This window comes from Equus asinus, chromosome 8 (assembly GCF_041296235.1).
Source record: "Equus asinus isolate D_3611 breed Donkey chromosome 8, EquAss-T2T_v2, whole genome shotgun sequence".
Taxonomy (NCBI): Eukaryota; Metazoa; Chordata; class Mammalia; order Perissodactyla; family Equidae; genus Equus; species Equus asinus.
In genome coordinates this window covers 100034850-100316704 of record NC_091797.1, presented here as the reverse complement: position 1 = coordinate 100316704, position 281855 = coordinate 100034850, and the positions used below count along the sequence as shown (strand labels likewise).

General features: G+C 47.7%; 10 protein-coding genes across 21 annotated transcripts; 7 read left to right on the top strand and 3 right to left on the bottom strand.

The window, feature by feature from the left end:
* Window positions 1-12334: 12334 nt before the first annotated feature.
* LOC106826774 (clathrin heavy chain 2) lies at window positions 12335-57197 on the top strand. The gene is given in 13 exon segments (XM_070516819.1): window positions 12335-12349; window positions 27900-27963; window positions 27966-28106; window positions 38104-38372; window positions 46387-46548; window positions 49081-49161; window positions 49163-49195; window positions 51603-51776; window positions 52518-52546; window positions 52548-52713; window positions 53803-54258; window positions 55426-55548; window positions 57062-57197. Coding segments are annotated over 11 exon segments (1233 nt in total). The 3' UTR covers window positions 53902-54258; window positions 55426-55548; window positions 57062-57197.
* A 5359-nt stretch (window positions 57198-62556) lies between these two features.
* Window positions 62557-91159, top strand: LOC123287945 (clathrin heavy chain 2-like). 3 transcript variants are annotated; one of them, XM_070516644.1, is made up of 8 exons: window positions 62557-62696; window positions 63058-63224; window positions 64836-64978; window positions 65337-65568; window positions 69978-70123; window positions 89794-89977; window positions 90121-90237; window positions 91020-91159. In XM_070516644.1, exons 2-7 carry the CDS (start codon window positions 63123-63125, stop codon window positions 90121-90123), a joined length of 810 nt encoding a protein of 269 aa, XP_070372745.1. In that variant the 5' UTR covers window positions 62557-62696; window positions 63058-63122; the 3' UTR covers window positions 90124-90237; window positions 91020-91159. The 3 variants fall into 3 exon arrangements, with proteins under 3 accessions (XP_070372745.1, XP_070372747.1, XP_070372746.1); XM_070516646.1 differs by lacking the exons at window positions 90121-90237; window positions 91020-91159 and adding an exon at window positions 87592-87665 and having other exon boundaries at window positions 89794-89959; XM_070516645.1 differs by lacking the exons at window positions 90121-90237; window positions 91020-91159 and having other exon boundaries at window positions 87592-89936.
* Window positions 91160-91853: 694 nt separating this feature from the next.
* On the top strand, window positions 91854-116744 carry SLC25A1 (solute carrier family 25 member 1). 3 transcript variants are annotated; one of them, XM_044775471.2, is made up of 16 exons: window positions 91854-91982; window positions 96256-96327; window positions 100667-101066; window positions 104929-105060; window positions 105427-105537; window positions 105816-105989; window positions 111573-111648; window positions 113600-113794; window positions 114094-114201; window positions 114294-114393; window positions 114469-114607; window positions 114998-115082; window positions 115246-115350; window positions 115530-115645; window positions 115728-115801; window positions 116015-116744. In XM_044775471.2, the coding sequence occupies exons 3-16, from the start codon at window positions 100998-101000 to the stop codon at window positions 116127-116129; spliced, it is 1599 nt and encodes a 532-aa protein (XP_044631406.2). In that variant the 5' UTR covers window positions 91854-91982; window positions 96256-96327; window positions 100667-100997; the 3' UTR covers window positions 116130-116744. The 3 variants fall into 3 exon arrangements, with proteins under 3 accessions (XP_044631406.2, XP_070372743.1, XP_070372744.1); XM_070516642.1 differs by lacking the exons at window positions 91854-91982; window positions 96256-96327 and having other exon boundaries at window positions 100765-100834; window positions 101026-101066; XM_070516643.1 differs by lacking the exons at window positions 91854-91982; window positions 96256-96327; window positions 100667-101066; ... (1 more) ...; window positions 105427-105537; window positions 105816-105989 and adding an exon at window positions 106367-108621.
* Window positions 116745-140654: 23910 nt separating this feature from the next.
* GSC2 (goosecoid homeobox 2) lies at window positions 140655-146787 on the top strand. Of its 2 annotated transcripts, XM_070516871.1 has the most exons (3): window positions 140655-142866; window positions 142972-143225; window positions 143809-146787. In XM_070516871.1, the coding sequence occupies exons 1-3, from the start codon at window positions 142611-142613 to the stop codon at window positions 143911-143913; spliced, it is 615 nt and encodes a 204-aa protein (XP_070372972.1). In that variant the 5' UTR covers window positions 140655-142610; the 3' UTR covers window positions 143914-146787. The 2 variants fall into 2 exon arrangements, 1 of the variants encoding a protein (XP_070372972.1); XR_011505675.1 differs by lacking the exon at window positions 140655-142866 and having other exon boundaries at window positions 143083-143413.
* A 341-nt stretch (window positions 146788-147128) lies between these two features.
* On the top strand, window positions 147129-157165 carry ESS2 (ess-2 splicing factor homolog). Its single transcript, XM_044775468.2, has 10 exons — window positions 147129-147338; window positions 148304-148472; window positions 148557-148658; window positions 150625-150794; window positions 150906-151023; window positions 151326-151459; window positions 152363-152465; window positions 153659-153768; window positions 156027-156142; window positions 156612-157165. The coding sequence occupies exons 1-10, from the start codon at window positions 147204-147206 to the stop codon at window positions 156889-156891; spliced, it is 1437 nt and encodes a 478-aa protein (XP_044631403.2). The 5' UTR covers window positions 147129-147203; the 3' UTR covers window positions 156892-157165.
* A 1551-nt stretch (window positions 157166-158716) lies between these two features.
* On the bottom strand, window positions 158717-161864 carry TSSK2 (testis specific serine kinase 2). The gene has a single exon (XM_014834287.3). It carries the CDS (start codon window positions 160267-160269, stop codon window positions 159181-159183), a length of 1089 nt encoding a protein of 362 aa, XP_014689773.1. The 5' UTR covers window positions 160270-161864; the 3' UTR covers window positions 158717-159180.
* Window positions 161865-163927: 2063 nt separating this feature from the next.
* TSSK1B (testis specific serine kinase 1B) lies at window positions 163928-166881 on the bottom strand. The gene has a single exon (XM_014834281.3). The coding sequence runs from the start codon at window positions 165192-165194 to the stop codon at window positions 164100-164102; it is 1095 nt and encodes a 364-aa protein (XP_014689767.1). The 5' UTR covers window positions 165195-166881; the 3' UTR covers window positions 163928-164099.
* An 815-nt stretch (window positions 166882-167696) lies between these two features.
* On the top strand, window positions 167697-256777 carry DGCR2 (DiGeorge syndrome critical region gene 2). 7 transcript variants are annotated; one of them, XM_044775458.2, is made up of 11 exons: window positions 167711-168025; window positions 196334-196456; window positions 212256-212315; window positions 217163-217288; window positions 219678-219888; window positions 221942-222018; window positions 228956-229132; window positions 245278-245481; window positions 250676-250828; window positions 251915-252151; window positions 253815-256777. In XM_044775458.2, the coding sequence occupies exons 1-11, from the start codon at window positions 167947-167949 to the stop codon at window positions 254069-254071; spliced, it is 1704 nt and encodes a 567-aa protein (XP_044631393.2). In that variant the 5' UTR covers window positions 167711-167946; the 3' UTR covers window positions 254072-256777. The 7 variants fall into 7 exon arrangements, with proteins under 7 accessions (XP_044631394.2, XP_044631396.2, XP_070372741.1 ...); XM_044775459.2 differs by lacking the exon at window positions 212256-212315 and having other exon boundaries at window positions 167697-168025; XM_044775460.2 differs by lacking the exon at window positions 250676-250828 and having other exon boundaries at window positions 167735-168025.
* A 1317-nt stretch (window positions 256778-258094) lies between these two features.
* Window positions 258095-261685, top strand: LOC106826776 (carbonic anhydrase 15-like). Its single transcript, XM_014834282.3, has 8 exons — window positions 258095-258285; window positions 258543-258578; window positions 259196-259366; window positions 259898-260058; window positions 260160-260252; window positions 260631-260697; window positions 260794-260960; window positions 261042-261685. The coding sequence occupies exons 1-8, from the start codon at window positions 258198-258200 to the stop codon at window positions 261264-261266; spliced, it is 1008 nt and encodes a 335-aa protein (XP_014689768.2). The 5' UTR covers window positions 258095-258197; the 3' UTR covers window positions 261267-261685.
* Window positions 261686-262488: 803 nt separating this feature from the next.
* On the bottom strand, window positions 262489-263456 carry LOC123287943 (protein FAM246B-like). Its single transcript, XM_070516639.1, has one exon. It carries the CDS (start codon window positions 263309-263311, stop codon window positions 262631-262633), a length of 681 nt encoding a protein of 226 aa, XP_070372740.1. The 5' UTR covers window positions 263312-263456; the 3' UTR covers window positions 262489-262630.
* Window positions 263457-281855: the final 18399 nt, after the last annotated feature.

The following is a 281855-nucleotide window of genomic DNA, read 5'->3' as shown; positions in this document are numbered from 1 at the left end:
CGCGTGCGGGACGCGGCCGTCAGCAGTGCGCCTGCGCGGCCGCCGCCGGCGCCCCGCCTGCGTGCCTGCCTCAGGCACCCGCCGCCTCAGGGACCCGCCGCATCTGTCTTTGCCTTGGCCCGCGCCGGCTGTGGCGCGGATCCTCCCCATCGGCTTCCAGCAGCACTTCCAGGTGAGGCCCGGGCGCCGAGGCCCAGGCAGGCAGGCCCTTAGGCGACCCGCGCGCTCCGTCCTGTCCGCCGCTTCCCCACTTCCCGGGGAACCCGGCTGGGGCGGCCAGCGGCCCACGACCCCGACCCCAGTGGGCAGGGCAGGGGCAGGAGGGTGGCGTCGGAGCGCCGGCTGGTGCAGCGGGAGGCGCGGGGCCGCACGTGCGGCCCCACCAGCTGTGCTGTCGCCGAAACCCGTTATCCGGCCCCGACAGTCGGCGCCGGGAGGTCATAGCCGGAGAGCCCTTCTCGGCGGCCCGCACCGCCGCGGGGCTGCGTCGAGGGTCCGGGACCGACGGCTGCCGGCGTGCCCTGGAGCCCTCGGAGAGCCGGCCGGCCAGAAGCCCCCTCGGAGTCGCCGCCCTAGCACCTGCCTTGCGGCCGCCGCTCGGTGCTAGCCTCGGGGAAGGAGCTTCGAGTTGTGCGACCCAAGAGGCAAACGCATCGCGGCGTGCTTTAAAAGAGCCTTTCAATACAGTGACACCCCAAAGTTTAGCTTTTTAGGGAGGTTCCGGTTTGTTTGCCTCGGGGCAGTAGAGATTGGCCTCCTGTGTGTGAAGAGGAGTTCAGTACAGGCGCCGTGCGCAGGGCTTGCCTCGCATCGGCACGGGCCGCGCCCGAGAAGGCCGGTAGGACTCTCATTCACGGGAGAGGAGATGGGGCTGGAGGGACAGAAGCCGCCGACTCAGTCCTAAGTGCTTTGTGTTAGGTCATCACAGTCCTATAAGACACGCATGACTTTCCCACATAACACATGATGGGACCGAGGCACAAAGATGTCACACAAGTGACGCGTCTTCAGTCGTTCAGCGAGTAAGCGGTCTGCAGACTCGGGTATTTGACTACACAGCTGTATAGCAAGGAATGCGGTGCATTGAAAGGTCATGTTGCCGCAACACAGAGCTCATTTAACTGTATCCAGATGAGAAAAGGCCCTGGGAGTCAGAGAGTGACCCTTCAAATCCTCCCATTCTGCAGATTGGAAACTGGATACCGAGAGCGTCCTGCCACGGCCACTTGGTTGGTGACACAGCTGGGGTTGTGTGGGGTGGAAGTCTCCTGAACACCCATCTCCTGCCTGGGCTCCATTCCGCCACTAAACTGGGCTGGTTGCCAGTAATGGGAAAAGGCAGAACACTACTACTGCTGATAATTATATCATAATATAGTTATTTATTCAGCCATTTCTCTTGCCAATCACTATACTATTTATGTTGTAAATCTCAATTAATTTAATCCTCATGATAACTGGGGCGCAGAGAGGTTGAATAATCCAGGTGAAATTACACAGCTAGTATGTGACAGAGCTTGGGTTCTAACCCAGGTATTTGACTGCAAAGGCTGTGCGTTACCTGCTATCTAAATATGTTCTCTTTAAAAACCTGGGAAGTAGTAAGGCATTTTAAATTCCCGTTGAAGTTCATAATGTCTTGAAGGGATATATTGTATCTGGAAAACACTTGTGGCTTGTCACACACAGGCCTTGTGGATGGAACTCTGTGGTTTGTGTTCTGTAGCATTAACTGGGTGTTGAGGCTACTCTGTACTCCTTGTTTCTCTCTTGTGCACACTCTCCCTTCACTGCAGATATTTCGAAACTTCCATCTGTTCCTTAAATCCCTGATCCTGCTACTCCCCCAGGCTGCCAGCTGATGATTGGAGAAACAGACTCTGGAAACTGGCATGTTCTTCAGCGTCATGCCTGCAGCCTTACAAACTTGTCTGCGGTTGCCTGACTTCCTTTTACCTCAAAAGTGAGGCTCTTTCTCTTTTCTGTGTCCATCTTGCATCCTTCCTCCCTTTAACTGGGCCTTGCTCAGTAGCATCTTCTTTTTCCCATCTTTTTATCCATTCCCTCTTGGTGGTTTCTTCCTATTTGTGTCAACCATGCTCATATCTTCCATATTTACAAAGAAACTCTTCCTCTCTCCTGACCCTTGAACCTCTTAGCTCACAGCCACATGTCGTGAAAGAATTGCCTTATCCTTTCATCACTTCCCTTATGTTCCTCAATAATCTTATCTGGCTTTTGTCCCCACTGTTCCCCTCCATCTCTTCTTGACAAGGTCACAAGTCATCGTGCAGACTCTTTTGTTAAGGACCAGATAGGATGTATGTTAGGCTTTGAGGGCCACATCTTGTCTCTTGTTGCATATTCTCTTTTTTTAACCTGCTAAAAAATGTAAAACCCATTTTTAGTTGGGCCATACAAAAACAGGCTGTAGTTTGCCAACCCCACTATAAAAAATAAACTCAAACCCTCAGCATCACCAACATCTCCCTTGACTTTCCAGCTGCATTTGATGCTGCGCTTTACTGCCCTTCTGCTTTCATTATGCCACAGTCTCCCGGGCTTCCTCTCTGCCTGCACCTGTTTCCTTTGTGGGCTCCTCTTATGCGTGAGCCTGGGGTCTGTCGTGAACCCCTTTGTCTTTTCATTCAGTGTACATCTGCACATGCTCAGTGTTCCCAGGCAGGCCGCATATTCTTGCTGAGCCTCAGAGATGTGTGTAGGAGAGGCAAGAGCACAGATGGAGGCCAAATGGAAGGGTTTGAATCTGGACTCAGGCACTTACTGCATGCAAATTTGGGCAACTTTTATAACCTTTTTGTGCCTCTATCTCTACATCTATAAAATAGAGATAAATATAGTTCTTACCTCATAGAGTTATTATAAGGTTTTGAGTTAATAAATGTGATAAATGTAAAGTGTCTCACAGTGTCTGGTACATAATCACGCGCTGCGTTCCTGTCAGCGGTTATCGCCATTAAGACAGATGTGTGTTGGAGAAGGCTGTTGGATGATCCGTGGGTTCCTCAGACAAATTGTATTCAGAAATAGGGTTCCTCTTTCTCCCCAAATGTGTATCTTCTTCAGTTTCCAGCCAGGAACCTAGGAGACATTCCAGAGTCCTCCTTATCTTGTTGGGTCTTCCTTCTATTTATTTTTGGCATTATTCTGCCATTCTTCTGATGATGAGCACTGCCCTGGACTATGCCAACATTCCTCACTTAGATGACTGCACTTACTTTGTCTTTGGTTGTCTGCTTCCAGTCTTGCCTTCCTGTGATCCATTCTCTAGCACACAGGCAAAGAGGTCTTCTCAGAGGATAAACATCTGCTTAAAGGCTGTGAGTGAATGGTTTCTTGTTGCCTCCAGAATGAAAATGCCCGACTCCTAAGTGCCCTGTAAAGTCCTGCCTGATCAAGCATCTGCTCAGCAATCTTGCACTCCCCTTCTTGCTCTCCAGGACCTTCTCTGGAGCCTGACACTCTTTCCCCTGGGCTTTTGCACATGCTGTTGCCCCTTTCCAGAACACATTCTTCCCTTCACCGACCAAGCACTGCTTAGTCTTCTGGTATCTGCTTAAGTGACACTCTCTCTGAAAGCTGTCCCTGACTTATCAGAGTTAGGAGCCCTTCCTCTGTACCCTCATGGCCTTTGATGCTTCCCTTAATGATGGCCCCCATCCCATGATCTTATTCATTTTCCCTCCTGGACCACAAGCTCGAGTTCAGGATCTACTCTTATTTGCAATTGTATTCCCACTGCCTGATACATAATAGGCCCTCAGATCTTTAAAGGAATGAAACCACTTTCATAATAAAATGTTTGTGTGATCAGTGACTGATTAGTTATAATGTAGATTGTCTAATGACAAGGTTTGTAGGCTTTTCCAGGCCCACCAGACTGCTCACCTGTGACCGGTTACCGTAAGTCTGCTTTATTAAGAGTGCTCTGGCTTGTCTCACTGACTTTGCTTTGTTTCTGCCTCACCTCTGTCCACCTGTTCACTCCCCCAAACCAAAAGTTCCTTAAGAAAAGAAAGTGGAAATCACTTCTCCAGTTGTACACCATTAGGAAGGAGAGAATATAGACCAGTGAATGATAAAATATCAGTTCTATTCCTTTAAACTTAGTTTTTCCTGTAGATCTTGGTTTCTGTGCCATGCATAGAAAAATAATCCTAGACACTTTACAATTGTGAATCTAATGGTAGGAATATTAATTTTTTGTTTTTTAACTCTGGTTTGTTTCATATGAAAATTCTCGGACCAGATTTCCCCCAGAGGAAAAACAGCAGTTTTATAGTGGTCAGTGGGGAAAAAAGAAATCAACTTTTCAGGAGTGCACCTAGAACACAAGCTGTGCTTTTATGTATAGTGCATTGTAATAAAGCATCCCTTCCACTTCAGCTTAAGATTGTAGTGCTTTATTTAGTTTTATTTATCTTGTCACCCTGGTTTTGAGAGGAGAACTGGTTCTGCAGAAATATTTTTCTTGTATTACACGTACTATTTGAACTATTTTCAGATTCAGATATCTGAGTTTGAAGGTGGTGGTTGTTCGTGATACCTGAGAATGGAAAAAAGCTAAAGGGCTAAGAATTGATGACACCTTGATTCAGAAGAGGAATGGCTGAAGCATTCACTGGCACAGAAATTCTGTTATGAGCCCTAGGTAATTTTCTCCCAGCTGTATCAAAAAGCAGCAGCTAGTTTGTCAGAGTTTTGAAATGTAGTACAGCTCCATACACAGAGAACATATAAACGTGTTCCCTCAAGATTGTGGTTATGTAGCATATCTCTGAGGTGATGTCCTTAACCGACACAGAGTCTGCAAACTACGAGCTATGTAAATTATAGCAGCAAGGTGGTCACTGGTCTTAATCAGTGTTTCTCAGTCTGGACTGGGAGTTTAAGACCACCTCTCCAGGCGCTCACCTCAAACGTTCAATCGGAAGCTCTGAGAGGTGGGGGTGGGACTTTTGCATTTCTTCCCAAGTGAGTCTCGCTTGCAGCTAGGTTGAACCAGTCATTATTCGTAATTAAAGAGGTCAATGTTGGAAGCCTTTTACACGTGAGGAGGGAAGGCACAACTCTAAGGAGTAGATTGAGCTTGGACTGAAAACAGTTCATGAGCCCCTGTGTCTCCTGGAGAGGCTGCCAGGGTGTCACTCTGAAAGGGAACACTATCCACAGCCCAGCACATGTTTGGTTTATTTTGCAACCTTATTTTGTGGAATGGTTTTTGATATACTAAGACACACAGTGGTAGGCTCATTGTGTTCTAAAATTGTACATCTATGTAAAACCTTTTTTAAGTTCTTGTGTAAGCTGTCAAATTTTCCCTCTTGGCAGACTGATGATCTTTGTCTTGGAAGTAGATCCACCTTCTCACTTTCTTATTTACAAGGTAAGGAAAGGAACCACTTGCTCACCTGGGGAGTCTGGGGGGTGAGCCTTTGTGAGAGTACCCACAACAGTAGCATGGTGAGCAACCACATACATTAAATGAACTTGAATAGGACCTCTTTGGAAGAACAATTCATCACCATACAACACATTTAAATATTCAAAATCCCTAAGCTGCACGAGATTCCCAGTACTTCTTGAATTTATTGGGTTGAAAGAGTTATCAAGTCCTAGGAGGATCTTAGTCAGGGTTCCTCTCCACCAGGTTCTTGAGCATTCTGTAGCTGGGGCAAAATTCTTTCTGGAGCAATCTTTTTAAAGCAATACATATACATGGGGAGCATAGCCCCAGATAGCAAGTATAATTGAAGATTAAAGCCTTTCTGTTCAACCTCTGGGTCTCTCTCTCCAGAAGAAACCACTATTAACGAAACCATTATATCTTTCAAAAAATGGTTAAAAGAATCCTACTGTAAATATTCTCCTGCCCTTTGCTTTTGTAACTTAATACAGTCTGAAGATCTTTCTTTTAAGATTATATACAGATAACAGCATATATTTGGCAGTATTGCTTGTCAGTATCCTTCCGGGGCAGTAGTTATTGGAGCCGTGTCACCCCATCCTGTTAGTATTTCTTTGCTTTCCCCTGCTCTCTTTGATTTTTCTTTCCTTTGTTGCTTCACCAAATCTGCTGCTTCAGTCTGTTCTACGTTTTCTTCTGATTCTCTTGCTTGAGGTCTGCTGGCGGCCTCCATGCTGGGGAGAGATTATCATCGCTCTTAGCTGGCTGAAGAAGGATGCCACAGAGCTGGGATAGTAAAGTTCAGTGACAAAATTAGAATCTAAACAGATCTTGACAGGCCGGAATCCAACTAGTTGACATTTAACAGGGATAAATATAGGGTTTTATGCATTGGTTTTAAAATACAGAAAACCTGCAGTACTGTAATTTGAGAGAGGTTCTGTAAAGCACTATACAAATGTAGTTTTTAAACTACCCATTAACTAACCTAGTCCTAGTAACTTCTGGAAAATACCTTAATATCATCATTCTTCATAGGCCCTGATTTACCAAGCTCCCTCTTTAAGCTAGGAAAAGCTTGCTCGTAATTTTAAAATATAAGATACATTTTGTTAAATTGCGGATAAACTAAATCTGACTGCCTAAAACAGGTAACTTCTTTACTAGTTAATTATTTAACATCCATGTTCCAGCCACTGGGATAAGGCAGTGAATGAGCCTGGGAAGGAGACAGATACAGAAGGAAAAAGGACTAGCATCTTCAAAGGCACAGAGGCATCAAAGCACAGGGATGTTCAGTGCAACTGGAGCGTTCTGGCTCTTTGATACGGGCAGTTGGTGTTTGCACCAACAGTCTGTATAAACTCCGCTGCCACCCTCCCAGTCAAGACTACCATCCCTGAGCCCCTTACATACAGCAACCACAGGACTGTCAGATGAGTAGTTTCTTCTTTTGTTTTTTAACTTTTTTTGAGTTAATGATAGGTTACAGTCTTGTGAAATTTCAGTTGTACATTATTGTCTGTCAGTCATGTTGTAGGTGCAAACCTTCACCCTTTGTGCCCACCCCCACCCCCCCTTTCCCCTGGAAAACACTAATCTGTTCTCTTTGTCCACAGGTTTAAATTCCTCATATGAGTGGAGTCATACAGAGATTGTCCTTCTCTATCTGGCTTATTTCACTTAACATAATTCCCTCAAGGTCCATCCATGTTGTTGCAAATGGGACGATTTTGTTCTTTTTTACGGCTGAGGACTATTCCATTGTATATATATATACCACATCTTCTTTATCCAGTCATCTGTTGATGGGCACTTAGGTTGCTTTTACATCTTGGCTATTGTAAATAATGCTGCAATGAACATTGGGGTGCATGGGACTTTTGGAATTGCTGACTTCAAGCTCTCTGGATAGATACCCAGTAGTGGAATAGCTGGATCATGTGGTAGTTCTATTTTTAATTTTTTGAGGAATCTCCATACTGTTTTCCATAGTGGCTGCACCAGTTTGCATTCCCACCAGCAGTGTATGAGGGTTCATTTTTCTCCACAACCTCTCCAACATTTGTTGCTATTAGTTTTAGATATTTTTGTCATTCTGATGGGTGTAAGGTGATATCTTAGTGTAGTTTTGATTTGCATTTCCCTGATGATCAGCGATGATGAACATCTTTTCATGTGCCTATTGGCCATCCATATATCTTCTTCGGAGAAATGTCTGTTCGTGTCTCCTGCCCATTTTTTAATCGGGTTGTTTAATTTTTTGTTGTTGAGTTGTGTGAGTTCTTTATATATTATGGATATTAAGCCTTTGTCGGATGTATTACTTGCAAATATTGTTTCCCAGTTAGTGGGTTGTTTTTTGTTTCAATCCTGTTTTTCCTTGCCTTGAAGAAGCTCTTTAGTCTGATGAAGTCCCATTTGTTTATTCTTTCTATTGTTTCCCTTGTCTGAGAAGACATGGTGTCCAAAAAGATCCTTTTAATACTGATGTCAAAGAGTGTACTGCCTACATTTTCTTCTAGAAGCCTTATGGTTTCAGGTCTCAGCTTTAGGTCTTTGATCCATTTTGAGTTTATTTTGGTGAATGGTGAAAAAGAATGGTCAATTTTCCTTCTTTCACATGTGGCTTTCCAGTTTTCCCAGCACCATTTGTTGAAGAGACTTTCTTTTCTCCATTGTGTGCCCTCAGCTCCTTTGTCGAAGATTAGCTGTCCATAGATGGGTGGTTTTATTTCTGGGCTTTCAATTCCTGTTCCATTGATCTGTGCACCTGTTTTTGTACCAGTACCATGCTGTTTTGATTACTGTAGCTTTGTAGTATGTTTTGAAGTCAGGGATTGTGATGCCTCCAGCTGTGTTCTTTTTTCTCAGGATTGCTTTAGCAATTCAGGGTCTTTTGTTGCCCCATATGAATTTTAGGATTCTTTGTTCAATTTCTGTAAAGAATGTCATTGGGATTCTGATTGGGATTGCGTTGAATCTGTAGATTGCTTTAAGTATGATGAACATTTTAACTATGTTTATTCTTCCAATTCATGTGCATGGAATGTCTTTCCATCTCTTTATGTCGTCACCCATTTCTTTCAGAAAAGCCTTGTAATTTTCGTTGTATAGGTCTTTCACTTCCTTAGTTAAATTCACCCCGAGGTATTTTATGCTTTTTGTTGCGATTGTGAATGGTATTGTGTTCTTGAGTTCTTTTTCTGTTAGTTTGTTATTAGAGTATAGAAATGCTACTGATTTATGTAAATTGATTTTATAACCTGCAACTTTGCTGTAGTTGTTGATTATTTCTAAAAGTTTTCCAATGGATTCTTTGGGGTTTTCTATATATAAGATCATGTCATCTGCAAACAGCAAGAATTTCACTTCTTCCCCCGCTATTTGGATTCCTTTTTCTTGCCTGATTGCTCTGGCCAGGACCTCCAGAACTATGTTAAATAAGAGTGGTAATAGAGGGCATCCTTGTCTCGTTCCTGTTCTCAGGGGGATGGCATTCAGTTTTTGCCCATTGAGTATGATGTTGGCTATGGGTTTGTCATATATGGCCTTTATTATCTTGAGGTAGTTCCCTTCTATCCCCATTTTGTTCAGAGTTTTTATCATAAAAGGCTGTTGGATCTTGTCAAATGCTTTCTCTGCATCTATTGAGATGATCATGTGGTTTTTATTCCTCAGTTTGTTGATGTGGTGTATCACGTTGATTGATTTGCCGATGTTGAACCATCCCTGTGTCCCTGGTATGAATCCCACTTGATCATGATGTATGATCCTTTTCATGAATTGCTGAATTCTGGTTGCCAAAATTTTGTTGAGAATTTTTGCATCTATGTTCATCAGTGATATTGGCCTGTAGTTCTCCTTTTTCATGCTGTCCTTATCAGGTTTTTGTGTCAGCGTGATGTTGGCCTTGCAGAATGTGTTAGGAAGTCTTCCATCCTCCCTAATTTTTTGGAATAGCTTGAAAATGATAGGTATTAAATCCTCTCTGAAAGTTTGGTAGAATTCCCCAGGAAAGCCGTCTGGTCCTGGGGTTTTATTCTTTGGGATGTTTTTGATGGCTGTTTCAATCTCTTTCCTTGTGATTGGTCTATTCAAATTGTCTGCTTCTTCTTGAGTGAGCTTTGGGAGATTGTAGGAGTCCAAGAATTTATCCATTTCCTCTAGGTTATCCATTTTGCTGGCATATAGTTTTTCGTAGTATTCTCTCATAATCTGTTGTATTTCTGCGGAGTCTGTTGTTGTTTCTCCTCGCTCATTTCTGATTTTGTTTATTTGAGCTTTCTCTCTATTTTTCTTTGTAAGTCTGGCAAGGGGTTTGTCAATTTTATTTATCTTCTCAAAGAACCAGGTCTGTGTTTCATTGATCCTTTCTACTGCCTTTTTTGTTTCAATAGCATTTATTTCTGCTCTGATTTTTATTATTTTTCTCCTTCTGCTGACTTTGGGCTTTGTTTGTTCTTCTTTCTTTAATTCAGTTAGGTCAAGTTTAAGATTTCTGATTTGGGGTTTTTCTTGTTTGTTAAGATGTGCCTGAATTGTGATGAATTTTCCTAATACAGCTTTTGCTGCATCCCATATGAGTTGGTATGGCATGTTATTTTAATTTGCCTCCAGGTATTTTTTGATTTCTTCCTTAATTTCTTCAATGATCCATTGCTTGTTCAATAACGTATTGTTTAGTCTCCACATCCTTGTGCCTTTCTCAGCTTTTTTCTTGTAATTAATTTCTATCTTTACAGCATTATGATCAGAGAAGATGCTTGTTATTATTTCAATTTTTTTTAAATTTGTAGAGGCTTGCCTTGTTTCCCAGCATATGGTCTATCCTAGAGAATGTTCTATGTGTACTTGAGAAGAAATTGTATTCTGCTGTTTTTGCATGAAGTGTTCTATATATGTCTATGAAGTCCAGCTGTTTTAGCTTTTCATTTAGCTCCAGTTTTCTTGTTGATTTTCTGTCTGGATGATCTGTCCATTGATGTGAGTGGAGTGTTGAGGTCCCCTACTATTATTGTGTTATTTTTGCTATCTTCTGTTAGGTTTGTTAATAGTTGCTTTATGAACTTTGGTGCTCCTGTGCTGGGTGCATAGATATTTCTAAGCGTTATTTCTTCTTGATGAAGTGTCCCTTTGATCATTATATATTGTCCCTCTGTGTCTCTCTTTACCTGCCTTATCTTGAAGTCTGTTTTGTCTGATATAAATATTGCGACACCTGCTTTCTTTTGTTTGCTATTAGCTTGGAGTATTGTCTTGCACCCCTTCACTCTGAGCCTCTGTTTGTCCTTGGAGGTGAGGTGTGTTTCCTGGAGGCAACAAATTGTTGGATCTTGTTCTTTAATCCATTTTGCCACTCTGTGTCTTTTTATTGGAGAGTTCAATCCGTTTACATTGAGCGTGATTATTGATGCATGAGGGCTTAATGCTGTCATTCTGTTGCTCGATTTCTGGTTTTCCTGTGTTTCCTTTGTTTCTCGTCCTGCGTCTTTTAGCCTACCCATTGACTTCTGCAATTTCTTATGCTGGGTCTGTTAGATTTTTTCTTATTTGTGTTTTGTGTCTCTGTTTGTTTTTTAGTTTAGCGGCTACCCTGAAGTTTATATTCAGAATCTCGTATATAACATAGTCCATTTTCTGGTGGTCTCTTACTTCCTTAGCCTGGACTGTTTCAGCCCCTTTCCTCCTCCACTCCTAAATTATTATTTTCATCTCTTATTCCAACTTGTGTTGTGAGTTTGTGGTTAGAGTGATAAGATTGTCTCTGCTTTTGTGATTTCCTTCACTTTATCCTAACGCTATAGTTGAATATTTGCTATCCTATTCGGATTCTATCTATTTGTCTCCCTACTCTGTGTTTTGTGACCCCTTACTACCTTTTTTTCTTTTTTCAGGTATGAGAACCTTCTTGAGGATATCTTGTAGTGGAGGTCGTGTGACTACGAAGTCCCTCAGCTTTTGTTTGTCTGGAAAAGATTTAGTTTCTCCCTCATAGCTGAAGGATATTTTTGCTGGATAGAGTATTCTTGGCTGAAGATTTTTATCCTTTAAAGTTTTGAATGTGTCATTCCAATCTCTCCTATCTTGTAAGGTTTCTGTAGAGAAATCCGCTGAAAGTCTGATGGGGGTTCCTTTGTAGGTTATTTCCTTTTGCCTTGCTGCCCTGAGTATTCTTTCTTTGTGCTTCATTTTTGCCATTTTTACTACTATGTGCCTTGCAGTAAGTCTTTTTACATTGACAAATCTAGGACATCTGAAAGCTTCCTCCACACACATTTCTCTCTCAATCCCTAGATTTGGGAAGTTCTCGTCTGTTATTTCGTTGAGCACACTTTCTACTCCATTTTCCTTTTCCAAGCCCTCAGGAATTCCGATGATTCCTAAGTTGCATTTTCTCATTGAGTCAGCTATTTCTCTGAGATTTTCTTCAGTTTTTTAAATTCTTAGTTCTCTCTCTTCCTCTGTCTGGAGCCATTCAGCCTGTCTGTTTGCTCCTCTATGGTGTCTACACGGGCATTCCGGGAATCCATATTCTGTTTTATCTGATCCATTGTATTTTTCATCTCTAGTATTTCTAGTTGATTCTTCTTTATAATTTCAATCTCTTTTGTGAGGTAACTCCAGAACTTGTTGACTTGTTTCTCTATATTTTCCTTTATCTCATTGAATATTTTGAGGATAGCTATTTTGAACTCCTCTTCACTTAGTTTACCCATTTCTAAGCCCTCAGGACCTTCTTCTGTATTTTTATTGTTTTCCTTTTGGACTGAAGCTTTTATAAATTGCTGGATGGTAGAAGAGTGGTTTTTGCGCATGATGCTATTATTCGGCTGCAATTACAGCCTGTCGCCACTAGATGGGGGCTGAGAGCCTTGTTTTCTGAGCCCTCCGCCTTCAGCCAAGATGGCGGAGCACAGGGTGGGTTGGGGGAGGAGGGGCACTTTCACTCACGCCAACCCGTATTATATCAGCTCTCACTTTCTGGTCTCCCGGGCCCTGGCTTGCTGGGGCTCCCCCACGGGAAAGCTTTCCCCTGTTAGAGGGTTTCGCTGCACAGGCGGTGGGCGTCCTGGATGACCCCCAACGGGCGGCTCCTCCTCCACTCCTTCCCGCACCGAGGCAGCGATCCCAGTCTCCAGGGGCAGGAGCGAAGTTCTCTCCTACCCTGTTCCAGCTCCTCCGAGGCCAGCTGCAGCCTCTCCGCCTTCTGTCGTTTGGCTGCTGTGGGTCTCTGACGATTTCTGTTATTAGGATTGCTTTTTTGGTTGGAAAGCAGTTGCTCTTTTTGATTGTACTTTGGAGGGGAGAGAGTCCCGGGTGAGCTCATGCTGCCATGTTGCTGATGTCACTCTTGAGTAGTTTCTTTTTACGTGTTCTCCTGTGTCAGATTTGAATTTGGATTTGAGAGTAAAAAGGATCATTAGATAGTGTTTCGTCTACTTTTGATTAACTCTTATATGGGCTGTTGTAATTGTATACCTAGGTTACCTATCAGAATAATTATTCTAGGAAATCAGGAGTCCTTAGTTATTTCTACTAACTAATGAAAAAAACCTGGCTTTGGGCACATCACTTCTCTGGGACTGTTTCTGCATGTGGAGTAAAACTCAGTGTTAATTGGTTTTTTAGATTTAAAAGTTCTTTTTGTGGGATTGTCCCAAATCCAGGATGAAGAGATTCCTGACCCCAGCCCATAAATGTTCCCTAGTCGTTGTACATATAAAATTGCCCTGCCTGTTTCCAAAGGTTGCAAGACCCCACCCATCGTTGAGAAACGTTGTCTTCATTTCTTTTGGTTCTGATAGTCTCTGACTTACTTTTGGATCCATGTTCCCAGATGTTAAAACACTGTCTTATGTTTCTGAGGTACTTTTACCTTTTTGAGTGCCATGAATATGTGTATATGCTCTTATATGAGAAACTGGACTCTGTCACTAATACTTAAGAGCCTGCTGTGCTCAAGAGATTGGGTACAAATTCTTGGTGATATTTTGAGGTGAAATCAGACTGTTGCCATATAACCCAGCTTTGATCCCCAAACTAAGAATAAAGTGACATTTTGGAAAACCTAAGTCCACTTAAGTGTATGGCTCTGTCTAGAGAGCATCCAGTGCTATTCTGCTAAAACCTGAGACATCTGGCTAGGTTGAGGAGAACAAGAACAGTTGCTTACCAACACATGGCTGGTTTTGTTTATGTCCTCATTCGCTGCCAAATTATTTTGAAGCTAATTCCAGACATGATATTTTATTCTTAAATACTTTAGGATCTATCTCCAAAAGAGAGTTCTTTAATTTTTCCCCATTTTTAAAAATTGGACAAAATATACATAACATAAAGTTCACCATCTTAACCATTGTGTGTGTGTGTGTGTGTGTGTGTGTTAGTGTGATTTGCCCTGAGCTAACATCCGTTGCCAATCCTCCTCTTTTTTTTTTTTTGGTTGAGGAAGATTAGCCTTGAGCTAACATCTGTGGCAGTCCTCCTCCACATTGTATGTGGGATGCCTCCACAGCATGGCTGATGAATGGAGTAGATCTGCACCCAGGATCCGAACCCACGAACTTGGGCTGCTGGAGCAGATTGCATGGAACTTTAACCGCTCGGCCACGGGGCTGGCCCCGTCATCTTAACCATTTTTAAGTGTACAGTTCAATGGTTTAAAGTACATTCATATTGTGCAACTGTCACCCCATCCATCTCCAGAGCTCTTTTCATCTTGCAAAACAAACTCTGTACCCATTATACAATGATGCCCCTGTCCCTCCCCCAGCCCCTGGCACCCTCCATTCTACTGTCTGTCTCTATGAATCTGACTACTCTAGGGACCTCATACGTGGAATCATACAGTATTTGTCTTTTTAGTGATTGGCTTGTTTCATTTAGCATAATGTTCTCAATGTTTATCCACGTTGTGGCATATGTCAGAATGTCCTTCCTTTTTTTTTTATTGAGTTATTGATAGGTTACAATCTTGTGAAATTTCAATTGTACATTAATGTTTGTCAGTCATGTTGTAGGTGCACCACTTCACCCTTTGTGCCCACCCCCCACCCCACCTTTCCCCTGGTATCCACTAAACTGTTCTTGGTCCATAGTTTTAAATTCCTCATATGAGTGGAGTCATACACAGATTATCTTTCTCTTGCTGGCTTATTTCACTTAACATAATTCTCTCAAGGTCCATCCATGTTATTGCAAATGGAATGATTTTGTTCTGTTTTGCAGCTGAGTAGTATTCCGTTGTATATATGTACCACATCTTTATCCATTCGTCTGTTGATGGGCACTTAGGTTGCTTCCACGTCTTGGCTATTGTAAACAGTGCTGCAATAAACATTGGGGTGCACAGGACTTTTGGGATTGCTGACTTCAGGCTCTTTGGATAAATACCCAGTAGTGGGATGGCTGGATCGTATGGTAGTTCTATTTTTAGTTTTTTGAGGAATCTCCATACTGTTTTCCATAGTGGCTGCACCAGTTTGCATTCCCACCAGCAGTGTATGAGGGTTCCTTTTTCTCCGCAACCTCTCCAACATTTGTTGCTATTAGTTTTAGATATTTTTGTCATTCTAACAGGTGTAAGGTGATATCTTAGTGTAGTTTTGATTTGCATTTCCCTGATGATCAGCGATGATGAGCATCTTTTCTAGTGCCTATTGGCCATCAGTATATCTTCTTTGGAGAAATGTCTGTTCATGTCTCCAGCCCATTTTTTGATTGGGTTGTTTGATGTTTTGTGGTTGAGTTGCGAGAGTTCTTTATATATTAAGGATATTAAGCCTTTGTCAGATATATGACTTGCAAATATTTTTTCCCAGTTAGTGGGTTGTTTTTTTGTTTCAATCCTGTTTTCATTTGCCTTGAAGAAGCTCTTTAATCTGATGAGGTCCCATTTGTTTATTCTTTCTATTGTTTCCCTTCTCTGAGAAGGCATGGTGTCTGAAAAGATCCTTTTAATACTGATGTCAAAGAGTGTACTGCCTACGTTTTCTTCCAGAAGCCTTATGGTTTCAGGTCTCAGCTTTAGGTCTTTGATCCATTTTGAGTTTATTTTGGTGAATGGTGAAAAAGAATGGTCAATTTTCCTTCTTTTACATGTGGCTTTCCAGTTTCCCCAGCACCATTTGTTGAAAAGACTTTCTTTTCTCCATTGTATGCCCTCAGCTCCTTTGTCAAAGATAAGCTGTCCATAGATGTGTGGTTTTATTTCTGGGCTTTCAATTTTGTTCCATTGATCTGTGCACCTGTTTTTGTACCAGTACCATGCTGTTTTGATTACTGTAGCTTTGTAGTATGTTTTGAAGTCAGGGATTGTGATGCCTCCAGCTGTGTTCTTTTTTCTCAGGATTGCTTTAGCAATTTGGGGTCTTTTGTTGCCCCATATGAATTTTAGGATTCTTTGTTCTAATTCTGTAAAGAATGTCATTGGGATTCTGATTGGGATGGCGTTGAATCTGTAGATTGCTTTAGGTAGAATGGACATTTTAACTATGTTTTTCTTCCAATCCATGTACATGGAATGTCTTTCCATCTCCTTATGTCATCATCCAATTCTCTCAGAAAGGCCTTGTAATTTTCGTTATATAGGTCCTTCACTTCCTTAGTTAAATTTACCCCGAGGTATTTTATTCTTTTTGTTGCGATTGTGAATGGTATTGTATTCTTGAGTTCTTTTTCTGTTGGTTCATTACTGGAGTATAGAAATGCTACTGATTTATGTAAATTGATTTTATACCCTGCAACTTTGCTGTAGTTGTTGATTACTTCTAACAGTTTTCCAATGGATTCTTTGGGGTTTTCCATATATAAGATCATGTCATCTGCAAACAGCAAGAGTTTCACTTCTTCCCTCCCTATTTGGATTCCTTTTATTCCTTTTTCTTGCCTGATTGCTCTGGCCAGGACCTCCAGTACTATGTTAAATAAGAGTGGTGATAGAGGGCATCCTTGTCTCGTTCCTGTTTTCAGGGGGATGGGTTCAGTTTTTGCCCATTGAGTATGATGTTGGCTATGGGTTTGTCATATATGGCCTTTATTATGTTGAGGTAGTTTCCTTCTATGCCCATTTTGTTCAGAGTTTTTATCATAAATGGCTGTTGGATCTTGTCAAATGCCTTCTCTGCATCTATTGAGATGATCATGTGGTTTTTATTCCTCAGTTTGTTGATGTGGTGTATCACGTTGATTGATTTGCAGATGTTGAACCATCCCTGTGTCCCTGGTATGAATCCCACCTGATCCTGATGTATGATTCTTTAGATGAATTGCTGAATTCTGGTTGCCAAAATTTTGTTTAGAATTTTTGCATCTATGTTCATCAGTGATATTGGCCTGTAGTTCTCTTTTTTCGTTGTGTCCTTGTCAGGTTTTGGTATCAGCGTGATGTTGGCCTCATAGAATGTGTTAGGAAGTGTTCCATCTTCCCTAATTTTTTGGAATAGCTTGATAAGGATGGGTATTAAATCCTCTCTGAAAGTTTGGTAGAATTCCTCAGGAAAGCCGTCTGGTCCTGGGGTTTTATTCTTTGGGATGTTTTTGATTGCTGTTTCAATGTCTTTCCTTGTGATTGGTCTGTTCAAATTGTCTGCCTCTTCTTGAGTGAGCTTTGGGAGATTGTAGGAGTCCAAGAATTTATCCATTTCCTCTAGGTTATCCATTCTGTTGGCATATAGTTTTTTGTAGTATTCTCTTATAATCTGTTGTATTTCTGCAGAGTCTGTTGTTATTTCTCCTCGCTCATTTCTGATTTTGTTTATTTGAGCTTTCTCCCTTTTTTTCTTTGTAAGTCTGGCTAGTGGTTTGTCAATTTTATTTATCTTCTCAAAAAACCAGCTCTTTGTCTCATTGATCCTTTCTACTGCCTTTTTTGTTTCAATAGTATTTATTTCTGCTCTGATTTTTATTATTTCTCTCCTTCTGCTGACTTTGGGCTTCGTTTGTTCTTTTTTCTCTAGTTCAGTTAGGTGTGCTTTAAGGTTGCTTATTTGGGATTTTTCTTGTTTGTTAAGATGTGCCTGTATTGCGATGAATTTTCCTCTTAATACAGCTTTTGCTGCATCCCATATGAGTTGGTATGGCATGCTATCATTTTCATTTGTTTCCAGGTTTTTTTTATTTCTTCTTTAATTTTGTCAATGATCCATTGCTTGTTCAGTAGTGTGTTGTTTAGTCTCCACATCTTTGTGCCTTTCTCAACTTTTTTCTTGCAATTAATTTCTAGCCTTATAGCACTATGATCTGAGAAGATGCTTGTTATTATTTCAATTTTTTTAAATTTGTAGAGGCTTGCCTTGTTTCCCAACATATGGTCTATCCTAGAGAATGTTCCATGTGCACTTGAGAAGAATGTGTATTCAGCTCCTTCAGGGTGGAGTGATCTATATATGTCTATTAAGTCCAATTGTTTTAGTTTTTCATTCAGCTCCACTATTTCCTTGTTGATTTTCTGTCTGGATGATCTGTCCATTGATGTGAGTGGGGTGTTGAGGTCCCCTACTATTATTGTGTTGTTTTTAACATCTTCCTTTAGGTCTGTTAATAGTTGCTTTATGAATCTTGGTGCTCCTGTGTTGGGTGCATAGATATTTATAAACGTTATTTCTTCTTGATGAAGTGTCCCTTTGATCATTATATATTGTCCGTCTGTGTCTCTCTTTACCTGTCTTATTTTGAAATCCACTTGGTCTGATATGAGAATTGCAACACCTGCCTTTTTTTCCTTGCTATTTGGTTGAAGTATTGTCCTCCACCCCTTCACCCTGAGTCTGTGTTTGTCCTTGGGGCTGAGGTGTGTTTCCTGGAGGCAACAAATTCTTGGATCTTGTTCTTTAATCCATTTTGCCACTCTGTGTCTTTTTATTGGAGAGTTCAATCCGTTCACACTTAGAGTGATTATTGATGCATGTGGACTTAATGCTGTCAATCTGTCGCTCATCATCTTGTTTTCCTGCATTTCTTTTCCTGTTTGCTTTAGACTACCCGTTTAATACTGCAATTTCTTATGCTGGGTTTCTTAGATTTTTCCTTATCTATGTTTTGTGAGTCTGTTCTGTACTTTATTTTAGTGTCTACCTTGAAGTTTGTATTTAGAATCTCGTGTATAATATAGTCTGTTCTCTGGTGGTCTCTTACTTACTCGACCAATACTGATTTAGACCCTTTGCTCTTCCCCTCCTAAATAATTATTTTCATTTTTTATTCCAACTCGTCTTATTAATTTGTAGTTAGAGTGCTAAGATCGTCCTTGTTTTGGTAGTTTCCTTACTTTTACCCTAATGCTATAATTGAATATTTGCTATCCTGTTCTGGTTCTATCCATCGGTCTCCCTAGTCTGTGGATTGTGTCCCCTTTCTCCATTTTTTCTTTTTTCAAGTATGAGAGCCTTCTTGAGGATTTCTTGTAATGGAGGGCTTTTAGTTACAAATTCCCTTAACTTTTGTTTGTCTGGAAAAGATTTAATTTCTCCCTCATATCTGAAGGAAATTCTTGCTGGATAGAGTATTCTTGGCTGCAGGTTTTTATCCTTTAAAGCTTTGAATATATCACTCCATTCTCTCCTAGCTTGTAGGGTTTCTGTAGAGAAATCCGCTGACAGTCTGATAGGGGCTCCTTTATAGGTTATTCTCTTTTTTTTTTCTTACTTCCCTGAGTATTCTTTCCTTATCATTCCTATTTGCCAACTTTACTATTACGTGCCTTGCGGTAGGTCTTTTTACATTGACAAATCTAGGAGATCTAAAACCCTCCTCTACATACATTTCTCCATTGATCCCTAGATTTGGGAAGTTCTCTTCAATAATTTCGTTAAGCACACTTTCTGCTCCATTTTCCTTTTCCATATTCTCGGGAATTCCTATGATCCTTATGTTCTTACTCCTCATTGAATCCATTATCTCTCGGAGATTTTCCTCATTTTTTTTAATTCTTAGTTCTCTTTCTTCCTCTGTCTGGCGCCATTCAGCCTGTCTGTCCTCGATTATGCTGATTTGCTCCTCTAGGTTGTCTACACGGGCATTCAGTGAATCCGTATTCTGTTTTATCTGGTCCATTGTGTTTTTCATCTCAAGTAATTCTGTTTGATTCTTCTTTATGATTTCAATCTCTTTTGTGAAGTAACTCCAGAACTCGGCTTGTTTCTCTATCTTTCTCTCTACCTCATTGAGTTTTTTGATTATAGCTGCTCTGAATTCATTATCACTTAGTTTACCTAATTCCAAGTCCTCAGGACTTAATTCTGTGTTTTTATTGTTTTCCTTCTGGTCTGGGGCTTTTATAAATTGCTGGATGGTAGAGGAGCGTTTTTTTCTCATGGTGGTAGAATTCAGTTGCAGTTACAGCCTGTCACCACTAGATGGGGGTCGAGAGTGGTGTGTTAGCTCTCCGCCTTGGGGCAAGATGGCTTTGCTGGGGGGGAGGGGCTGTTACACGCGCTGGTCTGGGTTCAGATCAGTTCTGTTCTCTGGTCTCCCAAGGCCCTTGATTTATAGGGTCCCCGCGGACGGAAGCTTTCCCCCCGTCAGCGGGTCTCCACTGAATCAGCGGCAGGAGTCCTGGATGATCCCCCGGTCGCGCGGCCCCTCCCCCGCTCCTTCCCGACCCGCGCCACAGCGATCGCAGACTCTAGGGGAGGGAGCGATGTTCTCTCTACCGTTCCAGCGCCTCCGAGGGTGTAAGCAAGGTTATGATCTCCGCCTTCTTGGTATTGTAGGTCTCTAATGAGCTGGCATTATGTTTATTCTCTGAAATTCAGTTCTTCCAATCTTTTGTTGTATTTTGGAGGGGAGAGAATCCAGGGTCAGCTCACCCTTCCATTTTGCTCCGCCCCCTCCCGGTATAATGTCCTTCCTTTTTAAGGCTGAATAATATTCTATTTTGTGTATGCCACATTTTGCTTATCCATTTATCTGTCAGTAGACACTAAGAACTTTATTTTTAAACATACCCTAATAACATTGTCACACCTAAAAAAATCAGTAATTCCTCAATGTCCTCAAATCTGTACTCAATGTTAAATTTCTCTATTTGTCTCAAATGTTTTATGCATTTGGTTTGTTTGAATTAGTATCCAAAGAAGGTCCACACATTGCATTTGGTCAATATTTTATGTCTTAGAGCTGCTTTTTGAGCAAAGCTTTGATCTTGTTTTTCGATATGTAGCACAAATGTAGTATTTTATTTGTTTGTGTACGTCTTACTATTTTTATTTCATAGTCCTTTCAAATCCATTAAGAGTCTATTCTGATTATTACCCAAGTATATTGACAGTCTCCAAGCAGATCCTTAGCCCATAAAAAAAAAATCACCATCTGTGGCTTCAGCTAGAATCATTGTTCAAAATATTGACCAGCATGTGATTAAGGTCAGAGCCCTGGGGTCTAGCTCTAGGTAGACAATGGTTTATACAGCCAGCACCCTTGAAGTACGGTTGAGCTGTACACCTGCTTGTATACAAGCTCACTTCACACTTCTCCATCTCATTTCAAGAGTGTTTTGTTTCCTACTTTATTTGACCTTTTGTGATGTTTGATAGATTCAAAATGAGGAGACCCTGAATCTGACTCTAAGAATAAATAAGTGATAAGGTATATGTGAATAACAAATACAAAGCAAAGTTCTATATGCCATAAAAGTGCCACAGATAAAAGGCTTGGGATGGGGCCTTTACTGGCTGTGGAAGTCACTTCCAGCTACCTCAGCAGAGCTAAGCCAAATGCTTTGCTGAAATGAAGATTTGTTCTGCCGCATTTGCTTGGCTTCAGGAAAATGAGGTTGATTTGGCATGACTTCTTAACCCATGTTGACTCTAAGGTATTCCTGATTTTCTTCTTGAAGGACTCACAAATCATCTGATGGATGGTGCTGTAAAATCTGGAGGGGACTACCTGAGGTGAAGCAGTCTTCTAGGGTCCCACTGCCTTCTGTCTTGAATATTGTTCTCTCTAGGACATTAATATCGTTCTCTTTTCCAGCATTTTTCTGTCAATTGCAGACAGAGTAAATAAAATTAATCTGATCCACATCCTCTAGGTATTTATGATCTTAGACACTGTCATGTAAGCCAGCAGGGGACTAAGCAGGAAGAGCCTGATGGAATGTGAGTGCAGCTCATACTGAGAACAGGGACGGACTCATTATGAGGACTGGGAGGTTTTCTTGTGATCTGTGGAGTTTTATGACTCACTAAGCATTGGTAATTGTTGCCTTGTGGGACTTCTGCTATTTCTCATTCTTGGTTTGTTTAAGTATGTTAATCTTCATTTACTTAAATTATGTTCATCTTCATGGGCTGCCACTCTGCCCCCACTCTAAGTCTTGGTGCTCCGTGAGACTCTGCCATGGGGTCCATGCCCATCGTTCTCACTCCTCACGCTGTTTCTTGGTGATTTTATCCAGTCTCATGGCTTCACTTACCATCTATACATAGATGATCTCTGTATTTTTATTTTTGGAACTCAAATTTCCCTTTAGACTTAGACAAAAAGTTAAGCAATGTAAAATTTAAGAAAATTCTCAAAGTAAAGAGTGCTGAGGAGGGCAAACCCTACCAGGTGCTTAAAAGCAATCTAAAGCCTCAATAAATAAAACAGTGTGGTGCTGATGCATAGAGAGATTAAAGAAACTAACTATGAGAGTCAAAAGTGGACACAACGTCTCCTTGACCTTTAACATTCGTCTTGTTACAGATTTCATTCACTTAATTCTTACCCTCATCCAGAAAAGAGGAATCTTTTTTGATCAGGAGTAGATGGTGGTTGTATTTCTTAGTTCACAGCACACTTGGTCTATGCAAGCCTCTGTCTGCTTGGTTATTTCCTTTTTACTGCCATTTCCTTGCCATAGGCACATATTCTAAAACTTGTATATTCTCATGTACATGTGTAATGTCGGATGCATGTTTGGTTTCATAAATGGAATTGCGTTGTAGACCTTATTTGGTTAGTTTTGCACATCCCCTACTTATATGCTGCGTTGGTGATCGCTAAAAATTTTTTAAAAAGTAGATAAGTTAGTAGACACAAATACATTTGGGAATTTAGTGTGAGGTGAGGATAGCATTTCAAAGATTGTTAACAAATGATACGGTGTAAATTGGATAGCTGTTTAGAAGAAACCTTATGCCAAAATAAATCTCTAGTGGATCAGAAACTGAAACATAAAAAAGAGAGTGTAAGTATTAGAAGAAAATGTGGAAAAGTCTTTCTAAGTGTGACACCAGGCCCAGTAGGCACGCCTGAGATCAGTGAATTAGACTACATAGAAGTCTGCATAAAGAGACTGAAAAGGTTTGCAACTCACTTCAGGGAACTACCTTTAATAATATATAAAAAGTGCCTTCCAAGCAGTAAGAGACATGGACAAAGGATATATAGAGACAGTCTGCAGAAAAAGATATACAAATGGCTCTTGAACGTGAAAAGATACTCAGACTTTACATGTGAGAGTACAATTAAAAATTTTCATCTATCGAAGCGTCGGATATCAAGCTGTTGATAATGTGGCTGAGAAGGGTGTAGAAAATAGGTGTACATATTTGGTGCTGGTTTTGGAAATATATTCCTTGTCCCATACAATTCTACTTCTAGAAATTTATTCTAGTACATGTCAATTTCAGTATATCTGATCAAAGTGATTTATGGCAATGCTCATTGGTAATAACAAAACATTGGAATAAGCCAACTAGCACTAGAAAGTGTGTTAAATTATGCTACATCAATACAAGGAAATATTGAGTGAAAAGCAGAACAGTGTGTATGGTAGGCTGTCGGTTAGGGGAGCCTATATAAGACCAGAGAAATCTAAAATAAATTCAGATAAAAATATTTTAGGCTTTGTGGGCTATAAGGATTCTGCAGACTCCTGCATCTTTTTTTTTAAACCTACCATGTAGTAGACCTCTTTCCAAGTGACTACATATACATCGGATTCACTATTTTTATTAGTTGCAAAATATTCCAGTTATTGGCAAAGCTGCAGAGAATATCCTTAACATAGTCCCCTTTTCTGCTAGAGAGTGGGAAGTCTTTATGTACTCATCCTACTATGTATTTTTGTAGGATATATTAGTAGAAGTTAAATTACTGGGTGATAGAGTATTTATTTAAAATTGATACTGTTGTATGGCTTGTGAAATATTATTCTCTTCAGCTCTGTATGAATACCTACACTCTTGCCAAGATTGCATATTAATCAGTTAAAAAATATTTTCCTAAATTGATGAGAGAAAAGTGGCATCTTATTTTCATTGGCATTTTTTATTAGTGAGAATGAATATCTTATCTTTTCATTATCTGTAAAGTTTCATTTGTAACAAGCTGGGGTAAGTGTGGCAAGATTTGACAGGGTTGGGTGTTGGATGCTTGAGTGTCAGGATGCTCTCCAAATTTTACTCTATGCCTATAATATTTCATAATCCAAAAGGAAGACTCTGCTTTTTCTCTCCAGGGAGCTTTCTTTCACTCCTATTCTCCTGTGCCCCTCCCCCATGGTAACTTTTCATTGTCCCCTCATCACATCTATCAGTGGCTTCATGTGGTTCACCCTAATGATAATTGTTCATTTCCGCGGTCTGTGGGGCTCTGGATGGTGTGACTGTATCTTATGTATCTTACTATTTTCAGAGTCTAGTGCAGTGGCTAGTGGGTAGTATGTGTTCAATACTTATTTATGGAATCAAAGTATGAGCATTATTTGCTTTGAGGAAGTCTCAACTTTCATTTACTACACTTCTACATTACTACGTGTTCTTCATTAACCTGCTACTTCAGATGGCTTTGTGATAATTCTGAAACATCTGCATAAATACAAGTGGAGTATTATGAGCAAACTTTATGGAGTAAGAAACACGTTGGAAAGAGAGGCTGATACTAGGAAGGTTACACAATGAGTAGTTTAAATATATTATAAATCATCAAACTGAATATGAGAAATGGCTTAGGACTCCTTCCTGTCCTTTTATGATGTCTAAAATAGCTCTGTTATCCTGGAGCTCTGTCACTTCACCCTGTTTGTTTAGTCATCGTAACGATCTCAGTTTAAAATAAGCTTGTAGGTTTTCTTTACTAGAATGTGAGCTGGTAGAGAATTTTGTCTGCTTTATTGTCCATTGTGTCCCTAAAGCCTGGCACATAGTGGGTATTTGATATTTATTTGTTGAAAGAAAATCAATTTGTTCTTTTTAGCTAGATTCTTGGCTTAATTTGTTATCTTAATTTTAGCAATCTATATTGAGTCATTTCTGCCAAATCAACAGTAATGTCCTATGCCAACGTGTGGATGTTCTTTGTGATCAGGAAAGGGATGCTGAAATAACAAACAGGCAGGGTGTTTATAGCAAATAAAGGCTTGTTATGAAAACCTCCGTGTGTTAAAAAATGCCCCATGGTTGAATGTGTTTTCCTTGATTGTGTGTGCTTGATTTTAACCAGCCTCATAGCAGTGTCTAATTCACTTTTTAAATCCTCCTGTAATCTTTTTTTAAATTTTGGTAAAATACAGTGGGCATAAAATTTACCATTTTAACCATTTTTAAGACTGCAGTGTAGTGGCATTAAGTACATTCACATTGCTATGCCACCATCACCACCATCTATCTCTAGAACTCTTTCATCTTCCCAAACTTCCCGAAACTCTGTATCCATTAAATACTAACTCCTCACTCCCCCTTAATCTTGACCAAAAGGTTCAACTTTTTCATTGGTAAGTAGCTGAGTTTGTTACCGAACCTGAAGTGAGTTCGGTCACCCGTTGCGCAGCAAGCCAATCTCTGACACCGGGGGTGGTGAAAGAAAGTAGGAACTTTATTTTTGCACAGCGCTGAGCAAGAAGAGAGGGCAGCTAACGCTGAAATCCCAAACTCCCCGAAAAGCTAACAGGAAGCGTTTTTATTTGGGGCTTAGGTAGGGGAGGGGGAGCATATGGCCTTGCTGGTCGGAGCTTTCCCACCAGCCTGTCTTTGGCCTTGAGACACTTGCAGAGAGGAGGGAGCTCATGACCTTGCTGGTCAGAAGCTTTCCCACCAGTCTGTATCTGTTTGTGGGGAGGAGATAGTCCAGGTGCTTGTCCTTGACGGTGTCTGTCTCCATGGAGCATAGTGGATTCTGGAGCCAGGAAGCCAGAGAGTAAGCAGGGAATGAGTGTTTTGGTTTTAACTCCATATATGCTGGGTTTAGTGTGGGGAAACTGATATCAGGGTCGATATCAAGTTCATTAGAAAGAACATTCTTTTTTGTGCATCTTCTCACAAATTACAAGGGTAACCTGTGTGTCTTCAAACAACAAGGATGTATAAACAGTGAAAAGTGAAAGTGGTTCCCATGCCCCGGAGATAACCAGTGGTAAGTTTGGTGTGTAGTCTTCCAAACTTAGAAACATATAAAAATTATAAAATTGTGTTTTTCAGAGGAATGAATAAATATGATCTATTCACTGGAACTGAAAAGAACAGTAGACCTTGAGGGGTACCCCCAAAGAACTGGAGAGTACCACATTCTCCACCTGAAACGTTCTTGCCATCAGATCAACATCCAGCCTACTTGCCTTTGACTTCTTTAAGGAAGAAGTCTTTAAAGGTGGTTGTTTTTACCTCTTGATTTTGGGGACAGTTAATACAAATTTAAGTTGAAAATGCTGTATGTTTGGGTATTCCTTTAGAAGTGAGAAGATTCCCTTTTGACTTAATTTCAGCCTAAATTACTTTTTCTGCAATAGCTTTCTCTATTTCAGGAGGTAACTTCCTTTACCTAATACTCTAGGGTCAAAGTTTCTCTCTGGCAAGTCCCTGAGGTGGTATCTGTAGGACAGAGAGCCTGGAATGCCCCTGCTGTGGCTGGAGATGCTGGGGGGTGTGCCCCCGTGAGCCCTGTCCCCTGTTAGCATTATTTCCTGTCCTGTAACCCTCAGCTGGAATGGGAAGGGACTTTATTGTGGTAATGGCAGTATCAATGGGTAGGTTCTTTTTTTTTTTTAATGCTTTCATTACAATTATAAAGTAATGTTTTCTTTTTGCTGTTTATGTGTGTTTTTGTTTGTTTTGGTGGACTGTCTTGGGAAGGTAATCAACACTTAGTTCATCCTTTCTGTGTTAAAATGAAATATGAATTTTGAACAACTCGGTATTGTGGTTCAGGGCACAGGCATCATTCACACCTGGCTCCATCACTGGTCACCTTTGAGGTTTTGGAAAGATTTCTTAACCTAAAAGCCTTGTGTTACGTGAGTATAAATTGTGTGCAGCATGCTTGCTTCGTAGGTTAATGGGCAGGTCAGATGAGGTGAGCTGTTGTCCTGCAGTCTGTTCCACTCAGCAACTGGAGTGTCACGTGTGTGCTAGACCCTGTACTACAGAGGACAAGTAAGATACAGTCCCCTCTTCTGTGGAGTTTGTGTGTGTAACATAGGAAATAAACGATAGAATAAAGAATTATACTAGCAGTATGAACAGTCATTTGTGCTCCTTCCAAGGAGTGGTGATTATTTTAGCAAGTGGTCCCTGATCTTTGTTGCCACTATAAACCTATACAAGGTCACACAAGGTCACAGGCGTTAAAGGGTCCAAGTCAGTAGCAGTGTGATTTGGGTTGAGCAGAACAATGTTTAGAAATAAAGGTGCCTTGTAGGAATTTTGGGGCAGGGGAAGTTTACAGAAATAAACATGGTTCTTCATAGGGGTGATAGAAATTTCTTGAGTGTGGGTGTTTTCCCAGGGTTTGTCACTGAAGCTTATCTCATTAATAGGTCTTTTTTTATGCCAGGCACTGTGTATAAAGTAGCCTTTGGAGGAAGGCACCTGATTTCAGTTAATACAAGTAGAAGCAATCGATCTATTTCCAAAGATGTGCCAAACCTGTTGACTTTTATTAACCTTGGACTCACCGAGAAGTGTTCGTAATGACTTAGAAGTTCATTGAAATCAGATTTAGACAGACTTTATGATATGTAGGGAAATATCTTAAACAAAAACTCTTGGCTAGTTCTTTGTTATTGCTTGCTTTTGGAGAGACCGTTTTTGTGTCTTTTTCTTTTTCTCCTCTGCCTGCCCTTCCCCTCTCCAAGACTTCCTTCCTTCCTTCCTGTTGAGGCTCTCAGGTGTGGGCTTATCTGTGAGGCCTTCTCTGACGTGTTCTTTTGTGGGCTTCTCCACCCCGTCCCAGCTGATCTCTTCCTGTCTGTGTCACTCATGGCATCCTTCTCTGTCCCTCGTATTATCCTTATTCTTGCATGTTCTCATCAGCCCCTCAGGATTGTGAGCTTCCTGAGGGTTGACTCACAGCCTGTTGTTGCTGCATTGGCTGTATCTGTTAAAGGTGTGGAAAGGCAAGTCAACGTTTGCCTCCAATACTCAATATTAACTTTCTTCTAAACTTTTGCTTAACTTTTCCTCCTTCTGTTAGACTTCGCTGAATAATGGGCTAGATCGAACCTCTTTCAGAGAGGAAAAACTTAATCAAATCTTTCTCTTCTGTTTAGCTCCAAAACCTGGGAATTAATCCAGCCAATATTGGATTCAGCACACTGACCGTGGCATCTGACAAGTTATATGTGTCCGAGAGAAAGTTGGTGAACCGGCGCAAGTGGTGATGATTGACATGAGTGATCCAGTGGCACCAGTCAGATGGCCTGTCTCAGCAGAAAGCGCCATCATGAACCCAGCCTTTAAGGTGATAGCTCTGAAAGGTAAGCCTAGTGGGACTTGTAGAAAAGAATTTTGCCTCACTTTACCTGCTTTGTCACCTTAAATATTGGACAGGTGTCAGTAAACTCACAGCAAAGTATCATCTATAATATTAAACTTAATTCCAAAAGTTTTAGCAAAAGCTGTTTTGCATGCCCTCTTGGCCCCTGAGCACCCCAGGTTTTTGTCCCAGCACCCCTAGTGCCAAATACATGAGAGGAAGTGAACACCCAGGACCTCGTCCTCATGGATGCCGTGTCTGGAAAGGCCAACAGCTACACTATGTGTGCTCACCAGTCAGGCCATGTGGTGGCCTTGACCCATGAGGGGCTGGTTTACTGTGGTGCTCCAGGTATCCTAGAGTATGAGCCAAGATACTTACCTTTCTTGTGAAACACACTGATGACAGTATAGCTGCCGATTAATAGAATTTCGCTTCCCTGAACTCCAGGGACCCTGGCTGCTTGGAACCTTTTGGTCACCTTGAGAATATAGAATCTTCATTTTGCCATGATTCAGGAAATGAAAGGATTGCATATATACTGGACTTGCTAATGTTTTATGTGAAATGCATTATCACTTATCTTGAAAAGTGTAGCTCTCTCTGGCCTGAAGTTTGTGAATGCCAAATATTAGCTTTGCCTATGCTTCTATTTTGTTATAGAAATAGGGTCTGCTTTGTCATTTCAGTACATAGATGGACATCTGGAAGTTAAGACCTTTCTATTTAAAGAAATAGCTGAAAATTTTTTATTCAAAATTATCTTTTTTTGTTAACACTGTTTCTTTCTTTCTTTTTTACATTTTATTAGCTTATATTCTTTTTTTTTGTTTTTAAGATTGGCACCTGAGCTAACATCTGTTGCCAATCTTTTTTTTTTCTTTCTCCCCAAAGCCCCCCAGTACATAGTTGTATGTTCTAGTTGTGGGTCCTTCTGGTTGTGCTGTGTGGGATGCTGCCTTGGCATGGCCTGGTGAGTGGTGCTAGGTCTGCGCCCAGGATACGAACCAGGGAAACCCCGGTCCGCCAAAGCAGAGTGCACGAACTTAACCACTTAGCCACAGGGCCAGCCCTCAACTCTATTTCTTGTCAAGAATTTTTTTGAACATGTAGTATAAGCACTGTTAACTATTTTGGTTTTATTTGAAGAAATTATTAAACTTTGTGGATTCCTAATGATTCTTTTGACTTTTCTGCATTTTCTATTTTTGCAGTACTTTTGAGAGACCTCATCTAGCATGTCATTTTCTGTTTGGTATTCTCAGCAGGTCTCCGAAATGACCAGCATTTTAGTCTTCCTGGTTCTCTAGTATAGTTCTCTTTAAGGATGATCTTGGACCCTTGTAGTACAAATTGTTGACAAATGAAAGATATTTAGTGTGTTTTAAAGGCCCTAGACCAAAATGAGTGAAAATGTCTCAAAAAAAATAAAAAGCTGGGGCTGGCCCGGTGGCGCAGCAGTTAGGTGCGCACATTCCGCTTCTCAGCAGCCTGGGGTTCGCCGGTTTGGATCCCAGGTGTGGACATGGCACCGCTTGGCAAAAGCCATGCTGTGGTAGGTGTCCCACATATAAAGTGGAGGAAGATGGGCATGGATGTTAGCTCAGGGCTGGTCTTCCTCAGCAAAAAAGAGGAGGATTGGAAGTAGTTAGCTCAGGGCTAATCTTCGTCAAAAAAATAAAATAAAGTTATTTGTACACTGATTGAATTACAGAGATAATTGAATTACACTTCGTTGTTTCACACACCTTAGCTGTTGCAGACGTGCCAATGTGAAAGCATGAAAGTGAAGGCAAGGGACCTAGTCTTGAGTCTTATAGAGTCCACCCATTTTGGCTCGTGAAGTCTTCTAATTGGAAGGGGCTCTTTGTGAGATGGACCTCTTTTTTAAGAAGGTCTGCCTTTGCTGTCTACCCTCTTTTCTGGCTAAGAGCTCCTGAGGTGCTCCGCCCTTATCATCGCCAGTCCTTCTGGAGAAGTTTAGAGCAGACTCAGTCACCCCAGTCTCTCTCCACACTGTCTCTGTTGCTGGATTTGTGGTGGATATTTTAAAACCAGAGACATTTTTACCCTTGACTCAAAGATCGTGCACTGGGGTAGAATTCCTCATCTGTTGCTCATCATTTTAATGGAACATTAATGCCCTAACTGAGGGATCAGCCAACTGACTGTTTTTCTACAGTCCCCGAGCTAAGAATGTTTTTTATTTTTTAATTTTTTGGTGAGGAAGATTGTTGCTGAGCTAACATCTGTTGCCAATCTTCCGCTATTTTGTATGTGGGATGCCGCCACAGCATGGCTTGATAAGTGGTATGTAGGTCCACCCCTGGGATCCAAACCCACAAACCCAACCACTATGCCACCGGACCGCCCCGGTTTTTGTATTTCTAAACAGTTGTAAAAACAAAACAGATGAATATGTGACAGAGATCTTCTGTGTCCTTTGTAGGAAGAGTTTGCTGACAGCTTGCATTGCTGGCCTGAGCATGATTTCCAACTTTTATTATGAAACATTGCCCTTTGAGTATCTGTGTTGTTTCTTTTTACAAACTTCACCTTTTTTCCTTTAATTTTTAGGGGTAAATGGGGTGTAGGTTGACCTAGAGCCAGCCAAGCAGTTAGCTCTCGGCTCAGGTGGCCAGGGGAGAGGTGGTGGGATGGTGCCCCCTTGTGGTGGCACACTCTTACCTTGGTGACTTGAATCTGACCTGAGGTTGATTCCCGAAAGAGGTTGGTCCTTCTTTTTCTTTTTTCTTTTTGTGACCTTAAATATTGTACCTCATATAAAACAAGTTCTTTTTAACCAGTCTGAGGACAACTTGACAAGTTTTCAAGCTAGAGGCAGTTTCCTCTGTGATCCCAGGCTATTTGAAACTAAAAGATACCCTCATCCTATAAATGAACTTTAGTCCAGTCTTTTTCTTCTTTTTTTAACTACTTTATTCCAGTATAATGTACATGTCATAAAATCAACCAGTTATAACTGTACAGTTCAATGACTTTTGATAAATTTATCAAGTTGTGGAACCATCAGCATGATCTAGTTGTAGAACATTTCCACTACCCCAAAAGTTCCCTCATTCCACTTGCAGTCATTTCCCACTCCCACCCCATCCTGGGCAGCTACTGATCTGCTTTCTGCCTCTATAGATTTGCCTTTTCTGGACATTTCAAATAAATGGAATCATATGATATATAGTCTTTTACATCTGACTTCCTTCACTTAGCATAGTATGAGATTCATCCATGTTGTTGCTTGTATCAGTAGTTAGTTCCTTTTTATTGTTTTTTTTTTTTTTTGAGGAAGATTAACCGTGAGCTAACTACTGCCAATCTTCCTCTTTTGCTGAGGAAGCCTGGCCCTGAGCTAACATCCATGCCCATCTTCCTCTACTTTATATGTGGGACACCTACCACAGCATGGTGTGCCAAGCAGTGCCATGTCTGCACCCAGGATCTGAACCAGTGAACCCTGGGCCACTGAAGCGGAATGTGTGCGCTTAACCACTGTGCCACTGGGCCAGCCCCCCTTTTTATTGTTGAATAATATTCCATTGTATGGATATATCACACTTTATTTCTCCATTCACCAGTGGATGGACATTTGGATTCGTTCCAGTTCTGTGCTATTACGAATATTGCTGCTATTAACACTTGCCTGCAAGTCTTTGTATGGACATATATTTTCATTTTTCTTGGGTAAATACCTAGGAGTTGAATTGCCGGATCATATAGTAAATTTATTTAGCTTTTTAAGAAACTACAAAACTGTTTTCCAAGGTAGCTGCACCACTCTACATTCTGTTTTTTCACATCCATGTCAACACTTGAGTGACTTTTTTATCATTTCAATTCCAGTGGTTGTGTACTAGTACCTCATTGTTGTTTTAATTTGCATTTCTCTAAGGCCTAGTGATGTTAAATATCTTTTCTTTTCATGTGATTATTAGCCATTCATATATCTTTTTGGAGAACTTTCTATTTAAATCTTTTGCCCATTTCTTAATTGGCGGTCTTATTATTGAATTTTAAGAGTTCTTTATATGTTCTGGATATAAAGCCTTATCAGCTATGTGATTTACATGTATTTTTTTCTCCAGTCTGTAATGTGTCTTTTTATCTTCCTGATGGTATTTTTTAAAGGGAAAAATTTTGATTTTGATAAAGTTCACCTTACCAATTTTTTTCTTTAATGGATCATGCTTTTGGAGTCTATCTTATCTAAGAGTGATTAGCCTAACTCAAGGTCATACAGTTTTCTATATTTTCTTCTAGTGGTTTTGTAGTTTTACTCCTACATTTAGGTCTGTGGTCCATTTTAAGTTAATTTTTGTGTATGGTGTGAGGTAAGGGTGTAAGGTTTTTTCTTTCTTTTTTGGTGGGATTTTTTTTCTATATATTTTTTGAATATAGATACTCAATTGTCCCAGCACCATTTTTTGAAAAGTTTATCCTTCTCTATTGAATTGTCTTGGTACTTTGGGTGAAAATCAATTGACCATTAATATAAGGACTTATTTCTGGACTCTTAATTCTGTTCCATTCATCTATTACCCAACCTTGTGCCAATTACTTCATTACTGTGGCTTAATAGTAAATTTGAAATCAGGTGATGTTGGTGCTCTAACTTTTTATTTTTCAAAATAATTTTTGAAACTATTTGAAATTAGGTCCTTTGAATTTCCACGTAAATTTTAGGATCAATTTGGCAATTACTACACAAAGCCTACTGGGATTTTGATTGGGATTGCATTGAGTTTATCAATGGATTTGGCAAGAATTGCCGTCTTGGCAATATTGAGTCTTCTAGTCCTTCAACATGGACTATTTCTCCATTTATTTAGGTCTTTCATTTTTTTTAAATGCTGTTTTACACGTTCACTGTACAAATCGTGAACTTCTTTTGTTAAATTTATTCTTGTCTTATTTTTGATGTTTTTATATACAAAATTATTTTATTAATTTCATTTTTGGATTGTTTTTTACCAGCATATAGAAATACAATTGATTTTTATGTATTTGTCTATATCCTATGCACTTGCTAAACTAATTTATTAGTTCTTAACATTTTTAGTGGATTTCTTGGGATTTTTGATACACCGTATCAGTGGTTATTGGCATCTAGGCAGTTACACATCATCTTTTCAAATGTGAGTTCTGTTCAGTTTGTTTGTCTCAACATTGCATTGGCTAGAATATCCAGTACAGTGTTGAGTAGAAGTGGTGAGAATGGACATACTTGGCTTGTTTCTGATCTTAGGGGGAAGAATTTAGTCTTTCACCATTGAATATGTTAGCTGTGGGTTTTGGGTAGATGAACCCTTTATTAAGTTGAGGAAGTTCCCTTATATTTCTATTTTGTTTAAAGTTTTTAACATGAAAAGGTATTGGATTTTATCAAATGCTTTTTCTGTATCTGTTGAAACGATCACGTGGTTTTTGTCCTTTATTGGTGTAATGTATTATGTGAATTGATTTTTGGGTGTTAAACCAACTTTGCATTCCTGGGATGAATCCCGCCTGGTCATGGGGTATAATTGTTTTTGTGTGATGCTGGATTTGGGTCACTAATTATTTTTTTAAAGCAATGAGCTTTATTTATTTACTTGTTTATTGAGCAAGATTAGCTGTGTGCTAACATCTGCCACCAATCCTCCTCTTTTTGTTAAGGCAGACTGGCCCTGAGCTAACATCTGTGCCCATCTTCCTCTCCTTTATATTTGGGATGCCTGCCACAGCATGGCTTGCCAAGCAGTGCGTAGATCCACACCCAGGATCTGAACCGGCGAACCCCCGGCTGCCAAGGCAAAAGTGCAAACTTAACCACTGTGCCACCAGGCCAGCACCTGGGTCACTAATATTTTAAAGATTTTATTTTTTCCTTTTCTCCCCAAAGCCCCCCAGTACATAGTTGTATATTCTTCGTTGTTGGTCCTTCTAGTTGTGGCATGTGGGACGCTGCCTCAGCGTGGTTTGATGAGCAGTGCCATGTCCGTGCCCAGGATTCGAACCAACGAAACACTGGGCCGCCTGCAGCGGAGCGCATGAACTTAACCACTAGGCCACGGGGCCAGCCCCCAAAGATGTTTCTATTTTTTGTGATACCTGGTCTGTGGTTTCTTTTCTTGTGATGCCTTTGTCTGACTTTGTAATTACATTAGTATTCGCCTTATAGAATGAGGTGGGAAGTGGTCCCTCTTCTTCTCCTTTCTGAAAGAGTTTGTGAAAGACTCATTATTTCTGTTTTCTTTGAGTATTTGGTAGAATTCAACAATAATAGCTTTCTGGGCTTGGGCTTTTCTTTTTGAGAAGATTTTAAACTATGAATTCAACTTCTTTATTTGCTGTACAGGCATACCTCCTTTTATTGCCCTTTACTTTATTGCACTTTGCAGATATCACATTTTTTACAAGACCCTCTGCCAATAAAAAGATTACGACTCCCTGAAGGCTCAGATGGTGGTTAGAATTTTTGAACAATAAAATATTTTTAATTAGGGACTATACATTGCTTTTTTCAGACAAAATGCTATTGCACACTTAAGAGACTACAGTGTAGTGTAAGTATAACTTTTGTATGCACTGGGAAACCAAAAATTCATGTCACTGCTTAATTGCTATACTCACTTTATTGTGGTGATCTGGAACAAACCTGCCATATCTCTCAGGTATGCCTGTAAATCTGTTCAGATTTCCTGTTTCTTGTTGTGTCACTTCTGGTAATTTGTCGTTCTAGGAATTTATCCAAGTCATCTAAGTCTTCTATTGTGTTGGCATAAAATTGTTCATAATATTCACTCATAATTCTTTTAATTTCTTTAGGGTCACCAGTGATGTCGTCTCTTCCATTCCTGATTTTGGTTATTTGTGTCTTCTCTTTTTTTTCTTGATCAATGTAACTAAGGTTTGTCAATTTTCTTGATTATTTTGAAAAGCCAACTTTTTGTTTCATTGATTTTTCTGTTATTGATTTTTGCTCTGCTCTTAATTTCTATTTTTTTGTTGTTTCGGGTTTAATTTGCTCTTCTTTTTTAGTTTCTTAAGGTGGAAACTTAGTTTATTTATTTGAGATCTTTCTTCTTTTCTGGTCTTGACATTTAAAACTATATATTTCTGTTTAAGCACTGTCTTAGCTGCACCCCAAAATTGATATGTTCTGCTTTTTATTTCATTCAGTTCAACATATTTTCTAATTTTCTTTGTAATTTCTTCTTTGACCCATGGATTATTTACGAGTGTCTTGTTGAATTTCCAAAATTTGGGAATATCTCATACTTCTTTTGTTGTTGATTATCTAATATATGTGTTTTAATCCGAGAACTTATTTTATATGATTTCAAAATTTTTAAATTTCTTGAGACTTGTTTTATAACCTAATGTATGGTCTATCTTAGAATATATTTCAGTTATACATGAAAAGAAAATGTGTTTTCTTGTTGAGTGACGTGTTCTAAAGATGTCAGGTTGAATTGGTTAGTAATGTTCAGATCTTTTATTCTATCTAGTTGTTTTTATCAATTATTGGTGGAATTTTGAAATCTCCAACTATTTTTTCATAGCGGCTAAATACATTTAACATAAAATTTAGCATCTTAGCCATTTTTAAGTCTACGGTTAGTGGTCTTAAGTATGTTCATATTGTTGTACAAGCATTACTACCATCCGTCTCCAGAACTCCCTTCCTCTTGCACAGCTGTATACCCCTTAAACAATAACTCCTCATTCTTTCCTCCCTCTAGTCTCTGGCGACCACCATTCTACCTTCTGTCTATATGATTCTGACTACTCTAGGTACCTAATATAAGTGGAATCATACAGTATTTGTCTTTTAGTGACTGGATTGTTTCACTTAACATGATGTCCTTCTTTGTCTCTTCTAACCTTTTTTAATTTAAAGTTTATTTTGTGGGGCTATTAGCCACTCCTGCTCTCTTTTGGTTACTGTTTACATGGACTATCTTTTCCATACTTTCATTTTCAAGCTATTTGTGTCTTTGGACCTAAAGTGAGTCTTGTGTAGACAGTGTATAGTTGGATCATGTTTTTATATCCATTCTGCCACTTTCTGTCTTTTGATTGAGAGTTTAATGCATTTACATTTAATGCATTACTGATAAGGAGGGACTTCTGTATTTTACTGTTTTTTTCTGTATACCATATGGCTCTTTTGTCCCTCATTTCCTGCGCAACTGTCTTTTCTTGTGTTTAGTTGATTTTTTGAGTGAAACATTTTAGTTCCCTTCGCATTTCTTTTGTGTATATTCTGTAGCTGTTTTCTTTGTGGTTGCCATAGGGATTGCATTTAACATCCTAAAATTATAACAGGTTAATTTAAATTTGTGCCAGTGTAACATCAATAACATAGAAAACTCAGCTCCTTTACATGTCTGTCCCTACCTCTTTCGGTTGTTGATGCCACAGTTACATCTTTATACATCATGTGTACAAAACATAAACTAATAATTCTTTTTAATGCATTTATCTCTTAAATTATGTAGAAAACAAAAAGTATAGTTACAAACCAGTTACAATAATACTAGCTTTTAGACTAATAGTTTTTTTTTAATGTTTTAGTCTCTTAAATCATATAGAAAACAAAAGGTGGAGTTACAAGCCAAAGTAACAGTAATTCTAGCTTTCATAATTACCCATGTATTTACCTCCCTTTATTGAGATCTGTATTTCTTCATACAGCTTCAAGTTACTGTCTAATTTCTTTTCATTTGCACCTGCAGGACTCCCTTTAACATTTCTTGCAAGACAGCTCTAGTGGTAGCAAACTTCCTCAGCTTTTGTTTATCAGAGAATGTCTTAATTTCTCTTTCATTTTTGAAGGACAATTTTGCTGGGTGTAGAATTCTTAGTCAAGTTTTTTTTCTTTTAATGATGTTATCTTTTTAACATTTTATTTCCAAATTGTTTGCTCCTAGCATCTAGAAATTCAATTGATATTTTTGTTTATTGACCTGGTTTCCTACAGTGTTGTTATATTCACTTATTAGTTCTGATGGTGGTTTTCTAGATTAGTAGATTCCTGAGGGTTTTCTTTGTAAACAATTATGTTGTCTGTGAATAAAGACAGTTTTACTTCTTTTTTGGTTGTTGTACCTTTTAGTTTTCTTGCCTTATTGCACTGGCTAGGATATCCAGTAAAACTCCAAATAGAAGTTGTGCGAGAAATAATCCTTGCCATGGTCCTGATCTTAAGGGGAAGGAGTATTTCATGTTACTTCTAAATTTTGCGTAGATACCATGATCAGAACTCAGCTTTTTACCAGAGATGGAAACAATGTGAGTCTCTTGCCAGAGGATGGATGCCAAAGCCTTTTGTCTAGAACCATGCTGTCCTGTTGGACACTAGCATGTAAGGCTGTTTAAATTTAAAGTTAAATAAAAGTAAAGATTCAATTCCTGAAATGTGCCTTACTGGACACATTTCAGATACTTAATAGCCACATGTGGCTAGTGTCTACTGTACTGGACAGTGCAAACACAGAACATTTCCAACATTGTAGAAAATTCTACTTGACAACACTGGTCCCAGCATTTTTAAGAATTTAAAACAAAATAACCCTGTTATGTGGAGAAGTTGGTTTAATTTTAAGGAATGGTTTCCTTCTTTCCTGAAAGTTAGACACACTAAACAGAGAAAGAATGCTGACTTATCCATAAAAGTATTTTAAAACCAATCTAAGACCGATTCTCTTGATAGTTGCTTCACTAGAACTAATTTCTGATTGTTACTCATACATTCTGTAAATAGTCACACATTTTTACATTCTTCTGAAGAAGGATCTAATGCATAAGAGGCTCTTCTCATTATTTAGACATCAAAGTATAGTTACTTTTCAGGCAGCTTTTTTTCACCTCTTACTCAGATTAGCCGTAAGTAGTACAACTTAAAGTAATATTTAAAAGATTGGGAATTAAGAGTGTAAGAATTTGTCTTTCAGATGTTTAATTTATCTTTCTTTAATCTCCATCTCATCAAATACTAGCTGGGAAGACACTTCATATCTTTAATATTGAGATGAAGAGTAAAATGAAGTCTCATGTGATGGCAGAAGAGATGATTTTCTGGAAATGGGTCTCTGTGAACACTGTTGCCCTGGTGACTGAGACCACAGTTTACCACTGGAACATGGAAGGGGACCCCCAGCCTGTGAAGATGTTTGATAGACATCGCAGTCTGGCAGGGTGCCAGATGATCCACTGCCAGACTGATGAGTACCAGAAGTGGCTGCTCCTCGTTGGCATCTCAGCTCCGGTAAGCTTTTGGCTGCTTTCAGGGGCTGGTCTGACAGGATGTCAAGGCCTAATGTTAAAGTTGGTATAGGTGTAAGGCAGAAGAAATAGGCCTGGGACTGAAAGAAATGGGTTACAAAGAAACTCGAACTTTGGATGATATAAGAATTTTAATCGAACTTTTGCCCATCAACTACTATATTCCATCAGGTTACTAATGTTTACTCTCTCAACTATTTCTGGCACAGTTTTGAGAAGTGAATTGTTGAGGAAATTTGGAGAGCCACTTGGAACCAATAGGTTTATAGGAAGTAGTTTTTGGGCTCTATTTTAAGAGCTTTAATGGAATGTTACCAACTCATATCCTTTTATAATCAAAGCAGTAACTTTCTGCCATGCTTCCTTTTTTCCTTCCTGGTGGCTAATCCAGTCACCAGATACTTGAGGACTACGGGACATCTGACCTAGGTCTTAGCCGATTCTGGCCATTGAATGGTCTCCCATAACCTGGTGGGGAAGGCATGACTGCAGGATTCTAGTACTTAGAAAACTGTCAGACAATTAAAGAGGGTGCTGTGGGAGCCATCAGAGAGTACCTTAAGTCACAGAAGGCCCACAGCAGAGGGGGCCTCTCAGCTGCATTTTGCTATAAAAGTGTACTTTGGGAGGAAACTGTGTGCAAAGGCATGGAAATGAAGGAGAATGGCTCTTTCTGGGAGTCTGAGGGCATCCACTGTGGCTAGTACCTGTAGGGTGCATAAGAGGCAGCTAGAAGGGCAAGTCTGGAGCAATAGATGGGGGCAAGACTGAGGTGCCTACTCTGTCCTGCAGGCAATGGGAATTCTGCAGCAGCTTTTATTTCTTTATTTTTCTTTATTTTTTCTCCCCAAAACCTCCAGTACATAGTTGTATATTCTAGTTTGTAGGTCCTTCTAGTTCTTCTATGTGAGCCATTCCCACAGCATGGCTGCTGATAGAAGAGTGGGTGGTTCTGCACCCTGGGACTGAATCCGGGCCACTGAAGCAGAGCTTGCCGAACTTTAACCTTTAGGCCATCAGGGCCAGCTCTCTGCAGCAGGTTTTAAAGTGACAGTGATGTGATTCATTTTCCTTCTCAGCAGTGTGGTGGGGTAGAAATAACGCTATTAGTGATGTTGATGTTGGCTCACCTTGAAGACTGGAGGCTGGGAGGCAAGTTGACAGGCAGATAGAGGAATAAAGCCATATGGTGTGTTCTGGAGTAGAAGCATGTCTGAGAAAGGTGAAGAGTGAGCAAAGATGGAAGGAGCACTTCTCTCCACTGTTGGGAGTCTCTCCTATTCTGCAACCCCCAGAAGAAATAAGCCATGTGTGATTTAGATGGAGGCAGTGGCATTGGAGATGGACAGGAGAGGCAAGACTTCAGATTTTCGAGATGAAATAGCTAGAACTTGGTGAAGGACTGGGTGTCTGTTGGGGAGAACAGAGTTAGATGATGGCCTGGCGTTTGTCCTGGAATGGGGCATGGATGAGGGAGAGTTAAGTACCTCTGCTGTAATCCTTCATCTTCTGTGATGTAGTGACAAGTATGTTTTCCCAGGTGACCTGGGAGTTTTGTGATGTAGTTTAAGAGACTTTCTTAGGGTCATGGAGCCTTTCAATGACAGACCCAAGGCTTCCATTTAGCCCGTTATTTCTTATTGTTAGGGTTGAGGGTTAAGCTGGAGTGACAATGTCTTTGTAGGAAACCTCACATCACATCTGGAATGATGGACATTCCCATTGCTCCTAAACATGAAATAACATTATAATGGTGTCACCCATAACATAACTTGTTTGAGTCTGAATGCCAAAGCTTACATGACAGGAATGATTTTATAACCAGGACAGTTTCTGTGGGGTATCGTCTGTTACCTGGAATTACTGTCTGCCTTTGGTGTCCCTCTGAAAGGATTCGGATGCTGTTGGCCCTTATGGTGGGCAGAGGTTGCGGGCAGTGCAGGTGTTGCTAATGGAAATAAGGACAGGGGCATTTTTATTATGTAAGGGGTGAGGAGTGAACCTTATACAGCCTAAGGATGGTGAGATGAATTGTGAGTGTCACAAGCACAGGTAAAATCTGTGTGACAGATGCTGTAATGGTAAATTTTTAAGGCAATATGGGGTGGAAAGAAAGAATTGATTTACTCTACCTTTGTGAGGCCAGGAGGGTACTTGGGAAAGTGCTCTCTCACAGCCTGTCTGTGCTATTCAAGAGTCGTTGGGAAAGCTATGCTTGTTTGAGCCTTTATGTTGCTGTAGAAGGAGGCTTCTAAAAATTACAGGACCCTCAAATGAAACAAAGTTACTCACGATATAGCCTTTATCACTCTTCCCGTAGTTTCCCAGAAAACTTTTTGCTTCCAAACTTCCTGTTTATTCCTTGAAGCTGGATCTTTGTTCTGAACCTGGTCTGGAAATGTGTTTGTTCCTCCGGAAGTGATGTCTCAGGGCTTGGACATGGGTGGAATTTTAAACTGAGAGTCATAAAACTAGATTATAGTTAATGCATTCCACACTAACTACTTGCCTCTAAGATTTTTCTTGAAAGCCTTTTGCTCCAGTTTACTACAGTACTTAACTTTTATTTTATTCTTCTAAACTAGAGGTCCAGCAAATTTTTTCTATAAAGGCCCTGATAGTAAATGTTTTTGGTTTTGTGGGCCATATGGTCTCTGTTGCAACTCCTCAACTCTGAAGTTTTATTACAGGCAGCCATAGACAATATTTAAATGAATGGGTGAGGGCATGCCAATACAACTTTACTTACAGAAACAGGTGGGACAAATGTCCGTCAACTGATAAGTGCATAAATAAAATGTACATTCATACAATGGAGTATTAATTTGATGGTAAAAAGAAATGAAGTACTGATGTATGCTATACCATGATTAACCATGGAAATATTAAGCTAAGTGAAAGACATCAATCACAAAAGACCACATGTTGTATGATTCCATTTATATGAGATGTTCATAATAGTTATCTATAGAGACAGAAAATAGATAAGTAGTTGTTTAGATGGGGAGTGGAGTGTGGGAGATGAGAATTGGGGATTGACTGCTAATGAAGTTTCTTTTATGGGGTGAAAGTGTTCTAAAGTTACGTTGTAGTACTGGTTGCACAATCCTGTGAATAAACTGAAAAACATTGAATGGTATGTTTTAAACAAATGAGTTATATGGTATGTGAATTATATCTCAAGAAAGTTGTTAAAAAATATCCTTGGGGGAACCTAGGCCTAGTGGGTAAGTTCAGCGTGCTCCACTTCAGCAGCCCAGGTTCAGTTCCTGGACGTGGACCTACACAACTGGTCAGCAGCCATGCTGTGGCAGCAACCCACATAGAAAACGGAGGAAGACTGGCACAGATGTTAGTTCAGGGCAAATCTTCCTCAAGAAAAAAGAGGAAGGTTGGCAACAGATGTTAGCTCAGGGCAAATCTTCCTCAGCAAAACAAAACAAAACAAAACCTCTTGGGAATCATGCCCATTTACAAGGAAATCATCACATTTGAGAAAATATTTTAGAAGAAAAGACGAAATCACAGTGTTGCTTGTTTATGACTTACTGACAAAATAAAAGCAAACAAATAAAAAAATCCAAGCTAGGAGCTGGCCCCGTGGCCGAGTGGTTGAGTTCATGCTCTCCGCCTCGGCGGCCTGGGATTTCGCTGGTTCAGATCCTGAGCGAGGACAGGGCGCCGCTCGTCAGGCCATGCTGAGGCCGTGTCCCGCGTGCCAGAACTAGAAGGACCCACAACTAAAAATATACAACTGTGTACCGGGGGGCTTTGGGGAGAAAAAGGAAAAAGAAAATCTAAAAAAAAAAAGTCCAAGCTAAAAATTCTTTTTGCTCTCACAATACTTCTAACACCAAAGGTGTTGGTTTTTCTGCACCAAAAAATTCTCCAGTTCTCTATGGACACCAACTGGGTGATCAAGAATTCGATTCAGTTATGACACTAACTACCTGGAGTTAGTGCAGACCCCACAACTTAAGGGGTGAGTCCCGCAAGACTGCCCCAACCCCTTCAGATGCCAGTCTCAAGTACTAGGCCACCTGTACCTCTGACCGACAGGCTATAAATCAGGAATTCCTACAACCCCTTGCTCAGGTTTGATAACGTGCTAGAGTGGCTCATAGAACTCAGGAAGGCACTTTATTTACTCTTGCTGGTTTGTTATAAAGGATACAACTTAGGAACAGCCACATGGAAGAGATGCATAAGGCAAGGCATGGGGAAGGGGGTGTGTGTGGAGCTTCCATGCCCTCTCTAGACAGTCCATCCTCCCAGCACCTTGATGTGTTCATCAACAGGAAAGCTCTCTGAACCCCATAGTTTAGGGATTTTTATGGAGAATTTATTGGTTGTTGGTGATGAACTCAATCTCCAGCTCCTCTCCCCTTTCTGGAGGTCAGGATGGAGTGGGGCTGAAAGTTCCAACCCTCTAATCACACCTTTGTTTTCCCCGTGACCAGACCCCATACTGAAGCTATCTAGGGGCCCCCAGTTGCCAGTCATCTCATTATCATAAAAAAAGGCACTATTATCACTTTGGAGATCCCAAGGGTCTTAGAAGCTTTTATGTTAGGAACTGGGTACTAAGACCATATATTATAACAAAAGATACTCCTGTCATTCATGATCCCTTAGGAAATTACAAGGGTTTTAGGAGTTCTGTGCCAGGAAACAGGGACCAAGACCAAATATATATTTCTTATTATATCACAATAACATGGAAGCATTTAACAACAAAAAGTGCCACAGGCATAAGGATAGACATGTGGATCAATGGAATAGAATTGAGAGTCCAGGAATAAACCCATACATCCATGGCCAATTGACAATTTTTAACAAGGATGTCAAGACCATTCAATGGGGAAAGAGTATTCTCTTCAACAAATGGTGCTGGGACAACTGGATATCCACATGCAAAAGAGTGGAGTTGGGCCCCTACCTCACACCATATACAAAAAGTAACTCTAAATGATCAAAGACCTAAATGTAAGAGCTAAAACTATAGAACCTTTAGAAGCAAACATGGGAAATATGTATGACTTCATATTTGGCAGTGGATTCTTAGGTATAACACAAAAAGCATGAACAGTGGAAGAAAAAATAGATAAATTAGACTTTAATTAAAAAGTTTTATGCTTCAAAGGATATTGTCAAGAAAGTGAAAAAACAGCCTACAGAATGGGAGAAGATATTTGCAAATTGTGTGTCTGATAGGAGTCTAGTATCCAGAATATATAGAGAACACTTACAACTCAACATCAGAAAGATACCCCAAATAAAAAATGGGCAAAAAGACTTGAATAGACATTCATCCAAGATACACAAATAGCCAACAAGCACATGAAAAGAAGCTCAATATCATTAGTCACTAGGGAATTGTAAATCAAAACCACAGTAAGGTACCACTCATTGGGATGGTTGTAATTTTTTAAAAATGGAAAATAAGTATGGGTGAGAATGTAGAATAATTGGAACGCTCATACCTTAGTAGTGAGATTGTAAACTGGTTCTGCTCCTTTGGAAAACAGTTTGACGGCTTCTCAGAAAGTTAAACATAGAGTTACCATTTGACTTAGCAATTCTACTCCTAAGTATCTACCCAAGAGAAATGATGAAAATGTATATCCATGCAAAAACTTGTACAGAAGTGTCCATAGCAGCATTATTCCTAATAGCCAAAAGATGGAAACTACCCAAATCTTCACCAGTGGATGAATGGGTAGACAAAATGTGGTTTATATGTAAAATGGAATATCGTTCAGCCTTAAAAAGGAATGAAGTACTGACACATGCTTCAGCATGGACAAACCTCAAAACCTCATAAGTGAAAGAAATCAGACACAACAGGCCACGTATTTTATGATTCCATTTGTATGAAATATTTGGATGGCTCTAGAGACAGAAAGCAGGTTGGTGGTTGCCAGGGGCAACCAGGGAGGAAGAGGGGTGGGGACTAATTGTTTAATGGGCACAGGGTTTTTTGGGGGGTGATAAAAATGTTTTGGAGCTATAGAGACAGCGATGATTGTACAACATTGTGAATGTACTAAAGGCCACTGAATGAGTTGTACGTTTTAAAATGGTTAATTTTATGTTATGTGAATTTCACCTCAACAAAAGAAAAGGGGAGAGGGGAAGATGGTGGGTGGATTTTGGCCCACAGGCCTTAGTTTGCCACCCCGTGTCTAAACATTTGCAAATGCTACTACTCCTCTCTCTCAAACCACTTTTCCTCCTCACCTGGTTAGCTCTTGTCACTTACTGAGAAGCCTTCCCTGACTCACCGAACTCGTGAGGTCATAGCAATCTCGCTCTTTCATGAGTCATAGGAGTCAATACCCTATATTACAATTGCTTGCTTCTTTGCTGGAAGCCCTCATCATGTGTCCTTAAGGAAATGGTCTGTGTTGTATTCATTTTCTTTATCCTTAGCCCCTTGCACAGAGCCTGTCACAAAGAAAGCATTTTTGTGTTGAATCCTTGCCAGCTATGGTCCTTGTTGTGTCTTAACCCAAAGCACACATAACACTCACAGGAGATCCATCCCCATGAGGTGGACCTCACCTAACAGGAGCCTGAGGCTTAGAAGCAGGTCACTGCCCAAGGCTACACATGTAGCCTGTGGGTCTGCGACTACAGGTGGAGTAAGAGCCCAGGGCTCCAGGCTTGATCTCAGGTGTTCTCTCTGCTTCGCCTTCTCATCTGGGCTTCAGCTTCATCTTCTCTAGCACTGGGATTCAAGTCTATTGTTGCCATGTTGCCGAAAATCTTCCCATTGTCTCCTAGGGAGAGGAAATCTTGTTCTGTCCTTATTCTCATTTTAAAATGTCCTTGTTCATTCTTCTGTTAGAGTGCATACCATTTGTCTATGGGTTTCTGCTGTGTTTCTCCCTACTCTGAGCCCTTGGTGACTGCTAGTCTACTTTCTGTCTCTCTAGATTTCTCTATTCTTGATATTTCATATGTGGAATCAGTTTGTGACTAGCTTCTTTCACTTTGCTTGTTTTCAAAGTTCATCCATGTTGTAGCATGAATCAGTGTTTTGTGTAGTAATTTTAATGTGTGTGCAATAGAAAAGATCTTTAAAAAGAAAAAAGTTGAAGCTTTTGTCCCCCCCCACCTTTTTTGTGGTGAGGAAGATTGGCCCTGAGCCAACATCTGTTGCCCGTCTTCCCCTATTTTGTATGTGGGACGCCACCACAGCATGGCTTGATGAGCATTGTGTAGGTCCACACCCAGGATGCGAACCTGCAAACGCCAGGCCACTGAAGCAGAGTGCCTGAACTTAACGCTACGCCACTGGACCAGCTCCTTGTTTTCCCCTTTTAAGGAGATGTGGGTAGGTGGGGAATCAACTGAATATCTGAATTTTGCCCACAGACTGCTTTTGGAGGTTCATTTGGCAGAGATGCTGGTTTGAATGTTGAATTCTAGGAGCTTGAACTGTGATGCTTTCATGTTCCATTTACTTAGCTTTTTGAGCATTTAACATTGGATATAAATGTATTGAAATTCTTTGCTAGAAAATGTTAAGTTCTAAGTTTTATAAAAGATACAATTTTTGCTAATTAGAAATTTCAGAAAACATTATTTTCAAAATTAGCCCATAATCTCATCCTCCTGATTTAAACTATTCTTAACATGTTGGAGTTTTTCCTCCCAAAACTTAACTTTCTGTGAATGTATGTGTGTGTGTATGTGTGTTCGTCTATGTGTGTATATATATGCATACTCACATATATATGTATCTGTGTGTATACACACACATTTACAAATTGAGATCATCTATCTTACTGTTTTGTAGTCTTTTTCTCTGGTGTTTGTAGCCATCTTTCCCTATCAAATTCAGAGTTATTTCATGCCTTTTACTAGCTAATAAACTTATTTTTTATTAGAGGAACTATATCAACGTATGAGGCTTTCATTTTAGAAACATTTTAACAATTGTTTATGTCCATCTCTTTTGTCTCCCATTATTGCAAAATGTCTTTTCTTAGCAAAATCGTGTGGTTGGGGCAATGCAGCTCTACTCTGTTTATAGGAAGGTTTCACAAGCCATAAAAGGCCCTGCTGCTGCTTTTGCAGAGTTCAAGAGCAAGGGGAATGCCAAGCCTGCCACCCTTTTCTGCTTTGCTGTACGCAATCCCGCAGGGGGCAAGGTAAGATCTACTCTGTCTCCTCCTTCAGAAGAGTGTCCTGAGTCTGTCAGGAGTTTGTATGTGTGTAATTGGTAGCCGCTTAACCAACGTTTCAAAACCAATTTATAACTGGGAGTGGGGAATGGTCTGCAGGTGCTTCATGAAGCTCTTGCCGTGTTTAGAACCATTCACCTGTTGTACCTGTTGGTGGTTTCACAGCCAACCTTTGCATAAAGTTAGTGACCTCAAGTTGACTAGTGTTTAATTGGTCCCTTTCCCTAAGAGTCCTCTTGGACAGAGCCTGCTGAACCTGGGCTAGGTAAGCAGGGCCTGGTTTCTACTCTCACGCACCGTCTCCTGGGAGCAATGGCTGTGACAGAGCCAGTGCAGCCATCCTTACCTAAGGCGTGGGTCCTACGTCACCGAGGCCTGGTTGTGCCCAGATGGTGGGGTGGAGGTGAGACCCCAAGGGAGCTGCAGAGAGAAAGGCTGTGCCCTGGGGGCGAGTGGAGTGTTGTCAGGCTCTGAGGCACGGCCAGCACCTGTTTGGCAAGGCTGCTGTGGGCAGAGATGTGGAGGTGTAAGAGTTCATGATGCTGGGGAGACTTGGGGTTGCACCAGGGTTGTGGCTCACCTGGAGAGCTGCCTCAAAACAGAGTCCTCCTCCCAGTAAACTCTTGTCAAAAACGCTTCCTGAAATCGTTGTTTTGGGTTGGTCACCAGCCCTGAAGTGTTCCCCAGAGAAGAGTTCTAATCAGTATGCGGCTTTCCAAACCTCCTCTTCGTAGGTCCTCGTACTTGGGTACTTTGGTCTCTTGTGTAACGTACTTCATGCTCTCCTTGGTTGAGAACCAATAGAAGAATAGGACTCAGGTAAAAATACCAGCCTACACAAAGAGCTTGCTACTGTATCACCTCAGAATGAGGCTTTTCACCTCCTCACAGAGAGTTAGGCGGCCACAGGCTCCCTTGTAGGAGCAGAACCTGCCCCACCAAGCTCCCTGTGAAGAAAAGAGCACACCAGAAACACCCTCTGTAGGTGGACGGCGGCCCTGGACAGAGAAGGGCTCCTAAGGCAGGCGGGCTCCCTTATCTCTGAGACTCGACTGCCAGGCAGGCCCCTCCTTCAGGGTGGAGCTGCGGCCAGGGGCAGTCTTTCCTGGCAGCCCCTTCCACCACACAGACCCCTGCAGCATCTGTCCCAAGTGCTGCCTATTTTGTGATTGAATGTCACTTCCCCTACCACAGTGGAAGGTGTGTGGTCCATTCAGTGGTTTCCTGCGCCTGTGCCCCTTGCACATGCCTGCCTTCTGATTGAGCCTAGCTGTACTTACTGAGGGCTCTGCAGTCTCCGTGTATGGATCTGAGTTTTGTCTGGATACCAGTTCCTTGTTGCTAACTTTCTCACAGGTGGGCGCCACTTGTCCATAGTCGTGCCCTTCTCCCACCACCTCCGTAAGAAGCCTGGCTTCCTTTCCCACAGCCCCATTTCTGTTGGCAGTGCCACCATCCTTCCCAACTCCCAAGCAAGAAACCACTCTCAAGCTCCTTTCTGTTCTTGTTGGCACTGTTCAGCCTTTAGCAATTCTCACGTCTGTGGTCGACTAGGCCCTTGTCACTCATATTTGGGTTAGAAAATAGCCATTTATTAAGTCCTCAGACCCACTCTGCCCATCGAAAAGGATTTTCCTAAACTACCATTTATCTGAAAGTGCCCCTCTTCAGGGAGCTTCGGTCTCCCCCCGTTTTGACCTACAGTAGCCCCTAGTCACTCGCTGCGTCATCCCTCTGCCTTCTGGCCCGTCTCTCAGAGTTCATCCTCTGGTTGCCTCAAGCCTCTTTGGTATTTCCCCTTCTCTCTGCTGGGCCAAATCCAGACTGTCCTTAAGTGGACACTCATCCGTTTCCTTCACTGAGCCTCCTCTCCAGCCCTTGAGTTTTGTGTCTCTGATCCACCTCTACTCGGGACTTTTTCCAGACTTGTTTTAGCTATGATAACTTTCCGTTAGATGAAAGGAACCTGAAACTGTTCTGATAAAAGCAGAGATGGGCTGCCTCATCTACTCTTTCTTCCAGAATCTCCAGAGTTCCTTACATCCTCCAGCATAACCTTGAAAAACTCAGGCTCTGCCACGACTGACTCTCCTGTGAGTTTGGCATTCAGTCGTGTGGTCCTGTCTACTAACTGATTTGTGTTAGCCTGAGCTGTGTCCAGGAGGTCAGAGTGGCAGAGCTGGAAGAGACAGCAGATCTGTTGGAGCCCTTTGTTTCATGGGCATCTGCACTGAGGCCCAGAGAGGGGAGAAGTGACTTGGTCAGCAAGCTGAAACTAAATGTTTCTCAGGCTTCCTGGCATTGGTTCTTTCTGTTGTACTTGGTGATAGGGAGCAGGTTAGTGAATAACATAAGCACCTTGACCGTTTGTTTGAATGTAAGTTTTATCATTAGTCATACAGAGCGTGGACCTAAGGCTCTGCTCACCACTGTTCATTGGTTAGCATCAGTCTGCCACCAAGAACGTTTACTTGGATTGACCTAAAATCTCTTTCCTAGTTGCACATAATCGAAGTCGGACAGCCCGCAGCAGGAAACCAACCTTTTATAAAGAAAGCTGTGGATATGTTTTTCCCCTCTAGAGGCTCAGACAGATTTCCCAGTGGCTATGCAGGTATGAATGTACTGCTCTCTGAGTTTGAGTGAATCATAGATCTCACAGATAGTGGCCTCTTTTGCCTCAGAAGGTGTCACAGTAGATATATTAGAACACAGAGAAGATGACAGTGATACTAGAGCACAGAGAAGATGATGTTGATACTAGAACACGGAGAAGATGACATTGATATTAGCACACAGAGAAGATGACAGTGATACTGGAACACGGAGAAGATGACATTGATATTAGAACGTAGGGAAGATGCCGTTGAGGCTCGCCTTCTAGCTCAGGCTGCCTCAGCACTCTCTGATGGGGAGCACTCTTTTCGGCCAGCAGGACTTTTTCCAGCTAACATACCAAAGTCCCAGGTCTTTTCCATTTTATTATAAAAGGTTAGGTGTTCACTGTGGTACAAAAATATATAAAGAAGAAATCAATAATCTGTAGCTGAACCAATTGGATGTGAAATATATCAAAGATCTTACTACTTTTTATATAAAAACTTTAGTTGTAAACCTTTTCTGAACAAAATTGGGATCACACTATATGTGTAAAATTATGTGATCTACTCTCTTTTTTTTACTCTTTTGCTCGGTACATTATAGGCATTTCCATAAGGTGTTACATTCTTTGTGAATATTGGGGGAAATGAACAATTATTTTTAGGGATGTACCATAATTGTAGGATGTTTCAATTATTTCCCTTTTTTCTGTTTCAAGTATTTGTCCATATTTATGATAATTTCTTTAAGCTAGATTTCTGGAAGTAGTTACATAATCAAAGAATGCAATTTTTTTCCCAGAGTGAAATTGGCTTTTTTTTCTGTCTTACAAAAATATACATTGTCCGTAAATTTCCAACAGTATCAGTAAGTGTAACAGCAGAATTAAATAACTGAAATCCTGCCACAGCTGATACTTTTGCGCATCCCTTTGGGAATATCTTCACGTGCATGCATTTATGCAGATATATACAAGTAGACTCCTATGAAATGGCTTTGCACTTTACAACCTTCTCTCACTATGTTGTAGACCATTCTATGCCAATAAAATACACGTATGTATTTAATGTCTGCACCGTCTGTTCTGTGGATGTGCTATAACTCATTTAGGCAATCCTTTGTGATGGGTATTTACATTTACAGTAAACACTTATGGGAATATTGGTCCAAAAATCCAAGGATAAACTCCTAGAAATGAAACTGGTAGGTCAGGGACGTGTGCATGTCACTGACTCTCATGATCATGCCGGCCAGTTCACACTCTGCCGACGCCACCTTTCAGAGCTGGACCGTGTCCAGCAGTGTTCATGTCCGTCCTGAGATTATTGTGAAGATGGAATGGGTTTACCAGTCATTCATATGCATCTTGTTAATTGCCTCTTCCTGATCTTAGCATTTTCCCTCTTTATCTAATTTGTAAGAACTCTCCATAGTTTTGGAATACTAAGTGCCTGATGTGTTTCAAATAAACGTTTTTTCCCAGTCATAACAAAAGTTTATTTGTGGTATGTCCCACCTTGTAGAAGTTTTGCATTTTTATGTGGCTTTGGTATCATGTTTTGAAAAGAATTCTACACCACAAGATGATCAAAATGTTCATATTTTCTTCTATTGCTCTCTTAGCTTTAATTTTTATTTAAAAATCTTTGACCTATCTGGGATTTACTTTGATCTGAAGAGTAAGATAGGGGTACAGTTCTTTACCCTCATTCCCCATCCTCAAATAGCCAGCTGGTTATATCAACATCGTATACTGATTAAAGTCTGTTTTCCATGGATATGAAATACCTACTCATTCATGTTAAATTTTTAGATATGTTTGATTCTATTTCAGAGTTCTCAATTAAGTTCCATCTTATCTCTTCCTATGCTAATTATTTCATAGTACAACATATTTTAAATTACCGTAAGTTTTATAATAATCTAATTGGGCAAATTTATCTGTCTTTCTCCCACTCTGTCAGGATTTCCTGTGTGTGAAGTATTTTTCTGTGAGAGTCAATGGCCTTGGCAGAGGTCAAAGGTTAATAAGTGGTGGTAGAGGACAGGCTGGAATGTGAACTCGGTGTTTGAGGTTTTTATCCAGAACTTTTCCCTTATTTTATGAACTTGCAGCTTGCTTTGGATTTGGTTAGAAACCAGGGAAAGGATAGCTCTACCTGAAAGATAGATAGAACAGCCTGATTTATTGGACCTTTGTTTGAGAGTGGTTAGGAAAAGTATTGGCTTGAAAACTAGTTCTCAGTGGGGTAGGACTAGAATCAACTTGGGATCCATGTCTCGGGGACGCACTGCTCCCAGCGATGTTAAATGATCTTTTGGTCTAAAAACTCAAAAGTCCTCTTTTATCGTTCTTGAGCTCTTTTGCTTTATTTGGCTTCTCCCTACTTTTCCACCTGTTGTTCTCTATCTTCTTATAGATTGGAGTTAAACATGGTATTATTTACGTGATCACAAAGTATAGCTATCTTCATATGTATGACCTGGAGTCTGGCATGTGCATCTACATGAACCATGTTAGTGCTGACACAATCTTTGTAACTGCTCCACATGAACCTACCTCTGGAATTATTAGTGTCAACAAAAAGGGACAGGTATGTAACTTTGAGGGTTCATCTCCCACCTTTTTCATTCACTGGAGACTGGAGCTTAACTTTTCCTCCTTCTCCAAAAAAAGTGATCAGGTGTAGTTAGCTCCAGTTAGTAAACTTAACTCATGTCTCCCTTCTTCATATCATCACTTCACCTCTCAGACAGCACCATTCCTAAGACAGAATTGATTCTCAGAAGAGAAGAGCTCCCTTCCTGCATGATGCTTCTGCCAGTGGAGCAGCAGTTCTAATGCACACCACCAGCATCTTCGGGCCACGCACACGTTGACTGAGGAGGGTTGAAAAAGCAGATACTATGCTACCTAGGTTACCTTTCTCAACCAAAGTTAAAAAGACAGTTAAAAGAAGAAAATCTGTGCTTAAAAAAAAATTTGAGAGGAAAAATTGTCAATTCCACCCAAACGGGTCATTTTGGCATGGTTGTCATCCCAAATGCATCTCTAGTTAATGTCCATGCAACTTTATATTTCTCTCATTTAATATTTTTATAGTCTTTTAAACAACTGTGTAGAACCCCATGCTGTAGCAGTACCATGATGTTCTATTGTGTTACCTTTAGGCGTTAGGCCCCTTTGCATTCTGTCACCATTAAGGCCAGCGTTGTGAGCGTGCTCAGCATGAGCCTTAGACCTTTGCTGATACTCCTGTGAGTTGAATGTAGCAGTGTGTGTGTATGGAGCACTTTTCTAGGCTGAACTAGTCTCATTTGTTGGGTCCTTGTAGGTGCTGTCAGTTCGTGTTGAGGAAGATAACTGTGAATTATGCAACCAACGTGCTTCAGAATCCAAACCTTGGTCTGCATTTGGCCATTTTTGGTAACCTCGCTGGGGCAGAGGAGTTATTTGAGAGAAAATTCAGTACCCTGTTTGCACGGGGGAGCAGTGCTGAAACTGCCAAAGTAGCAGCATCTGCACCAAAGGTAACAACACTTGAACATGTGTGCCATCCTGAGAGTGAAACAAATCCTAAAAGCTTTCCATTACTGATGCTGTAGTATCGTGGTGTTCTGTTAGTTTTCAGCTTTACAGTGTTCTGCCAATGGCATGACAGTAATGGAAACAAATGAACAAAAAGCACAATCTTGCTACAATGATGTAGTCTTTTTCGTTTTCTTCCACTTCTTGTCTATGTGCATACATATTTCTCACCCAACTTCTTAGCTTAGCAAATACGTAACTGTCTAATACCTCAAGTGGTTGTACCCTGTTTTATTTAGTCGTATTTCTGCTCTGGACTTTCTCCACTCTTCTGAAGTACAACAGTACTGCTTAGGGCATTTTCTTTCTTTTATTTTTTTTATTAAGATTGGTGCCTAAGCTGACATCTGTTGCCAGTCATCGTTTTTTTTTTCTTCTTCTCCCCAGAGCCCCCTAGTACATAGTTGTATATTCTAGTTGTAGGCCCTTCTGGTTGTGATATGTGGGATGTTACCTCAGCATGGCCTGACGAGCAGTGCCATGTCTGTGCCCAGGATCCAAACTAGTAAAGCCCTGGGCTGCCAAAGCAGAGTGCGTGAACTTAACCTCTCTGCCACAGGGCCAGCACCCAAGCTTAGGGCATTTTCTTTGATTTGTTTCATTAGGATAAATTGTCCTGGGATTGGATCTTCTCCTGATGAGTAGTAGATAAAGGCTTTTCACTTGCTTCTCCTTGGAAGGATTTTTCCTGTCTTTTCAGTGATGCTTATGCACAAAACATTTCTAGCCTTCATCTGAGAGAATGTAGTGATGGTAGAACTCCGCTACTGCGGCACTGATGCAGAAACCTGATTCCCCCTGCCATCTGCTAGGGGAGATGGAGGACCCTAAGTAGAGACAGCCCCTGGGACTGAGACCACTGCAATGGGGTCATTGCTGAAGGCAGAAGCCATTGCCTTGCTAGAGGACTTTTTGTCACTGATAATTCAGTACAGAATTTCTCTTGGCAGACTTTTTTTATACAATCAAGTTAAATGAAGGGATGACCTGTGACTACAACAAAACGACCTGCATTTCCATTTGTTATTAAGGAATCCTGCGTACCAACGACACGGTTCAGAAGTTCCAGAGTATCCCACCCAGCCTGGGCAGGCTTCTCCTCTGCTCCAGTCCTTTGGAATCCTGCTTGACCAGGTCAGCTCAGCCAACTTGAATCCTTAGAACTCTGCCGTCCAGTTCTTCAGCAGTGGCGCAAGAACTCTTAGAAAAGCAGCTGAAGGAAGACAAGGTGCAGACACTTGTGAAATCACAGCCCCCAGCACGGTTTGAAGACTAGGTCCAGGCTCACTATTCCTCTCGTCCTAATCTCGCCTTGTCCCTTTGGCACACTGCAGCCGGAGTGTTCCAAAGAACTTGGAGATTTGGTCAAAACTGCTGACCCTACACTCGCTCTGAGTGTGTACCTTCAGGCAAACGTGCCAAGCGAAGTTATCCAGTGTTTTGCAGAAACAGGCCAATTCCAAAAAATTGTGCTCTGTGCCAAAAAGGTAATGTGTGTTTAACCATTAGCATTTCACAGATAGTTAATTTGTGGTTGGGTGGTTGCTGATTCTGAAGCTTATAGAATGCCCTTCTGCATGAGTACTCTGGTCTGAGAGAGTTGTCAGTGCTGCTGTTTACCTCTGTCACTCGTTGATAATGGTCGTATTTTATTTTCCTCAGTTTTTTATTTTCGTGTCTTCTGTTTACAGTCTTCCCATCTCTTTTCCATTTGGGGCTTTCTTGTCATTTTCTCTTGTTCTTTTTCTCCCTTCTCCGTTCCCCCTCAGCGCCCTCTGTGTGTTAGTTCGATGTTTTGGTGGGCTCCCAGGCCTTATCCCCGCAGCCCACTGGCCACTGTGCTGGGTGTTGATTGGAGCTTGCACACTGGCTGGGGTGCCTTCTTTGTGGTCTGGGCTGTTTGTGTAGTTGACTGTGCCTCTGTGTACATGGAATCTGTACTCTGGGTTGCATGTTATGTTTGGCAGAGGGCCAGCACAAACACATAGCACATAACATTCTTTATTTCTTTGTTTGAAACAAAGGATGGGGAAGTTTTTTCTTTTTTTTATCAGCACCGAAAAACATTAAATCTTTATAATAATAAATAAATCATCTCCCCCTCCCTTTTACATGCAGCTGAAAAATGATGACAGGCTAGGAACAGAATATTTTGAACTTTGTACTGTTGAAATTATCGCTCATTTAATCATCATTAGCTAACAGTCACTAAATGTACATATTAAGGAAATTATATATAGAATACTGTGAAAACAGTAAAAGACTGACATTTGCCCGTTTCTGCTCAGGAAGTCCCTTCACTCCCAAGTGTCGTGGTATGTTGTCCTTCCAGCTTCCAAGTTTACTGCTAGTCCTGTTTCTCCTCCTTCTGCTCTTCCTTTAGTTTCCCAGTGCCAGAGCTTCCAGAGCCTTCTCGCTCAGATGCCGTCTTTTTGTATGCCATTTCGAAGCACTTCAGTGATGCTAGCTGAAGGGAAGATGCTGCCTACCTTGTTTTCTCCTGTTTCACTATCTTTTTCGAGCCAAGAATGCTTTCATTTTGGAAATCTCTTCTTTTAGCTTGTTGCACTCATCAGCAGGCAATTGGGAACTACTTTTTTTTAACATTGAAGGTGTTTTGTTTATTTTCCCAATGGCTGTCTCCTTGCTTCTAGGTTGGCTATGCCCTAGACCAGATCTTTTTGCTGAGGAGTGTGATGAGGATCAGCCCAGACCAGGGCCTGCAGTTTTCTCAAATGCTCGTGTAGGATGAACAGCCACTGGCCAACACTGACCAGGTGAGCCTGGCTTGAGGCAGCTTTCCGTGGCTTTGTATAGCCGTCTAGAAGAGTCTCTTTCATTTATTTTCCTGTTCCCAGTGTCTCGATTGTTTTCTTTGCTTGCTTGCTATTAATCTTCCAGTTTTAAAAAATCTGACGTACTAGGGGAGCTTGTCTTCTAGTCTTTTATTATTTGAATACTTGTTTCCCTTTGTTTTGAAGTATTTTAGATTGTGTGTTGAGTTGTGAGGGTCTTGTTTCTGTGTGGTGATTGGTGGTAGGGTGTGAGGATGTCGTTTTACGATGGTAATCCCACCTGCACCCTAGTCACCACCTTGCTATCCCTTGTGACAAGAGGCCTGAACTTTGCCTGAGTGCCTGGTCATGGTGAGTGCCCTCAAGTCTGCAGACTTTCATCTCATGGCTGTCTGACTAACCTGGAGTTAGATAAACGTAAGCCTGTTGTTTTAGTATAACCTACTTAGTATTTAGATGTGAACACATGACAAGCCACCTTCAGTACACTGTGTCCAAGGGGCTCTGGGTAATACAGAGGTATGTAACGAAGCTTGAAGCAAGGCAACAAGACCAACAGCCTGTATAGGAATAAATACGATTATATTGGGTTTATATGTCTTGGAATTTGCAGATATTTTGGAGATCATGATTAAGGGGTTTGAACCAAATGTATGTAGATCTCAAGGGGAAGGAAGGCTCCAGTTTACACCTGGATTGTATTTCATATTTTTGAAGTATTTTTATTAGAAGCTTTCCTGATATACTTTGAATATGGGAAGAATTACTCAGTTAGTACATTTATTACCTATATATCACCTCTTATTAAGGCTTTTTAATTCTTTAACATCAGTTTAAGCTTAATGATTGGCGTCTAAGTCAATGTTTGGATTTTCCCAGTTGTGTCTGAATAAAATACCGATAGTATATGGGCTACACACCAGGTATTGACTTGCCTCTAGGATTTGATTAAGGAATGTATTGTTAAGATTGCTTGACTACTTCAGAGGATTCTGGGGATTCATATGTGACAAAAGTACATCCTTTAATCTACTCGAGTAAAATGCCTTGTTGGTGAATATGACGTAGGTGATGAAATTTCACAGAATTACCTACTGTTAAAGAATAGCTATGAATTACATTAATTTTTTTTTTAAGATTTTGTTTTTTCCTTTTCCTCCCCAACGCCCCCTGGTACATAGTAGTGTATTCTTAGTTGTGGGTCCTTCTAGCTGTGGCATGTGGGACGCCGCCTCAGCATGGCCTGATGAGTAGTGCCATGTCCGCACCCAGGATTCGAACCGGTGAAACCCTAGGCCACCACAGCAGAGTGCGCAAACTTAACCACTTGGCCACGGGACTGGCCCCAAATTACATGAATTTTGATGATGTAAGAAAATGCAGAAGAAGGAACCAATTGTTGAATTTCTAAATGAGATTCAATTTCAGGAACTATTTCAATAGGAAAACAGAACAGTTTCCTTTGAGTAAATATGTGGCTTGCAATCTGTTTCAGATTGTAGCCGTTTTCATGGAAAACAGTTTAATTCAGGAGTGGACTTCCTTCTTGTTGGACGCCTTGAAGAATAATCGCCCATCTGAGGGGCACCTCCAGACTTGCCTTTTGGAGATGAACCTGATTCATGCACCCCAGGCAAGTGACATTTCTAGGCTGAAATCAAGGGCCTGCACACTTATCTCTCTTCTGCATGGGACTCACACACTGAGACGGAGTGGCTTTGGGCTGGGTTGTGCTTGTGCCAGGGCTTTTTCTTTGCCTGAGTGGACATTGTCCAGGATTTTCCTGCCAGGGATTCTCAGAATCCACGGTGCAAGACTTTCATAGAAACAGTTACAATTAGGGCATCATTTCTTTTCCTTTTTTTTTTCTCGTTGTGATAAAATATATGTAACAAAATTGACCATTTTAACCATTTTTAAGTGTGCAATTAAATGGCATTAGGTACATTTGCAATGTTGTACAACCGTCACCACTATAAATTTCCAGATCTTTTTCATCACCACAAACGGAAATTCTGTACCCATTAAGCAATAAGTCTCCGTCCCCTCCCCCATCCTCTGGTAACGTCTGTTTTACTTTCTGTCTCTATGAATCTGCCTGTTCTAGACACTTCATATAAGTGAAATCATACAGTATTTGTCCTTTTGTGTCTGACTTTTTTCACTTAGCATAGTATTTTCCAGCTTCATCCATGTTGTAGCATATATCAGAATTTCATTCCTTTTTAAGGCTGAATAATCCATTGTACATATATGCCACATTTTGTTTATCTACTCATCTTTTGGTGGACACTTGGGTTGTTTTCACCTTTTGGTTGTTGTGAATAGTGCTGCTATGAACAGTGGTGTACAACTATCAGTTTGAGGCCCTGTTTCAGTTCTTTTTGGCATATACCCCGAAGTGGAATTGCTGAATCATATATAATTCTATGTGTAACTTGTTGAGGTACCACCATAGTGTATTCCAAGCAGGTGCACCATTTACATTCCCACCAGTTAGTGTATGAGGGGTCCAGTTTCTCCGTATCCTTGCCAATGCTTATTGTTTTCTGTGCATGTGGTTTTTTTTTTTTTTTTTAATAATAGCTATCCTAATGGGTGTGAAGTGGTATCTCATTATGGTGAGGCATTTCTTGACCTGACAGTTGGGGAGGAGGTGTGATTAAATCATTTGGATATACATGAAAGAAAAGAGTTTGGGGGAATTTATATCAAGCTGTTAACCATGGTTGTCTGAGTGGATAGGATTGTAGAAGTTCACTTTGTTCTTATCTGTCTTCCCATTTGCTTTTCTTTAACAATCATATATTTTTTTTCCATTAGGAAACAATATGTTAATTATGTTGTTCTGTTACCTCAGGTTATTCAGATCCACAAGTTAGCTGCTGCTGTGGGGTCAGATCCCACCTGTAGGACACACAAGTGCAGTTGATTTGTTGTTTGGTGTTCTGTTGAACTCTGATGACTTGGTGATGATAAATGACAGTTTTTAGTAAATGAGATTTGAGACAGAAACTAAGCACAACTCAGAAACTGAGCAGATAGACCTAAGGAGAGCCCTGACCTCAAAGGAGGGCAGCCTGGATGGGCATGCCACTGAGCATGGCACCCGAGAGGCTGGGACAGTCCTCTCTGGAGGTTGGAGCTTGGTTGACATTTTCTTTTTGGTTTATCTATGTTTTCTAAGTTCTCTAAACTGCACTGTTGCTATAATAAAGGGGAAACGTTTCAAACAAGAGGGTAGTAAGGAATAGATATGAAGGAAACCAGAGGGTGGGGACGGCAGATAAGTGCCAGATGTTACAAAACTGCTCTCAGCACCTGATTTGGATCATTTCCTCCATAGGGAGCCCTGAGCGTGTGTAATCCTGGAGCATCATGGTGTTAGACTAGGTCTTTGGTTTCTACGTACTTGGTTGGTATTCCGTCTCCTGGAAGGAATGGGAAAGAGTGTGCTAGGCAGCCAGTGAAGCCCCCAAGCATGCGTCTCATCAAGACTAGCTGCTAGTAAGACATGGAGGGTCAGATCACTCAGCAAAGCTGGAGAGTTCCTCTGTTGATGCATCTTCTTAGCACAGAGGTTACTTATTTAAAGATAATGTTAAGCCTCATCAAAATTCTTTCCAGGAGTGTTGTTTTTCAAATGCAACCTGCCACTCCTTATTCTGCGTTTAACCAGAGAAGTCTGGTAAACACAAATAGGATTTGTTAATTTCAGGTCTAATTCTGACTGTTACTAATCTGAGGCTTGAGCTCATTAAAGAAGGAGGCCTTGGTAGACTGGAGCTCTCACATTGACCTCCCAGAGAAAACTGTACAAATGCGATGGTTGAAAAGCCAGAGCAACAGTGTGCACTGATTCCAGTAACAGCACTTCATGGCAGAGCCTCGGCCACAAATGCTGGGTCAGCTCTGCAACTAGGAGGACAGAGCCTCGTTGGGAGAGCCTCAGGTGACTTGGAATGACGGCCAGCACTCTGCTCAGGACCCACAAGCAGCTGCTGCTGCTCTGGAAGCATGGGTATGTGCAGGGGCCCAGACATGGGAAGCCTTTCCACTTCCCCTGAGTGCTGGTTCTGGAGGTGTGCCGGAGGCATGGTTGAGCAGCTGCTCTTAAAAAGTTATCGTCATCAGTCAGGCTTTCTTACTGAACTTACTGTTTCACAGGTTGCAGATGCCGTCCTTGGAAATCAGATGTTTTCACATTATGATAGGGCCCATAACGCCCAGCTCTGTGAAAAGGCGGACCTCCTGCACCGGGCACTAGAGCACTACACTGACCTGTGCGACATCAAGAGGGCTGTGGTCCACACTCACCTCCTCAGTCCTGAGGTATGGCATGCCCCTGGGGCACTCCCACTGTGGATGGCCTTCACCTGGCCATTAGGGTCACATGCTTCCAAATCTGCAAAGTTGGTGGTTATGGGAGTGTGCCATTTGTCCTTCCTATGCATGAGCCTTGTCACTGCCATGTGCATTTCTCTTTCAGCCCACACACAAAACCCACTTGGCTCAGCCACACAGCTGGCCCTGTATCACCTCTTTCTTTCTGTCACCTTTGACTTAGTCTAATAGAGAGAACCTCTTACCGACAACTCTAGCAGGGATGTCTGAAACTGTTAGTGAGAGCTAAATAGCTATTGCATTCCAGTTTATAGAATAGGTTTAGTATCAACCATGGAGAGTCTCAGGGTCTCTGACAGCTTGTTAAACAGTTGAGGTCAGTGTCTTGTCCCAAGTCTACTCCCAGCTCCCACTTCTCACCACGAGGGACAGTTGCTTTTCTGTTCTTTCAAGTGGAAATTCTTGATATTTTTGACACTCAGAGGGAAAAATTGATCCGGTTATCTTGCCAGTGGTGGAATCATCAAAGATGGTACATAGTTGTGGACAGACACTTCTTGCTTCCCATTGGCTTGTCAGCTTCTTTGGCTCCTTGTTGGTGGAGGATTCTCTGGCGTGCCTGTGTGCTCTGCTGTCCGCCAGCGTCAGACAGAACCTTCAGCTGTGTGTGCAGGTCGCCTCCAAGTACCACGAGCAGCTGGGCACGCAGCCCCTGGTGGAACTGTTTGCATCCTTCAAGAGTTACGAAGGTAAACTGTGCAGCCTCCGGCTGACCATGCCTCCTGTTCAGCTGTCACTGTCTGCCCGCCCAAACTAACAGTCTTCCTGCAAGCTGAGTGGGATGTAGCACTCAGTGCCTCAGGTGTTGGTCAATGGCAGAAGATTCCCGCTCTCTTGTGTGTGTCACCCGGCTTAGGTAGCTCTTTTGGTCTTTGCAAAGGAAGAAATCAGTTGGTTGGCGTTGGTTGGGGGGGACTTAGAATCCCCCTTGTGTCTCTGGAGTCTCTGTGAAACCCAGTGGCTCTGTTGCACAGTCTGCCACAGAGTTCACCTGAAACCCTGAACTAGTGGCACTGGAGTGCACAGCCCATAGAGGGTGAGTGTTTTGTGCTGGCCTCAGCCTGTCAATAACTAATATTGTGGCTGGACTGATCCTTGTGATTCTTCTTATGATTGCAAGATGCCCTTAAGCATTAACCATCAGGAAACTTTGAAAAAATAAAGGTTTATTACTCACTGGAGCTGGAAATTACATAGGACACCTGGGGCTATGTAGTGAGGTTGCAGGTAAAGAGAGAGAGCACATGGGCCTGGGGTTCTGCTTTTCTTGAGGTCAAGGGTGGGGGACTAGGGTTTCATCGGCTTACTCTTTATTGGTGAATTTAAAACGTAAGGGCAGGAATTGAAAGCACAGGAAGAGAGCAAAGGAAAAATCAAGTGGTGCAAATGGTCAGTTATCAAAATCAACCAAGATCCCCAAAACAGGCACCTCAGCTAGGGGAGAGGCAGCCTTGCTTGTGGCTGGCAGTGTGTTTATTAGAGATAACCCTCTTTGAAGTTGACCAATCAAAGCTTACGTCAGGCACTTGCGTTACAAAAAAGAAAAAGTCACCAGGGCTTATGACTTCCCCTAAGTGAGAACCCCACAGAGCTCCTGAGGAATGTGGTTGCTGGGCTGGTGGGCCTGCCCTGGTTGTTTCCCTTTGCCCTACTGTGAGCATCACACCCAGAAATGTGCTAATGGGGCGTGGCTTTCCCAAGTGAGGGTCTGTTGGGGACAAGCTGCGGCTGTCTGGCCTGCCCAGGATGGAGACACAGCATTTGTCCAGTGAGTGCCTAGTGATGCTGGGACTTTGGAGGAATGAGGGGAAGACCTGCTCTCACTCGGGCTGGGCTTCTGGTCAGAAGATGCCATCAGAGGAAAGTCTGCTGCAGCAGCAGTGGGGTGGCTCTGGGATGGGAGATGGCGGTAGGGTAGGGTTGGTGGGAACCATTGCCTTGGGGCTGCTGGTTCCATTCCCAGCTTACAGCCAAAGACCTGCTTGGGGAAAATGGTCTGCTCGGGGGTATCATGTCCTGCTATTGTTACCAGTACCTCCTGGCTGGAGCCTGTAATGGTTGGGAAATCCGTGCCTCTGGGTGTTATGGAACCCAGTCCATGGTGGCTCACGTTTGTGCCATCAGCTCAGTGTTAGGTAGCAGACTCTTCATTTGGAGGCTCCTATTTGAAGCCATTGCTTTTTGCTCTGTTCCTGGCATGTCTTTTTAGAGCAACAGTCACAGAGCCCTCTTACCTTACCTCAGTTTGAATTATTCTTGAAGATGACCATCTAAGGTGTACCTGGGCCCCCGAGAAGGATTCCGTGTACATATATAGCGTGTATTTTACATCAGAACATCCCAGATATACCTCCCAAATTTGGTGGAATTCTGATTAGCTATTTTGGGGAGATGCCAGAGCTGTCGAACTTCACATAGATTGTAAATTCTGTGTGGGCTGTGGGTACTTGGAAAACAGAACAAGGTCATTGTGGGCTGGGCCGTCAAGGGCAGGTGGGCTACAACCTTGGAGAAGGCAGTTGGTATTAGGAGGGCACAAAATGGAACAGTCTCTCTTCTTAGGCCTATTCTACTTCCTGGGTTCAATTGTGAACTTCAGCCAGGATCCAGATGTGCACTTGAAATACATTCAGGCTGCCTGTAAGACAGGGCAGATCAAGGAGGTGGAGAGGATATGCCGGAAGGATAATTGCTACCACCCGGAGCAGGTGAAGAACTTTCTGAAGGTGAGTGTGTCTGGGCGTTCCCTCCTTCCTTGAGCAAACCGTCAGCCAGCTGCCCAAGAGTTGGAAAGCTGGGTTTGTCTCCCCAGTGTTCCCTAGGTCCCCAGTGACAGCACTCTACTCTGAGGTCTGAAGTTCTTAAAGGAACCCACTAGTTGTTTTACTGCTCTTCTGTGGAAAGAAGCTTGAGGCCGTGCTCTTAATTGGCTGACGTGGGAGTGGAGAGTTAGTGTCCTGCTGCTGTGTATTTCAGCAGCCCCCCCAGCTGTGCCCTTGTTAATGAGGCTGGGCGAGGCTGCAGCAGCAAGTGAACCCCCCACTACTGGTGGCATAAAACACAAGTCGATTTCTTTCTCATGCACAGTCCTGAGTGGACGTGGCGGTAAGGGAGGTGGCTTCTTTTCCTACCATCTTTCATGGACTGAGCTCATGGCTACTTTGCCGTCTTCAACATGTCACCCTGAACATCGCCTTCCTGGTCAACTGGAAGAAGGAAAGAATACAGAGGAGCCAGCATGGATGTTTTTATGGGTGAGGCTGGAAGTGGCACATGACACTTTGATTCATGTTCTGTTAGAGGAGACTGGGTCACATGGCCACACCCAAGACTGCAAGGGTGCATTTGAACCTGAGCAGTGTGGTCTAGGTATGGCCAAAAAGGGGAGACATGAGTGTGGTGGGTTGCTGGGTGTGGAAAGCACGTGTTGGGGGCAGCCCCCTGCATTGACAGGTGATGTTCCATGGAGTATTACTGCTCGTCTGAAAAGGCAGCCCTTACTGGCAGGTGTTAATTGAGAGCCGCCCGCTCTCTGCTGCCTGGTCTGGGTCAGATTTATGCATAATTAGCTACTTGTCTTAAAAAATGTTTCATTTTGGGCCAATTTGGAATATTATTCCAAAATTTAGCAGAGTTCTTTTTTTCTTTACCAAATACTATTTTCTTTCCCCTACGTGTTTCTGAAAGCAAATAGTACATCCCCAAAAGCAAACACCTTAAAAAGACGACATATCTAGAACAGAGTCTTGTCTTGACTCTCCTGTGGGGCCACTGTGCTGGCAGAAGCAGTGCCATTCCTGCGCTGGGGCTCTCACTGCCTACATGTACTCTGCTTTCTAACACATAGGAGGCCAGCCTCACATACCAGTTCCCCTTCATCATTGTGTGTGATGGCTTTGACTTTGTCTACGACCTCGTCCTGTACTTATACTGAAACAACCTGCAGAAGTACATAGATCTACATTCAGAAGGTACTGCTGGGACCATCACTGCTGGCTCCCAGGTGACGTTTGGCTGCCTTTGTGCCTCGGTTGGTGGTTGGTGATAATAGTCTATACCTAAGAGGCTGCCTCTGACCCTTGAGTGTGTCTGAGACTGGTAGTTTGAAGGGTAATGTCTTAAGTCAGCTCAGGCTGCCATAGCAGAGTTCCACAGACCAGGCAAACATTTTCAACAGCAAACATTTTTTTCTCACAGTTCTGGAAGCTGGAAGTCCAAGATCAAGGTGCTGACCCTGCCACCTTGGCTTGATTCCTTCCAAGGCCTCTCTCGGCTTGCAGACAGCCACCTTCTGTCTGTGTCCTCACATGGTGTTTTCTCTTTGCCTGTGCCCCTGCTGTCTCTTCCTCTTTTTTTTTTTTATTTTTTGAGGAAGATTAGCCTTGAGTAACTACTGCCAATCCTCCTCTTTTTACTGAGGAAGACTGGCCCTGAGCTAACATCCATGCCCATCTTCCTCTACTTTATGCATGGGACGCCTACCACAGCATGGCTTTTGCCAAGTGGTGCCATATCCATACCCGGGATCCAAACCAGCAAACCTGGGCTGCCGAGAAGCAGAGCATGCGCACTTAACCGCTGTGCCACCGGGCTGGCTCCTCTTCCTCTTCTTATAAGTACACCAGTCCCATGGGATTAGGGCCCCAGCCTTATGACTTCATTTAACTTTAATTATCTCCTTCAAAGGCCTATCTTAAAATACAGTCACATCTGGGGTTAGAGCTTCAACATGAATTTTGGAGGGGGAGCAGTTCGCTTCATCACAGGAGCCCTTTCAGGTTTTTGACCATACTGTCCAAATCTTGGGAGCCTTGGGGCAGTGACCTGTGCATGCAGCACTGAAGTCACCACCTTGCCCATTCTAGGTCAACCCTGGCCGAATCCCAGCCGTGGTTGGAGGGCTGCTTGATATAGATTGTTCTGAGGATATCATTAAAAACCTAATCATGGTGGTGAGAGGACAGTTCTCCACTGATGAGCTGGTGGCTGAAGTAGAAAACGGAAACAGGTAAGGTATTCTAGCCTGGTATCTTCTTGTAGCCCTGCGGTCTAGTGTTCGTTTTTAAGTCCCTGACTGATTCTCTAAGATCCCTTCACGTTAGCCTCCTGGCCCCAGGACTGACTGTCTCTGGCTGGTCTTTCATGTAACACATCTTTAGATCTACTAGTGAGTTATTTCTATTGATATTGAAGACCTTTGGGAAAAATTTAACAATTGACATCTGGAACTCAAATCTGTCTTGGTCCCTAGAGCAACATGAAGTTAATGGAATGGGAGATTATTTTGTTTCTAGAAGCAACCTTCAGAGTCCAGGGGCTGGACGTTAGCTCTGAGACTGTTAATGGTGCGCTTCCTTCTCTCAAAGGCTAAAGCTGCTGCTTCTCTGGCTGGAGTCCCGGAGCCATGAAGGCTGTGAGGAGCCTGCCACTCACAGTGCGCTCGCCAAGATCTGCATTGACAGCAGCAGCCCCGAGTGCTTCCTGAGAGAGAATGCCTACAACAACAGCCTTGTGGTGCGCCAGTACTCTGAGAAAAGGGACCCACATCTGGCCTGCCTTGCCTGGGAGAGGGGGCAGTGTGACCTTGAGCTCATCGAGGTGTGCGGCAGATATGCTCAGCTGCCAGGCCTCCTGAGGCAGGGCTTCAGACGCATCGTCTGTGGGGTCTGATGAGGGCTGCTTCTGAACCTCACCATGGCGGGTCGTGAAATGCATTTCCATAACCTTAGTTTCCTTCCAGTTCTGACACCTTGTCTCTGACCTGCCTGTGCCCTGTTTGTATGTATTGTGCCTGTGGGTCTGACTGGCCCCTGGTCTGTCCTATCAGTCCTCTGCTTACAGTCTTCAGTGCTGCCCGGTGTCCTGAGGGCAAAACTGAACCCCTTACCTGACCCAGGAGCTCCTCTGTGGACTGCCACCCTCCCCCAACCGACCTGACCACCTCCCCTTTTGCCTCTCCACCTGCATTCCCTTGCACTTCCTGCCCCTCTTCTTGGTGCAGCCCCTTGTACATGCCCTTCACCATCTCTTCCCAACCACGGAGCTTTCACTGGCCCCTCTTTGGAATGTTCCCCCAGGCCTCCTGCTTACCTCTGCCTTGGCTTGGTTCTACATGTATTCAATTACTTTTTTAGGTTGAGCTGTTGATACTTAACCACATGACCTAAAACTCCAGAAATCTCATGTGCATGCACCTGACGTTCGTCTGACTGTAAGCTCCTTGTGGGCAGCTGGTCTGTTTGCCCTCAGCACCTCAGAGCATCTGGCAGCACAGTAGAAAGTCACAGCTGGGACAGGAGTCTATTAGGCATCAGGCATCCAGAGGTGAAGATCAAGAGCAGCTCGCTTTTCTTATCCTACTCTAGCTTTGGACACACCACTGAAGCGACAATCTGGGCGGACATAGCCCCCCACCTGCGAGTCTCTGGGGAGCCTGGGGACTTTAGTTAGTTTGATACCATAAGCCACCTTTTGGCTTAATTTACCACCTTTTTAACAAAGTGCAGTTAAAGACCTTTTGGAGGTCTTTGCATCCATCTGCCCTATGAGGTGATGTGTCCTTTTAGTAAGGCAGTTCACATAGGACAGAGACACCCTTGGTCTGCTCTTTGGGCAGGAGAGCTGTGGTGAGATTTCAGGGCAGGCACCTGTGTGCTTGGCGCTGGGCCAGCCCACTCCTGGCCACCTGCTGTGTACAGGAGCAGCCTGCATTCGCAGACACACGTGGATCATGCAAGGAATCTGATTCCCGCCAGGCCTTAGCAAGTCCCTCACAGACTGGAATGTTCCAATGGACAGTTGGTTTTTTGGAGATACATTGAAACATTCAGAAAAGAGTCTCAAGTTCAGTCAATGAAAGCATATTTTAATGTTCGTAGGCCTTAAAATATTGCATCATGTATGCTGTTCTATACCAGTTCTACACTATTCTGATAACACTTTAGAGATAGTTTAGAGCTAGCTACATGTGAGTATTTAAATTTAAATTAACTAAAATTAAAAGCTAGTTCCTCCTTCATCCACGACATTTCAAATGCTTGGTAGCCTCCCATAGCTAGTGGTGGCTCTATCTATAGGACAGCACAGGTCCGAACATCTTCATCTCAGAAACTTCTGCTGGGCAACACCGCTTTAGAGAGAGGGCTTGATATGCGAGGAGCTGTACCTCGCTGTAAGTTGTAAACTGAGAAATGGGCCTTTGGAGACAGCTCGTCGCTCTTAAGAGGGCATTGTCAACCCTTTCGGATGCTGCTGGTCTCATGTCGAAGCACTACATCTCTCTCTTGGGCTCTGGCTTTCCGCAAGTGTCAGGTCAGAGGGAACTGACTGGGGTGGGTCCCTCAAGTAGCTTCCATTGGTTGGCTGCTTGTGTTATACACAAGTGTGCTCATTTCAGGTTTGCAATGAGAATTCTCTGTTCAAAAGCTAGGCCCACTACCTGGTTCACAGGAAGGACCCAGAGCTCTGGGCTCAAGTCCTTGAGGAGACCAGCCCATCCAGGAGACAGCTGGTTGACCAGGTGAGGCACAGAAAGCGCAGGGGGATGTATGTGTGTGCGCGCCCACATGCTGCCCTCTAGTCATCTGTGGCTCAAGTGACTGGCTTGATTATTATATCAAAAACATCTCAGAGGTGTGATCAGACAATCTTGCAAACCTTCACTACTCTCTTCTCTCTCTAGAAGCAGCTTGCCTAAAAATGGGTTTCATTCCCAAGGGTGCGCTAACTTGGAGCCGTTTATTGGTTAAGGGTACAGGCTTGGCCCTAATCTCTAAAGCAGGGATGTTCAGCCTCAGTAAAAGGAATATCTGATGGCATGCCTGCATGCTGCATCCTGATATTTTTCCACCTCAGCCCTTGCTGACAAAAGTTAAGTGACTGTCAACATTGTCTCAACTGGACTTCCCTTAGTTGAGGAGCCCCTTGTACCCTTATGACCATCCACCGTCTCCTTGGAGCTGGGGTCCAGTGCTGGGGCAGGGGGTCCTTCCTAGGTGCACCCTGACAGGTAGTTGTTGGCCTCGCCCTTCAGTGGGCTTCCTGTAGGCCCTCAGCATTAGCAGATGGTGCCTTCGTCTTCCTCAGCGCTGTCCCCTAGCTGCTGAGCACAGTGTTCAGGGCTGGCCTAAGACCAGGTGGGAATGAGATCCTGGTCCAACAAGTGGGCTTCATTCAGCCTGAGGTGGTCAATTAAAGCACCTACCTGCCCTGAGGACGTTGCCAGCCCACTGGGCGCATTTGTTTAAACTCAAGGGTTAGCGTTCCCCTGTATCTCTACTGAATTTCACCTTCTTGCTCTCTGTCCACTGTTGTCATGCCCATGTTATTATTTTTTTCTTAATAAACTTTTTATTGTGGAACATTTCTAGCTGTGTAGAAGCTCACGTTATTTTGAATCTTCATTATTCAGCTTTGGACTTATCCATCTCTCAGATTTTCTTGAGAGTTTAATGCACTTCATCCAAACCTGATGGAGCCACTGAGCAGCAGAGAGCGTGGGGCACTCGGTTAAGAGTCCTCTAGGGATCTTCCTTCAAGTTCGCGGACAACAGGTTTCTCCAGCTGTGGTCCTGCTGCCTCGTGCGTCTTGTAGGTCACATCATATTGGAACCAGGAAGAGCAGCTTTAACGTTACGCTGAACTGAAGCCAGTGGGTGCCTCTGGGTCTCCCCATGTCTGTGTGGAGCCACTGGTCCTGTCATTATGTCCGCTGTGACTGAGTATTCATAGCCGCCTCCTGGGGACATTCTCCTGCAGTGCCCTTCTAATTAGAGGGAATGTGTGATGGCAGTGGCAGACTGCTTTTAGGTCTGGAGTGGAAACTCATTATGGAAAGTTTACTTACTGGAAGCAGTGTTCTGAGGTGACCTTAGGTTGGGCATCCTGTTTAACTCAAATAGATGGTAGAAATTTATTTTTGCCCTTAAAACAACCAGTGTGTATTTCGAGTGCTGCAAGGTTTTCGAGAATTGAAAGCACATCTCCTCTGAGTGGACTTGGTTTGCTATGTCGCAGCTGTCCTTTCCCTTGAGTGTACGCGGCTTGTTACCTACTGCAGTAGCCCCTTTTCTCGACCTCCTCTGCATGTGTATTGGGATTGTTATAAACTCCTTGGAGCAAGAACTTTTGCCTCTTACGGTGCCGTGGAGTATGTAGTGGCCGCTTGTAAGGTGGACTAGGCTGACCTTGATCCTAGTTCCATTGAAGCCCCTCACGATTGCATGGTGAAAGTTCATGGCCAGAGGTGTATGTCAGCGTGTCAGACCTCCTCAGAGCTGTCTGTTCTTTCTCATTAGTGGACTGCTATTGCCCACCTGATGAAAACCAGAAACTTGACAGAAATGATAGATCCTGAAGTCGCCGAAGGCCCCTGCTATAAAGTGCAAAGAGAACAGTGCTGGTCTCCTAGCCCGCTATTATTTGGGAATTGTATTCTTTGGAAAAATGTCTTTTTGCCCAATTTGTACATTTTCTTGTAGGTGAGACACCCATAGTTGAATCAGGGGTGCGTGGCCAGTCTTTTGTTGGTCTTTCCTTCAGAGCGTGGTTCTGAGGGCTCTGGCTCGGGGTGTGCTTGACTGCATCCCTGCAGGTGGGCTGGGCCACAGCCGCGGCAGTGCTCTAGGCTATCAAGGGGCCAGTGGGGGCCCTGTGGAGGCCACATTTGCTATGAACAATGGCTTACGAAAACGAAGATGAAAGCAGACGTGCGTCTCAGCTACCTGCTTAGTGCACTGTGTTCCTGGCTTTGGAGTAAATTTACAGTATGGTCATTGGTGCAGAGATAATTCTGTAGCCCTTTTGGTGTGAGAGAAAGAAATTGTTAAAATAGGGCAAACAGAGAAATCCCTGTGATTGACTCCTTTAAACACCTTTCCTTTGTACCGTGAGAAATCTCCCATTTTCTATTCCAGACTGTCTTGGAGGAATCTTTCCCTTCTGTTTAGCTTCAAAGATACCATCTTGAAAGAACTTTATGTAACCTTTCTAATGATTTTTTAAACCAGTTGGTACAAACAGCATTGTCAGAAACACAGGATCCTGAAGAGGTCTCAGTCACTGTGAAGGCCTTCATGACAGCTGACCTGCCTAACGAACTGATTGAGCTGCTGGAGAAGATGGTTCTGCATACCTCTGTCTTCAGTGAGCACAGGTGAGGGTATGCCAGGGTGCTCCTTGACATTCACGTTCCATTACATCTCGTCTCACCTCACCCATCCAGCCTCACCGTCAGCTGCTCCCCGGACATGTGGCCAGTCTTCTTACTGCCTTTGTGTCTTCAGCCCAGCCCTTCTCTTCACTTATTTAAATCCTACCTGTCTCTGTCTAGCCCAGCATAAAATTTACTTTTTCCAGGAAGCTGTCCTTCCTCTTACGGCTCTGGCCCACATTGTTCTTTAGCCACACTGCTCAGAGAAAGGGAGCTAACATTTGTTAGGGCCTACTGTGTCCCGAGTATGTGTAATCTTGAAATCATGGGGAACAAAGCTTGGAAACAGATGGCAAGAAACTAAATCTGGGCACATATCAGGGAAGACTTGCTAGAGATGCACTGAGAGGTATGATGAGTGGGAGCTGGGATAGGAACAGCATTCTGGGCAGAAGCAACTGCATGAGCAGCCCCCCGGAGGGAACAGAGCATGCTTCAGTGAGGCCTCACCTGGTATTTGCCGCCACTTTAGAATTCATTATGAGGGATTCTGTGTCAGACAGGTCGTAATGTGTTCACATTGAAAATCCTGCTGTATAAAGATTTAATTGTAAGATTTATTTTGTAGGCCAGAAGGGCTTTCAAGGTATGTGGTTATTATGTTAAGATATGTGTGTGTGTGTTTGTTTTTAAACATGGAAATGCTATATGGTAAATTATTGAATGTGAAATTATATATTTTTAAGTTAATTTTTATTGAATTTATGATAGTTTACAATCTTATGAAATTTCAGTTGTACATTATTGCTTGTCAGTCATGTTGTAGGTGCACCCCTTCACCCTTTGTGCCCTCCCCCACCCCCCCTTTCCCCTGGAAAACACTAATCTGTTCTCTTTGTCCACAGGTTTAAATTCCTCATATGAGTGGAGTCATACAGAGATTGTCGTTCTCTATCTGGCTTATTTCACTTAACATAATTCCCTCAAGGTCCATCCATGTTGTTGCAAATGGGACGATTTTATTCTTTTTTACGGCTGAGTAGTATCCCATTGTGTATATATGCCATATCTTCTTTATCCAATCATCACTTGATGGGCACTTAGGTTGCTTCCACGTCTTGGCTATTGTAAACAGTGCTGCAATAAACATTGGGGTGCATAGGACTTTTGGGATTGCTGACTTCAAGCTCTTTGGATAGATACCCAGTAGTGGGATGGCTGGATCGTATGGTAGTTCTATTTTTAATTTTTTGAGGAATCTCCATACTGTTTTCCATAGTGGCTGCACCAGTTTGCATTCCCACCAACAGTGTATGAGGGTTCATTTTTCTCCACAACCTCTCCAACGTTTGTTACTATTTGTTTTGGTTATTTTTGCCATTCTAATGGGTGTAAGGTGATATCTTAGTGGAGTTTTGATTTTCATTTCCCTGATGATCAGTGATGATGAACATCTTTTCATGTGCCTATTGGCCATCTGTATGTCTTCTTTGGAGAAATGTCTGTTCATGTCTCCTGCCCATTTATTTTTAATTTTTATTGAGTTAATGATAGGTTACAATCTTGTCAAATTTCAGTTGTACATTATTGTTTGTCAGTCGTGTTGTAAGTGCACCCCTTCACCCTTTGTGCCCTCCCCCCACCCCACCTTTCCCCTGGTAGCCACTAATCTGTTCTCTTTGTCTGCATTTTTAAATTCCTCATATGAGTGGAGTCATACAGAGATTGTCCTCTATCTGGCTTATTTCACTTAACATAATTCCCTCAAGGTCCATCCTTGTTGTTGCAAATGGGACAATTTTGTTCTTTTTTATGACTGAGTAGTATTCTATTGTGTATATGTATACCACATCTTCTTTATCCAGTCATCAGTTGATGGCCACTTAGATTGCTTCCACTTCTTGGCTATTGTAAATAATGCTGCAATGAACAGTGGGGTGCATGGGACTTTTGGAATTGCTGACTTCAAGTTCTTTGGATAGATACCCAGTAGTGGGATGGCTGGATCGTATGGTATTTCTATTTTTAATTTTTTGAGGAATCTCCATACTGTTTTCCATAGTGGCTGTACCAGTTTGCATTTCCACCAACAGTGTATTCGGGATCCTTTTTCTCCACAACCTCTCCAATGTTTGTTACGGATATTTTTGTCATACTAATGAGTGTAAGGTGATATCTTAGTGTAGTTTTGATTTGCATTTCCCTGATGATCAGCGATGATGAACAACTTTTCATATGCCTATTGGCCATCTGTATGTCTTCTTTGGAGAAATGTCTGTTCATGTCTCCTGCCCATTTTGTGGTTGGGTTGTTTGATTTTTTGTTGAGTTGTGTGTGTTCTTTATATATTATGGATATTAACCCTTTATCAGATGTATGACTTGCAAATATGTTTTCTCAGTTAGTGGGTTGTTTTTTTGTTTCAATCCTGTTTTCCTTTGCCTTGAAGAAGCTCTTTAGTCTGATGAAGTCCCATTTGTTTATTCTTTCTATTGTTTCCCTTGTCTGAGAAGATGTGGTACCCGAAAAGGTCCTTTTAATACTGATGTCAAAGAGTGTGCTGCCTACGTTTTCTTCTAGAAGCCTTATGGTTTCAGGTCTTACCTTTGGGTCTTGGATCCATTTTGAGTTTATTTCGGTGAATGGTGAAAAAGAATGGTCAGTTTTCATTCTTTCACATGTGGCTTTCCAGTTTTCCCAGTACCTTTTGTTGAAAAGACTTTCTTTTCTCCATTGTATGCCCTCAGCTGCTTTGTCGAAGATTAGCTGTCCATAGCTGTGTGGTTTTATTTCTGGGCTTTCAATTCTGTTCCATTGACCTGTGCACCTGTTTTTGTACCAGTACCATGCTGTTTTGATTACTGTAACTTTGTAATATGTTTTGAAGTCAGGGATTGTGATGCCTCCAGCTGTGTTCTTTTTTCTCAGGATTGCTTTAGCAATTCGGGGTCTTTTGTTGCCCCATATGAATTTTAGGATTCTTTGTTCAATTTCTGTAAAGAATGTCATTGGGATTCTGATTGGGATTCCATTGAATCTGTAGATTCCTTTAGGTAGAATGGAGATTTTAACTATGTTTATTCTTCCAATCCAAGTACATGGAATGCCTTTCCATCTCTTTATGTCATCATCCATTTCTTTCAGAAAAGCCTTGTAGTTTTCGGCGTATAGGTCTTTAACTTCCTTAGTTAAATTCACGCAGGGGTATTTTATGCTTTTTGTAGTGATTGTGAATGGTATTGTGTTCTTGAGTTCTTTTTCTGTTAGTTTGTTATTAGAGTATAGAAATGCTACTGATTTATGTAAATTGATCTTATACCCTGCAACTTTGCTATAGTTGTTGATTATTTCTAATAGTTTTCCAATGGTTTCTTTGGGGTTTTCTATATATAACATCATGTCGTCTGCAAACAGCGAGAGTTTCACTTCTTCCCTCCCTATTTGGATTCCTTTTATTCCTTTCTCTGGCCTAATTGCTTTGGCCAAAACCTCCAGTACTATGTTAAATAAGAGTGGTGATAGAGGGCATCCTTGTCTTGTTCCTGTTCTCAGGGGGATGGTGCTCTGTTTTTGCCCATTGAGTATGATGCTGGCTGTGGGTTTGTCATATATGGCCTTTATTATGTTGAGGTAATTCCCTTCTATCCCCATTTTGTTCAGAGTTTTTATCATAAAAGGCTGTTGGATCTTGTCAAATGCTTTCTCTGCATCTATTGAGATGATCATGTGGTTTTTATTCCTCAATTTGTTGATGTGGTGTATCACATTGATTGATTTGCGGATGTTGAACCATCCCTGTGTCCCTGGTATGAATCCCACTTGATCATGATGTATGATCCTTTTCATGAATTGCTGAATTCGGGTTGCCAAAATTATGTTGAGAATTTTTGCATCTATGTTCATCAGCGATGTTGGCCTGTAGTTCTTTTTCGTGCTGTCCTTGTCAGGCTTTGGTATCAGCGTGATGTTGGCCTCGTAGAATGTGTTAGGAAGTGTTCCATCTTCCCTAATTTTTTGGAATAGCTTGAAAAGGATAAGTATTAAATCCTCTCTAAAAGTTTGGTAGAATTCCCCAGGAAAGCCATCTGGTCCTGGGGTTTTATTCTTTGGGATGCTTTTGATTGCTGTTTCAATCTCCTTCCTTGTGATTGGTGTGTTCAAATTGTCTGCTTCTTCTTGACTCAGCTTTGGGAGATTGTAAGATTCTAAGAATTTATCCATTTCCTCTAGGTTATCCATTTTGCTGGCATGTAGTTTTTCGTAGTATTCTCTTATAATCCATTGTATTTCTGTGGAGTCTGCTGTTATTTCTCCTCTTTCATTTCTGATTTTGTTTATTTGAGCTTTCTCTCTTTTTTTCTTTGTAAGTCTGGCCAGGTGTTTGTCAATTTTATTTATCTTCTCAAAGAACCAGGTCTTTGTTTCATTGATCCTTTCTACTGCCTTTTTTGTTTCAATAGCATTTATTTCTGCTCTGATTTTTATTATTTTTCTCCTTCTGCTGACTTTGGGCTTTGTTTGTTCTTCTTTCTCTAATTCAGTTAGGTGTAATTTGAGATTGCTTATTTGGGATTTTTTTGTTTGTTAAGGTGTGCTTGTATTGCGATGAGTTTCCCTCCTAATGCAGCTTTTGCTGTACCTTCTATGAGGTGGTATGGCATGTTATCATTTTCATTTGTCTCCAGAAATTTTTTTATTTCTTCTTTAATTTCTTTAATGATCTATTGCTTGTTCAATAGCATATTGTTTAATCTCCACATCTTTGTCCCTTTCTCAGCTTTTTTCTTATAATTAATTTATAGCTTTATAGCATTATGATAGGAGAAGATACTTGTTATTATGTCAGTTTTTTTAAATTTATAGAGGCTTGCCTTGTTTCCCAACATATCGTCTATCCTTGAGAACATTCCATGCGCACCTGAGAAGAATGTGTATTCTGCTGTTTTTGGATGGAGTGTTCTATATATGTCTATTAAGTCCAACTGTTTTAGCTTTTCATTTAATTCCACTGTTTCCTTGTTGATTTTCTGTCTGGATGATCTGTCAATTGATGTGAGTGGGGTGTTGAGGTCCCCTACTATTATTGTGTTATTTTTGATATCTTCTTTTAGGTTTGTTAATAGTTGCTTTATGAAGTTTGGTGCTCCTGTGTAGGGTGCATAGATATTTATAAGCATTATTTCTTCTTGATGTAGTGTCCCTTTGATCATTATATACTGACCCTCTATGTCTCTCTCTACCTGCCTTATCTTGAAATCTGCTTTGTCTGATATAAGTATTGCGACACCTGCTTTCTTTTGTTTGCTATTAGCTTGGAGTATTGTCTTCCACCCCTTCACTCTGAGCCTGTGTTTGTCCTTGGAGGTGAGGTGTGTTTCCTGGAGGCAACAAATTGTTGGATCTTGTTCTTTAATCCATCTTGCCACTCTGTGTCTTTTTATTGGAGAGTTCAATCCGTTTACATTGATCGTGATTATTGATGCATGAGAGCTTAATGCTGTCATTCTGTCACTCGTCCAGTTTTCCTGCATTTCCTTTGTTGCTCGTCCTGTGTGTTTTGGCCTACCTGTTGACTTCTGCAGTTTCTTATGCTGGGTTTCTTAGCTTTTTCCTCATTTATTTTTTGTGTCTCTGTTCTGTTTTTTAGTTTAGTGGCTACCCTGAAGTTTTTATTCAGAATCTCATGCATAACATAGTTCATTTTCTGGTGTCCTTAACCTAAACTGTTTCAGTCCCTTTGCTCCTCCCCTCCTAAGTTATTATTGTCATCTCTTATTCCAACTTGTGTCGTGAGTTTGTGGTTAAAGTGACAAGGTTGTCTTCGTTTTTGGTATTTTCTTCCCTTTATCCTAGTGCTATAGTTGAATATTTGCTATCTTATTCTGATTCTATCTTTTTGTCTCCTTACTCTGTGTTTTGTGACCCTTTCTCACTTTTTTAATTTTTTCAGGTATGAGGGCCTTCTTGAGTATTTCTTGTAGTGGGGACCTCATGGCTACGAAGTCCCTTAGCTTTTGTTTGTCTGGGAAAGATTTAATTTCTCCCTCATATCTGAAGGATATTTTTGCTGGATAGAGTATTCTTGGCTGAAGATTTTTATCTTTTAAAGTTTTCAATATGTCATTCCAATCTCTCCTAGCTTGTAAGGTTTCTGCAGAGAAATCTGCTGAAAGTCTGATATGGGTTCCTTTGTAGATTATTTTCTTCTGCCTTGCTGCCCTGAGTATTCTTTCTTTGTCCTTCACTTTTGCCAGTTTTACTACTATATGCCTTGCAGTAGGTCTTCTTACATTGACAAATCTAGGAGATCTGAAAGCTTCCTCCACACACATTTCTCTCTCATTCCCTAGACTTGGGAATTTCTCTGCTATTACTTCTTTGGGCATGCTTTCCGCTCTATTCTCCTTTTTGTCGCCCTTGAGGATACCAATAATTCTTAGGTTGCATTTCCTCATTGAGTTGGCTATTTCTTGGAGATTTTCTTGATTTCTTTTCAGTTGAAATTATATTTCAATGTAATCATAAACCCTGATTGATTATAGGGTGTCAGAGTTAAGGTATCTGAGGTGACTAGGATATTCTGTCTTGCTGTCTGGCTAATCTCCTTTGATAGATATTAGCTTGTGAGTTCTTCCAGCAAAAGACATTTAAAGGTGGTTCTCACTGTGTGTGCTGCTGCCTTGGGCACTGTTGCTTCTCAGACATGCAGGGGGAACTTCAAGTTCTTGCTCTTCTTTCTGTGACTCACTGCTTCACCAGTCATAGTTTCACGTGCAGGTGAAAATAGCCTGGGTTGGCTTTGTGGCAGATAGACACCTATATATGTGGACAGAGACTATCACTGGAAAAGCTTAAAGTGTACTTTGAAATATGCAGTCTTTAAAATGAATCAATGAGCTAGTGAGTAAATAAAGAAAGCTTTAGATAAAAAAAGACCTGGAGAAGTAGGAGGGACACAGTCTGACTTGCCAAACTCTACTGAACCTGGGCTGTGGTTCTCACACCTTACAGGACACAGAGGACCACAAGACCTAAGGGCCTACAAAAGGTGGGAAGTCTACAAACAAACCCCTCCTGAATGCAAGGATAAACTTTTATCCCAGTGTTGTCTAGCTCTCTGCTGAGAGACCAGCTAAAACAAAACAAAGCAAAAAAGAGCTGTTTTGAACCATGGTGCTAGATTATGAGGACAACCTGGCCCTGCCACACTGATCCACTAATGGATTTTAGCACAAATTCTTGTGAACTGGTGTAGTATTAAAAACCCCCAGGTGGAAATTTAATTTTGAAGTGATTGCCATCAGGTAGTACCTTCAGATCTCTGCCGGAGACGAACACAAATCCTTTTAGGAGAAACCTACCTTCTAGCAAGGCCTCAAAGAATTCTTACAGATAACATTCCAAGAAATAATGAGCTCAGGTAAAAACACTGACAGAATGGGTCAGAAAACAAGGTACCATTAGTATGAGCAAGGTAAGAGAGTAGAGTCAGACCTGCCTAGAGAGACTAGAAGTATTGGAATTATCACAGAATATAAAATTACTTGTAATGTGGTTAAATACCAAAAAAAGGTTAAGCATATGTTTTAAAATACCAAATAACTTTGATAAATATAAATATATATGTATTTGAAATTGAAGTAAATGCCAAAGGGGTTTAGCAGCATTAGAGAGTAAACGAATTGGAAGGTAGATATGAAGAAATTGCAAGAACATGGCCAAGACAGGTAGGTGGGAAATATGAAAGAGTTTAAGAGACATACAGGTTGAAGGGAGATCTAATCAGAGCCTCAGAGCAGAGAGTGAGGCACTGTTTGGAAGGAGAATGATGGAGATCTAGTTCTCAAATTCAGGAAGTCTGGCAAATCCTGAGGAGGATTAATTTTTTAAAACCACCCTTACGTGTGTTATAGCAAAACTACAGGACATCAAAAAAAAATTTTAAGCAGCCGGAGAGAATTTATGAAGGAATGTGAATTATATTGACAGCAGACTTCTCAATAGCCTCAGTGGAAACCAAAGAATGATGGGATGATACAGTGATTTCAAAGTGCATTAACATGACTAATAAGTTGAAAATAGAAGAATGAAAAAACGTTAGACAAATGCAAAACCTCAAAACACTTGTATTCTTCTGATATTTTTATATATATAAATAATATGATCCATATTAGTATGACATAAAACAGGCTGTAGTGTGAGAACCATTATCAAAGCAAAGAGGGCCAGTACATAATGATGAAATGTTCAGTTCACCAAGAAGATAATTCTGAACTTATACACCTAATAATATAGCCTCAAAATATATAAATCAAAAATTGACAAAACTGCAAGGAGACATAGGCAAATTCACCATACTGGGAGATCTTAACATACCTCCAAGTAATTGATAGAACAATTGGAATAAAAAACTAAGTATCTTAAAAAGTATACATAAACAAAGACAATAATAAATATACGTTTTAAAGTACATAAAAACAGTGTAACTGTTGACAGTTAATGTGGATTATAAGCTTACTGGAATGAATTTACACATAATATATTCAATAAGTAGACATTATTAAAGAAAAATTAGAAGACAAATAAAAAACTGGACCTCACCAATCCTACCCACTCAACCATGGTAAACAGCTTGATAGAAATTCCTGAATAATCAGACCATGTTGAAAGACATCAGTTTTACCTGCATCACTCAAATTCAGTGTAATACCAGTAAAAATTCCTATTTGTTTACTTATGGAACTTGACAAGGAGATTTAAAATTGTATATCAAGAGGCGGGACCAAGATAGCAGAGTGAGTGGTCTCCTTTGTCTCTCCCCCTTCAGATCTACAACTAATTGGACATTCACCGGTTAACGGTTAACAAAGGATATCCAGATAGTATCTCAAGACGTCTGAGAGACTCGTGCTGCTATACATCGGAAGGCGGATGGACTTCCCCCGGAAGGAGGTAGAAATAGGTGAAATCTCTCCGACCCCCGACCCCCGGACAGCCTAGTACCTGAAAGAGGCTCTCTTCCAGTGGACTCCCCCATAGCATCGCCATGCACCAAGGGCAGGAATGTGCACTCACCAGTGGAGCAACGATGGAAACAGGTGACAACAGCCCTACCTAAGCCCCCGCGATTACACCTAAGCCCAGGGGGAAACTCCAAGGTCCTGCACCCGCCGACAGGGAAAGACTCTGCTCGCCATTAGCAGAGAGGCCTCGCCCAGCATTCAGAACAAGGGGAAGCTCCCAGGGAGCGGATTCCCTGGCAGGGCACCAGCCTGAAGCCGCTGCCAGGCCCACGGTCTCAGGCTGTGCACAGACAGTGCAGGAGGTGCCCAGACTTCCCGTGGACGTGCTTGGGGACTCGGTGGAGCTCCATCACCCGGCTCCACGGCCCAGGGGGAAAGTCCAGGGTCCCGCACCCACCAGCAGGGAAAGCCTCTGCTCGCCCATTAGTGGGGAGACTCCGCCCAGCATACAGAACACCAGGAGACTCCCAGGGAGCTGATTCCCCCCATTTGGAACACCAGGAAGCTCCCAAAGAGCAAAATTCCCGGCAAGGCAGCAGTGCACCAGCCGCCGCCAGGCCCACGGACTCTGGCTATCAGACGAAGCAAGGGGCTCCCAGAGATTCCATGAGAGTGGTGTGGGGCTGAGTGGAGCTCCAGTGGAATGGGTACGTGGCCCCGGGAGAACTCCAGGTTCCCACAGGAGCCTCAGCGAAAGCCTCTGCGCAGCACTAGTGAAGAGGTCCCGACCAGCAATCACAAGGCTGGAAGGCCCTGGGGCAAAAGTAGCACAGCTAGGTGAGCTAACGACAGACTGCAGAAGATACTCATAGCTCTGCTGGGACCTATAGTGGACAAGTGTGATCTTGTGGGCTCTGACAGTGACAGAGCTGCGATTATAGGTGATCCTGCTCCTGGCTGCTGGGAAAGTCCATAACACCGCTGCAGACCCCAAGGAGGGAGCGTGTCTAGGTGGGCTGCAACAGTAGGCACCAGCAGCCTGAGGCCCCCTTGCGATTGCCCCCACAACTGACGAGGGACTGCACAGGGCCACTGTGACTACGAGGAGAGGCCCAGATCCAGTCAGTAACAGCTGACAGGGTTCCTGGTTGGTGCAGTCTAAAGAGCTTCTCCCCCCCACACACCAGTTGCAACAAGTGGAAGCAGCGACTAAACTCTATCTCTATGCAGAGGCACAAATCCATGCCATAAAGCAGTATGAAAAAATATATTAACTCTTCAGAACAGAAGGAAAATGATAAGCACCCAGTAAACAGTCCCAAAGACAATGAAATCTATAACCTAAATGAAGATGATTTCAAAACAGCCATGATTAAAAAACTCAACGAGTTAGAATTCAGATAGACAACTCAATGAGTTCAGGAGCTATGTCACAAAAGAGCTTGATGCTATAAAGAAGAACCAATTAGAAATACTGGAGATGAAGAACATAGTGGAGGAGATTAAGAAAAATCTGGACTCTCTGAACAGTGGGGTCGATAATATGGAGGGCAGAATTAGCAATTTGGAGGATAGGAATATAGAAATGCTGCAGGCAGAGGAGGAGAGAGAACTAAGACTAAAAAGAAACAAAGAAACTCTCCGAGAATTATCCGACTCAATTAGGAGATGCAACGTAAGGGTTATAGGTATACCACAGGGAGAAGAGAAGGAGAAGGGGGCAGAAGGCCTGTTCAAAGAAATAATGGCTGAGAACTTTCCAAACTTGGGAAGAGAGATGCAACTTCATGTGACAGAAGCCAATAGATCTCCAAACTTTATTAATGCAAGAAGACCAGCCACAAGGCATATAGTAATGAAGCTGGCTAAAGTCAACAACAAAGAGAAAATACTAAGGGCAGCCAGGCAGAAGAAAATAGCTTACAAAGGAAACCCCATAAGGCTATCAGCAGATTTCTCAGGAGATACTGTACAGGCTAGAAGAGATTGGAATGAAATATTCAAAACTCTGAAGCACAAAAACCTGCAGCCAAGAATACTCTACCTAGCGAAAATATCCTTCAAATACGATGGAGAAATAAAACCTTTCCCAGATAAACGAAAGTTAAGGGAGTTCATTGCCACAAAACCTCCTCTTCAAGAAGTGCTCAAGAAGAACCTCATACCTGAAAAATCAAAAAAAGGAAAGGGGTTACAAAATCCAGAACAAAGGAGATAAGCAGAAGGACAGTAACACAAAGTAGCAGCACTCCATCAGGAAGGTTAGCAAAAGTTAAATAAAACATTAAAGATAAACAGAACGGAGACACCAAGAATAAATATAACCTAGTCATTTTAACCACAACTCACAACACAAAAAAGAAGAGAAAAAAAATCTGACAATAACAACCTAGAAGGGAAAGAGAAAAGGGGTGGAACGTTTTAATTTAAGGAAATAAGAGGCTATCAGAAAAAGGGCTATCTCATCTACGAGATGTGTTATACAAACCATCTGGTAACCACTAAACAAATAACAAGAATAAAGGCACAAATTACAAATAAGAAGAAAGCCAATACAGAAATTTACCTACTTGAATTAGGAATCCAAAAAACATGGGAAGAGAAACAAAGGAAATGCAAAAGAACCGGAAAACAAGTAATAAAATGGCAGCAGTAGGCCCCCACGTATCAATAATCACTCTAAATGTAAATGGATTGAACTCTCCAATCAAAAGACACAGAGTGGCAGGATGGATCAAAGAACAAGATCCAACAAAATGCTGCCTCCAGGAAACACACCTCAGCCCCAAAGACAAACACAGACTCAGAGTGAAGGGATGGAAGACAGTACTCCCAGCTAATAATGAACAAAAGAAAGTAGGTGTTGCCATACTTATATCAGACAAAGTAGACTTCAAAGCAAAACAGATAAAGACAAAGAGGGGCAGTATATAATGATGAAAGGGACACTCCACCAAAATGACATAACACTTATAAATATATGCGCACCCAACACAGGAGCACCAAAATTTGTAAAGGAACTATTACTAAAAGGAGACATCAACAACAATACAATAATAGTAGGGGACCTCAACACCCCGTTAACACCAGTGGATAGATCATCCAGAGAGAAAATCAACAAGGAAATTATAGAATTAAATGAAAAATTAGACCAGATGGACTTAATAGATATATATAGAACTCTTCATCCAAAAACAGCAGGTTACACATTCTTCTCAAGTGTGCATGGAACATTCTCAAGGATAGACCATATCTTGGGAAACAAAGCAAGCATCAATAAGTTCAAGAGGGTTGAAATAATATCGAGCATCTTTTCGGATCATAATGCTATGAAACTAGAAATCAACTACAAGAATAAAGCTGGGAAAGGGGCAAAAATGTGGAGACTAAACAACATGATACTGAACAAACAATGGATTATTGAAGAAATTAAAGAAGAAATCTGGAGACATATGAAAATGAAAACACACCATACTAACTTATTTGGGACGCAGCAAAGGAATTCCTAAGAGGGAAATTCATTGCAATACAGGCTCACCTCAATAAGCAAGAAAAATCTTACATAAACAGCCTCAAACGACACCTAACAGAATTAGAAAAGAAAAACAAAGCCCAAAGTCAGTAGAAGGAGGGAAATAATAAAAATTAGAGCAGAAGTAAACGATATTGAAACAAAAAAGACAGTAGAAAGGATCAATGAAACAAAGAGTTGGTTCTTTGAAAAATTTAACAAAATCGATAAACCCTTAGCCAGACTCACTAAGAAAAAAAGAGAGAAGTCTCAAATAAATAAAATTAGAAATGAGAGAGGAGAAATCACAACAGATACCGAAGAAATACAAAGGATCATAAGAGAATACTATGAAAAACTATATGCCAACAAATTGAACAACGTAGAAGAAATGGGTAAATTCCTAGACTCGTACAACCTCCCCAAACTGAATCAGGAAGAAATAGAGAATCTGAATAGACCAATCGCGACTAAAGAAATAGAAACAGTAATAAAAAAACCACCCCAAAAATAAGAGTCCAGGACCAGTCGGCTTCTCTGGAGAGTTCTACCAAACATTCAAAGAAGATTTAATACCTATCCTTCTCAAACTGTTCCAGAAAATAGAGGAAGATGGAGCACTCCCTAATACATTCTATGAAGCCAACATCACCCTGATCCCCCAACCTGACAAGGACAACACAAAGAAGGAAAACTACAGGCCAATATCACTGATGAACATAGATGCAAAAATCCTCAACAAAATTTTGGCAAACCAAATACAGCAATACATCAAAAAGATTATACACCATGATCAAGTGGGATTTATACCAGGGACACAGGGATGACTCAACATCCGCAAGTCAATCAACGTGATTGACTACATTAGCAAAATGAGAAACAAAAACCACATGATCATCTCAATAGATGCAGAGAAAGCATTCGACAAGATCCAACATCCATTTATGATGAAAACCCTCAATAAAATACGTATAGAAGGAAAGTATGTCAACATAATAAAAAAGGCCATATAGGACAAACCCACAGCCAACATCATACTCAACGGACAAAACCTGAAACCCATCCCTCTCAGAACAGGAACAAGACAAGGGTGCCCACTTTCACCACTCTTATTCAGCATAGTACTGGAGGTGTTGGCCAGAGCAATTCAGCAGGAAAAAGAAATAAAAGGAATCCAAATAGGCAATGAAGAAGTAAAACTCTCACTGTTTGCAGACAACATGATCTTATATATAGAAAACCCCAAAGAATCCATAGAAAAACTATTAGAAACAATCAACAGCTACAGCAAAGTTGCAGGGTATAAAATCAATTTGCATAAATCAGTAGCATTTCTATACACTAACAATGAACTAACAGAAAAAGATCTCAAGAACTCAATCCCATTGATGATCGCAACAAAAAGAATAAAATACCTTGGGATAAATTTAACCAAAGAAGGGGCTGGCCCCGTGGCCGAGTGGTTAAGTTCGCGCGCTCCGCTGCAGGCAGCCCAGTGTTTCGTTGGTTCGAATCCTGGGCGCAGACATGGCACTGCTCATCAGACCACGCTGAGGCAGCGTCCCACATGCCATAACTAGAAGAACCCACAACGAAGAATATACAACTATGTACCGGGGGGCTTTGGGGAGAAAAAGGAAATAATAAAAATCTTTAAAAAAAAAAAAATTTAACCAAAGAAGTGAAAGATCTATACAATGAAAACTACAAGAATTTCTTGAAAGTAATCGATGACGACATAAAGAAATGAAAAGACATTCCATGCACATGGATTGGAAGAATAAACATGATTAAAATGTCCATACTACTTAAAGCAATCTACAGATTCAACGCCATCCCAATCAGAATCCCAAGGACATTCTTTACAGAAATTGAACAAAGAATCCTAAAATTCATATGGGGCAACAAAAGACCCCGAATTGCTAAAGCAATCCTGAGAAAGAAGAACAAAGCTGGAGGCATCACAATCCCTGACTTCAAAACATACTGCAAAGCTACAGTAATCAGAACAGCATGGTACTGGTACAAAATCAGGTGCACAGGTCAATGGAACAGAATTGAAAGCCCAGAAATAAAACCACACATCTATGGACAGCTAATCTTTGACAAAGGAGCTGAGGACCTACAGTGGAGAAAAGAAAGTCTCTTCAACAAGTGGTGCTGGGAAAACTGGACAGCCACATGTAAAGGAATGAAAATCGACCATTCTTTTTCACCATTCACTAAAATGAACTCAAAATGGATCAAAGACCTAAAGATTAGGCCTGAAACAATAAGTCTTCTGGAAGAGAATATAGGCAGTACACTCCTTGACATCAGCTTCAAAAGAACCTTTTTGGACACCATAACCCCTCAGATGAGGGAAACAATAGAAAGAATAAACAAATGGGACTTTATCAGACTAAAGAGCTTCTTGAAGGCAAGGGAAAACAGGATTGAAACAAAAAACCAGCCCACTAATTGGGAAAAAATATTTACAAGTTATTTATCTGACAAATGGGTAATCTCCCTAATATATACAGAACTCACACAACTCAACAACAAAAAATCAAACAACCCAATCACAAAATGGGCAGGAGAGATGAACAGACATTTCTCCAAAGAAGATATATGGATGGCCAAGAGACACATGAAAAGGTGCTCATCATCACTAATCATCAGGGAAATGCAAATCAAAACTACACTAAGATATCACCTTACACCTGTTAGAATGGCAAAAATATCCAAAACCAACAATGACAAATGTTGGAGAGGCTGTGGAGAAAAAGGAACCCTCATACACTGTTGGTGGGAATGCAAACTGGTGCAGCCACTATGGAAAACAGTATGGAGAATCCTCAAAAAGTTAAAAATAAAAATACCATATGACCCAGCTATCCCACTACTGGGTATTTATCCTAAGAAACTGAAGTCAGCAATTCCAAAAGTCCCATGCACCCCTATGTTCATCGCAGCATTATTCACAATAGCCAAGACGTGGAACCAACCTAAGTGCCCAGCAACTGATGATTGGATAAAGAAGATATGGTATATATATATACAATGGAATACTACTCAGCCATAAAAAAGGACAAAGTCGTCCCATTCACAACAACATGGATAGACCTTGAGGGTATTATATTGAATGAAATAAGCCAGACAGAGAAAGATAAACTGTATATGACTCCACTCATAGGTGGTAGTTAACATATAGACAAAGAGAACTGATCGGTGGTTACCAGGGGAAAGGGGGGGTGGGGGGAGAGCACTAGGGGTGAAGTGGTGTACCTACAACATGACTAATAATGATGTACAACTGTAATTTCACAAGGTTGTTAGCTATCATAATCTTAATAAAAATAAATAAATAAAAATAAGAAAAAAGATTTGTATCAAAAGGATAAAAAGCCAAGAATAGTCCAGATGCTCCTAAAGCAATAAATTACCCAAGAGGTAGGAGTGGGTGTTGGGATGGCAAGGTGCTTACTCTAATCTAGAATTATTATAGAACTGAATTAAGACATGATGATTTGGGCAAGGAATAGGGAAATGGACCATTATAATAAAGAGCCCTAAAATATCCCACATGTATATAAAACATTTATTTATGACAGAGCTGGCTTTAAAGTTAGAAACGATAGATTTTTCAATAAGCGATGTTGGGACAATTGGTTTTCTATATGGGAAAAAGTTAAAATTGGACATCCATACTATGTAAAAGGCAAAACTGTAATATTTTTAGAGTTTATGTGTAGAAAAAGAATATATTTATGTCCTAATGAACACTTAAACCAGTCACAAAAAAACATAAACCTTTTTTGGAAAACTGATAAATAGGACTATGTTAAACTTAAGAACTTTATCATAAGGTGAGAAAAGGGGAAGCTGTGAACAGGGAGATGACATTTGCAACATACATAACCAACAAAAAACTAGTATGGAGAACATGTAATAAAAGAAAAACTCGACCTGATAGAAAATTCAACAGAGCACTTTAGCAGTCCTCCTCTGAGAGGAGAGACAGCAGTGATGCGTCTGAGGCAGGAGTTCAGCCTCATCAGCCACCAAGGAAACTGTGTGGCTGCTGTGCGCCATCACTTTCCTCCTGCAGGGCAGCGGGGATCTAGCTCTCCTAATCAGCACTAGGATGTTAAGCAACTCGGGCTCTTACGTGCCCTGCTGGGAATGCTTGTTACACTTGGAAAGCAGTGTGTGCCAGAACATGCAGTTTCCACTCTTGTTTTGAACCCTAAAGAAACTTGCCTTACGTGTTGTCAGGAGATGTGCAAGAAGGCTCAAAGCAGCACAGTTTCCAAGAGCAAAGATCTGAAAGCAGTCCAAACACCCATCAATAAATAGGCTGTGGTACCATCATACAGTGGGGTACCATGTCACAGTGGAAATTAATACTGTACAACAGCCTGGCTGAATCTTAGGTTCTAAATTCTTAATATTTTTTCTTTATTCTTTTTAATTATTAACACAGTAAAATTGACCTTTTGGGGAAGATGTACAATATTAGGAATTTTAACATGTCTAAATTCATGTCACCACCTCAATCAAGATACAGAACAGTTCTGTGACCCTATTAAACTCCCCTATGTGAGCATCCCTTTATAGTTACAACTCCCCAACCCTGCACCCCTGACAGCCACACATCTGTTCCCCATCGCTCTAGTTTTGCCTTTCAAGAATGTCATGTAAAGGGAATCACATAGTATGTAATCTTTTGAGACTGGCTTCTTTCACTCAGCATAATGCCTTTGAGATTCACCCAAGTTGTGTGCATCAATAGTTTGTTCTTTTTATTGCTGAATAGTGTTCCGTTGTGCGAGTGTACCACAGTTTATCTGTTCACTCAGTCGCTGAAGGACGTTTGGGTTGTTTTCACTTTGCAGTGATCATGAATACTGCTGTTCTAAACCTATGTGTCCAGATTTTTGTTTGAACATGTGCAGAAGTTGTTGGGTCATACGGTACGTGTATGTTTAAGAAAATGTCAAACTGTTGTTTTCCAGAATGGCTGTATCATTTGCATTCCCACCAGCAATGTGTGAGAATTCCGGTTGCTCTGCATCTTCATCAGCACTTGGTATTATCAGTATTTTTTATTTTAGCCATTCTAATAAGCTTATAGTGGTATGGCATTGTGGTTTTAATTTGTATTTTCCGGATGGCTAATAATGTTAAACAACTTTTCTTGTGCTTATTTGCCATCCATATATCCTCTTGGGGAAGCGTCTCTTTAAATCTTTTGCCTGTTTTTTAATTGGATTATTTGGATTTTTACTGTTGAGTTTTAAGGGTTATTAAATATTCTGTTTTCAAGTTCTTTGTTGGATATGTGATTTACAAATATGTTTTTCCCAGTGTGTAGCTTCTCTTTTTGTTCTCCTAACAGTATCATTCACAGACCAAAAGTTTTCATTTTGATCAAGTCCAATTCATAAACTTTTCTTTCTTTCTTTTTTTTTTTTGAGGAAGATAGCCCTGAGCTAACTGCTGCCAATCCTCCTCTTTTCACTGAGGAAGAGTGGCCCTGAGCTAACATCCGTGCCCATCTTCCTCTACTTTCTATGTGGGACGCCTACCACAGCATGGCATGCCAAGCGGTGCCGGGTCCACACCCGGGATCCGAACCTGCAAACCCCGGGCCGCTGAAGCAGAATGTGCAAAGTTAACCGCTGTGCCCCTGGGCCGCCCCCATAAACTTTTCTTTTGTGGATAGTGTTTTGCTGTTAAGTCTAAGAACTCTGCCTAATCCCAGGTCACAAAGATTGTCTCCTGTGTCTCCTTCTAAAGGTTTATAGTTTTACATTTACATTCAGATCTATGGCCCAGCATCCAGTAAGGTGTGAAGTTCAGGTCGACTTTCATCTTTCTGCGTGTATGTGTCCAGTCGTTTCAGCATCATTTGTTGAATACTTTCTCCATAGAATTGCTTTTACATCTTTGTCAAAAATCAGTTGGCCAGGTAGTGTGATTCCTCCAACTTTATTCTTGTTCAGAATTTAGAATTATCTTGTCTATATCTACAGGAATATCTCCTGGGATTTTTATTGGAATTGCATGAAATCTATAGGCCAATTTAGGGAGAATTGGTATCTTTACTATGCTGAGTCTGTAAACACAATATGTCTCTCCATTTGTTTAGATCTTTGATTTTTCTCATCAGCATTTTATAGTTTTCAGCATGTAGATCATATCCATGTTTAATTAGATTTATATGTAAGTATTTCATATTTTTGGAGCTATTGTAGGTTTTTTTTTTTTGGTTTACAGTTGTACATTGCTAGTATATAGAAATACAATTGATTTTTGTTTTTGACGTATTCTGCAACCTTGCTAAACTTAGTTATTAGTTCTAGGATTTTTTTTATTTTTGTAGATTCCTCAGAATTTTCTGTCAATCATGTTGCCTGAAAATAGGGATAGTCTTATTTTTTCCTTTCTAATCTAGATACTTTTTATTTCTTTTTCTTGCCTAAATGCCTTGACTAGAGCCTCCAGTACAAAGTCAAATTGAAGTGGTGACAGCAGACATCCTTGTCTTCTTCCTGATTCTGGGGGCAACATCCAGTTGCTAACCATTGAGTATGATGTTAGCTGTGGGTTTTTTGTAGATATCCTTCGTCAGATTGAAGAAGTTCCCTTCTATTTCTAGTTTGCTGAGAGTTTTTATCATTAATGGATGTTGGGTTTTGTGAGATGCTTTTTCTGAATTGATGATGACCACATTCTTTTTCATTTTTCGATTCTTAATATGATGTATTACATTGATTTATTTCCACATTTTTGAATAGGGAAAAAGAAAACACTTTTATATGCGTATAGTGTGATTAAAGAAAAGGAAAGTTCAAAAGCGTGCAAAACTGTCTATATTGCTTAGATATGCAATATATGTGGTTCAACTATAAGGAACCGCAAAGAACTGATAGAGGCACTATTCAGGAGAATAGGAACTTCTGAAGTGGGAGCAGAAGGCAGCTCCTGGAGAAGCCACCGCAGCCCTCCAGTGATTGGTGGTGTCTAATTTCTCTTAGCTGGTGCTTTCCCAAGACCCCATATACTTCATCAGTATTCTATTGTATCTACTTATCAGTCATGTGTGTGTGTATTAAATGCTTTTAAATTGAGGGTCTTGGGTGGTTGACCTGCCAGATAGTATTGTGTGCAGTCTTCATTCCTGTGAGACTATGCTGACCACCACCTCTTGTCAGGAATCTCCAGAATCTGCTGATCCTGACCGCCGTTAAGGCGGACCACACACGGGTCATGGAATACATAAGCCACCTGGACAACTGCGATGCCCCAGCCATTGCCAGCATTGCTGTCAGCAGTGCCCTGTACGAGGAGGCGTTTGTCATCTTCCGCAAGTTTGACATGAATGCCTCAGCAATCTGGGTGAGGGTGAGCTGCTGAGTACTGTTGGCTTAGACCCTAGCTTCCTTTGCCGCATTGTGTCCTCGTCACCACCGAGGGCCTCAGAGCCTCTGGTTGTCCCATGCGTCTCTCAGAGTCTTGTGCTCCTCTCTGCTCCTCACCAGTGACCCGCCTTCACAGCGTGTTGGCTCCTTCCGTCTGCTGTTACCCAGCCTTCCCCCAGCACTCTCCTAGACTCGAGTACCTGACGTGAAGTCATGTGGTCAGCCCTGGTGACCGAGGTATCTGATTCTCAGAGGCTTTCACCCATGACAATTGTTCCCACCCTTCACCCCCACGCTACTTCAGCTCCCCAGAGCAATCCTGCCAGCCCCCACACCTACCTTCAGCCTCAACCAAGAGCTCTTCATTAATCCTCATCTCTTTCCTCCCAGTCTGCGGCCTTTTCTGGTTTTATTTCTAAGGCAGTTGTAAACTGTGGGACATATCTCTTTAACTGCTCTCTTACCAGTATTCATTACATCCTTGCCTCTTACCTTACCATTTTTCTGTATCTGCCATGAAACCTCCAACCCAGAATCCTCTCTTTTCGATTCCCACATGGGCTGTGGCCTTGCTCTGAGACCAGAATATAAGGTGGGTGGCTGCTGCACCCCGGCCCTCCAGGCTGCCCTGCAAGCCTGTTTCTGCCTGATGAGCTATCTCATTCCCCACAGCAGCTCCTTTGAACCTTTTTACAGCCTTTATGCCCCTTTGTACTGTCTCACCTCCCAAGACCAGGACACAACTCTGGTGTCCTGCCGCTGGCCCAAAAAGCTTAGCCTGACTGTCTCCATTTCTTTATGCCTCTTCATTGGAGTGTCTCTTCTCCATCTGGCATCCCCCTCCCTGTACAAACCACTCTCATTCTTTCCCTCCATTCACTCATCTGAGAAATACTTAACCACCAATTGCATTGAACTGAATTGAAATGGTCATGCAACTTTAGGCAGAACAGAAATCCGTCTGCTCCCTGGGAGCTGACTGAGTGATGTGGAGACTGAGAGCCTCTTGTAACCCCTAGGTCCTGATCGAGCACGTGGGAAATCTAGACCGAGCATACGAGTTTGCAGAGAGATGCAATGAGCCTGCTGTGTGGAGTCAGCTGGCCCGCGCCCAGCTCCAGAAAGACTTGGTGAAGGAAGCCATCGACTCCTACATCAGAGCTGATGACCCTTCCTCTTACCTGGAGGTCACTGAGGCAACCAGTAGGAGCAGTAAGTGAACCTCTTCTCTACGGGATGCTGCCTCTCACTGGCGTGAAGCCTGGAGAGGCAGGAGTATGGCCCTTGCAGCAATCCACATGTATTATGCATCCAGAGATGTTGGGGAGGCACTGAGTGAAAGTTTCCTAAAAGAGTCTGAGATGAATATTATTCTGTTAATGACACTGGCTCTTTAGTTGACCGTTACCCTCTTTTACAGGACTCGACAGTTTAAGCACAATGGATATCACTGTTGTAATAACTTTGAGGTGAGAGACTTGGACTCAGAGTCTCTTTGGGCCTTCCCAGTTGCTTGTGGCACCAGCGTTTCCGGTGGCTGGAGTAAGCATCCATCTCCTGGGGAGGTCTTTGGTTGGTCACATGGAGGATCCCATCCCCAGGGCAGCTCCCGTGTGGTTCTGTCCCCTCCCCTTCTCCCACCTGGGACAGGGCTCTGCTTGGCAGGCCAAGTCCAAGACCTTCGAGACCTTACCTGGAGCCCGAGCCCTCAGCGATGCAAAGCGGGAGAATAGATGTCTTGGCTGAGGACAGAAGGGGAGGAGTTGAGTCCCCTATCTGAACCTAGCAGCTCTGGGTTAACCTAGTTTTGTTTTCTGTCTTTAGACAGTTGGGAAGATTTGGTTAACTTCCTGCAGATGGCCAGGAAAAAGGGCCGTGAATCTTATATATAGACTGGACTTCTTTTTGCCCTGGCTAAAACCAGCCATCTCTCTGAGCTAGAAGATTGTATTAATGGACCCAGTGATGCCCACATCCAGCAGGTAGGCAGTGCCCCCAGGGACTGTGACTGCTGCAGGCAGGTGCAGGGATTGCTCCCTAGAGCGGTGCAGATCTGTGATGGCTGGAAACAAGCCATGCAGTGAATAAGTCCCTTGTTACTGTCGTTGGTCTGGAAGTTAAGGCCCCTAGCTGTCCACATCAGAATGATTTTCCTAGAAAAGAAGGCTTCGGGACTAGTGCAGTGTTCTAGCTGTCACCACTGGACCAAAGTGAACTGAGTGACGTGACTGGCCAGATTGAAGAGAGAGGTTGAAAATTAATAGCTTTCCCATATGGCAGCAGTTATCAGATAACATAATGGAAGAAAATTCCTTTTTAAATAGGAACAAAACCAAAATGTTAAATAAACTTTAGCAAAAAAAAACATTGAGTAAAGATCTAAATAGTTGTAAAGTCTGCTGTTTCCAGGGATAAAATTTTAGCCCTGGGAAAAGTGATGGAGAGAGACTAGGGATAATGGAGTGCACTATAAGTGCAGGAAGCGCAGGTGCCCCTTTCTGGGGAGATGCACGTGCATCGTTGAAATAAAGAGCACGCAAGTGCACTTTGGATTTTTTATGTCAAAATAAATTCCAACAAATTGTTGGAAATTAGGTTAGAGTTTTGAAAGAGGTTAAAAGTCTGTCATGTAATTTTGTAACCAAAATTAAATTCCAGAAGAAAGAATTAAAGGTAAAAGTTTGGTTTTTTATTAATAAAAATTTTTAAGTATTTATCTTTGTGTGAGGAAGGAATTTTTAAGCATATATATAGCGATGGAAGAAAGCATAAAGAAAATATCAGTTGATCTAATGCATAAAAATTTTAAACATATGTATATTCCTAATCATGGACCTTGTAAGTCTAGATATAAAAATTCATCCCAGGAAAGTAGAAAAGGTCCTGATAGCTTTACATAGAAATATTTAATCATTGCAGCATGATTTATGCTAATAAAAATTGGAAAACAATGTCTGGCAGAAGGGAATAATTAAACAGCATTCATTGATGGAATATAATACAGCCATTGCAAGCATTTAGAGCCTCGTTTGTGATAGAAAAATCTTTGAAAGTAAGCTCCAGCAGAGTGAAAACCTGCATGTACAATATAATAAACACACCAGCCTGGAAAAACACCCAAGATGGGGACAGTGAACAACTCTGAGATATGGAATTGGGCAGTATTGTAATATTATTTTCCTTCTACTTGCCCGTGTTTGCCAAATTCTTTTTTATTAAATCAACGACCATAACTTTTACAGTTACTTTTGTAACCAGCAAATTAATAAAAACGTTAGAAAACAAAACCTTGCCCAAAATCTCCCTCTAAATTTGTACCAGGATTCTCCTGGCTGGAGAGTCTGTTAAGTAGGATCATCAGAGGGACTGCCCTGGGTCACAGAGAAGTTAAATCTCACCTGGCGACTGGCCAGACTGGGGAGCACACATGGCTTGTCTTGTTCTTCGCCTCTTTGTTCGTGGTGGCCCCAAGGTCAGGCATGCTTCCTGCCTTCCTCAGTTCTCCAAGGCAGTCAGTACACACCAGCCAGATCCAGCCCACTGCCTGTTTTGTATGTTTCCCATAGTCTGGCTTCTGCTGACTGCATTTCTGTGATACCATTTAACTCGTTTTCCCTGCATTTCCCTGTATTGCCAGTAGCAAGGGTCTTAGATAATCATACCCTTTGATGCAGTACTTCATTTATTGATCCATTCAACAAACTTTGATTAAGCATCTTCCATGTGGCGGGGTAGGGGCTTTGGGTGCACCTGTCAAATTTCTGCCCTTGTGGATCTTAAGATCCATTCAAGAAATGCATGGTATGTTAAATTGTAACTGGAAAGGAGAAAAGTGCAGCAGGGAGGGTGTGGGCAGTGTTAGGGCAGGTGGTGGGTGTGAAAGTAGGTGGTGCTTTTCTAGACAGGGTGGCTGGGAAGGTGTCCCAGAAGTGAGTGCTGAAGTCTGCATCCCTCTGGGGGAGGAGCCCTGAGAGCAGAGAGAACAGCCAGTGCCAGGGCCCTGTGAGAGAGTATTTGAGTGTGCTGCAGGAGCAGTGCGGAGGTGGCCAGACAGCTGAAGCAGAGTGATCAAATTCCATAGGACCTGGAGTTCAAGCCAAAGAGGGCACGGGTCGGGAGAGGCGGTTATTGGCATCACTTGTTAGGACTTGGGGGCCATCAGCAGGACTCTGGCTTCCACTCTGGGTGAGACTGGAGGATTCTGAGCAGGGGAGGGATGTCATCTGATCTAGGTGTTAACAGAACCCCTCTGGCTGCTATGCTGAAAACAGACTGAAGGACGGAGGCAGAAGCAGTGAGAGCAGACAAGAGTTGATGATAGCTCAGAGAGAACAGTCAAGGTGAGTGGCAGAGAGCTTCTGATGAGTTTGGTGGCATTACCAGGGTTGCTGGTGGAGTGCTTGCGAGAAGAGGGAGCGAGGCGACTACATGCTTTGGAGCATGAGACAGGCCTGGACTAGGCAGATGGGCTTGTGCTTCCTATCGTGGGGAGTAGAGTGTAAGGCTTGCCCTGGGGGGAGTCAGGACTCACATTAGGACAAGTTTGATCTCTACTCAACATCCGAGGGGGTCTGCCCAGCTGGATATAATAGTCAGGTTTCCGAGGAGAATTCTGAACTAGAGCCGTAAATGCAGCAGCCTTCAGTGTGCAGGTGACGCTCACAGGGTAAGAGTGTGTGGGGAGGGGACCTGAAGCCTGGGAGCAGGGTACCCCATAGCTCAGGGTCAGGGAGAAGTAGAGATGCAAAGTAGCCAGGAAAGTGGGAGAAAAGCAGTGGGCAGAGGAGGGCTTTCCAGGGACCCAGTAGGCATCTGTCAGGGAGACTGATGGGGAAGCCAGACGCCGCACATTGCGAACTGGAGACTTGGCAGTGATGACCCTGCTGGGGAGCTTGCAAGAGCCTGATGCGGCGTGTTCCAGAGAAGACAAGAAGAGACTGGGGACAGCTTTTAGGACACAAGGGCACCTCTTCTGAGAAATGTTGATCTAAAGGAAACAGTAGAAACAGCATGGTAGCCGATAGCTGAGCTGAGGTCAGAGTGAGAGTGGTTTGTTTTGGTTTGGAGCTGGGAAAAATAACAGCAGCTCCTTAAGCTTATGAGAGTAATTTAGTACAGAGGGCGAAATCACTGCAGGGGCTTGAAGATGCTGACCTGGAACAGGGAAGGGGGCTGGGATCACGTGTACCAGTAGGGCTGGCCTTGGTGGCTGGGTGAGGACCATAGACGCAGTGAGGGGCAGGCACGTCTCGGTGCGTGTCGAGGGCTCTTCTGGTTGTGTCTGTTTCCTCAGGAGATCGGAAGCCCAGTCCTCAACTCGAGCCATTGGAGATTGGAGGAGAGGAGGAGAGGAAATGGTTGACAAGGAGACAGTATCTGGCTGAGGGAATAGGGTTGCTAGTGTTGTGAGCTCCTCTGCGTTTAGTATCAAGGTCAGGGGAGACCAGTGGCACTTCGGGGTTCAGCTGTCTGTGTTTAGCTCCTCAGTTCCAGGTGTGGAGTCAACAGAAAAGTAATCTAAGCAAGACTGGGGTTTGGCTGAGCGAGTACTGCCAAGTACAGCTGAGGAAGTTTCCAAGGAGTGCCACCGGGAGGAGCGTAGGCCAGGCACAGATGGGCATGGTGGGGCAGGGGTTGGGGTGCTGGAAAGGAGGGGAGGTGGCAGGCGGAGAGTGGGTTCTTGTGCCTGAGTTCGCAGAGGTGGCAGCTCTCTAACAGTGACTGGCTGTTGTCATGAGGGACACAAGGTCTTCAGAGCAGAGGAGATCAAAGAAAGCTAAAGCCATCAGGGAATGAGACAGGTCTGTGGCTGGCAGCAAGAATGAGGGCTGGCAGGCGATGCCCGGCATGAGATTCCCCAGTGTTTAGTGAGGAGGAAGGATGCAGTCTGGAAGCACAGGAGCGCTGCTCTGCACCTGGCCCATGGGGTGCAGGTGTGGGAGGTGACCGCCGGTGCATGCAGGAGCAGGCAAATGGAGAGCGGGTCTGAGGACACGCTTCATCCTCCAGGAGCTCTGTGGTGGCCCAGGCTGCTGTGTGATCAGAAAGATGCTCACATCCTTTGAAAACAGAAAATATCCCTGCTACTTAGAAACTTCAAACGAGCTCTGAGGAATCTTCCCATTTAAGACTGTCTCTGCAGAGCTACCTGACTATTCCTAGGTTGGAGACCGCTGTTACAAGGAGGGAATGTACAAGGCTGCCCAGCTGCTCTACAGCAGTGTTTCTAACTTTGCCCACCTGGCTTCCAACCAGGTCCACCTCGGGGAGTATCAGGCAGCGGTGGACAGCAGCGCCAAGGCCAAGAGCACGTGGACGTGGAAGGAGGTAAGCTCGGAGAGTCTCCAGGAGAGCGCCAGTCTGCCAAGCCTTCCCTCCTCCTTCCTTCTGTGCTCTGCACCCTGGTCCCAAGTGGGAGGCATCTGGATGGCTGCCTCATCCAGGCAGGGTTCTGAGTCCTCTGGGGTGGCTCAGAGAACCCTGTAAGCTAGTGTTTGTGGTTGAAGCAAAGACCCACAGAACCCCATGTTGGACCAATCAGCTCCCAGAAGTTGTCTTAATAGCATGGAATTATCAGCATCATAAATAGTGTCATAACTTAAAATATTTTAATGAATCATATCACTTTATTAGCATAATCAGTGTCAATTGACATTGCTGGTCTTTTGTGGTGAATTGGTAGGGCAAGTCGTCTTGAAGCTCTCTGATAGAAACATCAGTGAGTGGGAAAAAGTTTGTAAAGAGATGTGCAAAAGATTTAGCTTCAGTGAATCTCTGAAGCATTGTTTAATAAAAGATTAGAAAACGTCCACTATCAAGGCCTTCGTTAAATGGTGTATATATTGTGACTCTCCCCTGCTGTTCAGAGTGAATCAGCAGTTACGGGAGAGGATGTTCCCAGTATTCTGTGAGAAGCAGGGTGTAAGCAGCATGTCCAGTGTAATTCCATTCTGTGTGTGACTGTAAGAGAGAGCTGGCATGTGCTGGGGTGTACATCGCACAGAGTAGTGAGCAAAGGTCATGTTTCAAGGTCACGACTGGTTATCTGTGGGTTGTGTGACTGTTTTTGTTTCCCTGCGTTTTTTGCCTTGCCTACCATGCAAACACGTGCTGTGTGTAGAAGGTGGGGAAACTGCGCAAGAACCCGGCTCTGCATTGAGGGAGGGGTTATCTGTGGTCAGCCCTCAAAAGAAGTGCAGCTCAAGGGCCCCTCCTGAGTCCTTTCTGCACAGGGGGTTTGTCACTTTTTTTTTTTTTTAAGGAAGATTAGCCCTGAGCTAACTACTGCCAGTCCTCCTCTTTTTGCTGAGAAAGCCTGGCCCTGAGCTAACATCCGTGCCCATCTTCCTCTATTTTATATGTGGGACGCCTACCATAGCATGGCGTGCTGAGCGGTGCTGGGTCCACACCCAGGATCCGAACCGGCAAACCCCGGGCTGCCAAGAAGCAGAACGTGCAAACTTAACCCCTGCGCCACTGGGCCGGCCCCCGTCACTTCTTAACACTTATCGTTAAGTGTGTGTGCTGCACAGTGCCTGAAACAAAAGCACAGTTTAGAAAAAGTTATTAAAGTAAGCTCCTCCTGTGTAGACAGCCCTCAGGTGACGTATGCTCTCATGACCCTTATCCTTGAGCTTTGTTAAACCTTTTTCAAACCACAAACCTGAAATTCCAGCATCACTTTCTTGTCACCTAAACAAACCTCCACATCTCAGGGTTTGGAAGTAATGCATGAGCTCTCTTCTCTCCATGGTCTCAAACTCATACACCCCCTTGGCCTGCCGGTTAGAAATGTTCTATTTTTTCTCCTAGTCTCATGCAGCTCACCTTACAATTATCTACTTGTTCAGAATCAAACTTCAAAAGCCCCACTTGCTGGTATTTCTATATTTGCAGTTGCATCCCCAGTAGCCAGCTACAGTCGTGCTGTACCCTGTCTCGGGGACACTCACACTTGCCTCCCCTAGGTGTGCTTTGCCTGTGTGAATGGGCAGGAGTTCTGCCTTGCACAACTGTGTGGTCTTCACATCGTTGTTCATGCAGATGAGCTGGAGGAACTGATACACTATTACCAGGTAACTAGTCTCTGGCTAGAGATGATTTCCACTGGCAGTAGAGATGACGAGCAACACCTAAACGCTGTAAATAAAGGAGCACTTGTTCTGTTAGTGTTACAGCCACAAATAAGCATTGTCTGTATGGGAAAATCCTTTCATGTGCTAGACAGCCTGTCTATAAAATAAATCAGATTGGTGTGTTAGATATCCTGGACCTCGTGCTGGCTGGTATTTGTGTTTTTAAAAGCACTCTCCCTCCTCTTGTGTCCTTGGACCTTCAGAAGCCCAGGCCATGGCTTGCACATGGAGACAAGCCTTGGATAACTTACTGAGAATACCAGGCCACTCATGGCCAGGTGACTGCCCACACCCTAGTTCCTCAGAGCATGTGGCCCACAGAGAGTGTGAGTGTGGAACGCCTTAGAGACAGGGGACATGTAGGAGTCCAGGAGAGGGAACTCCAGGAAGACCTTTAGAAGGGTGTTGGTGTTGTAGTTATGCTTTGCTGTCAAGTGGTTGACAGACAGACATCAGTGTGGTGAGGGCCTGGGCATATGCGCATGGGAGTCCTAGAGCTATGTGGTCAGACCAGGTAGGGTCCGTCAGGGCAGACTGAAGATTTGACTTTGCTCAGCCATGTTACTGTCCCCTTGGAACTCAAGCCCCAGCCCCTCACTGAGGGGACAATAGCCTGGAGGGAGCTTAGCCACAGGGCTCGAGGGACCTGGGAGCCTGTGAAAGTGCGTGTATGCCACCAACGTCCAAAATGTCAGGCTAGGCTTAGTGACTTTCCAGTGACATGTACTTTACATGTTTGTTGTAAAGCAAAGAAAGTAATAAAGCAGTCTGGAGGCTGACAAATAGAAGACTTCATTTGTTAAGCAAATGTTTGAGCACCCTCTGTTTGCTTGGCAGAGTCTAGACAATGTATCAGTGAACAAAACAGAAAAAACCCTATTCAGTTGAGTTTACATTCAGTAAAGTTGACAGGCAGCAAACATGTTTGAAGGTGATGAGTTATGGGGGAAATGGAGCAGCTCTAGGGACCAGGTGTTCCTGGGTGGAACTTCACAACGGGGCTGTCATGGTAGCGCTAAGGGAGAGGATGACATCAAGCAGAGACCTGAAGAAATCGAGGGGCCTGATCATGGGGATATTTGAGGTAAAGGTCAGCGGGCAGGGCAGAGTCTGGAGGCAGGAACGTGCCAAGTATTCGAGGAAGGGCCCTCAAGGCGGAGAGAGGAGTCAGGGGCACAGGCCCTCATGAAGGACTCAGGCTGTACTCATGGTAGGACCTGAGGGTGAGGGGGCCATTCTGGCTTGCATGCTGAGAACAGACTCTTTCAGGGGTGAGCAGACGGAGGAGCAGGTGGAAGCCAAGAGAGCAGCCAGCGTGGGGTGACGTGGTCGGGTTTGTGGGGGCGGTTGAATGTGCAGCCAACTTCATATGCTAGTGTTTTGGGTGTGGAGTGAGAGAAAAGTTAAGGATGACTCCATTTATTTTTGGCTTGAACAACTAGAAATAGAGAGTTATCATCAGTGGACATGGGGAGAGGAGAGGTAGAGACTGAGTGACAGGAAGAGCAGGAATTAAGTTTTGGTTGTAGTAAGTTTGAGCTGCCAATTGGATGTTCAGGTAGAGGTGTCAGGCAGGCAGTGAGAAATAGGGGCTGGTTTTCAGTGCAGAAACCCAGCTAGAGAAATAAAATGGGAACCGTTGACATATATAGATGGTATATAAAGACACTAGGCTGGATGGGATCCCCCGGGGGTGAGTGTAGATATAGAAGAGGCCACAACCTGAGCCCTGGGCCCTCTGACATGAGTTACAGTAAAGAAGGGAAGAAACCCCAGAGAGTGTGATGTCTGAGCAACCACTGGACAGATGTCCCCAGGAGAGGGGAGTGGTTAGCCAAGTGGGGTCCTGGTGCTGGGCGGGTGACAGGAGAAGAACTGAGGGTGGAGGACACTGATGACCATGAGTCCTGGGGACCAGGCAGCCTGACCGGGTGGGCTTGCGAGAACAGGGAAAGGAATGGGAACTGCTGTTTCGAGGAGCTGGTAGGGGTCATGGGGTCAAGAAAAGGCATTTTAGGACAGGAGAATTAGCAGGAAGTTTGCTGAAGGCAAGCTGTAGAAAGGGACGTTGATGCCGAGAGAGAACGGGGACCACCGTGGGTGGAAAGCGGTGGGACCTAGAGCTCCAGGCTGTGGCGGGTTCCAAGCAGGAGAACAGACCTGTTCCTATAGACAGAACGTGGGCGCAGATGCTGGCAGGTGGTAGACATGGCATTTTCTTCTAATGACTTCCATTTTCTCAGTGAAGCAGGAGCAAGGTTATCTACTGAGAGTGAAGACAGGGAGTGAAGAGGGTGTGAAACCGTGCTCCAGGGGTGACCCTCAAGGCTTGTGGTCATTAATATGAAGGGAGTCAGTCAGACTCAGGATTTAGGCATGCTGGGCAGGCTGTAACCAGAGTGCACCACCAGGAGGGAGTTGGGGCTAGTGGCTGTCGCACGCCTTCCCTCTCTTTGGAATGGGCTTTGCTGTAAGGAGGCTGTGGTCGGGTGTGTTTGCCCCTACCCCAAGCTTGGCTGTTGGTCTGTCAGGATTGGGGCTACTTTGAGCAGCTGATCTCCCTCCTGGAGGCAGACTGGGGCCTGGAGCGGGCCCACGTGGGCATGTTCACAGAGCTGGCCATCCTCTACCCTAAATTCAAGCCGCAGAAGATGCCGGAGCACCTGGAGCTCTTCTGGTCCCGTGTCAACATCGCAAAGGTAATCCGGCCCTCCTCAAGGTTCTGCCTGCCTTGTGCACACGTGGCACAAGCTTGACCCTCGGCCGTGGCCATCTTGCCGGGTGCTGAGAGCTGTGGAGCAGGCGCACCTCTGGGCACAGCTGGTGTTCCTCTGTGACAAGTGTGAGGAGTATGACAACGCCATGCTCACCATGATCAATCACCCTACAGATGCCTGGAGAGAAGGGCAGTTCAAGGACATCATTGCCAAGGTAAGAGTGCTCACGCAGCACTGGCTCCTGCCACCTCTGCCAGGCCTGTCCTGGGGCGGGTGTGATGAGCTCTCATGTGTGCACCCCGGGGCCAGTTTGCTTTCCTCCTGTGTGATGTTTGCCATCCTCTGTGCAGGTGGTGGTGATTCCGTCTGCACAAAGGGAACTGACGCTTAGGAAGGGTAGTGACTGGCCCAAGGTGCCACAGCGAGGCTGCAGGCAGGATGGGGACAGTGTGGCACTGCAGCCCCGGCTGCCCCTCCTGCCCCTATGGCCTCCCAGGACCACACTCTCCCAGCTCACTCCCCGCTGGGTCCTTCACAGCCGACCCTTGGTGTTTGCTCTTCCTTCTGCCGTTGGCTCAGGGCACCCAACCCCAGACCCTGTCTGCCACCATCCTGTTGTGTTGTTTCATGTTTTTCATCATATGGAATATTTTTCCTTAGTGTCTCTTCCCTCAAAACTGCCAGCTCCAGAGGAGCACAGGCGCCTCACAGAGGGGCAGTGAACACCCTCCAGGTGGAGGCATGATCTCAGGCCTCCTGGCCCTTGGGTCCCCACCCTTCCCAGGAGGTGCCACCTCCTGTAGTCTACCTGGACTAGACCAGGATCCCAAGCTGTTCCACCAGCTGCCAGAAGCTATTGGAAGGTGTCAGGCCTGAGTGTGAGCACCAAGCAGGCCTCTGCTGTTTTCTTTCTGGTCTCTGAGTGGGCCCGCCCTCCAGACCTGTCCTCTTTTGAGCTCTGTGCATGTGGTAGAAGGTAAGGGGATGCAGCTCTCTGCCCTCAGTCTCTGGGCCTCTTGCACTGAATGTCCTTGTTTTGTCCCAGTGGCCTTGCATAAATAATTTGCCCACAGGTCTCTCCTGTCTGCCGTCTGTCAGTGAAAGGTAGCATTCTGACTGTGTCTGTCCTGCCACTCCCACGGTGGAGGTGTGGGCTCCCCTCTGCCTGGGTTAGGGACCGCAAACTGTTGCCTGTCCTGTGCCTTCTGTTCCACATACAGCTGCAGGGGGCAGGTGTGGGTGACAGGTAGGAGGGCACCCAGCCAGGTCTCAGCATCTGCCTTCACTGGGAGCTGTTAGACAAAACAGTCAGCCCGGAGGTCACGCACATCTGCATTGTTAAGTGTGGTGGTGTGTGAAGTCAGTGACCGTCTGACAGGACGTCCTGGCATGAGTGGGGTCTGCAGGTTGCTGGTAGAAGGGTGGGCAGATCACATGTTCCTGTGCCCTTGCGCATGCGAAAAACATGCTGGAGAACCCATGTTTGATTAATTCTTGGTGTGCTTTTTTCACATTTAACTTTTTTGATATCAGAGTGCATCTTAGAGTTGATGGCATGCCATGGTTGAGGTGGCAGTGTTTTCTGCTTCTTAGCAGTGTCAGGGCATCATTGTCGTCCCAGCAGCTGATGTATCCCATTACCTGAGTGTGGTCCGCCTTGATGGCGTTCAGGCTCAGTGGACTCCTGAGGAGAGGTGGAGGTCAGCGTGGCGTCTTGGGTCTGATGACACACACTCTCAGATGAGACTGTCATGTGGGACCGCAGTGTTAGTGCAGCTGACAGCCAGGTCTTGTTTTGGTTTGACAGAGGATGCCATGGGGGAGACACCCTCTTGTCAGCTCATACATGGAGGAGAGGCAGGGTGGAGGACACTAGCTATTGTGGTGGCCCAGCAGAGGGGACATTGTCTCCACTCTGGGACACAAAGGAGGGCTTTGGAATCGCCTGGCAACAAGGCTGGGCAGTAGAGGGCCGGACAGAGGCCTTGCTGACACAGACCAGGGTTGCATCTTGGCTCAGCCATTTGCTGTCTCTGTCACTCTGGGCTGGTGTCATCACCGTGACCCTCAGTTATCCCACCCATCAAATGGACAATGTTTCCTGCCTGCCAAGTGATTGACGGCAGGTGCCTGGCGTACTATCAGTGCTTCTCACAGGTTGTGCAGTATGTGTCAAGAGCTAGAACACTCTTGCTGAATCTCTGAGCCTTGGTTTGCTTTTCTGCAAAACAGAGATAATGCCCTGTCCCCGGGCCCAGGGCTCCATGGAAATGAGGTGCACAATGTACGCACCATGGGCTTGGGAGTGGCCATCCTTACCAGCTGTGCAGGTGGGCAAGGCCTTGCTGGTGCTTCTGTCCTGGCACGTCGCTGCGGAGGGGCTGCTGCGCAGACATCAGTGCCCCAACAGGAGCAGTGGATGCTCCAGAGGGCCATGAAACCGCTTCATCCTGAGGGCACCAGGTGCCCTCGAGGTCAGCAGCTCAGCTCAACATAACATGTGTCCGTGTTGGGCCAGCTCTTATCCAGCCCTGCAGTCACTGCAGCACTGAGAAGGGAGCATGGCAAGTCAAGCTCTATCTTGAGCTGTCCACCCAGAGGGACACGGGGCAATCTGGCCATGCTTTAGTGAAGGCTGCACAGACTGGCTCAGAAGGCTGGGGAAGCACATGGTCTTGCCTACCCTAGTGGGGAGCCGGCTGACAACCACCTCTGCCAGTTCTCCTGCCATGCAGAGGGGCGGGGCCTCCCTGGGGCTCACTGCCCCCCCAGTGGAGAGCCTCAGCGAGAAGGGCTTGCCCTTTCACACTATGCTGTCTCGTCCCGTAGTCCTCCTACAAGTGCTGTTAGCACAAGGCCTGCCACTGGGGCAGAGGAGGCAGCTCTCTATGGAAGGTGAACGCCAGCCCCACTGCCCATGCCCCTGGACCCCACCTTATGTGCCAGCAGGCCCTGCTGCTTGTTAGCTGTCTAGTGTGGCTGGAGACCCTGATCTGGCCTCATACTGCTGAGTCTGAATCCCAGCCTGGAAGAACGACAGGTTCCAGAGCTCCAATGCAAGCATGCCCGGTGGGGAGGGTCACTGCTCTCCTCTACATCCACAGTGGTGGGCGCTAGGGACCCCGTGGCCAATCTAGGTCGGAATCTGTGGTGACAGTGAGTGCTCTGGTCTGAGAGGGGCATGTCCGAGTCAGAGTGGAGAGGAGGGTAAAGCTGTCAGTAACTAGTGAGAGTACAGTACCAGCCGAGGCTGTGGACAGTCCCCTTCCTTCACCTTTCCGTCTGCAGACGTCACTCAGCCCCACATTCCTGGTGGCTCATCTGAAGCCAGCATGGCTGGAGGGCTCCCACTGCACCCAGCCCCTCCCCCCAGCATGGCTCTAGTGTTGCAGTGCCCTTTACACACCCCTGGACCTCCGCATGTTCCCCCAGACACGTTCATCACCGCCAACCTGGCACGTGTCCTTCTGGAGGGCAGGAACCGCCTTGCTCTCCTCCGAATGCCAGGCCCTGCAGTCAGCACGCCTGGGAGGACAGCCTTCCCATGAGCACAGGGTCACCCCAGAGCAGCTCAGCCCTCCCCTACTGACCAGGGCTGCCCATCTGAGCACCACGGCATCTTGCCAGGGAGCAGTGGGGACGTGATGTGACGTGTTAATAGATTAGCTTATGGCTCAGACTGAGCTTCCTGAGGAGGGTTAGGGGAATCTTGCTTGGATAAAACTGTGTTTTGGTATTGGGTGTATTCTGGCTCGTTCCTCCTCATTCATTCTCTCAGCAGACACTGGCTGAGCATCAAGCCCATGTCAGATCCTCGGGTGAGGCAGGAAACAAAGACCTGCCTCTTAGGTCTTCGGTGGCAAGTGCTGAGGAAAAGGACGTCTTGCAGGGACGGGGAAGGGCAGGTGTGTCAGGAGGAGGTGCTCAGTCTTATAAAGGGCAGTCACTGCCAGCCTCAATAATAAAGTACATTTGAGCAAAAACCTGAAGGAGGTGTGGAGCGTGTGGCATCTGAGGCAAGCAAGTGGGGCTGAAGATGGGCACGGGCTGACCCTCAGCTCTGCCCCCACCTGCAGGTTGCCGATGTGGAACTCTGCTGTAAAGCCCTGCAGTTCCATGTGGATTACAGACCTCTGCTCATCAACCACATGCGGCTTATGCTGGCGCCCCGGCTGGACCACACCCGGACGGTCGGCTTCTTTTCAAAAGTGAGTCAGCCAGAACCCAGGGACCAGAGAAGGGTATGTTGGGCCAAGGTCATCTGAATAGTAGTAGTTTAATAAACCGTATTTGAAATTGATCCCCAGCCAATTTAAAGATTAAACATATCGAACTGCTTAGTTTTCAGTACAGTTTTGCATTCCGGCCAGAATGTCCATGGTGAAATTGATGTCTGCTGAGTAACCCGAGCAGCCCTTTGTGTGTGAGTGCGTGTGGGGCCTGTCAGTTCTAGGTGTCTGGAAGGAGACCTGGAGCTGAGCTTTACGCACTGGCCTGTCAGGGCATCAAGGGCCCCCAGCCCAGTGATCCCGTGACGACTTGTCTGAGTGCCCTGACCGTTCTCCCGATGTCAGGCGGGCCAGCTGCCTCTGGTGAAGCCTTACCTGTGGTCAGTTCAGGGCCACAACAACAAGAGTGTGAATGAGGCGCTCAACCACCTGCTGATGGAAGAGGAGGATTATCAGGTGAGTGTGCGGAAAGGGGCCCCGTCAGAGGGCGGCAGGTGCCCAGGGACCTGCACAGCTGGCCTTGGGCGCTCAGGATCTGGAGAGCCCCTCTCTGCACTGGCCGGTGTGTTCTCAGCAGGCTGCCCTGGCACAAGAGGGAGTGTGGGCCCCACGGGGCAGCATCAGTAAATGGGCAGGGGCCTTTCTGAAGCCGTGGTGCAGAAACCACCACTGAGTAATTTCTGGGTGCCTGCTGTCTGTGTCCCCTCACCCATGGAAAGGCTGTGTTCTCCTAGAACCCTAGGAGAGCGTCTGTCGATGCATATGACAACTTTGACAACATCGCCCTGGCACAGCGGTTGGAGAATCACCAGCTGATCGAGTTCAGGCACATTGTTGCTTATCTGTACAAGGGCAGCAGCTGGTGGGCCCAGAGCGTGGCGCTCTGCAAGAAAGACCATCTCTACAAGGTCAGTCTCGCCATTCCCTACCCACCCGTGTGTGCCTCCTGATGCTTTGCGGGGTGGGGAAAATCATAGCCCCTACCAGGAGACCTTCATGGCAGGAGAGGGAGAGTGAAGTTAAGAAGGGAGCGTTTGGGGGCCGGCCCGGCGGCGCAGCGGTTAAGTTCGCACGTTCCGCTTCGGCAGCCCGGGGTTGGCTGGTTTGGATCCCGGGTGAGGACATGGCACTGCTTGGCAAGCCGTGCTGTGGTAGGCGTCCCACATATAAAGTAGAGGAAGATGGGCACAGATGTTAGCTCAGGGCCAGTCTTCCTCAGCAAAAAGAGGAGGATTGGCAGCAGATGTTAGCTCAGGGCTGATCTTCCTCAAAAAAAAAAAAAGGGAGCTTTTTTGGAACATGGAGTTAGAGTTGGGAGCAACGTAGAGAATTATTTTCTGTCGTTAACATAGAGCCTTTTAAAAAATTATTTCAATCAAAAGACTTGCTCTCACGGAGTTGATTCTTTTCTTGGCAGTTATTCGTGAGTTTCTCTCTCCATAAACAGTGTGGCAGTGTTCACGGGGCACTTGCTTTACTTTCTGTCGAGATCTGGGGAATAAAAACACCTAAGTTAAAATCATGTTCAAAGTATTTGTTTCTGCCATTGAGCAGCGGCTCAGAGCCATGCTTGGGTCCACATCCCGTTCTGGGCAGCTGCTGGTCAGAGTAGGCTGCCTGAGAGATCCCAGGCCCTGAGGCTTCACTGTCGCTCTGCCTGGCCCTGGCATCTCCCGACTTGGGTAGAGTGCATTTCACAAGAGGGCCCTTGTAATATGCTGCACTGCCAAGCTGATTTCCAAGGGTTCCGCCAGGAGCCCTCGGGAACCCCTCTGCAGGCCATGAGGTTGACCTAAGGGGTTTACTCCCAGAGCTGTCCTTGGCATTCCTGAGCACCTTCCCAGGACATACACAACTGCCACCCACTACCCAGCATAGGCGCCTCCCTCTCGGTGCATTTAGGCTGAGGCCAGAGACCACTAGATATCAGGGGCATGTCAAGCCTCACCCAAAGTTGTTACCTCCAGTTTGGGACTATTACATGACATGTCCTTGCCCTCAGTGAGAGTGTTTGTGGTCCTTCCTGGGGTGCTGACAGGGCCCTTGGAGAGGGAGCTGAGAGGAAATGCCACAGAAGCTCTGAGACTACATGTCAGGGTGCCCAGGTACTGGCCCTGGGAGGTGGCCTCGGGGCTCAGGCACACTGGAGGGAAGCTGCCCCTGGGTGGCGGGTCACAGCCACACTTTCCTGCCGTGGGACATAGCCGGGTCTTGAATGCATGGGCTCCTCGCCACTCAGGCAGTGAGGGAGTGAGCACTTGGTGCTGCAAGTACTGACAGAGGGGCATCCATCCTCTCCCAGCCAGCGATCCCACCCAGAGTGATGGCACCAGGAAGAGAATCTGGAAGGATAAAGCCACAGGCAGAAAGTGGTTGGCATACTTTCCAGTGCAGTGGTTCTCAGCCAGGGTGACTCTGACCCCCAGGGGACATTTGGTTGTCACAGCTGGGGGTGCAGTGCTACATCTAGTAAGTAGAGGCCAGAGTGGCACTAAAGAGCCCACAATGCATGGGTCCGCAACTGACCCCCAACACACACACGTGTCAGCAGTGCTCTGGCAGGTGGGCTGCCCTGGGTGGAAGTCCCAGGTGAATGGGTGGTCACAGCACGCCACCAGAAGTGTACTTTCCCCATTGCGGAAGTGGGGTGTAAAAGCACCATGGGCAGTCAGCCATCAGGGGTGACCACCTTGCGTTGTACACACTTTGCTCAAGAGGATGGCTGAGCAGAAGGGGCTGGGACTGTGTGCAGAAGGCTGGGGCTGCTGAGGAACAGCAGATCAGGCAGGGTGTGAGGGAGCGTGTTAGGACGCGGTCGGGTGAGGACTAGCTGGCCCACACACAGGGACAATTAGGGATTTTGATAGAGTTTTTTATGTCTGGAAGAAAAGGCAAATTGCTATTTCCTGAGCACTAACCTGTCCGTCGTGGCTGCTTCATGTTGAGTCTGGAAGAATAGCACTGACTCTTGGCCCAAACACAGCAGTCTGGCCTTCATAGCAGGCACTGCTGGTGCTGTTACCATCCCCATTCAGCACCCACTCCCTGAGCAGCCCCACACATGCCCTCTGCATGCCATTCTGGCTTTGAGGCCAGAGTCCCTGTCTCCCAGGACAGGGCACCTACACCCGTGTGTGTGCAGCAGATGAGACCATGCTCAGTGCCTTCCACAGCCTTCCTGGAGGTGGTACTTCATCCTACCAAAAGGCAGCCAAGACACAGGGACTCCTCTGCGGGCAAGGGCCTTCATAGCTCAAAAGGTACCTCAGGTGGCAGGAGGCAAGGTGGGCCCGAGCTGTGCGTCTGCCTTGGTTGTGGGACGCCATGGAGCATGCTGCCAAGTCCCGGGATGCTGAGCTAGCCGAGAAGTTGCTGCAGTGGTTCCTGGAGGAGGGCAAGCGGGAGTGCTTCGCGGCCTCTCTCTTCGCCTGTTACAACCTGCTCTCCCCAGATGTGGTGCTAGAGTTGGCCTGGAGACACAACCTCCTGGACCTGGCCGTGCCCTGCTTCATCCAGGTGATGAGGGAGTACCTTAGCAAAGTAAGTACCGGCTCTGCTGTAGCTCCCTGGCCGCCATGTGGCACGGCTGTGACTGTGGCCCCTGTCTGCAGAGTCCCTGTGGTGGCCCATTGGGGGCCACCCAGATTGCCCAACCAGCCCCGGCTGCCTTCAGGAGTGGCCTCTTGCCTTCACACTTGAGTGGTTTTCTGCCAAGTGTTTACCTCTTCTAGAAAATCACCATGCGGGCACTGGATAGAACTAAGCACTTCCCGTTGCAGCAGCTCTCCTGCACACTGCCAGAGGGCTTCATGGGGTGAGAGCAGTGGGGGGCCAGCTGGCAGAGCCTGCAGCACACAACCGTGGGCTCCATGTGGGCCATCCACCTCAGATCTCGCCGCCGGAGGAGTTGGGGGTGCAGCTGTTGGCGAACCTGTTGTGGTAGACCCCTTTTGCTGAGCACTTAGTAGGAATATTAACACTTAATCCTGTAACACCTTGACAGGTAGATGGTCATCCCCTCTACAACTGCAGACGCTGGGGTTCCAGTCCCAAGCTGACAGGTGAAGAGGGGCTCAGACCCACATCTCCCTGGCCCAGAGGCCATACTCGTGTCTCAGCACATCGCTTCTGCCACTCCATATGTCACTTGGCATCCCTAATATCCCACTCTGCCTTTCTTTGCAAGCAGATGAGTTGTTTAACCGGGTGGTAGTGTCTGATTTCAAAACTCTTCCTGTGTGTCATAGCCCTAGGCATTCTTGTCTCTAGTCACCGTCCAGAGACTCTTGTCTTCTGGTCTGGTTTGTTTCTAACACAGAAAAAGCTGTCTCTCAGCAGCACCTGCTTGCCCATCCAGCCATACACCTCACCTTCCAGCCAGATGGGAGGCTTGACAATGCCGAGAAGCCACCAGCCTGAGGCTTCTTTCAGTGTGAGACCGAAGGGAGTGACTTCCCAGGGTTAATGTGGGGGTTAGGGAAGAAACAGGAAGGGGGGAAAGTTCTCGTGCAGCCAGCTTTGGCCTACAGGGGCTTGCTCTGCCTGCTGTCTGCAGAGCTTCCTGGGAGCTGCCCAGCTCCTGGTGAGGGCCGTCCCAGGGGCCATTCAAGGCCCTCGGCCTGCTGCAGCAGGAGGCACCACTGCAGTGCAGTCTGGTCCCATGTGTACAGCACTTCTGAGCGGGTGGCCTCCTGAGACTCACCAGGGGCAGGGGAGGAGCAGCCCTGGCCATGTGGACTGCCAGGGGACATGGGCTAGTTGGATTTATAAGGGGCCGTGGCTCTTCAGCCCCAGCGAACAGCAGCTCCCTCCTATAGGTGCCTGTGCTATATGGAGCTTGTCTGCGAGAACTGCTCTGCCCATGATGGGCTGCCTTTCCCATCCCTAAGGTGTCTGAACCTGGGAGCAGTCTGTCTGTTCTGAGCCCCTGCATAAAGAGGGATGAATGTGGCTTGAATCTCTTCCTGGAGTGGAGGCCCATGGTTTAGCATAAGAGGAACTTGGGCCCACTCGGACCTTCATTGCTGAAGGGGTTGGACTCCCAGGGGGCCTTCGAGGACTTGGGGGAGCACTTTTCCTCTCTGTGGCAGATGATAGAGGTCATCCTGGCAGCCATGTCACCTTGGTCAGCACTTTGGCCACACAGCTAAACCAGGATGGTACAGTGTGCTTGAGCTCCAGCTGCCTTCCTGCTGGAAGGACCCTGCCCCTAGCCCCAGATACTTCCCCGAGGCCTGGAAGGCAGGGGCTGCCACAGCGCCTGCCCTCGATGCTGCCACATGTGCCTCTGCCAGCACTGGACCAGGTGCCTGTCATGGTGGGAAGAGGAGAGGGCTTACGAGGGGTTTCTCTGGCAGTGGTGGGGTGTGGGCTGGTTCTCAGCCTTGGGTTAGGGCCCAGAAGACAGAACACATTGCTGTGTCACAGAGGCAGAGGGGACCAGACAAGAAAGCCACAGCCCCTTCCTGACAGGAGAACTTGGTTCCAGACCTCTTGACTCATCTGGAAAGCTTGAGGGTCGTCCCTCTGAGAACCCTCCCACCCCAGGGCTCTCCCAGTGGAGGGTGCAAGCCCAGCTCAGCCCTCAGCCCTGGGCGTCGGCCAGCTGAAGGCAGAGAGGACAGGTTGCGAGTCCACCACGGCTGTCCTCCTCCTTCCTCACCTCAACCCGGGTCCTGTGGAGGGAGGAAGAGGGGAGTGCACAGGGCCAGTGGCAGGGCTCTCTGCTGGGGTTCTGGCGCCTGGCCTCTTCTCTCCCAGACCTGAGTACACAGGGGACACGTAATTGTTTCTTATTTCTTACCCTGATGCTTGTTTGGGGGGGGTCACAGATGTACGGTTGCTGTAGCCCCTGCCAGCACCATGGGTGCTATCTGCCCTGCAGCCCCCATGGCACAGTCTCACTCTGTTCCCTCCCTGTCCCTGTGTCTGCACCAGCCTATGGGCACTCCAGGGGGCAGCGCCCAGTGAAGGCCTTGAGGAAGGTCAAGGAGCAGCTTGTCCTCAGATGGTTGTCATGGCCCCTGCCTCTCAGGTGGCACATCCACACTGCCCGGTCGAGGGTCTTAGGTGTCAGGTGACAGGTCTCCTTAGGAGTTGGCAGCCTAGATTGGCTGGAAGCAGGAAGTGCTGTGTTGTCCTGGCAGTGTCCCTGTGTCCAGAGGAGGACTCAGCCCTGTGATCAATGCCACATTCAAAGCCTGTAGTTCCTGGCCACTGCTCCTGGCAGCCAGGAGCCCACTTGGAAAGCACTGGGCTAGGACAGCAGCTGGGGTTCACCAGGGCGTTCCATCTCTGTCTGGTTAGAGGCTTCATCTTCTCGTGGAGTGAGGTGGTGCTCGCTGCCGGTGCAGCATCTGCCCCATGTGCCCGTTCTCAGCTCTAATCCTCCTGGAGGCTGGGTGCTTGCCTTCCGGCCCCATGTTCACCTCCAGGCCCAGACTTCCCTCGTCCTGTCAGGTAGGTGGTCACGTTTTCTTGCCTCTTTGCAGGTGGACAGACTGGATGCCTTAGAGAGTCTACACAAGCAAGAGGAGCGTGTGGTGGAGCCCTCCCTTCTCCTGTTTGGTAGGTAGCACCCCATAGCCCATAGTCCCCTGTCACCTAGGAAGGGGAGGGGAGGAGGGCGATTCACACCATCCTTCCCTGGCTGGGCTTCAGATGGCGGGGGGCGGGGGTATGGACAGGGCAAGGGCTGGAAAGACCATGATGGCTGCCTAATGTGGAGAAGGTCAGTGATCCAGGAATGTTAGAAAGGCACAGCCACTGTCCTCCCTACTCTGAGGGCACTTGCCTTCTGGGGCCAGGGGGGTGCTCCTGCCCGTTTCTTGTGCCTGGCAACTGCCCAGCTTCAAGCTGCTGCTGTGTGTGATCCTGGCCCCCAGGCAGCAAGGCTGTTGTTAGCTTGCACTTCAGAGCCTGCCCGGATGGCATGGCCATTGAGCAGACAGCTCGGTTGTTGCCCACTGCACAGAGAGGCTCTTGGGTCCTGGAGTGCATCGTGGGACTAACACAAGCCTAAGGGTGTGGTGTGAGCACACAGCACGTCTCCTGGTCTCAAGGCTCCTACCGTGTCCTCCTTTGGGATCATTATGCCCACTTACCATTAATGTCAGTCTAAAATTTTTTTAGATTTTGATGGGCATGAGTGAGACCCAGCCAGTTGAGCTAAGTGTCCCATTTGGGGACTAGCTTACCCTCTAGCCTATCTAGCCATTGTGGCTGGCCCCATAACAGCAGCTCCCACAGCCCTTTCCTCCAGGCACCTTCTATCAGGTGCCTCAGCCTCTGGGTGGTCAGGGCCGGTCTGTCACCCTGCTCCTTGGGCCCCTGGCCACCCAGGGGCAGAAGCCCTGCTCACCCTCAGCTTCTCCCTGTGCAGGCCAGCAGCTGATGCTGACTGCAGGCCCTGCTGCAGGCCCAGGCCCAACTCGCTTCCCCTGTGGATATGCTTCCACTCCCGCCTTCACCCAGCCTCTGGTGTACGGCTTCAGCGTGTCCTGTGTGCTCAGTAGCAACACCCCCTCTACCCAGTTCACCAAGGACCGCATCACCCCAGAAGCACAGAGGACCCCGAGGGGAGGCGGGGACACCTGGACTTTCTTTATTTTGGCTGGGGCCCGTTGATGGCAGCCTCCCAGCCGTTCTGGATCCTGGGGAGGCCAGCATAGTCACTGACTGCCCGAGAAGACCAGCTTCAGCCCCCGGCCCAGGGAGGTCAACTTCTGCCTCCAGGCCCTCTGGCTGGAGCCAGGCGTTCCTAGGGAGTTCCAGTCCGCACGGATTCCCTGGCGCTTGGCGGGAGGGGCACCCTCTCTTCATTCGGCACTGGCAGAGCTGCCCCCTCCAGGCCGCTTTGCAGACACAACTGAACGTATAACCTGGCTCCGAGCCTCCTGCCGATTGTGAATATTAAAGTTGGTTTATCAAGGCTTGGTGATGGTTGGGTAGGAGAGGACAAAAGATTGCTGAGACCTCTGTGGGGGTGGGGGACCTGCGTGTGCCCTGGAAGGCAGTCCGGGGGATACAGCCGGGCTGTATTAGGGCCTTTTCCCGACCGTGTGCACTGCACGGAACTCTCACTCCCGTAGGGGGAGTAGTATCCGCACAGCCTTCAAACAGCAAGCATGGGGTGAGACCCACATGTTTCGGGGAGGGTCTGCCCCTCTCCTCCACCCCCGATCTCCGGCGGTCCTGTCGCTCCTGGCGCAGACCCCAAGATCCGCTCCTTCCCACGCCGCCCTCTGCTCGATGCCCCAGTGGGTTTTACACACTGCACCTTGACCCCCCGGTCCAGGCCGAGTGGCAGCGCCGCCTCCCAAGGACCGTGCCTCCGCCCCCACCACGCTTGGTTCTCCGGACACCCGGGCTCGGGCATTGGTTGGGTCGTCGTCTCCGCCTCGGCGCGCCCCGCCCCGGCCTCAGTTTCCCGGGCTGCACGGGGCGGGCTGGGGGCGGGGCCCGGCTCGGACCACGCGGGGCGGAGCTCGGGAGCTGACGCGGCCGCCCCGCCCCCCAGACCATAACCCGCCGCCGCCGCCGCCGCTGCTGCTGCCCCCGTGGACCGAGCGCCCAAGGCAGGAGGCTCGGACCCGAGGCCGACGTCGGGTGTCTGCCTGCTCGCCCGCCATGGCCGCGCCGCGCGCTCTGGCGGCCGCCGCGCCGGCGCCCGGGAAGGCCAAGCTCACGCACCCGGGGAAGGCGATCCTGGCAGGTGGGCTCCGCCGCGGCGCGGACCCCCGGCCCGCCGTCCTTCCGGATGGGCCCGGGACGCCGAGGCCCCGCCTCACTTCCGGATCGGGCGGGGGGCGCGGCTGTGGCCCCCAGCGGCGTGCCGGGCTCGGCCCGTGTGTCGCCCCTCCGCGCCTCGCCAGGACCACGGGAGCGGGGCGTGGGGCGCCGGCCGGGCCTCCCCGCGCGCAGAGGCCGGGGCGGGGGAGGGGCCTGGGCAGCGGGCGGGGCGGGGGCGGCCGGCCGCGAGGCGCTCTCAGGGCCGGGTCCCGCTCCCCGCAGGCGGCCTGGCGGGCGGCATCGAGATTTGCATCACCTTCCCCACCGAGTACGTGAAGACGCAGCTGCAGCTGGACGAGCGCTCGCACCCCCCGCGCTACCGGGGCATCGGTGAGGAGGGGCGACCCCGGAGGGCCATTCGCGCGGGTAGCTGCGGGGGCGGACCCCGAGTGCGCGGGGTCGCTGACCGCCCCCTCCTCCAGGGGACTGCGTGCGGCAGACTGTCCGTAGCCACGGCGTCCTGGGCCTGTACCGAGGCCTCAGCTCCCTGCTCTACGGCTCCATCCCCAAGGCGGCAGTCAGGTGAGGGGCTCGGGTGGCAGGGGGAAGAAGCCCCGGGCGGCTGCACCCTCTCACCCCGCTGCCCCCCGCCTCCAGATTCGGGACGTTCGAGTTCCTCAGCAACCACATGCGAGACGCCCAGGGACGGCTGGACAGCACACGCGGGCTGCTGTGCGGCTTGGGCGCTGGCGTGGCGGAGGCCGTGGTGGTCGTGTGTCCCATGGAGACCATCAAGGTGGGGAGGGTCTCGGCAGGAGGGAGCACGGTGTGCAGGGGGCCCTCAGGAAGAGCCTCTTGTAGAGGCTGCACTCTGTGTTGAAGGCAACGAGAAAGCATTAAGGTTTTTTAAAACTTGTAAACAGAAAACATAAGATAACAGGGGTTTGCTGTCTAAGCTGTGGGAAGCACCAGCAAACATAACTGCAGAGATTCCTTAGTAAGGCAGGCTCTCTCGTCTCCAGGGGTGTCGTGTTCCATGGCAGCCTTGGGTGGCCCTGTTTCCAGGGGGAAGAGCTGCACCTCCAACCCTGGCCTGACCTTGGTGGACTCTGGGCCTGCTAGCCGCGTGGCCAGGTGTGTCCTCCCATGGTGCCCTGGGCTAGCACCTTGTTTTCTTCTCTCTCAGGTGAAGTTCATCCACGACCAGACCTCCTCCAACCCCAAGTACAGAGGGTTCTTCCATGGTGTCAGAGAGATTGTGCGGGAACAAGGTGAGCCACCCGGCCTTCTTCAGGTGGGGTCCAGGGTCTCAGCCAGGCTGGAAGGAACCTGCACTTCCCCTTCCTTCCTTGGCCCTCCTGCCCGTGGTTCTCCCTGATCCCCAGCTGGGACCTGGGAGGCACCAGTGTGACCCCCATGCCTGCCTGTCCCCAGGGCTAAAGGGGACATACCAGGGCCTCACAGCCACCGTCCTGAAGCAGGGATCCAACCAAGCCATCCGCTTCTTTGTCATGACCTCTCTGCGCAACTGGTACCGAGGTGTGTTTGTGGCCCTAAGACATTTGGGGCCAGGCTCCTCCTCTTCAGGTCTCCTCACCAGGGCCCCACCCCTGGGGCCCCCACCTTCGCAGGCCCTGGTCCATGTGCCACCCCAAGCCTGAGAGCCATCCTCTTTACTCTCCCATCCTTTTTTGACCACAACCCCCACCCCCATCCAGGGGACAACCCCAACAGACCCATGAATCCGCTCATCACTGGGGTGTTCGGAGCTATCGCAGGCGCAGCGAGTGTATTTGGGAACACTCCTCTGGATGTGATCAAGACCCGGATGCAGGTGGGAGTGGGGTTAGGAAGCGGGAGGGGAGCTTGAGACAGGGGCTGGGTGCTGAGCCCTGTGGCGTGCTCATGTCCTACAGGGCCTGGAGGCACACAAATACCGGAACACGTGGGACTGCGGCTTGCAGATCCTAAGGAACGAGGGGCTCAAGGCGTGAGTAGGGGAGGGGTAAAGCTGTTGTCCCCACCCAGGCCCTCCCTGGTCTTCTTTCTGGGTCTCACTCCAAACCCCCTGCCAGCCCCAGGCCATCCCATAGAGAATCCTTACATTTAGGTCCCTGTTCTTGCTTCTCCAATGCTTGGACCCTACCCCGCTTTCTAGAGGCACTGCCCTTCACCTGCCTTCTCACATCCTATCTCTCCCCAGATTTTACAAGGGTACTGTCCCACGCCTGGGCCGGGTCTGCCTGGACGTGGCCATTGTGTTCATCATCTACGACGAGGTGGTAAAGCTGCTAAACAAAGTGTGGAAGACGGACTGAGCTCTGAGGGTCTGCGTGGGGGCCGTCCCCAGGTGCCTCCAGACAAGCCCCCACTGTCCTCTTCTCACGATTCCAGTGCAGTCGTGCCAAAAGGCCCCCTTCCCCTGACCCTCGCACTTCGTGGCCTGGGTCTGGCCCCTGTGGCCATTAAGTCCACCTGTCCCATAGTGCTGTGTGTCTCCTGTGGCCTGTGTGACACTGTTGTGTCCATGAATCCGGCTGAGGCTGGGTGATCCTCTGGCCTGTGAATCTGTGCCCACTTGTCCATATGCTTATTCACGAGCCATGTGCTTGTGTTTCGTGTTCCATGTCACATGACCCTATGACCCACTTCCCGGGGTGCCTGTGTGGCCTGGGTCCACGGCCCTGTAGCCATGGCCCAGTCCCAGCCCGGTGCCTTCCACCCTGGGCAGCAGGGGCACCTGCCCCAGCCTACCACAGCTGCCTCCGGGCCTCAGCCTGGCCTCACCGCATTCCAGGGGCTGCGTGCCCCCTGCTTCTCCTGCCACTGGCCTTAACTGGTCCTCGGGCCCTCCCTCTGCCCAGGATAGGGTGGCACCTGCCGCTCTCAGGACCACCCTCCCAAGGCAGAATAAACTGGATCCTATCACAGTCTCTTGTCCCTGTGTGCACCCATCTGTGGGTGGGCAGTGATGGTCATGCCTCTGTATAGGGCAGGCCCACCCCTCACCTGAGAACACTGGCAGGGGGACAGGGAAACTGGGCAGCAGGCTGGTAAGAGAGCCAGCTGTGGCCATAGTGTCAGCCGCCTGAGGGGCCTGGCATCAGGCCATGAGACATCTGGGCTCCCTGCAGGCCTTGCTCCTTGTGGGCCAGATCCTATATGGTCAGCTGGAAGGCATGTCCTCAGGGTCAGCTGGCAGGCAGCACTGAGTTGAGGGAGAGCTGGTGGTTGGATCTGGGAGACACTGCTCCCAGGCTCTTGTCTGTCCCTCAACTTGGGGCCCAGCCCATGTCCTCATACCTCGGTTTCTCTGTGAAATGGTCTGCTTGTGGGGAAATGCTGTGGGGCATCCAGTTTCTGGTCCTGAGACTTTCTACTTAGGCTGATCATATGTCCCTTCCTTACTCCACTAGGCTGGGGGACAGTTGCCCTGGGGCAGGAGGGGGTAGAGTTGCCTGACCAGGACCCTGGAGGCCTCTCATCTCACAGCCCTGAGCCTTGGAGGAAGGTATCTGTCTTGCTGGATTTCCCTCCCCCCAGGACCAGGCACAGGGAGCCAAGCAGAGCATGGAGGCCACAGAGCCCTCAACTGGAGGGTCCTTGTAGCTTGGGGCCCCTCCTCCCCTCCAGATACGGAGCTGGGAACCACAACGCATGAGCCAAGTGGAGGAGACCCAAGAGCAGGATGGGGTGAACCCGTGTCCCTGGCTGTGCAGGTGCAGAAGGCACCTTCCTGTCCAAGTGATTCCAAGGGTGAGAGTCATGCAAGGGTTTGGCTCAGACTGGGAAGTGACTTGCCAGCAGAAGCCTCCCACGAGGCAGGTTGTGTCCCTGGAGCTGCTCCTTTTGGGGGAGAGTGCCCTACCCCAGTGAACTCACATAGCACTCGCATCCCTGGAGTTGGGGTACAGGAGATCTGGGGCAGGTCTGAGGGCCAAGTGAGCGCTTGGGGGTGCAAGGGCAACAGAGTTTGGAAGGACGGCCACGCACTTTCAGTGCTCCTGTGAGACTTACCAATCTTTGCCGCAACGGGGGAGAAAGCACCCAACAGCAAAGCTTGCCTGCCCACAGCCAGGGCTGTCTACACACACACACACAGGCAGGCAGGAGCCCTGGCTCCTGTGGTCACTGGCTCCAAAGGCTACTGGCTCTTTGCTGTGGGGATGAATGCAGGTGATAGGCAGTGCTGGCTCATTGCACAGGCCCCTGAGGCTGGAGGCACACATGGCTCCCCTGCGGCCTGCTGTCCAGGCTGCAGTGTGTGTGGGCAGAAACCCAGCTCCCCCTTTGCTCACTGTGTGACTTTGGACAAGTCATCTAACTTCAATTTCCTAATCTGTGAAATGGGGTGACGCAATGACCCACCCCAGTGGGTAATGAGGATGAAATGATATAATCCCTGTAAGGTGCTTAGAACAGTGCTTAAGGGGCCGGCCCCGTGCCCGAGTGGTTAAGCTCGTGCGCTCTGCTTTGGAGGCCCAGGGTTTTGCCAGTTCGAATCCTGGGCCTGGACATGGCACTGCTCATCAGGCCTCGCTGAGGTTGCGTCCCATATGCCACAACTAGAAGGACCCACAACTGAAAACACAACTATGAACCGGGGGGCTTTGGGAGAAAAAGGGAAAATAAAACCTTTAAAAAAAAAAACAGTGCTTAACACAGGGTAAGCCCTCACAAATGTAGCTTTTGGGGGTGTGGGGGTTGCAGGAGGTTGTTTGCAGTCTCCAGGGGTTCCGGGTAGTTCCCAGAGCAAGTAAAGCCTAGCAGTTGGGCCTTGAGGGGACTCTGCCCTCAAATCCACTCACTAGTGCACTGCACACCAACACGCCAGAGTGCCCCTTTACAAGGAGGAAGGGCCTGCGGCTGCACTGGGCTGAGAGAGGGCGTGGGGACACACACCCAGGAGCAATCCAGCCCCCATCGCTCTCTTCTCAGAAGGGGAAGGCACTCTGCCAAAGCTCTGGGGTCTCCTCCCCTTGCCCCACAGCACAACGTGGACAGCAGGTAGCCCAGCCAGAAACGGATCTGTGTGTCTCCTGGGGCCATGAGCATGGAGGAGCCCCCCCCCCCACCCTAGTGTAACCCCTTTTGCTCACACGTCACCTGAAGAAGTAGGCAGCCTCAGTTCTCAGAAGTGAGACCTGAGGGAAAAGGGGCAGGAGAGGAGGGAGTGTCCTGTGTGCAGGAAAGAGCTTGCCATGTCCCTGGGCTGAGGGAAGGCCAGCAAGGCTGGAGGGCAGCAGGCAGGCAGAGAGCAGCTAAAGAGGCAGGCAGGGGCCCGGAGGGAGCCCAGCTTCATTTAATGACCCTGAAGGCTGCAGAGAGGAGGCCGGTGGCAGGGGACCCTTGCCCTTGCAGTGATGGGGGTAAAAGGCAGAGAGACGTAGGCAGATCTTCAAGTAATCGGGAGGCAGAATGGACTTCCAGCCTGGCCTTCCTCCACCCCCCTCCAACCTGGACGCACAGGGGAGCCCCAGGAGGTGGCTGGGTCTGCATATTAGATATGTGAGCTGAGTGTGGGGACTCTAGGTCACCATAGCCTGCCCACAGCCAGAGCCTCTGTGCCCAGCTGGAAGTCACAGCCAGCTTCCACTCAGCCTCAGGCAGCCTTCACCATCTGGCACAGCCTCAAGCTGGGATCATCACGGAATGTTCCCACGAGGGACAATGGCCTCAGAGACAGGGCAAGGTTAGCAGAGGGTCAGATGGTGGCTGCTCCTGGGGCAGGACTTGGCCAATCTCCAGTCCTCTCTTCCCTGCAGTGGGGCTGAGGATGGGTATCCTACCCTCTCTAGGCAAAGGTCCTCAGGCAGCTGCCCTCCAGGGCGCCCCCCCCTTCCTTGAACCCTCCCCTCACCCACTACCACACCAACATCAGTGGGTTTTTCCATGTCCTTGTGTAGGTAATGAATGGCAATCAGAGCTTAGTACACAAAAAACCCAGTCACTCCTGACAAGTCTTTGAGCTAATAAAGAGAATTGTTTTAGGGGTTGTGCCCTAAGCCCTCCCAGCGAACACAATCTCAGTTGAGAATGCCAGAGCATTTCCCTCACTGACTTCCTATTTCCTGCACGTTTGCAGATTCCCTGGACAGGGGTCTTTGATAAGGCGCACAGGATCAGGGGGTCTGAGAAGCTCCTGCCTCCTCAAGATCGGGGAACAGGGACTGGGCACACCAGGGAGGACAGACACACAGGCACAGTGGAGAGCTTGCCACAAAGGACCAAGGGAGGCCCACAGAGAACTCAAGATGGTGGATAAGTATGGCCTAGGCCCCCAATGTGGGTGACCCTTGGAAAACATGGTGGCCCCTAGTGCGGCCTTGTAGCTCCCGTCCTCCCACGCCCACCTGGCAAATATCCCCCAGAGCTGCCTCCCCTCTCCTCAGATCAGGCCAGGCCCTGACCCCTGACCCTCCCCAACTGTTGTCATTTTTGTCTCCTCTGCCTGGCAGTCCACACTTCCTCCTACTTAATCCTCCATTGGCCAGGCCTGACCTGGGAAGCCCCACTTGGCCACAGGGGTGTCATTTCTTGAGGTGACCTCAAGGAATAAACCATCCCACGCCCTCTGCTGCTAAGCACTGCCCGGATGCCTACAGGGGCCACCTAACCCCTAGCTGGACAGCACTGCCTCATGAGGCTCCTGGGGCCGGGGGCAGTTTTCTCACGCTGACCGGGTCGGGGCGCCTGAAGCTCTCTGGCCAGCCTGCTTGTCCGCCCCTGGCGGCCCGACACAAGCTGACCACAGGCTGGAAGTCCATTCTGCCTCCCGATTACTTGAAGATCTGCCTACGTCTCTCTGCCTTTTACCCCCAACACTGCAAGGACTCCCCCAAGGCTGTGATGGGGAGGGAAATAAACGGCCCGCGATCGGGCCTTGGGGCTTATCTCGCGGGTCAGACCAGGCCCGAGGGCACGGAGGGAAAGGCCGTCCCCGCGGTCCTCGCTTGCGCCCCCGGCGGGGTGCTAAAGCCGCAGACCACCGGGGCCTCTCCCGGCACCCAGCCTCGGAGATCCGGGGACGGGCCCGCGGGCGCGGAGGCACCCAGGCCCATTTCTGAAGGAAGAACTGGGTTTTCCCGGCCCCGGGGCCAGGGGGCGCGGGCGCGGGGCCAGAACGCGCTAGGGAAGGACGCTGGGACAAAGGCCTGGAGGTTGCGCCCGGAACTCGGGGCGGCGCGCGCTGATGGCGTCACGGGCTCGCGCCCGGCCGGCGCAGGTCCGCGCACGCACTCCGCCCCGGGGGCGGTGGTTCCCGCGCTCCGCCCCGGGGCCTCTCAGAGGGAGCGGCCAGGGTGTTGGGAGGCGGGTAGCTATTACTGTCCCCAGTCCCTGGTCCTCAGACTTTCCCGCCAGTGCCCAGACCTCGCCTGCAGCCCCCAACACTAGGCCCTTGGCCAGCTCGGTCACCCTCGCCCACCTTCCAGGCCCAAGGCCGGCACGGCCCCACCCTGCCCCGCATGGTGAGAGGGGGCTGGAGATAGGGCGTGGGAGAGGCAGCAAGTGGCATCACATCAGCCCTCACATCAGTGAGTCAATCGACAGACGTTCCCCTTAGGGGTCCATACCCGGGAAGGGACCCCAAGGGAAAGATAGAGGATCTGCAAGCGATGGCTCCTCGCTGGTCTCCGTCAGCATCTCCCAGTCTGTGGACTGCTTCCTGGCCACCTGTGATGGGGAGAGGTGTGTGCCCAAGCTCAGTGAGGAGGCTGTCACCCAGGGCCACAAGGAAAGACCAGGGCCAGAAGTGGAGTAGGGAGGGGGCAGGATAAGGAAGGGCTGGCCAGGAGAAGAGAAGAGTGTCCCGGAGGAGGGCGGAGGCTCTGCTCCCGGATCTCCCTGGAAGGCCTGCGGGGCAGAGGCTGAGGCAGAGCTGTGCTCTATTCGCACCTGGCTGGCCAGGTCCACTCGTCAGCCCGTTGGCCTCACCCACCGAGGTGTTCATCCCTCCCTCTGGTACTCAGGACCAAGCTGGGCCTGGGGACAGCTGGGGACACCGAGACCAGCCTCGGGGCTTGGACTGCAGAGGGGGTCCGGCTGGCGGTGTCCTACACCGCGCGCGCTCCCTGCTGACAATTGAGCGGCCAAAGCAGATTAACCCGGGTGCTAATCCCCCCTAATGGCTTCAGAATCCCCGGCGCCGAGCAGCTAAGCCGGCCTTTCTCCGCCGCTGCGGCCGGCCCTCCCCGGCGGCTCCAGCCCCGGCCGTGAGATGCTATCTCGGCCGGCGGCCGCGGGTCTCGCGCTAATCCCCGGCGCTCGCCTTCTTCCCCGTCCCGCTCGAGATCGGGCCGATTGGCGTTTGATTACGGCCGCCATCGAGGGCCTCTTTGTGCGATCGGCCCTAAATCCCCTAATTCCGTGATAAAGGAGGCATTAACGCGTGCGTTTGCTGCAGAGAAAGGCGCCAGGATGAAAGAAAGCAATCAGGGGAATCCTGATGGCCTCGTCTGCCCGGCCAGGGAGGGAGGCGACAAAGGGGGCTAGGGTAGGGACTGGGGGAAGAGGAAGGGTCAGGGGTGGCCTCATCGAGCCCTGGCTCCCAACCTCCATCCCCAGTACTCCTCCTCCAGCTCTGAGCTGTGCCCAGGACTCATTCCCCACCTCCACCCTGGCTGCCATCTCTGCTGGATACTGAGGAACTTTATACCCCATCCCCTCTAGCCTCACCCCTGCACCTACTGGAACCTAACCCCTAATCCACCCTGGACCTTGCTGGACCTGCCTCTGACTGTCCTAAGCCAGTGGTCTCTCAGGATTTATCCCCACACCCATTCCTCCAGGGCCCCTGATGCTCCCCCAGCTTCTCCGGATCCCCCCTAGGCAGTGCCCCCATCTGCCCCTCCCTTTTGGCACTGACCAACTTTGACCAGTCCTGGAAGCAGCTGGGTCTGCTGTTCAGCCTGGGAAACAGAAGTGAGAGCAGCCGGGAGCGACTGGGATCGTCTAGTGAGCATGTAGTGGGGGGGGGGGGGGGGGGGGGGCCTGAGACCTCCGAGGGAGGGCAGGTGGGGTGAGCTGGGAGGGCCTCTCTTCGGAGGCCACACTGAGCCCAGGGTGGGGCTGAGAGGGGCCCGGGCTGCTGCGAGCTGGGCGCATTGGAGAAGCCAAGCTGGGGCCCGGAAAGAGGAGCCAGAGGCCCAACGGGGCAGATTGGCAGAGGTGTCAGAGTCCAGGGACTGGAGGACCACGGGGACAAGGCAGCTGATCCTCTTATCCTGAGAATTTGAAGCAGCGGGAGCGCTGTGATTGGATTTGCGGTGGCAGAGATCCCTGCAGCCTGTGTGCGGAGGCTCACTTTGGAGAGCGGCTCAGGCAAGGAAAGTGGCTGGGAGTGGGTTGGAAGTCTGTTGAAGGCGCCCAGGTGGCAGGCATATTCTGCTGGCACTGAGAGGGGGACAGTGCAGGGGGCCAGATGGGGGCGGTAAAACTGATGAGATTTGGAGGTGGGGAGCTAGGGGCGTGTTAAGCACTGCTCTCGGGTTTGAGGCTTGGAGAGCTCCAGGGGCAGCTGATCATTTACCAAGGGTGGGCCATTTACCTGGGTGGACAGGTATGCATCTACCAAGGTGAACAGTAGTCTGGGTGTGAGCTTATCCAGGAAACTAGGTGGAAAGGCAGGCCATATACCAAGAGGGATGAGTGGATGCCAGTGGCATCCTGGAGGCTGCTGGGATTCTGTCCAGACCCCTTCAGTGGTCAGTGCACTCGTCCTGCTCCTCTGAACGTCAGTGGTTGACAGCACACAGCTGCCTCCATCTTGGAGCATTGCCCTGGGTGAGAGAGCTGCCCACACAGCAGCCCTCCAAAGCTGGGGGCAGAGCGGGACAGGGACTGACTGGCAGGGGGTACAAAAGGCCAGTCCCTGCTTCGCCTCGAGGGGGTTCCATCTGTGAAGCAGCCTGTGTCTGCCCCAGCACTTCCATGTGGGATTGCATGGACACTGGCCTCTAAGCAAGAGCACCTTCTTGCTCAGCCCTCTCCACCCCTCACGAGGCCCTGTCCTGCTCCAGGGTGACCAACCATCTATCTCAGTTTCCCGGGACTAAAGAGTTTCCCAGGAGGCAGGACTTTCGGTGTACAAACGAGGATGGTTGGTCACCCCATGCTTCTGCTGTAGCCCCCAGAAAGATGTTGTAGGGGGCCGGCCTAGTGGTGCAGCGGTTAAGTGTGCACGTTCCGCTTCTCGGCGGCCCAAGGTTCGCTGGTTTGGATCCCGGGTGCGGACATGGCACCGCTTGGCAAAAGCCATGCTGTGGTAGGCGTCCCACATATACAGTGGAGGAAGATGGGCACGGATGTTAGCTCAGGGCCAGGCTTCCTCAGCAAAAAGAGGAGGATTGGCAGTAGTTAGCTCAGGGCTAATTTCCTCAAAAAAATAAAAAATAAAAAAATAAAATAAAATATGAAAAAAAAAGAGATGTTGAAGACTTGAGGTTTTTTCTTATAAGACACTGAAAAGACCATCAGTCAGTAACAGCTTTTGATCGTTACAAGCCTAGGTTGGATTTGAACGAGATTTGTAACCTGCCAAGTAAAACTCTCTATATGCTGTTATTCATCCTGATAAGCCAGGAAGAAAATAATTTATTTTATTCTTTGGAAGAAAAAGAGACCATTGATTGAAAAATCATCATAAATAAAAAATGTATTTAATTTCAAAGAAAAAAGAAACAAAAATAAGAAATATAATTTTAATAAAGAAATATTGTGAAAACTCAAGTACATTTTTTAAAATATAAAATGTTGAAAACATAAACCCAATTCAGAAAAATGTTCTGTACTCAGAGGTAGCAAGCCTCCAGATTCTACGTTTTAAAAAGGATCTTGAATTACAACAGCAGGAGCCCAAGGAATTTAATATAGCACTCTCTTTCATCTTTCTGGTGTCAAGAAATTTTTCCCAACTTGCACAATCCAGCTTTTAACTGGGGTACAACCAGAAGGACCTGCCAACTCGTGTGAAATTTTGTCTGAGCCAATGACACTACTATAAAGCTTCCATTTTTCTCAAGACAGAGTGACTGCCTTGGGACTAGGAACTGTGCCCTCATCAGTACTGGAGACCTCACCTTGCAGATCATTGGACCCAGAGCTGTGGCTCGTAGAGCATGATGAGGGTGGGGAAAACTGACAAGAATATTCTGGTTGACATCAGACACCTCAGCATGGGAAAAGCCATCACCTTTATCACTTGCCAAAGCAAAGCAAAGGAAAAAACACACTAAAGTTCATATTATACTTTAGAAATATAAAAGATTAGTCATTGAGACAGTGATATAATCTTTGTTTTTTAATGGTACTTAGAAAGTTGGCCAATCACAGAGAAATGTTCTATGCTTCTCAATATTGGTATTTAGACATTTCAGCTATGTATATACCAACCGATGCTCTGCATGTATGTATGTGTTATATAGCAAGAGTTAAATCGTTGAAAAACAAAACAGAAAAAGAGATGAAGTTGTAAGCCCTTGCACCTGAATGTGAACTTATCTGGAAATAGGGTCCTTGTAGATGTAATTAAGATGCAAATTAAGATGAGGTGATACTGGAGTGGGGCGGGCATTGAGTCCGATCTGACTGATATCCTTATAGGAAGAGGAGAAGAGACACAGAGGCAGACACACCAGAGAGGAGAACGCCACGTGAAGGCACAGACACACAGGGAGAACACGGTACAATGACAGAGGGAGCGACGAAGCTATGGGCCAAGGGACACCAAGGATGGGCAGAAACACCAGAAGCTAAGACAAAGGCAGGGAACAGATACTCCCCTAGAGCATGGCCCTGCCGGCACCTTGATCTTGGACCTCTGGTCTCCAGAACTGGGAGAGAATGAATTTCTGTTGTTTGAAGCCACACAGTTTGTGGTCCTTGGTTACGGCGGCCCTAGCAGACTGATACAGATTTCTTTGCTCTTCTCCTAGGCGCACAACCTCAAAAACAAGTCATTTGAACAAGAATCCCCATTTCAGGCTTTGCTTCTAGGGAACTTGACCTAAAACAGTTGGTACCAGGAGTGGGTGGTCCTAGGAAACCAACTCTAAGGTTGGCTCTCGGAAATTGAATCACCAGCCAGCTGGTGGCAGTGAGGGACCATCACTGGTGGCAGGTGGAGAAATGATAGCCCCTGGGATGGGTAGGAGTGTGACAGTGAAAACCGTCACCTGGGAGAATGGGGAGGGGAGGCGGGTGGAAGGGGAGGCAGTAGCTGGTCCAGTGTCGCAGGCGCCCGAGAGGCAGCAGGGAAATAGGAACTATGAGAGCGGTGGAACTGAGTGGCTGTGCAAAGCACTAATGATTCCCTGAGGAAAGAACACGACGTGTTGAGGAATATTCATCAACAGCACAAAGCAAAGTGTGAATGTCAGAGGCCACCTGGCACAAAACAAGAGACCCTGCAGCCAGAGGGCAGACAGGAGTGAAGATGAGGCCCCACACCCGGTGGAACACAGCAGAACTCCAGGCGGGAACCTCGGCTCAGACCAGCCTCTGGCCTCAAAGTCAGGGCTCTAATGGTGAAGGCAGGGCCCCTGACGCGCGGTGTGGGAAGAGCTGGAGCACTGTGAACCCCAGACTCCCCTGAGCCCTCTGGGCCTGCAGAATTCACCTGGGAGGCTATTACAAACACAGCTGCTAGCAACGTTCCAGGACAAGTCTTTGCACGTTCACTCCCTAGGAGTGGAATGACTGCAGCGTGAGGGTTTCCCTTCTTAGGAAACTGCCTGACTGTCTTCCAGAGTGGTGGTTCTTCGTATGTTCCCACCGTAAGTGTTATATTATCTGTTAATAAAGAGAATGTTACCTTTTCCTTTAGGATTTTTTTTTCCTTTTTCTTCCCAAAGCCCCCCGGTACATAGTTGTATATTCTTAGTTGTGAGTCCTTCTAGTTGTGGCATGTGGGATGCTGCCTCAGCGTGGCTCAATGAGTGGTGCCATGTCCGCGCCCAGGATTCGAACCGACGAAACACTGGGCCGCCTGCCACCGATCGCGCGAACTTAACCACTCGGCCTCGGGGCCAGCCCCTTCCTTTAGGATCTTAATACCTTTTATATTTTTCTTCCGTTATTGCACTGTCTAGGTCTTCCAAAAGAGTGTTGATTAGAAGTGGTGACTATGGACATTCTTGCCTTATTTCTGATCTCAGGGAGCGTAGGTCCAATATTTTACCATAAAGTATGATAGAAGCTATGGTTAACACTAGGTTATTAATAAAGTTGTTCATAGTATTTCCTTATTACCTTTTAATGTGTGCAGAATCTGAAGTGGTATCCCCTCTTTTATTCCTGAGATTGGTAATTTGTGTTCATTTTTTCTGGTTGAGTCTAGTTTGTCAATTTTGTTGATCTTTTCAAAGAACCATATATTGATTTTGTTATTTTTCTCATCATTCACCTGTTTCATATATTATTGGCTACTGTTCTTATCTTTGTTATTTCTTTCTTTGTACTTTATCTTTTTAATCTTCTTTTACTTGCATCTTTTTTTTTTTTAAGATTTTATTTTTTCCCTTTTTCTCCCCAAAGCCCTCCGGTACATAGTTGTATATTCTTCGTTGTGGGTCCTTCTAGTTGTGGTATGTGGGACGTTGCCTCAGCGTGGTTGGATGAGCAGTGCCATGTCCACGCCCAGGATTCGAACCAACGAAACACTGGGCTGCCTACAGCAGAGCGCACGAGCTTAACCACTCGACCACTGGGCCAGCCCCTTTTACTTGCATCTTAACGTGGAACTTCTTGTCATTTATTTCTTTTCTTTTCTTTTTTGCTGAGGAAGATTCTCCCTTTGCTAGCATCTGTGCCAATCTTCCTCTCTTTTGTATGTGGGTTGCCACGACAGCATGGCCACTGACGAGTGGTATATGTCCGTACCCGGGAAACAAACCCAGGCCACTGAAGCAGAACGTGTCAAACTTAACCACTAGGCCACAGGGTGAGCCCCCTTATTTCATTGCTTTTATATCTTCTTTTCTAACATAAATATTTGAAACTATAAATTCCTCCCTAAATATTACTTACGTTGCATATTGAAATTTTGACATATTGTACTTTTATCATTAAATTTGAAATATTTTCTTATTTCTCTTTTGATTTCTTTTTTGACACATGAATTATTTAGAAGTATGTTGTTTAATGTTCAAATATCTGGAAGTTTTCTACATATTTTGGCTTTTATCTAATTCTTTTAAAAAATTATTTTATTGAGGTCATAATGGTTTATAACATTGTGCAATTTCAGGTGTACGTTATTATATATCAGTTTCTGTATAGATTGCATTGTGCTCACCACCAATAGTCTAATTTTTATCCATCATCATACATATGTGCCCCTCTACCCTTTTCACTCCCCAACCCCCTTCCCTCGGTAACCACTGATCTGTTCTCTTTGTCCCTGTGTTTCTTTATCTTCCACAGAAGAGTGAATTCATACAGTATTTGTCTTTCTCTGTCTGGCTTATTTCGCTTAGCATAATACCCACAAGGTCCAACCATGTTGTTGCAAATGGGACAATTTTGTCTTTTTTACAGCTGAGTAGTATTCCATTGTGTATATATACCACATCTTCTTTATCCAATCATCAGTCGATAGGCCCTTGGGATGCTTCCACTTCTTGGCTATTGTGAATAGTGCTGCAGTGAACATTGGGGTGCAGAAGTCTCTTTGAATTGTTGATTTCAAGTTCTTTGGATAAATGCTCAGTAGTGGGATACCTGGATCATATATTGTTCCTATTTTTAATTTTTTGAGAAATCTCCATACTGTTTTCCATAGTGTCTGCACCAGTTTGCATTCCCACCAGCAGTGTGTGAGGGTTCCCTTTTCTCCACATCCTCTCCAACATTTGTTATTTTTTGTCTTGCTAATTATAGCCATTCTGACAGGTGTAAGGTGATAACTCATTGTAGTTTTGATTTGCATTTCCCTAATAATTAGTGATGTTGAACATCTTTTCGCGTCCCTATTGGCCATCTGTATATCTTCTTTGGAAAAATGTCAGTTCATATCCTCTGCCCATTTTTTGATGGGATTGTTTGTTTTTTTGTTGTTGAGTTGCATGAGTTCTTTATATATTTTGGAAATTAGCCCCTTATTAGATACATGATTTGCAGATATTTTCTCCCAGTTGGTGGGTTGTCTTTTTGTTTTGTTCTTGACTTACTTTGCCTTGCAGAAGCAATTTAGTCTGATGAAGCCTCATTTGTTTATTTTTTCTTTTGTTTCGCTTGCCTGTGTAGACATGTATTTGAAAAGATGCTGCTAAGGCTGAAGTCAAACAGCGTACTGCCTATATTTTCTTTTAGAAGTTTTATGGTTTCAGGTCATATATTCAAATATTTTATCCATTTTGAGTTAAGTTTTGTGTATGGTGTAAGATAACGGTCTACTTTCATTCTTTTGCATGCAGCTGTACAGTTTTACCAACACCATTTACTGAAGAGACTATCTTTCCTCTGTCATAAGTTCTTGGCTCCTTTGTCAAACATTAGCTGTCCATAGACGTGTGGGTTTATTTCTGGGCTCTCAATTCTATTCCATTGATCTTTTGTCTGTTTTTGTGCCAGTATTATGCTGTTTTTATTTCTATGGCTTTGTAGTATGTTTTGAAGTCAGAGATTGTGATGCCCCCAGCTTTGTTCTTTTTTCTCAGAATTGCTTTAGCTATTTGAGGTCTTTTGTTGTTCCATAGAAATTTTAGGATTCTTTTTTCTATTTCCATGAAGAATGTCATTGGGATTCTGATTGCGATTGCATTGAATCTGTAGATTGCTTTGGTTAATATAGGCATTTTAACTATGTTTCTTCTTCCAATCCATGAGCATGGAATAACTTTCCATTTCTTTATGTCTTCTTCAATTTCTTTCAATAATATCTTCTAGTTTTCAGTGTATGAGTCTTTCACCTCCTTGATTAAATTTATTCCTAGATATTTTATTCTTTTCATTGAGATTGTAGATGGGACTGTATCCTTGAGTTCTCTTTCTGCTAGTCTGTTATTAGTATATAGAAATACAACTGATTTTTGTATGTTGCTTTTGCATCCTGCAACTTTGCTGTAGTTGTTCATTATTTCTAATAGTTTTCTGGTGGATTCTTTAGGATTTTCTATATATAGGATCACACAGTCCACAAATAGCAAGAGTTTGATTTCTTCCTTTCCAATTTGGATACCTTTTATTTCTTTTTCTTGCCTAATTGCTCTGGCCAAAACCTCCAGTACTATGTTTAATAGGAGTGGCAAAAGTGGGCACCCTTGTCTTCTTCCTGTTCTCAGAGGGATGGCATTCAGCTTTTCCCCATTGAGTATGATGTTGGCTATGGGTTTGTCATATATGGCTTTTATTATGTTGAAGTACTTTCCCTCTATACTCATTTTATTGAGAGCTTTTATCATAAATGGATGTTGGATCTTGTCAAATGCTTTCTCTGCATCTGTTGAGATGATCATGTGATTTTTACTCCTCATTTTGTTAATGTGGTTTATTACATCAATTGGTTTGCAGATGTTGAACCATCCCTGCATCCCTGATATAAATCCCACTTGATCATGGTGTATGATCCTTTTAATGTATTGCTGTATTTGGTTTGCTAATATTTTGTTGAGGATTTTTTTTTTTTTTGGTGAGGAAGATTGGCCCTGAGCTAACATTTGTTGCCAATCTTCCTCTTTTTGCTTGAGTAAGATTGTTGCTGAGCTAATATCTGTACCAGTCTTCCTCTATTTTGTATGTGGGATGCCACCACAGCATGGCTTGATGAGTGGTGTGTAGGTCCGTGCCCGGGATCCAAACCTGCAAACCCCAGGCCACCTGAAGTAGGGCATGCAAACTTAACCATTACACCACTGGGCCAGCCCCAAGGATTTTTGCATCTATATGCATCAGTGATATTGGCCTGTAATTTTCCTTCTTTGTATTGTCCTTATCTGGTTTTGGTATCAGGGTGATGGTCTCATAGAATGAGTTATGAAGAATTCCATCTTCCTAAATTTTTTGGAATAGTTTGAGAAGGATAGGTATTAAATCCTCTTTGAATGTTTGGTAGAATTCTCTGGAGAAGCCATCTGGTCCTGGACTTTTGTTTTTTGGGTGCTTTTTGATTACTGTTCCAATCTCTTTACTTGTGATTGGTCTAATCAGATTCTCTATTTCTTCTTGATTCAATTTTGGGAGGTTGTATGAGTGTAAGAATATCCATTTCTTCTAGGTTGTCCAATTTGTTGGCATATAGTTTTTCATAGTCTTCTCTTATAATCCTGTGTGTTTCTGTGGTACCCATTGTAATTTCTCCTCTTTCATTTCTAATTTTATTGATTTGAGCCTTCTCTCTTTTTTTCTTAGTGAATCTGGCTAAGGGCTTGTCAATTTTGTTTATCTTCTCAGAGAACCAGCTCTTAGTTTCATTGATCCTTTCTACTGTTTTTTTTTTTGGTCTCTATTTCATTTATTTCTGCTCTAATTTTTATTATTTCCCTCCTTCTGCTATCTTTGGGCTTTGTTCTTCTTTTTCTAGTTCTGCTAAGTGTAGTTTAAAATTACTTGTCCGAGATTTTTCTTCTTTGCTGAGGTGGCCCTGTATTGCTATGAATTTCCCTCAGAACCACTTTTGCTGTGTCCCATAGGAGTTGATATAATGTATTTTCATTTTCATTTTTCTCCAGGTATTTTTTTGATTTCTCCTTTTATTTCTTCATTGATCCAATGGTTTTTCAGTAGCATGTTGTTTAGTCTCCACATCTTTGTCACTTTCCCAGTTTTTTTCTTGCAATTGATTTCTAGTTTCATAATATTGTGGTCGGAAAAGATCCTTGATATGATTTCAATCTTCTTAAATTTATTGAGGCTTGCCTTCTTCCCAGTGTATGCTCTATCTTTAAGAATGTTGCATGTGCACTTGAGAAGAATGTGTATTCTGCTGGCTTTGGATGGAATGTTGTATATATATATAAAGTCCATCTGCTGAAGTGTTTCATTTAACTCCACTGTTTCCTTGTTGACTTTCTGTCTGGATCATCTATCCATTGATGTAAGTGGGGTGCTGAGGTCCCCTTCTATTATTGTGTTGCTGTTAATTTCTCCCTCTAGGTCTGCTAATACTTGCTTTATATACTTTGGTGCTCCTGTGTTAGGTGCATAGATATTCATAAGTGTTATGTCCTCTTGGTGGAGTCATCCTTTTATCATTATATACTGCCCCTCTTTGTCTCATTGCCTTTTTTATCTTGAAGTCTACTTTGTTTGATATACATATGGCAACACCTGCTTTCTTTTGTTTGTCATTTGCTTGGAGTATTGCCTTCTATCCCTTCACTCTGAGCCTGTATTTGTCTTTAGAGCTGAGATGTGTATCCTGGAGGCAGCATATTCTTGGGTCTTGTTTTTTAATCCATCCAGCCACTCTGTGTATTTTTTTTTCTGAGGAAGATTTGCCCTGAGTTAACGTTCATGCCAGTCGTTCTCTGTTGTTTAGTATTTAGGCTGCTGGCACAGCATGGTCGCTGACAGAGTGGTGCAGGTCCATGCCCAGGAACCAAACCCAGGCCGCTGAAGCAGAGCATGCCGAACTTAACCACTAGGCCACCAGGGCTGACCCACTCTGTGTCTTTTTTTGGAGAATTCAATCCATTTATGTTTAGAGTTATTTTTGATATACAAGAGCTTAGTACTGCCATTGTATGTCTTGCTTTCCAGGTGTTCTATATTTCCCTTGTTTCTGTTCCCTTGTATTTCCTACTGCCATTTCAGTTTGGTGGTTTTCTGTGATGGTTTTCACAGTTTTCTCTTTATTTATGATTTGTATCTTTCTCTGATTTTTTTCTATAGTGGTTACCACAAGTTTTGTATACCGTAAGGTTTGTTGACAGTCCTTTTTCTGATAGCATCTTATCTCCATTAGCCTAAGCAGGTTCCTCTTTTCCTATTCCCCTTCTAAGCTATTGTTGTCACAAATTATTCTGTTTTGTGTTGTGAATTTGTGATTAAAATGAAGTATTTATAGTTATTTTTGATGCTTTCCTTCCCTTTACTTTTTATGTAATAATTAAGCGTTTGACAACCTGTTCTGATAGAGCTTCAATTTTCTGATTTTGTCTGAGTATTTATCTCCTTGCTCAAGGCTTTGTAAACCTTTGCCTTTTTGTTTCAGATGTGGGGCATCATTGGTCATTTCTTGTAAGGGAGGTCTAGTGGTGACGAACTCCCTTAGCTTTTGTTTATCTGGGAAAGCTTTTATTTCTCCATTGTATCTGAAGTATAGATTTGCTGGATAGAGTATTCTTGGCTGAAAGTTTTGTCTTTTAGTATTTTGAATATATTGCTCCAGTCTCTCCTAGCCTGTAAGTTTTCTGCTGAGAAATCCACTGAAAGCTGGATAGAAATCTGCAGAATAAGTTCTTTTGTAGGTTATTCTCTTCTGCCTTGCTGCTGCCCTTAATATTTTTTTCTTTGTCATTGACTTTTGTCAGTTTTACTGTTATATGCCTTGGAGAAGATCCTTTTGCATTGATGTAATTAGGCGTTCTATTGACTTCATATACTTGTAAGTCCAGTTCCTTCCCCAGGTTTGGGAAGTTCTCAGCTATTATTTCTTTGAACGAGCTCTCTGCTCCTTTCGCCCTCCCTTCTCCCTCTGGAATATCTCTAATCCTTATTATTTGCTAATTGTGTTGGATATTTCTCAGAATTCCTTCATTTTTTTAAAGTCTTATTTCTCTCTCTTCCTCCACCAGAAGTATTTCTATATTTCTGTCCTCTAAATTACTACTTCTGTCCTCCATAACATCAGCTCTGTTTGTTAAGGTTTCTAGATTCCTTTTTTATCTCATTCATGGTGTTCTTCATCTCCAGAATTTCTATTTTGTTTTTTTTTAGCTTCAACATCTTTGGTGAAGAATTCCTTCTGCTCGTTAATTTTATTCCTGAGTTCATTGAACTGTCTTTCTGAGTTTTCTTGTAACTCGTTGAGTATCTTTGTGACAACTATTTTGAATTCTCTGTCATTTAGAATGTAAATTTCTGTGAGTTCAAGATTGGTTTCTGGGGCTGGGCTGGTGGCATAGTGGTTAAGTTCATGCACTCTGCTTCAGGCACCTGGGGTTTGCAGGTTCCAATCCAAGGTACAGACCTGGCACTGCTCATCAAATCATGCTGTGGTGGCATCCCACATAAAATAGAGGAAGACTGGCACAGATGTTAGCCCGGCAGCAATCTTCCTCAAGTGAAAATAAGAAGATTGTCAATGGATATTAGCTCAGGGCCAATCTTCCTCACAAAAGAAAAAAGAAAAAAGAAAAGATTGGTTTCTGGAGACTTGTCATTTTCCTTCTGCTCTGGGGTGTTAATGTAGTGGTGTTTGATGAAGTGATCTTTTGCCAGCATGCAGCGGTAGTATGAGGTTGCAGATTCCACCTGCCACTCCTCAGGGTGGGGGCAGGAACTGTGTTTTCTGAACCCACCGCATCTGCTGGAAATTGTTTTGATAAGGCTTGTCTGCCTTTGCCCACCGGCCACAGCTGCTTGGTGGGTCAAACACGCAAGTGCAGACCCTCTGGTGTGGAACAGCTGCCTTGGCCGGGGACTGGCCGAGTTGGTGAGTTAGGCGGGGAGATGGCTGGTGCTTTCTTTCACATGTGCAGACCCGCTCTGCATTCACGGGTGGTGTTCCTGGGCTGCTGTGCTTGGTGGGGGTGCCCATGTGGTGGCTGAGCCATGCCACTTGGTGTGGAGTGTTCTTGCAGGCTGGGCTGCACTCCAAAAGTGAAAGATTTTGCATACAGTCTTGCCTGCTCCCCCGCCTCCTCTTACAGTCACACACCAGCTGCTGAGTGAGGACCCACAAACTAGGTCACTGCCACTGGGGAGAGGGAGGAGATCCACTCATCTCCTTCCACTACTTCCCGGGGGTCCAGTACCCCCACCTTCACATGTGTGGTCATGTCGATCTCTGAGACGTCTTATTGTGCTTTGTAGGGAATCCTCCGTTGGTTAATGAACATCCATTTGGTTGTAACTTAGGGAGAAGAGACTAAGAGAACAGCTCACTCCACAATGATGCTGACCTCACTCTCCAGTTTTTATCTATTTCTAACTTAATCCCATTGCTGGGCAGAGACTGCATTCTGTAAGATTTCAATCTTTTGAAGCTTCTTGAGACTCATTTTATGGCCCTGCATGTAATCTATCTTGATGAGTGTACCATATGTACTTGGAAAGAATGTGTTGTTCTTCATTTGTTGGATGGAATGTTCTGTCAGTGTTAATTAGGTCAAGATGGTTAGTGGTGTAGTTCAAAACTTTAATGTCTTTATTGATTTATTCTAGTTATTCTATTAATTAATGTGAGAGATGCTAAAACTCCAGCTATGATTGTCAATTTGTCTATTTATTCCATTAATTCAGTCACTTCTGGTTTCGTGTATTGTGAAACTCAGTTATTAGGGACATACACATTTAGGATTTAGGATTGTATATCTTCCTGATTAGTAGCCCTTTTATCATTATGAAATACCCCTTTTTATGTCTCATAACAGCCTTTGTCTTGAAGTTTACTTTTTCTGCTAGGGATACAGTCACTCCAGCTTTCTTAAACTTACTGTTTGTATGGTACGTATTTTCTCATTGTTTTACTTTTAACCCCTCACTGTCTATATGGAAAGTGCATCTCTTGTAGGCAGCCTGTAGTCAGGATTTAGTTTTGGTTGTTTTTTCAGTGTGATTTTGGTGATGTCTGCCTTTTGGTTAGAGTGTTTGTTCTACTTAAATTTAATGTGCTGATTGACGCAGCTGAATTTAGATCTGTCACTTTACTCTCTGTTTTCAGTTTGTCCTTTCTGTTCTTCCTCTATTCCTCCTTTCCTGCCCTCTCTTGACTCAATTTAACATATTTTAGAAGTCCATTTTAATTTTCCTATTGGCTTTTTGGCTATACCACTTTGCCCTTTTTACTGGTAGCTATACGATTTACAATATATCACCTTAACTTTTTGCAGTCTACTTACAGTTAATATGGTACCACAGCATGTGAAATGTGAGAACACTGAGACTGTATGGTTCTGTTTACTGCTGTGCCCTCTGTCTTTTTGTGATAGTGGTTATAGGTTATAAAAACTAAATGTAATGTTATAATATTTGTTGTATTCTGTTACTCATATTTTTTAAATCTAAGAGGAAGAAAGATATCTTTTTTTTTTTTAAAGATTTTATTTTTCCTTTTTCTCCCAAAGCCCCCCGGTTCATAGTTGTGTATTTTTTAGTTGTGGGTCCTTCTAGTTGTGGCATGTAGGATGCCGCCTCAGTGTGGCCTGATGAGTAGTGCCATGTCCGCACCCAGGATTCGAACTGGTGAAACCCTGGGCTGCCTGCAGCAGAGCACATGAACTTAACCACTCGGCCACGGGGCCGGCCCCAGAAAAATATCTTTTATATATGCCAATATAGTTAACATTTCTGATGCTCTCCTTTCTTCATGGAGATCTCAGTTTCTGTCTCATATCATTTCCCTTCAGGCTAAAAACTTTGTCTAGTATTTCTTGAATTGCATGTCTGCTAGTAACAAATGACCTGAGATTTTGTTTGCTTAAACACATATTTACTTTACCCTCATTCTTGAAGGATATTTTTTGCTGGACGTAGAATTCTGGGTGTATGGATTTTTTCCCCCAGCACATTAAAGATACTATTCCACTGTCTACTGTTTTCAGTCATTTCTATGAGAAATCAGCTAACATTTTTATCCTTCCCCTGTATGTGCTGTGCCATATTTCTCTGACTATTTATCATATGTATTCTTTCTCTTTGGTTTTCAGATGTTTGACTAAGATGTGCCTAGTGGTGGCTTTCTTTGTTTTCACCCTGTTTTGGGGTATGCTGACTTTAGTGAATCTGCAAATGTCTGTCTTTCATTACATTTGAAAAAGTTTAGACCATTATTTCTTCAAATACTTTTTCCTCCCTGTGGTCAGCAGAATAACGACCCCTCAGAGGTGTCTACACCCTAATCCCCAGAACCTGTGGATATGCTGTGAGTATGTGAATATGTGAATATGTGAATATGTAAGTATGTGAATATGTGAGTATGTGAATATGTAAGTATGTGAATATGTGAGTATGTGAATATGTATGTGAATATGTGAATATGCTGTGAATATGCAAATATGTGAATATGTGAGTATGTAAGTATATGAGTATGTGAATATGTGAATATGCTGTGAATATGCGAATATGCGAATATGCGAATATGTGAGTATGTGAATATGTGAGTATGTGAATATGTATGTGAATATGTGAATATGTGAGTATGTGAATATGTATGTGAATATGTGAATATGCTGTGAATATGCTGTGAATATGCGAATATGCGAATATGCGAATATGTGAGTATGTGAATATGTGAGTGTGTGAATATGTGAATATGTGAATATGCTGTGAATATGCTGTGAATATGCAAATATGTGAATATGTGAGTATGTGAATATGTGAATATGTGAGTATGTGAGTATGTGAATATGTATGTGAATATGTGAATATGTGAATATGCTGTGAATATGTGAGTATGTGAGTATGTGAATATGTGAATATGTGGATATGTGAATATGCTGTGAATATGTGAGTATGTGAATATGTGAATATGTGAATATGCTGTGAATATGTGAGTATGTGAGTATGTGAATATGTGAATATGTGGATATGTGAATATGCTGTGAATATGTGAGTATGTGAATATGTGAATATGTGAATATGTTACGTGGCAAAAGCGACTTTGCAAACGTGATTAAGTTTAGGACCTGGAGATAGGGAGGTTATCCCAGAGTATTCCCGCAGATCCAGTGGAGTCGCAAGGGTCTTTATAAGTGGAAGAGAGGGCAGAAGTGGTCAGTGACAGAACTGTGAGAAGGAATTGACCCACCATTGCTGTCTTTGAAGATGGAGGAATGGGCTATGAGCCAAGGTAGCCTCTAGAAGCTGAAAAAGGCAAGGGGACAGATTTTCCTTCAGAAAGAAACACAGCCCTGCTGGCACTTTGATTTTAGCCCAGTGAGACCTGTGTCAGACTTTTAACCTACAGAAATGTAATGTAATAAATTTGTATTGTTTTAAGCCACCAGATTTGTAGCAATTTATTACAGCAGTGATAGAAAACCAATACATACCCCCATTCTCTCTCTGCTTCTTCTGGGATTCCTGTGGCACATATGATAGATGTTATGGTCTATCTCAGGGTCCCTCAGGTCCCTGAGACTCTGTTCATTTATTCAATCAATCATTTTTCTCTCTCTTGTCGAGGAAGGATCTAGCAACACGAGGGGAAACATTTATAGCAGGGATTCCCCTAACCCTTCTGAAAAGGGACCTATGTCTATTTACTCAGGTAATTGTATACTGGAGAAAGGGAAAACCCAGATCATTTTAGAGCTGTTGGACACAGGCTCCATGTTAACATTGACACCTGGGACCCAAAGTGCCATCATAGCCTCCTGTTAGAGTAGGGTATAGAGAAGTCAGGCAGTAAGTGGAAGGCTGGCCTGATACCATCTCATGGTGGGTCCATGGGATCCTGACCTATCCACTGGTTATTTCTCAAGGTTTTGAGTGTGTAGTTGGAATAGACATATTTAGCATTTGGCAGAACATCCACAATGGTTTCTGACCTTTCGAGTAAGATCTATTTTGTGAGAGCTCCTGAACTGCCCAACCCTTCACAAAGACTGAAAAAACAATGCTGCCTCCTAGGAAGAACAGCAGAGGTGAATGTCTTGGTTAAAGACTTAAAGGATGCAGGATGCTTGTCTCTAGCAAATGTCAATTTAATTCATTAGTCTGGCTCCTGCAAAAACTAGATGGGTCATACGGCATCCCTTTGTGATAAAACTCTCATGAAACTTGAACTCAACCTGATAAAGGATGTCCATGAAAAACCCGCAGCTAAGATCATACTCAGTGGTGAAGAATGAATCCTTTTCCTCTAAGATCAGGAGCAACACAAGAACGCCCACTCCCACTGCTTTTGCTTGACATTGTATTGGAGTTTCTAGCCAGGGCAATTAGGCAAGAAAAGGAGCAGAATGTATGCAAATTGTAAAAAAATAAAGATCTCTGTTTACAAATGACATGATGTCACATATAGAAAATCCTGTAGAATCCACAAAAAGCTATTAGAATTAATAAATTAAGCAGATTGCAAGATACAAGGTCAATGTACAAAAATCAATTTATTTCTATACACTTGCAGTGAACAATCTGAAAATGAAATTAAGAAAACCATTCTGTTTACAATAGCATCAAAAAGAACGAAGTACCTAGCAATAAATTTAACCAGAGGTGAAAAACTGATAGTCTGAAAACTACAAAACATTATTGAAAGAAATTAAAGAAGATATAAATAAATGGAGGACATCCCATGTTCATGGATTGGAAGAGTTAATGTTAAGATGGCAATACTCCCCAAATTATCTACAGATTCAATGCAATCTCTATCAAAATTCCAGCTAGCCTCTTTGCAGAAACTGATAAGCTGATCCTAAAATTCACATGAAAACTCCAGGGAACCAGAACAGCTAAACCAAAAGTTCGGAAAAGAACAAAGCTGGAGGGCTCTCACCTCTCTATATCAAAACTGACAGACGAGCTACAGTAGTCAAGACGGTCTAGTACTTGTACAAGGATAGATCAGTGAGGCAGAATTCAGAATCCAGGAATAAGTCCTCACATTTATAGTTAATTGATTTTCACCAGGGGTGCAAAAACAATTCAGTGGAGGAAAGAATACTCTTTCCAGCAAATGTTGCCAAGACAACTAGATATCCACATGCAAAAGAATGAAGCTGGCCCCTTACCTCACACCATATGCAAATGATCAAGGAAAGAGCTAAAACCATAAAGTTTATAGTTTATAAAACATCAAGGTAAATTTTTATGACCGTGTATTTGGCAGCGGTTTCTTAGACATGACACCAAAAGCATAAGAAACCAAAGAAAAAAAATAGATACATTGGACTTATTCAAAAATTTAAAATTTTGTGTTCAAAGGACACCATCAAGAAAGTGAAAAACAACCCATAAAATGGGAAGAGTATTTGCAAATTATATATCTGGTAAAGATATATATTCTGAATGTATAAAGAACTCTCACAACCCAGTAGTAAAAAGGTAAGTTTCTAGGATGTCCGGGCCTGCAGTGGTCCTATGCCGATGTTCCATGCTGGAACCTCCCCTCAAAGTAAAGGATGAGTCACTGTGCCCTGCACCGCCTGCCACTGAAAAAGAGCACCGTGCAGGGACGCTTCTTTGGGTTTTGGAGGCAGCATGTTCTGCACTTGTGAATGCGGCCATGAGCCATTTTGGGGGTGATACAGAGCATGCCAGCTTTGAGTCAAGCCCAGAGCAGGAAAGGGGTCAGCAGCAGGTCTAGCTTTTGGCACAAGCAGCCCTGTGCCTGGCCCTGTGACCTGCCAGAGCCTGTGTAAAATGCTACAAAACAGAAAGATTTCACCTGGAGACTCTGGTAGGTTCCAGTGGGAGAGCGGCTGCTGGTGCCTCGATGCAGCAAGGTGGCTGAGTTTGAAGAGCAAGCATCCCAAGATGAGAGAGAGAGAAGCTGCACCTCCCAGCTGTGTGACCTGGCCTCAGAAATCAGGTAGTGTCTCTTCTGCTGCATTCTATGGGTCAGAAGAGAGTCCCTAAGCCGGCCCACGTTTAAGGAGAAGGGAATTCGATTCTACCTATTGAAGGGAAGAGTGTTAAAGAATTTGCTGCCATGTTTGAAAAGCACCACGGTGGGCCGCTTACCAAGGTGGGCTGGTGAAGAGATGGGTATACGCAGAGGTGGATGGGGGAGAGATGGTGCATTTAGAGATAGAGAGGTGTGTGGGTGACTCATTTATTAAGGTGTGGAAAATTAGGCAAGGGACAGATTTTGAGATCTTGAGTCTGTTCCGGGCATGGTGACTGGGAAATGTTTACTGGTGATGGAAATGGAGACCTGGAGCGTGTACTCGGAAGATGCTAGCCTGGAGCGGAGGGAGAGATCAGGCCGGAGGTATCAACTGGGGAGTCGTTATCATAGAGATGGTACCTGAAGCTTCAAGGCTGGAGGAAGTCACCAGGGGTGAGAATGAGGGCTGTGAGGAGGTGGGCTCAGCCTTCCTGACCACTGACCCTGTCGCCCCCATCCTAGTGGAACTCTGACTTTGATGGGAAGTGGACCCCCATTCGCCTCTCTGACCTAATGGTGAGCATACAGTTCTTGGAGGGAGGTCGGCTGGGAGAGGTTTCCATGGTCATCCAAAGGGACATGTGGGAAGAGATGGGAGGTCTGCAGCCATGGCAGCTATCCTGCAACCATGAGGCAGGGCCACTCGCAGAGGTGGTGGCTCCCTCACTGAGCCTCCAGATTAACAAGTCCTGGGCACCCTATATTGGGACTCTTGTGGCCGTAGTTGAGTCAGCAAGTTCTGTCACTTGAAGTCCAAAGTGTCTTCACGGATACCAGAGTGGAGTCAGGAAAGGAACCTGAGGAAGGGCTGGTGAGGTGAGAGGAGGGTGGGAATGTGTGTTGCCCTGGATCTGCACCCACCTTCCATGGAGCCCCGGTGTGCTAACATCTCACACATCCTAACTGGCTGAGCCCTGAGAGCGCCTGCAGTGAGGGCCCTCTTGTTATGCCCGTTTATAGACTGGGAAAACCAGGCACAGGGAAGTGGAGGAACCTATGGAAGGTCCCACAGCCAGGAAGTGACAGATGGGGTATAAAAGCCAGGCGGCTGTTGATCTGTCCTGCAAGCTGACCATATCTTTTCAGAGGTCCAGGGAAGAGGGCTGCAAGCAGAAGTCCTAGACGGCCGTCCAATGCTGCTTAACTGAAGATGGAACGGTCTTAACTATATTTGTCAAAGAGCAGGTCACCAGCAACGTTGGGTGGAATGACCTGGGGATGGCGCGGACAGAGCGGGACTGGCCTGGGCTGAAAAGTGAGGAGGTGGAGTCAGCTCTGAGCCCGGCCGGCCGTGAAGAAGGTGGGGCAGGAGTGTTCAATGTTTTGGGGGGATTCTGGGACATATAGGAAAGTAGGATGAGGGGCGGCTCCAGAGCACTGAGGGGCCTTGGATGGCTCAGGAAGGTTCCCTGACCCAGGAGAGAAGGCGGAGGATGAGGGGCACGGGGCAGCTGGGTTGCGAGTTTGGTGGTGACCGGAAGTAGCTTCGTGCCCGCGCCCTTATCTCCTCCAGGAAGCTGAGGACCAGGCTCTTAAGTGGTGGGATTACAAGGTTGCCGATGGCGTTGGGCCCCATTTGAGGTTGAAGCCCAGGAGTCTGGGGGCCAGGAGACTGCGAAGTTTGCGTGGGTTTCTCCAGACTTGCTCCTCTGCCTCGGTAGGGCCCCAAAGAGGACGAGGAGTCAGCCCTGACCCCGGTGGCTACCGGAGGAGAGGACCCAGGGGCCTGCCAGGGTCGGGGCGTCCTCGAGAAGGCTCCCCAAAGGCAGGGCGAGGATCGCCGGGTCCGGCGGGCAGTAGGCAGCGGTCCTCTGCCGCGTCCCCTGCCCGCGCGTTCTGCTAGTCCTGGCCAGACAGAAGGACGGACGCGGGGCACAGGTCTTCCTGCGGGCCCCCTCCCCGCGGCCCGCCCGGCCCCCACGCGCCGATGCAGAGCGAGATCGCCGCCGCCGCAATTGGGGATTAGCGCGCTCGTGGCGGGAGCGGCGGGATTAGCCCGCGTGGACTCGGCGCTCGGCCCGGGGATTACGGCGCGCGTCCCCCGACGTATATATTCCCGCGGCGGCGGCGGCGGGGCCGGGCCGGCATGGCAGCGGCGGGGGGTGCGGCGAGCCGAAGGGGCCCCGGGCAGCCCTGCCCCTTCTCCATCGAGCACATCCTCTCCAGCCTGCCGGAGCGCAGCGCCCCGGCCCGGGCCGCCCGCCCGCCGCAGCCCGCCGGCCGCCAGAGCCCTGCGGAGTCCGGCGAGCGCGAGGCGCCCGAGGCCGCGCCCTGCGCCTGCTGCTGCTGCTGCGGCCCCCGCGCGGCGCCCCGCGGGCCCTCGGAGGCAGCCGCCGGGCTGGGTGAGTGGGCGCGGGCGCGGGCGCGGGCGCAGGGGTCCTCGGGCGCGGCGCGGTGGTGCGGTGCGCGTTCTCCGTCCCGCGCCTCACCGCGCCCTCGCCCCGCAGGCGCGCGGCTGCCGTGGCCGCTGAGGCTGGGGCCCGCGGCGCCCTTGCCCTTGGCCGCGCCGACCGGAGGCTCGGGGGCGCTGCCCGGCGCGGGCGGCCCGGGCCCGCAGCGGCGCACGCGGCGCCACCGCACCATTTTCAGCGAGGAGCAGCTGCAGGCGCTGGAGGCGCTCTTCGTGCAGAACCAGTACCCCGACGTGGGCACGCGCGAGCGCCTGGCTGGCCGCATCCGCCTGCGCGAGGAGCGCGTGGAGGTGAGGGCCCGGCTGGCTGGACGGCGAGGGGGGCCGAAGGGCTCGCTGCCTTCCTCCTCCTTTTCCAAAGAAGGCCCTGGCGCGGGGGTCCCGTCGCGGCAGAGGGAGGGCGCGCAGGGCTAATTCCCGGCCGAGGGGCGGATGGGGCCAGGCACGTGCGGGAAAGTGTCGCTGGAACTGGAGGGGAGGTAAGGCTAGTTTTCTTCTCCTTTGTTTTAGACTTTTTTTCTCTTGATGGTAAATGAGGCGCACGTTCATGTTCCAGAGTTTGGGAAGCTCGGAAGAGCACAACGCTGCAGGAGGGGCGCCCTGGGCGCCACCTGGCGGAGGTGGGAGCGGGGTGGGAAGGGATGCAAAGGGTGGCTGGTCCGGTCGGAAAAGGGGTTTCGATTCCGCGGCCCGGCCACCGTCCCTATCTGCTGCTGCTAAGAGACGGTGGCGCGCGGCCGCTGCCTGGTGCCCTCCCCGCAGCCCTCATCCGCCCACACCCCGTCCGGAAGCCCCCTGACCGGTCCACCTATGGGAGCCCGGTGGGACGCGCGGGTCCTGGAGCTGGACCTGAGTAGTCCCTCCTTCTGCTCAGGTCTGGTTCAAGAACCGCCGGGCCAAGTGGCGACACCAGAAGCGCGCGTCAGCGTCCGCGAGGCTCCTGCCCGGACCCAAGAAACCCCCCAAGGAGAGCTGTTGATGGCTCTGGGAGCTCCTCCTGAGCTTGGCCGCGTCCTTTGGGGCCGGCTCAGAGAGTGGACAGACCAACTCGAAAAGGAGCTGAGAGAGGACACCAGCCTCTTGCCGTCTGCACAGCTTCCTGCATCCGGGAGCTAAGGCTCAACGCAGGAGCCCCTGTGCAGGAAAACAGATGTCTGTGTGTGTGTCCGTGCCCCGCCTGCCCCGCTAAAGGAAGGGAATCTGAGCATCTCCGTGCGTTCTCTTCCCAAATGGCTAGCGGGCAGGAGGACCCGGGAGAGCCCCTGGGGGCTGGGGGGGGCGGGGCACACAGCAGGTCAGTTTCCTCGTCCCGCCCACTGCACCCCCCGGACGGCGCTAACCCAGTCCCAGGACAGGACTCCCCCTTGTCAACACAGGATATCCAGAATCCCCTTCTTCCTGCTGGGGCGTGCTGGCTTCCGTCGTCTGCTCAGCGTGGACTTGGCCTCCTTGACGTGGCCTACAGCCCTCCCGCGGCAGGGAAGGGTGTCTGCATCCTGAGGTGGCTGCCACCTTGCAGGTCCTGGGCAGGGCCTCAGTGTCCAGACCTGTGGAATAAGAAAGTTGGGTGAGGTCGTCTCCAGAAGCCCCCTCCCCGCTCCTTAGTCCTGTGAGCCTTGTGCGGGTGCACAGAAACAAGCACTGCAGACACCAGGAAGGCAGTCGAGAGTCAAGGCCCCCCCGGGCTCCACCGCCACGTGCGCGGCCATGTCCGCTGGGACCTGCTGCTCTTCTCCTTTCCTGGGCGTGCTGGGCTGCCTTGTTTTGGGAGTACAGCCCAGTAAATCCTCAGTCCCTGTGCCAGGGTGCCCTCCAGCAGAGCAGACTGCCCCACACCATAGCCGGCCGCTGGGAGCCTGCACTAGCCTCTAGGTGCTGCTGGCCTGCTTCGCAGTTGGGCACCTTGGCCTCCTCCCTCTGGGGGATTTCCAAGCTCTGGTGTCTGCCTCTCTCACAGCAGTCAGTCTCTGCCATCCTGTGGGTCAAGAGGAGGTCTGACTGGGGAGACCTTCCCACTGCCTTGGAAAATGTCGGCTCTCCCCTCCATCATTCTGGCCCCAGGGTGAAGGACAGTGTGAAAACAGGGCTTCAGTTCCCCAAGTAGGCATACAGTGGGCCCAAGGCACCTAACACCCGCCTCATCTGGCTTAGGGACCTTGTTCTGCTTCCTCACAAGTCCTGGAGGGAATGGGGGGTATCTAGCAGGAGACACAGTCCATCCATAAAAGGTGCAGGAGCCAGGGCTGCAGCTCTGGGACCCTCCAAGGCTGGCCAGTTCAGATAACACTGAGTGGGTCTGGTGTCCCCGGCCAGGGCTGCCCTAACAATGCCCAGTGCCTCCAGGACAGCACCCCTCCCCTCACTCCCCAGGATGCACACTGTTGGCTGTCACAAGGCTTTTCTCCTTGACACTTGGCCTCATCCTTGGAGACTGCACAGTCAGCTTGCAGAGGCCCCCACAGGCTGTGACGCCCTCACCTTGCTAGGGTCCAAGGCCTGCACCCTCCTGTGCTGAGTGGCTGTCTGTCATTGTGTGGGAAAGCCATGATCACAGCTACACCTTCATGGGACCAGTGACTATGCTGCGCTCCTGATTTTTCTCCTTCCTTTCTAGCTCTTCCATGGTGGGCTCAACACAACAGCTGGCCATTAACGTAGGTGTCCTTGAGGCTGAGTCCCTCCCATCTCAAATTCTCCCTGGTTTCTCTCTTCCACCTTCAGCCTCTGATTCCCACGTCTCTGCCACCTTTACGTCTCCAGCCAGGCCTCTCCCCTGAGCTAGATGTTAATGTCCAACTGTCCCTTTGACTACTGCACCTGGAAGCCCACAGCAAGCTCTTCCCCTGCGCATGCTAGGTGCATGAGCCAGAGGGCTGGCACTCACCCCGAGCCCTCTGCTCCTCACCCACTGTGCCTAGGCCAACAGCAAGTTGATTTTACTTCCAAAACCAATCTCAGAATCTATTTTCTCTCAAGCTTCAACTGCGCAGCCTGATGAAAACTGCCATCATCTCTCACCTTGACCGCCAGCCGCCTCTAGTCTTGTCCACCTGCACCCACTCTGGTTTCTCTTTAATTCATTCTCCATGAAAGCCAGGGTGCAAGTTTGAACCTGCCTCTCCCCTGCATACGACACTCCAAGGCTTCCCATTGCTCCTAGAATAAAAACAGAACTCCTCACCATGACCCACGAGGCCCGGCGCAGCCTGGTCCTGCCCCTCTCGTGTCATCTTGCACCTAACTGCTCCTTGTACTGTGTGCATACCCAAAGGTCGTCTCCCTCCTACTGCTGGGCCTTTGCTCATGCTCTTCCCTCTCCACCTGATCAATGCCAGCTCATCTTTTGGATCTGCAACCACTTCCTGCCTGGGGCCACTTCTCCTGACTGCCCCCTCGGTAAGATTGCCGAAGTGCAAGCTCTTTTCTTGCTCCAGTGGCTGCGGTTTTGCAGTTGTCTGTGGGATGACCTAACTAGTGTCTGTCTAACCCATTTGGCTGTCAGTGCTGCAAGGGCAGGAACCGTCACCATGGAGGCCCCGGTGAGCCACGGAACGCCTGCCTATTGTACTAAATCATTCCAGGGCAAATCTTTCTTCTCTGACGAAATTCGCAACCTCCTTTTGGGAAGAAATGATCACTCCTGAAGAATGCTTAGGCAACCTACTGGTCCACTTCAGTGAGAATTAGCCCTCTTCTGGAAAGCCCACTCTGGAATCCAGGGACTTAATAATTTTTGACCAGACATTTCTTTATTGAGCCATCGTATTTTTCTTTTTTCTTTTGTTAAATAAATATTGAGAAAGAATTATGTTAGGATTCTTTTCTTGCATAAAGTTTGAATAAAAGCTTTGAAACTCGTATATAACCAAATTTCCTGAAGAGTGTGTTTTTCTTAATAACGTAGAAGCACATGCAGTGATTATTTGCGAGAAACTGGAATTCCAAGGCCTTTCAATTCCTCAGTGCAGGAATTTTTCACGATTAGCTTGAACGACACGCCCCTTAGCCACCCCCCACCCACCACCACCACCACAGCGCCCCCTCGTGCTCACAAGCCCGGATACGCAAGACTAGAGCGGGGCGGGAGGAAGACTACAACTCCCACAAAGCTCAAGGCTCGTAGTGACGTTAGTACGGAGCGCGAGCCGGCCTTTTAAAACGCGCTCTCCCATTGGCCAACTGTTGGAAGCGCCTGCGCAGGGAATGGGTCCCGCCCTCCTCCCGACCCTGTGACGCGCCTGCGCCTGCCGAGGGGGTCCTGGGATAGGGATGGAGACGCCCGGTGCTTCAGCCCGGGATGTGTTGCTCCCGGTCGCGTCCGGGTCCCGGCGGAAGCGCGCGGCCGGGGAGGCCAGAGCTGCGACGAGCAAGCAGCGGGTCCTGGACGAGGAAGAGTACATCGAGGTAAGACCTCGGTGCAGAAGCCGGTGACTTCTGGGTCCCTCCTCCGCCTCGCACTCTTTTAGGGTCGGGGTCCTCCCGTCCCCTTCTGGAGGCAGAGCGGCCCAAGTCCCTGCCCTTGGGCTGTGGACAGTCCCCAGAGCCAAATAAGCAGAGTGCGGAGGAGGTGCCCTTGATGGGGGAAGCACCGCAGTGTTGTCGGGGAAGAGAGGGGGCGGCTCTGTTTGTATGTGGTGCGGTTCAGGGAAATAAGGCGCGAGGTTGACAGGCTGGGAACATGGTGGCAGAGAAGATTTTCTAGAGAGTAGTAATAGCAAGTGCAAAGGCTGGGCCTGGAAACAGGCTGCGATGGTGGCGGCATCATTTAGTGAGTGCGCCTCACTCGCAGTGGGTAGGTGTTAATCCTACCGCCCACATGCTGAAGCCGAGGAGCTGGCTCAGGAACTGGAGGAAGTCAGTTTGGTTTTGGACTGGTTATGTTTGGGAAGCCTCTAGGGTATGCAAGCAGCGGGCAGCCGGATGCACAGATGTGCAGCTCAGGAGCAACGTCTGGCTGGAGGGGCAGACTTGGGACTCTCAACCGGTTGGGGGGGTGGTGTGAGTGGCTGAAATCGCCTGGGAAAAGAGTTCAGGTTGGAGATAGATCATAGGTGGAATGAAGGTGGTAACACCCACATTGGTCCAGCTAGTGTGGAGGTGGAGTCGGCAAAAGAAAATGAGAATGACCATTTAGTGATGGGAGAGAGAAGGGTTGCATGGAAATCAGAGGAGTGTTTAGTAATGTTAGATGTTGCAGCAAGGCCACATGAGATGTTCGTCCTCCTTAGAACGGGCCCCTAAGCTCTGGGGATCACCTGGCCAGGCAGAAGTTGGGGGTCAGCAAGGGCCTTAGCATGTACATCAGTAGAGTGGGGGGGGGGGGGCGCCCAGGTAGCAGCTCTAACTTTTATCCTGATCTCTCGTGGCAGGGCCTACAGGCGGTCATCCAGAGGGACTTCTTTCCCGATGTGGAGAAGCTGCAGGCACAGAAGGAGTACTTGGAGGCTGAGGAGAATGGAGACCTGGAACGGATGCGCCAGATTGCCATCAAGTTTGGCTCTGATCTGGGCAAGATGTCCCGAGAGCCCCCACCGCCCTGTAAGAGGACTCCTGTGGGTGGCAGAGAGAGGAATTCCTGCTGAGCTCAGGCCCATTACATCACCACACCCTCTCTTCCCTCAGATGTGACTCCAGCCACATTTGAAACCCCTGAGGTGCACACAGGCGCTGGAGTGGTGGGCAATAAGCCCCGAGGCCGGGGCCGAGGCCTGGAGGATGGTGACGGTGAGTGAGCACCCTCTGGGACACACAGTTGGGACTGCCTGGGAATCTCATTCTGTAAGGCTCTGGGGGGGTCCATAGGCAGGTCATGTCTTGTCCCTGAGAGGTCTCCTTGCCTAAATGGCAACCTGGGGGGTCAAAGAGCTCTGGTCTAGGAAGCAGAAGACCTGGGTCCAGCTCCCAAACATCGGGCAATCCTCTGAGCCTCCAGCCCTCCTCTGTGGAATGGAAATCTCACCACTTCTCTCACTGGCCTGCTCACTGTGTGCAACCCTCCACCCAGTGGGCTCCATGGGCCTGGGAGGGCTCCTTTCCTCACTGTCTCCTTAAGATGCCTCAGGGCCTCTGCACTTGTGTCTTCTGAGTGGGTCACTCCCCTGGATAACTGCATGGCTTCCTCCTTCTCCTCCTTCAGTTCTCTGCTTGGGGGTGGCCCATGCAGAGAATCCCTTCCTGACCTCCCAGTGTAAAGTCACATCGCCCTGATCGCCCTGGTGCTTTGTGCCTTCCCGCCTGGTTTCGTTTTCTCAGGACATGGCACTTAGAAAGGCATTTCGTTTTTTCATTGTCTCTCCCCGCCACGAGAACAGGTTCTGTGTCTTGCTTCCATCTGTATGCTTTGCATCTAGAACCCCGTGTGGTGTGTTATGGAACTTCCAGAAATACGTGCGTGGAACAAATGAACGAGTTGTCTGCTTCCATGTGTTTGCTGGGGTGCGTGATCCATCCTAACTTTACGAGGGCGTCTCTCTAGGAAGGAGCGTTCTGAGCCCTGTTGAACCCAGGCGTACCGCGTGCTCCTGGCCTTCCACACGGGCATCACTGTTCCCGTCGGTAGTAGGACGTCAGTGCCCATACAGATGGACAAGACGCGTTCTCTACTAGATCCTAGTCTGTGATGTGCTGTACTAACACAGATGGCCTGTGTGCTCACACAGACATGGTGTTATTTGTTTTAAAACCTGGCTGTTTCTGCCAATAACACGGTCCATCACGTTGGGTCCTTGGAGCCTGATTCTCCATGGCAATATGACGCAGGCCTCACAGGCAATATGCAGGTTGTTTTCCTTCAAATTCCCCGTACTTGTCAGTAAGTACAGGATCCTTTCAGCAACCTAAGTGGTAGGTACCATCGTCATTCACAGGCTCAGGCGAGGAAACCGAGGCTTCGGAAGGCTGTAACTTCTGCAGGTCTCAGAGCTGGTGGTGGTGGAATGGGGTTTGAGTCCTCATCTTTTTGACCCCGGCTCTTGAACTTTTAGCTGATGTGCCTTGTGCACAGCCTAGTGGGTAGTAGATGGTTAAGACTGTCACTAGGGTGGAAGAAAAGGCTCTCCTCCCCGTGGCCCCACTGAAGTCTGTACCGCCGTGTGCAGTGTGATAGCAGCACCTCAGTGGGGATGCCTTCAGTGGTGGTGCGGGGGCTAGGGGGGCTGCCGGACTGTGGCCCCGTGCCTGTGAGGCTCTATCCTGAGCACCAGATCATACGGGCTCCCTGCCGTCAGGGTCCACTAGCAGGTCAAGAGGCTTAGGTGATAGCCCCCCACCTGTAGCACAGGTTCCAGGAAGGGAGGAGCAGGCAGGGGAAGGAGGTCCTGGGATGGAGGGGAGCCCGGGGCTGTGGAGGCCGGGCCTCCACGACTGGCACCATTTTGCCAAGGGAGACACACAGTGATGTCCTGCTCTTTGTCTAACACCTGGATAGACCCCTTCCAGTGCAACAGATTGCACACTTGGCATCCAGCAGATGAGGAGAGCCCCTGAGGGCTCCCTGGGCAGTTGGGGTGGGATGATTCCACTCCCAGGTAGGGAGATGTCTGGCAGCGTGCCCTCTCAGGGACAGACGTGGGGTCGGGGGGAGGGTTCCAGCCCTGCTTGTGGGGTGCTGCGGTTCCCAGGACTGACTGACTGCAAAGTGGTGTTTGTGTCGTTTGTGGTTCTGTGTCACCCACCCTGCACCCCTGAGCAGGAGAGGCTGGTGAGGAGGAAGAGAAGCAGCCCCTGCCCAGCCTGGATGTCTTCCTGAGCCGGTACACAAGCGAGGACAACGCCTCCTTCCAGGAGATCATGGAGGTGGCCAAGGAGAAGAGTCGGGCACGCCACGCCTGGCTCTACCAGGCCGAGGAGGAGTTTGAGAAGGTTGCTCTGGGTGTGGGGGCGTAGGCGCCCTCTGTTGGGGTGGGGGAGTCCCAGGGCCAGGGCACAGTGCCTGGGGCTTCTCTGACCCTCACTTTTACCCCTGTGATGCAGAGGCAGAAAGATAATCTTGCACTCCCATCAGCAGAGCACCAAGCCATCGGGAGCGGCCAGGCTGGCGTGGAGACCTGGAAGTACAAGGCCAAGAACTCCCTCATGTACTACCCAGAGGGTGAGCAGGCGGCATTGTCAGACTGTGTGTTTGGACCTGGCCTTCAGGCTGGTGTGTCTGTGCCTCCTTGCATCCTGGGCCTTGGAGGGGTCCTAGTCTGTCACAGGGCGGGTGTGTGAAGTTGGCAAGAGAGTGAGGCCCTCCCCAGCATCGTTAAGTTCTGCCATGTGGAGACTGAACTGGGCTTTGTGCTTCTGGTCAGCGGGGAGTGACTTGGCCTGTCCCTCAGGCCCTGAGCATGGGGCTGAGTGGGGCTGACTGACCCCTCTGATGCCTGCTGCCATCTCTTCTCCATCTGCCAGGCGTCCCTGATGAAGAGCAGCTGTTTAAGAAGCCCCGGCAGGTGGTGCATAAGAATACTCGCTTCCTCAGGGACCCCTTCAGCCAGGCCCTGAGCAGGTCCCAGCTGCAGCAGGCTGCTGCCCTCAATGCCCAGGTGAGTGATGGGGGCCACAGGGGGCCGGCTGTGGGTAGGCACAGCCTCCCTGATCTTGGCTGCTCCTTTTTAAATTAGGACCATTCTTGGGCTTGGTGGAGCTCAGCACTGCAGGACTGTTTGGGGCCCCTGTGTGGCAAGGTCCTGAATCTTTTCTCAGTCCGTCTGAGTGTTCACTGGGGCGCTGTTTTGATCAGACACATTCTGTGGGTCCAGATCTGTGCCAGCTCCCTTGGTGGGCAAGGGCATGAGAGAAGAGAGTTTGCTGAGAGTCTGAATAGTCTGGCCAGCCCCACACTCATGTACCAGGCAGCGCTGCGGGGGGCAGACAGTGGGGTGGGCAGTCTGTGGTGGGGAGGCTGGGGAGCCAGCAAGTGCCAGAAGGGAGCCTGGCCCAGAGCGTAGGTGGGGCTTGGCATGGCAGAGAGCAGAGGTCTGAGCCCGGGAGCAAGATAATGGGGGCTGTGCATCTGTGCCTCCTGTGGTCACGGAACCGAAGCCTGGGAGGCCGGAGGTGGGAAGACAGTTTGGAAGTTCTCATAGGTGCCCTGTGGGAGCGATGGCAGAGCACGGGCACCATAGTCGATGTGGTCCCTGCGGGGGCTAGAAGCCAGTAGCCCTGAAAGTAGCCAATGTGGGTGTGGCCTGAGGCCAAGGGCCCAGCCCTGCCCTGCGTGGAAGGAGGGGGAGCTCCCCTTGCTTGGACGTCACTTTGTCAGGTCTTCCAGGTCTCTGTGGGGGCCAGGGGCCTCCTCTCTTTCCTCAAGGGGGCTACTAGCCCCAGGGCCCCACTCTGCCCGAGGAGGGGAGTGTTCCCAGTGTGTTCCTGTGCACCTGCCTGTCAGCCAGCTGGGGAGAGTGGGCTCAGGAGGCCTCTGACACCAGCCTCTCTGCTTGTTCCAGCACAAACAGGGCAAGGTGGGCCCCGACGGCAAGGAGCTGATCCCCCAGGAGTCCCCCCGAGTGGGCGGATTTGGATTTGTTGCCACCCCTTCTCCTGCCCCTGGTGAGACATGTGCCCACTGGCAAGCTGGCCTGCCAACGGGACTGCCTGGGGGTGGTAGGCCCTAGGTCTGCCCCACACCTCATGTGACTCAGGGCCCAGTGTCCCATCTGTGCAAGGACAGGGCTGGACTCAGGCAGTCCCAACCTGAGATGTGTGGGGCCCCGCCCATTTAGCTAGGCAGTCTCCATGCTTCACTCTAAGCTCAGCCCGACAGACTGGGTGTGCTAGGGGCTGGGGGTGTTGGCTCTGCTGGACGTACTGGCTCTGGCGGGCCTGCAGAGTGGTGTAGAGGGGGGGTGGCCCTTTGCCATGATTAGCAGTGAGGGCAGTGTAATCCAGTGGGCTGCCAGGCAGTGGCTTCTTGTTCTGGACACATGCACGAAGCCAAGCCACAGTCTGCAGGAAGTTGGGTGCACCTGTGGCCTTGGAGTGGCGAGGGGGGCTGGCCCATATTGGGTGGGCAAGATGGGCCTGAGGGGCACTGCAGGGCCGTGTGCCCCTCCCTTAGGCCACTTGCCTCCTGCCACTGGCCTGGCTTGGGCTCAGTGTCCCCATTCGTCCTGGGGTAACATGTCCTAGTTCTGGGTCTCACGTCAGCAGGTGTGCGGGGCTTATAAGCCTAAATCCCGAGAGCACTGTAGGGTGGGGGCTCAGGAGGCACAGAAGCCTTGAGGACAGTGTTATGGTGCAATGGTGTTTGTCTTTCCTCCCACACGTTGGCTTCTGCACCCTGGGGTGCTGGTTGCTGTGTGCAGGCCAGGGCATGTGGAGGTACCACAGATTTGCCCAGGGTCTTTGGAGGTTTGGGAGCTCTGGAAATCCCCGAGTGTCTTCTCCCTTGGGGTGGGGTGTCACCAGTGACCTCTAGGAGGCTCCCCTGGCCCTGTGCTAAGATGCAGGCCTAGCTGACCCAGTCCAGCTTCTCTGGGGGAGCCTACCTCCCCCAGGATAAGCCCCCTGGCTGTAGGGGTCTGGGCCTGCCCTGGGCCCACAGTGGCCTTGGCGTTTACTTCTCACAGGGCAGAGGTGCCAGGGTTCTGGAGTCCTGGGGAAGGAGAGAGGGTCAGCTGCCAGCCTTGCTGTTTGTTAGTTGGGGCATGCACAGGGGGAATGGCTGTGGCAGGAGGGAGGGCCTGGGTGGTGCCCCAATCTGGTCCCCTAGCCTGAGGTGGCTGTCGGCTCTCCATCCACAGGTGTGAACGAGTCCCCACTGATGACCTGGGGGGAGGTAGAGAACACACCCTTAAGAGTCGAAGGATCAGAAACCCCCTACGTAGACAGGACGCCGGGACCAGCTTTCAAGGTGGGTTGTGGTGAGGAGAGCCTGAGTGGGACCCCAAAAGGACGCATGGCCTTGTGAGTACCTGTAGCTCAATGCACAGAGATATGTCCAGTTGCCATCAGTTAAAGCAGGGCCGACTGGTGGGCCGGGCTGCATCCTAGGCTGCACCCTTTTGTGGACACCGTGCTTCTAAGAATGGGACAAGGGCAATGAGGGCAGGTGTGGGTGGATGAGTGGGTGTGTCAAGGGTGGGACCAAGGCACCAAGGCAGGGGGCGGCTGTGGCCTTCTGAGCCTGCAGGCCCGAAGGATGGGGCTGTTCAAAGATGAGGGGCAGTCTCAGAGGTAGGCCAGGACTTCCAACTACACTGCAGCCCTGAGGGTCAGGAAGGGTCCCAGAACCTCAGTGTTCCGTGGGACATGGTTTGTGTCCTCAGAAGGGCTGTGTGCTTGCAGAGAGAGCCCTCTTGCAGAGATCTGGGTGGCCCAGGATGGCATGGGTAAGTGGGTAGACAGGTAGGGCCCTGGAGAGGTGTGGGGAAAGCAAGCTGCTCAGGTCTGCACCAGTTTGTTGGGGGAACTGAGTGACTGGCATAATTTGGGAGGGGAAGGAAGAGAGGTCCCCAAAAATTGGGAGCTTGCAGTCCTGTTCTCCAGGTGCTGGGCTGCTGCCTGTGTTGGCTGTGGAGTGTGGGGAGATCAAGGGAGGCAGAGGCTGGTGGTGTCGCAGAGATAAAGGGTGCGGGATTACATCATCTGCTTTGAAAGCCCCGAGTCAGGCATGGAGTCTGGAATTAGCATAGAAGGTCTGTGTGGGAGCTGGGTCAGAGGCCATTTTGAACTAGTCCTTCAAACACTGGCAGCAGTGAGTTTGAAATGCAATGGAAAAAGAGACATTCACTCACTGTAGCATCAGAAATGTAGAGTAACTAGGAATAACCTAGCTTTTGTAAAGAAAGTGCAAACTTAGGGAAGGAGACCATTGCCACTGGCCGTGCGTGAAGACGTGGGCCCCAGGGTGGCGCTGCTCACCCTGCCTGAGTAGGTCAGAGGCTGACGTGTCCAGACAGAGTGGACATGGAGTCTTTTGGTACCTTGGTTCTAAAATTTGTCTGGGATGCGAGGGTAACCAAGAAAAACTTGCTAGAGGAATAATGGGGCAGCACGTGTGCTGTCATAGTGAAGCACCCCAGGAGGCTGTAGGTGTGTCAGCTCGTGCCACTGACCTGGGAACCACAGTCAGTAGGAAAGGGGAGATTCCAAAAGAAGCCGTAGTCTGAGGCAGAATTGAGGCTGTGTTAGAGGTGACCAGTTCAAGCGGTGCTGAGTAGCAGTTTTGGAAATGAAGTAGACCAGGTCCTTAATACGCATAGCAAAGTGAATTCTAGAAAGTTGGAAAGGCTGAATTTGAAGACAGTGAATGTAAGACAATTAGGAGAAAATAACAGTCATTGTTTAATCTGATCTCAAGGCGGGAAGGACCCAAAAGCAAAGGGAGGCGCCACAGAGGAGGTGGTGGCTAGGTTACACTACCTGAAAATGACAGGCGTCAGCACAGCGGGAAATGCACACGTAGATAAAAGTAAGAGCAAATAGCTGAAATTTGGATGGCATAGCTTAGTATGATCTGCACAGATAAAGCTCCCGTGAGTTAAAAATGCAAACCAAAACACCAAGATAAGCATCTAAATAGAAAAACATCTTGAGGGGCCGGCCCCGTGGCTGAGTGGTTAAGTTCGCGCGCTCCGCTGCGCCGGCCCCAGTGTTTCACCTGTTCAAATCCTGGCCGTGGACATCACCGGTCATCAGGCCACGCTGAGGCGGTGTCCCACATGCCACAACTACAAGGACCCACAACTAAGAATATATAACTATGTACCAGGGGGCTTTGGGGAGAAAAAGGAACAAATAAAATCTTTAAAAAAAAAAAATCTTGACAAGTTCTCAGAAGAGCTACAGAAGGTTGATGAAGGCAGAAGGCTGTTCACTGTGGCCATCAGAGGGAAGCAGATTAAAACAAGACCTTCTTTTCGTAGAAGATTGTCAGGTTCCTGACTCGGCAGTGCTGGCCTTGAGAGGAACGCAAGGACAGACGGGAGAGCTGGGCCCTTGGCAGATGGACAGCTCAGGCAGGCTGGTTGGGGGCTTTCAGGGGGCTTTTAGGGGAGGCAGCCAGTGAGTTGTTGGGATTGTATGGGCCACAGGAAGAGGCAGGCACTCCCAGCAGCAAGGGCCTGCCTGGCTCATGGCAGGGGCACCCACACACCTACTGCCTTCTAGATCTTGGAGCCAGGCCGCAGGGAGCGGCTAGGGCTGAAGATGGCCAACGAGGCTGCTGCCAAGAACCGGGCCAAGAAGCAGGAGGCCTTGCGGAGAGTGACAGAGAACCTGGCCAGGTGAGGGGCGCCTGACCTGCGTGGGGGGTCTCTCCCTGCTCTTGTTCGGCACCACCCCCATGCAGTGTGGACGCATGGTCTGCAGGGCAGGCCGAGGGGTTCTGTGGTAGTCCTGTGGCAGCTCCGCTGATCCGGAGCATGACCTCGTGTGAACCAGGACACAGGGCTCTTCTCTGTCTTTTTTTCAACCTCCTCCCTGGCATGTCCCCAAGAGGCCCGTTGTCCCACTGTGAGCTCCTCTCAGCCCTGTGGACGCAGGTGTTATCATTCCCCTCGGAGAAAATTGGGTCTAGTCCCACAGCCAAGGGCAGCACCACCACTTAACCTCAAGTTTGGCCTCACTGCTGTGTGCCGGGCTGTCCAATGTCCTGAGCCCAGAATGACCACAGGTCTCCTGTCCCTCTTCCTGCCACCAGTGGTGCTCAGTCCGGCCTAATCCTGCCTCTCTTGCTCACTCCTTCCACCCCAGCCTCACGCCCAAAGGCCTGAGCCCGGCCATGTCCCCAGCTCTGCAGCGCCTCGTGAGCAGGACGGCCAGCAAGTACACAGACCGGGCCCTGCGGGCCAGTTACACACCATCCCCAGCACGCCCAACCCACCTCAAGACCCCTGCCGGCGGGCCCCAAACCCCCACAAGCACACCGGCTCCTGGCTCTGCTACACGCACCCCCCTCAGCCAGGACCCAGCCTCCATCACGGACAACCTGCTGCAGCTCCCTGCCCGGCGCAAAGCCTCAGACTTCTTCTAGGGCCAAGCCTGGGCTGGGCCCATGGAAGCTTTGTGGAGCCTGCAGGGCAGCTGTCCACCCAGCAGAGGACTCCAGCCTTCTGGGGACCCAGGCCCAGGCCAAAAGCAGCAACTATCCGAGGAACTACAGAAGAAGAGTGCCGTGCCACAGCCAGGCTGGCACAGGACTCGCTGCCTTCTTGGGGTGCCTCCCAGGGCTTTGCCGATACTGTTTTCTGTGGAACCCCTGCCTGTTTCTGTTTCACCGTCATTAAAGAACACCTCTTGCTCTCTGACGGGCTGCCTTTCCATCCTGCTGCCAGCACAGCCCTTGGGCTGCCCTGGGGCCTGCATCGTGGTCTCAGGACTGCAGGCCTCCTGGGGAGGAAGCTGCTGGATGGCGTAACCCTTGAGGGCCAGGGTGTCTGGCCTTTCCCGCCACCTCCTGCAGTTCTTTCTGTGGCACCCCGGGCTTGGAACTTGCCTTCTGAGCTGAGCTCACAGCTTGGTTCCGCCCAGGCCACCCAAGTTCTTTCTGCTCCTCTGAGGGTAGGACAGAGCCTTGGAAGTTGTACCCGCCGGGCTCAGCTGGGGCTCTGGGCCCAGGTCTGCAGCCTTCCCAGGCAGATTGGCATGTGTGGTTTGCTGGTGACAGGGCTGTGTGGGTCCTACATATGAGGTCACACCCCTGCATGAGGTACCTTCTCGGTGGCCTCACCATCACCTGCACCTGCTCCCAGCTCAGGTCGGGCAGGGCTCTCTCCACCTGCTCTTCTCTCTCCCAGTGCTCCAGGCCCTGCCTGACACATGCTGCAGTGTCACCAGCCTCACTTCACTGTCACTCCCACCAGCAGGAGCTCCAGATGACTGTACCCTGGGCCATGGTGTCAAAACCAGTGGGGCTAAGAGTGCCCGGTGCACCATGGCTCAGCACTTGCCTGAGGGCCTGAGGGTATTGGTGCCTGAGCCCCAAGAGGCCCAGGGCCAGCTGCTTCACATGGAGGTGGGGCCCTGCACTAGGGGCGCAGCTGGCCCCAAGACCATGGCCTGGCTCCCAGACGTGTCCCTTTAGGCTTCAGATGGGGTCAGGTTGTGCCCAGGGTGCTCAGCAAGGCACAGCTGGAATCAGCTGAGACCAGAGTCCTTGCTCTGAGCACGCCCAGCCCTGTGCCAAGCCTTGCACCAGGCCAGCTTCTTGGGTCCTTCTGTGTCAGTCCTCTTGCTCCCTCCATGAGGACCATGTTCTCTGGAGGCTGGCGCAAGGCCTGCCACCTTCCAGGCGCCCACTAACCTGTGCTCCTCGATAGTAGTTCCTGCGAGTGCCCAGGGGCTGAGCCCTGGCTGTGCCCTGTGTCCACCATGGGGGCTGGAGGTGGGCTCAGCGGGTGAGCATGGGCCCAGGGCTGGGACTGCCCAGGGCTCAGGAAAGTGCAGCTTTTGGTGCTTTTCTCCCATTGGGAAGGGTGGGCTTGAGCCCAGGGGAGCCCCCAGGAAGTGGGGAGGCAGAGGACTGAGTGGGTGTGAGTGAGATGCAGAGGAGGATGCTGTCCAGGCAGGGCCACCCAGGGCCAAGTGCTGACTACATAAGCTCTTGGCTGATGTGCGGAGTAGGCCCTGGGGAATGGCAGGAGACAGAACTGAGGGCTGCTATGTGGGCAAATGGGAAGGGGTGGGGAGGGTGAGCTGAAAGGTCTCAGCTGGGGCTGCCCTTGGGGTCTGGAAGGGACACTCAAGTGGCCAAGGTCACCAGTCTCAACCCCCAGAATGGAGAGAGAGGAGGATACTGAGAAAAAGGGGATGTCTGAGGGAGTGGGATGGGGTCAGGGTGGGCTGCACCGCCCCTGAGGTGGGGAGACGTGTGCACCTGGCCAGCCCTGGGCACTCTGGGCATGGGGCAGGTCCAAGGGAGACCCGTGGGGGGCCCGGCAGTGGTGGCGGCTGCAGTCCTCTCCTTGCCTGCAAGGCCTCACCATGAGTCTCCCTGAGCCTGAGCACCGGTCCCTGCAGAGACCTGCAGAGTCCCTGCGCTAGAGACCCCCGCGCCGCAGGGAAGGTGATTGGCTGAGTCCCAGAGAAAAAGACTCCTCACGGGGTGCTCTCGATGCTTGTATACACTTTGTGGTTTATTTGATGGTCAGCAATTAACGTCTTTGCTACTAAGTGGAAGAAAGCTAATAGAACGTAATCAAAATAGTGGTTTAATTGACCGATTTTACTTGTTCTTGCACCTGTGGCTTCTTCAGCTCCTACCTGCCTACCTAGTTTATGTGGGTGCTCACCGTGCGCCACGCCCCCCAGGCCCTCAGCACAACTAGGTGCTCGCTTTCCCCGCCTCGGCTCCGGAGACGTGATGGTCTTTTGCCCTGGAGGTCTCAGCCGGCCTGTCCTCCATCCTGTCCTCATTCTCGGGCAGCACTAGTAGCCGGTGCTGGGTTTTGGCCCCCAGTTTGTGGTCGGGCCGATGGTCTGGCCGGTGCTCAGGCCTCGAACCTGGCCGGGTGTCCAGTTTGCAGTCGGCCCGGTACTTGCCCTCCCCCTCCCTCTTGATGGAGGCAGAAGACATGGCTTTGGGCTTGGGGGGCTGCAGCCACGAGTGGCTGAGGATCTCATCAATGTGCAGCCGCCGGTTGACATCTGGCTGCAAGATGCGGTAGATGAGGTCCTTGCACTCGCCTGTCAGGTTCTTAGAGCGTGGGAAGTCCACGCGGTGCTCCTTCTGGATGCGCAGCATCTTCTTGATGTCGGAGTCGTCATAGGGCATGGAGCCGCACACCATGATGTAGAGGATGACGCCCAGGCTCCAGATGTCGTACACCTTGGGCTGGTAGGGAATGCCCTGTAGTACCTCGGGGGCCGCGTATGCTGCCGACCCACAGAAGGTCTTGCTGAGGATGATGCGGCCGCTGCCGTCCCGCAGGCAGCGCTTGGAGAAGCCGAAGTCCGACAGCTTGATGTTGAAGTCCTTGTCCAGGAGAAGGTTCTCACACTTGAGGTCTCGGTGGACAATGTCCAGGTCATGGCAGTACTTGACGGCCAAGGAGAGCTGGCGGAACATCTTGCGTGCCACGTCCTCATGCAGGGCTCCCCGGCACTTGATAAACTCGAGGAGGTCGCCCTGGACCCCGAGCTCCATGACAATGTAGATGCGCCCATCTGATGTCTCGAAGATCTCGTAGGTCTTGATGATGGAGCGGTGGTTGACGGTTGCCAGGATGTCCATCTCCCGAGGAAGGAATCTCTCCACAAAGTCGGTGGGCGTTTTTTTGCGGTCGAGGATCTTGACCGCCACGTTGAACTTGAGGCGCTCCGAGTAGGCAGATTTGACTTTTGCGTAGGAGCCCTTGCCAAGGTTGATGCCCACGATGTAACCCTTCTTCCTTAGGACCGCGGCATCATCCATGGTGCCAGGAGCGGCCAGCGCTGCTGCCTTCTACATCCCCTCCCGACGTGGGCCAGCCGGCATTGTCCTCATTTACACTGTGGGGGCCGTCTGGCCGGGCTGGGCCTGGACTTGGAGGGATGGAACGCTCAGCATTGTCTCCACGTGACTTCAGCATGTGAAGTCATAAAGCCAGGCTGCCGTGAGTGGGGACTGGGCCTGGGGGGAACGGGGCCCCTGGAACCCTAGAAGCCAAGCCGGCTTCGCAGGAGCGCCCACTCCACACCCACTGGAAGGAAGCTGTCACCCAGGACTGTGGTAACCCTTCCTGTTCCTGCTCGCTGTGGCTCCCCAGTCAGGAGTCAGGCCCAAGAGAGATGCTGCCTAGGTCCAGCCAGAGTGCCAGCCCCATGCCCATTTCCCTCTCCTGGCCACAGGGACTGACCCTGCATTGGTTCTTGTCCCACTAGGGCCAATTTCCTGCAACGTCTTTGGGGTCTTAAGAAAACCCCTTCGAGGGCTTGTGTCCTTGGAACCAGTGGTGCCTGAGAGGGACTGCACTGGTGTGGCCAGGCCGGCAGTGGTTCCAAGCCTGGTGGACAAGGGCAGCTCTTATTTGGGGTGGAGAGCTGGGTGGGTGACCACTGCTGCTGCTGCTGCCATGGGAGCAGGGCATGCTGGGGTGGGAGGGCAGGCAGGGCTTGGGTGCCGCGAGTGCCCAGCCGGGTGGCCCAGAGCACTAGCCTGGCAGACGTGTTTTGAGAGCTGGGCCTGGCCTGGGAGGACGGGCTGGGCTTCAGTCTGGTAGAGGAGCTGGTGGAGCACCCAGGCAGGGAAGAGCCTGGGAGAGGAGAGGGCTTGTATGGAGAATGGCTGAGTCCCACAGTCAGGAGGAGGGAGGTGGAAGAGAAGCTCCGTGGGGGCTCTTTCCTGAGTGAGGAGCAGCCATTGCAAGGGCAAAAGGAGCCACGCCCCAAGTCGTGTTTGGAGGTGGTCCCTGGCAGAGCCGCAGAGGATGGGCTTTGGGGTGAGTGAGGCTAGGGCCTTTGACTAGCAAGAGGAGGCTGGAGCAGGGCGGGCCTGCAGGGATCAGGTGACAGGGAGAGAGAAGGATCTGGTGTGCTGGTCAGCGAGTGGGTGGGGCCTCGGGCGGAGCCAGGGTTCTGGAGGTCCTGGGGTGGCAGCACCCAGAGCATTGACGGTTAAGAGCAAACACATGGGTGAGGAGGTGTCCTGAATTATATCAGTTTGGACCTTTGTGAGGAGGGGGTGTGTTGTAGCTGTTGGAACCCTGGGATAGAACATCGTTTGTATCTCTCAAATGGTCTTTTGCTCCTGGAAACAAAGTGAAAACCCTTTTCGGGGCACATACATGGGTTTTGCTTTGGAAAACACGGCCTCCTGTATGTCTCCTTAGGTACTTTGGAAGCCCCACAGTTCGTTCGTCCTCTGTCGCAGGTGTGTGTCACAAGTTGCCAGGACAGGTGTGCCGTGCTGTGTGCTTGGTGTTCAGGGGGAGAGTGGGGAAGGCCTCTTTCTACGTGGGTGGTCGGGGAGGTGATGGAGCCAGCAGACGAAGGATCAGTAGTGCATGTGATGTCCTAAAAGGACACAGCTTGGCAAGGGTGTTTGAGGGCGGGAGGGAGCGTGGCAGGCCAAGGAGGCCACCTTGAGGGTCTTGAGCCTAGAGCCTTGGGGGATCACCAAAGGAGTCTGAGCCAGGGCCAAACTCATTGGGTTGAGCAGCTCACAGGAGTAGCCTAGCATGTGAGGCCACCTGGGGAGGAGTAGGCTTCAGTCACCTGGGCCACTGGTTCCCACTGTGTGACTTCAGGCAGTCACCCACCCTCTCTGAGCCACCTCCTCACCTGTAAAGCACACAGTAGGTGCTCCTTCCTGCAGTCCCTCCTGGCTTGGGCTGCAGTGAGTCACTCCTAGGGCCTCTCATCATGCACTGCCCACTGCCCTGATGACCACAGCAGGCCACAGAGCTGACTGAGGGGAGGAGGGTCACGAGGCTCTCCTCAGGCTGTCCCCACCCAGCTGTCCCCACGTGCTCTGGAATTCTCTTCCATCACCAGACGGGCCGCGCGTGTCTGGGCTCCTGAGGCCCACGGGAAAAACTGGAGGGCTCCTCCAGTATCACTCAGGGCCTGTTCTATGCTTGGACGCTGAGCACTCACAGGCCCGCCCTGGCAGGGCTCACAGTGGCAGGCTGCTGAGTGCTATCAGGGGCTCCCAGAAGGATTTGTGGAGGCCACGGCCCTTTGGCTGAGCCTGGAGAGATGGGCAAGTTCTGCAGGGGTATGTCCACAAGCATGGTATGTCCACAAGGCACGTACGTGTAGGGGTGAGGGAGGCGGCTGGGAGGCCAGGAGGACAGACCTGGGAGGACCCCAAAGCCCAGGCACTGGGATCCTATCCACAAGCAGCAGGAGCCAGACTGTGCGGGGAGGGGGTTCTGGCCACTGTGGGAGGTGATGGGAGGGCAGGGACAGAGGCCTTGGTGGTGGCTGAACCATGACACATAGGAGCATGGAGATATGAGGACAGAATGGGTGAAGGTGGTTATGGGGAGAGGGAGGAGCCAGGCAGAGTGGGGGACTCCATGGGGTGGGGTACTCACTGAACCTTCTCCCAGGGGACTGGGGTTGGAGTCTTCCCAAGACACTGACATGGGCAGGGGGAGAGGTGAGTCTGAAGGCTCTTGTCCTCTTGGTTTGTTAAACTCACAGGTCCACGTGAGGTTGTCCAGAGTGAACGCAGAGCAGGAAGAGAAAGGGGCTGCCATGGCTGAGGTGAGGACTGCCTGAGAAACGACACAGGCAGGGCCCTGTAGGGCACAGCAGCCAGTGCTGCCAAATGTAGGCCTGTGCCCTCTGCAGAACACTGGTGGCTGCAGGGGCCATGCATGCATTGAGAGGATGCCTGTCCTCTGTCCTACTCACCACTATCAGCTTGTCCACTCTGACTGGGAACATCACCTCTGGGGACAGACTGGGAGTAGAGGGGAATGGGATGTGGTCAAGGCCACACAGTGACTGTGGGACACACAGGCTGGAGTGTGGCTGGGCCATTGGAGTCCCCTGCTTCTGGGCAGGGGGAATGACAGGGTGGGGTGACTCAGGGCACCTTCGAGAACCAGGTCCTGGCTGGACACCGGGGAACCCCTGATGAACAGAACGAGTTGCCCACCAGGGTGGGGAGCTAAAGAGGGGCCAAGAGGCTGGTCCACCTGCCTTCTGTAGGCCCCTCCCCTCCAGCAGCCTTGTGGGGACGACTGCACTGGAGTGTTAAGGGCTCAGACCCTCAGCCCCAACTGCAGACAGAGCCAGCTCTCCCAGAGGGATGCCCCCTCCTCTGCAGGCAACCACCTTGCCCTTCCTGGTCCTGTCCTCTCTTTGTCCCCTCCCCACCCCAGCACCAAACTCATGGCCTCCCTGTTGAAGCAGCATCTTCCTCACTCAGCACTCTGCTCTGGTCCAGGGCCTGAGGTCACTGTCAGGGCAGGGCACACGGGGATGTATTTTCCCAAGCAGGAAGTGATGCACAGTGCAATCTGATCTGAAGAGTGGGGAGCCAGGGGGAGTGCAGCATCCTCTCCCTGGAGGACCGCAGTCAGTTGGGGTAAAGACATTCACCTTGGAGTCTGCACTAATATAGTGATTTATTGCTTCTTTAGCCACGTGGGCTACCAAGTTCAAAGGGAGGGAAAAGAAACTGACGAAAATAGTGGCTCATCCGGTATTGTCTTCCTTGTCTGGCTCGTCCCTCGGCTTCTTCAGAGCTCACGCCTCAAGCCGTGAGCTCTGCTTCATTCCCTGCAGGCCCCCTGGGCCGCAAGAGGCTCGCTAGGTGTGCGTCTCTGAAGGCTGCGGAGGGGCCCCTTCCTCTGTCTCCCTGCTCGACTGCTCGCTGGTGAGGCCCTTGGTCTCCGACTGCCTTGACACCTGCCCTTGCAGTTTGTCCTCCTCGGGTTTTGTCTCGGGCAGTGCCTCTTCCTGGGGCTCCAGCTGGGTGGCGGACTTCTTGTCAGAGCCAGGCTCAGGGGTCCACGAGGGCTCAGTGCCCCGGGAACTCTCGCCCTCCTTGTTGATGGCTGCACAGGACAGGCCCCGGGCCTTGGGCTGTACCCAGCAGTGGCTGAGGATCTCATCGATGTGCAGCCGCCGGTTGACGTCTGGCTGTAGCATGCGGTAGATGAGGTCCTTGCACTCGCCTGTCAGGTGCTTGGAGCGTGGGAAGTTGACGCGGTGCTCCTTCTGGATGCGCAGCATCTTCTTGATGTTGGAGTCATCATAGGGCATGGAGCCGCACACCATGATGTAGAGGATCACTCCCAGGCTCCAGATGTCGTACACCTTGGGCTGGTAGGGAATGCCCTGTAGTACCTCGGGGGCCGCGTACGCCGCCGACCCGCAGAAGGTCTTGCTCAGTGTCAGTCGGCCACTGTCGTCCCGCAGGCAGCGCTTGGAGAAGCCAAAGTCGGACAGCTTGATGTTGAAGTCCTTGTCCAGGAGAAGGTTCTCACACTTGAGATCTCGGTGGACGACATCCAGGTCATGGCAGTACTTGATGGCTGAGGAGAGCTGGTGGAACTTGTTGCGAGCATCATCTTCATGCAGGGCTCCCCGGGTTTTGATGAACTCAAGGAGGTCGCCCTGGACCCCGAGCTCCATGACGATGTAGACCTTGCCATCTGATGTCTCGAAGATTTCATAGGTCTTGACGATGGAGCGATGGTTTAGCATGGCCAGAATCTCAATTTCCCGGGGAAGGAATTTCTCCAAGAAGTCCGTGGGGGCTTTCTTGCGGTCGATGATCTTGACCGCCACGTTGAACTTCAGGCGCTCAGAGTAAGCGGATTTGACTTTTGCGTATGAGCCCTCTCCCAAATTTATCCCCATGATGTAGCCTCGTCGCTTGAGGACGGCAGCATCATCCATGGTGCCGGGAGTGCCCAGTGCCTCTGAGCCTGCCCTCTACATCCCTGCGGGACATGGGCCAGCAGCGTCCTCATTTACACTGTGGACAGAGAGTCCTCTGGGCTGGCCAGGCCTGCTGTCCCTGCCTCCTAGAGGCCAAGACTCTGGGGTAGAATGTTCAGTTTTGTCTCCCAGGTGACTTCGGTGGGTGAAGTCATAAAGGAGGAGTGCCCTGGGGGACTGAGGCTCTGGCCTGAGCCACTTGGACTTGGAACTCTGGAAGGCCGGCCAGTGGGCTGGGGCCGACTGAAGGCCAGTGGAGAATGGTCTTGCGCTTGGCTGAGACCTGAGGTAGGAGGGGGGCTGTGGGGAATATAGCAGTCTGCTCAGGCCTCCAAACCTGTGGCCAGTATTGCTTATGGAGCAGTGGGGCTGGTTACTGCAACCCAGGGCATCCCAGGAAACGCAGGGTGGGTGGTCATATCAGTCCAGGTCCCGGCAGGAAACAGAAGACATACTCAAGTTAGGGCAGTCTGAGGAGGGTGTAATAAAGGGATGATTTACACAAGTGGGAACAGTGTAGGGAACCCCAAGGGTAGTAACAGACTCCAAGAAGAAGGAAGGGATGGTCACTGGAACCTGGGAAGAGAGAGGCAGTGACCTTAGGTGGAGGCCACAGTGACCCCACAGGGAGGGAGTTGGGGGAAAATGTCCCTGATGTCTTTTCCCTCCCATCAGCCCTGGAAACCCTTGACAGGTGTCCACATAGGCAGCCTGCAGGCCACACAGCAGGGCTGAGAAAGCTGGAGGTTGATCAGGAGGGGCAGGCTCCTGGCCCAGCAGTCACTGCAGTTTAGGAAGCCAGGGCTCTGCCTTTGGCCTGCATGGTTTGGTCGTACTTTTCATCTTCCTATATTTTTCTTTCCTCATCCGAACCTTTGCCAACCTGTTTCTCCAACAGTGGCTCTGCTGGGGGACAAGTGGCAGGGATTTCTGATCTTGGCCCTGAGTTCTCTCCCAGGGGTCTGTCCAGCCTGTAGCCCTGGCTGGGCTCCCAGGACAGATCTGGGGCTGGGGGCAGAAGGCAAGGCTTGGATCCCACTCTGAGTGCCAGCAGCTGCTCCTGGGAATGCTCCCTGAGGATGGTATAAGTGGCCAGGATAGCATTGGACAGGGACCAATGTTTCTGCCAGCAGTGGGGCCCCTCTGCTGTGATAGCCCCATTGTCTAGCACCTGCTTCAGGGCAGGAGCAGGCAGGTCTGGCCTAGCTTTGGGTTTCACCTTGGTCATATCCACCCAGAGGGAGTGGGTGCCTCTCCCTCAGATGACCCTGAGGGTCGCAGACTGGAATACTGGGACACTCAGGAGGACCATGCCTTGAAGGGGCCTGGGAGGACTGCTTGTGGGGAGTGAGACCATGGGGCTGGAGGTGTGCCAGGCTGGGATGGGTCCCCATCAGCCTTGGCCCTTTCCTGTTGGCTCTGCTCCCATCTTCACCCTCTTCCGCAGCGCTGACACCCCGTGTCAGGCCTTATGTGCGTGGCTGCTGCTCCTTCCTTTGGACAGCTTGCTCCTCTCCTGCTAGAACACCCCATCTGCTCTGTCCCTCAGCACGGTCACCTTGTTCTCGATGACAGGTGCGAGGCCAGCACTTGAAGCACTATCCCCAGCAGCTTTCCCCTGCAGACCTGGCCTGCTGTGGCAGCAGCTGTGCCCAGCCTTCTTTGCCCTTCCCCCCCCCGCCGTGTGTAGGCAGGGCCCTTGCTCCAGAAGCCAGCCTTGCTCCACACGCTCTCTGGGATGGGACTTCCCCTGTCAGCTCTCCCGGTATGACACTCCTGTAGGCTATTTCCTCATCTGTTTGAAACACTTTCAGTTGTGTGCGCCGGTGAAGCCACACCTGCCTGTTCCTTACAGGGTTGATCCTTCTTCCCCACCCCCAGAACCTCCTCAAAGATAGTCCAGGTCCCTCCCGTCTTCCTCATCCTTTTTCCGCAGCGGTTCAGCTTTAAAAAGACTACTTTAGGGCGCACTCTTGGGCCGCTGACGGGACCTGGGCTTGCAGGTGTGCAGAATTTGAAAACCCTTCGCGTCCCAGGGTCCTGCTTCAGCCGCGTCCCCTTCCCCCGCCTCCCTGCGTCCCGCCCGCTCCATTCACGCTCTGCCCCTGGGCCGCCCGCGGCCCCACGCCCCCGCCCTTGTCTGTGTCCGTCATCTTGGTCCGGTGCCCCTCCCCTACCGCTCTGCCCCGCGCCTCGGATCCTAGGCCCTTTGGAGGCCCTACCAGCTAGGCTCCGCCCCCGAGCCCCACCTCTCTGCTTAGCCAACGGCGCACTTCACCCCTCGTGGCCCCGCCCCCCGTCGGGCCCTCCCCGCAGTCCCCGCCCTCCGCCTCCCTGACCTTAGGCCTCGCCCCCTTCGGGCGCTCCGCCCCCCGCCCGGCCAATGGTCCGCACGCATTGGGAGCACGCAGGCCCCGCCCCCCGCCTCGGCGCTGATTGGCTGGCGCCGGCGTGCGGGCGGGAGGCGGGGCGGCGCGGAGCCGAGCAGGACGGCCGCCATCTTGCGCGGAGCCGGAGTCGGAGCCCGAGGCCGCGGCCGAGAGTGCGCTCCAGCCCGCGCCCAGCCCCTCCGCGGCCCAGCCGGAGACCTCTCCCGCCGCCCCTCCGCGCCCGGCCCCGGCTCCTCCTCGGCGCCCGACCCTCAGCCCGGCCCGGTCCGGCCTCCCCGCGGGGTCACGCGGCCGCCCCGGGGACGATGAACGGAGGATAAATGGTGCCCAAGGCAGACAGCGGTGCCTTCCTGCTGCTCTTCCTGCTCGTGCTCACCGTCACCGAGCCACTGCGGCCAGGTGCGCGGCGCGGCGGGGGCGGCGGGGCGGGGCGCGCGGGCGGTCGGGGCGGGGCGGGCGGGGGTCGCCGGGACCTCCCTCAGCCTGGCCGGCTGCGTCCCCAGAGGGCGCCGCCCCCTCGCCGGGACCGAGCCGTGAGTTTACGTGGGCTCAGGTTGCCGCGCGTGTCACGGAACTTTGTTCTGGAGGGATGTTGCTTTTGGACCCACATCCATGGAGCTCTGCATGCTTGGAGGTTGACGGAAGCGAGACTGTGCGGGGCTCGACCTCGCCTCGGGGGCCTGCGGGTGCTCTGGCTGCGCCCGTGGGGCGCGGCCTCCTTGCTGGCCCAGCGGCTGGGCTCAGGCTGAGTGCTGGGTGTCGAGAGAGCTGCTCGTGGAGGCGCCAGGTTTCCCAGGCTTCCGCCCAGCAGTGGTTGGTGCCAGCGTCTCAGCCTTGGAAACTCCTCGGCTGCGGAGCGGTAGCTGTGTCGCTTACCGTCACTCCGTGAGGTGTTGCACTTGAGAAGTGCTCGGCTCAGAGACCGGCCCCGAGCAGGTACTAGGGTCCGCGAGCGTCGCGCGCAGAGACCGACGCGCTGCATCGCGGCTGTGTTGCCGCTCTCGGAGCCTGCACAGTGCCAGGCACTTAGGAGTGCGCCTTGTGTGTGATGATTAAATGTTTTTGGAACTCCACTTGGAGTTTGTGTTTTTATAAGTAGGCTTGTGGTGGGGAATCAGAATCATGGCAGCTAGAAGGCCCCACATAATTTTCCTCTTTATCTGTGTTTGGCGTATGCTTCCTTCCTTGAACTGCAACAAGAAAATCAAATCCCCAAATGCAGGGCCGATTTATCCATCAGGCACAGGAGGCCCGGTGCTGGGGGTCCCCAGTGCTTTTCGTAGCCTGCAAAAATGTTTGATTTCTTTTAAAATTAGCGGGAAAAACTCCGAACTTTTAGGTCAAGAAAATTAGTAATATACATATGTAAATACATTCATCTTTACACTAACACAGTTGAAAAGCATGATTCTTAATTTTTTTGTGTGCAGGAGGGAGCCCATGAAGGCGGAAGTGCCCAGGGCTGTCTGAACACTGTCAGGCCCTGGTGTGTGAAGGCAGGCTGGGGAGCCCAGCAGTGTGCACCCTTGCCGTGGCCTAGCCAGGCTCCCACCCCGGACATGCTGCGTCTCTCTGCTCCCCAGTGTCTACATGGTGGCCAAGGACCCGGGCCCATGCTCAGCCTGAAGGCTCTCCAGTGACACATCTCTGGGCTTCCTGAGTGGAGCTGGTTGCTCACTGCTTTTGATGTTCTTTGGGCAGTGGAGTAACTAGAAGTGGGTGGCATTGGTAGGAAAGGAAGCCAGGAAAAGGGCCACCTGTTGAGGGGGATATTGTGTGGACTCTTGGGACCAGAGCCAATGGGTTTGCGGGTTCTTGTGATTGGGTTGTTGAGGAGACGTGTCTGCACCTGAGGAGAGGTGAAACATCACCCTGTTCTGGCTCCTGGGTCCCAGTTTTACACATCAGGTCCTGGACTCTGAGTGATAAGGCCATATATCGCGCCTTTCTTCTTCGGAGTGCCTCTGGTTCCAGGTCTAGCATCTCCTTCCTGGATGATGGACGGTGACCAATGTCCCCCACTCCTTTTTCTTTACTGTGTATCCACAAATCCTGCCAACTAGCCAGCAGCAATTCAAGTGTCTTCGAGTCCTTGCTGCTTGCCCCCATCACTAAGGATGCTCAAATGAAGAGAATAAACTCCTCCCGCTAGGAGTGCACTTTAAGTGTGGAAGCAGAGACTAAGTATAAATCAGTCCCCTGAATGTGGGCGCCCAGAGGCAGGTGGCAGAGGTGGCCAACCGTTTGTACCTGTGAAGCAGGTTCACTGGAGACCTCACACTTAGGTCTGAGTTGGGGTGGGGAGGTGGCTCTGGTAGAGGGAGCAAAGTTACCTTTTCATTTCATGACTCTCCAGATCAGAACTTTGCAGCAGACCCTAGTGGTGTCTTGACTTGTCCTTCAAAACCTGGGGGACTCCAGCTGGCTCCCTGATTTTGGTTGGGCAGCAAGGACGGGTCTCATGCCGGGTCATATATTCTTGTGTGTGCTTTGTGTCCTTCCCGGCAGGGCTCTGCTGGCCGGCATTTGTGAGGGTCTGCTTCTCCGGTCTTGGCCTGCCTTCTTTCTCTTAGAGTCCTGGCTTAGACCCATATTTGGGTGTGAGGAGGGCACCAGCCGGAACCTGCTTCCCGGGAAGGAGGTGGGTGGGGAGGGTGTCCTTTGATTTCTGCCAGGTGGAGCCTTTGACGACCTGGGCCAAGCCACTGTTGGCCCCTCTCTGATGCAGGCCCGTGTGTGAGGACTTTCACACGGTGTGGGCAACGGGAGAGTGCTAAACTTGACTTTTTGCCAAAGTTTCTTTTAAATGCATTCTTGCATTTTATATTTACATAAGTGCATTTCTTGGTTGATTGAAGATGTGTTTTGTGACAGGCACTGTTGTAGCACTAACATGCATTGATTTATTAACTCTCTGGTGGTTCCTGTGAGGTACTGTTATTAGCCCCATTTTACACATGGGGAAACTGATCTATGCTATAGAGAGCTCATCAAGTTAAGTGACTGAGATTTCAATCCCAGAAGTCTGGCCTGACCCCCATCGTGCATTCTTTTTGTTGTTGTTGCTGTATAGAATTTAATTGTGTATATATCTCTTTATCCAATTATATATCCATTCCACCTTTGATGAGCATCTGGGAGGTTTAAAGTATTTGGCAATCACATCATGCACCCTTGGTCAGGGCTCTGTCCACTCTTGCTGTATATGTCCTGCCCTGGAGCCCCACCTGCGGAGCCCCAGGCTGCCTCTCCTCCTGTTCACCCAGTGGTTCTCTAGGTGGGGATGCAGAACCTTTTTCCACCTTAATACTCCAGTCTGAGGGGTAGAACCAGCCCTCCGCCCACGTCCCTTCTATGGTTAGCCATAATGGCCAGTGATGATGTGTGATCATGTCCGCTGGGGATGTGGTGAGAAAGGAAGGTTGGGGACCTCTGCCAAATGGTGACAAACATACAGGGGTGTTTAGGGGCCGCTGCCTGTGATGTCGTCCTGTTGACCCTTTCTCTGTACAAGGAATGCAGCATCAATCGCTGATTCTAAAACTGTTTTTCTAGTGTCAGTTCTGAAAGAGAATCATGCCATGGTTTCAGCTACAACTCCATCCAGGGTTCTTTCCCCTTTTCTGGAAGGGCCTGCTTGCTGTGCTGAACTGGTAAATCCTCAGTGAGCTGACAAGTGGCCACAGGCTTGCCTCTGGAGCAGCACCTGGGGTAGTGAATAGCAAGAGTGTGGATATTTTATAAGCAGAAGTGGTCAAAGCTCATAGAAGTAGCTGGAAAGTTGAGCCTGCACCTGGGCTTGCCAAATGCCTCCTGACTTTGGAGCTCTTTTCTCCACAGCCCCCCACCCTGTAACCCTGTAGGACTTGCCCTGCCAGCACACTGGGATTTGGGCTTAGTGATTTCATTCTTTTTAGCTGGAAGTAGTGTAACACACTAACCAATCATTCTAGCTAATGAATTGTCTTTTTTTTTTTTTTTTTTTTTGGTAAAGAAACCTTTTTCTGGGAAATAATTTCAAACTTAAGGAAAGTTGCAAGAATTAAATTAGCTCAAAGAATAACTGCATATCCTCTCCCAGATTTATCTTTTGTTAGCATTTTCCCTTATCTGCCTTATCCTCCTTGTGTGTCCATGTGCTTGTGCATAGATGTGTACACACACGTGTCGTTGTTTTCTGAACCATTTGAGAGTCAGTGGCATTCTCCATGGCCCTTTCCCCTGAATGCTTTGGCCACTGCAGAGAGCAAGAGGAGGCTCCTGTGCTTGGTGCCCCCAGGAGATGAACAGTGCTGCTCCCCACCCCATTGCTTGCAGTCGCCCCGTGACAAACCCTCACTCCCTCCTGCTGTGGGCAGGCACTGTGTCACCGTGGGGCAGTCTTGAGGGCACAGGAAGCACTGTGGTTGAAGCTCCAGTTGCTTCAGGTGGCTGCGAGTCAGGGTTGGTGTTTCAGTTGGTGGTTCTAGTCTGAGGAGTGAAGGATGTGCTGTTGTTGCATGCTTTGGCGAATGCGCCTGCACCTTCTCACTGCTGTTCGGCTGTGCCTTTCCTGTTCACCTCGCCCAGATGGCTCTCGCTTGCAGCCTTCCCAGGCCTAGCTTACTGGCACTTTCCTCACCCCTTCCCTCCCCTGGCAGTTCCACAGCACTTGAGGCCTATATCGTGGGAGATCTAGTTGTCGGCGCTCCCTGCCCTCCCTGCACGGGTGATGTCTGACCTCTGTTCCTCTCCCTCTCCTTGGCCTAGGGAATCACCTTCTAGTTTCTTGACTCTAAGTGGAATGCGTCAGTGACAACATTTAGGACCTGGTAGATAGCAAGGGATCCATTAGATATCTTTTTCTTGGTATACTGCTAGATTGTTCCCTCATCACATGTGCTTTTGTATTTGGGGTTCTGAGGAGTTGGTGACCAGCCTCCTCCTGTCTGCAGAGCAGGTCAGTAATCCCAAGAGCCCAATTTTGGGCCAACAGTTTGCCAAGCAGAGTGATGGGTGGGCTTACAGTATGGTTCTTATGTGATAGCTGTATTTTTGTTTCTGGCGTTATTTACTGATTGACTTGGGATGTTGAGTGAAAGCCAGTCACATCTTGTCTTGCTACTGCAAGCTGGGCCATGTGTCCCGTCAGTGTGGACGTGGTCGGCTTTGACAGGGCAAGTCCAGGGGAGGGTGAATGCCCTGTGGGCCATGGTTGGAGTGCAGTAGACCGAGGACCCAGAGCATCCTAGGGTTTCTGGGCAGCAGCCTGGGAGGGAGGAAAGCTGAGGGCTGGCGTTGCATCAAACAGGCTGTCTGTAGAATGAGCAGCTGCAAGTCCAGTGTGATGGTTTAAAAGCACTGACCCTAGAGCTGCACTGCCTGGGGTCAAGTCCCGCTCTGCTGCCCACTCTGTGACTTCTCTGTGCTTCAGTTTCCTCATCTGTAACATGGACATAACAACAGAGCTTACTTCATGGAGATGTTGTGAGAATGGACTTTGGGACCCCCCCCTTACCCCGAGGCTTTGTGTGTGTGTGTGCATAGGGGCATACTTCTTGGGAGAGGGCCCCCACCTTGGAGGCAGCAGGGCACAGTGGCTTTGAGCAGTGTCTGCTATATTGTGAGTGCTACATGAGTCTAGCCATTCCAGTGATCTGAGAGGGGGTGTGTGTGGCTCCTGAGAGCCCCCAAAACAGCCGCAGTACTTTGGACAGGGCTAGGATTGTTCTTACTGACGTTTTGCTCTTTGTCACGTTCATTCTGTATCCCCTGGGCCTGGTCTGGCACAGAGTGGGCACTCAAAAATCAGTTATTGAACAAATGCACAAATGGCTGTTTATATTTTGACATAAAGAGCAACAGCTCCCTTAGCCAGTGGGCCTCGCAGCTGCCCCTGGTGGGGGTGGCGCAGACAAGGGCCTGCAGGAACGCCTTTGGAGGAGCAGTGGGGGGGTGCTGCAGAGCCAGCTGGCCTGGGCCTCACACTGGGGTGCGCTTGCTCCTGCGGATGTGAGCTGCACTGAGAGGTGAGAGCAGGCTTCTCACAAACGTGGCTCCTCAGTGAAGTTCACTGGCTGCCCAGCCTGGGGTTGGGAGGAGCTAGGGGCTCCTGGCCTTGCCTGGCGTTGAGGCTTGAGAACCCGACTGCCCCCTGCATGAGGACTTGGCCTGCCCTTCTCCAGACCATCCATAGTACAAGCCTTGCTTGAGAGCTGGCAGAGGCAGGGGCTGTGCACATTCCTCTCTGCCCAGTGTGGCCGTTGCTTCAGTCATCCTGGGCTGATCATGGTCCCTACTCCCTTCCGGTCCCTCTGTGTAGGCTGGCTTTCCGGATCCCTGGCAGCTGGCCGTCAGTTTGATCGGCTTGCCTCCTGTCTGCCTTTAGCTGTGGACGGCTCTGTGTTGGACAGGACAGAGCTGAAAGCTGAGCCTCAGTGGGTATGCTGGACCAGGAGGGCCTCCGGGTTCACCCTGCTCTCCCGCCCTGTTTCAGAAGCCTTGTTGCCTGGGGGACCTTCTTTAGGAATTCATAGCTGTGGAGAGGATTGCTTGCGGCTGCCTGGGGCACTGGACGAGGGGCAGGAGCCATGGCAGAGGTGTCCTGGAAGGTGAGCTGGGAGACATGAGTGTCTAGGACCCCCTGCACACTTAGATTGACATCGAGTCTCCTGATGTAGAGGCCTTTTGAGTGCCACTGGCTACCACCTAGGGTTCCTGGGCCGGTTCGTTTACCTCCAAAGCTCTGTGGTCCTTATAAGACAGAACGAGAGGACTGAAAGGGATGAGGCTCATTTGGGGCCAAGGCAGGCTTTAGCCCTCTGTGGCTTGTTGGCCACTCCCGGGATGGGGAGAGAGTCTCCAGATTCCCCCTCCACCCCATCAGTGTGAAGGATGCATGCAGAGCCACAGTGAAAGCCCATGACAGTCTAGAAAAAGGATGTTGATTTTTTTTTCCCCACATTTACAGACATTCATACACAGATTATTTTGCATAAATGGAACTATGCTTTTTATACAGTTTTTTGAGTTTTTCATTTGACACTGTTTTGGAGCTCTTTGTAGGTCAGTACATAAAGCTTTACCTCATTCTAATTTTTTTTTTTTAATAAGACTTTATGAGGTGCCGGCCTCATGGCCAAGTGGTTAAGTTCATGCGCTCCACTGCGGCAGCCCAGGGTTTCGCCGGTTCAGATCCTGGGCTCAGACGTGGGACCACTCATAGGGCCATGCTGAGGCAGCTCCCACGTAGCAGAACTAGAAGGACCCACAACTAAAATATACAACTATGTACTGGGGGGATCTGGGGATAAAAAGAAGAAGAAAAAAAGAAGATTCATAATAGTTATTAGCTCAGGTGCCAATCTTTGAAAAAAAAAAGAGGCTTTATGAGAACTTTCCTCAGTTGTACTTTTGTCTGTGGGGTATGGTTCTGGGGGAAACCTCTTATCCAAACTTTTCATCAAGCAGAAGCTGCAAATTAGTGAGATTTACACTTAGAGGTGGCATGGCCATAAGGCTGAAGCAGCTACCTTATAAAATACACAAGTAGTACTTCCCGCTGACCGTTCCCAGACCCTCGTGGATTTGTCTCAGTCTAAAACTGATCTGCCACAGCTCCAGGTTGGACTCCTGATTTTTACATGTGTTTATGCTGTAGCTCAAATTTGTGTGCTTATTTATCTAAATGGCATAATTTCACGAAGGATGATTTAGCATTAGAGTGGTCATGCAGGGAAACTTTGACATAAAGTTACACAGTTGAGAGGTGCTTTAAGGGCGTACATGAAGCCAAATCCCAAAGATCCAATGGTCTGCATTCTTTTATTGCTTTGAGGAAGGCTTAATTCCAAAAGGAATTAAGATTTCAAAGTATGTTCCTTCAGAAGGAGGCAAAGGGATACCGCCTTCTTTTTTAAAAAGTTTTTGCTTTGGAAACATTTCATACCTACCAGTTTCAAGAGTAGTACTGTGAACTCCACCTGTATACAGTTCACCTAAATCCACCGATTGTTAACATTGACTCACCATATATTTGCATGCTTGCTAGCTCGCTCGCTCTCTTGCTCTGTGTATACAGATATAAAATATATCTCATACACGCACGCCATTTTTTGCAGAACTCTTTGAAACTAAGTTGCAGGCATCATGGCCCTTCATTTCTAAATCCCTCAATTTATATTTCCTAAGAACAAGGCCATTCTCTTATAATCACAGTATAGTTGTCAAGTTTAGGAAGTGTAACACTGATGGAGTGCTGTTATCCATATCCCCATTTTGCCAGTTGTCCTATTTACAACATATTTTTTTTCCCAATGCAGGATTCAACCTGGGATCATATGTTGCATTGTCACGTGTATTTAATCTTTTTTTTTTTTGGAGGAAGATTAGCCCTGAGCTAACTACTGCCAATCCTCCTCTTTTTGCTGAGGAAGACTGGCCCTGAGCTAACATTCGTGCCCATCTTCGTCTACTTTATATGTGGGATGCCTACCACAGCATGGCTTTTGCCAAGCAGTGCCATGTCCGCACCTGGAATCCAAACCAGCGAACTCTGGGCTGTCAAGAAGCGGAATGTGCGAACTTAACCGCTGCACCACCGAGCCGGCCCCTCATCTTTTTAAATCTGGAACAGCTTTGTCTTCATGGCATGAAGTTTTTGAAGAGTACAGGCCAGTCATTTTATAGAATATTCCTCAGTTTGGGTTTATCAGATTGTTTCCTTGTAATCCGATTCAGTTGATCTTTTTTGGCAAAAGTGACCCCTCAGGACCTTGAGCCCTCCTCAGCGCATCCAGAGGCACTGTCTCTCCATTTGTCCCAGGAATGGTGATGTTAACTTGGCCTCGTGGTGAGGTGGCCTGGTTGCGTTTCTCCTGGAACGGCGCCTTTTCCCCTTTGTGAGGGGCAGGCACTCCGTTGGGAGGGAGAGACCCCCACCTGGTGGTTTGAAGCGTCCGGTGATGATTCTTACCTGAATCGATTACCATGTGATGGTTGCTAAATGCTGATTTTTTCTTACCATTCTTTCTTTTAGTAGTAGTCGGCTATAAAAAAGAGCTTTCTCTTCCTTTTTATTTTTTAGTATCACTGTGGACTCATGAATTCTTTTTACTCAGTGTGTTGTCTTTTATTGCCATTATCCATTTTGATGCTTATGTTGTAATTGATTTCGGCAACGGAAACCTCTTCAGGCTGGCTTCTGCATCCTGCTGATATGTCCCCGTCGATTTTGAACATTCCTTATTACCAGGCTCATCGTGTATCTTGCCTGCCCTAGGCATTTTCCCACAGAGCACTGGTTCTTTTAGTGGGAAATGGTGCTTAGAAACCAAGATTTTGGTCTTAGGTGTGTTCATTGCTACTAGGATGGTGCTGCCACTAGACCTTTCAGTCTAGCTGAGGTATGTGTGTGTGCATGTGTGGTCTCTGTGTGTGTCTCTCCTTGTGTAAGTTTATACTGTTTCTTTTAGTTCCAGCCTTGCATTACAGGATCTTGCTTGCTTTCCCTGTTTCATGTTGGTATCTCCCTTTTTCTACAGTGAGAACTCTGGCTTCCAACAACATGAGTAGATTTACTCATTTGCATAATCCTACAGTGCCCGCAGAATAGTTTCAAAAGTACTACCAAAGCAAATCGATTGGGTAGAGTTTGATTTTTTTTTTGTCTTGAGACTGATGATGTATACTCAAAGTACTGGGTCTAAAAGCTACTTGGGTTAATTCTCTTCTCTCTTCCGTGTATGTCTGTTACATAGTTAGGTTGAAAACTGTGTTGATTTGAAACGACTTTTATTAAATGACTCTGAGGGAGATGTTTACTGTAATCTCATTCTTATAACAGGCTTCTGTTTCATTACACTAATTGGCAGGAGACATTTCAGTTTTTAATAGGTTGTATTATTTTCCTGGGTAAATTAAAAAGTCATTTTTAAGAGTAGATATTTATGTGGTTTTAACGCATCAACTCTCATTCGTATATACAGTCATGCACTGCATAACGACATTTCAGTCAGTGATAGAACACATATATGACAGTGGTCCCATGAAATTAGTACCATAGAGCCTAGGTGTGTAGTAGGCTAAACCATCTAGGTTTGTGTAAGTGCACTCTATGATGTTTGCGTAATGACAGAATTGCCTAATGATGCATTTCTCAGAATGTATACCTGTCAGTAAAGCAACTGTATTTGAAAATGAATTAGTTTTCATTTCTAAGAGTCTTGAGACCTGGTTGTCCTACTTTTGCCATTGATTGTGATTTTGGCAAGTCCTTCTTTCTGATTTCAGTTTCTTCAAGAAAATAATTGGAGGGCTGAGATGTCCAGGGGTCATTTGGGCTCAAGTTTGTTTAATAGCCTCCCAATCCCCCAATCCATCACCATTTGCATTTCCTGTCCTCCCAGAGCTCTGCCAGTCTCTGGGGGTGCAGTGGTGTGGGGCAGCTGTCTGGAGGAGGGGCCGAGCTCGGCCCGGGAGTTTGGGCCTAGGTGTGCACATGGTTTATCCGCCAGGCCTGTTTGGTGAGGAGGCAATGAGCAGGTAGTAGGTCCGTTTGAGAGATTGGGATGCCGAAGCCCAGAGAGGATAATTAGCTTGCCTGATGTCATCACTTGGCTTTTAAGTAGAAGCAGCAGAAACCAGAAAGTCAGGACTGCTGTCTTGAGCACGTGCCCTGCCTCCTGCAGCACGATTCCAAACAAGATGAAAGAGCTGAGTGGAGATGAACCATCTGGTGCCCACCCGCCGAAGGACCAGCTCCTCACCACGTGGAGGCCCTCCGTGCTCTGCGGCTCCGGCTCGGCTGCCGTCATGTGTGGACACGGACGCTGCCACAGCTCTTTAGACCCACCTGACCTCTTTAGACTTGTTCAGGGAGTTAGCATTTTAGTGGCCTCCCTGGTGACCTCACCAGCCTGTGATTGCAATCAAATGAATGTGTACATTTCAAGAAGTTTGGGAGGCTTGTTAGTAATCCTGTCGCTCCATGGACTTTGAACCATGTAGATGGACCTCTTAAGAAACATTGCTCAAAGTTCTGCTCAGTGACCAGAAGAAGGTATTTTAAAAGTAAAAGTTTCATATAACTGAATGTAGAACTGATAATACTTTCAAGAAATGGAAGGTAACACCAAAAATGATTAGGACACACAATAAAGCAATGTTTTAAAATTGTCTTGATGCTGCTGTGTGTTTCTCCTTTATGATTGCAATGTGAGGTGTGATGCCCTTTTTATAGAAAGTGGGGACTCATATCAACCTTACTTTACAGATGAAGAAACAGCTTGGAAGAATAAGTGACCAGCCCAAAGTCCTCCCTTCTGTAAGTGGTGGAGCAATGTGGGAAACCTTGGGCGGCCTAGAGCTCCCGCTTGGATGTAGCACAGCTTCAGGAGGTCCTTCATGAGCCTCAGCTCTTTTGCCCTCTGCTCCTTCTTGTCTTTCTCCCCCTGCCTTTTCACCTTGAACCTCCTCACCCGCTGTTTTTATTGCCTTCCTCCCCATAGCCTTGGCCACCAGTGCCACAGTGTTAACGCCCCGTAACCCCCGTAACCCGCTGCTTCCTCATGAATGCCCCTCAGGCAGCTCACGCTAGGCCTGTCAGGAGCTGAACACTCCCCTGCTGACCTGGTCCTGTAGTCTTCGTCTTGGTTCTTAGCTGCTGCTGCTGCTGTCATCATCCTCCTCACCATCATCACCCCCCTCCCCCATTTCTGAGCGTCATGCCCTCTGCTAAGCACTTGGTGTGCGATAGCTCTGTTAACCCTAACTGTAACCCCACTGTTTAGATCGAGGTTTTTTTGTGTTGAATCTTAGTCTCGATTTTGCTCCTGAAAGAAGTGCTTGAAATGAAACGTTCAGGCTGTAAATGTTAACTTTGTGCATTCTTTCAAGAGGCCCATTAATGATAAGCTGTGTGCTTTTTTGAGTGTAATCCTGCGGGGGTTCAAGTGGGCTTCAGAGCTCGGCCCCGCTGAGCTAGCCTAAGGAAGGAGCCGGGGCGCACCTCGCTGCCGATGGCTGGGCCTTAGCGGCAGTCTCCTTTTAGGATGCCCCAGATGGGCAGTCCTGCTTTCCTGCAGGAGTTAGTTTATTTGGGTTTGATATTACCCATATGACTTTAAAAGCCCTCCATGTCTTGTTTGTGCTTGTGAGGGTTAGGTGCAGCCCACCGTCATTCGACACACGGGGAAGCTGGCTTGGGGAAGGACGTGGGGAGACTTCATTCTGTTTCCTCTAAATGGGGATAGTACTGACCTGAGAGGATCGTTGACTGGATCCACGGAAACAAGGCTTAGTGCTTTTTTTTGTTTTTGTTTTTTTTAAATTGTAAAAAACACATAATATAAAATATACCGTCTTAACCATTTTTAAATGTACAGTACAGTCGTGTTAACTCTGTGTACCTTGTTGTGCAACAGATCTCTTAGAGCTTTTCCGTCTTGCCAAACTGAAACTCAGTACCCACTGGACAGCTTCCCTCTCTCCCTCCCCCCAGCCCCTGGCAACTACTGTTCTCTTTTCTGTTTCTGAGAGTCTGGACTACTGTAAGTACCTCGCAGAAGTGGAGTTGTGTAGTATTTGTCTCTTTATGATTGGCTTATTTCAGTTAGCCACGTCCTCGAGGTTCATCCATGTGGCGGAATGTGACAGAATTCCCTTCTTTTGTAGGCTGAAGAGCATTCCGTTCTCTGACTGTACCACATCTTCTTTATCCATTCATCTGTGGTAGTCACTTGGGTTGCTTTCACTTCTTGGCTCTTGGGGAAAATGCTGCGATGCACATGGGCGTGCACATATCTCTTTGAGATCCTGTTTTCAATTCTTTTGGATAGATACCCAGAATTGAGATTGCTGGATCATGTGGTAATTGTATTTTTAATTTTTTGAGGGCCACCATGCTGTTTTCCGTAGTGACTGCTCCATTTTACAGTCCCACCAGTAGCGTACTAGGGTTCCAGTTTCTCTGTCTTCTCACCAATACTTGTTCTTTGTTTTTTAATGATGGCCATCCTGAAGAGTATGGGGTAATATCTCATTGTGGTTTTGGTTTGCATTTCCCTGAGAGTTAGTGATGTTGAGCATCTTTTCATATTCTTCTTGGCCATTTGTATATCATCTTTGGAGAAATGTCTCACTTAAGTCCTTTGCCCTTTTTTAAATCAGATTTTTTTTTATTGTTAAGTTGTAGGATTTCTTTATATATCCTGGATACTAATCTCTTATCGGATATATGATTGCAAATGTTTTCTCTCATTCTATACATTGCCTTTCACTTTGCTGTTTATTTAAGTTTGATATAGTCCCCTTTGTCTATTCTTGCTTTTGTTGCCTGTGCTTTTGGTGTCATATCCAAGAAATCATTGCTAAATCCAATGTCATGAAGCTTTTCTTGTGTGTTTTCTTCTAGGAGTTTTATTGTTTCAGGTCTGACATTTAGGTCTGTAATCATTTTGAGTTAAGTTTTTTGTTGTTTTTTTTTTTTTTGAGGAAGATTAACCCTGAGCTAACATCTGCCAATCCTCCCCTTTTTGCCGAGGAAGACTGGCCCTGAGCTAACATCTGTGCCCATCTTCGTCTACTTTATATGTGGGACGCCTACCACAGCATGGCTTTTGCCTTGCGGTGCCATGTCCGCACCCGGGATCCGAACCCAGCGAACCCCAGGCCACCAAGAAGCAGAACATGCAAACTTAACCACTGTGCCACCGGGCCGGCCCCTGAGTTAAGTTTTGTATATGGTATAAGGTAAGGGTCCAGCTGTATTATTTTGCAAGTGGATGTCCAGTTTTCCCAGCACTCTTTGTTGAAGACACTATCCTTTCCCCATTGTATAGCCTTGGCACCCTTGTCAAAGATCATTCGACACTATACATGCAAGTTTTATTTCAGGGCTCTCTATTCTGTTCCATGGCCTGTATGCTAGCATTTAGGCCAGTTCCACACAATTTTGATTACTGTAGCTGTGAAATATGTTTTGAAATCAGTAAGTATGAGGCCTCCAGCTTTGTTTTTCTTTCTCAAGATTGTTTTGGCAGTTCAGGGTCCTTTGAGTTTCTATATTAATTTTAGGATGGATTTTTCTATTTTGGCAAAAAATCATTGGCATTTTGATAAAAATTGTGTTGAATTTGTAGATTGCTTGGATAGTACTGACATCTTCTTAAGTTTGCCTGTCCATGAACATGGGATGTCTTTCCATGTGTTTGTGTCTCCTTTAATTTCAGTGTTATTTTGTAGTTTTCAGTGTGGTAGTCTTTCACCTCCTTGGTTAAGTTTATTCCTAGGTACTTTATTCTTCTTGATGCTGTTGTAAATGGAATTGTTTTCTTAATTTCCTTTTCAGGTTGTTTATGGTTAGTGTATAGAAACACAACTGATTTTTGTGTCCTGCAACTTTGCTGAATTTGTTTATTCCTTCTAACAGGTCTTTTTATGTGGAATCTTTAGACCTGACATATAAGATCATGTCACCGGTGAACAGAGATAGTTTTACTTCTTCCTTTACAATTTGGATGCCTTTTATTTCTTTATTTCTAGCTGGGACGTCTGGTACTGTGTGGAATAGAACAAGATTTAACCTTAAGAAACTGCCAGATGTTTTTTCAGAGTGGTTGTGCCATTTTACATTCCCATCAGTACTGTATGAGAGTTCTAGTTGCTGCATAATCTTGCCAGCATTTGGTGTTGTCATTCTCTGAGTTTAGCCATCCTGTTGTTTAGTGCTCCTCACATGGTTTTTGTTGTGTCTCCCTGTGAGTGTGAGCCCTTTTTCTTGTCCTCGTTAGCCATTCGTATATATTCTTTTGAGAAGTATCTGTTTAATCTTTTGCCCATTTTTATGAAGTTGTTTGCCTTTTTATTATTTATATTATTGAGTTGTAGGAGTTCTTTATATATTCCAGATAAAAGTTTACAGATGGATATGTTGCACATATTTCCTTCAGTTGATGACTTACCCATTCATTTGCTTAACTGTAATTTTAAAAGTATCTTTTTAATTTGGTACAGTAAAATTCACTCTTTTTGGTATGTCATTCTTTAGCTTTGACAAATGTGTAGAGTCATATAACCAACACCACTCTCAAGATGCAGAGCAGTCACAGTCACAGTCCCCTCCCCCCGCAGTCCTCTCCCACTGCCACTCTGTAGTCAGCACCCTACCTGGGGTTCCCACCTGGCACCTGGTGATCTTTTGGTAAAGTCTACTTTATAGCATTTTTTCTTTTATAGGTAGTGCTTTTGGTGACAGACATAAACACTCTTTGCCTAGTCCGGGTTCACAAAAATTTTCTTACACTGTTTTCTGCTAGAAGTTTTCTCGTGTTAGGTTTTACAAGTCTTTGATCTCTTGGAGTTAATGTTTAGATCTGATATAAGGAATGTATGGAGGAGGTTCACTTTTTGATACGTGGGTGTCCAGTTCTACCACCGCTTGTTGAGAGAGTATCCTTTCTCCATTGAATTGTCTTTGCACGTTTGTCAAAAATCAGTTGGCTCTGTATTCTGTTCCATTGACCTGTGTATTTTAACTGAGCTTTTGATCAAAGAAGTTGTTAATTTTGAGGAAGTCTGGCTTATCAGTTTTTTCTTTTATGCTTGCACTTTCTGTATTTCTCTAAGAAATCTTCACCTACTCCAGGGTTGTAAAGATCTTCTGCCTCCAGGAGAAGGCAGAAGGGGGCAGAGATCTTGTATATCCCATTCTGCCTTCTCGCCTGCATCCGTCTGTGTGTCCCCAGAGTCACAAGGCTGTGTTTATTGGAAGGAGCTAATGGGTTTGTCTTTAAGATTTAAATATAATGATGTATTCGAGGCACTTGATATGGTACCTGGCACATGCAAAATGAGCATTTAAGAATCTGATTTGCTACAGCTTTGTTTCTCTTGAGATGAACTGGCTGTACTACACTGTAGCTGCTGGCAGAATGTGGTGGGAGTGTTGGGTGAAACTGCCAGTAGATGTTACGTCAGATGCGAGGTAGCTGTTACTCTAGTTCTGCCCCACCTTCTTGCCCTGGTCGTATGCTCCGGTGTAACCCTCCCCTACCCAAATCCCCATAAAATATGCACTGCTTGCAGGTTGCCATTCTTCTCTTGAATTGTCATTCGTTTGGTAGAAGTGCTTGGTGAACCTGCCTTTCCTCTTTCATCTTCTCCTGTCACATCCCTTTCCTTAGGGCCGCCTCCTCCTCTTCTAGGATAACTTTCTTTAAGCAGGGCCTTCTTCCCCAAACATCTGCCTAAAGGAGGAGCCCGAGGGTAGAGCAGGGCCGACGAACCAGTGTCCTGGTTGGGCAGTGTCTGAGGATAGAAGGTAGGGAGTGATACTCACATCATCTCCTGGATGTAGAACGTGCTTGATATTTATGAGAAGTAAATACTGGAGTTCAGCCTTGTCACTTTGTTCTGGTGTGGCGTTCTCCAGCATGAGCCTTGTGACTCCTTGGCTCATAGGAGAAAGTGGCTGACACTCCCCCTGTGCCTGGCACCCTTAACCCCCGTCCATTGTCACAGGGAGTCTTCTCACACACACTCAGGTCAGATGAGTCTCCCACCTCACGTGGAGGGCTGACTGAGCGGGGAGCAGCAGGTCGGCCAATCTCCTCCCACACCAGGGGCTATTGGGAAGTGAGTTTGGTGGTCACAGTAACTCGGGAGCTACTGGCATTTAGGGAGCCATATCAAAGAATTTGTGGACATATTTCAGAACCACAACAGGATGTTTTCGTGTTTACAGTAGTACATCTCTGGCTTTGCAGGTCCCCATCTGGCAGTCAGGTGCTCCTGGTCCCTGGGGCGTTTCATAAGTCGTCTGTCTGCTGTCTTAACGAAGAGAAAGTGGGTCAGAATAGGAAAGTTTGGACCCAGCCCTCTGAGGAAGGATGGGTCAGCCATACCCTAAATCAGAACACAGGGCATCCTGGCAGGCGAGGCTGCAATTTCCTGTCTCAATTCCTGCTTAGCCTAGCCGGCTTCTGGGTTCCATTCTGCTGCTGCCAGCTTGATGGAGGACATGGAACAGGCGGGTGGCCCTTCTGTGAACTGAGCTGACTGGACTCGATAGGTGTTTCAATAAATATAACAGTGTCTGGCCTCCCTTTAAATTTTACTAATAGAGCTTCAGTCCTTTAGTTTTCTGTGAGCTGCACACACCTCAGTTGCTCTTTCATCTTCTCCCGTCACATCCCTTTCCTTAGGGCCGCCTCCTCTTCTGGGATAACTTTCTTTAAGCAGGGCCTTCTTCCCCAAACATCTGCCTAAAGGAGGAGCCCGAGGGTAGAGCAGGGCTGACGAGCCAGTGTCCTGGTTGGGCAGTGTCTGAGGATAGAAGGTAGGGAGAAGAGACCCAGCAGCAGGCTGCACTGTGCAAAGCCCCAGTCCTGGCTCCCTGTGCCATCCTCCCTTTCCCCGTCTGAGTCCCTCTAGAGCATTTGTCTCCTCAGAGGACCTCAGGAACATTCCAAGGGACAGAATATGTGGAAGTGTTCAGCACCCAAGTGCCGTTTTATTAGATTTCTCTTTTGGGCCTCATGACTGCCCTGAAAGTTAGGAGGGCGGGGCAAAGCTGGTCACCCATATTGCACAGTTGAAGGAATAAAGCCCAGTGAGGCTGTGTAGGTGTCATGGCTGACAAGGGGATTCACTGTAGACCAGGAGCGGACGCCTGTAGTCCATCTTGGGACGAGTCTGGGGCCTCTTTCGAAGCTGATCTCCCCATCCATTGTGTCGGAAGCTGCAGCGGCAGGGAGGTCACAGGCAGGCCTGCTGGAGCTGTGAAGTGGCAGCACTGGGAAAGGGCCAGAGGGGCTGCAGGGGGAGCTGCTGGCGTTGCTGAGCCTGGGGTCCCAAGAACCTGAGTCGAGGGGTTGTTAGGGGAAGGCTGGAGGGGGCCCTTCACCTCATGAAAGGGCAGGTGACGCTTAGAACACTGTAGAGAAGACCGGGGCTTTAATATAATCACAGTTTGTTGCAGAGTGATCTCCTGTGGACTGTTGCAAGTGCCTGGTAATGCTTTCCCTCACCTCCTGGGACCGTTCTCTGTCCTGCTTGCCGATTGGTGTTCTGATGAAGCTCTCCCCCACTGCCAGCAGCGTCCCTTCCCGGAGCCATAGTGTGACCCGTGAAGCCATCTGGTCCTGCAGTATACCCGTTGGTCTTATCTCCATGTGGGCCTAGCCGAGCAGAGAGCTCCTTTCCAGAGCATGGCCCCCAGCCTGTCCTGCTCGGTGGCACTTGCGCAGGCTGCGCCCTTTCAGTAGGCCTTCCTCATGGTGTCTAGTGGCTCAGGCGTTGCCCATCCTGAGGCCTACTTCAAGCCTGCTATTCTCCCGTCCTACCTCAGGACACAGGTAACCCTTCTTCAGAAGGTCTGCTTAGCAAGGCTGCCCTCTGTTTTGTCTTTTACTTATCTGTCTTGTCGACAGTGGTCTCTGTCACCTCTTGAAGGTATCCAGACAGCTGGCCCAGGTTCCATGGTGCTGGGCAGGACCCAGTGCCACATGGGAGTTGTTCTCCTAGACGGTCATGGTCACTGGTACAGCAAGGCCCAGGCAGCCCTCTTTTCAAATCCTCCCCCTCTGCCGCTGGTTCTGAGTGTGGTGCTGGACACGTACCCTGTCCCAGTGCTGCGCTGTGCAGGGGGCGGAATGAGAGCCTGTGGGAGCTCCCCGCTGGGAAGCAGCTGTTAGGTCTTTCCGAGGAGGACTGTCTGAAGCATCTGATGGAGGCTGCACTGCCCACCTGGGAGCAGGCCTGCTGGGGAAGCTGGGACCTCCCGGTCCCCGGGTGGATGCTCCAGCAGGGCATGGAGGCTGCTTCTGAGGGTCTCAGTCCACTCCGGTGAGGACTGTCCAAGTGGGCTGTGGGCAGTGGGAAGAGGTGGACTAGAATTCTCTGCTGCGTTTCTTGGCTGGAAATTTTTGATTTCCTGAGTGATTTGACCGTGGACACGTGTGCTTCTGCTGTTCCTCTATTTCTTTCTGGGCGAATGTTGAGGAGAAATCGATTCCAAACAATTTAGGCAGCATACTAAATTTCACACAGTGATTTGAGACAGCTCGGTTTACATAATTTAAAACAAGGCCTAAGGCTTGCTGACAACGAAGAAATTGCGTCTAGAGAAAGAATCTGTGTTATAGAGACTTCTGAATTTCTACAGGGACACAAGTCCTCCAGTTCCTGAACACTGCATAGTTTAAAGCAGTAGGCCTCTCAGGCGTGGCCTGGGGGTCTCGGGGGCTCCGCGAGGTCAACACTATTTTCATAATAACACCAAGGTGTCATTTGCTTCGTTCTCTCATTGTCTCACAAGTGCACAGTGGCATTTCTGGAGGCTGCTTGACATGTGACTGATGGCTAATGGGGTGTGTACTTGGGATTCTCTCTCTTTTTTTAAAGGATTTTTAAAAATTATGGTAAAATACACAACATAAAATTTACCACTTTAATCATTTTTAAGTGTACACTTCAGTGGCTTTAAGTACATTGACAGTGTTGTGCATCTATCACCACTATCTATTTCCAGAACTTTTTCATCTTCCCAAACTTAAACTCTGTACCCATTAAACACTAACTTCCCATGCCCCTCCTCCTAGCCCCTAGTAACCTCTCTTCTGCTTTCTGTCTCTGAATTTGATGACTCTAGGTACCTCATATAAGTGGAATCATATAGCATCTGTCTTTTTGTGACTGGCTTTCACTTCGCATAACGTCCCCAAGGTTCATGCACATTGTAGCATGTGTCAGAATGTCTCTTTACGCCCCAGTAATATTCCATTATATGGATATACCACATTTTGTTTATCTGTTCATCTGTTGATGGATGCTTGCATTGTTTCCTATCTCTTGGCTGTTGTAAGTAATGCTGTGAACATCAGTGTGCAGGTATGTGTTGGAGTCTCTGCTTTCAGTTCTTTTGGACATATACCTAGAAGTGGAGTTGCTAGGTCATGTGGTAACTCTGCATTTAACCTTTTGAGCCTGTACTTGGGAATTTTGTGTGTACAAATTCTCAGTTTTAATTTCTTTTTTTTTAAAGATTTTATTGTTTCCTTTTTCTCCCAAAGCCCCCTGGTACATAGTTGTGTATTTTTAGTTGTGGGTCCTTCTAGTTGTGGCATGTGGGACACCGCCTCAGCATGGCCTGACGAGCGGTGCCATGTCCTCGCCCAGGATCTGAACCGGCAAAACCCTGGGCTGCTGAAGCAGAGCGTGCGAACTTAACCACTTGGCCCCAGGGCCGGCCCCTCAGTTTTAATTTCTAACACAGTAACTGTTGACAGATACAACCCACATAAACAAAAGATCTTTGGGGTCCTCAGAAATTTTAAAAGTATAAAGGGGTCTTGGGATGAAAAAATTTGAGAACTGCTAGTGTGATAGAATTTCTTATTTTGGTTTGTGGCCTTGCACTTACATGGCGAGGGTGTGGATTGTTTCAGAAAGCATCAGTAGTGCATTGGCTAGGAAGAGTCTGCCTCTCTCTCCCATTTTACAGCCAGGAGACGATCGGCACAAGAAAAGGCCTAGGCAAAGCTAGTAGTGGGAAGACAGGACGACAGTTTTTGAGCAGCTTTGTATGTGGCAGAAATTGTGCTGGATGCTTTACAAAGGGACGTGAGAAGATCTGGAGGAAGAGAGGAGGGGGCATGTTAATTGACAACTAGAGTAGTGCGCATTAGACCCGTCTGCATCATGGTTGATGTCTGTGTGTCAGGCCCACCACACGAGGCAAGCTCTGCTAAGTCCTGGGTCTCCCTGCTTGTTTACCGCTCTGCCACGTCACCTGCAGAGTTGTCTGGCACCAAGTGGTGCTCAGTAAATATTTTTTGAATGGGTGATTCACATGTGTTAACCAGTGACTCACATGTTGGATTGCTTTCAGAACAGCCCCTGCACTGCAGGTGAATCAGGAAGGGAGAGAACCTTCCAGGGCATATCAGAGACTGCAGGTGAATCAGGAAGGGAGAGAACCTTCCAGGGCATATCAGAGAACTGCTGACGTTTTGTTATCTACTTAAAGAAGAGAGGAAGATCTTTGAGCAGTTCAGTTCATTGGACGTTAAGTGAGTGTATCCCTGTGCTGGGTGTTGGGTGTGGGGTAGAGGGTAAAGATTTATCCCGACATTTAGACTTTGGAACAGGGTTTGGCAAACTACAGCCTGCAGCTGGCCACTTATTTTTGTTTTGTCTTTGTTTCTCTCTTTTTCTTAAAGATCGGCACCTGAGCTAACTAACAACTGTTGCCAATCTTCATTTTTTTTTTTTTTTTTCCTTCCTTTCTTTCTGCTTTTTCTCCCCAAATCCTCCCGGTGCATAGTTGTATATTTTAGTAGTGGGGTCCTTCTAGCTGTGGCACATGGGATGCCACCTCAGCGTGGCCTGATGAGCGGTGCCATGTCCACGCCCAGGATCTGAACCAGCGAAGCCCTGGGCCACTGCAGCAGAGCACGCGAACTTAACCACTCGGCCACAGGGCCTGCCCCTTGTTTCTTTTTTTGACATGTTGCACATGTATCAATGGTTCATTTCTTTTTCTGGCTGAGTAGTATTCCACAATATGGGTATACTGCAGTTTGTTTATACATTCGCTTGTTTTGGACGTTTGGGTTGTTTCCAGCTTTTGGCTACTACATATCAAATGACTGTGAACAAGCCTTTGTATGGACGTGTACTTTGATTTCTCTTGGGTCAGTTCCTAGGAGTGGAATCTCTGGGTCTTATGGTCAGTATGTATTCAGCTTTTTATAAGCCATCAAAATGTTTTCCAAAGTAGTTATACTATTTTACATTCTCACTAGCAATGTAAGAAAGTTCTAATTACTTGACACACTTGCTAACACTTGGTATGGTCATTATTTTCAATTTTAAGTTATTCTAATAAGTATGTAATATTATCTCATTATGGTTTTAATTTGTGTTTCCTTAATGACTAATGATGTTGAGAATCTTTTTATGTGCTTATTTACCATCTGCATATCTTCTTTGGTTAAGTGTCCATTAAAATCTTTTGCCCAGGGCCTGGCCCCATGGCTGAGTGGTTAAGTTCTTGAGCTCTGCTGCAGGCAGCCCAGTGTTTCGTTGGTTCAAATCCTGGGTGTAGATATGGCACTGCTCATCGAGCCACGCTGAGGTGGCATCCCACATGCCACAACTAGAAGGACCCACAACTAAGAATATACAACTATGTACTGGGGGCTTTGGGGACAAAAAGGAAACAAATCTTAAAAAAAAATCTTTTGCCCATTTTTATTTATTTATTTATTTTGTGGAGGAAGATTAGCCCTGAGCTAACATCTCTTGCCAGTCTTCCTCTTTTTTGCTTGAGGAAGATTCGCCCTGAGCTAACATCTGTGCCAGTCTTCCTCTACTTTATATGTGGGTCGCTGCCACAACATGGCTGACCAGTGGTGTGGGTCTGCCCCTGGGATCCAAACCTGTGAACCCTGGCCACCAAAACGGAGCACACCAAACTTAACCACTATGCTGTGGGGCCGGCTCCCTGCCCATTTTTAAAATTGGGTTGTTTTCTTATTGTTGAAATTTGAGAATTCTTTATTTGTTCTGGGTACAAGTCCTTTTTCATAAATGTGATTTGCAAATGTGTTCTCCTAGTAAGTGTGTGACTTCTTTTTATTCTCTGAACGGTGTCTTTTGAAGAGGAAAAGTTCTCAATTTTGATGAAGTGCAATTTATCAACTTTTTCTTTTATGGATCATGCTTCTGGTAGATGTACCTAAGAAATCTTTGCTTAACTCATGATCACAAAATTTTTTCCCATGTTTTCTTCTGGAAGTTTTATAGTTTTAGGTTTTACATGTAGGTCTATGATCTATATTGAGTTAGTTTTTGGTACAAGGAATGGATCAAAGTTGTTCTTTTTTAAAAAAAAATGGGTATCCTCTTGTCCCAGTACCATGTGTTGGAAAGGCTCTTCTTCCTCCAGGAGTTGCCCTTGCATCTTTCTTGTACATCAGCTGCCCATGTATGTGTGGGCCTATTTCTGGACCATCTGTTCTGGTTCCGTGGATCTTGATGCTTATACCACACTGTCTAGATTCCCATACCTTTATAGTAAGGCTTCAAGCCGGGAAGTGTAAGTCCTCAACTGAGTTCTTCCTTTTCAAAGTTGTCTGGGTATTCTACGTCCTTTGCATTTCCATATGAATTTCAGAGTCGCTTTGTCAATTTCTACAAAAAGGCCTGCTGGAATATTGATTGGGATTGTGTTGAATCTATAGGTCAATTTGGGTAGAATTGGTCTCTTAACAATATTGAGTCTACTCAGATTGAGTCCACTAATGAACACTTGATATCTCCCCATAGGTTTAGGTCTTTAAAGAATTTCTCTTAGCAATATTCTATAATTTTCAATGTATAGGACTTGGACATCTGTCATTTGATTTATCCCTGAGTGTTTCCTATTTTTATGCTATTGTTATGGTAATTTTTTAATATTTGAATTTCTGGAAGAATTGGTATTATTTCTTCCTTAAATATTTGGTAGAATTTTGCAGTGAAGCCATCTGGACCTGGAGTTTTCTTGGTGTAAAGGTTTTTAAATAAAACTCGATTTCTTTTATAGCTGTAGGGCTGTACTTATTGATTTCTTTTTGAGTGAGCTTTGATAGTTTGTGCCTTTGCGTGAATTTGTCCATTTTATATAAGTTGTCAAACTTACTGATTTAAAGTGATTCACTATTTCCTTCTTATTCTTACTCCCCCCCTTATTATCCTTTTTAATATCTCTGAAATCTAGTGATGACACCCCTCTTCTGATAAGTGGTATTTTGTGTTCTTTATTTTTTTCCTAATTAGTCTGGCTACAGGTTTATTAGTGTCATTGATCGTCTCAAATAAAAAAAGAAAACCACACTTTTTTAAAAAAATTCTTTTCTCTATTTTCTGTTTCATCAGTTCCCACTCTGATCCTTATTATTTCTTTTCTGCTGCTTACTTTGGGTTTCATTTGGTCTTATTTTCTCATTTCTTAAGGTGGAAGCTGAGGTCCTTGATTTGAGACCTTTCTTCTTTTCTGATGTAGGAGTTTAATGCAGTGAATTTGCCTCTGGGAACTGCTTTAGTTGCATTCCACAAATTTTCATTAATTTAAAATGCTTTCAAATTTCCGTTTTCATTTCTTCTTTGACCCATAAGTTATTAAGTGTCTCAGTTGTTTCCGTTTAGTTGGGGTATTTTCCAGATGTCTTTCTGCTATTGATTTTTAATCTAATTCAGTTGTGGTCAAGCAACATACTCTGATCTGAGTCATTATAAATGTATTGAGGTTTGTTGTATGGCCCATGATATTACCTATTATGGTAAATACTATGTATGCATATGAAAAGAATATATATTCTTCTGGTTTGGGGTAGAGAGTTCCATAAATGTCAGTTAGGTCCAGTTAGTTGATTGCATTGTTCAGGTTGTCTGCATCCTTGCTGATTCTCTTATCTGCTCATTCCGTCAGTTTTTGAAAGGGGGTTGAAATCTCTGATATAATTGTGAATTTGTCTATTAGCAGTTATAGCAGTCTTTCCCTCATATTTTGAAGCTCTGCTGTAGATACGTAAGCATTTAGGATTTTACGTCCTTTATCATTATTAAATGATGTTCTACATTCCTGTTCTACATTGCTCTGAAGTCTACTTTGTATGATATTAATACAGCCACTCCAGCTTTCTTTTGATCAGTGTGAGCATGGTATATCTTTTTTTATCCTTTTATTTTCACCTATTTGTGTCCTTATATAAAGTAGGTATTTTTAGGCACTATATAGTTGGGTCTTGCTTTTTTACCTATGTGACAAATTCTGCCTTTTAGTTGGGTGTTTAGGTCACCCCATATGTTTATTGATTGGGTGAATTTAATCACAATGTACCATTTTGTCATTTGTTTTCTTTTTGTACCATCTATTGTGTGTTTCCTGTTCCTTTTCTTTCTGCCTTCTTTTGGGTTGAATGTTTTATTCCATTTTGTCTTCTTCGTTGGCATGTTTGCTGGAGCTCTTGTGTTGGTTTAGTGGTATTCGTTGTTGCCCTGTCACAGTTTACCTTCACATGACAGACATTTTTGCCTGTAGTATAAGAGCCTTAAGATGGTGTGCTTCTGCTGCTCTCTTCCCAGCTTTTCTGCTCTTGTTGTCAAAATTTTACTTCTACATACATTATAAACCCCACAGTGTGGTATACATGTTTGTGCTCTAGATAATTCTAGATTGACAGCTTTTTCTTTTTTCCTTTTGGGACTTAACACTGTTGCTCCGCTGTCTTCCGGCTTGTAACGTTTCTGACGAGAAAGCTGCTGTCATCTTTGCCTTTGTTTTTTCTGTGCATAATATGTCTTTTTTCTCTGACTGCTTTTAAGATTTCTGTTTATCTTGGTTTTAAGTAGTTTGATTATGATGTGCCTTGAAGTAGTTTTCTTTATATTTCTTGTGTTTGGGGTCCACTGAGCTACTTGGATCTGTGGGTTTATAGTTTCCATCATATTGGCAAGTTTTTCTGCCATTGTTTCTTCAAATGTTTTGTCTGTTTCCCCCTCCAAGTTCATGTATGTTAGGGTGCTTGAAGTTGTTCCGCAGCTCACAGTTCATTCTTTTGGCTCTTTTTTTCCCCTGTGTTTTAGTTTAGAGAGTTTCTATTGTTTTCTTCAAATCACTAATCTTTTCTTCTACAAAACTGAATCTGTTAATCTTGTGCAGTGTATTTTTCATCTCAAGCACTGTGGTTTTCATGTCTAGGCAGTAGGTATGTTTTTATTTTATTTTTTTTAAAGGTATGCTTTTTGGTGAGGAAGTTGGCCCTGAGCTAGCATCTGTTGCCAGTCCATAGCTGCATATCCTACTTGTAGGTCATTCTAGTTCTTCTATGTGGGATGCTGCCACAGCATGGCTTGATGAGCAGTGCGTAGGTCTGCACCCAGGATCTGAACCAGCAAACCCTGGACCACCAAAGCGGAGCATGCAAACTTAACCACTTGGCCAGGGGGCCGGCCTCATGTCTCTTTTTAATGTCTTCCATTTCTCTATTTAACATGTTTAATTTTTTGTCTAGCTTCTTGAACATTTGCAATAGAGTTAGAACAACTTTTAATGCCTTTGTTCTATCTTCTGTGCCATTTCTGGGTCAATTTTGAGTGACTGATTTTTTTTCTCCTCAGTTTGATTGTAATTTCCTGCTTCTCTGAATGTCTAGTAATTTTTTTATTGAATGCCGGACTGTGAATTTTGACTTTTTGGGCGCTGTATGGTTTTGCATTCCTATAAATATTCCTGAGGTTTGTTCTAACAATTTGGTCCTTCTAGCTCTTGCTTTTAGTCTCTGTCAGGCAGGACTGGAGCACGTTTAGCCTGAGTTAATTTTTCCCCACTAACGAGGCAAGACCCTTCTGATACTTGACACAGTGCCCTGTGAATGATGAGTTTTTCCAGTCTGGCCCCTGAGAACTGGTGCTTGCCTATGGCCCTCTGGACTTTGTTGTCGTACCCTCTCAACCTTTAGGGTGGTTCTTTCCCTGGCCTGAAGTATCCTCACACCACATGCTGGTCAGTACTCTGTCCAAAGCCCCAAGGGGTCCCTCTGTAGATCTCCGGGGTCTTGTCTTTGTGCAGCTCTCTCCTCTAGGACTCTCCAGAGCTCCATCCCGTGAGCTCTGCCTGCCTTGGTTTCCCCCACTTTGAGCTGCATCCACTTGACTCTGTCATTGCCGCTGCCATCCCCACCCACCCCCACCCCTCCGCTGAAGTCTCTATCCCTGCTCTGCAGGCTGGAAATGTCCTCGGGCAGGAAGGCTCACCCTGTGTGTTTCCTGACTCTCAGGGGTCTCTCTCATTCCTTGCCTGATGTCCAGGGTCTGGAGAACTGGTGTTTTCTTACATTTCATCCTTTTTCCCAGTTGTTTCAGGCAGGTGGTTAAATCCGTCCCTGTAACTCCATCTTAGCTGAAAGCCTTTATAAAACAGACGATGCGTTGAAGATTTCATCCATGTCGTCAGTTTTATAAAGGCTTTTCTGTGCTTGGATTGAATTGATTTACTGCAGTGTGTGGCAGGTGGAGGGGAGGGTACACTGAATTATAGGAACAAGCTTCCCCCACCGCCCGGCCCCCGCCCCTCCCTTTCCCACCTGGGACTGGAGGACGTGCAGGTGGATGTCTGACACTGTGGGGAGATGTGGAACTGGGGCTGCACCCACCATCTGAGCCTGCTTACAGAGCACTCTGAAGAAGCCCTCTCCTGTGTGCGCTGAGGCTGTGGCACACTTACCCACGTGGGCTCACGATGCCCCAGGTGTCAGTCCCAGGAGGTGGTTGGGGGAGGGCTTGTCCCCTTCCACCTGATTTGCTGCGTTCATCTTCCGTGACAAATTGGAGTGATGCTTGCTCTGATTACTCAGGGCAGTGGTGGAACAGGACTCAGGTGCAGGAATAGTTCCTCCTGGATTTCAGTGGAATAACTCCGGGAGGAGGACGACTGAGGGAGCATGTGCAGGAGCATGTTGTCGTTTGTAAGTGAGCTCTCTGTTTCCTCTTCCTTTGTCATCAAGTAGGTGTGCAGAACTCCATCCCTCACACTTCAGTGTTTTTCTGTGGTTCCAAAATTTGCCCATTTATCAGCAGCCACCTCAGTTCAGGAGTCTGCAGTCCTTTTCCTAAAGGGCCAGAGAGTAACTGTTTTCGGCCTTATAGGGCATACAGTATCTTTTGCATCTTCTCAGCTCCACTGTTGTAGCATATTTGTGGCTGTGTTCACATAAAGCTTTATTTTAAAAACCGGTGGGAAGTTTCGGATTTGGCCCGTGGCCTGTAATTTGCTACCCCCTGCCTCAATTCAAGCCCTTACTTTGCTGAGTTATTTAGTAATTTTGTCTCCCCCCCACCCATTATAAGTGCTTCCAGAAACCATTGCTGGTTATACACACACACCTTGCTTAAAACACAGATCTTATCATGATACTTACTGGTGAAATAACATCTGGGTCCCTACAACTTAGCAAATAAAGGTCAGAATTATCTTACCCCCAAAGCCTCCACAATCTGACCCTTCTTGTATTTCTGATCTTATCTCTGGTAATTCCCCATCTGTCTGCTCACACACAGTCTACTTGGCATGCTTTCCCACCCCTTGATACTTCCTTAAGCCCTGCTTTTTCTGGAAAGCTCTTCCTTTCCTATTTTATGTACCCTTTGAAACCATGGACCCACCTTGGCAACCTGTTCACCCTTCTTTAAGAAGCATTCCAGAGCCCTTCGGGTGGAGACAGTCTCTCCTTCCTTCCTGTTGTGTTAGCGTGTTGTTTGAGTGCTCCTGTGGGGATGACCTCTGTTTGCTCTGTCAGAAACCTGGGTGTGTGTGTTTTTGTGTGTATGTCCTCCCTGTTGACCCAGATTCCCTCAGGAGGTGAGGCAGGTGCCCTCTTGCTTCTGTCCCTGTGGCCCATTGCAGAGCCCAACTCAGAGCAGAAACGCAGCAGGTGTGTGTTTGAGGTGATGCATAAAGGTCAGTGTCTTGGGGGGTGCGTTGCTCTGGGGGCTTATGGCATTGTGTGTAGAGCTTTTGGCTCTTTCTTGGGATGTGCGTGCAGGTCCCCAAGAAGGCAGGCTATGGGCAGACTGCCTGGTGTCTGGCCCACGCTCACAGGGGCCAAGCAATGGCAGCCCTGGCTGCTCCAGGTCCTGGCTGCTACTGCCACTTCCTCAATGGCCTCTTGCCCTTTGGTTCCACAGAGCTGCGGTGCAACCCTGGGCAGTTTGCCTGTCGCAGCGGCGCCATCCAGTGCATCCCCCTCCCCTGGCAGTGTGACGGCTGGGTGACTTGTGAGGATGAGAGCGACGAAGCCGACTGTCCAGGTGAGTGTGTCAGGCAGGTGGATGCACGTGGCCCCCGCCTCTCCGTCGTAGCTGCGTGATTGTGCTCCTGTGAAGGAGGAGATGGTGTCAACTGGTAACCTGTGTCGTATGCACGTGCTGGACAGCTATTTTGAGCTGCCCCCTACTCCTCTGTGTGTCTGTCTCTCTTTTTTAAAAATAGATGCCCAGCCTGGTCCCAGAATTTGCAAGATGGCAGGGTCAGGGCTGTGGTGAGGCAAGAGAGGCACCCAGGACGCCACGTTTCAGGAGGCACTGCTGGCCCCAAGAGCAGCACCGCTTGAAGTGTGGTGCCCTTGCACCTCCCACTTCACCCTCCCCTGGCTCTAGAGGTGGCTGCCTGTTGAGACTTGGCGAGAATCCTGACAAGCGTCATTTAGACCGGCCTTGGCTCTGCCCACCTGTCCTGCTCACTCACTCACTAGTAATCTTGCACTCGAGGGTTTTCTCCTGGCTATGTTTAGGCTCCTAAAGACATATACAGATGCCATAGAAAGTCTTAAATTGTTGGTTCTCCACCTGGTTCCTCCCCCAGCACCCTCAAGGAGTGTAATACAGCCTGGGAGTGATGGTGTTAACTGCATCCCTGGTTCTCAACTTGGGTTAGGGTGGAAGGTGTAGCATCTTGCGTGTGAGTGTGCATGCGTTTGTGTGTGTGTGTGTGTGTGTGTGTGTTTGTGAGACACACACACGCATACACGCTAATTTATTTAAGACCTGGGTGGTTCTGATAAAGTCCCTAAGAGGAGGGTATGTCTTATTCCAAACTCTTTGGTCTGGCATTCAAATTTCTTCTCAATCTGGCTTGGTTCTAGTTTGCCAAACTGATTTGTCACTATTTCCCCTTCAGTGGCTCAGCTGGGCCGTTTCCTGTGCCTACCCCATAGAGAAGTTCCTGGCCACATTCTTTGTTTATGCGTTTCTCTTGTCCTGGAATCCCCTTGTTCTGTCTCCGCATGGACAGATCCTGCCTGTCCTTCAAGGCGCGGCTCAGATGATAGTGCAGCAAGAGGGCCTCTCTGGGCGCCTTGGCTGTAGGTTGGGTTCTGCCACACCTGCTCTTTCCCTCTCTGATGGCATCCAGAACCACTGGTAACTCTCACCATTACCTGTGCCCACACTTGATCTCTCCTAGACTGTGAGCTCCCTGAGGGCAAGAAACTTGTCCTCCTCCCCAGTGGGACCTGGCCTAGGGTCCTTTTCAACAGTCAGTAAATTAAAGAAGTGTTGTAATTCCTGTAGGACAGGTGCTAAAGAAAAACCAATCAGCTCCAACCAGGGGATCAGACAGGGCATCAAATAGAAGGTGACATTTGAGCTTGGGACAGTTCTTTGAGCAGGGGTCCAAAATAAGAAGCAGAGGTGGCCTGGTCGGACTGTATTTGCCTGTAAAGATGGCCATGTAGAAGGGAACCCTCCTAATTGTTCTTCCTTCATCACATGGTGCATGTCTCTGGTTGAGGTGTTTGCCTTTCCAGTTTGAAAGGTGGCAACTGCATCAGGAGCCTCTAGGACAACTCTGTGTCTGGGAGCCCACCTGGTCGTTCCTTGAATCACAGTCCAGAGAGTGTGAACTTCCCAGTGCTTGGGATGCAGATGCTCTGTGCTCCGTCAGCCTGGTGATGAACAGTGATTGTGACTGGGTGCGTTCCTGGTCTGACTTATGGAGTGAGACTTCATTTCCAGCCTCCTAGAGTATTTTCTGAACAAAGAACCAAATGGTTTTTGGCTGGCTTTAAAATGGGAGCACAGCTTATTTGCTACTCTCAAGTGCCTTCTGCCTTAGCTTTTAAGGTTGTGTGTAGTGACTGCCCTGTTACAGATAGTGAAAACAGTGGTAGGCACTCCTGTGGTTCACCTGTCTCTGCACTGTGGACTAGATCTGATTTCTCTTTTGGGTCACGTGGTCCGGCACAGAGGGTCCCAAGTCCACTCAGCGCAAGTGTTGACTTGAAGTTACACAGGTTCCTGTATTTTCTCCCAAGACAGAAGAATAAAGTCTATTCTGCAGGAGCCCAGACTTCTGAGTGGATGGCGTGCTCCAGGTCCCGACCATTGAGGGCGTGATGACGACAACGGTGTATGCAGACTCATCGAGGCCTGGCAGGGCCTGAGTGTGTCCGAGGAGGAGTGAGAAGGCCGAGGCCCTGTTGGACCTCCTGGCTCACTCCTGGCTTCCGCGTGACATCCAGTACTGTGTCTGTCCTGTAGTAGAGTGTCATGCCATGATCCAGATGGGATAGCAGATGAATTTCTGGTTATTCTTAAAGTTGGGATTCTGAGAAATTTAAGTTATCAAAATATACAAAGAATGATATACTTGTATCTCTTCCCTGAATTAATAACTACTGAAATTTTGTCATATTTCTTTCTAGTTTATTTTAAAAGAAATTAATTTTTAAAAACATCATGATATAGGTCAAGTCCTCATTAACATTCCTCCCTACCAGAAGAAAAGAAAAGAAGAAAAATCTTTGTGTGCAGGGAGGGGAGTATGGACAGGGGTAGGGGTTAGCTGATAACCACCTCTCCCACGGGGAGAGGTTAAGTAAACCTGTGGGAAGCTCTAGCCGTGCTTGGTCAGGTTGCTTTTGAACATGGGCTTGAGGACTTCTGGAGTGACAACACAAGATTATTTCACTGCTCCATTAAAATTACATAAAAAGAGTATAAAAGATATAAACCCACAGGGATGAAGGAAGTGAGAAGAGATGTAACAGTAGATCAGTAATTTCTGCATGTTTTTGGAAGATAGAAGATGAGTGGTGTGCTAGATAGAGTGTGGGCATCAGTGCATTCCTTGCCCTTCAGGGCCTGGGAGGCAGCTGCTGTAACCTCACACCCCCTGCCAACATGCTTCTGGGTATCGATCACGCCGTAAGATCCTTCCCATGAAATCTGGAAGGTGGACAGGAGCTAGAATCCTTCTTCCTCTGGCAGTTGGCGTGGGTGCATGGGCTTAGAGTGTTTGCAGCAGCCTCCACATTCCCCACTGGCCAGCAGCCTCCACATTCTGCACTGGCCAGCCGTCTCCGGTTGTCTGCCGTTTCCTCCTCTGCCGATGGCGAGAGTGGCTTCCTGACTCCTCACTGCAACGGCACAGGTGAAATTGCTGGGTAGAGGTGGCCCACTTGACTTCTGTGCCCACGCCCACCTTTTCAGTTGTTTTTGAAAGCACCTGATTCCCTGTATTAAACCCCTTTGTGTTTGAAATTCCTAGCATGGTTTCTGTTCCTTTGAACCATCTTTGATATAAATTAACAAAAGATGTGTTAAATTTTTAATGGAGAAAGATTTACAACTTTATTAGGAGACATGAAAGAAGACTTGAATAAATAGAGACAGAATATTCCTGGCTAGGAAGACACAATATGGTAAAGCTGCCTGTTCTTATTATATTGGTCTGTGGGTTCAGTGCATCTCCAATGAGGTTTTTTTTTTAAAGATTTTATTTTTCCTTTTTCTCTCCAAAGCCCCTGGGTACATAGTTGTATATATTTATTTTAGTTGTGGGTCCTTCTAGCTGTGGTATGTCGGACACCACCTCAGCATGGCTTGATGAGCGGTGCCATGTCCGCACCCAGGATCCGAACCAGTGAAACCCTGGGTGGCTGAAGCGGAGGGCGTGAACTTAACCACTCGGCCACGGGGCGGGCCCCTCCAATGAGTTTTTTAGGAACTGTGACAAGTCAGTTCTAAAATGTTTGTAAGAATAAAGTCTTATTGTTGTTAGGGCACCCTGAAGAAGAGTAAGGAGCGAGCACTTGCCTTACCAGTGTCAAGACTTACTTTACACTTGGCTCAGGGAAACACAAATTGGCCACCGGGACAGAAGAACTGCCAGAAACAGATCTGAGAAACTTGATATATGGCAGAGGTGGGATTAGTATTACTGGGCAAAGGATAGACTCTTCAATACATAGCGCTGTGACAATTGGGAAAGAATGAAGTTGGATTCCTAATGCACAACATACAGAAAAATCAGTTTCATGTTAATTAAAGAAAAACTTCTAGAAGACAATATAGGAGAATACTTTTATGTCCTTGATAGGGTTTTTTTTAAGTCATAAAAAAATGTTAACTCTGAAAAAATGACCAGTTTTACCAGATTAAAATTAAGATCTTCCCTTTATCAAAAGGCACCAAAAAAGAATGTGAACAGACAAGTCACAGAGTGGGAAGATAGTTGCAACACATACATTTTGTAAAGGATTATAATCCAGCATATATAAAGAACTCCTACAAATGGACAAAAGACAAGCAGGCCTGTCACAGAAAAATTAACAAGGGTGGTTAAACATATAAAAAGATAGCTAACCTCATTAGTATTCTAAGACTACAGAGAGATACCACTTTACAGTTACTTAGATTGGCAAAAATGAAGATGTCTGACAAAACCAAGTGTTGGGGAGGATGTGGATGGCTTGAAAATCTTCTCTGCTGCTGGAGAGAAGGCTAAATTGATAAACCCACTTTGGAAAACACATTAACTGGCAAAGCTGAACATTCTCATATTCTCTGGTCCAGAGTTTCCATTTGGGGAAACTCGAGAGAAATTTGTGCAGCACTGTTCGTACTAATATGCCTCCTGGAAACAACCCAGATGTCTGTTCGCGTGATGGCGTATTGTGGATCAGCAGCAGCAAGTGAATGTTAGGTGCTTGCAGCAGTATGTGTGAATCTTCAAAACGGAATGTAGGCGACAAAGGCAAGTTGCCAAAAAGTACGTTTGGCACAATAAAGATGAGCCAGACTGACCATTATCTTCCTTACAGGTATGTCTCTGGGTGGTAAACAAAAAGAAAGAAGGCAAAACAGTGATGCACTAAATTCGGGGTCCTAGTTGCTCCCTGGTGAAGAGACAGAGGGGTGAGCCTGGGAGAAGTAAGCATGTAGGTTCAACCCTCTGGCTATTGATACTTGGGTTCATTAGTAGGCTGAGGGTGGGATCACAACTGTATTTTAGCATGAGGCTTTACTTCTTACATAGGTGTGACATATATTCTTCGGAATATTTCAGATATTAGACAGCCTTTCTTTTTAAAGAAAAGCCAGTAGAAGGAGAGTGACAACTGATGTAGCATAGCAGAGAAACTGCAGTCATGGCCTGCTTGAGAGAGAGAATGCCAGAAATGTGGCCAAGCAGCACCTGGAACGGCTTGGAGGCTCTCAGTACCGAGGCTGGAGGCATCTCGCGTGGGAACAGAGGAGGTTGGTGGGCTTCTCTTTCAGCGCCCTCTCCCTTCTTCATCTTGTATATAGCTAGATGACTGTCTTTCCCACCAGCAGACATGAGGTTTCTTTTCTAGACCTACACTGTCCAGTGTGGCAGTTGTGAGTCTCATGGCTACTGAACACTTGAAATGTGGCTGTTTCAAACTAAGATTTACTACAAGTTGTAAAGTACACACCAAGTATCAAAGATTTAGTACCAAAAAAATGTAAAACACCTCATACTTTTTTATATGGATTACATGTCAAAATAATAACATTTTTAATATATTGGGTTAAATTATTAAAATTAATTTAATCTCTTGTTGAAATGCAGCATGCATTGTATTTCTATTAGACTGCAGTTCACTTGAAATTGACAAAATAGGAGACACCAGGCCCGGTGGAGGGGAGCTATGGGGGTTGAAAACAGAGGAATTAAGAGAAATTCTCTATGGGGGCAGGTGAGACCCTTAGCCTTATCACCTGCCCTGCTCCCCGAATGCCAATGGCCAGGTCTGTTTCCCCAGGCAGGCGATTGGAGGAATCTTTCCTGGAGAAACCGGCACTTCGTGGAAGAGGTAAAAGAGAGATCAACATAAGGGAGCGTTCCCAACTAAAAGGCCAGCTCTCCTACTGTGGGCCCCTTGAGGCTCACCTGACCTTTACCAGCCCCAGCCCGCTGGTGCTCACAGAGCCTCTGGTAGCTGGATCACCTTCCTCTTAAACATGAAAGACAGCAGTGCTCTCTCAACTCTGAAAGAAAATATCCATGATGCTCACCAGACTCTGGGCAAAGCATCCTAGACTCAAAGGGCCAGAACAAAGGGGCCTGAGGTGGCCAACTCCACTGTGTGTAAAACAGTCATTAAACGTGGGGGCTCGGAACCAAGCTGCTGGGACTGGTACCCCGCCTCCACCAGTTACTGGCTGTGGGCAGGATGCTTTTTAACTTCACTGTTTTCATCTATAAGGTCGGGGAATAGTAGAACCTCTCTCTTGGGATCGTTGCGAGGCTTAAATATCATGACACACATAAAGTGCTTAGAACAGAACATGGCACACAATAATCCCTTAGTATATGTTATAAGTTATTCTTTTATTAACTTGGGGAGTAAAAGAAAACTTTAAAAATCTATTCTGACGTCAGCAAAATGGCAGTCTAGGAAACTCCAAACCATCATTCCCTCACAGATAAAAAAGCAACTTGAGGGGCCAGCCCTGTGGCCAAGTGGTTAAGTTCACATGTTCTGCTTTGGCAACCCAGGGTTCACTGGTTTGGATCCTGGGTGCGGACCTATACACTGCTTGTCAAGCCATGCTGTGGTGGCATCCCACATAGAAGAACTAGAATGACTTACAACTACGATATACCACTATGTGCTGGGGTTTTGGGGAGAAAAAAAGAGGAAGATTGGCAACAGATGTTAGCTCAGGGCCAATCTTCTTCACCAAAAAAAAAAGCATACCTTAAAAAAAAAGATTTGAGGTGGAGACTTACCTTCTATACTCTGCTAAAAAATAGAAGGGAAAAACAAAAAGCAAGTCGAAGGGGTGGCCTGGTGGTATAGTGGTTAAGTTCACCGCTTCGGTGGCCCAGGGTTCATGGGTTTGGATCCTGGGTGTGGATCTACACACTACTCATTAAGCCATGCTGTGGTGGCATCCCACATACAAAATAGAGGAAGATTAGCAACAGATGTTAGCTCAGGAACAATGCCTCAAGCAAGAAAAAGGACGATTGGTAACAGATGTTAGCTCAGGGACAATCTTTCTCACCAAAAAAAAAAAAAAAAAGGCAACTCAAGACCGGCTAAAATAACTTTATAGAAGCTCTGGAAAACAGTCAGAGGTCTACAGGAACGCCCAGTCAAGAAAAAGCCACATTCACATGGTAAGAAGTTTTGTGGCATTTTTACTTGCCATGCCTCACTCCCTCCCTGCCTGACACACAGGGTCTGAAGGAAGCAACAGCCCAGTTCCGAATTCCCTGCCTCCTCCAACAGGACGAGCAGGGCAGAGCCTATTTGCAACATTCTAACCTGTCTGGGGGCTGCCTGAGGGACTAATGTCTGTATAGACTGACTTGGAGCTCAGACAAGGAAAAAAAACCAGCACGGCTCGGATCTGAGGCTGTGAAAAGCTATGGGAAGTGGAAAATGATGCTCAGGAAAGCTGCAGGGGGACTACAGAGCTGCAGATATGTTGGGCAGGGACTGTGGATGGAGGAATCCAGTAGGACATCTGAGACCCTGAGAAGCTGGGTGATACTCTTCTGGGAAGTTAAGACATTTAAAAGCAGCCGTGTATACTTAGGAATCAAAAGAAGTTCACACACAGACCCAGGCAAGATGCATGTGCAGAAAAGACCTTAAGCGTTCACCCCAGGCTGGTCCCAAGGCTCAGAGCAAACGCTGATAATTAGTGAAGGTCTTCCCCAAGGCAGAGCCAGTCTGCACAGACTGGGAGAGGTGGCTGTTTCTTCAGATGCCTAACTTTCAACAACAGCAATACAGTCACAAGGCATACAAAGAAAGAGGAAAAGGTGGACCGTTTAAAGGATTAAAATTGACAGAAACTAGCCCTGAAGAAGCACAGACGCCAGACACACTAGACAAAGGCTTTAAAACTGCTATCTAAAATGTGCTGAAAGAGCTAAAGGAAAACACAACTAAGGAAATCAGGAAGATAATATGAGAACAAAATGAGAATACCAACAAAGAGAAAGAAATTATACAGAGGAACCAGACAGAAATATTATAACTGAATTGAAAAATTCACTAGAGGGGTTCAATAATAGGCTTCAACAGGCAAAAGAACAACTAAGTGAACTTGAGAACAGAACATTTGAAATTATTGAATCCTTTGGAATAAAATGAACAAAGAAAGTCGGATAGAGCCTTGGGGACTTACAGGATCATCCAACAGCAGCAAAATACACATTTTTTTCTCAAATGCATGTAGAACATTCTCCAGGATAGACCATAAATTAGGCCAAAAAACAAATCTTAATAAATGTAAAAGATTGAAATCATTTTACAACGTATATTTTCAATCACAATGGAATGAAATGAGAAATTAACAGAAGGAAAACTGGAAAATTCACAAGTGCATAGAAATTGAACAGCATAAACAGTGTCAAGAAGAAATCACAAAGGAAATTAGAAAATATCCTGAAACAAATGAAAATTAAAACACAGCATACCAAAAGTAATGAGATGCAATGAAAACAGTGCAAAGGGGGAACTCTATAGCTGTAAATGCTTATGTTAAAAAGAGAAAGGAAAAAATACCTTAAATCAACAATCTAACTTTACACCTTAAGGAACTCGAAAAAGAGGAACAAATTAAACCCAAAGGTAGCAGAAGGAAGAAGATAATAAAGATTAGAACAGAAGTAAGTTAAATAGAGAATAGAAAAACAATAAAAAAAATCAGTAAAACTGAAGAGCAACAGAACTGCCAATCCTTTAGCTAGATTGACCAAAGAGAGAACACTCAAATAGCTAAAATAAGAAATGAAAGTTGGGACGTTACTACCAGTTTTATGTAAATAGGATTATGAGAGTGTACTCTGAAGAATTGTATGCCAACAAATTGGATAACCTAGATGAAATGGACAAATTTCTAGAAACACACAACCTCCCAAAACAAAATTACAGACTATTATCCCATGAACATGGATGCAAAAATCCTGAACAAAGTACTAGCAAACAGAATTCAACAGCACATTAAAAGGATTATCCACCGTGACCAAATGGATTTATTCTTGGAATGCAAGGGTGGCTCAAACAACTAAAATCAATGTAATACACCCCACTAACAGAATGTAGGGGAAAAACCGTATCATCTTCTTGATGCAGAAAGAGTGCTTGGCAAAATTAAACATTTTTCATGATAAAAATACTCAACAAGCTAGAAATTAAACCTACGTAAACATTAAAAAGTCCATCTTTGAAAAACCCACAGCTGAGATCATACTTAATGGTGAAAAGACTAAGAGCTTTTCCTCTAAGTCAGGAAAAAGACTAGAATTTCACCACTTCTATTCAGCGTAGTGTTGGAAGTTCTAGCCAGAGCAATTAGACAAGAAAATAAAGGCACCAAAATTGGAAAGGAAGGAGTAAAATTCCTATTTGCAGGTCACATGGTTTTATATGGGAGATATCTAAAGATAGCACAAATAAACTGTTAGAACTAATAAAAGTTCTAACACAAATAAAAGTTGCAGGACACAAAAATCAGTTGTGTTTCTATACACTAACAACAAGCAACCCAAAAAGGAAATTAAGGAAACAATTCTATTTACAATATCATTAAAAAGAATAAAGTACTTAGGAATAAACTTAACCAGGGAAGTCAAAGACTAGTACACTGAAAACTACGAAACATTGCTGAAAGAAAGTAAAGAAGATACAAATAAATAGAAAGACATCCCGTGTTCGTGGACTGGAAGATTTGGGAAGCTGTCAGTGGTACCCAAGCAATCTACAGATTCAGTGCAATCCCTGTCAAAATGCCCACAATGTTTTTTGCCAAAATAGAAAACTCCATCCTAAAATTCATATGAAATCTCAAGGGACCCCAAATAGCCAAAACGTTCTTGAAAAAGAACAGAGTTGAAAATCTCACACTTCCTGATTTCAAAACTTACTACAAAGCTACAATAATCAAAATTGTTTGGTACTGGCATGAAGACAGATATATAGGCCAGTAGATTAGATTAGAGATGAGAGAGCCCTGCGATAAACCTTCACGTGCGTGGTCAAATTATTTTCTAAAATGATATCAAGACAATTCAATGTGGTAGGGAAGGGCAGTCTTCTCAACAAATGGTGTTGGGGAAACTAGACATCTACATGCAAAAGAATAAAATTGAACCTTTACTTACCAATATACAAAAATTGATTCAAAGTGGACCAAAGAAAGACCTAAATGTCTAAGACCTAAAACCATGAAAGTCTTAGAAGAAAACATAGGAGAAAAGCTTCGTGACATTAGATTTGGCAGTGATCTCTTACACATGACACCCAAAACACGACAACAAAAGAAAAAATAGGTAAATTGTGCTACATCAAAATTAAAAACTTCTGTGCATTTAAAGGAAGCATTCAACTGAGTGAAAAGACAGCATATATTTGCAAAAATTTGCGCATATATTTGCAAAAATTTGCAAATATATTTGCAAATCATTTGATGAGTTAATTTTCAGAATATATAAAGAACTCTTACAACTCAACAATAACAAGAAAAATAATCCAATTAAAAAATGCGCAAAGGACTTGTATTTCTCCAAAGAAGATATACAAATGGCGAACAAGCACATGAAAAGATGCTCAGTGTTGCTAATCATTAGTGAAACGCAAATCAAAACCCCAGTGAGATACTGCCTCCCACCCGTTAGGATGGCTACTGTAAAAACAAAACAAAATAACAAGTGTTGGCGAGGATGTGGAAAGATTGGCACCCTTGTGCACAGATGGTGAAAATAGGAAATGGTGTAACCACTGTGGAAAACAGTATGGTGGTTCCTCAAAAAATTAAAAATAGAATTAGCATATGATCCAGCAAATCCACTTCCGGGTATATATATATAATCAGAAGAATTGAAAGCAGTGTTTTTGAACTACGCACTTAAAAATAGTTAGAATGTTATGTTTTACCACAATGAAAAAAATATATGTATACACACACACACAGTCTTTTCTAAACGTGAACAGAATGCAATGAAAAGGAACAGCTGAGCTCTTATAAATTAAAAAATTAGTCCAGAGAATCCAGTATCTGATTAATAAGAATTCTTTTGAAGAAAATAGGAAAAAACTAAGAGGGGAGGGAATTAGCAGAGAAGCCATATAGCTTAGTGTTAGAAGGGTACGAGAATTTTTAGAAGACCTAGACAAGATAGCTCCTTGTGTAATTGCAGCATGTCCACACCACCACCTCCAGGGAGGAAGGGCACACGTCCCAAAAAGGATTAGGGATCAGAATGACGCTAGATGGCTCAGGAGCAGCACTGGCGAGAGGAGACGGTGGGGCAGGGCCGCCTGTAGCTGAAGAAGAGCAGATTTTAATTATCTAAATCAAAATTTTAGGTTTAGCTCTACTCCAGTTATTTACACAATTTGAATATTCAAATAGTTCTGTAAGGCTTTTTATTAAAAAAACATAGCAACCCCAAGGGGCCCCTCCAGTTCCCCACTTCTCAGAAGCGAGGACTTGAGATTACTTTAGCTGTTTCCTTTGGGGTTTCTCTGTGTGTCTCTAAATTCCCTGGTTTTAGGCATTCTCTGTGGATTTTCCCTAGACAAGATGGCTGACTCTTCCTCCTTCATCTCTTCACTCCCAGCGTTCCTTCTCTCATGGTCAGTCCAATCCTAGCTGGGCCATGGGGGATGATTCCGTTTCCTTTTTGTGGCCACAACCTTTTATTTTTACCCCAGAGTTCAACATTGTCATCATCATCCTTTTGTTTGTTTTGACAGCAACCTCATTGAGATACAATTCACATACCATACAATTCACCCATTTAAAATTCATAGAGTTGTGCAACCATCAGCACAGTCAATTTTAGAACATTTTTGTCACCCCAAAGTAAAACCCGGTTCCCATTAGCAGGCACTCTCCGTTTCCTCTCAAGCCTCAGCCCTCGGCAAGCGCTAATCGACGTTCTGTCTCTGGATTTGCCGCCTCTGTGCGTTTCGTAGAAATGGAATCGTACACTGTGCAGTCTTTTGTGCCAGGCTTCCTGCACTTAGCATAGTGTGTTTGAGATTCATCCACGTTGGAGCGTGTCAGTAGTTTGTTCCTTCTCCTCACCAAATATTCCATTGCATAGATAATACCACGTTCGTTATTGGATGAGGATTTGAGTTGCTTCCACTTTGTGAGTAAGGCTGCTGTGAACATTCGTGTACAAGTTTTGAGGGAACATACATTTTCATTTCTCTTGGGCAAATACATAGGAATGAGATTTCTGGGTCATATTGTAAATTTATGTTTGCATTTTTAAGAAGTTGCCAGATTATTTTCTAAAGTGGCCGTAGATTTACGTTTAAAAAAAAAAACTTCGCAGGACCTCTTTCCTGATTTCTACTCATTGTAGATGGATCGTGCTTTCTGCCGGAGTCATTTTGGAATCTTCTCTCCCAAAGCCCCTGAGTGTGCCCATCTGTCTTGCTCAGCGCTGGCAGGGCCTGCTGCCACCTTCCCAGGCTGTCGTCTCTGGGCTCCCTTTGCCATCAGTGGGGGTGAATCGGTAGTTTTCTCCCTCGTCTCTCTCCCGTGTTAAATCCTCTGTTTTCTAGTGTCCTGGTTTGGTTTATTCCCTTATTTAGGTGGAGTGCCCCCTTCAATAACTTATGCAGAAAAGGAACACGGGAGATGGAAGTTTTTGATTCCTCATTTGCATGTCTGAAAATGCCTTTATTTTACCCTCACACATGATAGATTTGGCTGGATTTAGAATTATAAGCCAGAAATCATTTTCCCCTATAATTTTGAAGATCTTACTCCATTTTTACACACTTTCACCGCTGGTGAGGTTGTAATAATTTCTGGTTCTTTGAATGTAACCTGTTCTTTTCTTCCTGGAAATTTTGTGTATCTTTTGGTACATAGTACTGGCCACTTAGCAGATCTTTTCATTTTAGAAACTCATGCATTTCAGTTTAGGGAAAGAAACCACTGGGTTTTTTTTCTCTTGTTTTTCTAGTCTCTATTTCTAGAACCCCGGTTACTGGAAATTGCTCTTGGACTGATCTTCAATCTTTTCAGTCTCTCCAGGTTTCCATCTCTTTGTCTTTTTATTTTACTTTTAGGGAATTTCTACTTGTACCACATCTTTCAAGGAGTTTTCAGTTTTGCCGTCATGTTTGCATTTCCAAGACAGCTTTTCCTTGGGCGGGTGGGTGGGGGAGGTTTAGTGTTGTCTGTGTGGTCCTTCTTAATAGTTCTAAGATTAGTGTTCTTATTTCATGGGTCGAGTATAGTCGCTCACTTGGAGGATGTTGATGGCCTGTTTTTTCACCTGGTCCTCTCTCCATACTTGTTGTCCTCTGGGGTTTTGGTCTCTGTTTTTCATTTGAAGGCTCTCCTCCGGTCGGTGGTCCTCGCCTGTCTGCTGTGTGTGGCAGAGGACTCGAAGCTCTGTGTGTGTGGACCTCTCTGGAAGTTGAGTGAGCTGGACTGTTTCCTCAGGGGTCTCCTGCCCTTTTGGACCTTTTTCTTGGGCTGGCCAGATTTCTCCATAGAGGAATGTTCTAGTCTGCCTGGAGGCTTGGGCTCTGGGAGCTTAGTGGAGGAGAAGGGGCTAGAGTCTGCCCTCCCCTCCCCAAGTACTGACCCTGAGTTTCAGCTGAACTGGTGTCCCTCAACCCAGCGACCACCTGTTTTACTTTCTTTTCAGTAACTCACCCATGTTCTGCTAGGGTGAGGAAGGGCAGAGGTGCCTGAGCACACCAAGTGCCGGGCACAGCATCTGCATGTGTCAACTCCCTTCTCCTCTGACTTTTTTTATTTTGGGTGAGGAAGATTGGCCCTGAGCTAACATCTCTGCCAGTCTTCCTCTATTTTGTATGTGGGACGCCCACAGCATGGCTGACGAGTGGTGTAGGGCCACATCCTGGAACTGAACCTAGGAACCGGGCCGCCTTAGATCTGCAGAAAAGGCTGGGGAACAGTACAATGAACACTCATGCAGCCTTTACCTGTGTTCACCAACCAGTAGCTTTTTGCCAAGATCATTTTCTCTACCTGTGTTTTTTCTGAACTCTTTGAGAGTGTGTTACAGATATGACATTTTACCCCTAAACATTTCAGCATCTGTCTTCTAAGAACAAGAACAATCCATTACATAACCACAATACAGTTTTCACATGCAAGAAACTTACTGCAATACTATTAGTTTATTATATTGAAGTTTTTTTCAATTGTCCCAAAAAATGTGTTACAGGGTTTTTTTTTTTCTTTAAATCCAGGGTTTATTCAAAGGCTACATGTTGTATTTTCTTGCCATCTTGCTTTGTTCTTTAATCGAGAAGTATTCCCGGCCTTTTAAAAAGTTATTGATGTTAGTCCAGGCTAGTTGTTTTCTGGAATGTTCCTCCATTTGGACTGGTCTGTTGCCTCATTATTAGATTCAGGTGAGATTTTAAGGTTTTTTTTAGCAGGTCATGAAGTGTCAAGTCAGGGGGTGCGTGAGGTCAGTTTGTCCCGTTATTGGCAATGTTAAGTTTGATCACTTGGTTAAGGTAATGTCTGCCAAATTTCACTATTGTCAACTTTTTTCCCATTTTGTAATGAAAATTAATCTGTGAATAAGTAACGAATGAATAATCTGTGGAGAAGTATTCTAGCTGTTCTCCAACCTTACACCTAGTTGTTTTGGCTTATGTTGATGCTTATCTGAATCAGTTATAACAGTGGCGATTAAAAAATGGTGATTTTGTAGTTCTGCCATATGTACTACGCTTATAAATGATATAAAGAGATTTCCTCTTTCTTATTTTCTGACACAACAAGATGTTCCAGGCTCGTCTTGTACCTTTCCTGCCCCAGACCTCGAATCAGTCATTTCTCTATAAGGAGCCCTGTTCCTTTCACTGAGGAATGGTATTTGGAAACTAAGATCTGAGTGTTAGCTGTGCTCGCAGTTATTTGGGCATCATTGCTTCTAGCCTCTTCAGTAGATAGTGCTAGGAAAGCTTTCTTTAAACTCAGAAGTTTATATTTATTGATACGTCCAATTCTAACCTGCACTAGAGTTCTCTCCTCCTCCTCCTGTCTCATATTTGTATCTCCCTTTCCCGTGGTAAGAACTCTGGTTCCCAGCGTCCTCCGTGTGTGCTCATTGGGCCAATCCTAATATACACATACAGGAGTTTGGGATTACTGCTCCTGCACTGCTACCAGGAACAGACCTACGCAGTCACTTCTCGGCCTTCTGTGCAGCTCTTTATGTTGTTAAACTGCTTCGCACTGAGGGTACAGTCAGTTCTCTAATCAGAAGTCACTGGGACGCATTCCTTCTGTGTGGTTAACATTGGGCTCTGTTTGTATTCAGTTTTAGGACTTTGCCACCTCATCTTGATTTAATTTATTTGTAAGTTTTTTATTAAGATGTAAATCATGTGCCATAAAATTTATGCCTTCAAAGTATACAATTTCATGGCTTTTAGTATATTCCCAAAGTTGTGTAACTGATTTATTTTTGGAATATGTAAAACGTAAGATTCAAAAGTCGTAACTACCTAAAAACACATACTTAGAAGTTCTGTTTCCTGCGTATCCCTTTGTCCCATTCCCACCCACATCCTTTAGGTAACTAATTGGATTAGTTTCTGACTTATCTTTCCTGATTTTTTGCTGTTGCTTTTGTTTTTTTATTACAAAAATAAGCAAATATATGTATATTTTACTTCCTCTTCTTTTTCTTCACCCTCTTATTATGTAAAAACATATCTTACTGTGTATACTCTTTGTACTATGATTTTTTCTTTTTTAATTCAATGAAATATCCTTGACATCACTCTGTTAATTCGTAAAGATCATTTTCTCTTCTTTTTTGCAGCTATGTTGTACTCTGTCTCAGGGACGCACCGTAACCAGTCTCCTGTGTATAGACCTTTAGGTTCGTATTAGTTTGCTGTGAAGAATAATGCAATAATAAATAACCTTGTGCATATGTGGTTTGTTTGTTTTGAGATGTGTCTTCAGTGTAAATTCTTAAATGTCAAATTGCTGGGTCAGAGGGTCAGTGCATATATAGTTTTGCTAAATATTGCCAAATTTCTTTTTCAGAGTTCAACCGTTCCAGCTGTCGGCCTAGGATTTAGCTTTCTGGGCTCAAATAAATTTAGAGTTCTTTACTTCTAGAATAAGGCAACTTTGAGAATGACCAGTGCTTTTAACTGGATAGGGTACTGGCACAAACAGGCATAAACCAGGATTGTCCCCAGGCAAATTACAAAGCATGGTTACCTTATCTAAGTTAATTATCACTTGTCCTTCTGTTTTCCAGTTCTTAGAACTTTGTGGTTCTCTTTCCTGTTCTGTTTGTCCTTGTGACTATGCCTTATTAAAAATCCCATTACTCTTGTTTTAGTGGGTTTCAGGAGAGGCTAGAGGTGAATGAATATGTTTGTTCAATCTGATATCTTTAACTAGAAGCCTCAAAATGTTATTAATTTCAGATTTTTATACCCAGAGAAACCAGTCATACATGAGGATAGAACAAAGAAATTTCCAGATGGACAGATTCATAAAAGTTGCTCTACTTTTTCTTAGGAAGATGTGATCTTATGAAAGGAGAGGGTAAGAGGGGCCAGCTTCCTCTGCTTCCTTGACCTGGGGTTCCATTCCCAGGCACAGACCTATACCACTCGTTGGCAGCCACGCTTTGGTGGCACCCCACATACAAAATAGAGGAAGATTGGCACAGATGTTAGCTCAGGGCAAATCTTCCTCAGGGGGAAAAAAAGTTTGTCATTTTGATGAAGTCCAATTCATTAATTTTTATGGCTCATGCTTTGGGAGTCAAGTCTAAGTACTCACTGCCTAGCCCTAGTTCCTAAAGATTTTTTTTTCAAGATTTTTCTTTTTCCTGAAGATAGCCTTTTTCAATGCTGTTTGAGGTATTCTGCATCCTGTGCTTTTCCATAGAAATTTCAGACTAATCTCATCTACACAAAAACTCTTGCTGGGATTTTGATCGGAATTGAGTTAAATACTGTGTATCAATTTAGGAAGAATCGAGATCTTATTTGAATCTTCCAATCCATAAATATGGTATGTCTCTCCATTTATTTACATATTTTTATATCTTTCATCAGCATCTTATAATTTTTGTCATATAAATCCTGTAAATGTTTTGTTAGATTTATTCCTAAGCATTTTTTATTCCGCATTTTCTGGGGAAAAGTCATGCAGAATTGGTGTTAACTTTTCTTTAAATGTTTGGTAGAACTCTCCAGTGTAACTATCTAGGCCTGGACATTTCTTTTGGGGAAGTTCAGTTTTCTTAGCAGATACAGGGCTATTCAAATTTCCTGTTTAGTTTGAGTGAGTTGCGGTAGGCTGTGTTATTTGAGGAAAACTGACCCATTTCATCTCAGTTGTGAAATGCACATGTGTAGAGTCGTTCATAGCATTCCCTTATTACCTTTTCGACATCTGCAGGGTTGGCAGTAACATCCTGTTTCGTTCTTGATATTTTAAATCGTGTCTTCTCTTTCTTTGTCCGTCTTGCTAGAGGTCTGTCAATTTTACTGATCTTGTGAAGGAACCAGTTCTTTGTTTCGTTGATTTTCTCTATTTTTCTGCTTTTAACTTCACTCATTTCAATTCTTATATTTATTATTTTTTTTCTTCTGCTTACTTTGGGTTTATTTCATTGTCTTTTTCTTTTTCCAGGTTCTTGAGGTAAGAGTTTAGATTACTGATGTGAGATTTGTTTTTTCTTGAATACAGGCTTTTAGTGCAACGCATTTCCCTCTCAGCACAACTTTAGCTGGATGACACAAATTCTGACATGTCTTTTCATTTTTATTCAGTTCAAAGTATTTTTATTATTCCCCTTTGATCCATGGATTTTTTCGAAATGTGTTGTTTAGTTTCCAGCTGTTTGGAGATTTTCCTGTTAAGTTTCTGCTGATGATTTCTAGTTCTTGGGTCTCAGAGGAAATTCCTGATTGTCAGTGGTGGTCCTAAGAGGTCTGTAAAGGTGCTAATCCTGAGTTCTGCCTCCTCCCCAGCTGCCCCCACCTTCTGCTTCTCCCAGCCCCTATGCTCTCCCCCAGGACACTTGGGAATTTGTTTCTCTCATCAGTACCATCCCCTCAGCCAAGCCCTTTCCCTTCTGCTGGCAAAGGCCTGTCTGCTGGTGGCTTTCTGTGGCGCCTTGTGACGGTATTGAACAAGTGAGTGAGGAGGGGATGGATGTGGGCATATGGGTGCAAAGAGAAATGACGGAAGAGGGCCACCTGAATCACAGAGAAGCCTGCTCAGCACAAAGTAGCTTCCTACATCACCCCTTGGCTTTCTGGCTTCTTTCCTTAACTGTTTCACCTACTCCCTCCCTGAGCTGCAGACGGCTTGGCTCCAACAAACAGCATCCAGGCCACCTGGTGTTCAGTGCCCGTGTAACCCCACAGAAGTCTCTTACCTTTCCATCCCCTCCCACCACCCGCCCTAGATTCATCTGTCTTTCTGTGAGTAGTTCGGCCTGTCACATACCAGGTGCTAATGCTTGGTCTGGGAAGAGGCCAAGACACAGTGGAATTGCAGGTCTTGCTCGTTTGGGCAGATAGAGGGAGATGTGAAATGTAGGTGTAGTAAAATGTGCTCTAGCCACCCCCTAGCTTGTCCTCAGGCCTGTTCCAGATGTGCCCATCTTTGGCCTTTGCCCAAACTGTGCCCTCTGCCTGGAAGCCTTCTGTTCTCTCGGTCTGCCATCGCTCCAAACCCAGTGTCGATCTTCCCACTCCTCTGCCAGCTGCCTGCGGGGGTGCCTGGGGGTTGCTTTGTAGCACCGCCCCTGTGCCAGAGCCGCCAGTCTCCTCCACGAGCACTGGGCGCTCGGGATGTGTGGATGGGGCACCCCTGTCTTAGCTCATGTCACCCTGACCCCCAGGGCTGGGTGTTTGAAGAGAGCAGCTGCAGCCACAGGCCACCCATCCCGCATGGGCAGCGATGAGGTCACTGTGTTCCCCGTGAGGTCGCACCAAAGGCCCTGAAGGTACTTCTCCTTTGAGGTCTTTGCCTTGTGTTAAGCATATCTCAGACACTGGTGGCACATTTTATATGAGAGTGCTTTGCAATCTAATGGCACCTATCCTCCTCACACACGTGAGAAGGAGCTATGGAAACATTCATACTGAATATTTAAGTGGGAGAAGCAGCAAAGCTGCTAGGGCTTGTGACTGCTTGGGGTCTCAGAAGGAAATAATGAGGGGGACAGATTTCTGTACAGGTTGTTCACTGTAGCTCTTCGGAGAGTGGTGAAGAAATTCAGCCTAAACTTTGACCCAAGGGGATTGTGGTAATTAAAGAAATCCACTCATAGAACACTGTGCAGCCGTTAAAAGTGATCCTTTTAAGCCCATTTAAGAATATGGAAAGCTGTTAAGCTTGCAAAACAAATAGCGTGTTTAATGTGATCCCAATATTTTTAAGAATTTGTGTAGAAGAAAAGAGACAGTTATGGTTTATATGTTTTGTCTTTTTGAACGTCTGCATTTCTCAAATATTTCACATTGAATATTTATTTTTAATGAAAAAAATAGATTATTCATTAAATAAAAACAATATCAGAGTCTGTGACGCCACACAGTAGAACCAGATGGCTAGAGAAGCTTGTCAGGTGGGGCTGATGGCCAGCCATGAAGTCAGAGAAGATGGGTTTTGGGGAGGCCACCTCGCCATACCCCAACCCCATGCTCCTGTCCCATCCCCCTTTGCCGTGCCACGAAGGCCTAAGGTTGCCGAGAACTGTCATGGTACAGCCATCTGGAGGCAGAGCCGGCTTGCTCGTGGTGTCTGTCATTCTGTCTGTGCAGCCATGCAGACCAAGTTTGTCACCGTCTGTCCTGACCTTGTACCAGGTGTCCTTCACCATGCACCAAGCTGTCCCCTGTGCAGGCAGAGTGGGGACGTGGGTGGCCTGGGAGGGACATTGCCTCTGACCCTCTCATACTGTGTGCCTTGGGTAAATCACCTCACTTCTCTGAGTCGCCGCTCATCTGTGAGAGGGAAGAGAGTGGTTCTCCTCTCACAGGGTCGTGGAGAACTCCAAAGATAGACTGTGGAGGGAGGAACCTGTGAATTACTTTTGGGCCGTGGTACAAAAAACTAGACTTCTTCCTCAGCTTCAGCTTCCTGTTCACACTCCCAACCACGCATCGAGGCCTGCTGCACACCAGGGCCTGTCCCGGCGCCCAGGAGCCAGGCAGGAGTATCCTGAGGCCCAGGCCTTAAGGTGGTGAGAAGGGCTGGCAGGCAGGTGGACAGACGGTGACTCAGGCCCAGTGCCAGGCAGAGGAAGGGCTCACTCAACACGGGATGCTCCCAGGCAGTGTGGAGGTGAGGGGGGAGGGCAGCCTGGGCTCTGGAAAGAACTCCTTGGGGCTAGAGCTGCTGAGAGCTTTTCAGCAGGAGTGGCTGACCCTTTGCTGTGCCAGCAGAAGCCCGTTAGAAAATGAAATGAAGGAGAGACCTCATTTCATAATAATAAGGAAAAAAGCAGGACTGCCAAGGCATTTCAGTAGAAGCACATGTGACTCGTTTCACTGGAACAGCAACATTTGATAGGGTTTTAAAGAAAACCTGACTGAGCGGCATACCTGCGGCCCCGCACCTGCTCCTCCCGGCCCGAGTGGCCTGACCGTGCTACGCTTTGACATCACGCTGGCCCCAGAGAGCTGCCCGCGCCCAGCCACATCATCAGCCGTGCTCACAGCCCGCTTCTCTCTTTGCTTTCAGAGGTGACCGGAGAGTCGCGTCCTTACCATGGCAAGGAGGCTGTGGATCCGCGGCAGGGGCGGGCCCGAGGCGGCGAGCCCACGCACTTGCATGCGGTGAATGTGGCGCAGCCCGTCCGCTTCAGCAGTAAGTTGCAGACCTGCCCTCTCGGGCCCTGCGCCTCGAGGCCCCCTGCGGTCCCTGGCTCTCCCGGTGCCACTCGGCTGTGGGAGGGGTGTGTCTCTTAAAACAGCCCTTTAGGGCAGCCAGGGTGTCAGCCTCCCTTGATGAGTGAGGCTGCACAGTGACCTACCCAAGGTCACCCAGCCTGAGTAGTGAGGCCGTGACATAAACCCAGGCTCTGGAACCAGGCTGCTTGTTTTCACTAGGTGGCCCCTTTCAGACTGAACTGCACCGGCTCTTCTGTAGATGGAGACAGGCTTTGAGAGGTTAGGTTCAGCTGATGGGGTGAGAAGGTTCTACCTCTGTTTAAAAAATTTTCTTTTAGTGACTAGTTACTTAATGATTTCCCTGTGACATTAAGATTTTGAAGAAGCATAACAAGATTAAAGAAGGTTGAAAGGCAGAAGGCCACAGCTGAACCCCCTCCTGAAAGACCCTAGGCCTGATGATATACATAGGTGTGACGAGCAGCCACCTGCCAGGACAGGAGGAACTGACATGTGATGCATCTGCTGCTGGGCCTAGGAGCCAGATGCTGTGTTAGTACTCCCCGCCGGGTGCTCAGCGCTGGGGAGCACCTCAGAGGTCCCCTCACACCCTGTGCTCCTCCAAGCGGCAACCCTGCGTGGAGCCTGGGTCTCCGTCTGATGGGCACTGAGCTTGCCGGGAGGGGACGGTCAGTCATCCTCTGAGCCCCAATGCCATGTTTGGCTTCGACACCTAATAGCTGTGAACTCTAGGGCTTCTAGCAGTCAAATGGGTGCTGTGCTGGCTTGACAAGTAAGGAAACTGAGGCTCTGGGAGGTCAGCCTGCCCAAGGTCACGCAGCCAACAGGGGTGGCTCCAGGACTCGGTCCTGTGGAGTCCCAACTCTCGGTCCCATGCTCTTTTCATTGCTCATCTCTTTTCTTTTGAACAGGTAATACTTCTACCTAGGTAGTAATTCCACAAACTTCAAAAGATAAAAAAAGATGAGCCAATAAAAAGTAATGTTCCCTTCTTCCATTGCCCCCAGCTTCCATCCCCAGAGGGTTTCCTTGGGACCCATCCTGAGATGGTGGGTGAGGAGCCCAGGATGGAAGCCCACCCTGTCACTCGCCAGCTGGGATGCTTGGCCTCAGCACACCTCAGTGTCCCCACCTCTAACGTGGAGGTGGGACAGAACCCACCTGTAGAGGGGGTGTGGCAGGTTGAATGCATCGTGTGTGGGGCTTAGGAATCATGCAGTAAAGCCCACCTGGTGGTTCCCTGCCCCTCACACCCACGTGACACACTCAGCAGGTGTGTGCTGTGCATGCCGTGCACCTTCCCTTCTGCTTCGTACTCTCTGAGGGCTACCCGTGGTCTACGCTGAAGAGCCTTCCTCGTGCTCCGGGGCGTCAGCAGGTCCTCCCCGGTGAGCATGTGGCGCGTCCCTCCGTCGATACTGCAGCAGTGCTGTGGCATGCCTCTTTAGCGTGGGGGCCAGAGCTGCCGTTTCCTCTCCCGGAACCTCTGTCCTTTGTTAATAAGTTATACACACATGCTCTAGGTAATTAAAAACACAAGCATCAGTCTTTAAGCCTTTTAAATCATTATTCTTCATCAGTGTGCTCTTAGGAGGCAGGGGCCCCAGCATTTGATAGATCCTGTAGAACAGGTGGCTGCTCTTAAGCCAAGGCCAGCCATACAGTACGGGGGCCTCCCGCCCCGAGGGTGGGTTCACCTGGAGAGAAGACGTCTGGCCCAGCCTGTCTTGGGGAGACTCTGGCTACAATGGCTAATCAGCTTTTGCCCACCATGGAAGCACCTGGGCTTCATTTTCTCATCTGTGGGAGGCGGGGCTTGGTTCCACAGTCTCAGTGGCCCTTCCAGCTCTGATCTCCTGAGCTGCTGTTTTAGAGGAGCACTGGCCAGCACCCACGTGAGCAGAAAAAGAAGGCGGAGGACTGGGCTTGGGGTAGTGAAGGCAGTTCGGGCAAGGACGCTCCTGCTCACTCCCGGCAGACCTTGCCGTTAGCTGGCGTGGGGAGTTCTGCTGTCTTGTCAACCAGACTTAATCAGAGAACGAAATCCACTTTACCAAAATGAATTCAGCAGCCAGTCTTTACTGCGAAGTAAATTAAAGATGTTACATACATGGGAGGAATCCATGAATATACTTGGCCTTTGTTTCCATCTGTATCTGAGAGAAGCTTGAGCATTTCACAAAGTACGTGGTTTTAGAGGCAGAGCTTTCCTTTTGAGCCTCAGTTTCCCCGTTTGTCTAGGGTGATTTCTGAGCTATGCTCAGATGCAGCATGTATACTTGCATTTTGTGAGCGAGGATCCTAACTTGGGGGACAACTCCCCTTCTGTCCTTCATGTTTCCTAGGGAAGTGCCCGACAGGGTGGCACCACTATGAGGGCACAGCCAGCTGCTACAGGGTCTACCTGAGTGGGGAGAACTACTGGGACGCTGCACAGACCTGCCAGCGTGTGAACGGCTCCCTTGCCACCTTCTCCACTGACCAGGAGCTGCGTTTCGTTCTGGCCCAGGAATGGGATCAGCCGGAGCGGAGCTTCGCTTGGCAAGACCAGCACAAGTGAGTCCTGGGATGGGCAGCAAAGGCCTGGGGTCTGGGCTGATGCCCGCCGAGGACATGGCCTCTGGCTGCCTGTAGCACTCCTGAGGCATAGCCACAGCCAGCATTTTGGGGAAGGGCAGCCCCATCCACTGGAAACAAATAGAAATCTGGGGTTTAGAGCAGACGTGGAGATGGAGTTGGGGGCTCTTGGAGGGGCCGGGACAGGCTGCCACTTTATGTCACCTTGGGCCAGCACCTTTCGTTGGTCTCCCTCTGGGGCTTCAGCTGTAGCTGCTGAACTGCAGGGGGGCCAGGCCTGTATCAGGATGGTCTGCTCGGTGTGGGGCTTCGTAGGCCCGGCACGAGAGTAGGTGGAGGTTCCTTCCGAGAAAGTGGGCTCTGTCAGGCCCTGTGCTCAGTGCTCTCCATGGGCCTGCTCATTTTGTCCCCCCAGAAACCACAGCAGGGTGGTGGGTAAGAAGACTGAGGCCCAGGGTGGGTGAGCCTGTGGCCGTGGGCACACGCTAGCTGGGGCATGCTTGGGTCCCAACTCTGGTGTCTGTCTTCAGAGCCTGCCTCTTGACACCCAGGCTCTGTGGCATCAAGGAGAATGTGAAAACGGAGGCTGACTGCCAACGTCTTCCAGGCCCGGTGTTTTGGGGGTTTTTGTTTTGGGGGCAGGTGTGTGCTGAGAACTTTGGTGTTCCTCCTCTGGAGGTCACATCATACTGCCCCTTCCACACTGCTGGGGTCGGGGGAGTGGATCACAGGGGTGACCAGACGGCCAGTGCTGGCAGCAATGGCACTGGCTGCCACCTTGTTGTAGGAGTGCAATGACCACAGCAGGTGGAAAGAGAGCTTTTCTTTCAAGACCCGAGTTGGGTTTTGGCTCTACCGTTATGCATTGTGACGGTGGCAAATCAAGAGACTTTGCTATTTTGGCAGCTACAAAGTGAAAAAAGTAACTCCTAGCTCACAGGGTGGTTGTGAGTCCGTGGAAAGGTGAGAGGGCATAGCCCAGCAGGTGGGGAAGCAGCCCGTCCCCTCAGGGTGTGTGTGCACACGGCGGTAGGCTGAAGGGGCAGAGTGCCAGTGCCAGGGCTCCCACGGTGGCACTGGACCTACTGACAGGCATCTCCAGGAGTGGGGCTGGAAGGCTGAGGTGAGGGGTACACACTCTGCAGGAGGCTGTGGCAGTCGGCCGGGTCTGTGTGCATGGCCCCTCGCTGTGGCAACGAGTGCATGCCACAGGCCTGGCTGGGCTCTGACTGCGAGACAGCAGGAAGCCGTGAGCGTGGTTTTACCCAGCACCTCAGTGTATGCTCACAAGGGTTTGTTTTTTATTGAGATGTAATTCACATACCATAAAATTTCTCCCTTTAGAGTATACTGTTCTGTGGTTTTAGTGTATTCATAGAGTTATGTTCATGGAGCTGGATGTCTGTCAAGAATAAGGTGGGTCTTACTTAGAGTGTGAAAGCTTTGTTGGATCAGCTAATAAAGAGTCTTGGCAGGGGGCCAACCCCATGGCCGAGTGGTTGAGTTCGTGTGCTCCGCTTCAGTGGCCCAGGGTTTCGCTGGTTCAGATCCTGGGCATGAACATGGCACTGCTCACAAGGCCATGTTGAGGCGGCTCCCACATGCCACAACTAGAAGGACCCACAACTAAAATATACAACTATGTACTGGGGGGATTTGAGGAGAAAAAGCAGAAAAAAAAAAGTGGACTTGGTTATAAATACGTGTTGCAAACTCTAGGGCAACCACTAAAAAAAGTAAAAAGGAAAAAAAAGGAGCCTTGGTAGGAGTTACCCAAGATAAAACTTCTTCTGACTTGTGAATTCATTGTTTAGAATTTTAATTCATTTTATTGAAATTAAGTATCAAAACAAAATCATTAATGCTTTTAGAAGCTTAATTTGTTTTTGGTTTTTTGGTGAGGAAGGTTGGCCCTGAGAAGCTCAATATTTTAAAGGTCGGTATAACTATTAAAATACACGCACGCACGCACAGTTGATGGCTGCTTCCCTGCCGCTGCACTGAGGTTTCCTGCATTTCTGCCCTCCTATAGGTTGTGGGTTGGCTACCAATATGTCGTCACTGGCCGGAACCGCTCTTTAGAAGGTCGCTGGGAGGTAGCGTTCAAAGGTAAGCCTTTCTGGTCTTTTCTCTGAAGAATTGTTGAGTTGAAATTGAACAGGGGGATATTGCTGGGGTCTCCCCACTTACCCCCACCCTCTCACTGGTGGTGCCTGGCCCGTAGGGCTGCCTGGTGCTGGGGTCATGGAGAGTAATGGGTCCCAGATCACTGGGAGGGCTATGATGATGGGCAGGCACTCCAGGGCCAGCCCCCAGCTCAGGTCCCTCTTCCCAGCCTGAGTGACTTTACGGCAGGTCCTGGCTGTGTTTCCGCCCAGAATGGGTGAAGGCACAGACAGGACTGGTGTTGAGAAGGGCCAGGGCCCTGGGCAGCAGGCTGCCCTGGAGAGAGGCAGGCCCCCAGGGCAGGGGGTGCAGAGGTGGCACTGCAGAGGCCCCAGCAGAGGGGACCTCACCCACTGGCTCCCACTCCTGCTTAGGATGTCACCCCATTCTCATGTCCTCCTAATGTCCTACTAAAAGCCTACCCACATTTGCATTCCCAAAGTTTCTGGGCGTATTATTTAGATTTCCCACGGGAGTAGTTGACAAATAAATGGCTTTTGGGTTTCCAGGACCAAAGTCACAGGGCGCCTTGCAAAGCGTAGTTGTCCGAGTAGTTTCTTATCTGCTCTAATCACAGCTGTTGGAGGTAAATCCTAGGCCAGGGCCCATCGCCCCTTACCCCAGCAGAGGGTACCGCCCTTCGGGACAGTGTAGACTCTCCTGGACACAGTTATCTTCATGACACAGTTAGTTCAAAGGAGAAGACTTGAGTCTCTGTGGCATGACAGCTTGTTCTGAGTTGGGAGACATGGGACCATCCTCTCTGGCATTAGAATGGCATTAGTGGGCTCCACTGGCCATAATGGTCTCTGTGGCTCCACCAGGAATCTGAAATTTAGGAAAAGATGAATGTGTCTATCAACACTGGCAATGGTGGCTCAGTGTGCAAGGGGCTCCGAGGCAAGAGTGGGCCGCACACAGGTGGTGCTGTGGGGCCTGACGTCCAGCAGCTCTGCGTGGGTGCAGCACTTGCCTGCTTAACTGGACTGGGGAATTCTGTTAGGGATTTAAGCAATGGTCACCAAATGATTATGTGGATAAGAAAGATTCTTCTCCTGCAAGGTCACTGGCCCAGACACATGACACAGCTCAACATCATGAGTTGTTCTAGATTCGAAGAAGCTAAAGAAACCTAAAACCAAATGTAGCACATAACCTCAATGGCATCCTGGATTGGGGGGAAAGTTTTAAAAAACTTTGGGGGGACAATTAGGGAAAGTGCCTATGAATTTGTAGTAGAGGTTGACATGCTTTTTTTTGTAGTAGAGGTCTTCTTAGGTGTGACAGTCGTGTTGTGGCTGTGCGGTTTCAGGAGACGCACACCTGTGTGTAGGGTGAGCTGTGCTCTGTCTGCAGGGGAGGAATTTCCGTGGGGAGGGGGACAGACAAAACAAACTGCAGGGTGGAGGCAGTGTTGAAGCCTCATGAGGGAGTCGTCATACTCCTCTCTCTGCTTTCGTGTGTATTTGAAAATTTCCATGTTAAAACATTTCTGCTGCGAAACTGCAGAGTGAAGAGAATGCTGAAAACACAACCCCAAGCAAATAAGAGAATGGCAGAGCCCGCCCTTCTGCTTCCAAAGGAACTCTGCCAGGTGCAGCCTGCTGTAAAACGGGGTCCAGCTGGGTCCGAGGAGCACACTCACCCAAAGGTGCCAGGTCACAAAGACAGCATGAAGTGGATTTCAATCCGTTGTCGTTAATCATGAGCCCCTCCCTAAGGACAGATTGTGCCTGAGAATATTAGCTAATGGTAGGAGGGAGCCATCACAGGAAGATGTTTAAAAATGTTTGCTTCGTCTATATCTTGTCTAACTTTTTCCTATTTTTGTGCATTATGTAATGTGTGTTATATACTGGCACAACAGTGCGTGTGTGGTATTATATGTGTATACATACTTCTTGTACCTACAAGCAGGCATTCCCCATGTATTTTAATTTGGAACTCTGCTCAAGAGAGTTCTCCTGGGGGCCTTCGGGCACACGCTTCCTCGGCCTCTCCCACAGGAGGGTGGCTCTGCCTCTGCGCCCTGTCTGCACGGTCTGTCAACCCGTCACCTGAGGATTTGACAGCACCCGGGTCCTGGCGTGCACTGGAGACCGAGAGCTGTGGCCTCGAAAGAACACGAGATCACCATTTGTATAACGGTTATGGCCAAAGTTTGAAAAAAACAGATCTGTGCTTTCTAAAGGGAAACATCTGCATTTTCTCACAGGTCGCCGTGCAGGGCCCCCATCATTGCTCTTACCAGTATCACTGCAGTTTCTGGTTATTACATGCGCTATTTATTTTAAAATATAAAAAGGGAAGCATACTGTGTGTGTGATGTGTCCGTGTGTTGTGTAACTTGCTCATTTAAGGTATACTCGGCATCTTTGCCCCCACTGTCTAGCAGTGTCTCAGTGTGTCTGCCTCTAGGGGCTCACCCCCGTCACAGGTGGGCAAAGACCAGGTGTGCTTCCATCTTCTCGGCCCTGGTGCCTGCACCTGGGGAGGATGTGATCGTGTTGTGTGCCTTGACCTGTCCTGCACCTGCCAGTAGGACCTTGGATCTAGAAGCCTCTCAGCATTGAAGGAGGGGCAATGGGGGGTAGGGCCAGGGCTCAGGCTGTCCTAGAAGACACAGTGCAGAGACCCTGCCCTCTGGGCGAGGTGACATCAGGCCGGAGTGGGGTCAGCTAGGGGTCAGGCTCCAGTTCTGCTGAAGAAAGACACCCCTGAGAGTGGGGTGGCTGTCTCTGCAGCAGGCCTCTGGGAGGAGCCACACAGTCCCTGGTGGGCCCCAGTGCAGGCTCGTTCCGTGGGTGCTGCCATACCAGGACAGGAAGGCGAGGCACTGCCCTGAGAGGCTGATGGCCTGCTGGTGGGAAGACAGATGGCACATTGGCCAGAAAAGTTAGTGAGGGTCACCCCCTACTGCAGCGATGGAGGGCTCTTCCATGCTTAGGGAGCAGGGGACAGAGACACAGAGATGAGAGTGGCTGCCTGATGGACGTGCAGGAGGAGACATGACAACAGGACTTAGGTGGCGTTTCACATGCTTTTGTATGCCAGGCTAAGGGCAGCTCGTGTGCAGAGGAGTGAGAGGAGTGTTGGGGCTGTTGCCGTTACTCTGGCTGAGGGCCTACCTGCTGTGGTGGGGGGTGGGGGAGTGGAGGAGGGAGTGTGCTGGAGGGAGGTCGGTGAGTAGGGGTCTGCAGGTACAATGGCATGCCACCTCCGTGCCTCCCGGTTTCCAGCTGGGGCAACTCTGCTTGCGTTGCCTTTCTGCAAGATGTGGTCCTTCAGGCAGAGCAGGCTGTTGAGGGCAAAGGCTGTCTAGGAAGCAGGGGCAGGCCCTGGAGAGGGATCTGTGCTGGAGCTGGAGACAAAGGGGTCCTCCCTGACTTCCCTCACACCTCACACCCTTTCAGACACGTCCAGCATCTCATCACCTGTCACCGGGTCACAACCACCAGATCTGATGCTCATCCCTTGCTCCCACCCCCAGTCACTCCAGTCTTCTCACACAGCTGCCAGAGAGCCCTCTACTCCTCAGGCCCTCCTTCTCCCACAAGGCATGGCCCTCACTGGGGCCTGCAGCACCCTTTCCCTCTGCCCTCCCCTCCCACCATTCCCCTGGCCCTCCTCTCCAGCCACTTGACTGCCTTGCTCTTCCCACATGCCACCCTTGTTCCCGCTGTAAGCCCTCCCTGGGACGCTCCTTCCCCAGGCTCAGGGCCCGCTCTGGTGTAGGAGAAGGTAGCATGGGTGACCAGCTCAGGGATGAGGTGGAGCCTGCAGTGGACTTCATGAACAGCGGGATTTATAGTGATGCCTGCTTCCCTTGGTGAGTCCGGAATTGTGGTGGGCAGGGTGTCAGTACCCAGGCTTCCCTGGGCAGAAACACTGCACACTGCTGTTGCTGCAGCTCGCTGCTGGCAAAGCCCCACTCCGTGGCACCCTCGAGTCCGGAGGGAGAGCGCTCGGGAAGCCTGGCCTGGATTCCTCCGGACTCTGCCTGAGCTGTCCGTTCCCCTTGCTGCTGGTGTGTATCTTGCTACATTGCTGTAATAAATCTCAGCCATGACACCGGCTACATGTGGGGTCCCTTGAGTCCCTCTAGCAAAGCAGCGAGCCTGTGGGTGGCGTGGAACCCCCAGCACAAGTGGTGTTAGGAAGGTCAGTGCACTCCTCCCCCTACCTCTTTCCTGCTGTCCCTGCTCCAAGGCCTGCCTTCACCTCCACGCTCCGGCTTTCTCTTCCTGTAGCCACCATAACCTTCCTGTATCATGTGTACTTCACTCACTTAGTAGGTCTGTGCTCGTCATCTGTCTCCACTGTTTATACCCCCACTCAGATGTCAGCCCCACAAGGCAAGTGGAGCCCTGAGGCCTGCTGTTGCCCAGCGTACCCTGGGTGCCTGTTTGCAGGATTGGGGCCTGCAAATGTGTTAAATTGCGACAGAGAGTGATTAGGAGGCTGTGTTCGATTCCTGGGGCTGCCCTAGCAGAGCACCGTGAACTTGGTGGCTTAAAACAACACAAATTTACTTCATCTCAGTTCTGGAGACAAAAGTGCAAAATCAAGGTGTCGGCAGGGCCACGACCCCTCCACAGGCTCCAGGAGAGCATCCTTCCTTGCACCTTCTCCAGCTTTTAGTGGCTCCTGGCATTCCTTGGCTTGTGGCAGCATCACTCCAATCTCCACTCTGTCTTCACATGGCCATTTTCTGTGTGTCTCTCTGTGTCCTCTCCCCTTCTTATAAGGACACCAGTCATTGGATTTAGGACTCACCCCAAATCAAGGATGATTTTATCTCGAGAGCCAAATAAGGTCACATTCTGACGTTCCAGGTGGGCATAAATTTTGGGGGGATGCTACTCAACTCAACTGCAGATGCTAATGGAAGACCACGTAAAGTGTGTTGGGGATTAGCTGCATTTAGATGCTGTCAGAGAAAGTTTGGAGACATCCTTAAGAAATTGGAGTATGAAATGCCGTAGAGAAGACAAATAAAAGGAAGGCTGAGAAGGCTCTTCTAGTTTGGCAAAAGAAGTGGTCTTCATAGTCCCTGGTTTTGAGAAACTGCATCCCACACGACCTTGGGGTAAATAGGGCCTCTGACCAGCACAGAATGAGGAGACCTAGGTGGTCCTGTGGGTACCAGTGGGTGGGAGGAGCCCTCTCCCCTCAGCTGCTCTCTGTACCCTCCATCTGCACATGGCTCGGTGGGTCTGGGAATCCCGGCTTGCATCTGCCTGAGCCATCCTCTGACTTGGCTCTGGCCCAGTCCAGCCAGCTGAGAGAGGGGCAAGAGTGGGACCAGGTCCCTGGACTCTACCCTGGGAGGTCGTTTGTGGCCTTGTACAAGCTTTGCAGTCATGCGCTGAAATTGTTCTCTGGGTTGGCAGCTATACTCAGGGCTGAAGACTTGTGTTTTTATAAAGGATGGGAGGAATCTGTTCATTTTTCATCCTGTGAAACAAGAAGCCAAATAGTGTAGAAAACAGTTTTTTAAAAAAGAGGGGGCCTCCCAGCTGAAGGGGCAGCTGAGGGAGAGGAGGAGAGTACACGGGTACAGGAGGCCTCATTGGGGAGCAGGGAGCCTGGAGAAAGACAGCAGTGGGCTGGTGACAGGGTGCTCGTGGCAGCACCCACCGTTAGTGATGGAGATAAGCCCCCAGGTGATGTGGGAAGACATCTCCAGAGAGCCTGGGCCCACTCCTCTGTCCCGCCATGGTCCTCCTGTGAGTCTGACCACAGCAGGTAAGGCCGGCAGTACCCTGGGGCCCTGATGTCACTGGGCAGGGGTACGCTGATGCTGGCTGTGCCTGTCAGCCAAGGACTCGCTTTCCAGCCTTCCGTATTCCCCAAAAGCCCATCTCCCTGCCCTTGTTAGCAAGCCAGGAGACCATGTTCCAAGTGCCCTCGGAATGAGGTCCTGCCACCAGACTCACTGACTCTTCAAAATCAAGCTTCATGCTTAGCGTTGGGAGCACATAGAGTTCAAAAGGCTTGTGTGGGAATGCCTCATTGCTGTTTAAGGGCAAAGCACATTGCCCTCTTGGTAAATGAGGGTGTTTCCAGTGATCCGTGTCCAGGTTAGCCTCCAGCAGTCTTCGGGCAGCCCAGCATTGGAGGGCTCTCCAAGGTGGAGTGAGCTCTGTCGGCTGGCTGTGCTGCACCCCGCACGTGGCCAGAGCCCTGCCTCCAGAATGTTGCAGAGGAGAGGCTTAGAGGTTTGAGGCCCCTCCCTGACCACCCGCAAACCCACCATGGGCTTTGAAGGTAGCGTGGTTTCTGATCTCCTGGTCCCAGCTTGGGAAGCAGGGGCTGCGCGGATAACAGAGCTAGGAGGGGGTCCCAGGGAGCCAGCACTTTCCAGGAGTTTACCTGGCCAGCTCATGCTCCTTGTGGGCATCTGAGCCATGAATCTGCCTGAATCGTGTCTTCCTGGCAGGTGCAGTGGGCGCCTTTTCAGTTCCTTCTCCATTTATTAGTTGAGACTGTTGTAAGGGGGAACTTCCCCCTGCTCTCCTCTATTTGTTCCTTTTATCCACGTGAACTCGTACATTTTAGTCACTCTTCATGTTGTTGCTCCCTTTAAACCTCTTCCGCTAAGCACAGCCCTCCTCCAGCTCTCCTCCCAGTGTCGCTGTCCCTGTGCTTCCTCCCTGGCTCTGAGGAGCGAGGCCCCTGTCAGGCAGGTGCCCAGAGCTGCACTCGGAGGAGCTTAGGGAGGTCGTGGGCAAATGAGTGCCGTCCCCACAGTACTTGGCGCTCCACAACCTCTTTGATTGATGGTCCACTTTAGGGGGTCCTTGGTCCCCATGCGGACTGTGTGTGACTGGTGTGTTGACATCTTGTAATGGCCGGGCCCCTTTTGTCTTCCCCACAGGTTCCTCAGAGGTGTTCCTGCCCCCAGACCCCATCTTTGCCTCGGCTATGTCTGAAAGTGACAATGTGTTCTGTGCCCAGCTCCAGTGCTTCCACTTCCCCACCCTCCGCCACCACGACCTGCACAGCTGGCACGCCGAGAACTGCTATGAGAAGTCTTCGTTTCTGTGTAAAAGAAGTAAGCCACCTTGAATGTGACTCCTCTAGTGAGCTGTAAGGAAGGGTGCTTGTCGTGGGAATGTGGCGTTCTAATTTCTCAACCTCGTTGTGGACCTTGAGTGGACTTGGACCACATGCTGCCCTGAGGCAGAAGCCCTGTTTCGTAGCGGTGCAGCAGGCGTTCCTTGCCTGGCTCACACATTGCTCTGAAGATGCCTTAGTGTTGAGGACAAGAGCCTGGGCTGGGACCCAAGCTGAGTATGGGCCTGGCTGGCCCTCTGTTCAGCTCTGTGACCTGGGCAGCAGTTGATGTCTCTGAGCCCTCATTTCTGTTTCCTAGGGTAGACGTGATAATTCCTGCCCTCGCCACCTCAGTTGTGTTAGGAGACTAAATGAGAGTGGTGACCAAAGGATGTGCCAAATCTCGTGGCATCCCGGTGCCTCTGACTCCCTTAGTCTCCTTCCTGGCTCCTCACAGGTCCTTCCAAGATCTCTCGCCCTGCTTCTCTGTCTGCCCATCTGGACTGCTCTGTGTGTCACGGGTCTTTCCCAGTCCCTCTGCAAGCTCACTTGCCCACATTCCACAGCGGGGTCTCGTTCAGCCTCAGGGGCTCTCAGTGTGGCTGTGCTGTCTGAGGGCAGGGCTCCTTCATGCTACCCCCCTCCCCTGCCTGCCATGGGTGGAAGGCCGGATTGAACCCACGTGTGGAGTGTGAGGCAGGGAAGGCTTTCAGTGGATCTCAGCTCGGTTTATTTGGACCACCACTCCCGTCCTCACTGATTTGTCATGGGTCAAGGTTTCATTCTGCCCCTTGGCTGTTGGTCAATCTGTGTCGATACCACACCAGCTTCACAGGGGCTTTGTGACGAATCTTCTTAGCTGGTGGCGGGCTGCCCTGCCTTGTTCTTGACCATTATGTTGCCTGTTCTTGGTCTTCTCTCTGTATGAAGTTTAGGATATTTTCTGAATTCCCTTATTAATTAGTTCTCTTACTTGGTGATTTCTCCTAGAGTTTCTATTTAGGCATTTTTGTGTCTTTCAAATCTTTGGCTTTTAATTTCTTTATGTTTTTTTCCCTGGTGTTACTTTTCTTGCTAAGGTCTCCAGGATAGTGTTGCTTCTAAGTGGTAGTAAGCATCTTACCTTCCCAACCTAAAAGGGAAGGCTTTTAGCGTTTCACATTGAATAGAACATTCTCTGTAGGATTTAGCAGATGCCTTTGTGAAGTTAAGGAAGTACCCTTCTTCCTGATTTGCTGGGATTTTTTACAGTATAGAAATGTATTGATTTTAGTAAATGCTTTTTCTGCATTTATTGGGATTATTTTTTTCTTTATTTACTGTTTTACATTACTGTTTTATTTTACATTACATAATTTTATTTATTATCTACTGTTTTACAGTAAAGATTTTCTGATGTTAAACCATCCTCATGACTTTTGTATATGTATTGCCAGCTTTGGTTTGCTGATATTTTGATGCTTAATTGTACTGTTTATACTTTTTTTAATTGAAATTTTTATTGAGATCCTTGTAGATTCATATGCATTTAAAAGAAATAAGAGAGAGATCCCTTGTACATTTTGCCTGGTTTCCCCAAATGGGAACATTTTGCAAAACTATAGTATAATACCACAGCCAGGATATTGACTTGAACGCAATCCACTGATCTTACTCAGATATCTCTGGTTTACTTGTACTCATGCCTGCTTGTGTGTGAGTGCTATAGAATTTTATCACCTGTGTAGCTTCCTGTATTCACCAGCACAGTCATGATGTGGACAGTCTCAGCCCCACAAAGATCCTTTTCATTGTCCTTTAATAACCACACCCCCCCTCTCTCTTACCCCTCCCCTATCCCTGCCTCCTTGTGACTGCTAAGATTTCTAAAGTTTTTTCATTTCTGTAACGTTACGCAAATTGAACCATATACTGTCTAACCTTTTGGGATTGCCTCCTTCTAATTCCCTGGAGAGTCATCAAAATTGTTACATAGATCACTAGTTTGTTCCTTTTTATTCCTGAGTAGCATTTCATGGTTTTCAGTTTGTTTAACCATTCACCTGTTGAAGAACATCTGGACTAATTCTAGTCTTTGGCTGTTACAGTTTAATATGAACATTTGTTCATCTTACATATGTACAAGTTTTTATGCGAACACATTTTTACTCTCTGGGATAAATGCTGGGATTGCTCGTGCTGAGTTGCGTGGTAGTTGCATGTTTAGTTTTTTAAGAAACTAGCGAACTTTTTCAGAGTGGCTGTGCCGTCTTATGTTCCCACCAGCAGTGTGTGAGTGATCTGGTTTTTCCACATCTTTGCTAGACACTTGTTTACACTATTTTTAAGTTTTAGACATTCCAATAGATATGTAGTGCTGTTTCATTGTGGTTTTAATCTGCAGTTCCCTGATGTGAGTGACGTTCAACACGTTTCCATGTGCTCGTTTGCCATCCCTGTGTTCTCTTTGGTGAAATGTCTGTTCGTGTCATTTGTCCATTTTCTAATTGGATTGTTTGGGGTTTTTTACTGTTGACTTGAGAGTCTTTTTGTATTCTGTGTACTAGTCCTTCGCCAGATATGTTGCTTGCAAATATTTTTACCAGCCTATAGCTTGTCTTTCTCTTCTTCACATTGGTTTTAACAGAACAGAAGTTTTAACTTTTGATGAAGTCTAATTTATCAATTTTTCCTTTTATAGATGCTCCTTTTGGTGTCAAAGCTAAGAAGTCTTTGCCTTACTTTCTGAAGAGTTTCTCCTGTGTTTTTTTCCTAAAAGTCTTATAGTTTTATGTTCTAAATTTAAGTCTATGATCCATTTTTAGTTAATTTTTTTATAAGGTGTGAGATTTAGGTCAAGGTTCATTTTTTTTCCTGTGAGTGTCCAGTTGCCCTAGCACCATTTGTTGAGAAGCTGTCCTTTTTCCATTGAATTACTTTTGTGCCTTTGTCAAAAATTAGTTGGGCATATTCGTGTGGGTGTATTTCTGGGTTCTCTAGTTTGTTCTGTTGATCTGTTTGTCTAACCCTCTGCCACTACCACGCTATCTTGATTACTGTAGCTTCATAATCAGCATTGAAATCAGAAAGTGATTCCTCCCACTTTATTCTTCTCAGTCAGAATTGTTTTAGTATTCTAAGGCCTGTGCCTTTTCTCTATAAATTTTTGAATAGGCTTGTCTGTCTCCAAAAACCTTGCTGGAATTTAAATAAAAATTGCATTAAACCTATAGATCAGTTTGGGGAGAATTTATATCATTACTATCTTGGATCTTCCAATCTATGAACATGGTATGTCTCTTCATTTATTTACTGTTTTCTTTCTTTCATTGGCATTTTGTAATTTTCACAGCCAGCAGATCCTGTACATGTTTAAGTGTATATCTAGATTTTTCATTTTCTTCGGAACAATTGTAAATGGTATGTGTTTTAAACTTTGGTTTCTACATGTTTATTGTTAGTATAAAGAAATGTGATTGGTTTTTGTATTTTAAGCTTGGTATCCTTTGACCTTGCTGAACTCACTTATTAGATTAGTTCTATGAGATTTTTTTTTAAGATTTTATTTTTTTCTTTTTTCTCCCCAAAGCCCCCCAGTACATAGTTGTATATTCTTTGTTGTGGATCCTTCTAGTTGTGGCATGTGGGACGTTGCCTCAGTGTGGTTTGATGAGCAGTGCCATGTCCGCGCCCAGGATCCGAACCAATGAAACACTGGGCTGCCTGCAGCGGAGCGCGCCAACCCAACCACTCAGCCACGGGGCCAGCCCCAATATGAGATTTTTTGATAAATTCCTTCGAATTTTCTATGTAGACAATCATGTCACCTGCAAATAGAGAGAGTTTTCTTTCCTTTCTTTCAAACCTACGTCTCTAATTTCTTTGCCCTGTGTTGTTTCAGTGGCTAGAAATCCCAGCACTGTGTTGAGTAAGAGTGGGGAGAGCAGATATCCCAAGCTTATGGGCAATGTATTTAGTTCTTTTACCATAAAGTATGACATTAGCTATAGAGTTTTTTTGGAGATGTTCTTTGTCAAGTTGAAGTAATTCCCCTCCATTCCTAACTTGCAAAGAGTTTTTTTTTTTTTTAATCATAAATGAGTATTGGATTTTGTCAAATGCTTTTGTGCATCATTTGATATGAGCATTTGATATTTCTTCCTTAGCTTCAATTTGAGGTGATAGGTTACATTGATTTTCAGATATTAAAGCTTGCATACCTAGAATAAATCCCACTTGCTCATGGTGTATAATTCATTTTATATATTGTTTAATTTGGTTCGCTAATATTTTATTGAAGATTTTTGCATCTAAGTCCATAAGAAATATTGGTTTGTAGGGGTTTTTTCTGTTTTGTTTTTTTTTTATTTTAAATACTGTCTTTGGCTTTGATATCAGGGTTATACTGACCTCATAAAATGAATTAAGAAATGTTCCTTCCTCTTTTGTTTTCTGGGGAGAGATTATGTAGAATTGGTGTTAATTCTTCAAACATGTGATTGAATTCTCCAGTAAAACCATTTGGGTCTAGAAATTTCTTTTGGGAGGAGCTTTTTAATTATAAATTCAACTTGTTTAATGGTTTTAGGACTATTCAAATTGTCAGTTTCGTGTTAGGTGAGTTTTTGGTAGTTTGTGGTTTTCAAAGAATTGATCATTTCTTCTAAGTTTTCAAATTTATGAGCATAAAGTTGTTCATAGTATTCTCTTCTTCTGCTAATGGTGCAGATTTTATAGTTGCGGGATTTATAGTGGTAGCCTCTATTTCATTCCTGATAGTGGTGATCTGTGTTGTTCCCATTTTATTTTTACAGTTGTGCTAGAGGCTTATCAATTTTGTTCCTTTTTTTTTTAAGAACCAACTTTTTGTTTCATTGATTTTTCTCTTTTTCAGTTTTCAATTTCACTGATTTCTGCTCTTATCTTCATTAGTTCCTCTCTTTGCATTGGACATATTTTGCTCTTTTTCTAGTTTCCTGAGGTAGGAACTTAGCTTATTGATTTGAGACCTTTGCTCATTTGTAATGTAAGCATTTCATGCTGTAAATGTCCCTCTTGGCACTGATGGACCTGCATCCCCCATAGTTAGATATGTTATAGTTTCATTTTCATTCAGTTCTGTGTATTTTATTTTTTTTTTTTTGAGACCTCCTATGATCCATGGATTTAGAAGTGTGTTTTTCAACTTCTGTGTGCTCAGAGATTTTCCTGTTGTCTTTCTGTTACTGATTTCTGGTTTGATTCTGTTGTAGTCAGAAAAGAACCTCTGTACGATAACAGTTATCTTAAATTTGTTGAGCTATGTTTTATGCCCCCAGGATACTATCTTTTGGAGTGGGGAGTGTGTGTGTGAATTAGATCTTATCAGTTGATGGTATTGTTCAGACAGTCTATATCCTCAGTGATGTTCTGTCCGGGAGTTCTGTCAGTTGCTGAGAGGGAGGTGTTGAAGTCCACAGATACAATTATGGATTTGTATTTCTCCTTTCAGTTCTGTCACTTTATTTCACAAGCTGTCCTTTTGACCTGTCCCCAATCGTTCTTGAGCCTTTCCAGATTCATCTTACGCTCTCTAGAGTCAGCCTTTTCTCTAAGGAGCCTTGAGGGATCTGGGCACTAGTTATGCTCATTGCTTTTACATCCTCTGAGTGGACAGAGCTAAGGGGGCTGTGTGTGTGGGTGTGTGTGTGTATGTATACATATATCTTGGGTATAGGTTTTTAACATTGATTTAGTTCCTTTAATGATTATAGATGTATTCAAGTTTTCCAGTCAGTTTTGCTAAGTCATATTTACCTAGGGCGTTGCTTATGTAATCTAAATTTTCTAATTCATGGTTATAAAATTCTCTTAGCATTCTCTTATGAATTTATTGAAGCATTTGTATGTCTGTCATTATGACCTCCTTTTGATTCCTAATATTATTTATACTTTCTCCCTTCTTCTTGATCAGTCTTACTGGAGGTTTGCCTGTTTAATTAATCTTTATGAAGAACCAGCTTTGAGTAGTAATGGATTGTCAGTGCTGTGTATCTGTTTTCTGTGCCATTAATTCTGTGCCATCAATTTCTGCTGTCAACCTTTTTATTAGGTTTATTCTTTTGTTTTACTGACTTCTAGTGTTAAATTCTTAACTCCTTAATTTTTTTGTTGTTGTTTGTTTTTTTTTGAGGAGGATTAGCCCTGAGCTAACTACTGCCAGTCCTCCTCTTTTTGCTGAGGAAGCCTGGCCCTGAGCTAACATCCGTGCCCATCTTCCTCTACTTTATATGTGGGACGCCTACCACAGCATGGCTTGCCAAGCGGTGCCACATCCGCACCTGGAATCTGAACCGGTGAACCCCGGGCTGCTGAGAAGCAGAACGTGCGAACTTCACCGCTGTGCCACCGGGCTGGGCCCTAGTTTTTTCTAATATAAGGCATTTAAGGTTCAGTTTTCCCTAATTTAATTTAATTAGGTCTCTAATTTAATTTAGTGGCTTAATTGTTTCGTGGTCAGAAAGCATGATATTTACTTTCTTTTTTTCTTTAAGATTTGTTTTGTGGCCTTGAATTGGGTTCATTTTTGTTATTGTTCCATGTATGCTTGAACTCTTGGCCATAGGATTCTTTATACATTTATTTAACAGGCTTATTGATGGTACTGCTCAAATCAGGTCAGTATGGCTGTGTGATGCATCAGTTGTTGAAAGAGAGGGGTTATAGCCCCTCGCTGCAGTGTTGATTCACCCGTTCTTTCTTGATATTCTCTAGTTTTAGCTCTGTCTGTCTTGAGATCATGTTATTGGGGACATAGACTTTTTTTTTTCTTTTTTTTTTTTATTGAGTTATTGATAGGTTACAATCTTGTGAAATTTCAATTGTACATTAATGTTTGTCAGTCATGTTGTAGGTGCACCACTTCACCCTTTGTGCCCACCCCCCACCCCACCTTTCCCCTGGTATCCACTAAACTGTTCTTGGTCCATAGTTTTAAATTCCTCATATGAGTGGAGTCATACACAGATTATCTTTCTCTTGCTGGCTTATTTCACTTAACATAATTCTCTCAAGGTCCATCCATGTTATTGCAAATGGAATGATTTTGTTCTGTTTTGCAGCTGAGTAGTATTCCGTTGTATATATGTACCACATCTTTATCCATTCGTCTGTTGATGGGCACTTAGGTTGCTTCCACGTCTTGGCTATTGTAAACAGTGCTGCAATAAACATTGGGGTGCATAGGACTTTTGGGATTGCTGACTTCAAGTTCTTTGGATAAATACCCAGTAGTGGGATGGCTGGATCGTATGGTAGTTCTCTTTTTAATTTTTTGAGGAATCTCCATACTGTTTTCCATAGTGGCTGCACCAGTTTGCATTCCCACCAACAGTGTATGAGGGTTCCTTTTTCTCCGCAACCTCTCCAACATTTGTTGCTATTAGTTTTCGATATTTTTGTCATTCTAACGGGTGTAAGGTGATATCTTAGTGTAGTTTTGATTTGCATTTCCCTGATGATCAGCGATGATGAGCATCTTTCCATGTGCCTATTGGCCATCAGTATATCTTCTTTGGAGAAATGTCTGTTCATGTCTCCAGCCCATTTTTTGATTGGGTTGTTTGATGTTTTGTGGTTGAGTTGCGAGAGTTCTTTATATATTATGGATATTAAGCCTTTGTCAGATATATGACTTGCAAATATTTTTTCCCAGTTAGTGGGTTGTTTTTTTGTTTCAATCCTGTTTTCATTTGCCTTGAAGAAGCTCTTTAATCTGATGAAGTCCCATTTGTTTATTCTTTCTGTTGTTTCCCTTCTCTGAGAAGGCATGGTGTTCGAAAAGATCCTTTTAATACTGATGTCAAAGAGTGTACTGCCTACGTTTTCTTCCAGAAGCCTTATGGTTTCAGGTCTCAGCTTTAGGTCTTTGATCCATTTTGAGTTTATTTTGGTGAATGGTGAAAAAGAATGGTCAGTTTTCATTCTGTTACATGTGGCTTTCCAGTTTTTCCAGCACCATTTGTTGAAAAGACTTTCTTTTCTCCATTGTATGCCCTCAGCTCCTTTGTCAAAGATAAGCTGTCCATAGATGTGTGGTTTTATTTCTGGGCTTTCAATTCTGCTCCATTGATCTGTGCACCTGTTTTTGTACCAGTACCATGCTGTTTTGATTACTGTAGCTTTGGAGTATGTTTTGAAGTCAGGGATTGTGATGCCTCCCGTTTTGTTCTTTTTTCTCAGAATGGCTTTAGCAATTCGGGGTCTTTTGTTGCCCCATATGAATTTTAGGATTCTTTGTTCTAATTCTGTAAAGAATGTCATTGGGATTCTGATTGGGATGGCGTTGAATCTGTAGATTGCTTTAGGTAGAATGGACATTTTAACTATGTTTTTCTTCCAATCCATGTACATGGAATGTCTTTCCATCTCCTTATGTCGTCATCCAATTCTCTCAGAAAGGCCTTGTAATTTTCCTTATATAGGTCCTTCACTTCCTTAGTTAAATTTACCCCGAGGTATTTTATTCTTTTTGTTGGGATTGTGAATGGTATTGTATTCTTGAGTTCTTTTTCTGTTGGTTCATTACTGGAGTATAGAAATGCTACTGATTTATGCAAATTGATTTTATACCCTGCAACTTTGCTGTAGTTGTTGATTACTTCTAACAGTTTTCCAATGGATCCTTTGGGGTTTTCTATATATAAGATCATGTCATCTGCAAACAGCGAGAGTTTCACTTCTTCCCTCCCTATTTGGATTCCTTTTATTCCTTTTTCTTGCCTGATTGCTCTGGCCAGGACCTCCAGAACTATGTTAAATAAGAGTGGTGATAGAGGGCATCCTTGTCTCGTTCCTGTTTTCAGGGGGATGGCGTTCAGTTTTTGCCCATTGAGTATGATGTTGGCTATGGGTTTGTCGCATATGGCCTTTATTATGTTGAGGTACTTTCCTTCTATGCCCATTTTGTTCAGAGTTTTTATCATAAATGGCTGTTGGATCTTGTCAAATGCCTTCTCTGCATCTATTGAGATGATCATGTGGTTTTTATTCCTCAGTTTGTTGATGTGGTGTATCATGTTGATTGATTTGCGGATGTTGAACCATCCGTGTGTTCCTGGTATGAATCCCACCTGATCATGATGTATGATTCGTTTGATTATTTGCTGAATTCTGGTTCCCAAAATTTTGTTTAGAATTTTTACATCTATGTTCATCAGTGATATTGGCCTGTAGTTCTCGTTTTTCGTGGTGTCCTTGTCAGGTTTTGGTATCAGCGTGATGTTGGCCTCATAGAATGTGTTAGGAAGTGTTCCATCTTCCCTAATCTTTTGGAATAGCTTGAAAAGGATAGGTATTAAATCCTCTCTGAAAGTTTGGTAGAATTCCCCAGGAAAGCCGTCTGGTCCTGGGGTTTTATTCTTTGGGATGTTTTTGATTGCTGTTTCAATCTCTTTCCTTGTGATTGGTCTGTTCAAATTGTCTGCCTCTTCTTGAGTGAGCTTTGGGAGATTGTAGGAGTCCAAGAATTTATCCATTTCCTCTAGGTTATCCATTCTGTTGGCATATAGTTTTTTGTAGTATTCTCTTATAATCTGTTGTATTTCTGCAGAGTCTGTTGTTATTTCTCCTCGCTTATTTCTGATTTTGTTTATTTGAGCTTTCTCCCTTTTTTTCTTTGTAAGTCTGGCTAGTGGTTTGTCAATTTTATTTATCTTCTCAAAAAACCAGCTCTTTGTCTCATTGATCCTTTCTACTGCCTTTTTCGTTTCAATAGTATTTATTTCTGCTCTGATTTTTATTATTTCTCTCCTGCTGACTTTGGGCTTCATTTGTTCTTTTTTCTCTAGTTCAGTTAGGTGTGCTTTAAGGTTGCTTATTTGGGATTTTTCTTGTTTGTTAAGATGTGCCTGTATTGCGATGAATTTTCCTCTTACTACAGCTTTTGCTGTATCCCATATGAGTTGCTATGGCATGCTATCATTTTCATTTGTTTCCCAGTATTTTTTTATTTCTTCTTTAATTTCTTCAGTGATCCATTGCTTGTTCTGTAGTGTGTTGTTTAGTCTCCACATCTTTGTGCCTTTCTCAGCTTTTTTCTTGTAATTAATTTCTAGCCTTATAGCACTATGATCTGAGAAGATGCTTGTTATTATTTCAAATTTTTTTAAATTTGTAGAGGCTTGCCTTGTTTCCCAACATATGGTCTATCCTAGAGAATGTTCCATGTGCACTTGAGAAGAATGTGTATTCAGCTCTTTCAGGGTGGAGTGATCTATATATAGTCTATTAAGTCCAATTGTTTTAGTTTTTTATTCAGCTCCACTATTTCCTTGTTGATTTTCTGTCTGGATGATCTGTCCATTGATGTGAGTGGGGTGTTGAGGTCCCCTACTGTTATTGTGTTGTTTTTAACATCTTCTTTTAGGTCTGTTAATAGTTGCTTTATGAATCTTGGTGCTCCTGTGTTGGGTGCATAGATATTTATAAACGTTATTTCTTCTTGATGAAGTGTCCCTTTGATCATTATATATTGTCCCTCTGTGTCTCTCTTTACCTGTCTTATTTTGAAATCCACTTGGTCTGATATGAGAATTGCAACACCTGCCTTTTTTTCCTTGCTATTTGCTTGAAGTATTGTCCTCCACCCCTTCACCCTGAGTCTGTGTTTGTCCTTGGGGCTGAGGTGTGTTTCCTGGAGGCAACAAATTGTTGGATCGTGTTCTTTAATCCATTTTGCCACTCTGTGTCTTTTTATTGGAGAGTTCAATCCGTTCACATTGAGAGTGATTATTGATGCATGTGGATTTAGTGCTGTCAATCTGTCGCTCATTATCTTGTTTTCCTGCGTTTCTTTTCCTGTTTGCTTTAGACTACCCATTTAATACTGCAATTTCTTATGCTTGGTTTCTTAGATTTTTCCTTATCTATGATTTGTGACTCTGTTCTGTACTTTATTTTAGTGTCTACCTTGAAGTTTGTATTTAGAATCTCGTGTATAATATAGTCTGTTCTCTGGTGGTGTCTTACTTACTCGACCAATACTGATTTAGACCCTTTGCTCTTCCCCTCCTAAATAATTATTTTCATTTTTTATTCCAACTCATCTTATTAATTGGTAGTTAGAGTGCTAAGATTGTCCTTGTTTTGGTAGTTTTCTTACCTTTACCCTAATGCTATAATTGAATATTTGCTATCCTGTTCTGGTTCTATCTATCGGTCTCCCTAGTCTGTGGATTGTGTCCCCTTTCTCCCTTTTTTCTTTTTTCAGGTATGAGAGCCTTGAGGATTTCTTGTAATGGAGGGCTTTTGGTTACAAATTCCCTTAACTTTTGTTTGTCTGGAAAAGATTTAATTTCTCCCTCATATCTGAAGAAAATTCTTGCTGGATAGAGTATTCTTGGCTGAAGATTTTTATCCTTTAAAGCTTTGAATATGTCACTCCATTCTTCCCTAGCTTGTAGGGTTTCTGTAGAGAAATCCGCTGACAGTCTGATAGGGGCTCCTTTATAGGTTATTCTCTTTTTTTTTTCTTACTTCCCTGAGTATTCTTTCCTTATCTTCCCTTTTTGCCAACTTTACTACCATGTGCCTTGGGGTAGCTCTTTTTACGTTGACAAATCTAGGAGATCTAAAACCCTCCTCTACACACATTTCTCTGTCAATCCCTAGATTTGGGAAGTTCTCTTCAATAATTTCATTGAGCACACTTTCTGCTCCATTTTCCTTTTCCATATTCTTGGGAATTCCTATGATCCTTATGTTCTTACTCCTCATTGAATCCATTATCTCTCGGAGATTTTCCTCATTTTTTTTTAATCCTTAGTTCTCTTTCTTCCTCTGTCTGGCGCCATTCAGCCTGTCTATCTTCAATTATGGTAATTTGCTCCTCTGTGTTGTCTACACGGGCATTCAGGGAATCTGTATTCTGTTTTATCTGGTCCATTGTGTTTTTCATCTCAAGTAATTCTGTTTGATTCTTCTTTATGATTTCAATCTCTTTTGTGAAGTAACTCCAGAACTTGGCTTGTTTCTCTATCTTTCTCTCTACCTCATTGAGTTTTTTGATTATAGCTGCTCTGAACTCATTATCACTTAGTTTACCTACTTCCAAGTCCTCAGGACTTAATTCTGTGTTGTTATTGTTTTCCTTGTGGTCTGGGGCTTTTAGAAATTGCTGGATGGTGGAGGAGCGGTTATTTCACATGGTGGTAGAATTCAGGTGTAGTTACAGCCTGTCGCCACTAGATGGGGGGCAAGAGGGCTGTGCCGGGGGGCGGGGGGGGGGGGGGGGGGCGGCTGTGACTCACACGCTCCGGTCTGGGTTCAGATCAGTTCTGTTCTCTGGTCTCCCAAGGCCCTTGATTTATAGGGTCCCCGTGGACGGAAGCTTTTCCCCCGTCAGCGGGTCTCCACTGAATCAGCGGCAGGAGTCCTGGATGATCCCCCGGTCGTGCGGCCCCTCCCCCGCTCCTTCCCGACCCGCGCCGCAGCAATCGCAGACTCTAGGGGAGGGAGCGATGTTCTCTCCTACCGTTCCAGCACCTCCGAGGGTGTAAGCAAGGTTATGATCTCCACCTTGTTGGTATTGTGGGTCTCTAACGAGCTGGCATTATGTTTATTCTCTGAAATTCAGTTCTTCCAATCTTTTGCTGTATTTTCGAGGGGAGAGAATCCCGGGTCAGCTCACCCCGCCATTTTGCTCCGCCCCCTTCGACATAGACTTTTTAATTGTTACATCTTCCTGGTGAATTTAACCTTTTCATCATTATGTAATGATCTTTTTTATCTGTAGTAGTTTTTGTTTGTTTACTTAAAGTCTACTTCTTTTCTAGCACTAGCTATAGAATGGTGTTAGCAGAACAGACTTAATAGCCAGACAGCCAAAGTGTGAGTCCAAGCTTGGCCTTGAGCAGGTTTCTTAAGCTCTGTCCCTCAGGTTCCACATCAGGGGTCGGGGGGTGATAGAGCACACACTTCACTGTGGTGTTGGATGAAATTAGCTGATACATGTGCAGTGCAAAGCACAGTACTCGGCATTTAGAAAGTTCTCAATGGATAGTAGCTTTTTATTATTATTACATAATATTTCTGTGCTAGCTTCCTTTCGATATGTCTTTTTGCCCTCTTTTGATTAAATCTTTGAATTTTTTAGTGTCTTATTTTGTGCTATTTACCCAGGATTTTGTTTGCTTCTTTTATCTCTCTTTCTGACTTCTAGTCTCTTTTTTTCCTATACTGGTTCAAAAATTATATTATATATAGCTATCCTTTTAGTGGTTACTCTTACATTTTTAAAGGATGTTATTGATTTTTAAAAAAAAATCTCAAGATAGTGTCTCTAACTTCCTTCTGAATAATACGAGGACAGCTCCAGCAGTTCCCAGCGTCTGACCTGTGTGCCCCTGTTGTGCTTTGTTTTAGTTTAACGTTGTTCTCATGCTTCTCAAGTGAGCGCTCTTTGGGGAAGGCAGCAGTTGTTTAGATTTCCCCGCATGTTTTTCAGTTTCTTCTTACATCCCACTTCTTCCTCCTGGGTTTGATTTTTCCTTCCTCAGATACTTTCTTCAGGAGCTCTTTGAGATGAGGTTGTGTTAGGGCCTCACTCTACTAGTCTCTGTATGAAATGTCTGTATTTTGCCTCCAATCCTGAATGTTAGTCTAGCTGGGTATAGATTTGTCTGTTGACAGTTACTTTTTCTCAAGGCTTTGAAGATGTTATTTTATTGCTTCTGCTCATTCCTTGCTCTGAACTGTCATATGCCCTTCCTAGGTTTGTTGTGTATTATAAATTTTAAACTTCATATCTTCCTGTTGCCTTGACATCCCATGAACAGGCCCTGAGCTCCGCCCAGGTAGCCAGGTGCACCAGTGTGATAATGTTGGCCTCTGCCAGAAGTTCCCCCTCCTTCCCTCTCCTGACTGTGACCTAGTGACCTTCAAACGCTCCTGTGAAATCCCCTCATGCCTTTGCTTGTGTCCTCCCCCAACCCCTAGTAAGGGCACTTGTCGCAGGTCCTCGCATCCTCTCAGCTCCCCGCCCGCTTGGTTGAGCCTCTCCCTCGGTGCTCTTCCCGTGTGCCTCCTTCAGCGTGTGGGGACTGTCTCTGTGAATGAAATAAATGGTTTTCCTGAGCCTCTCCTGTGCTGCATCTTGTGGCCACGCCGGACTGACCGTCACCTCAAAGAACACAGAACAGTAGGCAGTCTTCATCTCTCTTTCGCTTTTGAGAGTTTCCTTTGTTCATAACACTGAAGTTTCATCACACTGTCTAGCTATTGATTTATTTTTATTTGTCCTTTTAGGGCACCTGAGGATTTATGTGTTGGATCAATTATAGGAAAATCTCTGCCATTATCTCTTTTTTTAATAGCTTTATTGAGATATAATTTACATACCTTACAATTCAGTGGTTTTAGTATATTCATGGATATGTGCAACCACTACCACTGTCTATTCCGTGTACAACATGTCGTATCCAAATCATGACACATTAGATCTCTTAGTGTTACAAACTCAGTGATATATTGTTGTAATTATCCCTTTACTGTCTGCAGTTGTTTCCTTAACCCAATAGAGCTTTGCTCCACATAACCTCCTTCATGCTGTTAGTGGGAAATATGTCACACACGTGGTATATCCAGAGGCCCAACGTTAACATTACTTACATATTACTTTATACGATTGCTTTTTAAATCAGTTAAGAGACTAAAGGAGAAAAAAATACATATTTATACTTTTACAATAATTACCTTTTATGGTGCTTTTTGTGTATGCATATGGATTCAAATTACTATCGGTGAGTCAGTTGATTTTAGCCTTAAGAATTTCTTTTGGTATTCCTTGTAAGGCAAGTCTGAAAGCAACAAATTCTCTCCGTTTTTGTTTATCTGGGAAAGTCTTTATTTGCTTTCATTTTTTGAAAGGTGATTTTGCTGGATGTAGGATTCTTGGTTGATAAGGGGTTTTTTTGAGCACTTTGAATATGTTATCCCACTGCCTTCTGGCCTCTGTTATTTCTGCTGAGAAGTCAGCTGTTAGTCTTACTGGGCTTCCTTTATAAGTAGTGTCATTTTTTCTTGCTATTTTTAAGGTTTTCACTTTGTCTTTGACTTTCACTTTCAGTGTTTTTACTCTGATGTGTCTGTTTGTGGGTCCCTTTGAGTTTATCCTACTTCGAGTTTATTGAGCTTCCTAGATGTGTAGGTCTTTGTTTTTCAGTGAATTTGGGAAGTTTTCAGCCATTATTTCTTCAGATATTTTTTTCTGCTCCTTTCTTTCTCTCTCCTCCTTTTGGTGCTCACATTTCGTGTATGTTGGTGCCCTTAATGGTGCCCTGCATTTCTCTGAGGGCTGTACTAATTTTTCTTCATTCTTTGTTCTCTCCATTCTAGCAAAGAATAATTTTATGTGAGTTTCGTGCCCTGCAAGTTCCTGACCACATGAGTTACATAGATTTGACCCCAGATTTAAGTGACACACAGACCCGTGGCTATGGAACTTCTGTTCAGAAGACATCCCTATTGCATTTAGAGACTGGAAAAAACTTGCTTCTCATGCCCATTTGCCTTTCACTGAGCCTGTACCCCTTTGAAGACCTGCCCCTGCCTCATACCTCATCCCTTCCCCCCAGCATCTGTCATGTCTGACTACCAGCTTAAGACTTTGAGTTTTCAGCTCCCTCCTGTCTCTGGCCATGGTCACTCCTCTTCCTCTAGTCCCAGGTCAGCTCTGCGCAGAGGTTATGGTGAGTGTCTGAGGTCCAGTGGATCGTCTTCCCAGGAACCAGCAGCTTCTTGAGAGCCTCATTCAAGACACATTCTGATTTTAAAATCGTTAAGATGCATGGCAGCTGCATCTTAAAATTGAGGGACTCTCATAAGTAAACTGCTTAGGCAACTTCAAAGCAAACACTTTCCCAAGGACTTTCCACTGGAATCGGGCACTTTCCTGTGTCCTAGCAATCTGGGCTCATGGCTAGGTTTGCCCTAGCCAGGTGTGCTTTTTCCTAACAGTATGTTGTAGTGACCTCTCTTGGACAGCTGCTACCTGTGGCCGTGGGGCAAATGCACAGCATTCCACTACTGGGAGGGCTCTCAGGCACAATCTTACCAGCTCCTGCCCCAGGCCCAGGTGGGGAGAGTCAGGGCTTCCACTGGTAACGCATATGTATGTGCCTATTGCAGGTCAGACGTGTGTTGACATCAAGGATAACGTGGTAGATGAAGGGTTCTACTTCACTCCTAAAGGGGATGATCCATGCCTGAGCTGCACCTGCCATGGAGGGGAGCCTGAGATGTGTGTGGCTGCCCTTTGCGAACGGCCCCAGGGCTGCCAGCAGTACCGCAAAGACCCCAAGGAATGCTGCAAGTTCATGTGCCTGGACCCAGGTGAGACTGACGGTGGGTCACAAGTCAGCTTCCCTGTTCAGTAAAATCTATTGTATTTATATATATTATCTGTAAACAGCTGTAAATTGAAAATTTTAAGAGAAGTATCATTTACTCTAGCACCAAAAAACATGAAATACTTAGGTATAAATCTTATAAAATGTGTGTCATCTGTATGCTACAAAACATAAAACACTGGTAAAAGAAATCAAAGGCGTAAATAAAGGCGAGATATACCATGTTCATGGATCAGAAGACTCAATATCATTGCAAGGTTAATTCTCCCCAGATTGTCTGTAGATTCAAAGCAGTCCCAACCAAAATTCCAGCAGACTTTTTTCTAGACGTTGACAAGCTGATTCTAAAATTTCTGTGGAAAGGCAAAGGAATTAGAATAGCCAAAATAGTTTTTAAAAAGAATAGAGTTGGAGGATTCGTGGTACCTGATTTAAAACTTACTATACAGTCACAGTAATCAAAAGAGTGTGGTATTAGCAAAAGAATAGACACATTCATCAGTAGAAGAGAACAGAGTCGAGAAATAGTCCCACACTTATATGGTCAACTGATATTTGACAAAGGCAGTTCAGTGGAGAAAGGATAGTCTTCAACAAATGGTGCTGGAACAACTGAACATCCACATGCAAAAAAAATATGAACCTTACACTACACGTCCTACTTTATATAAAAATTAACTAAAAATGGTCATAGAACCAACTATAAAACCTTAAATTATAAAACTTCTGGAAGAAAACATATACTCTAAAAAAAGAAAGTCTTTTCAAAGAAGAATGAAAACACAGGAGAAAAATTTTTATGACCTTGGGATAGGCAGCATTTTTAGATATGATGTCAAAGGCATGATCCACAAAAGAAAAATTAAATTAGACTTCATCAAAATTGAAAATTTCTGCCCTTTGAAAGACACTTAAGCAAATGAAAAGATAAGCCACAACACAGAGAAAAATATTTGCAAAACACAAATCAGACAAAGGTCTTGTATTCAGAGTATATAAAGAATTCTAAAAACTCAATGATAAGAAACAAATCACCCTATTAAAAAATGGGTAAAAGATTTAAAATGACACTTTACCAAAGAAGATACATGATGGCAGCCAAAAACCTGAAAAGATGTTCAACAGTGATTGTAAGGAAAACAGATGGAATCCACTTGGGGTACCACACCTAATGGAAAGGCTAAAATAGCACAACTGACAACTCCAAGTGCCAGCTGAGATGTGGAGCGACTGCATCTCTCCCAGTGCTCCCCACTCCCATCCTGCACTGGTGCCCTGGGGGCAGCCTGGGTTCAAGAGGCTCCAAGTGGTGAGGTGAGGCGCCAGCCGTGCAGCAGCCAGTAGCAGAGCCCATGTTGGGGTCCAGGGCATCGGCCCCCAGTTCCTGGTGAGCTGCTGCTCCACCTGCTGTCTCTGACGGAGATTTGTAAACTGTTTCCATGTAACCAAGCTCAGTGAGCTGGTGAGCTCCTCGTCACTGGAGCTCTTCATGGACAGGCTGGGCAGCCACCTGGAGAGGATGTGGGGAAGCTCAGGCAGCAGACTTCAGGGCACCTTCAGTTCCAACAGCATCTACCCCAGCAGGACCTGTCATCTGTCTATAACTAGGAGCCAGCAGCCTGGGAGATAGAACCTTGCCCTGTCTGGTATAGTCCAGAGCCGCATGGAGGGACCAGCCATGATGTGGGTCCTCCTGGGGCCCCTGGGCTGATCTCTGGCTCCTGGGACAGTGCTCTCTTCTTTATAAGGTCTGACTGCAGGTGACTTGGTTCTAGGAGATGTGTCTTCCTGGTAACTACTGTGGAGGGACAGTCAGGGACCTTGACCATGTCGTTGGGTTTATTTTAGAACTGATTAAGAGTTAGTCATTGCAGAGGAGTTGCTGCTTTAGGTGCCCTCCCCCAGGATCTCTGAGCTGGCCGTCAGTTAACAGACGTGTCAGCAGCCCCCTGAGTTCACGGGCTTCCTCCCACGGAAGGGACGAAGTGTTCTCTTGAGGTTGGAAAAGAATCAGAGGCATCAAAGAAGCAGCTAATTGGTAGAGGGTGTATCCTTTCTGCATGTTCACTTCCCAAATGCTGTCGGCAGTAATTGCCACGTTTGAGGAAGCTTTTTGGCCCTGTGGGAGGAGGGCAAGAGTGAGCTCTGGCCATCTGCATTGGTGTGGAGTAGGCTGGGCCAGTAGGAGCAGCAGGGGGTCCTGGGAGCCTGGCCTCTCTCGTGTGGAACCCATGTTGGCTGTGAAGTGTCTCCTGGGGCTGGTGATTCAGGACCTGCCGGCATGGCTGTTGCAGAGGTGGGAGTTGACAGCCCGTTGTCCTTCCGCCCATGCAGAGTCCTCCTGCTTCCAAGGACTACAGGTGACTCCTCCCCACTGAATCCTCCCTGCCTCTACCCTGGGTCGGTGGAGGACCACTTCCTGGTTCCATTATTCTGTGACCTGGTGTGAGTGGCCCATCTCATCTAGGTGAAAGCAAGTGGAAGTGTCCATCATGTCGTAGGCCAGTACAGGTTCTCTTCCTTCACACCTCGTCCCATGGCCATCATCTCTGTCCCACCCTCAGCGCTCCATGGCAAGGACCAAGAAGCCCCAGTGTGTTCCAGGGCGGGGCAGAGCAGGGTGTCCCCACCTTGGCACTGTTGAAATTTGGGGCCAGGCACTGTGTTGTGGGGCTGTCTTGTGCACAACAGGATATTGAGTACTTCCCTGACCACTACCCACTAGATGCCAGTAGCACCTCTACCCCCCAAGCGATTGATGACAACTAAAAGTGTCTCCAGACATTGCCAGATGTCCCTTGCGGGGTGCACAGTCTCCCTGGTGAGATCCCCTAGTGTACATCACGGTGCCTGGTTCTGTAGGGGGTGAGGGCGGTGCATAGGGGCCCATAACAGAGCTGTGCCCTCTAGCTGCAGCCCCCAGTGAGCTTAGGCAGAAGGGACATGTCGCCTATGACTTAGAAGTGTTGGAGGATGAGGCCACCACCCAGCTGGGAGCTGCTGCTTGAACCCTGAAACCCCACTGCTTCTGCCTCAACATGTCCGGGTTCAGGCCAGACTCCAGCCCTCTCTTGGAGCTGCTGCAGGACTCTAGGCCTCCACCATAGAGCTGGCCAACAGCAGGGACGTGGCTGTGACCTGCCCAGCCTTGCTCTGACAGGGACTGTGGCCCCGGGTAGAGAGGAGTGGGCCAGCAGGTCAGTGGCACCTCAGGCACCGTGTAAGGACTTGCTCCATGTGTGTCCCTCCTCCTCCTGCAAGATCATGAGTGCCACAGTGGAGCACACACTCTGATACACCTGGGCTCCCCACCAACAGAGAGGGTTGGTAGGAAGTAGGGGTGGGGAGGTCAAGAATTAGAGCAGCCACTGACAGGGACCCGAGGGAAGGGCGGGGCCTGTAAACAGGGACTCGAGTCCAGTGCAGACTGTCCTCACTCTCTTCCCCTGATGGGGATGCCAGCCTCCACATGTGAGCACTGCTGGGTACAGGGGAGTGGTCAAGCACTCTGGGAGCACCCCGTGAAGGCTGGAGCCCCCTATGTCTGAACTCAGGCCAGTCACACGGCCTGCTAAGCCTCAATTCCTCCCTTGTAGGGTTGTGGTGAGATACCAGGGAAGTACTAGGTGCCATGGCCAGACACATGATCCTGTTCAGCACCTCCCCTCAAGCTCCTGTTGTGGCTTCCGGGGCTCACACCCCAGCAATAGGGATGGTGGGAGGACAAGGTGGACATGGGCCCTCTGGGGAAGATGGAGGGAGGCACATGCCCCCGTGGATCAGCGGAGCAGGCGACTCTGTGGCCCCTTCCCCCACACTCGCCAGCAGAGGTGTTGCCGGGCTGTGGCATCTTGGTGGGTGCCTGTGGGGCCAGGTGCTGTGTGCCATGTGGCACAGGTCAGCACACTTGTTTCTAAGTGCTCGTCTTCACGTGTGTGCCCAGGGTTGGTGTCAGTGCAGGGTTGTGTGCAGTCTCTACTGAGGTTTAAGGGTTGAGGTAACGGGACTCTTTCACAGCTGCAGTGGGGTCTCATTTATGCATGAGACCTGGGCTGACAGTCCTTCCCCAGCGGTCCACGCAGCAGCCCAGCAGGTCTTAACCAACCCCTCCCCAGTCCGTTAGTGAAGCATGTAAATCCAAGTCCAAAATGGACCCCGTGCTGTCACTTCTCCCTGTCACCACCCCACGCAGGCCACTGTCACTCCCTCGCCTGGATGCTGCAGGTGTCCCCACACTGGCTCTCCGACACTCCCCCGCTTCTCCCCTGCAGTGCTTCCTGCACGCAGCGCTGCCTGAGCCAGGCCCACGCAGGAGGCGTCCCTCCCCACTCCAAATGCCCAGGTGCTTCCCGGTGCGTCCTGTGAGAATCAAACTCGGAGACGCAGCCCCGGCCCACTGTCCGCCGTTTCCCCTGCCCTCAGCCCTCCCCGTGGCCGCCCCACAGGACACATGTCTCCTTTGCTTTTGATCCCTTTGTCGTGCCCCCTTGTGTTCTGGTACTTCTCGCAATTTTAGACTCACATATGGTGGTCTTGTCCGTCTCTCACACACATGTAAGCTCAGCGAGGACAGGGACGTTGACATTTCGTCCTTGGCATGTCTTCCTGACACTCAGATCAGCCTGTCGAGCAGGAAGGAGCGTGCTCGGCACCAGAAGAAGGGTGTGCGGCCTCTACAGAGGGTCGCTGCTCGCTCCCTTGGCATGCAGAGCCGTTCTTGCTTGCTTCCTTAGAAATGCTGATCGTGGGGGACAACGTCTTCCTTGCTCACCGATAGTTGTGGGCATTTGCACACAGCAGACGTCCGAGGCCTGCAGCTCCTGAAGGAAGGCACCCAGCCACCCAACACAAATCAGCCAGGGGGAGGCCAGGTGGCCTGTCTGGGGACCGGGCCCCCATGACACCAGGAGGGCACCTGACAGGCCTGTTGTATGGAAACATTTTTACTGGCCCACAATTTGCTTCTCTCCTATGATGTTTAGTGTTCCTGATTTTGAGCTGTTTGTTTCTGCCATCTGTCCCAGTCCTGCCCAGTGCAGGGAATTGGGAAGCGAGTGTGCCTCATCCACATAGTTGGCCTAGTGGTGGAGGCTGTGGCTGCCTTGTAGTGCTGAACCCCTGGGGCTCGGGACCTCCTTTTCTAGGAGTGGCAAGTTTCCTTCCTTTGCTCCTAACAGACGGCAACAGCTTGTTCGACTCCATGGCCAGTGGGATGCGTCTGATAGTTAGCTGCATCTCCTCCTTCCTCATCCTGTCCCTGCTGCTTTTCATGGTCCACCGGCTGCGCCAGAGGCGCCGGGAACGCATCGAGTCCCTCATCGGAGCAAATCGTGAGTGCTCCAGCCCCTGCCTATGATGCCACCGTGGAGGCCTTGCCTTGGGCTATGTCCCCTTGCAGGAGGCATAGGAAGCAGGAATAGGGCAGGGAGGAAGGAGAGGACATTGACGGAAGGTGCCCCAGGGTGTCCTTGCCCCACCTTCTCACCTGCTGCTGGTCTGGGGAACTGGAAGTGCTGTCCCCGGGACCCAAGATCAGAGACCGTGGACATGTGGAGGGGGGAGTGCAGTCACAGTGCCAGCTGCTCTTCCCAGCGAAGGGCAGCCACTGTGTATTCAGACGATGATGATACCTTTTCCAAAAGCCTAGGCCATGAGTGTGGGCCACCTGCCAGGAGGTGACCTGCCAGAGAAGGAGTGGCAGATGCCCATGGCCATTAGGCAGTGTAGAGAGTATGGCTCACCCTCCTCAGCCCAAGTTTTCTGTAGCATCCCACCCCCCAAGAGAGCTGCTGAAATCACCCGTGGTCTCAGTGAGCAAGCTGGGGCTCCCTGGTCCCGTGTGGGGAGGGGCATAACAGGTGCACACAGGCTGGGAATGGTTCAGAATTGAGGTGGCAGGAATGCCACAGGACTGCGCTGGCTGTGGTTAGGGGCCCTAGTGCCTCCTGGGGCTGCCAGGTCAGGTGTGAGGGCCCCATGTCACTGTGGTCCAGCAACGTTTTTCCGAGACTCTCCTCACTTCTTACTGAGCTGCAGGGTGAGCAGAACTCTGAGGCCATCATGGGCTAGACACCCAGAAACATGTTAGAGCTCGAGGGGTGTGGTGAGGGCTGGGGCGCAGTGGGCAGAGCTGAAACCGGGCAGCAGAAGAGGCAGACCTTAACACAGGCTGCATGTGGGTGAAGGGCAGGCAGGCACTGAAGGAGGGGGACTGGGCAGGAGATTCAGGGCAAGTCGGGCTTCTCAGGTGATTGTGCCTAGGGGGCAGCTGGGCATAGGAACATGACAGTCAGGATGTCTGGCACCCTGGGCCTGGGGTGGCAGATCAGCCTCAGGAGGTGTGGGTGGCTCAGGAGCCGAGCACCGCGCCTCTGAGTGACATGGCTCTCTTGCTTGTTTCCACTTTTATTGCCCAGTGCACCACTTCAACCTCGGCCGGAGGATCCCCGGCTTTGATTATGGCCCGGATGGGTTTGGCACAGGCCTCACACCGCTACACCTTTCTGACGATGGAGAAGGGGGGACTTTCCACTTCCATGACCCTCCACCTCCCTACACTGCATACAAGTACCCCGACATCGACCAGCCAGATGACCCACCGCCACCCTATGAGGCCTCCATCAACCCCGACAGCGTGTTCTACGACCCTGCAGGTGCTCCCTTCCCCACCCACCCAGGGAGAGGGAGTAGCCTGTCAACAGTCATCCAGCATGTGGGACCGGAGGCCCAGCGTCCTCCCCAGTCGAGAGGACTGTGAAGCCCTGCTCCTTTCCGGCATTCTCCTCTCTCTCTGGTTTCCCCTTTATGGTGGAACCACTGTTGATGAGCGGCCTCTTTCCAGGGCTGCAGGTGCAGATGAGCAGTGGTGGTGGTCACCCTGCCCATTGCCTTTCTCCTGTGAGCACGTGTGCTGTGCCTGTGAGCCAGCAGCCTTTGGGGCACCCTCAGCAGGGCTCTGTGCAGAGCTGGGGAACCAGGCGCTGGCGGTCGTAGGTACGGGGCTGGCCCAGAGCCTCCTGGCCAGAGCTGCAGGGGCGAGGTCCTTCCAGAGCACACCACTGGGCTGTAAAGACACATGTGCCCGTGTGGTGAGCTGAGTCGTCGCCATCATGACATTCTCTCATGTTGGGGGGCAGCTCTGAAGTGGAAAGAAAGTGTTGGTTCTGTGATGTTGGGCTGATGACTCAAGTCTTGGCCCTCTGGTACTGCAGAAGATCCTCACAGGGCTGTGTAGCACAAGAGGAGTGGCAGGTGCCTCGCCCTTTGCCTGGCTGTCCCTGTGCCTGGTGTGCATTGCAGGTGTCCTATCCTGTTTCCCTGTGTGCTACACCCTCTAACGTACATGCACCTGCACACACATGCCCCCCTGCTGTATGATGGAGGGCAGTGCCCGCCCCAGAATGGCTGGCCCCTTTCGTGCCCACACCCTCAGCAGAATGGGCATCGCAAGAGCAGCACTCCCGTTCTCTTGGTCATGTGTGTTCAACTCAAATGGCTCCTCTGTGGTCTTTGAGGGTGGGAAAGACTTGGATTTGACCCTGCCCTTGGGGCACAGGTTGTCATAGTCTGTGGTCAGGGCGCCAGGGTAGAATGAGCTTCCTGCCAGGGATGCAGCTAGGGGACCACAGGTCCCACATGCCTCCATGACCAGGCTGCAGGGGAGGAGATGCTTCGCAGGGCAGGGCAGCAGGATGGCTGGGACCATGGGGAGTGGCCAGGGGGTGCACGTCCTGGGCCCTTGTGCCCCGAGCTTTCAGAGAGAGCCTGTGGTAGGTAATAGGGAGCAGGCAGCCTGAAGGGAGTGGGCTGCCACAGGCCTCCCTCAAACCAGAGCTTTCTGCAGGCCCCCTGTTTTTGCGGGGCTGCCTACTCTGGCCCTCTGTCCCACCCTCTCATCCCCGTATTCCAGCCTCAGCTCCTGGCCTGGAGGCTGCGCACACTCTGTTGACCTGTCCGCCCCCAGCCCAGTAACTCCCTAATGCCCCTTGAGTCCTGCTTTGACCCCCACTGAATCTGAGAGGGTTTCTCCCCTTCCCTCCCTTTGTTCTGGTGACTCTATCAAAGCATGTCCCCCTCAATACACACTGTGGTTTGTTCACTGCTGCCCCCCTGTACCATGTACCATGGCAGCCCCCCACAGTGGGATGGTAAGGGGCAAGCCCAGCATGGCCTGGTCGGGGTGGGTATCTCCCCCGCCCCCTACAGCAGGAGGGGGAACATTCAGGCAAGAGAACTGTCCCCTGGTTCTGTCCAGCCAACCCTTTTTCCCTATTCCAGGCCCACTGCCCTTCTGACACCCTCTGTCTCCTCCTGCAGACGACGATGCCTTTGAGCCAGCAGAGGCTGCCCCACCAACCCCAGGGGATGGTGGCGGTGAAGGTGCCTCATCACGGTGCCTGGAACAGCCTCTGCCCGCCACAGGGGCCCCTCTGGCAGACCTGGAAGACTCAGCCGACAGCAGCAGCGCCCTACTTGTGCCCCCTGACCCCACGCAGAGTGGGAGCACCTCGGCCACAGAGGCACTGCCAGGGGGTGGCCACCACAGCCGCAGTTCCCTCAATACCGTGGTGTAGAGGACGGCCCGGCCCTCAGCCCCGACGGGCGGGGAGCATCCATTTGCTGTGAAGAAAACACCGATCCCCGTGGAGACTTGAGGGGCCTCTGAGTGAGCCTGGACCCAACTGCAGCACACACTCACTCACAGCATGCGGGTGCACATGGAGACCACGCCACCTCCTGAGGGAGCGAGCGCCTGCACCCAGTCTCCTTCAGGGCTTCAAAGACATGCATAGCTTTGGGTCACTGTCCTTTTTAAGCGGCAGAAGAATGACAAAGTTTGTTCAAACTATATGTTTGAGAAGTAGGGAACAAAGAAGGTGGTGTGGGCCTGGGCGGGGGCCTAGCCACACCCAGCCTTCCCAGCTTTGGTGGGCTGGCTTGCTGCAGCATGCCATCCAGAGGAGTCTGCTGCCCACCCAGGACGGCCACAGTGCACCTCTCTGGCCACTGCTCTGGAGGGCACTTCTGGGCGCCAGGGTATTTGTGGACTGTCAGTATCGTCTGGGCGGTGGACTGGTCTGCTGCAGGGCAGATGGCCTTGGAGGTTGCTCCAGTGGCTGCTCTGGGGGTGGCTTTCCACGAGTCCAGCTGTGAACATTGAGGGTGACCCTGTCCCAGGCTGGGGCCTGGCCTGGGTCTCTGTTGCCCGAGGCCCTGGGAAAGGGAGCCTGAAGGAGTTTGAACTCTCCACTCTGTCTTTCCAGGTGGCTCTGCAAAGCCCAGTTCTGTGCCAGGAGGCCCTGGCCCGGCCCCTTCAGTTTTCTCCCCAGCATTACTGTGCATGGCTCCCCCAGGAGGTGGCTCTGGAGCTGGACCAAGGCCCTTGGCCATGCATGAGTGTCCTGGCCCTGGATCCTCTGCTGGGGCTTGGGAGCAAAGCTGGCTCCTGTCTGCTACCCTCTGGAGCCCTGGAGCCCCTCCTGTTGAGTTTGCCCCTGGGGCTGGCCTGCCACCATTCCACCTTATTTGTGCCATAAAAGGTTGTTTCCTTAGGGGGGGGGTGGCTGAAAGTAGGTTCTGGGCCGTGTCCATCTCCTGAAAGTCCACTTCTTGCACACCACCGCCACCACTGGAACCAAGTGCCCTGTGACCGCATGCCACCTTCCCGTCCTCAGCAGCGCAGGGTGCTGGGTGCCCTGCCCGGGGGCCTTTTGACCGAGGGACCCTGATGCCTGTTCCTGGGCAGTGGTCTTGTCTCCTGACACGGGGCTTTTACCGTTTCTGAGGTTTGGAGATTAAGCGGGTTCTGTGCGATTTTTAGCACATCCATATCTTTTCTATGTTGAATGTTTGGATCTCTTCCTTTGTGTGTGTGTGTGTGTCTATGTCTGTGTGTATCTGTGTGTGTCCAAGTGGTGGCGGTAAACAGGAATTCGAACATGGGGCCCCACTTTCCCAGGCCGGCCATAGCCTCTTGGGTGGCACTGAGGCGTGACCAGATCTTCGTCTCTGCCCCTTGTCTCAGAACCTGGAGCCCTGTTCCTGAGCCCCCTTGCAGACCAACGTGCAGCAAGGGGATCATTGACTTGAAGTGGGTGCTTCTGTGGTGCTGTGGTGACACACCTCGGTGGCACTGCCCAGTTCTAGGCATGTTCTCGCACTCTCTGCTTGGAAACCTGCTTTGTTCTTCCAGTATGGAATGAGATTCTTGAGTTGCCCCACAGACCTGACTTTTGTCCCTAGAGCTGGCCAGAGGTGTGAGTTTTGTCATTGAACTGCCTGTCCTTGGGCTTGGCCTGCAGGAGTCGAGTGCTGGAGGCAGGCCTCACGCCCCTTGCTAAAGGGCTGGTCCTTCATTGAGAATGGCGTCCTGGGCACATGTGCCCACGCTGGCTGCTGAAGACAAAGCAGGAAGTGTGTCATGCCTCGAGTGTGTACTGGGCACAGGCCTTGTGGGTGCCAAGTGAGAGTCCTGAGCGTGCCTGCTTTGGACTGATTACCCTAATGGAGCTCCACTGGGGCCTGGCCCCAACAGCTCAGGGTCCCTCCCAGCCCCCCCGTGTCTGGCCCAGGCCTCAACACTATGTGTACAGGACAGGGCAGCTGGCATGAGATGTGTGGGACTGGGGAACTTCTTTTGGGGACTGAAGGACTGCTGGGGCCAGTCAGGCATGCAGGAGGAAGGGGTGGCCTGAAGCAGACCATGAGGGCTGTAGAGGGTGGGCCTGTTCTGGACTGGCCAGGGTTCTGTCCAACGTTGCTCAGCCTACTGGCATCCTTAGGCTGAGCAGAAGGCCTGTGTGCAGTGCTGCTCCAGACCTGCCTGCTGCCTGCTGCATCTCCAGGAGTTGGTGCCCCGGGAGCTCAGCTCTGCTGGAGGGCGGTTGTGCGGGGAGCAGGAGGAGAGCTGGGGTCTGCTCTGTCCAGTCGCTGCCCTTTGTAAGATCTGGTTGTGCTCCATGGCCTGGTGAAGAATCCTGAGGCCAGCCCTGGCTGAGACTCTTGTGCTCCTGTGGGAGAAGGGCACCCCTGCCCCATGCACACTGGGCCCCTGGAGGGACAGGACAGGCTCTTGGGAGGGCACCCCTCCCTCAGGACCTGACCTGCCTGGTGGAGGTGGGAGTCAATACTGTACATTGTCTCAATGCCTATTCTTTATGTTTTCCTTTCACTAAGGGTTTTTAGTTTGGGTTTATTTTTGGTTGGGTTGGCACTAATCCTTTTCTTAAGATGCTGTGAGAACCATTTCATCCAAATGCCAAATAAATTTATGTTCTGGAGGAGGCGTGGTCAGTCCTTGGTGTGACCCAAGCTGGGGTGGGAGGCTCCCGCCAAGTTGCCACCGAGGCACAGGTGCGGAGATGGGTGGATGGAGGAGGTGGGTCATCTGTGGAAGCCAAGGGCAGGCACAGGGCTCTGAGACCCCCCTGTCCTTTCAGTTCTCCAGCAGTGGTCCTTCCAATAATTTCCCAATTTGTGATTTGGGCACAAGAGGGCACCCAGAGGACTCAACCTTGGGCAGATCCTCGTGCTTGCCTTCCTAACCCACCATCCTGGCTGTCAGCCCAGCTGGGGGAGTGCAGCAGTCAGATGGGTGAGGGGTGGTCGGGGTTAGAAAAGGAACCAGGGAGTTTCTCAGCCAGGATAGGAATTTTGAGGAGGCAGCCCCTCATTCCTGAACACATCTGCATGGCTGAGGGTGGTCCTGAGCCCCTGGTCGCCATCAGCTGCCAGGGAGGGGCCGCCTCCCTTCCCCCAAGTGGGAGGAGCCCAGGCCTCGGGATTGGGAAAAGGCGCCAGGTGCAGAGGTGTTCTCCCTACCTCTGGCATCCTCAACCCGCAGGCCCAGTTGTGCTTACGGTCGCCACCGGCACACCAGCACCCGGCTGCTGAGCTCTTTCTGGACGGTGGCGTCTTTTCTCCTGGCCACACCAAGAGGTGGAGATAACAGATCCCCACTTTCCAGGAGAGCAAACTGAGGCTCGGGCCACAGCATGGGGTCTGCTGGACGCCAGAGCCCTCAGGGCCTCCGGAGCTGCTGCGGAAGCGGAGTCCCAGCCTGAGCCAGGCAGGGCAATGGGGGTGGGATGCAGCTTCCTGGAGACCCACTGGTGAGGTGGTCCCCCAAAGAAGGGCAGGCCTGGAGCAGGGCTCCATCTCATCCCAGGTCTGCAGGAGAGCCCCAGTAAAAGCAAGGCTGTAGTTTTTGGGGGGGTCCCAGAGGAGAGGAGAGGTGCCCTCCCATGCCCTCCTTAAACCCGGCCCCACAAGTCAAGGGCACTGAGATCCAAGGTGGTCTCCCCCTTGAACTTCCGTCCTTGCTGGTTGCCTTTGCATGTCACTCCTGGTTCCCATCCTCCATTTCTTCATCTTTAAGTGAGCATAATAGACCCCACCCCCCAGGATTAATTAGGGGGTCCCGTGTAGAACGTTTAGCAGCCGTAAATGCCAACGATTGTTGCTGGCATGCAGCTGCGGCCCTGGGGTCACAGCATGTGCCTGGTGAGCTCGGAGCTCTCTCTTCCCTGTGCTGGCCCTGTCTGGGTGCCCCCCCCCCCCCATATGTCCTCTGCAGTGGCTGACCTGTGAGCCAACAGGACTTAGCCACGCCCCTAGCCCACCCCACTAATAAATATACAGCTGCCTCGTCCTGCCGTCCTCCAGCACTTTCCAGTCCTCTGGAGTTGCAGCTGCTGCAGCATGTTGTCTCGGGGCTCTGCACTCACCTTCCTTGCCCTCAAGCTCTCCTTCCTCGCATTGCTGCTGGTTGTGGATGCGGACTCCGAGGGTGAGCACCGGGACTCTGCCCATCTTGAGTCTACCGCACCTCCCCACCCTTCTTCTCCGCCTGAGGCCCTGCTACTGGGGTGGGGGTGGGGGGTTCTTTTAGGAAGGAGTTACTGGAGTTGGGGCAACAGGAGAGCAGGGTCTGCACTGGCTTCCCCTGGCCTAAGCTGTCCCCTCCTATTCTTGAACCCTGAATGGGATGGAGCTGGGAGAGGGCCCAAATGGCTCCTCAGCTCAATCCCTTCCCTCTCTCCACAGGAGCCTGGTGCTATGACTCCCAGGACCCAAAGTGTGGTGAGGACAGAGTGTCATGTGAGGCTGTGTGCAATTGGTCTGTGTCCTGTGGCCACTAGACAGTCTGGTACAAATGTGGTCAAAAGGTGGTCTGCACGAGGCTCTTCTGTGGTCTCTGCAGGTTTCTCTTGATAGTCCTGGGCCACAGTAGCACAAGGCAGTGTGCATGTGACTGTCCCTCTGCATGTGTGTCCGGGTCCATGGCTGCTGTGATCTCCAGTCCTGCTGTGTGTGCAAAGCTGCTCCTATCAGGCGGGGCCTGTAAGCCTGTCAGTGTGGTCAGCCCATGTGTGTGCAGGTGGTGGAAGTCCCCACTGTGAATGTGTGGCCGTGTGCCAGGAGACCCTTCCATCCTCGTTCCTGTGGGGCAGTCACCTATAGGTGACTGTCAAGTGTGGCCTAGGTCAGGTGGTGCCTGCCTGGGTGAGAGTGTTGCAAACCGGTGGCTTGGCCAGGGTGGGGGGAGGTGCCACTTGTGACCTGTCCGTGGGGGTGGAGGGAGAAGCTGGCTAGTCTCTGGGTATGTGTGGGAGGGAGGGAGAGGCCACCTTCCTCTGTGCACCCCCAAGTTGCCTCCCTGACCACCCACCTACAGACCCCAGGCCTTGTTCCCTCAGGCCCCACCCACTGGAAGGAGATAGCCCCTGCCTGTGGGGGTCCAGCCCAGTCTCCCATCAACATTGACCTTCACCTGGTCCAGCGGGACCTCACCCTCAGACCTTTCATCTTTCATGGCTACGACTCAGCACCTCCGGGCCCATGGACTCTGGAGAATGATGGCCATACAGGTCAGCACCCTGGGCTCAGGACCTCCCAAAGACAGGGGCAGGAACCCCTTGCATTGAGCGGGAACTCCCTTACACACACGGGGATCAGGACCCCTCCAAAAGAGATGAGACACTAAACAGGGGTCAAAGACCTCCCTTACATGGGTCAGGAAGCTCCCTACCAATAGGAATCGGCCATTGCCCCTGAGGACCAGGAGTCAGGACATACCTACAAGTCAGAACTCCCCACAGCACCAGGGTGCCCGGGAGTAGTCACAAGCCCCTACAATCACACTTAGCTGCCTTGGGTCAGGACTCCTGCCCCAGGAGGGCCACCCTCTCCCTGCCATGCAGGGTAGGGGTTTCCACTGCAGTCTGTGGAGCCCCTCCCCACTGACCAGCAGAGGGCCTGGACTGTGTCCTAGTTCTATGGAGGCCCAGCCAGGGAGCAGGCTGTCCCGGGGGGACCTTTGCTTGAACCCTGTGCCCTAATGGCACAAAGGCGGGTAGGTGGGGGGAAGGGAAGGGTCTCATGTGCTTCCTCGCCCTCAGTGCTGCTCCACGTGGACACTGGCCCGCAGAGCCGCCTGGAGATGCAGGGTGCTGGGCTGCCACTACCTGCCTACCGTGCACTGCAGCTACACTTCCACTGGGGGGGCCCTGGGCGAGCAGGCTCAGAGCACAGCCTGGACGGGCAGCGCCGCCCCATGGAGGTGGGCTCAGGCATGGGGTAGGGTGGCGGGAGTGGCCTATGGAGGCCAGGGGGTGCATGGTGGGGGCGGCTGGGTACCTCCCATGGTCTGTGCCTCCCCAGATGCACGCGGTCCACATGAACACGCGGTACCAGAGCATGGGGGAGGCTCGAGGTCACCCTGATGGGCTGGCAGTGCTGGCCGTGTTCTTGGCGGTGAGGGAGGGGCCCTGTGACTCCTCACTGTGAGGGAGGGAGGGGCTGTGTGACTCTGTGTGCTTCCCAGAAAGGGGGTCAACTGGGGTCTGCAGCGGGGGCAGGGTGGGACTGTGGAGTTTGTGGTGGAGTAGAGGGGGTTCCGGGGTCTGTAGGGTTTAAAGGGTTCTGTGGGAGGATGGGGCCAGTGGGACGTAGTTGATCTGCAGGGTCGGGGTAGGGGGATCCTCCTCTCCCCAGCAGATCTCCCAGATCCCCCGCACTGGGAGTCTACCCTCCTCCCACTTAGAGGCTCCCCCAGACTCCCTCAGACTCCCTCAGAGTTCCCCCTTTGGAGACCCCCACTCAGAGCTCCTCTCACTTGGAGCCCCTCCCCAGGAGCAGGACTCTGACAACGCCAACTTCTCGGCCCTTGTGTCGGGCCTGAAAAACGTGTCTGCGCGCGGTGAGGAGCGCCGGGTCCCACCTGGGCTAGGGGTGCTGGGGGCCGGGGCGTTGGGCACAGGGAGTCCAGTTCCAACCCCGCCGCCACTCCCCCCAGGGGTCTCCGTGGATCTGGCGTCCACCTTCCCGCTGGCCTCGCTGCTGCCCGGCGCCTCCGGCCTCTCGCGCTACTATCGCTACTCGGGGTCGCTGACCACGCCCGGCTGCGAGCCCGCCGTGCTCTGGACGGTCTTCGAGGACGCGGTGCCCATCGGGCGCGCGCAGGTGGGGCCGCCGCGCCTTCCCTGGGCGGGGCTGCCCGCCGCCCGGCCGCCGTTCTTGACCGGCTCTGCCCCGCACCCTCAGGTGGCCCAGTTCCAGTCGGTGCCCCAGGCCGGGCCCCCAGGCTCGCAGCCCGCGCCGCTCACAGAGAACTTCCGCCCGCAGCAGCCTCTCGGGGGGCGCAGGGTCTCGGCCTCTCCTGGCGCCTCCGTCCGCGGGGCAGCCCCGGCCCCCGCTCCCCGCCTGGCCCGCGTGCGCGGGGCTCTGCTGGGCCTGGCGCTCAGCCTGTGCCTCCAGCCGGGCCCCTAGGATCCAGACGCGACCCTGCTCCTGCAATAAACGGTACACGGAGTGAGCTTGGCCTCATGTGGCTGGCGGGGGGAGGGGTCTGGGGCGCACTGCCTCCCCCACGGAAGCGGGATTCCTGCTGTAACCCACCAAGGCCTCGGTGGGCCTGTCCATATACAACCAGGACTCCCCTGACTGACCTTCCCCTACCCCACCACAGCCAGTCCCAGACCGCCAGGCGTAACCCCAGACCTCCCCGGACCCCTCTGAGAGGGAGAAGGCACCCCATCTCCCAACCTTCACAGTATGTCTAAATCCCCTGGTAAGACAGAAGGAGAAAAGCTAGCAGGCCTTAGAACGGCCACCTGCTGAAGCAGAAGATTACACGTTTTATTTTAAAAACCACTGGCTGACGGGCCCTGGGACACTGCCTGTGGTTCAATGATGCCTCCAGCTGACTTTTCCGCGAGGCCAGGCCGGAGAAGCTGCTGCTTCCAGGCTCGGCTGAGCGGGTCCTGGTGACAGGAACAGCCAATGAAAGGCGAAACGAGGCGAAACGGTGCCCAAGTGACACTGGGAAGTCACGCTGCAGAGTCTGAGTGTAGGGTACCACTTTCTGGAGAGATACTAGTGTCCAGGTGACTGCCTGTGGAGAGGCCCAGTGAAGGGGTAAGTGTCCTTGTTATCACTGTCCAAAGCGAAGCTAAGAGTCCAAGAGACGCTGACTAGGGGCAGCCGTGTCCAGGCAACGCTGTCCAGTGGGAGGATGAGTCCGGCGGATAGAGCGAAGCTGCTGTCCCGTTGATGTCCCGTGGAATGTGGCTGTGTATCCATCCGGGTGACACTGTCCTGACTGAGGCTGTGTCAGGTGACGAGGTCCCCACAGCCCACGTGTCCCAGGCGTCTGTTGCTTGGGGTGGGATCACATTCTATCCCAGTGCGTGAAATCCCTGCCTCCTCGCCAGACCCTTAAAAGAAAAAACAACCCGCAACCTCCTCCCGTGAGGCAGAGTCGTCCCGCCGGGCCGCAGACGCTTAGGCTCACCCCGCCCCGTGCCCTCACTGAGGCTGACATACCCCTGGGCCAGACACTTCCCCGGCTTTAAGGCCCAAAGGGGCTTCCCCCCACCCAGCCCCCAGGCTCGGTCTCCAGTGGTGATCGCCGGCTGTGCGGAGCCACCCGCACCTCGCGGACGCGATCCCGGCGGCCCCAGCCCGCTCTGTCCTGCCGCCTACACCCCAACACCGGAGCACCAGCTGGCGCGTCCAAGGACCCCTCTCTCCGAGCCACGCTCCACGCGGGGGCGGATCTGTCCCCTTGCTCCTCCGGCCGGGGGCGGCGCCTCCAGGAGCACCTCGCCCCAGGCCCCCTCGGCGCGGCCGGCTCAGTCCCCGCCGCCCTGCGGCGCCCCGGGCGGCACCGGCGTCTTCTTCAGGTTCTTCCGGGCCGGGGCCCGGTTGGCGCCGCCGTCGGCGGGACCGTCCGGGGCGGCGGAGGCGGCGGCGGGCCTCGCGACCGCGGCCAGGGCGTTCACGGTGCCGAGCGCCCGCAGCAGGGCCGGGCCGCGGGGGGCGGCGCGGGGCTCGCGGCGGGCGGGCGGCGGCGGCAGCGCGCGCAGGGCGTCCAGCTCCTCCCGCAGCTCCGCGCGCAGCGCCGCGAGCCCCGCGCCCAGCTCGGCGCGCACGGCCGCCAGGCCCTCCTGCAGCCGCCGCTCGCTCACCTCCAGGACGCCCGCCGGGTAGGTGGCCCCGCCGCGCGGCTCCCCGCACACCGAGCACACCGAGGCGCGGCTGCGCGCGTCCGCCCGCGCCCCGGCCCCCGCCGCCGCCGCCCCCGCGCGCTCCACCAGCCGCAGCAGCCGGGGCGCGTCGGCCCGCGCCGCCGCCTCGGCCCGGAGTTGGCCCCGCAGGCGGGCCAGGCTGCCCGGGGCGCGGGCTTCTTCGGCTCCCGGCCCGTTGGGCTGCGGCCCGAGGTCCCGCCGGCGGCCGGCGGCGCGCCGCAGGGCCTCGCTGGCGCCGTACGCGCTGCGCGCCTGGGCCCACTGGCGTCCGGGCTCAGCTGCCATCCGCGCCGCCGCCACCGCCACCAGCGCTCGGCCTGTCTGGGAGCCCCAGCCTGCAGCCTAGCGACCGCTGGGCCCGAGCGACGCGCTGTGGAGAGGGCCCCCGGGACCGCTGTGGGAACGACCGAGGCCTCAGGGGGTCTGCCCTGGGGCCTGGGGAACCCCTGCAGGGCCGGGCCAGGGCGCTTGGGTATTATGGGGGGCGCCGCCGGCAGGCTTGAGTGTGCTGGACTTGCCCGCGGGGACCGCGCTGTCGTGGGTCTCAAGGAGGGGCTTGGACTAGCTTCTGGGCAGAGGTGACAGGACGTGGAGCCCAGGCGCCCAAACCAGAGTCGGGAACCGAGCTTACATCCTCTGCTGCAAGCTACTGTCGCCATCCCAGTCAGGGGAAGGCAGACAGCCCTCATCGCTGGCTGGGGCCCCTCCGTCCATACCATGGTCCAGGCCACTATCATCTCCCCACTCCGTCCCCTGCCGTCCACACACAGCTTCAGGACGCCCTGGTTACAGGCGTCTCCACGCACGCGCTTCTGCCCCTCCGTTCAGGCTATGCAGGGTGCTCGGTTCCTCTCGGCGACCCTGCCCTCGGGAGGCTGCGGAGGTCCTGGCCCATCTCACGGCCTGTGTCCCAGCCAGGTCTTCTTTCACCTCCTCTAACCCAATGACCTTCTTCACCCCTCTGGGCCTTTGCTTAGGCTGTTCTTGTCGCCTGGAATGACCCCTCAATCGCCTGGCGCCTCCCACTGTCCCACTTCTCCAGCACAGCCATCCTTGACTGCCCCCCACCCAGGAAGCTCAGGCCCCTCCCCACAGCGCCCCTTACGGTCATGGTTAAATGGCTCTCTGTTCTGTGTCCACCTCCATCCACAGTGGGGTCTGAGCACAGGGCTGGGTCACCAGGTACTCAGTGGTGCTAAGCATGCTGGGTGTTGGATGAAGGAGCAGATGGGCAAATGAGTCTGGAGCTGAGGGTCCTGAGTGGGCCACCCACCCTAGCCAACCTCTCCACCTCCTTGGCCTGGCATTCCAGGCCCTCATGACCATCCCTGCTGACTTTCCAGTCCCTGCCATCTTTTCACCTTCTGTGGGAGCCCCTCACCACTGCACCCTGGGGCCTTTGCCTGCACAGTGCTGCCGCTGCCCATCACAGGGCTGTGGGTGGTGTGCCATGGGCCCCTCTGGAGGCCAGCATCCCCCACCCACATGTTGTTCTCACTGCATTCGAGGGCCTAGTTAAGACTCTGGGGCCTCCCCAGCAAATTGTGTGGAGGGGGTCCTGGCATGGATCCAGGCTGGGCTGAGAAGGGAGACAGCAGGGCGGCCACTGGGACCTGTGTCCCCAGGACCCACAGGGGCCTAGCCTCCATGTGTGTATGTGTGTGTGCGCGAGATTGGAGGTGCTGTCGACCCTGTTCTTGGGCAGCCCTGGCCCCAGGCCACGGTAAAGAGGCCAGGGTCCCCTCTATTTGTTCCTTCATTCATTCACTCATTCGTTCCTTGCAGCCAGTCTCTCTGGAAGGTGCAGGAGGTGAGAATTTAGCACACTGTCAAGCCCTCAGCATGCACCCCCCCACATCCCCCGTCCTTGCTGAGTCACCTGGCCATCTGGGAGCTCCAGCATCTGGCTCTGCTGGTCCCTAGAGCCTCGTTACCGCACCCCCGCCCCTCCTCCAGTAATTAAAATACTGCAGACAGGAGAGCCTTGGAGCCTTGGATTCCTTCCCCAGGCCTGCTGGAGCCAGGGCGTGTGAGCCGGACATCTGAGCCTCACCTGTGAAATGAAGGAGGCCCCTATGCTCCCCAGGAGGGGGCAGCAGGGAGGCTGGGAGGGTGGGAAAGGGCGCAGGCGAGACTCCAGGTTTGCCGACCAGCAGGTGTGGATGTGAGAGCCGGGAGGGGTGAGGGTGCTGCCAGGGCAGCAGCTGTGGGCCGACAAAGGGTGGGAGTTTCGGCGTCTCTGACTGTTGAGACTGGTGGAGGGGGTGTGAGATGAACAGAGCTTTTGCAGTGAGGAGTTCAGGTTCCTGCAACCGCTGCAGATGTGGGGTCGTGGCTCGTGGTAAAGGGTCCCACAGCCATGGGCGTGGAGAAGATGGATAGCACGGGAGCAAGTGCCGAGCGGGAAGGAGGCCCTGGGAACCCCGATGGGTCCTGAGGAGGGCTGCAGAGGTGTTGGTGAGGGGCGAACAGGCAGGTATGGTCAGCAAGACCCTGAGTCCCTGAGGTCGAATGCAGTGAGGGTTGAGAAGTAGGTCGTGGTGACCCTGGCCCAGGCTGCATCGGTGGAGGGGCTGGGCAGAAGCTGAGGACTCAAGGTGAAGAGATGGCTTGGGGAGCCCTGGCTGAGCCTGGCTGGTCAGAGCAGAGGTGAATGTCGTCCCTTCAGAAGGGACGGGCCAAGAAGAAGGGACAGAGCTGGGGGCAGCAGGGGACATACACACAGGCCTGCTTTCTAGTTCCTCCTGGAAGCTCCTCACAGCCCAGCCTGCCCCGCGGCTCCCTGCACTGAGTTGCTGACAAGGGCCCAGGGCAGGGCCCAGCTCCTTCCCTGCCCCATCCCTCCTCTGTGTGCCCAGGGCCAGGGGCCAGGCATGCTGGGGGTGGGGAGGCCACCAGCTCCCAGGGCTGCCCCGAGCCCAGCTCTGTGCATTCAGGTGGGCCCTCCCATGCAGACAGGGTGGGCAATTTGCGACCTTGTCACTCATTAACTTATTAACAGTGCCGGGCCTCAGCAGGGCCAGGAGGAGAGAAAACCCTGGGGCTCTGGGCGCAGGGGGGCAGTCACTCCATGGGACTTAACTGTTGTCACTTTTGCACTCTGTTGCCATTAAACCGTGGCAGCCACCTGGAGAGGAGGTTTTATTTCCCAGATCCTGAGGGCAGGACAGAGCTCAGAGGGCAGGGCCAGGCCAGATTTGCACATTGAGGGGCTCTGATGGCCTCTGAGGCGGGAGAGGAGCAGCCTTGTGACTGTAGCTTCAAGGTCATCAGGGGGCATCTGGAAACGCAGATCCCCAGGTCTCCCCTGACCCCAGGAGGTGGAGTTGGGTGTGGGTGCTTGAGGGCATGGTGGGCTTCAGCTGCTTCTACAGCTGTCTGCACACCACGTTCAGGCCCACCTGGTTCTCAGGGAAGTGGGCACATGCAGATGCAGGTGGAGGTCCCCAGAGCTGGCTGGGCAGTATGTTCTTGGCCGGCTCGGAGGGTCTGTGTGGGGAAGGGGCACACCAGGCAGGCCTGAGGGGTGAGCGGGACGGGACCTCTGCGCAAGCCACAGGTTCTCCGAGCTGCCTCTGGAGGGGTGGAGGCCCCTGGGGGGAACAGGGAGTGTGGTCTGCCCTGAGCAACCCAGCTACCCCGGTGGGGTGGGGTGGGGTGGGGGAGCTGGTCCTAGAGGAGGCGATGTGGGCCAAGGGTCTAGGGGGTGCTGCTGCCCTACGTTCTGCTCGTGGGCCCAGGCCCTGGGCTCAGACTCCAGAATGTATGGCGCCTGCCCATCCTCCTCTCCAGCCACGCTGCCCACTCTGGCAGCTGGACGGGCTGGCCTTTGGAGGGGGCCACACGAAGCCGGCTTACTGGTGCCCAGCCCTGTGCCCTTAGGAAGGGAAAGCTATGGTGCCTTTTGGGTCCCCAAAGTGTAGGCCACGCAGTGGGGTCTCTGTAGACTAAGCCAGTAGGTCTGGCTTGGGCCATGGCTCAGGGCACTGTTCTGGGCTAGTTCATCCTGCCTCATGGATGTCTGGCAGCCCTTGTTGCCTTGCCTCAGTTTACCTGCCTCTCAGAGCCCAGGACGAGTCCTTGCTGGCCAGGAGATGGGGAGGGCAGTAGAGGTGGTGGAGGCTGGGAGGGCGTGTAGGAGTCAGGTTTATCTACTCTGGGAGGCCCCGCCGCCTGGACCCTGAGCTGCAGGTGGCCCTCATTTAAAGAAGGCACCGTAGAGGGAAAGTGACCTGCTTGAGGACATCATGGGGGCTGGGGTTTCCTGTGGAGGCTGGACACCTTGGCCCTGGAATTGTGGCCAGGCCTCCTGGCAGCTCTGGCTACCCAGGTGTTCCCTGGGAACTGGCCTGGGGCAGATGGCTCTGCCAGGGGTGGGTGTGGGGGGCAACTCATTAGCCGGTAATGACCTTGTCTGACCTCAGTAATAAGCTCATTACCTGGTAATGACCCTGTTTGCTTTCTCCTAGTGTCAGCAGTCCTAGAATGTCTGGCCTGGGGTGGCTCTGACCAGTCTAGGCCATGGCCATCAGCCCCCCACCTGGCCCCAGGTGGGGCGTAAGGCCCACCAGCATCTATGCGTGCCCTGAGGGCATCCTTGGCTTCCAGTGGAACAACTCCGGGTTCCTGACTCTCCCCCAGTGGCTGCACAACCTTGGGCATGTAACCACTCTGTGTTTCACTCTCTCACAGAGCGGGCAAAAGAGGGTCTGCGTGAGGCAGAGTGGGGAGGGCTGCCTCTGAGGGACGTGCCGTCCCACACAGGGGTCCTCAGGGGCTCCCCTTTTCCTGCCACCTGGGCTGGGGTCTCCACGTCAAGGCCATCCTCACCACCATTGGCCCCTGGGGGTGGACCTCATTTCTGGTGAAGGGCGCTGAGGGGGAGCCCACGGGTTGGGCTAACCACCTCCCTGTGAACAAAGGTCACTTCTCTGTCCTCATCTTCGATCTCTTGGCAGCACCGACACAGCTGGCACGCCCTTCTGGTGACCCCAGACTCTGGTGCTTCTCTGTCCCATGCCATCCCCCTGGACTGAGCCACCACATCCCTGCCAAGCCTCAGGTTTCGCCCCTGCCCTCTCAGAGCGAGCCTGTTAGGTCTAAGTCTGAGTAGGACCCCGCCCTGCCCGACATCCTCCAAAGGCTCCTGCCTCACTCCTGCAGAGCCTGGAGTCCTTTGTGCCCATACAACCCCGAGGTTTGGACCTGCCCCTCCATGACCCGCCTCCTCTTGCCCACCATGCCAGCAACTTCCCACCGTGGGGCCTCTGCGTGTCCTGCACCCTCACTTCAGGTCACAGTTCACATACCCCTCCTGGGAAGATTTAAAGGGTAAAACTCAGTGTTTTCCTTTCCATATAGAAAAAAAATCAGTTTTCCCCTACTATGTCGTTCTTCCCTGTGTTTTTCTTTCCTTTCATGGAGAACACTTCACTTCTGACACTTCTGGTCACCAAATGTGTGGAGATTTTTCCCCACACCAACAAGCACAACAACAGGGTGTCGGAGAATTGGACTCCAATCTGGCGTTATCTGCCCGGAGATAGCACCAGACGCCGCAGATGAAGGGCTCAGTCCCCCAAGACTGCGCGCCCCTTCAGAGGCCAGTCACTAGCCCAGGTTGTCACCTGTAGATTGGAGCTTCCCACGTCCTCCTCCTTGGTTGGGTTAATTTGCTAGAGTGGCTCACAGAGCTCAGGAAACGCTCACGTTGACCAGTTTATTAAAGGAGATGATAAAGGACACGGACGAACGGCCAGATGAGGAGATACACAGGGCGAGGTCTGGGAGGGTCACGAGTGCAGGAGCTTCTGTCCCCGTGCACTTGGGGTGCGTCACCCTCCCCGTGTGTGGATGTGTTCACCAGCCTGGAAGCTCTCCAAACCCCATATTTTGGGATGTTATGGAGGCTTCATCAGTAGGCATGATCGATCATTAACTCCATTTTCAGGCCTTTTTCCTTCTCCAGAGAATGGGGAGTGGGGCTGAAAATTCCAAGCTTCGAATCATGGCTTGGTCTTTCCAGTGAGCAGCCCTCATCTGGGAGCCCACCCGGAGTCACCTCACTAGAAGAAAAGACGCTCCTATCACCCAGGAAATTACACGGGTTTCAGGGGCCCGGTGCCAGGACCCGGGGGCAGAGACCAGTGTAGAGATTTTCTGTTGTCTCACAGAGGCCTTCCCTGACCCAGAGCCCTTCGCCATACTGCCCCTGTGTCTTCCTACCTAGCACTCGCCACGCTTTGTAATTCCTTCTGGACTGTGGGGTCTCTGGTCTCTGTCCCACTTTGGATTTGACTTCCACCAGGGCAGGGACCCCTCTGTGTCCTCAAGGTCCAGGAAAGTGCCTGGCACACGTGGCCACATCATCAGTACTTACCCACTATCCCCGGGTGAGAGTGTCTGCACTGGCCTTAGGGTTCGGCAGGCGCTCAGTGGATGTCGCTTTATTATTTCAGGAGGGGCTCACAGCAGGCCCAGCTGGTGGTGCTGGCTGTGTCTCTGTGTCCCCTGTCTGGATGGCTTGAGGAAGGGCAGGGTCCTCACCCAGCCCCATCCCAGGGGTTCCCTGTCCACCCAGAAGTGTCTCTGGCCTGGCTGTCTTCCCTCGCCCTCGGTGTGCGGCCAGGGGACCTGGGCACTGCACACCTGACCAGGCAGTGGAGGGGCAGTGGAGCGGGTGGGGGGGGGGGTGGCAGGGCCGCTCCCATGGGGTGGGGGCATGCTGGGGGGAGTGGAGGGGCGGGGAGTGGTGTCTGGGAGAGTGCATGTGACCAGCCTTGTCACTCCCCACCCATCCCACCGAGCCCCCTCTGAGCCCTTCCGCCTCGGCATGGGAAAGGGAGATGCAGGAATGCACGTGTAGACCTCTTTCCAGGATTTGAACCAGGTTCTCAGGCATTTGTGTACACCCTTGTAACTAACACCCACATCAAGGTCTTTCCTCTACATCTTCCTGTCTCAAATGAGAAAGTTTGAAGGAGATCAATTATTCTCTTCATGTGTTTAATGTAATATGTGATAACACATGCAATAGCACGGAGCATGTATTAAGCTAAAAGCATCATAACATAAGGACTACCTGTGAGCCAGCTACCCAAGCCAAGAATGTCCCCAGTACCAGTGACTCATCCCCTTCTCTCCAAAGGCACCTGCTATCCTGAATTGTGTGTTTCCCCTGCTTTTTACATATGTGTATTTTTTCATGTATGTAGGTATCTCTAAACAGTATATTGTTTGGTTTGCTTGTCTTTGAGTGTTATAAAAATGGTTTTACACTGTGTGCGGTCTTCTCAGACTTGCCTCTTACAGCCAAGATGACTTCTAAGATTTGTCCATGTTGTTGTGTAGTTGTAGTTCATTCATTTTCGCCGCTGTATAATATTCCAGTTGATTTACTCATGCTCCTGTCAATGGACATTTGAATCGTTCACTTTTTTGCTTTAATTAACTGCTTCTATGGACATTTTTGTACCTGTCTCCTCAGTCCATATGCAAGAGTTTCTTAAAAGAATTTATCGAGGAGTGGAGCTGCTGGGTGCGGACCAAGTAAACACTTGGGAAAATGCCAAATTGTTCATGAATACCCACCCTCACCAGCAGTGCGCAAGGATCTCTGTTGATCCATGTTCTAACACTTGGCACTGATATAATTCTTGTATTTTGCTAAATACAAATTTTGTGTTCTGATTTTGTGTTTCCTCCGTTACTGGTGAAGTTGTGCATCTTTTCATGTGCTTATTACAATTTATGGTTCCTGCTCTGTGAAATACTTGTTCATCACTTTTACCCATTTTCCTGTTGAATTGCTCATTTGTTCTCTTGTTGAATTTTAAGTGTCCTAAGTCGTTTACTTTTATTGAAATATGACTTGCATGTAGTATAGGGCACACATCTCAGATGTACAAATGTACTTTTATGTTCGTGCCCACCCATTGTATTAGTCCATTCGTTCTGCTGTAACAAAACACCACAGACAGGGTGGCTTATAAACAACAGAAATTTATTGCTCACAGTCCTGGAGGATGGGGAGTACAAGATGAAGGTGCCAGCATAGTCACCTTATGGTGAGGGCCCACTTCTCGGTTCCCAGCTGGTGCCTTCTGGCTGTGTCCTCACGTGGTGGATGGGGCTAGGGAGCTCTCTGGAGCCTCTTTCATAAGGCACTAGTCGCATTCATGAGGGCTCCACCCTCATGACGTAAGCACCTCCCACAACCTCCACCTACTAAAACCATCACATTGCGCATTAGGATTTCAACGTATCAGTTTGGGGGGGACACAAACATTCAGACCATAACACCCATGTAGCTAACACCCAGATCAAGATGAACAACATTTATAGCACCCAGAAGGCTCCCTCCCAGGCAGTACCCCAAAAGGCAACTGCTTTTTAAGCCAGTAAACTTTAAGTGTTTAGTATGCTCATCTGTTGTCTATGATGTGTGTGTGTGTATATATATATATATATATATATATGTGCAAATGTCCTCTCTCAGTTTTCTATAGTAAATTATTTTGGAACTTTCTTTATGGTGTTGTTTGATGAACAGAAGTTTTAAACTTTAAAGTAATTGAATTTATCACTCTTTTTAAAAAATTGTTAGTGTACTTTATGTCTTGCTTAAGAAAATTTTTCCTACCCAAGAGCAAAAAGATAGCATCCTATGTTTTCATTTTAAAACTGAAAGTGTTGCTTTTAACATTTAGTCTCATGCCTGCATAGAATTGATTTCTGTGTTTGGTGTGAGGTTGGGATTCAATCTTACATTTTCCATTTGAATAACAGTGTTTGTTTGCTTACTGTGCTACTGTTGCATATGGTTCTGTTTCCAGATTCTCTGTTTTGTTCTACTGGTCATTTTGTCTGTCCCTGTCTCATTATCATAGTGTCTTATTTATTATAGTTCTATAAAATGTTTTGATATCTGGTAGGACAAATCCTCCCATCCTATTTTTCTTCATGAGTATCTTGGTTATTCGTGTCCCTTTTCTTTTCCATATACATTTTTGAATCAGCTTGTCAGGTAACACACACACACACACACACACACACACACATCTTGCTGAAGTTGTAATTGGATTATATTAAATCTGTAGATCAATTTGGGGAAATCAACAACTTTATGATATTGAATCTTCCAATCCTCAAACATGGTATATTATCTCTCTTATTTAGATGTTTAAATGTCTTTAAATCAAATTTTATGATTTTTCTATAGAAGTTTTGCATAATTTTTCTTCAGTGTTTTAGTTATTTTAGTTTCTGTTGTTATTGCAAATGGTGTATTTTTTAAATTGTATTTTCAATCTCTTTTATAACTATTATATAAAAATTTAGCATATTTTTACATCGTGATCTTCCAGCCAGCTGCTTTGTTAAACTCTCCTACTCTTTCTGGGAATATGTAGATTGTTTGGGGTTTTATGGTAACAGTTTAAAGGAGAGAAAATGGAGCTATATAGGATCAAAGTTTTTTATACAATTGAAATGAAATTGGTGCTATCCAAACTAAATTGCTACCAATTAAGATGTGAATTGTAATCCCCAAGGCAATCACTAAGAAAATAACTCAAAAATATGTAACGAAAGAAACAACAGGACATTAAAATGGCACATTAGAAAATATCTATTTAGCACAAAAAAGGCAGTAATTCAGGAACAAAAAAGACAGAAGACATATAGAAAACAAATGGCAAAATGACAGATGTAAGTCCTTCCTTATCAGTAGTTTCATTAAATGTAAATGGATTAAACTCTCCAATTAGAAGGCAGAGATTGGCAGAATGGATAAAAAAACATGATCCAACTATGTGTTGTCTACAAGAGATTCCATTTAGATTCAAAGACACAAAATAGGTTGCCAGTAAAAGTAGGGAAAAGATATTCCCTGGAAACATGTAACTAAGAGGGAGCTGAGTGGCTTTACTACTTCAGGCAAAATAGACTTTAAGACAAAAATTGTCGCTAGAGACAGGACATTATATAATGATAAAAGAGTCAATCCATCAAAAAGATATAACAATTATAAACATATATGCACCTAACAACGGAGCCCCAAAATACATGAAGTAAAACCTGACAATTGAAGGTAGAAATGGACAATTCACCAATAAGAATTGGAGACTTCAACACCCTACTTTCAATAACGGACAGAATAACTACACAGAAGGTCAGCAATGAAACAGGAGGCTTGTAGAATGCTATAAAACAGCTAAACCTAACAGAAATGTATAAAAACACCCCACCCCATAACAGCAAAATACACATGTTCTCTTGTAGAAATAGGTTGTTCTCGAGGATAGAACATAAAGGAAGGTTAAATACATTTAAAAGAATTGAAATAATACAAAAGACATTCTCTGAGCACAAAGAAATGAAAAACAGGAAATTTGGGAAATTCACAAAGAGATGGAAATTAAGTAACAAACTCCTAAATACCAAATTGGTCAGAGAAGAAATCACAAGGGAAACTGGAAAATATTTTGAGATGAGTGAAAACAAAAACACAACGTATCAAAACTTATGGGATGCAGCAAAAGCACTGGTTAGAGACAAATTTACAGCTATAAGCACCTGCATTAAAAAAAAAGAAAGCTGTCAAATCAATAACATAATCTTCTACCTTATGAAACTAGAAAAATAAAAGCAAGCTAAACCCAAGACAAGCAGAAGCAAGAAAATAATACATATTAGAATGAAGTAAATGAAATGGAAAATAGAAAAACAGTAGAGAAAATAATGAAACTAAAAATCTATTCTTTGAAACGATCAACAAAATTGACAAAGCTTTAGGTGGATTGACTAAGAAAAAGAGAGAAGACTCAAATGACTAAAATCCAAAATAAAAGAGGGCACATTAATACCGACCAATATTTAGATAACTTAAATGAAATAGAGTAATTCCTACAAAGACACAAACTGCTGAAGCTGACCCAAGGAGAAAGAGACAATCGGATTCTGCGAGTGGAGTGCCGCCCGGCACACGCGACGCCACAAGTGGCACTGAGTTGGAGACTGGGCAGGGGCAGAGGCGTGATGGACCTTGAAGAGGTTGCCAGTCAGGGCTTGAAAGAAGGCAAAGAATATGTTACTGGAAGATGGAGGAAGAGAAAGCTTTATTAGGTAGTGGTAGAAAGTGTAGCAAAACTGTCGCTTTGGCAAAGTGGAAAGTAGTAGCTATGCGTAATGAACTCATGGATCTGGCTGAGGAGATTCCGAGGTGGTGCTGAAGGTCCACCTGGCTTTGCCTAGCTGCCCACAATAAAAGGGGAAAGGAAAGAGATGAAGTGATAAAGGAGCTATTTGGTTTTCAAGTGGCACTGGGAAGAGATGCAAAGGGCCTGGGCCAACTTTTCCAGCCAGCAAAGGGGTCTCAGAGTAAGCAAGGACCTCACATCGAATCCAGGGTGCTGTCAGGAAAGCACATCTTGTGGTAAAGATGAGGCCAAGGTATAGAACCTTTTGTTAAGACTTCAGAAAGATTTAATTTGGTGCCTCACGGAAGGCCTTCCTACGGACATGCTTTGTGGACCCTCGTTTTTAAACAATAGGGCTTCTAACATTTAACAGGTGTGTCCATAGCAGCTTCATATGGTGCTCAGGTAGAAAATGGGTTACACTGAAGAGATTTTGGGGTGTTTGGCTTTTGTCTAAAGAAGTAGAGTTCATAAATTAATACATAAGAGACCCCAAAGTTTTAAAAAGAATTATATCAGTTAGGCTTAAAGGGACATAGAATGAAATGAAAAGATGCCTTTGGACCTCCAAACTTCTGTGAGCAGGAAGCAGGCTGAGAGAACTACTGAACAGAGGCATTCCCTCGGGAAAGGAAGGATGACAGAGGAGAACCAGAGCCGCAGAGAACGAGTCCCAGGGAGCAGGACTGGGCCCTAATCAAGGAACACTGACATGTGTTAAGCTGGACGTTAGAGTTGCTGGGTCTGGTGAGTGTTGTGTCTCACCCTTAGCCCTTGCAGAATGGTAGTATCGACGGCGGTTATCGTATGCCTGTCCCTCCATCATATGCTGAGTGGCAGGCTGCAGCTAACTCATCTTTTCCACCTCCAAGTCTCCAGATCAAGAGGAGGCACCCTGAGTCAAACCGAGACCTGCACCTGAGGAGCCTCACCTGCGCCTTACCTGCCAATGTAGATGAAGATTCTGGCCCTTGGGCCTGAGCCCCCTGCATAATGGGATGAGATTTTGAGAGGGACTTGCGAGGGGGTGAGTGTATTTTGCACGTGGGAATAATGATTGTAAATAATTTTTGGTCAGAGGGCAAACTGTGGTGGTTTTAAAACATGGCACAATCTTTCTGACATGCCCCCACTGAGAGGTGGGCTCTGTGTCCCTCCCCTGACTCTAGGGTGGCTCGGGAGTGCTTTGACAACAGAGTGTGGTGCAAGTGATGCTGTGTGACTCCAGAGACTGAGTCATAAAAGGCTGTGTGGCTTCTTGGGACCCTCCCTTTCTCACAGGATGCTCCCCAGAAGGCAGTCACCGTGCTGTGAGAAGCTCATGCTGCATGGAGGGACCATACCGAGGTTCTCAGGTTGAGTCCCTGTGGGGCCCAGCCTGTGAGACTTCCTGCCCAAGTGCCAGGCGTGCCAGTGATAAAGCCTCCAGATGATTCCAGCCTTCAGTCGTTGAGTCACCCAACTATGACAGTCTTCTCAGCTGAGACCCCAGCGGCTGTGGGATACGGATGAGCCCCCTGCCCCATCTTAATTTATGACTCATAGAATCCACGAATATAGTGAAATGGCAGTTGTCTTGCATCGCTGAATTTGGGTGGGTTTGTCACGCAGCAGAAGATGAGCAGGATACCCTCCTGCGGGAGGTGTGGCCTGCACGTGTGGGGATGGAGGAATTGTTGGTGGCTGTCTTCTAGATGATCTCCCACAGAGCTCTCCAGGCCTCAAGCTAGTTCAAGACAGACAGTTTCCCGAGGGCGTTCAAGAGGAGCTCGCAGAATTTGGAGGCAGGAAGTGCCTGGGAGCTGGAGCTGGGAATGGGGCCTGCAGGAATCAGGGCTGCACTGACCAGCTTTCTCTGGAGCTGCGTGGGCCCTCCTCCTGCATGTGTCCTTCTTGCAGGAGCCCCATAATGACTCCTGGCCCAACTGCCCTCCAGGACCCTCAGTCCAGCTTGGCATACTGGCTGCTCCCACCAGAATTCCCGGCCCCTGGGAGTTGGCTTGGGAATTGGGCTTGGCTGCCTCTGGTCAGGGGTCCACTCTGGCCCCCAGAGCCATGGCCAAGCAAGGGGGTTCTCTCCTGGTGTGTGCCAGCAGGCACTCTGACACATGTCAGTCATCAGGATGGGTGGGCAGATTTGTGGTCAGGGAGAAATAAAGAAAAATAGGCATTGTTGGCTGGCTTATGTCCAAGAAAATAGCAATCACCTTTTTGGCTCTCTCCTGTACGTCTGAGGTAACTGAACCTTACTGAGCATTCTGTTCTTTTTTCCAAACTCTTCTTCTTTTTTTTTTTTTTTTTTCCCCACTTGCTCCTGGGGGAAAGGGAGTAAAGGCTGACCTCTGAGCCCAGGGAGGAGCTTCTCACCGGGGGCTGACCCTACAGTGGTCAGACATCTTCCTGCTCCCAGCAGTCCACAGGTCTCATGGAAAAGCAGGAGATGAAAGCAGGAACTCTGCCTGGAGACTCAGCTGCCCCTAACCATCACAGCCTGGCCCTAATGCTTGAGGGACTCGGGGAGAAAAGCAAAAATGTGCTTCTGAACTCACTGAACTTCACTCATTCTTGGTCAGCAAAATGAGGGTCTTAGCCTAAGGTCTCTTGATGATACAGCCCCTCCTGCCTCAGAATGGCACAGGCCGTCGGCTCTCTCCTTCCAGCTGGACAGTTCCTCCGCACCTGCCCCACTGGCTCTGGGTTCCTGCCAAGCACGGCCCACTGCACTCCCATCCTTGGCCTTATTTCTGTGCCCAGAGCATCCACGCCTCACCCTGGTGGTTCCCAGTAAAAGCTGAGCAGATTCTTACCCTCCCAGGCCTCCTAGACACATGTGCTACAGACCCTCATGGAGGCCACCTCTCTACCCTGGACGAGGCCACCCCACCCCTTGTGGCTTGCCCCCACCCTCTATTGTTAGAAGAAAGGCCCAGGGGCAAAGTGCAGGAGCTGGGGCTTCCTGAGGACCCCTGTCCTCCAGCTCTGGGTGGTCCCAAGCAAAGGAGACTCTCTTTTTCCAGGCAAAGAGAAATGTGCCTACTCTCATCCATGAGGATGGAGGCAAAGGGTAGGTCAACAGTCTGGACCTGGCAGGTGCTCCTGTACCCTTGTCCATCTCACTCAGTGGTCACACACCTGAACTCTCCACACTCACCCACCAGGTGCACGCACATACCACACACACTCACGGAGACGCAAACCAGAGCTGTGAGACAAGAGCCACTCAGATGACAAACACTCAGGTGCATGCATGTACAGACCATGACGTAGCAGTCACGGGTAGAGGCACATGCAATGTCACATATGGACCAGGCCTGTAGGCACAGTGTTACTTGTACACAGATGCATCCACATACAGCCGCATCCCCCAAACAGATTGGACTGTGAGATAGCAGTCAGTGCACAGACCCACACTCTGTCCTGGAAACAGGGACACACTGTCACACAGAAGCACACACACCCAGAGAGTCAGAGCACAGATGAGAACTGTGAGGCCAGAGCATGCACACACAATCAGTCGTGTAGATCTGTGAGAGCCACAGTGGCACACACACACAGACAGCACAAATATGTGACGACCACAGACTAGACGTGCAACCCAGCAGCCACACGCAGAGTCCCACTGGAAAACCCACAGTCAAGCACACACTCCCAGGTGTGTCCACAGAGGCGCACTTTCATTTTCAAACACAGACACCCGCCAGCCCGTCAGTTGCTTCTGATTAACATTGGTCCTGCATAGAGCAGGAGTCTTAATTATCTATCACTGTGTAGCCAATAACTCCAAAGTTAGTGACTTAAAACAATAACGACCAGTTGTTATTTCACACAATTTCTGTGAATCAGGAATTCGGGAACGGCCTGTGTGGACGGTTCCAGCTTGGGGGTCTCAGTCAAGCTGTTGGCCAGGGCTGCAGTCATCTGAAGGTTTGACTGGGGCTGGAGGACTCGCTTCCAATATGGCACACTAATATGGCTGGCAAGTCCATTCTGGCTGTTAGCAGAGGGCCTCGGGTCTTCAGCGTGTGGACCTCTCCATAGGTCTGCTTGAGTGTTCTCGTGACGTTGAAGCTGGCTTTTCCGGATGAATAATATAAGAGAGCAATGCAGAGCTGTAATGCTTTTATGACCCAGCTGTGAAATCCACACACTGTCATCTCTGCTATATCCTATTGGTTACACAAGTCAGCTCTATTCAGTGTGGGAGGGGACTACACAAGGGCATGAGCCCCCGCAGGCAGGAATCATTGGGGGCTACTTGGAGGCTGGCTACCGCAGTCCACCCCTAGCTTCCAATGACTCACATCTCTCCCACATGCAAAATACAGTCATCCTTTCCTAAGGCCCCCAAAGGCTTTCGCTATTACAGTGTCTGCTCAAACTCCATAATCTTGTCATCTATGTCAGGTCCAGGTGTGGATGAGGCTGGGGTGTAGTTTCTTAAGTGCATACCCTTGAAGGCAGTTCCTCTTGCTTTGAAGACCTGTGAACTCATAACTGCCCCCTCCACTATACACCCAACATACATGGTGAGACAGGCATAGGACTCTTCAAAAGGGGGGAAGGTACACAGGAATCACTGGTCCCTAGTAATTATGAAATCCAGCAATGTATAGGTTGGAAGTTCTTTGATTAGTCCTCAAAATCTGGGAATAACCCATCATGGCTTTTGGCTCAGCCCTCTGAGTTATCTTTCCTTTTCCGTGAAAGGTTCTTGCGTTTACTACAGGAAGGTTTTTGTTTTCTCAGCCTGCTCTGCGTTCTGTAGAAATTTGATGCTCCAAAGGCCTCTTCTTTTTGTACTGTCCCTGTCCCTTTTAGTCCAAGGTGGTAGTACTTTTGCCAATACAATTCTCTTAAAAAAGTGTGGGTCTCCTGTGAATGTGACTGGGGTTCACTCCATTAGACAAAATCAACAGCCACAAATATCTTTGAAATAAGCCCTCCTTTACCCTGGGCTTAAGCTGAGCTGTCCAAGGAACAACATACTTAAGCTTCTAAGAAGCTCTCTGGCTGGAATAGCTTCCTGTGGCATTAGATCTTTCTGGGATCTTAACAAATAATTTTACAATTTCATCTTTTCAAAAAGATAAAAGCTTTATTGAGATATCATTTACATACCATACAATTTACCCATTTAAAGCATACAATTCGATGGGTTTTAGTATATTCACAGAGGTATGTAACCATCACCAGTCAATTTTAGAATATTTTCATCACCCCTCAAAAAAAAAAACCCCATAACCATTAGCAGTCACTCCCTATTTTCCCTAGGTCCCCAGCCCTAGGTAACCACTAATCTACTTTCTGTCTCTATAGATTTGTTTATTCTGTACTTTTATATAAATGGAATCATAGAATACGTGGTATTTTGTTACCAGCTTCTTTCACTTAGCATGTTATCAAGATCCATCCATGATGTAGCAAGTATCAATACTTTATTTCTTTATATCAGTGAATAATATTCTATTGTAAGAATATTCTACATTTTATTTACCTATTAATAATTTGATGGATATTTGGGTTGTTTTACACTTTTTGGCTACTATGAATAATACTTCTATGAACATTCATGTACAAGTTTTTGTGTGGACATATGTTTTCATTTATCTTGGGTATATTCCTAAGAGTGGAATTGGGTCATACAGTAACTCTATTTTTAACCTTTTGAGGACCTGCCAGATTGTTCTCCAAAGCAGCTGCATCATTTTACATTCCCACCAGCAGTGTATGAGGGTTCCAATTTTTCCACATCCTTGACAATATTTGTTATTATCTTTTTTATTACAGTCATTCTAGGGGATGTGAAGTGGTATCTCATTGTGTTTTTTGTACATTTCCCTGATGGCTAATGATGTCAAGGATCTTTTCATGAAACTTCATCTTTATACCATGTTTTCCTAACTGTGTTCTAGATTTAATCTTTGCCTGTAGACCATTTTTTAATCTCAGTATCATTTTCCATCTGGAGAGGCCAGGAATTTTCAAAACCAGCAATTCCTGGCTCCTTTTTGTTTAATAGTAGATGTCTTTCCTCTCCTATTTTATTATAAGCAGCAAGAAAGCAGGAAGCACCTTCGAGACTCTGGCTGGAAGTCTCCTAGGCTAGATCACCCAGTTCATTAGGCACATTTCCTACTTTCCATGTTATTGCAGATGACAATGTTGCTGAGCTTTCTGCCACTCTGTATCGAGGATTTATTTCTCTCCAATTTCCAAAAACATTTTCTCCCTTTTCCTTTAAGCTCTCATCCAAAGCCTCCTCAAAGATCGTCAGACTCCTTCTAACAGATCCTTCAAAGGCATTTATGCTTTCATTACCACTCTTCTGGCTTCTGCTCTTTGCTGCTTCCAAAGCTTCTCCCACATTTCAGTTTTGTTTTCATAGGATCCTATTTCCAAATATTGTAACTAGCTAGCTGCATTATATATACTACTTTTATCTGGATTTGTTACCTTTTCCTGTACAAATTACCTTTAAATCAGTGACAAAACAACAATAAAGTTTTATTATTGTACACCCCATCTAGCTGTCCTGTGTTATTCTGGCTCAAGGTCTCTCTCATAAGGTTCCAGGATGTTACCAACGGCTGGAGGATCCACTTCCAAGATCAGCCCCTCCTGTGGGTGGCACACTGGCGCAGGCTGGAGGCAGGAGGGCGGGGTTTCTTGCCACGTGGACCTCTCCACAGATTGTTGAAGTATCCTTAGGATGTGGTGTTGGCTTCTCCAGAGCAAGTGATCCAAGAGAGCAAGGGAGAGGCTGCAATCCATGCACGTTATGACCTAGCTTTATGATTCACACACTAGCATTTCCACAACAGTCCTTTTCATTGCACAAGTCAGCCCTACTCAGTGTGGGAGGTACTACACAAGGGCGTGAATACCAGAAGATAAGATTTATAGGGGACATACTGGAGGGGGGATGGGAAGAGCTTGTAGCCAAAGCTGAGCCTGGGGTCCAAGTTAGGGAAGGTGGCAGTGTTAGAGCCTGTCCACTGTGTCAAAGCGGGGCCACCACCCATAACCTTCCCCAGCTACTGAGCGGGGACCCGGGTCAGGGCCACCTGGTCTGAGAGCAGGGCTGGGGTTCTACCTCCTCCTCCCCAGGTGCCTTGCTCCACAAAGGGCAGCACGGGCAGGGCCCCTGGGAAACCCCTTGAAGACTCGCCCACCACCTCTAGTGTCCCTAGGCCGAGGCGCCTGAGTCATTCCTGCAAAGACGGATGTGGGCCAGAGCCCACTCCACTCCACCTGGAGACGTGGACGAAGCGACAGGCCAAGTCCACGTTCCTGGGCACCGTCCTCCCGATATGCCCGCAATTAGACACACGCACACACACAGCGGCCCAGCACGCCCCCACGGGGACACACACACACACAAACACACTCATACTTCAAGATGTTTGCACATACACACAAGATGTTTCACACACACACACACACACACGCACACACTTACACTTCAAGATGTTCCCGGAACAAAGAGCGAAGAGCAGGGACAGCGGCTCCACACGGTTGCTGGCCCCGGAACCACACTTCCCAGAAGGCTGTGCCACACGCTCGTCCCTGTCGGGTCTTTGCCAGGGCCCCAGACGCCCTCTGGGAAACGGAGTCCGCCTCCGGCGCGGCGC

Coding starts and splice junctions, on each gene's coding strand:
- LOC123287945 (XM_070516644.1), top strand. CDS start 63,123: ATGGCTACTTTGCCGTCTTCAACATGTCACCCTGAACATCGCCTTCCT. Junction 65,569..69,977: donor GTGACCTTGAGCTCATCGAG/GTGTGCGGCAGA, acceptor TTTTTAAACCAG/TTGGTACAAACAGCATTGTC. Junction 70,124..89,793: donor TCTGTCTTCAGTGAGCACAG/GTGAGGGTATGC, acceptor ACCTCTTGTCAG/GAATCTCCAGAATCTGCTGA.
- SLC25A1 (XM_044775471.2), top strand. CDS start 100,998: ATGCTCACCATGATCAATCACCCTACAGATGCCTGGAGAGAAGGGCAG. Junction 105,538..105,815: donor TGGAAGAGGAGGATTATCAG/GTGAGTGTGCGG, acceptor GTGTTCTCCTAG/AACCCTAGGAGAGCGTCTGT. Junction 114,608..114,997: donor GTCCCATGGAGACCATCAAG/GTGGGGAGGGTC, acceptor CTTCTCTCTCAG/GTGAAGTTCATCCACGACCA.
- GSC2 (XM_070516871.1), top strand. CDS start 142,611: ATGGCAGCGGCGGGGGGTGCGGCGAGCCGAAGGGGCCCCGGGCAGCCC. Junction 142,867..142,971: donor GGAGGCAGCCGCCGGGCTGG/GTGAGTGGGCGC, acceptor CTCGCCCCGCAG/GCGCGCGGCTGCCGTGGCCG. Junction 143,226..143,808: donor TGCGCGAGGAGCGCGTGGAG/GTGAGGGCCCGG, acceptor CCTTCTGCTCAG/GTCTGGTTCAAGAACCGCCG.
- ESS2 (XM_044775468.2), top strand. CDS start 147,204: ATGGAGACGCCCGGTGCTTCAGCCCGGGATGTGTTGCTCCCGGTCGCG. Junction 150,795..150,905: donor CCGAGGAGGAGTTTGAGAAG/GTTGCTCTGGGT, acceptor CCTGTGATGCAG/AGGCAGAAAGATAATCTTGC. Junction 151,024..151,325: donor CCTCATGTACTACCCAGAGG/GTGAGCAGGCGG, acceptor TCCATCTGCCAG/GCGTCCCTGATGAAGAGCAG.
- TSSK2 (XM_014834287.3), bottom strand. CDS start 160,269: ATGGATGATGCCGCGGTCCTAAGGAAGAAGGGTTACATCGTGGGCATC.
- TSSK1B (XM_014834281.3), bottom strand. CDS start 165,194: ATGGATGATGCTGCCGTCCTCAAGCGACGAGGCTACATCATGGGGATA.
- DGCR2 (XM_044775458.2), top strand. CDS start 167,947: ATGGTGCCCAAGGCAGACAGCGGTGCCTTCCTGCTGCTCTTCCTGCTC. Junction 219,889..221,941: donor GCTTGGCAAGACCAGCACAA/GTGAGTCCTGGG, acceptor GCCCTCCTATAG/GTTGTGGGTTGGCTACCAAT. Junction 222,019..228,955: donor CTGGGAGGTAGCGTTCAAAG/GTAAGCCTTTCT, acceptor TCTTCCCCACAG/GTTCCTCAGAGGTGTTCCTG.
- LOC106826776 (XM_014834282.3), top strand. CDS start 258,198: ATGTTGTCTCGGGGCTCTGCACTCACCTTCCTTGCCCTCAAGCTCTCC. Junction 258,286..258,542: donor TGTGGATGCGGACTCCGAGG/GTGAGCACCGGG, acceptor CTCTCTCCACAG/GAGCCTGGTGCTATGACTCC. Junction 259,367..259,897: donor GGAGAATGATGGCCATACAG/GTCAGCACCCTG, acceptor CCTCGCCCTCAG/TGCTGCTCCACGTGGACACT.
- LOC123287943 (XM_070516639.1), bottom strand. CDS start 263,311: ATGGCAGCTGAGCCCGGACGCCAGTGGGCCCAGGCGCGCAGCGCGTAC.